General features: G+C 46.5%; 1 long non-coding RNA gene across 1 annotated transcript; it reads left to right on the top strand.

The window, feature by feature from the left end:
* Nucleotides 1-107719: 107719 nt before the first annotated feature.
* LOC135050619 (uncharacterized) lies at nt 107720-225121 on the top strand. The gene is made up of 4 exons (XR_010241699.1): nt 107720-107773; nt 115834-115987; nt 223790-223998; nt 224799-225121. It is a non-coding gene; the product is annotated as an uncharacterized LOC135050619 (long non-coding RNA).
* Nucleotides 225122-288358: the final 63237 nt, after the last annotated feature.

Raw genomic sequence — 288358 nt, 5'->3', positions numbered from 1 at the left:
GCTCGGTGCAGATTGGCAGTGGCAGAGCTGCCAGTCTGTGAAGACAGAGGGAAAAAAAAAAAAAAATAATTAAATTAAATGTTTAGGGCAAACTGAAGAATAACCAGCTCCCTTGGGCACAAAACAAAGACTGGCTTGGAGGGGGGACATAGTAGGGGAGGAGCTAGCCACGGTGTTAGAGTTTTAAAGTGCCAGCTCCCAGTTACTGCCTACTATATCCCCATTGTGACTGCTCTCCAGTGTCCCCTAGTGGATGAAGGAGAAAGAACCTGATGAGGGCCATTACTTCATCTTTAGATTCAGATGAAAAAGAAGTCAGAGTTGGTGAGATGGATGGGAAGGGGAGGTCAAGGAAAGGAGGAGGCAGGTTGTTGAGGGTCTATTGGGATGTGATGTCATAACATATGAATATAAATTTTGGATGTGAAGTATGTGACAAGGGCAGAGAGTGAAGAAGGAAGTCGAGGTGGGGGTGGGCAGAGGGGGGAGTGGACAGTGGCAAAGAGATGCCGGGGATTTGAAGATTGATAGGAGATGAGGTTCTTAAAGTATGACTGTTTGAGATGTGCATGGGTGAATAGCAGTCGCTGGAGCAACAGAAACAAGAGCAGAGGTAAGGGAGGCATTGTATGGGGAAGTGGCTTGTTCAGGACAGGAGAGAGAAAATAGGGGAGAGAAGTGAGTCAAGCAGGGAGGATAAGGAAATGGTGTCAATGACCTCAATGTTACGCTTAGTGATAGTACTGTAGATTTAAGAGGCAGAGGTGGAGAAACAAAGATGGGTAAGTTAAGAGAGAGGATGTTATGATCAGCGAGGGGGAATGGGGAGTTAGAGAAGTCAGAAATATATAACAGTGAGTGAAGACCAGATCCAGTGAATGCCCATTCACATGGGAGGGTGAGGAGGTCCACTGGAAGAGAACAAGTGATGATGTGACATTAACGAGTTTAGAGGCAGAGGATTCTGTGGGGATGTCAACTGGAATATTGAAATCACATAAGATAATGGAGGGAATGTCTGAATAGAGGAAGTGAGTGAGCCAGGAAGCAAAGTGATCAAGGAATTTGATGGGAATGCCAGAGGGATGGTTTATGACAGCTACTCGAAGGTGAACAAGTTGGAAGAGGCGTACAGAATGGACCTCAAATGTAGATAATGTAAGGGAAGGTTCTGGGGGTATAAGATGATAGGAGTAATAGGATAAATGAAGGGAACCCAACCAGAGGCGTAACTATGAGTGTCAAGCAGGGCACGTGCCCTAAGCGTCGTAGCAGGCCCAGCAGAGGGGGATGCTGCTGGCCAGGGCATCATGCCCGCCCTCGCTATTGCCCTGCTGCCGCCCTCCCACCCGTTCCCATTACGCTTCTGATCTCGGCGGCGTTCCCGTGGAGTATGCAGCTCCCTGCATCCCTCCTACTTGTGCTGCTGCTGCTGGGATGGAGCATGACTGCAATGCCAGCGTTATGCTCCCTGACCTCCCTGCCACTTGCCTTGGCCTCACACAGTCCCCGCTGCCTGGCATATCACTCGCTGCAGCTCCAGGCCCTTAGGGGACGGCAGACCTAGATGAGGCGTTTCTGTCGGTCGGGGAGTTCGGCCGGTGTCAGAAGCGGCTGACTTCGTTCCTAGTCCTGCTACAGGTCAGTCCTCGAGGGTGTGCGGGCCAGTCAGAGTGTGCCCCGTACCTAAAAAGTCAGTGATCACTGTTCTTTTTATACAGAGGGATAGCGCAGTGGGGCACTGACTCATCAGTGATACTGGGAGGTGTTGCTGCTAAAAATGAATCATGCAATAGTCTCAATAGCCTTACCTCTAAGTATAAGCATCTCAGTATCCCCAGCTATATGGCATGCTGTGGAACAATACTATTGTTGCTGCTGCAGAACCTCTTAGTACACAAATCCCAAATTATGCCCATTGGGAGATCTTAAAGATTCCAGCTGTAGCCTGTAACTGACCTGAAATAACCTAAATTGCCTATAGAAAGTATTGGGGGGGCACAGGGAGACTAGAATGATGGGGAGACAGCGCAGGGGGAGATAATGGTTTGGCTGAGAGACGATAGTGTGTAGAGAGACTACGCAGGGGGGAGTGAAGGTGTGCTGAGAGACGACACAGGTTAGGTGATAGTGTGCTGAGAGACGTTTCAGGGGGAGGTGATGGTGTGCTGAGAGATGACGCAGGGGGAGATGATGGTGTGACTGAGAGACAACGTAGGGGGTAGGTGATGGTGTGACTGAGAGACACAGGTTACATGAGTCTGGTTGAACCTCTGTTGTATGCTGCTGACCTTGTTAATATTCCTACACAACCAGGCATCTTCTGGACGCTGTGATCTCCTCCATGAATAGTGAATATCGACTGAAGACGCTGTCTGCCTTAGAGGATACATTTCTTCAGAGGTTCCACATTGTGAAAAACCATCATATAGGTAAGGTGCATGTGGAACTGAAAAGAATGTTCCCAGTGTAACAAGAAACAGGTGGCGTGTCATGTTGGCACACCCCATTTTCAGTGACCATGCCCCTCCACAGCATGACCACACCCCTCTGTGATGTGGCCACACCCATTTTTGGTCATAGCTTACTGTCAGATCTGTGGTTATGTCTGTCCCCCGGAGGGGGCACTAGTGGGTCAGTGGTGGTGTGATGGAGAAACCGAGGAGACTGTAAAATATTCCTGCGCATGTGCACAATGATATTTATTAAATGCTCACGAGAATAAACAATGATTGAAGCAGATGAAACTTGAGATGAATGGTACAAGAAATGCTGACAACGATGAAATAAACAGTCACAGGTATTTAGCTGATCTGGAAACCAGTGCAATAATCCCCTCAAAAACAGCTTAAATCATAGAATTTGGGGGTAATTGTGATCCTATAGTATTATTAACCTCAATAACCATAATTTCCACTCATTTCCAATCTATTCTGAACACCTCACACCTCACAATATTATTTTTAGTCCTAAAATTTGCACCGAGGTTGCTGGATTAATGAGCTAAGCGACCCAAGTGGGCAGCACAAACACCTGGCCCATCTAGGAGTGGCACTGCAGTGTCAGACAGGATGGTACTTAAAAAAATAGTCCCCAAACAGCATATGAGGCAAAGATTAAAAAAAAAAAAAAAAGAGGTGCGAGATGGAATTGTCCTTGGGCCCTCCCACCCACCCTTATGTTGTATAATCAGGACATGCACACTTTAACAAACCAATCATTTCAGCCACAGGGTCTGCCACACGACTGTGGCTGAAATGATTGGTTGGTTTGGGCCCCCACCAAAAAAGAAGCAATCAATCTCTCCTTGCACAAACTGGCTCTACAGAGGCAAGATGTCCACCTCCTCCTCATCGTCCGATTCCTCACCCCTTTCACTGTGTACATCCCCCTCCTCACAGAGTATTAATTCGTCCCCACTGGAATCCACCATCACAGGTCCCTGTGTACTATCTGTAGGCAATTGCTGGTAAATGTCTCCACGGAGGAATTAATTATAATTAAGTTTGATGAACATCATCTTCTCCACATTTTCTGGAAGTAACCTCCTACGCTGATCGCTGACAAGGTTACCAGCTGCACTAAACACTCTTTCGGAGTACACACTGGAGGGGGGACAACTTAGGTAAAATAAAGCCAGTTTTTGCAAGGGCCTTCAAATTGCCTCTTTTTCCTGCTAGTATACGTACGGACTGTCTGACATGCCTACAGTGATGCTGTCACTCATATAATCCTCCACCATTCTATCAATGGTGACAGAATCATATGCAGTGACAGTAGACGACGTGTCAGTAATCGTTGGCAGGTCCTTCAGTCCGGACCAGATGTCAGCTATCACTCCTGACTGCCCTGCGTCACCGCCAGCGAGTGGTTTTGGAAAATGTATCCTTTTCCTGGCAGCTCCAGTGACGGTAGAAAATGAAGGAGGAGCTGTTGGCAGGTCACGTTCCGCTTGACTTGACAATTGTCTCGCCAGCAGGTCTTTGAACATCTGCAGACTTGTGTCTGCCGGAAAGAGAGATACAGCGTAGGCTTTAAACCTAGGATCGAGCACGGTGGCCAAAATGTAGTGCTCTGATTTCAACAGATTGACCACCCATGAATCCTGGTTAAGCGAATTAAGGGCTCCATCCACAAGTCCCACATGCCTAGCAGAATCACTCCGTTTTAGCTCCTCCTTCAATCTCTCCAGCTGCTTCTGCAAAAGCCTGATGAGGGGAATGACCTGACTCAGGCTGGCAGTGTCTGAACTGACTTCACGTGTGGCAAGTACAAAGGGTTGCAGAACCTTGCACAACGTTGAAATCATTCTCCACTGCGCTTGAGTCAGGTGCATTCCCCCTCCTTTGCCTATATCGTAGGCAGATGTATAGGCTTGAATGGCCTTTTGCTGCTCCTCCATCCTCTGAAGCATATAGAGGGTTGAATTCCACCTCGTTACCACCTCTTGCTTCAGCTGATGGCAGGGCATCTTCAGGAGTGTTTGCTGGTGCTCCAGTCTTCAGCATGCGGTGGCTGAATGCTGAAAGTGGCCCGCAATTCTTCGGGCTACCGACAGCATCTCTTGCACACCCCTGTCGTTTTTTTAAAAATTCTGCACCACCAAATTCAATGTATGTGCAAAACATGGGACGTGCTGGAATTTGCCCTCATGTAATGCACGCACAATATTGGTGGCATTGTCAGATGTCACAAATCCCCAGGAGAGTCCAATTGGGGTAAGCAAATCTGCGATGATGTTCCTCAGTTTCCGTAAGAGGTTGTCAGCTGTGTGCCTCTTATGGAAAGCAGTGATACAAAGCGTAGCCTGCCTAGGAATGAGTTGGCATTTGCAAGATGCTGCTACTGGTGCCGCCGCTGCTGTTGTTGCTGCGGGAGGCAATACATCTACCCAGTGGGCTGTCACAGTCATATAGTCTTTAGTCTGCCCTGCTCCACTTGTCCACATGTTTGTGGTTAAGTGGACAGTGGGTACAACTGCATTTTTTAGGACACTGGTGACTCTTTTTCTGACGTCTGTGTACATTCTCTGTATCGCCTGTCTAGAGAAGTGGAACCTAGATGGTATTTGGTACCGGGGACACAGTACCTCAAGCAATTCTCTAAGTCCCTGTGAACTAACGGCGGATACCGGACGCATGTCTAACACCAACATAGTTGTCAAGGCCTGAGTTATCCGCTTTGCAACAGGATGACTGCTGTGATATTTCATCTTCCTCGCAGAGGACTGTTGGACAATCAGTTGCTTACTGGAAGTAGTACAAGTGGTCTTCCGACTTCCCCTCTGGGATGACGATCGACTCCCAGCAGCATCAACAGCAGCGCCAGCAGCAGTAGGCGTTACACTCAAGGATCCATCGGAGGAATCCCAGTTAGGAGAGGACTCGTCAGACTTGCCAGTGACATGGCCTGCAGGACTATTGGTGTTCCTGTCTAAGGAGGAAATTGACATTGAGGGAGTTGGTGGTATGCTTTGCAGGAGCTTGGGTACAAGAGGAAGAAGGGATTTAGTTGTCAGTGAACTGCTTCCGCTGTCACCCAAAGTTTTTGAACTTGTCAATGACTTCTGATGAATGCGCTCCAGGTGACGTATAAGGGAGGATGTTCCTAGGTGGTTAACGTCCTTACCCCTACTTATTACAGCTTGACAAATGCAACACACGGCTTGACACCAGTTGTCCGCATTTCTGTTGAAATAATTCCACACCAAAGAGGTGATTTTTTTTTTGTATTTTGACCAGGCATGTCAATGGCCATATTCATCCCACGGACAACAGGTGTCTCCCCGGGTGCCTGACTTAAACAAACCACCTCACCATCAGAATCCTCCTTGTCAATTTCCTCCTCAGCGCCAGCAACACCCATATCCTCATCCTGGTGTACTTCAACAGTGACATCTTCAATTTGACTATCAGGAACTGGACTGTGGGTGCTCCTTCCAGCACTTGCAGGGGGCGTGCAAATGGTGGAAGGAGCCACCTCTTCCCGTCCAGTGTTGGGAAGGTAAGGCATCGCAGCCAACACAATTGGACTCTCCTTGGGGATTTGTGATTTAGAAGAACGCACAGTTCTTTGCTGTGCTTTTGCCAGCTTAACTTTTTTCATTTTTCTAGCGGGAGGATGAGTGCTTCCATCCTCATGTGAAGCTGAACCACTAGCCATGAACATAGGCCAGGGCCTCAGCCATTCCTTGCCACTCCGTGTCGTAAATGGCATATTGGCAAGTTTACGCTTCTCCTCAGATTCTTTTAATTTAGATTTTTGGGTCATTTTACTGAACTTTTGTTTTTTGGGATTTTACATGCTCTCTACTATGACATTGGGCATTGGCCTTGGCAGACGACGTTGATGGCATTTCATCGTCTCTGCCATGACTAGTGGCAGCAGCTTCAGTACTAGGTGGAAGTGGATCTTGATCTTTCCCTATTTTACCCTCCACATTTTTGTTCTCCATTTTTTAATGTGTGGAATTATATGCCAGCAATATATCTGGAATTAGACGGCAGTAATGTCTGGAATTAGATACCACTAGATAGATACCAGATACCACTGTGACTGGAATGCTGATGACCTATGCACAGTGACAGGACACTACCACAGCACCCTCCAGCAGCAAGATGCAGCACAAGACACTGGACTTTTAGTCACCACAATGCAGCACTGATACTGAGCACAGATATTGAGCACTTTTCAGGATAATAGAACTGACACTGGGCAGCGAGAACAGCACTGGACTACTGGACTGCACTACTATATACTGGTCAGTGGTCACCACAATGCAGCAATGATAATAATGAGCACAGATATTGAGCACTGTTCAGGATAATAGAACTGACACTGGGCAGTGAGAAGAGCACTGGACTACTGTACTGTACTACTATATACTGGTCACCACAGTGCAGCACTGATACTGAGCACAGATATTGAGCTGATATTTAGCTGATATTGAGCTATTTAGGCAGAGAACGTAGTCACGTCCTCTCGCTATCTCGACAATGCACGAGTGAAAATGGTGGCGACGCACGGCTCTTTATATGGAATCCGAATCTTGCGAGAATCCGACAGCGGGATGATGACGTTTTCCCCTGTTCGGATTTTGTGTGTAAGGCGGGAAGAACCGAGGCTGCCTCGGACCCGTGTAAACCACGTGAAGTTCGGGGGGGGTTTCGGATCTCGACAAACCGAACCCGCTCATCTCTACTGGAAACTAATATAGCAATCAGATGGTGATCACTCCCACAGTTGGTTTGGAAACCAGCAACGATACTCTACACAGTTTGTAATGCAAAGTCCACAACCAAGCAAGGTTAAGCAGGAGACAACTTGGAAACACATATGAAGTGGATGTATTAAGTGCCAGATGCCATAGCACAATGCTGAATGCAAGTTAACCATACACAGGTGAGGATAATGAATAGCACCTGAAGAAAGTCTCTTACTGTAAAAGGTGGAGGCTGACTGTAGCAGAAGTTGGAGATGAAGTAAATGCTGGGACCTGTAGTTCCACAGGTATACTGGAACCGGGAGATCACTTGAAGATGCCAGAAATAGGAGATCGCTGGAAAACAGGAAATTGAAGACTGGAAATTGGAAACTGGAGATTGGAAACTGGAACCAGGAGACACTATGCAGCAATGCGATGCATTGTCCAAGGTGATGAGACTGAGCCGATGCTTTGGACTTATACCCAGGGGCGGAACTGCCGGAGACAATGGAGACTCTTGCCGCCGGGCTCCAGCCCTGAAGGGGGCACTTTCTTCATTGTCCCCCAGCTGTTCCGTGCCCTTCCCACTGTAATATACAGAGGAGCCCAGTGTATATAACCAAGGGCCCTACTTGTGGCCACGCGGCCTGCGCTGCACTATTATCCACCCCTTAAGTGACCCAGCCTGTCAGCCTCGGCCCACTGCCACCACCGCTGACTGCAGCACTGCCAGCGGTGGGGTGCGCTGGGCATCCCGCTCCACCAGACAGCCGAGAAGCACTGCAGCTGCCGGCCTGCATGCTCCGCCCCCTCCTGACTCCTGGCTTCCGCTGCCTCCCAGTCCACAAGTGAAGTGATCCTCTGCCCGAAGAGAAACTGGACGCTACTGATCCAGGAGCCAGCTGCTGGAAGTTCCTTGTGGGAACCAAAGAGTATGTGGCGGATTATGACTGTGACAGGGGAGTAGAGAAGCAGAGGTATGGGACAGGAGAACGGCGTGGGGTGCAGGGCTGGGAAGTGGCTGAGCGTTTGGCCTGTTGTTAGGTACTGTACCTGAGTGTTAGGTAACTGCCCACAATGCCCGCTGCTGTCATGGCTCAGCTGGTCCATTTACTAAGCCTGGCCCTGTCTTCCATCTCTCCTGTCCCTGTCACTCCTGTGCTGGCCCTGTTTCCTCTCTCTCCTGTCCCTGCCAGCCTGTCCTGTCCCTGTTAACCCTTTCTTCTATCCCTTCGGTTCTGTCCTGGTTCCTTTGTCTTGGTTCTGCCCCTGTCACCTCCATTTGGTCCCTGTCACCTCTGCTGGCCCTGTCATCTCTCTCTGCTGACCCTTCTGTTCTGTCCCTGTCCCCTCTGTCCAGTACCTGACCCCCCTGTCCTGCCCCTGTCACCCCGTGCTGACCCTGTCTCCCATCTCTCCTGTCCCTGTCACCCCTGTCCTGACCCTGTTAACCCTCTCTCCATTCCCTTTGGTTCTGTCCGGGTTCTGCCCCTGTCACCTCTACTTGGTCCCTGCCATCTCCGTCCTGGCACTGTCACCCCTCTCTCTTGTGTCCTCTGTTCTATACTGTCCCTGTCCCTTTACCCTCTGTCACCTATGTCCTGGCCCTGTCATCTCTCTCTTGTCCCTGTCACATCTGTCTTGGTTATCTTTCTTGCCCTGTCATTTCTGTTCTTTCCCAATGTACTGCCCCTATAATCTCTGTATTGGCACTGTCACCTCTCTCCTGTCCCCTCTGTTCCGTCCTGGCCCTGTCACCTCTGTCCTGCGCCTGTCCCCTCTGTCTTAGTCTGTCCTGGTCCCACTGGACTGTCCCTTTCATCTCAGCACTGGCCCTGTCACCTCTGTCCCGGCACTGTCCCTCTTGGTCCTGTCACCTTTGTCCTATCCACAAACGTAAGTCCCTTCAGAGAGTGGTTAAAACTGCAAGGAGAGTAATTGGAGTCAGCCTGCCCTGTATTCAGGATATATATGAAAAAAGGCTCCTCACTAAGGTGAAAAGTATTCTGGGAGATCTATCTCATCCAAATGGGGGGATGTTTTCTGTGTTGCCATCTAATAGGCGTTACCGTTCTATTCTTTGTCGGACAAACCGGTTAAGGGGTAGCTTTTTCCCAAAAGCAATAAACATGTTAAACCAGATAGGACCGAGATAAATTGACAATTGGGAATGTCTTGGGTTTAGGAGTGCTCTCTTCGTTCTGTTCTTATGGTCTCTGTATATGCTTGCTTTTTAGTTTCGTTGATTGTTCATTGAACTATTGATGACAATAAAGTATTATTATTATTATTATTATTATTATTATTATTAAATTATATATTATATTTCCCCTTTTTTTTTCAAGGAGTGGGGGCACCAAACTTTAACTTGCCTCCGGGCGACGGGGATGAACTTACGCCACTGCTTATACCCCCTGGTAAACAGTCATTGGATACTTGGATCATGTGAGCAATACCAGCGCAGGATTGGGTGCTCTCCGGTCAGCTGACCGCAAGTGTCATGGCGGCGCCCATGCTGTACAGATGGCCAGTACACAGGAGGGCACCCACAGAATGGACTTCAAGGGTTCACCACAATAGTGGATACTACGCTCCACAAACAGGATGCTCATACAGCCGCAAACTGGGGCCGTGACCTCCGGAGGCCTGCACACCAGCGCGCCGGTAAGTGAGACATCACTGAATGCTGATTCCTGACACTTACTTTATGAATGTATTTATTTATTTATTTATTTATTTTTGGGGGGGGGGGGGGCATTCATAATCTTGCCCTGGGCTCCAAAAACCCTTGTTATGCCTCTGCCCCCAACACGACAACAACCACGTTGACCCCCAGGCCGAGGGATGTGTGTGAATGTGAGGACCCCAGCGGAAAGAGAAGCAAGAGCAGTGGTGTCAGAGGGGAAAACCCAGGTTTCCTTCATGGAGTTGAAGATGAAAAGGTCATGGGTGGGAACCAATTTGATATAGACAAATCTGGCATACCAGAGGGCACAGGAGAAAGGGAGAGAGTATGTGGTAGAGATGTGAATGCGATTATCAGGGTTGCTGTAGCATTGATATGAGATTAATTTGGAGGGCAGGGATGATGAGAGAGTAGTGATGGTGCAGGTGTCTGAGTTTAGAAGGGAAACTTCAGCAGATAGGGAGTTCAGTGTGATGCGGATGGAGGTGAGGTGAGAGGGGTTTAGTATGACATACCGGCAGTCGGATCCTGACAGTCAGTATACAGATAGCGGGATCCCGGCCACCAGTATGCCAGCAGCGGGGCGAGTGCTAGAAAGCCCCTTTCGGGCACGGTGGCTCACTGCGCTCACCACAGTTTATATTCTTCCTCTATGGGTGTCGTGAACACCCACAGAGGGAGAAAAGCCTGTGGCGCTGGCATTTCACCGCTAGTTGGGATTCCAGTGTCGGCATTGTGACCTCTGGGATCCTGACCAGCTGTATTGTAATCACTTCCCGGTGAGACGACAGGGAGAGGAGGGAGGGAGCAGAGCTGAGTGGTGAGGTAATAGGATCATGGTAGGGCAGAGGAGAATGAAAGCGAGGTAACAGGAGCGGAGGGGAAGGGAAGCAGAGGGGTGGAGAGGAGACATAGGTGGGGAGAGAGGAGGAGTCATTACTTGTGCTACCATTTATGACAGTTTCATATACAAGTTCCCAACATTTGTGGTTTATGGAGCGGGACCCTGTGCACGTTTGCAAAGGGGGTGGAGCCTCTGGAAAAAGTGGGTAGAGCTTCATGGTATCCCCTTTTCCATCACTGTAGGGCAGGGGTGGGGAACCTTTTTTCTACCAAGGGCCTTTTGGATATTTAGAAAATCCTTCGGGGGCCATACAAAAATGATCAACTAAAAAATTACCCTGCCCCCCAGTAGTAATGCCCCTTATAGGTACTGAGTGCGCGCACGGGGTGTGACCAATTAAAATGGGACGTGATTCACATATGCCCCCAATAGTGCAGTGCCAGATCCACAAATGCCCCCACAGTGCCAGATCCACAAATGCCCCCACAGTGCCAGATCCACAAATGCCCCCACAGGGCCAGATCCACAAATGCCCCCACAGTGCCAGATCCACAAATTCCCCCACAGCGCCAGATCCACAAATGCCTGTGCTGCTCACCGCTGCTGCTGCTCCGTCCGGCGGCGGCATGTCTCAGCTGTCAGGGGGTCAGAGCAGGGAGAAGAGCGCGGCTATGTCTGGTGGCGGCGGCGTGTAGGATCTCAAACCAGCCGCCGGTTCGTGAGCCAATCAGAGCTCGCGGACTGGCAGCGGCGGCTCCTGTTTGGCTGCCGGTCCGCAAGCTCTGATTGGCTCACGAACCAGCGGCTGGTTTGAGATCCTACCCGCCGCTGCCGCCGGACATGTAGATGCGCTCTCTTCCCTGCCCTAACATCTGAGACACGCCGCCACCTCCGGACTGAACGGTGGCATGTCTCGCTGACACAAGCGGGTGGGCCCGAACAAACGGCTTTGCAGGCCTTATAGGGCTAACGGGCCGGAGGTTCCCCACCCCTGCTGTATGGCCATGGCCAGCACTCTCTCCGAGATGCTGGGCTGCCACCAGCACTGTGAATAGATGCTGTGTGTATCTATTCTCTCACTGCTTACCCTGCTAGTGGTGTATGCTACTCCAAACATCACAAACCCCCCCCCTCCCCAACGCAGGATGCTGTGATTCGCAGGTGGGGCAGCGGGACAGTACTGAATAATGGTGGTCATTCTGAGTTGTTCGCTCGCTGCCGTTTTTAGCAGAATAGCGATCAGGCTAAAAATGGGCGATTCTGCGCCTGCGTATGGGCAGCAGGGCGCACGTGCTAAGTATTTTCACACAAAACTATGCAATTTTACACAGGTCCGAGCTACGCTTTTCAGTCGCTCTGCTGATCGGTGAGTGATTGACAGGAAGTGGGTGTTTCTGGGCGGAAACTCAGCGTTTTCCGGGAGTGTGCTAAAAAACGCAGGCGTGTCAGGTAAAAACGCAGGAGTGGCTGGAGAAACGGGGGAGTGGCTGGCCGAACGCAGGGCATGTTTGTGACGTCAAACCAGGAACTAAACGGACTGAGGTGATCGCAATCTAGGGGTAGATCTGGAGCTACTCAGAAACTGCAGGGAAATATTTAATAGCAGAACTGCTAATCTTTGGGCCCTCATTCCGAGTTGTTCGCTCGCTAGCTGCTTTTAGCAGCATTGCACACGCTAAGCCGCCGCCCTCTGGGAGTGTATCTTAGCATAGCAGAATTGCGAACGAAAGATTAGCAGAATTGCGAATAGAAATTTCTTAGCAGTTTCTGAGTAGCTCCAGACTTACTCAGCCATTGCGATCAGTTCAGTCAGTTTCGTTCCTGGTTTGACGTCACAAACACACCCAGCGTTCGCCCAGACACTCCCCCGTTTCTTCAGACACTCCCGCGTTTTTCCCAGAAACGCCAGGGTTTTTTCGCACACGCCCAGAAAACTCCCAGTTTCCGCCCAGAAACACCCACTTCCTGTCAATCACAGTACGATCACCAGAACGATGAAAATTCCTCGTTATGCCGTGAGTAAAATACCTAACTTTTGTGTAAAATAACTAAGCGCATGCGCTCTGCGAACCTTGCGCATGCGCAGTAAGCGACTAATCGCAATATAGCGAAAATCGGCAACGAGCGAACAACTCGGAAGGACCCCCTTCGTTCGCAATTCTGCTAAGCTAAGATACACTCCCAGAGGGCTGGGCCTAGCGTGTGCACTGCTGCTAAAAGCAGCTAGCGAGCGAACAACTCGGAATGAGGGCCCATGTTCTGGATGTAAAACTGCATTTTAGGGAAATATGTATCAATCCTTCTAGAGTGGAGAATTTGGCCATAGCAACAAATAAGCTATCTAGTTCAGGCCTGGTCAAACTGTGACTCTCCAGCTGTTGTGAAACTACAAGTCCCAGCATACCCTGCCAAGTTTGTTATTAGGAAATGTGAAAACTGTGGTACTGCATGCTGGGATGTGTATTTTCACAACAGCTGGAGAGCCATAGGTTGACCAGGCCTCAGTGGCGTAAGTTCGTCCCAGTCGCCCGGAGGCATGATAAATGTTGGTGCCCCCCTACATATACACACACATACCATATGTAACTATCCGGCACTCAGGGTGAACAGTAGTAGCGTGCTCAGGTACCTTTCCCAATAGTAATATAGATACACATAGAAAGTGGACGCACTCCAAGTCAGTCATTACAATAAAACAGACACCAGCATACCTTTATAGTACACCTACAGTGCTCCCTCACCCGCCAGCGGGTCTCGATGGAGATGCTTTGGCGCAGCGGTGTGCCGATATAATTAGTATTCACTCTAGGATTTTTTTAGGGCAGGGTGCTGATCACGAGGAGGGCACATTTTTCATTCGGGAGGGCACATTTTTAAGTTAGATGGGCAAACTTAGGTACATACTATAATGCTTGGTGCTCCCATTCCTATAGGCCAAAACATGGACAGTGCGCTCCGAAGGCACGCAGCAAAAATCTAGGGGCGTTGTTTTGTGGGGAAGGGGCGTGGCCACATAATAGTGGCAATTCACGTTACACCACACGGTAGTGCACCTAATACACATTGCACCAGGTAGAAACTCCTATACACACTGCGCCAGGTAGAGCATGTTATACATATTGCGCCAGATAGAGCACATTATACACACTGCACCAGGTAGAGAGCACTGAGGCACACTGCACCAGGTAGAGAGCACTGAGGCACACTGCACCAGGTAGAGAGCACTGAGGCACACTGCACCAGGTAGAGAGCACTGAGGCACACTGCACCAGGTAGAGAGCACTGAGGCACACTGCACCAGGTAGAGAGCACTGAGGCACACTGCACCAGGTAGAGAGCACTGAGGCACACTGCACCAGGTAGAGAGCACTGAGGCACACTGCACCAGACAGAGAGCACTGAGGCACACTGCACCAGACAGAGAGCACTGAGGCACACTGCACCAGATAGAGAGCACTGAGGCACACTGCACCAGGTAGAGAGCACTGAGGCACATTGCACCAGGTAGAGAGCACTGAGGCACATTGCACCAGGTAGAGAGCACTGAGATTGAAGTTTACAGCTGCAAAATACTTACAAGGTTAATTTAGCCCAGGGGGACTTACCAGGTCCGGCGGCGCACGGCTGGGTCCGGCGGCGTGGCAGGGTCCGGCAGGCAGCAAACGGCGGGGCGGCAGGGCGCACAAAAATGGGCAGGGCGGGATTCAGCTGTCTAAAAAAGGGGCAGACACCTAGCGTGAACACTAGATATATATTAAAAAAAACACAAACGCCTCATTCACTTAAACACACACACACACACACACGTCTCTTTCACTTAAACACACACGCCGCTTTCACACACACATGCCTCTCACTTACATACACATGCCTCCCACTTACACACACACACATGCTTCTCACTTACACACACCTCACACACGTGCCTCTCACACACACCTCTCACACACGTGCCTCTCACTTACATACACATGCCTCTCACTTACACGTCTCTCACTTACATACACATGCCTCTCACTTACATACACATGCCTCTCACTTACACGTCTCTCACTTACATACACATGCCTCTCACTTACACGTCTCTCACTTACATACACATGCCTCCCACTTACATACACACCTCTCACTTACACGCCTCTCACTAACATACACATGCCTCTCACTTACACGCCTCTCACTTACATACACATGCCATACTTGCCTACCTGACCCTCTCCATGAGGGAGAAAATGCTCTGTTCCTGGACTTTCCTGGTAATGTATGATTGCCAGCACCTGTGGTGAGCTAGTTAATTGATAAGAAAGGTGTTTCACCACAGGTGATGGCAATCATACATTACCAGGAAAGTCCAGGAACAGAGCATTTTCTCCCTCATGGAGAGGGTCAGGTAGGCAAGTATGACACATGCCTCTCACTTACACGTCTCTCACTTACATAGCTCTCACTTACACGTCTCTCACTTACATACACATGCCTCTCACTTACACGCCTCTCACTTACACACACACAAGCCTCTCACTTACACACACACACTCCTCTCACTTACACACACACACACACACACACACACACACACACACACACACGCCTCTCACATACACATGCCTCTCACTTACACACACACACACACACACATGCCTCTCACACATGCCTCCCACTTACACACACACACACACACACACACACACATGCCTCTCACATACACATGCCTCCCACTTACACACACACACACACGCCTCTCACATACACATGCCTCTCACTTACATACACATGCCTCTCACTTACATACACATGCCTCCCACTTACACACATATACATGCCTCTTACACACATGCCACTCACTTACACACACATCACTCACACACATGCCTCTTTTACTTGAATGCACAACTTTCCTTAAAAACACACACACACCTCACTTAAAAACAAGCACACACAAAACACAGTGCTTCCCCCCAAATACACCTCTCCCCCACCCCCCACACAGTGCCTACCTTTGGCTAATATCAGGCTCACGGAGCACGGAGGAGCAGAGAGCTTCCCTCGGCTGGCTTACTTAATTAGAAGGGCCCGGGAGGAGCTGTGCTCTGGAGCTCCCCCTAGCTGCAGCCAGTGCAAGCTCTCTGTACAGGAGGCAGCTTTCGTGTCACTGACACAGCTCCTCCGTCTGCAATAGCAGCGCGGTCCTCAGGCAGCGGGAGACAGTGGAGATGTGCCCCCTTGCGGTGAGGAGCCTGGCGGCAGCCGACTCCACTGCCTCCCACAGTTCCGCCACTGCCAGGCCTGATCTAGTACATTATACATACAGCACTGCCCCTGGTTGTGCCTGCGGGGAATCGGCAATGACACCAGCAGCTATATATGTAGTGTGCAGTCACACATCCAATCTCTTGCAGCCTCACACTACATAGATCTGCTCAGCCGCAATGCTGATCCTTTTTTTTTTAAACAAAGTACAAGGTAAGCTTCAAATAGTTAGAATTCTCTAGCTTAGAATTATCTACCTATCTATGCAAGGCCAGATAGATCAATGAATAGATTGTCTGACTGCAATGTCAAAGACAATCAGGGGTGTAGCAAGGGTGGCTCCAGTGGAGCACGAGCTCCGGGCGCCAAAAAAGTTAGAGGGCACAGATGGGGCACACACTGACTCAGAGACTAGGTAGGGAACAGGTCAGGCCAGTGGTGACAGCAGGAGACACTGACATCCAGCACATGCTGGCCATCCTCTTTATGTCTTATTGTCTGCTTGTAGCTGTGCAGCCAGGTTACTCCAGCATCTCTACTGTGTGGTGTAACGTGAATAACTGTCTCTATTGTGTGATGTAAAGTGATTAACGAAAACTACTGTGCGGTGTAATGTGAATTGCTACTATTCTGTGGTCACATCCCTTCCCCATGAATCCCCGACCCTGGTTTAAACTTGGTAGGGGGGAAGGGGTGCTCAAAGGGAACTTTCGCCCTGAGCTCTACAAGGTCCTATCACCAATTTAGATTTTTTAAGTATTTTTATATTTTAAAATATAACATGCCACCACATGTTGGGCAGGCCCCCAATTCAGTACAGGGGAGGGGGTGCCAAAACATATCCTTGCTCCGGGCACCATGGTGCCTAGCTACACCTCTGTAGGCAATGGGTTTGGATACAGGGTATGTCAGCATCTTGAAATGTAATAAAGGACAGTATGACTGACTAACAAAGAAATTTCAAGTTAAGCTCATGAATGTTGTATAGGTATTAGCGACAGAAGGGGTCAGGGTAGGAGACAGGTGTGGTCAGGAGAAGCTGGCTTCAAAAAGGGGGGAAGTTGCAAGTGAAAGTAATTAAAACAGATAATTGGCAAGTGCCACCAACAGCACCCTCTACCTTGCAGTGCTATGTGCAGTGCACACTCTGCACACAGCTAGTTATGGCCCTGTATTGGTGTGCTATCTTGTAGTTTGCAGCACCTATAATGACAGGGGTGCATAGCGCTCTTGTCACTGTGCACACTTCTTCCTCATATGTGGGGAGAAGCATTATCAGTGCACATAACGGCGCTGATACTGCGTCTCCTCCATAACGTGCATTCATACATCTACTCCTTTGTACCTAAGGGAATGAGTCATGCTGGAGGACATGCATTGTAGAAAATAAAAGCTAAAAGCTGGTCGGTTGCTTTGGGCAACTTTTCCACCCGTCCTCTTTAGACAAAATGTTACATCTTCCATATTAATTACTCATTGTGTTTTAGACCCTTTAATTATAATTTCTTCTTGTGGAAACAAAAAATGAAGGTTCGCTCGGATATATTATGGAACACATACAGGGACAGAGACTCTGATAGAAGCCTATCTCTGCAATATGTAAAAGTAAAGCGATCGCTAATGCAATCACTGTACTTTACCGGGGGCCGGCCATGCTACGTGGTCATCCTGGGTTGCCATATTCCAAAGATAAAAATCCGGGACACAGGCATTCATACATCAATACAATACAATACATTGATACATTGTTAACGTGATAGCATATACACTGACAGCATTACATGTCAGCACCTAGGGCACCTCACTATGGTATATGCCTTACAGTGCCCATCCCACACTCAGCAGCATCTGATCATGCAGGGACCCCAAATCTTCCTTTCCACTGCACCACCGCCATCCACCACTTACCCTGGTCACTTACCTTACCTACGTATTGTTACAAAATATGCAGCTCCCTCCCCAAGCAGATAGAGCTACTGGGCTGAGCCTGTGAGCGCAGCCTGGCTTCTTATTCCGTGGAAATCCTGTGGTTCCCTTTCCAGATCACTGGGGACCACTCATCGAGTCTTTGGCTGAGGGGAAAGTCATTTAAGTTTTCAACTGCCCTGCATACACGCCTACTCACTGACTGACTGGGTCATAAAAGGTTGTTCCAGGTAGTGGTGCAGGTGGGTGGAGGCTTGCTAGAGGTGGGCAGGGGTGTACAGACGCGCTGTCAGTCTGACCCGACAAAACAGAGACATTTCTGCATCCTGAAAACAACCTTTGGGGTGCCGGGGGAATTCCAGCACGTTCCCAGAAAAACCGGTACTTATAGCAGCCCTTCGATCATTGCCTGGGTGGGAGTATATACATATGCATCTCCCAGTGAACTGTGCAATCTGTAGACCATTAGCTATAGTGAGCATCGCTACTGGCAGTAAAATTTGCCATAGGACACATAAGGGGACTGCTTTTACAATATCTGCTACAACCCCATGCATAATGGATGTAAATAATTAGAAATATTAAAATTAGAAATAAGAAGGAAACTTACATCTCTAATAATTAGGAAGCTAAACAGAGATGTATTAATGTGGCACGTATTCTGCAGCTAAAGCTCTCCCGGCTTAGCCTCTCAGCAGCAGCTAGGCAGGCAAGCAGGAAGCAATAATGTCAAGATGTATTAACATCTTGACTACCGTAGTGGGGCAGAAGCGGGAGAGGCAAACCCAGCCCTCCTGTCACACCAGATCATTAGCAGACCTATAGTCTGCTCGCAGAGGAGGGGAGCTGCTGTCAGTCACTGTGTCAGCGCAAGGCTGAGACAGTGGCGGCTGACAACTACGGACGGGCGTGCCGCGGGGGACTCTCATGTGTTAACGGGTCCGGCGGCGCATGGCTGGGTCCGGCGGTGTGGCGGAGTCCGGCGGGCAGCAAACGGCGGGGCGGCAGGGAGCACAAAAAGGGGCAGGGCGCGATTCAGCTGTCTAAATAAGGGGCAGGGCGCAGCGCCCTGTGAAAGACACCTAGCGTGAACACTAGATATATATTAAAAAAAACACACACGCCGCTTTCACACACACACATGCCTCCTTCACTTAAAAACACACACACAACCCGCTTTCACTTAAACACACACGCCGCTTTCACTTAAACACACATACATGCCTTTCACTTACACACACACACATGCCTCTCACTTACACACACACACACACACACATGCCTCTCACACTCATGCCACTCACTTACAAACACACACATGCCTCTCACACAAATGCCACTCACACACACACATGCCACTCACTTACACACACACAAACACACACAAACATGCCTCTCACACACATGCCACTCACTTACACACACACACACACACACACACACACACACACACACACACATGCCTCTCACACACATGCCACTCACACACACACACACACACCCACATGCTTCTCACACACATGCCACTCACTTACACACACACACACACACACACACACACACACACACATGCCTCTCACACACATGCCACTCACTTACACACACACACACACACACACACACACACACACACACACGCCTCTCACACACATGCCACTCACTTACACACACACACACACACACACACACACACATGCCTCTTTTACTTGAGCGCACAACTTTCCTTAAAAACACACACACACCTCACTTAAAAAACAAGCACACGCAAAACACAGTGCTTCCAACATTTATTAAAGCCCCCCCCAGCACCCCCAACTACACCTCTCCCCCACACAGTGCCTACCTTTGGCTATCATCAGGCTGACGGATGAACAGAGAGCTTCCCTCGGCTGGCTTGCTTAACTGGAAGGGCCCGGGAGGAGCTGCGCTCTGGAGCTCCCCCTAGCTGCAGCCAGTGCCAGCTCTCTGTATATACAGGGGGCAGCTTCCGTGTCACTGACACAGCTCCTCCGTCTGCAATAGCAGCGAGCGATCGTCAGGCAGTGGGAGACAGTGGAGGAGATGTGCCACTTGAGGTCAGGAGCCCGGAGGCAACAGACTCCACTGCCTCCCACAGTTCCACCACTGATTAAGTGTATAGCTATACTTAGTACTACTATGTATTGATAGTTCAGTGCAGTTTTATTGCATGTCATAATTTCTGCATTGTACAAACTGTGACTCTGTGTGTGTGTGCATATAGCTGCTGTGTGACCTCCATTTCGTGTATCTCACTCAGATTGCTATAACTATATTCTATAACCTGAGGGGGCTAGTTGCGTCAGGTTTATCATTTAATATAGGTAGTTCACAGGATATACTCAGTGTGTATTTTTCTCTGTGATTTTTAGTTACCATATACCTCTAGAATTCCCTGTTTGTGCTGAAATACACTGCACAGGGGGTTCTTGTCAGGTACTGTGCTGCTGATATTGTACTGTGTTGCCTTGCATTGAGCTTTTGATTATGTCAGCTACAAAGGGCAACGGTGCTGGTTCTGATCCCACATTGCGTGGTGTTGACGCTGCAGACACATTTGGGATACCATAGCAGCTGAGGGTTCAGGTTCTGGGGGTTCCTTACCCCCCAGTGGGACTGTAGCAACGGGGGTTAAAAATGACCCACCTTGGGCTACCTTCTCCACGCTATTGAATACACTGGAACTAGACTAACGCCCCCTATGGGACCTCCTGTGCCGGTACAACCGCTTATGGTCCCCGCGGTTAACCCGCCGTGGGCAGATCAACTGTCCAATCAGTTACAGCCATGGAACCAATCACTGACTACTCAGAAGTCTAACCCTCGCCCGCCTAAGTCCAAGGGGTCCTCTAAGCGGGCAATTACTTCCTCACAATCCACCAACATCCCAGACACCTCGTCTGATGAGGATGGCGTTTATACTGACCCCACAGATTCTGATCCCGATGCTTCTGATGGCGAAGCTGTTTCACAGGTGGATGTTCCTGACTTGCTGGAGGCAATCAGGCTCATTCTTCAAGTTGATGATGACCGGGAGCCTGATGCTGCCCCTAAGAAACCGGACAGGTTTAAACGTCAGAAAGTGGTTAAACAAGTTTTACCTCACTCTGACCATTTAGTTGACATACGTCAGGAGTCCTGGGGAAATCCAGGAAAGACATTCACGCCCCACAAGAAAATGCTGGCTCGCTACCCCCTCGATGCAGAGCTAAGTAAAAATTGGGAAACACCCCCACCAGTGGATTCGCAGGTGGCGCGGCTGGTGGTATCCTCAGCTCTGCCTGTAACTACTGTCACATCCCTGAGAGAGCCGACGGATAAGCGTGTGGAGGGTTGTTTAAAGTAGTGATGTGCACCGGACATTTTTCGGGTTTTGTGTTTTGGTTTTGGATTCGGTTCCGCGGCCGTGTTTTGGATTCGGACGCGTTTTGACAAAACCTCACCGAAATTTTTTTGTCGGATTCGAGTGTGTTTTGGATTCGGGTGTTTTTTTAAAAAAAAACCCTAAAAAACAGCTTAAATCATAGAATTTGGGGGTCATTTTGATCCCATAGTATTATTAACCTCAATTACCATAATTTCCACTCATTTCCAGTCTATTCTGAACACCTCACAATATTATTTTTAGTCCTACAATTTGCACCGAGGTCGCTGGATGGCTAAGCTAAGCAACACAAGTGGCCGACACAAACACCTGGCCCATCTAGGAGTGGCACTGCAGTGTCAGGCAGGATGGCACTTCAAAAAAATTGTCCCCAAACAGCACATGATGCAAAGAAAAAAAGAGGCGCACCAAGGTGGCTGTTTGACTAAGCTAAGCGACACAAGTGGCCGACACAAACACCTGGCCCATCTAGGAGTGGCACTGCAGTGTCAGGCAGGATGGCCGATTTAAAAAATAGTCCCCAAACAGCACATGATGCAAAGAAAAAAAGAGGTGCAATGAGGTAGCTGTGTAGCTAAGCTAAGCGAGCCAAGTGGCTGACAAAAATAACTGGCCCATCTAGGAGTGGCACTGCAGTGTCAATCAAGACAGGATGGCACTTCCAAAAAATTGTCCCCAAACAGCACATGATGCAAAGAAAAAAAAAGAGGCGCACCAAGGTGGCTGTTTGACTAAGCTAAGCGACACAAGTGGCCGACACAAACACCTGGCCCATCTAGGAGTGGCACTGCAGTGTCAATCAAGACAGGATGGCACTTCCAAAAAATTGTCCCCAAACAGCACATGATGCAAAGAAAAAAAGAGGCGCACCACCAAGGTGGCTGTTTGACTAAGCTAAGCGACACAAGTGGTCGACACAAACACCTGGCCCATCTAGGAGTGGCACTGCAGTGTCAATCAAGACAGGATGGCACTTCCAAAAAATTGTCCCCAAACAGCACATGATGCAAAGAGAAATTAAAGAAAAAAGAGGTGCAAGATGGAATTGTCCTTGGGCCCTCCCACCCACCCTTATGTTGTATAAACAGGACATGCACACTTTAACGAACCCATCATTTCAGCGACAGGGTCTGCCACACGACTGTGACTGAAATGACTGGTTGGTTTGGGCCCCCACCAAAAAAGAAGCAATCAATCTCTCCTTGCACAAACTGGCTCTACAGAGGCAAGATGTCCACCTCCTCCTCATCGTCCGATTCCTCACCCCTTTCACTGTGTACATCCCCCTCCTCACAGATTATTAATTCGTCCCCACTGGAATCCACCATCTCAGGTCCCCGTGTACTTTCTGGAGGCAATTGCTGCTGGTGAATGTCTCCACGGAGGAATTGATTATAATTCATTTTGATGAACATCATCTTCTCCACATTTTCTGGAAGTAACCTCGTACGCCGATTGCTGACAAGGTGAGCGGCTGCACTAAACACTCTTTCGGAGTACACACTGGAGGGAGGGCAACTTAGGTAGAATAAAGCCAGTTTGTGCAAGGGCCTCCAAATTGCCTCTTTTTCCTGCCAGTATACGTACGGACTGTCTGACGTGCCTACTTGGATGCGGTCACTCATATAATCCTCCACCATTCTTTCCATGGTGAGAGAATCATATGCAGTGACAGTAGACGACATGTCAGTAATCATTGGCAGGTCCTTCAGTCCGGACCAGATGTCAGCAGTGGCACTCGCTCCAGACTGCCCTGCATCACCACCAGAGGGTGGGCTAGGAATTCTTAGCCTTTTCCTCGCACCCCCAGTTGCGGAAGAATGTGAAGGAGGAGATGTTGACGGGTCACGTTCCGCTTGACTTGACAATTTTCTCACCAGCAGGTCTTTGAACCTCTGCAGACTTGTGTCTGCCGGAAAGAGAGATACAACGTAGGTTTTAAATCTAGGATCGAGCACGGTGGCCAAAATGTAGTGCTCTGATTTCAACAGATTGACCACCCGTGAATCCTGGTTAAGCGAATTAAGGACTCCATCCACAAGTCCCACATGCCTAGCGGAATCGCTCTGTTTTAGCTCCTCCATCAATGTCTCCAGCTTCTTCTGCAAAAGCCTGATGAGGGGAATGACCTGACTCAGGCTGGCAGTGTCTGAACTGACTTCACGTGTGGCAAGTACAAAGGGTTGCAGAACCTTGCACAACGTTGAAATCATTCTCCACTGCGCTTGAGTCAGGTGCATTCCCCCTCCTTTGCCTATATCGTGGGCAGATGTATAGGCTTGAATGGCCTTTTGCTGCTCCTCCATCCTCTGAAGCATATAGAGGGTTGAATTCCACCTAGTTACCACCTCTTGCTTCAGCTGATGGCAGGGCAGGTTCAGGAATGTTTGGTGGTGCTCCAGTCTTCTGTACGCGGTGCCTGAATGCCGAAAGTGGCCCGCAATTCTTCAGGCCACCGACAGCATCTCTTGCACGCCCCTGTCGTTTTTTAAATAATTCTGCACCACCAAATTCAATGTATGTGCAAAACATGGGACGTGCTGGAATTTGCCCAGATGTAATGCACGCACAATATTGCTGGCGTTGTCTGATGTCACAAATCCCCAGGAGAGTCCAATTGGGGTAAGCCATTCTGCGATGATCTTCCTCAGTTGCCGTAAGAGGTTGTCAGCTGTGTGCCTATTCTGGAAAGCGGTGATACAAAGCGTAGCCTGCCTAGGAACGAGTTGGCGTTTGCGAGATGCTGCTACTGGTGCCGCCGCTGCTATTCTTGCTGCGGGAGGCAATACATCTACCCAGTGGGCTGTCACAGTCATATAGTCCTGAGTCTGCCCTGCTCCACTTGTCCACATGTCCGTGGTTAAGTGGACATCGGGTACAACTGCATTTTTTAGGACACTGGTGAGTCTTTTTCTGAGGTCTGTGTACATTTTCGGTATCGCCTGCCTAGAGAAATGGAACCTAGATGGTATTTGGTACCGGGGACACAGTACCTCAATCAAGTCTCTAGTTGCCTCTGAATTAACGGTGGATACCGGAACCACGTTTCTCACCGCCCAGGCTGCCAAGGCCTGAGTTATCTGCTTTGCAGCAGGATGACTGCTGTGATATTTCATCTTCCTCGCAAAGGACTGTTGGACAGTCAATTGCTTACTGGAAGTAGTACAAGTGGTCTTCCGACTTTCCCTCTTGGATGATGATCGACTCCCAGCAGCAACAACAGCAGCGCCAGCAGCAGTAGGCGTTACACTCAAGGATGCATCGGAGGAATCCCAGGCAGGAGAGGACTCGTCAGACTTGACAGTGACATGGCCTGCAGGACTATTGGCTTTCCTGGGTAAGGAGGAAATTGACACTGAGGGAGTTGGTGGTGTGGTTTGCAGGAGCTTGGTTACAAGAGGAAGGGATTTAGTGGTCAGTGGACTGCTTCCGCTGTCACCCAAAGTTTTTGAACTTGTCACTGACTTATGATGAATGCGCTGCAGGTGACGTATAAGGGAGTATGTTCCGAGGTGGTTAACGTCCTTACCCCTACTTATTACAGCTTGACAAAGGCAACACACGGCTTGCCACCTGTTGTCCGCATTTGTGTTGAAATAATTCCACACCAAAGAGCTGATTTTTTTTGTATTTTGACCAGGCATGTCAATGGCCATATTCCTCCCACGGACAACAGGTGTCTCCCCGGGTGCCTGACTTAAACAAACCACCTCACCATAAGAATCCTCCTTGTCAATTTCCTCCCCAGTGCCAGCAACACCCATATCCTCATCCTGGTGTACTTCAACAGTGACATCTTCAATTTGACTATCAGGAACTGGACTGTGGGTGCTCCTTCCAGCACTTGCAGGGGGCGTGCAAATGGTGGAAGGCGCAAGCTCTTCCCGTCCAGTGTTGGGAAGGTCAGGCATCGCAACCGACACAATTGGACTCTCCTTGGGGATTTGTGATTTAGAAGAACGCACAGTTCTTTGCTGTGCTTTTGCCAGCTTAAGTCTTTTCTTTTTTCTAGCGAGAGGATGAGTGCTTCCATCCTCATGTGAAGCTGAACCACTAGCCATGAACATATGCCAGGGCCTCAGCCGTTCCTTGCCACTCCGTGTCGTAAATGGCATATTGGCAAATTTACGCTTCTCCTCAGACGCTTTTAATTTTGATTTTTGGGTCATTTTACTGAACTTTTGTGTTTTGGATTTTACATGCTCTCTACTATGACATTGGGCATCCGCCTTGGCAGACGACGTTGATGGCATTTCATCGTCTCGGCCATGACTAGTGGCAGCAGCTTCAGCACGAGGTGGAAGTGGATCTTGATCTTTCCCTTTAACCTCCACATTTTTGTTCTCCATTTTTTAATGTGTGGAATTATATGCCAGTATCAATAGCAATGGCCTACTACTATATTTACTGCGCAAAACTAAAATGCACCACAGGTATAGAATGTAGATGGATAGTATACTTAATGGATGACGAGTGACGACACAGAGGTAGGTACAGCAGTGGCCTACCGTACTGCTATATATAGTATACTGGTGGACACTGTGTCAGCAAACTGCAAAACTAAAATGCACCACAGGTTTAGAATGTAGATGGATAATAGTATACTTAATGGATGACGAGTGACGACACAGAGGTAGGTACAGCAGTGGCCTACCGTACTTCTATATATAGTATACTGGTGGACACTGTCAGCAAACTGCAAAACTAAAATGCACCACAGGTATAGAATGTAGATGGATAGTATACTTAATGGATGACGAGTGACGACACAGAGGTAGGTACAGCAGTGGCCTACCGTACTGCTATATATAGTATACTGGTGGACACTGTGTCAGCAAACTGCAAAACTAAAATGCACCACAGGTATAGAATGTAGATGGATAATAGTATACTTAATGGATGACGAGTGACGACACAGAGGTAGGTACAGCAGTGGCCTACCGTACTGCTACATATAGTATACTGGTGGACACTGTGTCAGCAAACTGCAAAACTAAAATGCACCACAGGTTTAGAATGTAGATGGATAATAGTATACTTAATGGATGACGAGTGACGACACAGAGGTAGGTACAGCAGTGGCCTACCGTACTGCTATATATACTATACTGGTGGACACTGTCAGCAAACTGCAAAACTAAAATTCACCACAGGTATAGAATGTAGATGGATAATAGTATACTTAATGGATGACGAGTGACGACACAGAGGTAGGTACAGCAGTGGCCTACCGTACTGCTACATATAGTATACTGGTGGACACTGTGTCAGCAAACTGCAAAACTAAAATGCACCACAGGTTTAGAATGTAGATGGATAATAGTATACTTAATGGATGACGAGTGACGACACAGAGGTAGGTACAGCAGTGGCCTACCGTACTGCTATATATACTATACTGGTGGACACTGTCAGCAAACTGCAAAACTAAAATTCACCACAGGTATAGAATGTAGATGGATAGTATACTTAATGGATGACGAGTGACGACACAGAGGTAGGTACAGCAGTGGCCTACCGTACTGCTATATATAGTATACTGGTGGACACTGTGTCAGCAAACTGCAAAACTAAAATGCACCACAGGTATAGAATGTAGATGGATAATGGTATACTTAATGGATGACGAGTGACGACACAGAGGTAGGTACAGCAGTGGCCTACCGTACTGCTATATATAGTATACTGGTGGACACTGTGTCAGCAAACTGCAAAACTAAAATGCACCACAGGTATAGAATGTAGATGGATAGTATACTTAATGGATGACGAGTGACGACACAGAGGTAGGTACAGCAGTGGCCTACCGTACTGCTATATATAGTATACTGGTGGACACTGTCAGCAAACTGCAAAACTAAAATGCACCACAGGTATAGAATGTAGATGGATAATAGTATACTTAATGGATGACGAGTGACGACACAGAGGTAGGTACAGCAGTGGCCTACAATACTGCTATATATAGTATACTGGTGGACACTGTGTCAGCAAACTGCAAAACTAAAATGCACCACAGGTATAGAATGTAGATGGATAGTATACTTAATGGATGACGACACAGAGGTAGGTACAGCAGTGCACTCTGCCTATATATAATAATAATATTAATTATACTGGTGGTCCCCAGTCCCCACAATAAAGCAGCACACTGAGCACAGATATGGAGTGTTTTTCTTCAGGCAGACAACGTATACTGGTGGTCACTGTCAGCAAAACTCTGCACTGTACTCCTGCTATAGCTGCTCCCCAGTCCCCACAATTAAGCAGTGTGAGCACTCAGCACAGATATATTATGCAGCACACTGAGCACAGATATGGTATGGAGCGTTTTTTTCAGGCAGAGAACGGATAAAAACTGGTGGTCACTTATCAGCAAAACTCTGCACTGTACTCCTCCTAACAGCTGCTCCCCAATCCTCCCCACAATTAAGCAAAAGCAATAAACCAATCAACTTCCCTAGTTCTACAATAAACGGAGAGGACGCCAGCCACGTCCTCTCCCTATCATCTCCAATGCACGAGTGAGAAAATGGCGGTGACGCGCGGCTGCTTATATAGAATCCGAATCTCGCGAGAATCCGACAGCGGGATGATGACGTTCGGGCGCGCTCGGGTTAGCCGAGCAAGGCAGGAAGGTTCTAACCTGCCTCGGACCCGTGTAAAAAAGGTGAAGTTCGGGGGGGTTCGGTTTCCGAGAAACCGAACCCGCTCATCACTAGTTTAAAGGCAATTTACACCCTAACCGGTGCTGCGCATAGTCCCACCATTACAGCGACATGGGCTGCAGAAGCTGTGGAAGTGTGGGCTCAGGAGCTGGAGGCAGAGTTGCCTTCCACCGCTTCTGATCATGCTAGACAATGCTTGTCATATATTGTCACAGCATCTCATTACATTAAGGAGGCGGCTTCTGATGCCGGTATTCTGGTGGCCAAGCCTTCTACTACGTCCATTTTGGCTCGCCGGATTCTCTGGTTACGGTCCTGGTCTGTGGATCTGGACTCTAAGAAAACCCTGGAGGTACTCCCTTTTAAGGGAGACATTCTGTTCAGAGAAGACCTCAACAAGATAGTGGCTGACTTAGCTTCTGCTAAAACAGCATGTCTGCCTAGTACTGCTCCTTCGGTGCCGAAGGCTAAGAGTACTCCATTTCGCTCCTTTCGTTCTTCAGGAAAAGCAAAAGGTCAGGCGTACCCGAAACAGGTTCGCACTTCCAAACCCAATAAGCCCAAATGGGCCTGGGCTGCCCGTCAGCCTGCTTCCAAAACTGGCAAGCCTGCCGCATGATGGGACGGGCCTCCCTCTGGGGGATCCCAGGGTGGGGGACGACTTCTAGGGTATACCCAGGAATGGTTGAAGACCACTTCCAATGCCTGGGTACGGGAAGTCGTCACTCGAGGTAACGCCGTATCCTTCAAGAATCGTCCCCCTCATCGATTTTGCCTGACAGTCGTCCCTTTGGATCAGGTGAAGGCAAAAACTCTACATTTGGTGGTACAGTCCCTCCTGGACACAGGAGTGGTAGTACAGGTGCCTCTGGCTCAGAGAGGCAAGGGGTACTATTCACCGCTGTTCCTAGTCCCGAAACCGAATGGGTCCTCCCGGCCCATTCTCAACCTCAAGTCCTTGAACAAATTTGTGAGGGTCTCCACGTTTCACATGGAAACTCTTCACTCTATTGTTCTGGCCTTGGAACCAGGGGATTATATGGTCTCCCTGGTCATACAGGATGCTAACCTGCATATTCCCATTGCAGTGTCGCATCAGCAGTACCTGGGGTTTGCGGTTGGCAACCTCCACTACCAATTTCGGGTGTTACCTTTTGGTTTGACCACGGCTCCGCGGGTCTTCACCAAGGTCATGGCGGTAATGACGGCTGTGCTCCGCCGTCAAGGGATCAGGATCCTGCCGTACCTGGACGACTTGTTGATCCTGGCAAATTCCCCAGAAATTCTCCTACGCCATATGGATCTGACTATCCAGTTTCTGCAAGCCCATGGGTGGCTCATGAACTGGAAGAAATCTTCCCTGGTCCCTGCTCAGAGCATGGTGCACCTGGGGGCGTTGTTGGACACTCACAACCAGCGGTTGTTCTTGTCTCAGGAGAAAGTTCTGAAGCTTCAGGACAGGATTCGATGCTTCCTATCTCGTCCGCAAGTGTCGATACATTCGCCAATGCAAGTGCTAGGTCTCATGGTGTCGGCTTTCGACATGGTGGAGTACGCTCAATTCCATTACCGCCCTCTGCAGAAGCTGATTCTTGCCAAGTGGGATGGCCTGCCTCACCGAATCAGGTCTCAAATGATCTCCTTGTCTCCCGAGGTCCGTCTGTCACTGAGCTGGTGGCTTCAGGACCAACGATTGAGCAGGGGTCGTCCCTTCTGGATCTCCAACTGGGTTCTCCTGACGACGGATGCTAGTCTGAGAGGTTGAAACGCTGTGTTGGAGCAACACTCCCTTCAGAGTCGGTGGACCAAGGAGGAGTCTCTCCTCCCGATAAACATTCTGGAATTGAGGGCGGTGTTCAACTCATTGAATTTGGCCCGGCATTTAATACAGAACAGACCTGTTCAAGTACAGTCAGATAACGCCACCACGGCGGTGTACATCAATCATCAAGGCGGCACTCGAAGTCGCATGGCAATGAGGGAAGTATCACGGATTCTTCAGTGGGCGGAACGCCATCTGCCAGCCATATTGGCAGTGTTCATTCTGGGGGTCCTAAACTGGGAAGCGGACTTTTTCAGTCGTCAGGACGTACACGCCGGAGAATGGAGCCTCCATCCAGATGTGTTTAAACTCCTCGTGGACATGTGGGGCCTTCCAGATGTGGATCTGATGGCATCTCGACACAATTACACGGTTCCGGTCTTCGGAGCAAGGACAAGGGATCCTCAAGCAGCGTTCGTGGACGCACTGGCCCTTTTTTATGTAACTTTCGGCTGCCATACGTGTTCCCTCCGGTGTCACTCCTGCCCAGAGTAATAAGGAAGTTCAAGCAAGAAGAAGGAATCCTACTTCTGATCGCTCCAGCGTGGCCCAGATGGCATTGGTTCTCAGATTTTCAGGGTCTCTCGATAGAGCGTCCCCTTCTACTTCCGCAGCACCCAGATCTCCTCATTCAAGGTCCCTGTGTATATCAGGATTTAGCCCGATTGGCTTTGATGGCGTGGCTCTTGATGCTTCCATCTTAAGGGCCAAAGGATTTTCTGAGGCGGTCATTCAAACCATGTTGAAGGCCCGGAAACCGGCTTCTGATCAGATTTACCATAGGGTCTGGAATTCTTACTTTGTTTGGTGCGCATCTAACAATCATGACGCTTACAAGTTTAGTACGGCCAAACTTTTGGCCTTTCTACAACAGGGCCTGGACATGGGCTTTCGTCTGGCCTCCATCAAGGTTCATATTTCTGCCTTGTCGGTTTGGTTCCAGAGAAAAATTGCAAGTTTACCTGATGTTCATACATTTACTCAGGGTGTGTTGCGGATTCAACCTCCTTACATTTTCCCGGTGGCTCCTTGGGACTTGACGGTGGTTCAGGAGGCGGTGCAAGGGTCTCCGTTTGAGCCTCTTGAATCGGCAGACCTTAAGTGGCTTTCTCTTAAGGTGTTGTTTCTGCTGGCTATTGCCTCTGCCAGACGGGTGTCGGATTTGGGTGCTTTGTCCTGTAAGTCACCATATCTGATTTTTCACCGTGAACGGGCGGTTCTTAGAACACATCCCTGGTATCTACCTATGGTGGTGTCTTCTTTCCACCTTAATCAGGAGATTGTGGTTCCGGCCTTTGCCTCTCCTGAATTGTCTTCCAAAGAGCGGTCTTTGGATGTTGTACGGGCTCTCCGTATCTATGTGAAGTCTGATTCTCTCTTTGTACTGTTTGGTTTTCACAAACGTGGCTGGCCTGCTCACAAGCAGACCTTGGCCAGATGGATTAGAATGGTGATTGCACATGCTTATGTACAGGCTGGTCGCCCAGCTCCTGCTACTATTAAGGCCCATTTTACTCGGTCTGTTGGACCTTCTTGGGCGGCCCGCCGTGGTGCGACCCTTGAACAATTGTGCAAGGCGGCTACGTGGTCCTCAGTGAACACGTTCCTAAAATTCTATGCCTTCGATACATCCGCCTCCTAGGATGCTTCCTTCTGATGCCGGGTTCTTGTGCCCGCTACAGTGCATCCCCTCCCATAAGGAACTGCTTTAGGACATCCCCAATGTAATTCCCTGTTGTGCCCAGTGTATAGTATTTATGGTAAGAACTTACCATTGTTAAATCTCTTTCTGCGAGGTGCACTGGGCTCCACAGGGCGCCCACCCTGACGCACTTAGCTTCTTTGGGTTGGTATGGCATTAGCCGCTGACACTGTCTCCTGTTGTGAGAATGTGGTGTTTGTGGCTACTAACAGTTGTCGTCTCTTTTGCCTGCTACTGCATTGGACTGGTTAACAAAAACTGAGCTCCTGTGCACGGATGCGGGGTTATAGAGGAGGCGGCGCTATGCATTCTGGGAACAGTCAAAGCTTTGAGCCTGTTGGTGCCTCGGATCAAGATCCTACTCTACACCCCAATGTCATTCCCTGTGGAGCCCAGTGTACCTCGCAGAAAGAGATTTAACAACGGTAAGTTCTTACCATAAATCTCATTTTTATTATATTTGTTATGTTGTTCCATCATATTGATTCCACTGGTAACTAGTGTGAAAAAACAATAAGCCACAGAAGTGTGATTATTGTTTTTTAGTAATAGCTGCCTAATTTTTAAATCATGCCATGTTTACATATACAGTGCATCTGGAAAGTATTCACAGCGCTTCACTTTTTCCACATTTTGTTATGTTACAGTCTTATTCCAAAATGGAATAAATTAATTGTTCCCCTCAAAATTCTACACACAATACCACATAATGACAACGTGAAAAAAGTTTTTTTGAGATATTTGCTAATTTATGAAAAATAAAAAACGAAGAAATCACCTGTACATAAGTATTCACAGCCTTTGTTCAGTACTTTGTTGATGCACCTTTGGCAGCAATTACAGACTCAAGTCTTTTTGAATATGATGCCACAAGCTTAGAACACCTATCTTTGGCCAGTTTCGCCCATTCCTCTTTGCAGAACCTCTCAAGCTCCATCAGGTTGGATGGGAAGCGTTGGTCCACAGCCATTTTCAGATCTCTCCAGAGATGTTTAATTGGATTCAAGTCTGGGATCTGGCTGGGCCACTCTTGGCTGTGTGCTTAGGGTCGTTGTCCTGCTGAAAGATAAACCGTCGCCCCAACCTGAGGTCAAGAGCGCTCTGGAGCAGGTTTTCATCCAGGATGTCTTTGTACATTGCTGCATTCATCTTTCCCTCTATCCTAACTAGTCTCCCAGTTCCTGTTGCTGAAAAACATCCCCACAGCATGATGCTGCCACCACCACTGTAGGGATGGTATTGGCCTGGTGATGAGCGGTGCCTGGTTTCCTCCAAACATAATGCCTGACATTCACGCCAAAGAGTCCAATCTTTGTCTCATCAGACCAGAACATTTTGTTTCTCATGGTCTGAGAGTCCTTCAGGTGCATTTTGGCAAACTCCAAGTGGGCTGCCATGTGCTTTTTACTAAGAAGTGGCTTCCGCCTGGCCACTCTACCATACAGGCCTGATTGGTGGATTGCTGCAGAGATGGTTGTCCTTCTGGAAGGTTCTACTCTATCCACAGAGGAATGCTGTAGCTCTGACACAGTGACCATCGGGTTCTTGGTTACCTCCCTGACTAGGGCCCTTCTCCCCCGATCGCTCAATCTAGGAATAGTCCTGATGATTCTGAACTTCTTCCATTTACGGATGATGGAGGCCACTGTGCTCATTGGGACCTTCAAAGCAGCAGATATATTTCTGTACCCTTCCCCAGATTTGTGCCTCGAGACAATCCTGTCTCGGAAGTCTACAGACAATTCCTTTGACTTCATGCTTGGTTTGTGCTCAGACATGCACTGTCAAGTGTGGGACCTTATATAGACAGGTGTGTGCCTTTCCAAATCATGTCCAATCAACTGAATTTACCACAGGTGAACTCCAATTAAGCTGTAAGAATATCTCAAGGATGATCAGTGGAAACAGGATGCACCGGAGCTCAATTTTGAGCTTCATAGCAAAGGCTGTGAATATTTACGTACATGTGATTTATTAGTTTTTTATTTTTAATAAATTTGCAAAAATCTCAAAAAAACTTTTTCATGTTGTCATTATGAGGTATTGTGTGTAGAATTTTGAGGGGGAAAAATGAATTTATTCCATTTTGGAATAAGGCTGTAGCATAACAAAATGTGGAAAAAGTGAAGCACTGTGAATACTTTCCGGATGCACTGTACCATAGAGAAAAGTGATTTTATTTATGGCAACTGCTTTAATACATGTGGATGTTTGATATAAGTGGCAAATTGTGGTGGATCTATTGCATTTGTTACTTATCTAATGATACTACATATCCCCCTAGTAGCCTAAAAGCCCTTTTATGAGCTACTGTCCCTACTGCGAATATCTTAATGTGAGGAAAGGCTCAAATATCATTAGCCGTAGTTTCAATGACAAGAGTCAGGGGCCCTACACACTCGGCGATGCGCCGCCGAGGTGCCCGACGGCCGATACGGCCGACGAGCAACCCGGCGGCGGGGGGGCAGTGATGGGGGGAGTGAAGTTTCTTCACTCCCCCCCGTCACGCGGCTGCATTGAAGTGCAGGCAAATATGGACGAGATCGTCCATATTGGCCTGCATGCACAGCCGACGGGAGATCAGCGATGAACGAGCGCGGGGCCGCGCATCGTTCATCGCTGGAGTCTCCACACTGAAAGATATGAACGAGTTCTCGTTCATTTATGAACGAGATCGTTCATATCTTTCAGAATATCGGCATGTGTGTAGGGCCTATAAGAGGAGGTAGGAAAGAAGACAATCCCAGGAAATTCTTCTCTGAGTTGAAAACAGATAACATCATCCCCATTAAGAAAAAATGAGCCGAGTTGGCTTTTTCAGTTGGTGCATTCTAAAGATTAAGGAATGTTAAGACATTCTAGGAGAATAAGCACTTGCATACTCCCAGTTGAGTCCATTAAATACTTCTTGAGCATCTAGGTATTTTTATTGTATGCATGCTAGACAAGATACATCACTTTCCTTATAATGAAGGAGAGGTATCAAAGCTTGTAGTGGAGAGCTGATTAGAGCTGATTGGCCGGTACTCTCTCCACTTTATCTCTCTCCAAGCGTTGATACCTCTCCTTCATTATAAGGAGAGGTATCAAAGCTCGGAGAGAGATAAAGTGGAGAGAGTACCGGCCAATCAGCTCCTGTGATTTTTCCAGCACAGTCTGTAAAATGACAGTTAGGAGCTTATTAGTTAGTGCTTTATCTATCTTCACTTTATCTCTCTCCAAGCTTTGATCATTCTAAAACAAAATACCAACCAATCAGCTTTTAAAATAACAGTTAGTAGCTGATTGATTGGTACTTTGTATCTCTCCACTATATCTGTAAGATTTAATTCATGTACTCCATTGGCTGAAGCCTGATGTCTGGCATTAAGCCTACTCGGTCACCTCTTCGATAAGGGTATGGGCCGTTGGGTCGACCCAACTTAGGTCGACACTCATTAGGTCGACCACTGAAGGTCGACAGTGCCCTTAGGTCGACATGCAGTAGGTTGACATGGCCGTTAGTTTGACACGTACTAGGTCGACTGTTTCTGGTGTCATTTTCTCCGTAAAGTGACGGGGAACCCAAATTAGTGCACCATGGCCCTCATTCCGAGTTGTTCGCTCGCTAGCTGCTTTTAGCAGAATTGCAAACGCTAGGCCGCCGCCCTCTGGGAGTGTATCTTAGCTTAGCAGAATAGCGAACGAAAGATTAGCAGAATTGCTACAGTACTAAATAATTCCTTGCAGTTTCTGAGTAGCTCCAGACCTACTCCTAGATTGCGATCACCTCAGTCCGTTTAGTTCCTGCTTTGACGTCACAAACACGCCCTATGGCAATGGTCAGTGTAAAATGAAGGTTTTATTTACAGGACAAGATATTTGAATAAAATTCAAGGGTGGAGAGTTGCTTTATGGGGTATTACCTTAATCAGTCTCTTTTCACCTGCAATTTGGCTACTTTATACCTCTGCTTTTACACCTGTGCTAAGGACAGTAATTAGGAGGTACAAGCCAAAGTACATTTAAAAAAGGTACGCACAGGGCCGACATCAGGGAGAGACTGCCGGAACTGGAGTCCTGGCCCCAGACCCAGACAGAGAGGGGGCACAGCGGCACACCCAATGCTGTGCATTTTTTTTTCCTGTGATTGTGATGTCAAGCCATGCAGTGTATGAGGAGCAGCCAGAAGAAGCAGGTCAGTGTAATGCAGGGGCTAGCTGGGGCTGAGACAAAGTGTGGCTCCAGGCAAGAGAGACAGTAAGGGGCTGGCTGGGGCTAGAGATACACACCACAGGCCTGGAGAGACATATGGGGCTAGCATCCAGCTGGGGTTTAAAAAGCACGGCAGGACTCGAGTGACAGAAGGGACTGGCTGGGGCTGGAGAGACAGAAGGGGGCTACTGCCGGCAGGAGATAGAGAGAGACCGCAGGGCTGGAGAGACGAAAGGGGTTTGGCCAGGGCCATAACTACACTTTTTGGTGCCCTGTACCAGAAAGAGAACTGGCGCCCCTCCATTTTTGCAATAGGGACATAAGGCGCATGCCTCACAGGTAAGGAGCATGACAAATGATGCCTCTTCCTACAATTTGATTCATATTCTCTAGCTTTCTATGCAAGGGTAATTAGCTTAATGAATAGAGTGTCCGACTGCAATGTTATAGGCAACGGCTTAGAATCCTGGGCACATCAGCATCCCGAAATGTAATAAAGGACAGTGCGACTGAGGGGTAGGAGACAGGGGCGGTCAGGAGATGCTGGGCTTTACAAAGGGGGAAAGCTGCAAGTGAAAGTAATTAATACAGATAATTGTCAAGTACTGTCAACAGCGCCCCCTACCCTGCAGTGCTATGTGCGGTGCCCCCTCCGCACACACGTAATTACGGCCCTGGTTCTAGCCGGGGCTAGAGCATACTTACCTACTTTGCTACCCTCTCCTCCGGGTAGGCACATAGGGGGTGTGGCTTGGCAGGAAGGTAGGCTTACCTGGAGGCATGGGATCATTGTGGATCCACCCCCCTGGCTGATGAAGGCCCTCCCCGCTGGCACATTTGTGTGACAGCCGCCAAGTTCCACTGCAGCGGCGGTCTCCTGCACACTGCCCCTCACTGCTGCTCCACTCTCCTCCTCACCATGCACCACAGAGCAGCCACCGGGATTGAATATAGCAGTAGCCAGCACAGGGTGCGGGGATAGCGGTGGCTTCCCTGCTCTGATGCCCCTTCCTCCGACACCCCTTCCTTCAGTAGCGGAGGTCCCCCACATCACCCCCTATGCTGGCATGTTAGGCAGTGGTGCTCCCACCTCGGAGGCATAAGGAGTGCCGCAGCCTAAAGGCCCATACACACTTGCCGATAAAATGAGCGACGTCGCTCATTTTCCCCCTTACTGAGCGACATCGCTCATTTTATCGGCAAGTGTGTATGCCGCCAGCGACGACCGATGTGCGTCCCCGCGGGTTGGCAATGACCGTCACTGTCGCCAGTGCATGCATGCAGGACGACCTGCATGCAGGGCTGACGGAGACGTGACGTCACTGAGCGATATGAGCGGTCATATCGCTCAGTGTGTACAGTCGGCCGCCGACCGGCCGGCCCGGGAGGGGAAACATTAGACGACGTCGCTCCCAGAGCGACATCGTCTAATGTGTACGGACCTTTACTCTCTTCCCCCCCCCCACCCCACCCCCCACACCGTCTGGGTCTCTCTGCGGCCGCGGCCGGTGTAAACGGCAGCTTGTGATGAGTTTCAGGGGCTGTTGGCCATCTCAGAAAGGCAAGCAGTTTCACGGTCAAACACCGGAAATAAAAAATGCTTTTTCAGAGTTTGATGAATGTCACAATTTCCACATCCCCTGGTGAATGTAGAAATTGTGACATTTTAGTGATGATGAATAGACCCCTTGACGCTTTGATAAATCTCATACTAATGTTCCATGTTCAACAGCAAATCTAGTACAATTGGAATAGGTAGTAAGATTATTTCTCATTATTACATGTGTTTTCCCAGTCATGCTCAAGCATAATGAATGTCAAGAGCAGGGTATGTGCTCTCTTGGTGGTAACACGGTGGGAGGTCATGCTCTTGTACAGCAACCAATTTTCCATAGGAAGAGTTATAGAATAAAAACTGTGTCTGATTATTTTAATTACAGAGTTTATTGTAAATCCTAGAACATACTTGGAGATTACAATTGTGTCTGCAAGCACAGAGATGAGGGAAGGTAAAGATAGTTCAGTGAGCCAGTTACAGAGTGTTCCACGTTTAACCTACAAAACAAACAAGACAAGAGGTTCCTGATGTAATGCGGTATCTTCCTGCTGGTATGCTTATTGTACTTTCTGCAGCGGGGTACACTGGTATTCCACAGGGAATAACATCGGGGTGTAGAGTAGGATCTTGATCCGAGGCACCAACAGGCTAAAAGCTTTAACTGTTCCCAAGATGCTCAGCACCGCCTCCTCTATAACCCCGGCTCCGTGCACAGGAGCTCAGTTTGTAAGTTGGTGCCTGCAGTGCAGGCAGCTAACAGGCAGAGAGGGTCCCCCAGGCGGGACCCGCTGGAAATCGCAATCCGTCGCGACCATTAGGAGGCGGGCCGCGCGCGCTGACGTGGACACTGTGGCAGTACAGGGACCCCACCAGACCACCAGGGCAAGGGCACAGGTCGGATTTGGCTATAATCCTGTTTATTAAGGCCCGCAGCACCCGGTGGTGAAGTCCAGCAAGGGGATAAGGCTCTGACCTGTAGCCCCTCCCCCAGCCCCTGGGCGACATTTAGAGTAAATGTTCCCGCCCAGGAGCTGCATCTCTCTGTCTCCCTCACTCCCTGTCAGTGTTTGGGCGCCATTACACAGCTGCGCTGACTCTGGGACTGCTGGGTGATGCCTCCTCTGTAAAGCCGCCTGCATCATCAGCGCTGTGCATTTACAGGACACTTAAGTATTCTACATGTCGTTTAGACAGTGTTAGTTAAGAACAAGTGCATACTTCAGGTTTATTTAGTACAAGTACCCTGTGATATTCATCCAGTTTTTATTGTGCATTGATATATATGTTTATATACATAGCTTTACTCAGTAATAGTATTGCTAGTCCAGTGCAGTTTTATTGTTTGTCATAATTGCTGCATTGTACATGTGACTGTGTGTGTGCATTATAGCTGCTGGGTGTTCTCTACTCCGTGTATCTTACTCCTACCATACCTCCCAACTTTCGGCTAAAAGGAGGCGGGCTTAAAGGGGCGTGGCTTCATCAGGAATGGGCGTGGCCTCACCTGAGTGGGCGTGGCCTCGTCAAACGGGCATTTTCCTGCCTTTTGGGGGCGTGCCCAGCGCTCCCCGAGCAGCTGGGCAGCCCCCGCTCCCCTCTTAGCACTGAATGCATGCAGTGCTCGTGCGCACAGCATGTTTTCATTGATCACCGGCTGCTCTGCAGAGCAGAGCAGCTGGTGATCAAAGGCTCTCCCAACTGCCCCCCCCCCCCCCCCCCACCCGCGGGACACTGCTGCCCGCGGGTGGGACAGCGGGACAGGGTCCGAATAGCGGGACTGTCCCGCTGAAAGCGGGACAGTTGGGAGGTATGCTCCTACTGCTATCCCTATATTCTGTAACCTGAGGAGGCTTTGTGCGTCACGGTTATTAGATAATATAGGTATTTCACAGGATATACGTATTTTGTATTTTCTCTGTGTTTTTCAGTCACATTTCACCTCAGAAATCCTCTGTTTGTGCTGTCACACTGCACGGGGTTTGTGTTAGGTATTATATCTGCTGATATTGTACTGTGTCGTCCATGGTTTACGCTTTCATATCATGTCGGCTACAGGGGGCGATGGGTCTGGGGCTGATTTCGCCATGCGCAGTTATGATGTCCCAGATGCATTTGAGGATAACATGGCTGCAGAGGATTCAGGTTTTGCGAGTTCTGTACCCCCCCAGTCAGTTTGTAACAACGGGGGCACATCAGGGCCCGCCCTGTGCTGCATTTTCTTATTTACTAACTACGCTGGTAACTAAACTCGCGCCCCCTATGGGACCTCCTGTGCCTTATCAGCCTTATATGGTCCCTGCAGTTAATCCGCCATGGACAGATGCTCTGTCCACTCAGTTACAGCAATTGAATAACTCCTTGGATAAACGTATTCCTGAAGCTCGCCCACCTAAGACTAAACCTAAGAAGTCCTCTAAGCGGGCTGTTACTTCCTCTCAATCCACGCATGTTCCAGATACCTCTTCCGATAAAGATGGCGTGTATACTGACCCCACAGACTCTGATCATGACGTTTCTGATGGGGAATCTGTTTAACAGGTGGATGTTTCTGATCTATTAGAGGCTATCAGGCTCATTCTTCGGATTGATGATAATCCTAAGAAACCGGACAGGTTCAAACGTCAGAAGGTTACTAAATTGGTTTTACCTCATTCTGACCACTTGGTTGACATACGTCAGGAATCCTGGGAGAACCCAGGAAAGAAATGCACCCCACACAAGAAGATGCTAGCCCGCTATCCCCTTGCGGCAGTATTGAGTAAAAATTGGGAAACGCCACCGCCGGTGGATTCGCAAATCGCTCGGCTGGTGGTGTCATCTGCTCTGACTGTCACCACCGTCACTTCTCTCAAGGAGCCGACGGATAAGCGCGTGGAGGTCTGTTTAAAAGCTATCTATACCCTTGCAGGGGCTGCACATAGGCCCTCCATTGCGGCTACTTGGGCCGCAGAAGCTATTGAGGCGTGGGCTCAGGAAATAGAGGCTGGGTTTCCGTCCAATTTCTCTGAATATGCCAGACAATGTCTCTCTTATATTGTCACGGCATCTCATTACATTAAAGAAGCAGCTTCAGATGCAGGTGTTCTGGTGGCCAAGGCTGCTACAACATCCATTTAGGCTTGCCGTATTCTCTGGTTGCAGTCCTGGTCGGTGGACTTGGACTCTAAGAAAACCGTGGAGGTGCTCCCGTTTAAAGGAAACATCCTCTTTGGTGAGGATCTCAACAAGAATGTTGCTGACTTGGCGTCTGCTAAGACTGCTAGTACTACTCCTTCGGCCCTGAAGGCTAAGAGTACTTCCTTTCGTTACTTTCGCCCACCGGGTAAAGCAAAGGGTCAGGCGTACCCGAAACAGTCTCACACTTCCAAAACCACCAAGCCAAGCCTAAACGTGCCTGGACTGCCCGTCAGCCGGCTTCCAAATCCGACAAGCCTTCGGCATGACGGGGTGGGCCTCCCCATGGGGGATCCCAGGGTGGGAGGCCAACTTCTACAGTTCACCCAGGTATGATTGAAGTCCACTTCAGATGCTTGGGTGCGGGAAGTCGTCACTCCCGGATACGCTATATCCTTCAAGACACGTTCCCCCTCCTCGCTGTTGTCTGACGGACATCCCTTCAGATCAGGTGAAGGCAACAACTCTCCGTTTAGTGGTACAATCCCTCCTGGACACCAGAGTGGTAGTACCGGTGCCTCTGGCTCAGGGGGGCAGGGGGTACTATTCAACGCTGTTCCTAGTCCCCAAACCGAATGGTTCCTCCCGGCCCATTCTCAACCTCTAATCTTTGAACAAGTTTGTGAGGGTCTCCAAGTTTCGTATGGAGACCCTTCGCTCTATTGTCTTGGCTTTGGAAGCAGGAGACTATATGGTATCCCTGGATATACAGGATGCTTACCTGCATATCCCCATTGCCATGTCACATCAGCAATACCTGAGGTTTGCTATTGGCAATCTCCATTACCAATTCTGGGCCTTACCGTTTGGTCTGACTACTACTCTGCAAATTTTTCACCAAGGTCATGGCAGTTATGATGGCTCCCTCCGTCGTCGGGGCATCTCGATCCTGCCGTATCTGGAAGATCTGCTGATCCTGGCCAATTCCCCAGAAGTTCTCCTCCGTCATTTGGATCTGATGGTCTAGTTTCTGCAAGCCCACGGAGGGCTCATCAACTAAAAGAAATCATCCCTGGTCCCTGCCCAGAGCATGGTGCATCTGGGACCGTTGTTGGACACACACAACCAGAGGTTGTTTTTGTCACAGAAGAAAGTACTGAAGCTTCAGGATAAGATACGTTGCTTCCTCTCTCGTCCGCGTGTGTCGATACACTCTGCGATGCAAGTACTAGGCCTCATGGTGTCGGCTTTCGACATGGTAGAGTATGCTCAATTTCATAACCGCCCTCTGCAGAAACTGATTCTTGCCAAGTGGGATGGCCTGCCTCACCGGATCAGGTCTCTGGAGGTCCGTCTGTCACGACCTGGTGGCTGCAGGACCATCGATTGAACAAGGGTCGTCCCTTCTGGATCTCCAACTGGGTCCTTCTGACGATGGATGCCAGTCTGAGGGGTTGGGGCACGGTGTTGGAGCAACACTCTCTTCAGGGTCGGTGGACCAGGGAGGAGTCTCTCCTCCTGATAAACATTCTGGAATTGCGGGCAGTGTTCAATGCTCTGAAACTTGCCCAGCATCTGGTACTGAACAGGCCTGTTCAAGTACAGTCAGACAACGCCACCACAGTGGCGTACATAAATCATCAAGGCAACACTCGAAGCTGCATGGCAATGTTGGAAGTGTCAAAGATTCTTCAATGGGCGGAACGCCATCTGCCAACCACATCGGCAGTGTTGATTCCGGGGGTCCTCAACTGGGAAGCGGACTTCCTCAGTCATCAGGATGTACACGCTGGAGAGAGGAGCCTTCATCCAGAAGTATTTTAACTGCTAGTGGACAAGTTGGGCCTACCAGATGTAGACCTGATGGCATCTCGACACAATCACAAGGTTCCGGTCTTTGGAGCAAGAACAAGGGATCCTCAAGCGCTCAAGCGGCGTTCGTGGACGCACTGGCAATTCCATGGAACTTTCAGCTGACGTACGTGTTCCCTCCAGTGTCACTCCTGCCCAGAGTAGTAAGGAAGTTCAAACAAGAAGGAGGAATACTACTTCTAATAGTTCCAGCGTGGCCCAGACGGCATTGGTTCTCCAACCTACAGGGTCTCTTGCTAGAGCGTCCTCTTCTGCTTCCACTACGACCAGACCTCCTTGTTCAGGGCCCTTGCGTTTACCAGGATTTGGCCTGTCTGGCTTTGGCGGCGTGTCCCTTGAAGCTTCCGTACTGAGGGCCAAAGGATTTTCTGAGGCGGTCATTCAAACTATGTTGAAGGCCCGTAAGCCGGCTTCTGCTCAGATTTACCATAGGGTCTGGAATTCTTACTTTGCTTGGTGCGCATCTAAAAATCATGACGTTTACAAGTTTAGTACGGCCAAACTTTTGGCCTTCCTACAACAGGGCCTGGTCTTGGGCCTTCGGCTGGCCTCCCTCAAGGTACATATTTCTGCCATGTTGGTATGGTTTCAGAGAAAAATTGCGACTCTGCCTGATGTTCATACCTTCACTCAGGGTGTTTTACGGATTCAACCTCCCTATGTCCCACCTGTGGCTCCTTGGGAATTGTCGGTGATTCTGGAGGCTTTGCAAGAGTCTCCGTTTGACCCTCTTGAATCTGCAGACCTTAAGTGGCTTTCCCTCAAGGTCTTGTTTCTGCTGGCTATTGCCTCTGCTAGACGGGTATCAGATTTGGGTGCCTTGTCTTGTAGGTCCCCCTATCTGATTTTTCACCGTGACCGGGCGGTTGTTTGAACGCGCCCTGGTTATCTACCTAAGGTGGTGTCTTCTTTCCACCTTAACCAGGAGATTGTGGTTCCGGACTTTGCATCTCCGGATTTATCCTCCAAAGAGCGATCTTTGGATGTGGTACGGGCTCTCCATATCTACGTGAAGAGGACAGCCTCTGTTAGGAAGTCTGATTCTCTCTTTGTACTGTTTGGTTTTCACAAACGTGGCTGGCCTGCTAACAAGCAGACCGTGGCCAGATGGATTAGAATGGTGATTGCACATGCTTATGTACAGGCTGGCCTTCCAGCTCCTGCTACCATCAAAGCCCATCTACTCGGTCTGATGGACCTTCTTGGGCGTCCCGCCGTGGTGCGACCCTTGAACAATTGTGCAAGGCGGCTACGTGGTCCTCAGTGAACACGTTCATAAGGTTCTATGCCTTTAATACTTCCGCCTCCCAGGATGCTTCCTTTGGACGCCAGGTTCTTGTGCCCGCTACAGTGCATCCCCTCCCATAAGAAATTGCTTTAGGACATCCCCAATGTTATTCCCTGTGGAATACCAGTGTACCTCGCTGCAGAAAAAGAGATTTATGGTAAGAAGTTACCCTTGTTAAATCTCTTTCTGCGAGGTACACTGGATTCCACAGGGTGGTTGGTATGGCATTAGCCGCTGATACCTTCTCCTGTCATGAGAATGAGGTGTACGTGGCTACAAACGGCTGTCGTCTCTTCTGCCTGCTACTGCATTGGACTGGTTAACGAAACTGAGCTCGGGGTTATAGAGGAGGGGTTATAGAGGAGGCGGCGCTGAGCATCTTGGGAACAGTCAAAGCTTTTAGCCTGTTGTTGCCTCGGATCAAGATCCTACTGTACACCCCAATGTTATTCCCTGTGGAATCCAATGTACCTCGCAGAAAGAGATTTAACAAGGGTAAGTTCTTACCATAAATCTCCTTTTTTGCAAGAAATAACATATACCACCTGCAGAAACATCTCACCTTCCAGTACGCAAAAACAATGCATTATCATATAACAGTTCCGTCTTAATTCCGTATATTAATGATCTGCTGGAATATTTTTGTTACATATGTATTTGCTCATGCAAATTCCAGGATTTACTCATCAGGGAAAATGTAACCTGTAAAAGACAAAAAGGAAGCATTCTCTTTTTAAAAGGGTATTACAGGTAAATCTGAAGTGAACTAAACTTCAGAAGATGTTTCTCTTAGAGGGTAGAGTAGGAATTCAGGAACAGATTTATTAAGCCTGATGAAGTGATAAAGTGGAAGGTGATAACGCACCAGCCAATCAGCTCCTAACTTCCATGTTACTTGCTGGGTTTGAAAAATGACAGGAGCTGACTGGCTGGTGCGTTATCACCTTCCACTTTATCACTTCACCAGTCTTAATAAATCTGCCTGTCAGTTCTCAGCAACGGGCCTGATTCCGATGTTGTTGGAGTTCAACAATATCACCCCATTAGCATTAATAGGGTAATGCAGAAGGAGGTGTCAACTGTCAAGCCATCCGGCATGCGTTACTGATCCGAGCTGCATCGGAACATCTGCGACACCAATGGCCAGATGCATGATCCATGGAGTTGTGCAAGCCGGCCACTGCAGAAACAAAAAAGAGGACAGGAAATCTCCATCCTCCAATTGAATCTTCACTGCCCCATCACCTCATCACTGCCCCACAACAGCAGCGAGACGCCTCCGTTTTGGAAATGAAGGCTGTCGCTGCCCCAACCGGCATCAGACTGTCAATCACTGACAGTTTGATGATGACCTGCATGCTACGTCACAGACCCATACTACTACACATGCACAGCCACAAAGCCCCATGTGTTGCCACAATGTTTAACTACTAACATCACACAGAATTCTGGCAGCACAGCAGAATTCATTTTCCTGTACACCTTTATGTGGTGTGAGGGAAAATTGGTAATGTTGCTTTCTGCAAGGTGTCTGTATTCAGAATGTCTCCAAAATGTTAATAAGGAATAATAATAAGTAGGTCAAAAAGAAATGGCTAATAAGAGGCGTGCTTTCAAAGTATTTAAATCAATTGGAGGGGAGGAGGCATTTCAGTATTACAAGGAATGCAATAGAAGAAGCAAAAAGGTAATAAGAGCAGCTAAAATTGTAAATGAAAAGCAAATAGCTATAGAGAGTAAAGCCAATCCTAAAAAGTTTTATAAATACATAAACAGTAAAAGGTTAAAAAAGGAGAACGTAGGCCCATTAAAAGATGAACTGGGAGCCTTGATAAACGATGACAAAATAAAAGTGGATATACTGAACAAGTTTTTTTCATCCGTATTCACCAGGGGGGATCAGAAGGTGATAGTAGTGCATAATACAGTGAAGATAATGACTCTTGGCTAGATGCTTGTTTAAGTGAGGAAGTAGTCCTGTAGAGACTATGCAACATGAAGATTAATAAATCACCTGGCCCAGATGGTTTTCACCTGAGGGTTATTATGGAGCTTAGGCCACAGCTAGCAAAACCCTTATACTTGATTTTCTATAGTTTAATTAGATCTGGTATGGTACCAAGGGATTTGCGTATAGCTGAGGTAGTGTCATTATTTAAAAAGGGATCTAAAAATCATTCTGGGAACTATAGACCAGTTAGTATAACCTCTATAGTGGGTAAATTATTGGAAGTAATTTGGAGGGATATCATAGAGGACTATCTGCGGAATACTAAATTTATTAGCAAGAGTCAGCATGGGTTTGTGAGGGACAGATCGTGTCAAACTAACTTTATTAGCTTCTATGAAAACGTGAGCGATAATCTCGACCAAGGCAAAGCAGTGGATGTGGTCTTTTTAAATTTTGCAAAAGCCTTCAATACAGTGCCTCACAGGAGACTGATCAAATTAAGGGAACTTGGACTAGGAAATGCTATTTGTACATGGATAGGTAATTGGCTGGATAACAGGGTACAATGAGTAGTGGTCAATGGAATGTTCTCCAGCTGGGCACCAGTAGTCAGCGGAATACCACAAGGGTACGTACTTGGCCCACTACTGTTCAATATATTTATTAATGATCTACAGTAGGAATAGGACTGGGAAGCACAGTGTCAATCTTTGCAGATCATACTAAACTGTGTAAGGTAATTAATTCAGAAATCGATGTGAAGCCTCTACAGAATTACTTACTTAAAAATGAAACCTGGGCATCTAAATGGGGAATGAGGTTCAATATTGAAAAATGCAAAGTTATGCACTTTGGGATTAAAAACAAACTTGCATCCTACACATTTAATAGGGAAACTATAGGGGTAGCAGTAGTGGAAAAAGATTTGGGGGTGCTCATAGTTAATAGGCTTAATAACAGCACCCAATGTCAAAATGCAGCAAAGAAGGCAAGTAAAATTCTTGCGTGCATAAAACGGGGCATTGAGACAAGGGACGAGGATATAATCCTGAATCTGTATAAATCATTGGTACGTCAGCTTCTGGAATATTGTGTTCAATTTTGGGCACCATATTATAAAAAAGATATCGGGGAACTCGAAAGAGTTCAAAGGCGCGCTACTAAGCTGATTAAAGGGTTAGAGACACTGGAGTATGAGGAAAGGCTTACTAGGTTAAATATGTATTCCCTTGAAAAGAGGAGACTAAGAGGAGACATTATTAATATCTACAAATATGTAAAGGGTCAATACAAATGGTCAGCAGGGGATTTGTTTATTAATAGAATTCTGTATAGGACACGTGGGCACTCACTGAGGCTAGAGGAGAGAAAATTCTGTACACAACGTAGGAAAGGGTTCTTCACTGTAAGGGCAATAAGGATTTGGAACTCCCTGCCGGAAAAGATAATAATAGCGGACTCTGTAAATGCATTTAAAAAACGGATTGGACAGTTTTCTAGCTGAAAAAAGTATCCAAGGCAATAGCATTTAATATATTGACATTATGTATATGGGAGTGATATGAAATATAGTTGTCAATAGGTACGAAACCATTATTTCGGCTGGTGCATTATAATGTGCACTGCTTAATACAGAATACAGGTTGAATCGGATGGGCTTTTTGCCTCTTTTCAGCCTCATTAACTATGTTACTATGCTACTATGTTCCCACGTCACTTCCTGGCATCCTATACTTAGGGATGGAACATTTGACACTGCAGGATTTTACTGCCCCCTAGTTTATAATTGCTAGCCTTGCAGTGCAGCAGTCATGTGAGCTGTACTTAATGTCAGCAGGGCAAGGAACCTCCATAAGTTATTAATAATTTTACCCTCCCTATTGTCTCATTACTAACTGGTCTTTTGAGATGACCGACAGTAGTCATAGGCCGCAGACACAAAGCTGCAGAATACAGCTGCTGTGTCCATAAAATAAAAAGGTATGCTTTGAAAATGTGATGACAGCAGGGTACCAGGCTATGCTTTTAAAATATAAATCCACCTGGGACCCTCCCTCATTAGTAAGAATGCCTGTGGGACTTACCTACAGTTCTGAAATGGAGCCAATGTGGTTCATTTATTGTAAATGTAATTGTTAAAACTGGACAACATACCAAGAAAAGAGCTTGCATGTCTGGGAGACTGTTGCAGCCAAAGTTACCGTATATACTCGAGTATAAGTCGACCCGAATATAAGCCGAGGCACCTAATTTTAGCACAAAAACCTGGGAAAATGTATTGACTCGAGTATAAGCCTAGGGTGGGAAATGCAGCTCTAGCCGTACACAGCCCTCACACTGCCAGATATGCCCTCCACAGTGCCAGATATGCCCCCCACACTGCCAGATATGCCCCCCACACTGCCAGATATGCCCCCCACACTGCCAGATATGCCCCCCACACTGCCAGATATGCCCTCCACAGTGCCAGATATGCCCTCCACACTGTAAGATATGCCCCCCACACTGCCAGATATGCCCCCCACAGTGCCAGATATGCCCTCCACACTGCCAGATACGCCCCCCCCCCTCCCACAGTGCCAGATACGGCCCCCCACAGTGCCAGATATGCCCCCTCAGTGCCAGATATGCCCCCTCAGTGCCAGATATGCCCCCTCAGTGCCAGATATGCCCCCTCAGTGCCAGAAATGCCCCCTCACAGTGCCAGATATGCTCCTCAGTGCCAGATATGCCCCTCAGTGCCAGATATGCCCCTCAGTGCCAGATATGCCCCTCAGTGCCAGATATGCGCCCCCCCCCCCCAAGTGCCAGTTACTTACCTTCCGCCACTCCCGCGCTGTCTTGTGAAGGAGGGCCACGGAGGGCACAGCGCGCCTCTCCTGTGTCCCTCCTCCGTCTCCGGCGGTGGGTCTGTTAAATGAAGTGTCTGTTCGTGAGCCAATCAGAGCTCACGAACGGGTACTTCCTTTAATAGACCCGCCACTGCCGCCGGAGACGCAGGAGGGACACAGGAGAGGCGCGTGGTGTGCCCTCCGTGTCCCTCCTTCACACTGCACTGACTGCCCTCCGTGTCCCCACTCCTTCCCTGCACTGACTCGAGTATAAGCCGAGGGGGCTTTTTCAGCACAAAAAAAGGTGCTGAAAAAGTCGGCTTATACTCGAGTATATACTGTAATTGAAGGATACATTATTGTAAGAGCAAGATAGTAACCAGGACTGGAGGATAAGTTGGCTTGAAGCCATTGTCAACTGGAAGTGAACACAGCAGAAATGTACTACCCTTCCCAAGTGTTAATTCAAGGATGGTACTGTCCCACTGTGTCCATGAGTAATTGTGCCCAAAAGTCATTGTTTGGACCCATTATCTTAAGACAGCAAAGGGCTTTAGCCAGTAGGTGGTCACTAGAAGTCAGGGGGCAGAAAAGAAAAGCAATACCAATCAGACATCATGAAAAACTGTCTCACCTCCTACTACCCATTGGGGGTCATTCCGAGTTGTTCGCTCGTTGCCGATTTTCGCAACGGAGCGATTAAGGTGAAAATGCGCATGCGCATGGTACGCAGTGCGCATGCGCTAAGTATTTTAGCACAAAACTTAGTAGATTTACTCACGTCCGAACGAGGAATTTCCATCGTTGAAGTGATCGTAGTGTGATTGACGGGAAGTGGGTGTTTCTGGGCGGAAACTGACCGTTTTCTGTGAGTGTGCGGAAAAACGCAGGCGTGCCAGGATAAAACGCGGGAGTGTCTGGAGAAACGGGGGAGTGGCTGGCTGAACGCAGGGCGTGTTTGTGACGTCAAACCAGGAACGAAACGGGCTGAGCTGATCGCAGTGTAGGAGTAAGTCTCGAGCTACTCAGAAACTGCTAAGAATTTTCTAATCGCAATTCTGCTAATCTTTCGTTCGCAATTCTGCTAAGCTAAGATACACTCCCAGAGGGCGGCGGCCTAGCGTGTGCAATGCTGCTAAAATCTGCTAGCGAGCGAACAACTCGGAATGACCCCCTTTACTCCATGGTCTGGGGACAGGAGAACAAAAAAAGGTGACCCAAAGCCCCAGTGGAGACTTTCTGTGACAGAGCTGGCTGGAGTTAGATTACATTTCCTTATGACTGTTGCATGACAGGAAAAACTGTCTCACCTCCTACTACCCATTTCTCCATGGTCTGGGGACAGGAGAACAAAAAAAGGTGACCCAAAGCCCCAGTGGAGATTTTCTGTGACAGAGCTGGCTGGAGTTAGATTACAGTTCCTTATGACTGTTGCATGTCAGATTTCCAAAAGACAGCAATGGTAATTTGTCAATCTACACCATAGGATGTACTTAAGGCAAATGAGATGACATAAGGCAAGACTCTCCCTGCATAAGGAAGAGAAGGGTAAAGGCTGTTGAACAATAGGACCCTGGCCCAGGCATTGGCTATATAGCTTCCTCGTTCTGTTCCCTAGTATTACTGTGTTACCTGAGTCAATTTTGCTGACGGATCTTGCATGTTTACACACTGCCCTTTCTCCAGATCTGAGTGTATGCAACTATACCAAGTCATATGCAACTCATTCGCATCTTCAACTGAAGAGGAACACCTGGGTAGTAATGGAGTGTTCACTTGTAGGCCAAATTCACAGAGGTCATAACTATGGAATTGCAAAATATGCAGAATTGTGTATAAACATAATTACAACTTTTCTCAAGCATATATTTTGCACCAGAGATAGGGTTGGTGCAAGTGTTCACTGAAATGACGACAGGTATGTATCAGTAATACTCCGCTATACAAGGTATTACGCATGACACTGTGCCTCGCTTTACAGAGCTTGTGCATGTAATGAACTAATTACACATACACAAGCAGACCTCAATTCCCATGAGCCTCTGCAGCTGCCCCAGAGGTCAGGAACACGTCATATGAGCAGTGTCAGGTGGTCTGGCCAGTGACAGTTGGAAGTGAGCAGCAGTTCATTGAGGGCAGTTGGTGTGCCACTTGGTACAAGGCTGGCCTGCGCTGGTGGGAGCTCCTGTCACCGCTTTACTTAGGAGGCAGATTGGTTTTGGCCTGCGCTGGTGGGAGCTCCTGTCACCGCTTTACTGAGGAGGCAGATTGGTTCTGTCAGGATGGGAAGCTGCTTGTTATCTGTCACCTTAACTTTTTACCCTTTTTGCCTATCCCTGGAATGTGAAACACCCAATTAAGAGACAAGGTGGTACTGGGTTAGGACTGCCCAGATTACTGAAGTACTGTCCAGTGCTGAAGTGGCTCTGCTGTGAGAGAGAGCAGGAAAAAAATCACCACACTTCTGCAGAGTTTCTATACTGGAACTCCTTCATAGGGCCTGATTCAGACCCTGACATACTGGTGATTCTGTTGCAAATTGACCAATTTTTTTTTATTGCGCTTATGATGGAGCTGCCTTGCACAAGTGCTGTGATGGTGCATTGGTGCAGTCTGATTGACATGCTGCAGGCATTTTGGTGGCAGGCATGAGGAGTGGCTTTGAAATGGAGTTGTTTGAGTTGGGTGCAGATTCCCTGGCCTCGGTAGCTGGACATTTTAATCGGATTCGGCATGATATAATGATGGATTGGATGCCGGCAGGAAGAATACCAACAGCAGCATCCCGTCCATCAGATTCCCGACAGCCACCCAGAAAGTACCTAACCCTAACCCTCCCTGGTGGTGCTAATCCTAACCTTCCCTTCCCCACTGCCTAAACCTAACCCTTCCCGCTTGGTGCTTAACCCTAACCTCCCCTTGAGAGTGCCTAACCCTAACCCCCCTCCCCCCTCTCTCCGGTACCTAACCATCCCCTTCCCGTCCCTGCACCCTAACCCTCTTTCTAATGGCTAAACCTAACCTCCCACCCCCACGGCAGGACATGAGCAAGTCCCGCTAAAAGAGCGTTTGTGATTCCAGGAGTCGGTATTTTGATGCCAGGATCCCAAGCACCGTGGGGTTTTGATGCCAGCATTATGCCTCTATTCGGGATTTTGGCATCTGTTTTTTCGTCTGCCGGCCAGCATTTTAACTACATCCCTTTTAAGCAACCTTAGGGTTGCGCAGGTATACCATGTCCAATGCAATGGTTGCGATACGGATCTAATACTGTGACTTCTGAGAAGCTGGCAATGGGCATCATCTAACAAAAGCTTACAAAACCACAAGGGCTGCTAGACAATACACATCTCAATCCCCGAGGTTCCTTTCAGGATGTCCTGTATTGTTAAAGAGATTTTCAAATAGAAAAACAGAAGATTTCATCCATACTCAAAATTTTTCTTTCATATATTGGACTCACACTTCTGGACTGACCTCCTCTAAATGAGAGATGTACATCCAAAGGTTTCTTTAAGTCCTCACATCTAATCTGCTGGAGATCGTCTTATCCTTCATGGTGGGCACTCACCTCAATTTAATTCTCTATGTTCCGTGAAAAGTTTATTTTCTGAGCCACCTCCCAAATGTTGTCAGGGTTCAGAATCCCATCCACCACAGTAGTTATCGATGTAGGGAATAGAGGCCAAATGGTAAAAAATGTTCCAAAAATCACCACATCAAAAACATATAAAAGTCAGATCCATAAAAAGTTAAAAGTACAGCTTTAAAAAACAAAACAAAATATCCCCAATTGGTCGTGGGTTTATTCTACCATACACCCTCAAGAAGCCAAATGCTCTATTTCCCCTTTTCAAAATGGAAAAAAGAGTCTTTTTGGTAAACAGTATCGGTCCTTGATTAGGGGTGAGAAAAAGGTAAGGGTGTGTACACGGGTGTGGTATTGAAAGTCGACAGTAACTAGGTCGACAATGTCTAGGTCGACCACTATTGGTCGACAGTAACTAGGTCGACAGGGTGTCTAGGTCGACAGGGTCTTTAGGTCGACAGGGTGTGTAGGTCGACAGGTCAAAAGGTCGACATGAGTTTTTAATGTTATTTTGGTGTCGTTTTCTTCGTAGAGTGACCGGGAACCCCAATTAGTGCACGCGTCCCCTCGCATGCTTCGGGCATGATGCCTTCGCTCCGCTACCGCTTCGCTCGGCACAGATTACCGTTCCAATCGTAGTCCACGTGGATCGTTAAGTATGAAAAGGTTCAAAAAAAGAAAAAAATTGCGAAAAATGCATGTCGACCTTTTGACCTGTCGACCTAGAGACCCTGTCGACCTAGACACCCTGTTGACCTAATTACTGTCGACCAATAGTGGTCGACCTAGACATTGTCGACCTAGTTACTGTCGACTTTCAATCCGGATCCCGTGTATACACGGTGAGATCCTTGCTATGCCCGATTTTCACTTGCGATTTCCCTTGAACTCCCCGGAGCCCAGATAGCACAGATTTTGACTAACTTTTCTTGAGATATGGACTATGTGTGCTTACGATTTTGGCTTATGTGAGATTTTGGCTTATGTGAGATGTCATTGACATGTGAGATGAACTAGATAGTACACCGATCTAGCAAGGATTGACTTGCCTGCACAGTCTATCTTTTCTTGTGATGCCGACCTGGCGGGACCACGCATCGGGATCGCAAGATGACTTTCACCTTGCGATCTGCACTAACTTTTCTTGCGATTTTGACTATATAGTCAAAATCGAAAGAAAATATCTCACCGTGTGTACACACCCTAAGAAAAACGTACAACCTGTGGTATAATTAGCACCAACGCATTTTGGATTTACTATCCTTCCTCAGGGTCTATCATGGGATAAACCCAGTCGGCCATTTATATCCACTGATCTACCCATGTAATCATAACAACTAATCTAAATACAATGTTAGTTCATACATGTACAAGTATACCAATCAAATGTGATCTTTATAATTCAGCACACATCCAAAAATGACAAAGAATATATAACGCTAATGCTAGGGTTTCCCCTCAATCTTTGATAGGTAGTACTATCCATTAATTGCCACATCACTTCCCTATTATAATCCTTCATTTTATAATGCATTAGCGTTATGAAAAAGTTGGAAGTCCTTTTAGAACTATACCTTACAAAGGGTGTTAACACTGAGGATAAACATAAATATATGATTATAGAGAGTCCTGCTATACCTGTACTTTATGTTCTTCCAAAAATTCACAAGGATAAGAAAACACCCAGTGTCGCCCAATAGTGGCAGGAACCAATTCCTGTTTATCCAATCTTTCTTGTTTTATAGACCATATAATACAACCGATGGTAAAAACCACAAAATCCTATCTGAAGGATACAATATCAACGATTAATAAATTAATGATGGTAGAATGGCAACCAAACTTTTTATTGGTCACTGCGGACATTACGTCCCTTTATACGGTGGTCAATCATGAATTGGGTTTAGACGCTATGGCTTTCTTTATGGATGAGAGTGGGATGTCAGAGGAAAGTAAGAATTTTGTTTTGGAGGGTACCTCATTGATCCTCCATAATAACTTTTTCTGGTTTGACAACTCATTTTATTTACAATTAACAGGAACAGTGATGGGCAGCAGATTGGCGCCCAGTTATGCCAACTTATTTATAGAGCACTGGGAGGAACAACAGGTATGGAGTGTCCATGGGCTGGGTGCCAGTCTGGTGTCATTGAATCGCTATATAGATGACATACTATTTATATGGAGTGGTGACCGTAATTCATTAGACACCTTTCTCTGACGTCCTAGTGGATGCTGGGGACTCCGTCAGGACCATGGGGATATAGCGGCTCCGCAGGAGACAGGGCACAATAATAAAAGCTTTAGGATCAGGTGGTGTGCACTGGCTCCTCCCCCTATGACCCTCCTCCAAGCCTCAGTTAGATTTTTGTGCCCGACGAGAAGGGTGCAATCTAGGTGGCTCTCCTGAGCTGCTTAGAATAAAAGTTTAAGTTAGGTTTTTTATTTTCAGTGAGTCCTGCTGGCAACAGGCTCACTGCTACGAGGGACTTAGGGGAGAGAAGAAAACTCACCTGCGTGCAGGATGGATTTGCTTCTTAGGCTACTGGACACCATTAGCTCCAGAGGGAGTCGGAACACAGGTCTCACCCTGGGGTTCGTCCCGGAGCCGTGCCGCCGACCCCCCTTGCAGATGCCGAAGTTGAAGAGGTCCAGAGAAACAGGCGGCAGAAGACTTTCAGTCTTCATAAGGTAGCGCACAGCACTGCAGCTGTGCGCCATTGTTGTCAGCACACTTCACCAACAGTCACCAACTGTCACTGAGGGTGCAGGGCGCTGGGGGGGGCGCCCTGGGCAGCAATGTATAATACCTTTTTATGGCTAAAATACATCACATATAGCCCTTGAGGCTATATGGATGTATTTAACCCCTGCCAGATCTCACAAACTCCGGGAGAAGAGCCCGCCGAAAAGGGGGCGGGGCCTATTCTCCTCAGCACACGGCGCCATTTTCCTGCTCAGCTCTGCTGTGAGGAAGGCTCCCAGGCTCTCCCCTGCACTGCACTACAGAAACAGGGTTAAAACAGAGAGGGGGGGCACTTATTTGGCGATATGATTACATATATAAAAATGCTATAAGGGAAAACACTTGTATAAGGGGTTGTCCCTGTATAATTATAGCGTTTTTGGTGTGTGCTGGCAAACTCTCCCTCTGTCTCCCCAAAGGGCTAGTGGGGTCCTGTCCTCTGTCAGAGCATTCCCTGTGTGTGTGCTGTGTGTCGGTACGTGTGTCGACATGTAGGAGGACGATGTTGGTGAGGAGGCGGAGCAAATTGCCTGTATTGGTGATGTCACTCTCTAGGGAGTCGACACTGGAATGGATGGCTTATTTAGGAATTACGTGATAATGTCAACACGCTGTAAGGTCGGTTGACGACATGAGACGGCCGGCAAACAAATTAGTACCTGTCCAGGCGTCTCAGACACTGTCAGGGGCTTGTAAAAACGCCCATTTACCTCAGTCGGTCGACACAGACACAGACACGGACACTGACTCCAGTGTCGACGGTGAAGAAACAAACGTATTTTCCTTTAGGGCCACACGTTTCATGTTAAGGGCAATGAAGGAGGTGTTACATATTTCTGATACTACAAGTACCACAAATAAGGGTATTATGTAGGGTGTGAATAAACTACTTATAGTTTTTCCTGAATCAGATAAATTAAATGAAGTGTGTGATGATACGTGGGTTTCCTCCGATAGAAAATTATTGGCGGTATACCCTTTCCCGCCAGAAGTTAGGGCGAGTTGGGAAACACACCTTAGGGTGAATAAGGCGCTCACACGCTTATAAAAACAAGTGGCGTTACCGTCTCCAGATACGGCAGCCCTCAAGGAGCCAGCTGATAGGAAGCTGAAAAAATATCCTAAAAGTATATACACATATACTGGTGTTATACTACGACCAGCAATCGCCTCAGCCTGGATGTGCAGCGCTGAGGGGGCTTGGTCGGATTTCCTGACTGAAAATATTGATACCCTTGACAGGGACAAGATTTTATTGACTATAGAGCATTTTAAGGATGCATTTCTATATATGCGAGATGCGCAGAGGGATATTTGCATTCTGGCATCAAGAGTAAATGTGATGTCCATATCTGCCAGACGACAGTGGTCAGGTGATGCAGATTCCAGACGGCACATGGAAGTATTGCCGTATAAAGGGGCGGTCCATCGGACCTGGTGGCCATGGCAACAGCTGAAAAATCCACCTTTTGTTACCCCAAGTCACATCTCAGCAGAAAAGGACACAGTCTTTTCAGTCTCAGTCCTTTCGTCCCCATAAGGGCAGGCGGGCAAAAGGGCCAGTCATATCTGCCCAGGGGTAGAGGAAAGGGAAGAAGACTGCAGCAGGCAGCCCATTCCCAGGAACAGAAGCCCTCCACAGCTTCTGCCAAGTCCGCAGCATGACGCTGGGGCCGTACAAGCGGACTCAGGTGCGGTAGGGGGTCATCTCAAGTGTTTCAGCACGCAGTGGGCTCACTCACAAGTGGACTCCTGGATCCTACACGTAGTATCCCAGGTGTACATTGGAAATTCGAGACATCTCCCCCTCACAAGTTCCTGAAGTCTGCTTTACCAACGTCTCCCTCCGACAGGGAGGCAGTATTGGGAACAATTCACAGGCTGTATTCCCAGCAGGTGATAATCAAAGTACCCCTTCTACAACAAGGGAAGGGGTATTATTCCACACTATATTGTGGTACTGAAGCTAGACGGCTAGGTGAGATCTGAAATATTTGAACACTTACATACAAGCGTTCAAATCAAGATGGAGTCACTCAGAGCAGTGATAGCGAACCAGGAAGAAGGGGACGATATGGTGTCACTGGATATCAGGGACGCTTACCTACATGTCCAAATTTGCCCTTCTCACCAAGGGTACCTCAGGTTCGTGGTACAGAACTGTCACTATCAGTTCAGACGCTGCCGTTTGGATTGTCCACGGCACCCCGGGTCTTTACCAAGGTAATGGCCGAAATGATGATTCTTCTTAAAAGAAATATGGACGCTTTCCTGATAAGGGCAAGGTCCAGAGAACAGTTGGAGGTCGGAGTAGCACTATCTTAAGTAGTTCTACGACAGCACGAGTGGATTCTAAATATTCCAAAATCGCAGTTTTTTCCGACGACACGTCTACTGTTCCTAGGGATGATTCTGGACACAGTCCAGAAAAGGATGTTTTCTCCCGGAGAAGAAAGCCAGGGAGTTATCCGAGCTAGTCAGGAACCTCCTAAAACCAGGAAAAGTATCAGTGCATCATTGCACAAGGATCCTGTGAAAAATGGTGGTTTCTTACAAAGCGATCCCATTCGGTAGATTTCACGCAAGAACCTTTACGTGGGATCTGCTGGAAAAATGGTCCGGATCGCATCTTCAGATGCATCAGCGGATAACCCTGTCTCCAAGGACAAGGGTGTTTCTTCTGCGGTGGCTGCAGAGTGCTCATCTATGAAAGGGCCGCAGATTCGGCATTCAGGACTGGGTCCTGGTGACCACGGATGCCAGCCTGAGTGGCTGGGGAGCAGTCACACAAGGAAAAAATTTCCAGAGAGTGTGATCGAGTCTGGAGACTTCTCTCCACATAAATATACTGGAGCTAAGGGCAATTTACAATGCTCTAAGCTTAGCAAGACCTCTGCTTCAAGGTCAGCCGGTATTGATCCAGTGGGACAACATCACGGCAGTCGCCCACGTAAAGTAAACCGTTGTGAAAAACCAAAGGTGGACATGATGGCGTCCCGCCTGAACAAAAAACTAGATATTGCGCCAGGTCAAGGGACCCTCAGGCAATAGCGGTGGACGCTCTGGTAACACTGTGGATGTACCAGTCAGAGTATGTGTTCCCTCCTATGCCTCTCATACAAAAAGTACTGAGAATCATAAGAGGGAGATGAGTAAGAATGATACTCGTGGTTCCGGATTGGCCAAGAAGGACTTGGTACCCGAAACTTCAAGAGATGTTCACGGAAGACCCGTGGCCTCTACCTTTAAGAAAGGACCTGCTCCAGCAGGGGCCTTGTCTGTTCCAAGACTTACCGCGGCCGCATTTGACGGCATGGCGGTTGAACGCCGGATCCTGAAAGGGCATTCCAGATGAAGTCATCCCTACCCTGGTCGAAGACAGGAAGGATGTAACCGCAAAACATTTTCACCGCATTTGGCGAAGATATGTTGCGTGGTGTGAGGCCAAGAAGGCCCCTACAGAGGAATTCCAACTGGGTCGTTTCCTACATTTCCTGAAAACAGGACTGTCTATGGGCCTAAAATTAGGGTCCATTAAGGTTCAAATTTCGGCCCTGTCGAATTTCTTCCAGAAAGAACTGGCTTTAGTGCCTGACGTTCAGATGTTTGTAAAAGGGGTACTGCATATACAGCCTCCTTTTGTGCCCCAGTGGCACCTTGGGATCTCAATGTTGTTTTGAGTTTCCTAAAGTCACATTGGTTTGAACCACTCACCACTGTGGACTTAAAATATCTCACATGGAAGGTGACGATGCTATTAGCCCTGGCTTCAGCCAGGCGTGTGTCAGAATTGGCGGCTTTATCATATATAAAGCCCTTACTTAATTTTTCATTCTGACAGGGCAGAATTGAGGACTCGTCCTCAATTTCTCCTTAAGGTGTTTTCTGTTTTTCACATGAACCAACCTATTGTGGTACCTGCGGGTACTAGGGACTTGGAGGACTCCAAGTTACTTGAAGTTGTCAGGGCCCTGAAAAATATGTTTCCAGGAAGGCTGGAGTCAGAAAATCTGACTCGCTGTTTAGCCTGTATGCACCCAACAAGATGGGTGCTCCTGCTTCTAAGCAGACGATTGCTCGCTGGATTTGTAATACAATTCAGTTTACACATTCTGTGGCAGGCCTGCCACAGCCAAAATCGGTAAAAGCCCATTCCAAAAGGAAGGGGGCTCATCTTGGGCGACTGCCCGAGGGGTCTCGGCTTTACAACTTTGCCGAGCAGTTACTTGGTCAGGGGAAAACACGTTTGCTAAATTCTACAAATTTGATACCCTGGCTGAGGAGGACATGGAGTTCTCTCATTCGGTGCTGCAGGGTCATCCGCACTCTCCCGCCCGTTTGGGAGCTTTGGTATAATCCCCATGGTCCTGACGGAGTCCCCAGCATCCACTAGGACGTCAGAGAAAATAAGATTTTACTTACCGATAAATCTATTTCTCGTAGTCCGTAGTGGATGCTGGGCGCCCATCCCAAGTGCGGATTGTCTGCAATACTTGTACATAGTTATTGTTACAAAAATCGGGTTATTCTTGTTGTGAGCCATCTTTTCAGAGGCTCCTTCGTTGTTATCATACTGTTAACTGGGTTCAGATCACAGGTTGTACGGTGTGATTGGTGTGGCTGGTATGAGTCTTACCCGGGATTCAATATCCTTCCTTATTATGCACGCTCGTCCGGGCACAGTATCCTAACTGAGGCTTGGAGGAGGGTCATAGGGGGAGGAGCCAGTGCACACCACCTGATCCTAAAGCTTTTATTATTGTGCCCTGTCTCCTGCGGAGCCGCTATATCCCCATGGTCCTGACGGAGTCCCCAGCATCCACTACGGACTACGAGAAATAGATTTATCGGTAAGTAAAATCTTATTTTTGTGAACACCTTAACAACAATCAAACATACAATTGACTTTTAATATTAGTGAGGTGGAGGTGAACTTCCTAGACTTCAAAATTTATGTTGAAAACTAAATGATTAAGACTAGTAACTACACTAAATCAACAGACTGTAACTCGTTTATTGATTACACCAGTAACCATCATGATAACTGTTTAAAAAGCATTCCAATCAGTCAGTTCCAAAGAATCAGAAGAAATTGTCCCGATGTGGATGTCTATTGGAAACAAGCCCATATATTGCGGTAACAATTTAGTGAGAAACGTTACAATGATGAAATAGTCCTAACAGCTATGGAGGACAGTGGTAGGAATAATCAAAATAATATGTTAAATAAGGTACCCTATAAAAAGAAAAATTTGTCACCTGATATCCTGTTTATTACGGGCTATAATAGCCAATACAGACAAGTAGAAAGAATAATAAGACGTCACTGGTCTATTTTAGTCAAAGATCCAATGTTGAAAGAGTATATTTCTGAAATACCCAGATTTGTTTATAGAAGAGCAAGAAACATAAAAGAAAGTGTGGTGAAAAGTGTTGCAACAGCACCTAAGATGCTAACCAGAAATGTATCCAAAGGTTTCTACAGGTGTGGCACCGGTATAATGTGCCGTACCTGTAAAAACAAAAAAAAATTAAAATCACTCAATATAGATCTGTACAGACTAATAAAATGTACACCTTTAAGGACTTTGTTTCATGCAACACAAAGAATTGTGTATCCTTGCTTGAATGTTTGTGTGGTTCTCAATATGTGGGACGTACCACCCGCATGTTGAAGACACGCATGGTGGAGCATGTTCGAAACATTAAAAAGGGTTTGGAAACCCATAATGTTTCCCTATATTTCAGTATTGTTCACAACTGTAATATTGAACACCTAGTGAATTTTTGTGGGATAAAATCTATAGTATCTAACTGGAGAACCAATGATGGGGAAGTGAAATTAGCCACAGCAGAAATGAGGACAATATATGAGTTGAGGACCCTTGATCCCAAAGGACTCAATGCTGAGTTCAAAATGAAATGGTTCCTGTGATATAAAGTATAAATAGACCACCATGATTTACTATATGTAATCCTACTGGGTCGAAGGATTGACCTGGTTAATGGATTTGTGGCATATAATAATTTGTGTAAAAATATGGGGGATATTGAATTATATTGTTGTTTACTAACACATGCATTTACTGTATGAAACCTTATTTGGTGTGTGGACTCACTCCTATATTTGATCGAGGATATGTAAAATTTATGTATAAGCATGGGTGCTATATGAATTTGACTGCATCAAGAAAAGACGCAGCCAAAGACATGATACCGCAGACGTGCGATTACTATAACAACCGACTTGCCTGCTGTATAGAACAATAAAGTTTGTTATGCCGCAAAGCATCTTTTCCGGGAAGAGCTGAAGTTACAGGATCCACAGTGGTGGGGGAATTAAATAAATAATGTCACATAAATCTGTACTGGCTCTTTATAATTACAAGGGACTCTATGGAGAAACATATTCTTTGTCATTTTTGGATGTGTACTAAATTATAAAGATCACAATTGATTGGTATACGTGTACATGTATGAACAAACATTGTAAGGTTATTGGATATATGTGTTTTTGACCAATGGATTTTGATTAGTTGTTATGATTACATCGGTAGATCAGTGGGCAGTACCTAAAGTGGTCCTAGAGAGGTGGTGGAACTCACCCCCCTCCCCAAGGAGAAAAAGTAATAAAGGTATTGCGCAAAAAGGGGGCGTGGTCTCGAAAAAGGGGCGTGGTCTCAAAAAGGGACATGGTCACATAATAGTAATAATGCCCACAGTAGTAGCACCCCGTAATACACATAATGCCCACAGAAGTAGCGCCCCTTATACAATGCCCACAGTAGTAGTGCTCCTTATGCAATGTACACTGGCCCTCATTCCGAGTTGTTCGCTCGCAAGTGAATTTTAGCAGATTTGCTCATGCTAAGCCGCCGCCTACTGGGAGTGAATCTTAGCATCTTAAAATTGCGAACGATGTATTCGCAATATTGCGATTACACACCTCGTAGCAGTTTCTGAGTAGCTTCAGACTTACTCGGCATCTGCGATCAGTTCAGTGCTTGTCGTTCCTGGTTTGACGTCACAAACACACCCAGCGTTCGCCCAGACACTCCCCCGTTTCTCCAGCCACTCCTGCGTTTTTTCCGGAAACGGTAGCGTTTTTTCCCACACGCCCATAAAACGGCCAGTTTCCGCCCAGTAACACCCATTTCCTGTCAATCACATTACGATCGCCAGAACGATGAAAAAGCCGTGAGTAAAAATCCTAACTGCATAGCAAATTTACTTGGCGCAGTCGCAGTGCGGACATTGCGCATGCGCATTAAGCGGAAAATCGCTGCGATGCGAAGATTTTTACCGAGCGAACAACTCGGAATGAGGGCCACTGTACTGGTAGTGCCCACAGTGGTAGTGCCCCTTATATAGAACCCATAGTAGTTAGAGCCAGCCATAGGCGTAGGCAAACTAGGCAATTGCCTAGGGCATTTGATATGCCTAGGGGCATCATCAGCTTCTGCTGATTAAAATGATATGCGGCATGCCTATATTCTGTATGTAGCATTTCATATGCAGATACAGCCACAGTCTCACACAGTATATTGGCATGCTGCATATCAGTTTAATCAGCAGAAGCTGCTTGTGCATCCTAGCCACATAGCAATGCAAATAAGATGCATTTTCATTAAAAAAAAGTGCCCGACATTAGCATTGATGCAAGATTTGTGAGGACACATCTGTATCCAAGCAGAGGCAGAGGTCACAGTGTTAGTGGAAGTGTGAGTGCTGTGTGCATGTGAGTGGGTTGGTTGTGCAGTAGTGTTCAGAATATGTGTAAGGAGCATTATGTGTGTCATGTAAAAATGCATTAATAATGTGCAACATATGTGTAAAGGGCTACTATGTGTCATTATGTGTATAAGGGCATTAATAATGTGCGGCATATGTGTAACAGGGTACTACTGTATGTGTGTCATTATGTGTATAGGTGCACTAATAATGTGCAGCAAATGTGTAGGGGGCACTATGTGTGTCATTATGTGTATAAGGGCATTAATAATGTGCGGCATATGTGTAAGGGACATTATGTGTAAAAGGTTGTCATAATGTGTAAGGTGCATTATGTTTATAAGGACATTAATGTGTCTCATTTGTATAAGGGGCATTACTGTGTGAAATTGTGTATAAATGCATTACTAATGTGTGGCATTATGTGTATAAGGTGCTCTACTATGTGGCGTCGCAAATAGAAAGGGCACTACTGTCGTCTAATGTGAATAAAGAGCAATAAGGTGTGGTGTAATGTGAATAAGGAGCAATTCAGTGTGATGTAATGTGATGTAATGTGAATAAGGGGAGTAACGTTTATAAGGTAAAGTGATACTACTGTGGGATGTAATATGAATTATGAACACTATCGCAAGATAAAATGTGAATAAAGTTGCAGTACTGTGTGGCGTAATTGGAATTGGGGTTACTATTGTGTGGCCATGCCCCTTCCCAGCAAGAAGAAGCCCCTTTTTGGGCTGTGCGTCAAATGTGCGAACTGTTCCTATTTAAAATATAGGGGGTACAAGGACTGCTATGGGTGAGGGGTGATGGGGCTGGGAAAGAGGTGTTAGGTCAGAGGCAGAACCAGCGGTGGTGCTAGGGGGCACCAGCCAAAATCTTGCCTAGGGCATCATATTGGTTAGGGCCGGCTCTGATAGTAGTGGTGCCCCTTATGCAATGCCCGCAATAGTAGTGCCCCTTATGTCCCCAGGAGTGATGCCCCTTATGAAGTGCCCCCTTTACAATGCCCTCATTAGTAGTGCCCCCAGTAGTAATGCACTTAATGGTAATGCCCCCATTAGTAATGTTGCCTGTAGTAATGCCCCCAGTCATTTAGCCCCAGTAGGTATGCCCCCATTGGTAATGCCCCTGCAGTTATGACCCCAGTAGTTTAGCCCCCAGTTGTTTAGCCCCCATGTAGTTTGCCCGTCAGTAATGCCCCCAGTAGTTTGCCCAGTTGTAGTTAAGCACCCAGTAGTAATGCCCCAGTCGTAATGCCCCCTGTAGTTTGCCTCCTTGTAGTTCAGCCCCTGTAGTTATACCCCCTTTTAGTTTGCCCCTTTTAGTTTAGCCCCCAATAGTTTAACCCTTGTAGTTATGCCCCCTGCAGTTTGCCCCAAGTAGTAACACCCCTGTAGTTATACCCCCAGTAGTAATGCCCTCCTGTAGTTTGCCCCCAAGTAGTAATGTCCCCAGTAGGTTAACCCCTGTAGTTATGCCCCCAGTAGTTTAGCCATCCTTGAGTAATGCCCCCAAGTAGGAATGGCCTCCTGTAGTTTGCCCCCAGTAGTAATGCCTTCCTGTAGTTTGCCCCACAGTGATAATGCCCTCCTGTAGTTTGCCCCCAGTAGTAATGCCCCCGTTTGTAATGCCTCCAGTAGTAATGCCCCCGTTAGTAATGCACCCAGTAGTTAGCCCCCATGTAGTTTAGCCCCCAGTAGCAATGCCCCACTGTAGTTTGCCCCCAAGTAGTAATGCCCCTGTAGTTATACCCCCAGTAGTAATGCCCACCTGTAGTTTGCCCCCAGCAGTTGGCCCCCGTTAGTAATGCCCCCGGTAGCTTGCACCCTTGTAGTTTGCCCCAGTAGTTTGCCCACAATAGTAATGCCCCCAGTAGTTTGTCCACAATAGTAATGCCCCCCCAGCAGTAATGCCCCCAGTAGTTTGCCCACAGTAGTAATGCCCCCCCAGTAGTAATGCCCACAGTAGGTTGCCCACAGTAGTAATGTTCCCCCAGTAGTAATGCCCCCAGTAGTTTGCCCACAGTAGTAAAGCCCCCAGTAGTATTGCCCCCCAATAGAAGCGCCGCTACACATAGGGAAAAAAATAAAATAAAAATCACCATACTCACCGATCCCCGCTCCCGCTTTCAGACTGCTGCAGTCCTTTCTTCCGGCACCCGCTCCTCGGCACTATGAGAGAGACGTCATGACGTCTCTCCCATAGCGCACAGTGACAGAGCCGGAGACAAGAGCTCAGTACTGAGCTCCTGCCTCCGGCTGCCGCTGCGGAGAGAGAGCTGGGCACCCGTTGGTAACACAATCTCAGTGGGCGCCCGGCATCTTCCAGCAGCGGCGGCGGCACACAGCGGATTAGGTGGGCCGGAGGAGGCGGAACTGCGTTCCGTCTCCAATTGGAACTGACGGAACGCAGTTTCGCCCCATTCCGGGTCACTTTAACCCGTCAGTGGGTATAAATGGCCGACTGGGTTTATTTTATGATACACCCTGGGGAAGGATAGTGAATCTGACATTTTTTTACCATTTGGCCTCTATTCCCTACATCGCTGGTGGATGGGATTTTGAACCCTGACAACATGTGGGATGCGGCTCAGAAAAGAAACCTTTCAAGGAACATAGGGAATTAAATTGAGGTGGGTGCCCTCATGAAGGATAAGACGATCCCTAGCAGATTGGGTGTGAAGTTAAATGTGAGGACTTAAAGAAACTTTTTGATGTACATCACTCATTTAGAGGAGGTCAGTCCAGAGGTGTGAGTCCAATATATGAAAGAAAAATCTTGAGTATGGATGAAATCTTATGTTTTTCTATTTGAAAAATCTCTTTAACAATATAGGACATCCTGAAAGGAACATCGGGGATCGAGATGTGTATTGTCTAGCAGCACTTGTGAACTACTCTAATTTTGGTTTTGTAAGCTGTTTAAGGAGAGGTGCTCTTGAGAGTTTAGTACTAAGCTGCAGCTAGGGCACAAGTTACCCTTTTCTTCTGTTATTGTATCTAACAAAAGATGCCTCCTGCTGCGTTAGCATAAATGCTCAGATCCGCTGTGACCGAAAATGCAGCACCAACCCCAACTGCGTTCACCTCTGAATCAAGCCCACAGTCAGCGTCCCCTTACCAGCAGCAATTGTATTGTTCTCAGATGACAGGAAAATCTTGCAGCAGTGTTAGACCTATTTATATATGAGAGATTACACTGACAGGAATCTTATTATTTAAGCCAGTGCAAACACTAAAGAAATTAATACCCAGCGGTTACTGAAAAATGTCATCTTGACTCCACACTGTAATCAAAGGATCTGTGAAAGAGGTAAACAGAGTAAAATATCAGCCAGTCACGGACTGAAGTTGCATATGGTGAGCTAAGCACAGAGCGATCATCCCCTGATGAAACCTTTAGGATACAAAATCCTTGTACTGTTTTGTTGAGACCTCACTCAGGATATTAAGTACTCCCTACTATCCCCAACTGCCGCATCAATTCTGTGTGACTGGTATTAGCACTCCTTGGAGTTTAAAATTCCACAATCCATTATAAGCTGCAACATTAAGCGTTAAATTCTGTATGATTTTCTATCTATCTATCTATCTATCTATCTATCTATCTATCTATCTATACATACTGCACATGCATACGAGGGTGGTTCAATAAATAAGGCGTAAATGTATTCAACTGGTACAAATATACATACATATAATCTATAATATGACCTGGTACAAATTAGTTTTCCACATGGTCTCCATACTTATCTAAGTATTTGTTTTAACTTTACACCAAGGCATCTATCATGGCATAGAGGAACTCATTGTCAAGCACCAGGAGCCAGGACATGACGTCTTCCTGAAATTCACCATTGGCTGCAAATCGTCTTCCATACATGTATGTGTGCTCTCTACAACTCTCTATGGAAATGTGGAGAGTTTGGACCCCTTTATCTACAGTAGCTTCTTAGGACTGCATTATTATTTAACTGTAAAACGCATTCATTATCATGGCAGAAAATTTGCTTGTTTAGTGGCCGGGGCAAACTGACAACATTTGCATATTGTATTGTTTTACTTTCAAATACCCTTAAGGAATAATCTGGTTTCTACTGAACTAATAATTTTCTTACTGTTTAGAATTTCATATAAGGTTTCTGCTTAATTGAATGTGTTATAATAATTTCTGGTGTACATGCTAAATGTTTTAGTTCATTAAAAACAATAGAAAATGGCACAGAGATTCCACACAGTGGGGGAGATTCAATTGTTTGAAAAGTCAGCTGGGGGTCTGTTTTTCCTATCTCATATACAGGAAAAAACAGACACCCTACCGACTTTTCAAACATTTGAATTCCCCCCAATCTGTGGGTATCACTAAGAAACGTTCTCTTCATTATACAAAATCTGTTCTCTCCTTTTCCAGCTGTAGGGAGCAGACATACTCTAGTGAGCTCTCCACTCTGTCACAGCTTCTACCATCATCTACTCCTAAAACTATATAGAATAGCCTAGGACACACACCCTGTCCACCCACCTACCTCTCTTCTTCTCTGGTGTGCAGTTTCAGGCTTTCGACCACTTCAGCCATACTCCAGATTGGTTGATGATGCTCACCAACAATAATCGAGGCTATGGCTTTGGCCTTGACTAACAGCCTCTCATTCCAGGATGGACTGGTCATCTGGCACTACTGGCAAATTCCAGAAGGGCCAATGGCCTAGTCGGCATGCTGAGATGGAGGTGTACCGCAAGGCTATGCCCCATGACTAGTGACACGCCCCTGTGATATGTTGCCTCGCACCTTTTCCCATGTGCACATGCAAAGAATGTCATGGTCAATTATTGCCTCCAGTCCATCCCTGCCTCCTTCCTCTACACTGATCTATAGCAGGTAGCCATGTGGATCATTACCAACCTGTAGCTGAGGGACTTTACAATAACTGGACAAAAAAAATCACAGGATGAAGAAAATGTACTATGGAGAGCAACCAGTAGCCAGCATTACAATGAGTATGTGGCTTTGACCATGACCATTGGTCCCTTATTCCTCCACTCTGACCTGGGCCCTAAAGCTTTTGGAGTGACCCAGGCCCTACTTGTTGACCACAAGATCAGTCATGTAAACTGTCCAATGATTTGGTGCCAACTGCTTTCAGCCTCAAAAACAAATCCTGTAACACAGCCAGTCTTGCCACTTGTGAATGAATACAGCACTGCTACTCCTTACCTCTTGCCTATTTACAATACTTCCTCCTACACCACCTCCTCTAATCATGATCTGGCCACTCCAGAAGGTTGCTTGATCTTGATCCCTGCACAATTCAACTACTTCTTGGTCTGTGTATTATCATGACCAGATTTAAGCCAAGTCCCTATTCTAGCCTCAGCATCTTGCTATAATGTACACCATAATTGTCCCTATGGTGCAAATTGTCCCTTTTGCTCCTATTGTCTCTCATTATCCCCTTATATAAAATTTAAATTCTCATTAGCAGGGCAATCTACCCTACGAGCCATGTCTGTCCACTATCTCACTTGTCCTGTCATGTCCTATGCTATATTTTCTCTATATAAAACCATTCATTTAATTCTGCATAACTGGAAAGTTAATGTGTTATACCTGTCTTACAAATCCTTTGCTGAACTATTTGTCCTTTTGTGCTCTCTTGTAAATCTATGTACTTGTGTATTGCTGTCCTGATTTATCATCCCTGTATTATGTAATTAACTGTATGCTCCATCCAGTGTACGGTCCTCCAAAACCTTTGGGTTGCCATATAACTAAAAGATAAACAGAATAATGGTTTGTGTCCCACTTCAGCCCTAAAACTTGTCATAAGCTTGAGTTGGATCTATGGCCTAATTCAGAGATGGACACAGTTCATTGTTTCTGAGTCTCTGGATGCAGCAGCTATGTGAAACTGAACTAATGCTGCAGGAGGCGTCTGAAGGAAAAAGACGCCTACTTGTGGCATCGCTGATCCGAGTGCTGTGTCCTAAAATGCAGCATCAGATTATCTGAGAGGCTATCGTCCATCTGGGTGACCCTGAGGTTACTCAGCTCAGCCATCACAGCTCCATAGCCTAGGCCAGGAAATCTGCATTGGAAGACACAGATCCAAACCTCGGCACTCCTGGGTGACACCCCCTCCCCCGTTTTCAGGAAAGCTGCCCAGGTCCCCCTACTCCCTGCTCCCATACAGCCACAGCCTGTCAATCAGACTGCATTTTAGGGGGCCACTGAGTGCGATGACACAGGACCAGTTCTGCACATGTTCTGAAACGGATGCTGCTAGTGCGCAGATGCCCCACCATCGGAGATGTCTAGAAACCATCGGGTTCACGTGTTTTGCAGAAACAAAGTGGACTTGCCCAAACAGGACCTGATACGTACACTGGAATATAAAGATGCTGGTCAAATGTAGATCCAAAAATGTGTGTGAACAATTGCATTTCTTTATCTGTGTTTTGGATTATAATGGAAGGTCCATCATATTGCTACAGTTGAAGCCTAAAGCTATGGCCAGAGCAAATGTATCCCAGTCATCAACTTCTATAACTGATAATGATATCATATTTTGAAACTGCAAAAACTATATATGAATCAATAAAAGTGAAGCCTCCCCTTCAAATGAGGAGCCAGCATACACAAACAAATAGATAGAAAGAATACACCTTTACGGTTGTGCAATAAACTTAAAATGCAGCCCAGATCACTCTAGGTTCACCAAACCATACACCAAAATCAGAAGAAAAGGCGATACCCCGTGTCGCAAAGAAAGTTACACGTATTGTTAATAGTACATAACCAGGATCTTTTTTGTGGTTATAGCTCTCAAAGATTCCTTCGAGGCGAATCAATTTTCCTTCATGCAGCTCCACTCGATGTACCTCAAACAGGAGAAAACAGTGCAACACCATTTGATATCTACATAGGGAGACTTTTTGTTAAGTATCACACTCACATTTAGTAAGTGTAAAACTTGCTCATCATCCTCCAAAGTGAAGGTGTTTCTTGAGATATCTTCCTCCAATCAAGCATATGAAACTCAGAAGGAGAAGGATTTAGTGCAACAATGTTTTTAAAAACAAGATAATTTAATAACAAAGTTACACTCACATTTAATATAAATGTCCTTAAGATGTTTACAGGGAAGACTGTTCCCTTGGAGTTGCCTGGAGAACCACCTGCTTAACGCATTTCGGACCCTGGAGTCCTTCGTCAGAAGCATGGTAGTAAAGTAAACAGTTCATCTATTTATACCAAAGGTAATGAGCCAATTAGGTACAAAACACGCCCCCCACCTCCTGTGTTCCTGGGCGCCAAACATACATCGTAAATTAGCAAAGTCTTCATGGAAACAAAATTCCAATATGATAGAACTGTATAAAACATGGAGACATGTCTCCACCATTATTTAGGCTGGCAAGTGTTCCTCCAGAAAAACTGATCGCAGTGGAACGCATTGTACGACCTTCTCATCGACCGGAAATGACGTAACGGGACCTTGCCTGATTTGGACTTTACTTCCGTGAATTTGGAACGCAAGACGCCACTCACGTTTCCTACCGGAAGTGACATGACGCATTATATAGCCGTGATTTGCTAACTTACGAGGTCTTACCTATTTATTTATTTTTATCTCATTTTTTTTTTTATGATAAGTATACATGCTGATGATATTATCGCCACCAACACATGTCTTTATGCCAGCCTTAGGGATAGTGCAACAAATATGCCTTATTATGGACATTACCTGTAGATGGGTCCAAGCTGTAATAAGGTGCATCTCTAGGGGGCATGCTTCACTTGTGTGTATACACTAATAATATACTGAAGTTAAGTTTTATGCTCTGATCCCAGCGCAAGAAACTGGAACTTCATTTACATGTAGCTCCTAATACAGGCTCAGTTCTTGTATATAAGTAGTGCATGAAAGCACATTTTTATTAGTTGCAATCTGATTTACGTCTATTTCTAAGTCTGGCTCACAGTGATTCCACGTAAAACCGAGATAAGCATTCATTATTGCTGTACGATTCACAGCAGATCGTGCCAATATTTAAAAGCTTACAACTTTTAAAAAAAAACATTTATCACAGGATAATATTGCTTTCGATTTGCCTTAGTGAATTTATGAGTAAATACTGTTTTGCAGCAACATTTTTCATTAAAGGATTGAAACGCTCGGTCTCTCAAATATAGTTATCTTTATTGCAGATTTTATTGCATTTTCCTTTGTTATGGGAAGTCTGTCTGTCTACAATAACCATTTTACACAATATCTACTGTGTTCTGATACAAAAAGAAGGGGTTGCAGTTAAAATGCCGGCTGTCGGGATCCCGGCGTTCAGAATAATGACACAGAAATCCTAACAGCCGACAATATCAACAGCCAGAATCCCAATGCAACAGGGCTATTCCCATTCCAGTGGCGTATCAATAATGGGTGCAGTGTGTGCGGTGCACACGGGCCCCTTGCTCCAGAGGGGGCCCACACCGCACCCATTTTTTCTATGCTCACCTTTCCGGCATCCATCGGTGACTGTGTGTGGGCCCCCACCTCTCCCGTAGCCGTCACCGCCGCTGCTAGCACACTGAGCACTAGAGACTCTGGCACAGTGCCAGAGTCTACAGCGCATGCGCAGGACTCCGGAAAAATGGTGCGGCAGCCATTTTTCAAAAAGTCCTGCACATGCACTGTAGACTCTGGCACTGTGCCAGAGTCTCAGCGCTGAGAGCGCTAACAGCAGCAGTGACGGCAACAGGAGAGGAGGGGGCCCACACACGAAGTCTGCACACGGGTTCCCTCCTCTCTAGAAACGCGTCTGTCCCATTTGTAGGTGTCCACGACAACCATAGAGTGGGAATAGATCCTGTGTTGAACACAGCGAACCACTGGGCCTGCAGCGTGGAGACTGCAGCGAGCTTGCAAGGAGACTCTGAGTGCTCGCCCCGCTGCTGGCATTCCAAAAGAAGATTGTGTTTTTCTATTCTATTTTAAACGATTCTATATATAAGCTTATTCATTGTTTTTTTTTGTTTTTTTTTTATTTATACTGTAGTGCCAAAGACAGGCAGGAAGTATATAAATAATTCTGCATAACTGGATAGATGGGTAAATATCATGGAAGGTTTTGGAGAATGTAATGAGTAATACCATACAGACAAATTGGTAATATCTAATGTGATGGTGGCTATGGCTATTGATGTTTGATAGATACAGGGTGCGCTTTACATTTTCTTAAAACATAAGCTGGAGAGTGAAACATAACTTGAATCAGTCACTTGTTATCTATATATTAGTAGCAGAAGGACGACTTTTATGAATGACATATTTCTATGATGCTGTTGTCTGAGCAGGGCTCACCAAATACCAAATGATAGGTCATGGTCTGTAGATTTGCAGAAATATTGGAGTTGTAATTGTTGCTTTGTTTCGGCGTTATGTGGTAAAACATCTTCCTCCCATTTACAATGTGTCACCATTGTGCTCTGGAAAATGTGTCAGTTGGTGAACTCTCCATGTGCACCTGCTGGGTGACCTGGAACATGTAACCTGCTGGGTGGTCTGGAAACTGTGACAGTTATTTGCAGCCACCCACTAAGCAGAGATTTTTCGAAATTCGACTCCTTAGAGGGGAAAAATGTTCCTCCGAACAAACCTTTCACCGGTTGAAACATGGCACATTAGCTTGTATATTAGAGAATTGCATTGGGGATAGTCTTTTTTTTTTTAACATTAGTTTTTATTGATAAAAATGTTTGAACATGGAGGTCAAGACCCAAATACAGTTAATTCATATCAGTCAAACTGTTAGACAAAATATTACTGACCATATAAACAGGTGTTATACAAAACCAATTTATGAGTCTGAATAAGGAGAGCATAGAACAGAGAAATCAATTGGATTACTGTAAATAGTTGAGTGACCCATTTTTTCCCTATATATAGATTCCAACTAAACCACTTCATAAGTATGGAGGTTGGAGAGGAAGAGTATTTAACCTACGCTGTTTCGAATTTATGTTTATGAACTTTATTCTGAATAGGCAAGATGCTAAGGATTGAATAAGATCTCCACAATTGGGCAATAGAGGCTTTTGTAGCAAACAGGATGTGCCCAAGAATATATCTATTCCCTGGGGTGAGCTGACCAGAATATAAATGAAATACTGCAATAGCCGGATCCGCCGGAATATCTTTTCCAATGACTATGCCATGGGTCTGCAACCTGCGGCTCTCTAGCTGCTGTGCAACTACACATCCCAGCATGCCCGTCCTCAGTTTTAGCATGTCTTAATAGCAAAACTGTGGCAGGGCATGCTAGGATGTATAGTTCCACAACAGCTGGAGAGCCGCAGGTTGCAGACCCATGGATTATGCTAAACATTAAAAACACTTAATTCCATAGCAGTTGTAGAAGAGGGCATGCCCAAAATATGTGGTAAATATCGCCAATTTCACCGTACTTCCCCCAGCAGTATTTAGAAATAGAGGGCCTGATTTTATGTTGCCTCTCTGGGGTAAAGTATGCCCTCTGAATCAATTTAAAGAACATTTCTGAGTGGTTGATACACTTGGAGAGTTTAAAACAGGTGCTAAAAATTATATCCCACTCTTCTTCTTGGAAGGTCCTAGCTAAATCTCTCTCCCACTTAAATTGAGAACTTGGTTTACCCTTCTTATTGTTTGAGATTTGACACTGATTCCACCAGGAGATTCCTCCTTTATGAGATGGGGAATTAAGCCAGGCTTTAATAAATGATGGAAAAAAAGGTTTTCTGAGAGGTGAAGTAAGATATGACTGGAGCCAATTTCTCAATTGCAAATATTTGATAAAGTCCTGCTTCTGGATGTTGTATTGTTCTTGCAAGTGTATAAAAGATGCAAAATAATCTCCTAAAAAAAGTTCTCCCACCGTATGTAAACCACTCCTCAGCCAATTGTCAAGTGATAGGTTCGGAATTAAGGCCATTAAGGAACATAATGATAAAAAATGAGACGGTAACATTAGCTCGTCACTGGAGGAGACCAACCTGTGCCACACATCCATTGTAGTCATAGTTGCTTTAAAAAATCCAACAATTTACGTGTAGTAGAGGGCGGCATCCAAAATAAATCTGGGAGAGCTACCGGAAGTATACATCTTTCTATAATTACCCATGGCTTTGGAGCTTCCAGGTCAAACCTATCTCTAGCTTGGCTCAGAAGACATGAAGAGTGGGATTTAGACAGAGCTAAGGTACTCTTTGCAATTTTAGGTTTAGAGCCTCTCCACATGTATTTGGTTAAATCTGGTTACATTTATTGTATAAAAACTGTGGAAGTTGTTTGGGGCTAACGCAGAATAAATACATTAGTTTAGGCTGGGGTATAATTTTTACTGCAGCACTCCTACCCAACCATGAAACCTCCTGCATCATCTACTCTCCAGTCAACCCCTCAAAAGCCCTCAGTAAAGGGCCATAATTACAATCAATTATATTATCGTCGTTTGCCAAGTGAATCCCCAAAAATTTCAGGGAATGCCCCTGCTACACATATCTATAGGAATTCTTTAATCTAGTTAAAGAATCAACAGGGATGTTAAAGGGGAGGGCTTCAGTTTTCATTGGTATTTAATTTATAATATGAGACTTTCGAGTAACTATGCAAAGCCGCGTGTAGTTCAGGCAAAGAGGTTTCAGGACCTTATACACATAACAAAATGTCGTCTGAGACAAATTTCTTTTATTTGACTGACCTCCAATTACCAGGCCTCTAATTATCTCCCGAGTCCTAATCCATTCAGCCAGAGGCTCAACTGCCAGTGCAAAACTGAGGGGGAACAGAGGGCACCCCAGATGCGTGCCATTAGATAAATCAAATCCTGAGGAAAGACATCCATTTTCAAAAACTCTAGCTGATGGCGTAGAATAAAGAGCCAGAATAGAGTCCAGCATCCTGCCTTCAAAGCCAATTTTGGGGAGAACATTCACCCTGCTAATAGAAGGCAGAGTCCACCTATCAGATATAGCAAGATCTATTCTCGAATATGTTCCGTGCACATGGGAATAAAATGTAATATCTTTCTACGATGGATGTTTAGTACGCCATATATCGAAGCGATCACATTCCGCCAACAGCTGGCGAAAACCTTTAGCATACTCAAGGGGCTGACTGTACATGTTCCCACAGTACATGTTTTCATGATCTAACAATGAATGGATCCAAAACCATATTAAAGCCTCCCAGCATCAACAAGGCACCTCTAATATGCTGTTGTAGTATTAAGCAGAGCTTCCTGCAAAAGGATAATTGTTTGGTATTGGGGGCATAACAAGCTACTAAGGCAGTGATTTTCAACCTTTTTTTTACTAGCGGCACACCGAACAATATTTTAAAATTGCCAAGGCACACCATCAGTTCACCCACAGGAAAAACAAAACAAAAACACACATTGGCCCTCACAGCAAAAAATAAATAAAATCCATACATACATTGGCCTACACAGAAAATACAATCACATTGCTCCCCACATAAATCCTATTGCTTCCTACATTAATTATTCACATTGTTCCTCCCATAAATACTATTGCTCCCCACAGGAGAAATAACATAACAAATATTAGCCGCTACTGGTCAGCTGTCCTCCTCCCTGTCCATCAGTAGAGGGGGTTATTCATAGTGGAGTGCTGCAAATACTGAGCAGCGGGCAGTCGGGCAGGTGTGGATGTGAGTGGGCAAGGAAAGCTGTGGATGCAGGCGGGTGGGCTGACTGAGTGATGAGACGCGGCGGCCGTGACCTATGATATCACGCCGCCGCGTCACAAAGGCATAGGTCATGGCCGGAGCATGACTGATCCTCTAAGAAGAGCCCGGGCCAACAGTTCATTCTGAAGGTGCAGGAAGCTGCTCTGGCTCCGCGGCACACCTTGCAACTGGTCACGGCACACTGGTTGAAAAAGACTGTACTAAGGTAACCTCAACATTTTCAAGCCGGCCATTCAGGATCAAATATTTTCCCTCAGGATCAGCATGTTGTGTTGTAAGAGTAAAAGTGCACTGGTGTGAAAATAAAATAGCCACACCAGCTTTCTTAGCCAGGCTATTTGCAGTGTAACAGTGGGGAAACCTAGTTACTAAAAAGCGGCGAGCCTGACTTGTAAAATGAGTCTCCTGAACCGCAACTATCTGGGCTTTAAGTTTATAAAAATAGTTCAATGCTAATCTCCTTTTTTGGGGGTAGTTTGGCATTTATAGAAACAATGTTAACCATAATGAACCATTGTGGGCCGTCTTAACTAAGCAAATACTTTTCCTCTAAATAAAATGTAGAAATGATCCACAAATATTGACTCTTTTTTTTTTTTCATGCAACCAAACTGGGCAGTCAGCTTAAGTTTCTATGTGAAAATTTAAGTCTTTCCATAGATTCAGAATTTCATGTAAATGAAGGGTGCCCGTCACAGGATACCTGACAGCAGCAATGTGCGGGAGAACAGGAGAGGAGCAGGAGGAGGTATGAACCTGGTACTGAAGTCTGGCATTGCTTAATTCATCCTAAATAAGGACAGCATTATAGAAACCTTGTCCAGTGAGTATGTACCGCGTCCAGGGCCGGTTCAAGGGCGATCTGCGCCCCGGGCAGAAAATGGGGCGTGGCCTAATACAGGGGGCGTGGTCAATTACGCCCCCTGTACATTAAAAGCGCCGCTTGAATGCTGAGCGGTGCGCGATGACGTCATCGCGCACCGCACAGCAAAAGGTCCTCTCCACGAAGGGAAACTAGACGCTATGAGTCTAGTTCCCTTCGTAGAGAGGACCTTTGCTGTGCGGTGCGCGATGACGTCATCGCGCACCGCTCAGCAAAGTTACTCTCCAGGAAGGGAAACTAGACGCATAGCGTCTAGTTCCCTTCAGGAGGCGGACGGGGACGGGGATGGGGACGGGGACGGCAGCGGAGGCGGACAGGGACACAGTGGACAGCAGTGGCGGATCTTGCCACGGTGCGGCGCACTCCGGATGGCGCCAGCGCCCTCCGGAAGGCGGCGCCCCGGGCAAAAGTCCTGCTTGCCCGTGGCAAGATCCGCCACTGACCGCGTCCTAAAAAGATTGAAACTCAGCCTATAGGTGCATGGCTACTCAAAATTGGTGCATCGTGAGTGGAATGATCAGTGATTGGTTCTCTGCTTCATAGCTCTGCCCACTCACAAAATTTGATATTATCCCATGAGAGTGGGAACAGTTTGACAGCAGAGAGTAAGCGCAGAAGAGCTCCCAAAGATCAGAAGCAAGAAGGCCTGCTAGAAAGAAAAGCCATCCTATTAGGAGGAAGAAAGAAGATGCAGGCAAATTGTAAAAAGAGGAATCTGCAGAAAGAAGGTAGCAGTCACTTGGTCTAGGTCAGACGCCTAAATCCTGGTGTCAAGGAGGCTCAAAAGATCTGGTGCTTGCCCTCTTGTTATCCAAGTAAAGCCTGATAGGAGTAAAAAAGCCAGCAGGAGTCATTACAGAGAGTTAAAAGTAGACCTGGTGCTTGGCAATCTAAGGAAAGATGCTGTCACCTTGGGAAGGGCTGGCTCAGTGGGTACCCATCTGTGACCACCAAGGTTGGTCAGATCAGATAAGACTACAAAACTATCCTACTAGATTGACAGGTTATAGGCCCTGTGGTATAAATTAAATATATTAACATAAAGTGGGGTGCTAAGCCTATTGTCATCTGTTATAGAAAAGCACTAAGCCCACTTTATTTGTCCAGTGGTCAAGGGCGTAAGTGGGTAACTAAGGATGTGATGGCAATGTCATTTGCCTTGGCCCTTCCACTGAAAGATGCCGATGAAGTCATCAGATTATGCCCACCTCTTCTTTTTATACCTCACTTTCCCCTTTCCTGTGCTATACATTGTTACAGATAGAGGTCTATCTAGAGGGGATTGATTAAATAAATTATGACATCTAAAAGTAGGTTTATTAATTTAATTTTGAGACGGTCAATGTTTTGTAGTTTTAACAAATGTCTCAGTTCACAAACTTTTTATGTGAATCTCACTGGCATTTGTTTAGTTCACTCTTCACTACTACTCTCAGGGCTAAGACATTCGTGCTGCCTGGGTACTAAAGGAGGCGTGAGCAAATCCGGGAGGTGTAGCCACACCGCCTCCCCAAACAAATCAATGTAGTGTGATGCCGCAGCTGGACCCTGCTCCTCCAACATGCCTGGGTAATTAGTAGGGGGCATCATTAACAGTGACATATGCTATCATTATGCTAATGACAGTAGTGTCTATCCATATCAAGGGTTTCAGGACCACTGACAGTACAGGCAATAAGTAATGACCCATAATGAGATATCTGACTATACATAGAGAATATTTCTAAGTCACTTGAGATATTAGGAGACATTGCTCCACAACACATGGTATAACAATTACAATAGGAGTATGTTCTTCAGCTGCTAAACAATGGTTCTAGAATATTGTCATATGGAAGAACAGTAAGATGATCCATTATAAATAAATGTGGCGTAAAAGAAGTGTCTATTTGCAGGCAAATATAGGTGGTGTAAGCTTAAATACACTAATTAAATATAGAGTTCTTCAGCTTGATATTTCCACCCGGTTACTGCTGGGAGCATTGCATTTGCTATAACTATTAGTGTAAGAGCTCTGAGCCTCAAAATACTATTAAAGGGTGACATAGATATGTTAGTACGCCTGAATCTAGCAGTGTAGGCAGTATGGTTATAGACACAGACAATAGGATTACGAGCAGGATGATTATTCAGGTGTGTCAGCGCAAGTACCTGTAGGGAAGCCTAAATAGATTACTATGGGTGTGGCAGTTCCCGTAGTTGGAACAGAGAACAATCCTGATGGGTACAGATAAATACCACTCTTCACCACACACATTCTGTCTTTATAGTGATGCATCCAACCTTCATGTAAACCCAACAAATGAGGATTTATCTACTTAATTGTATACAGAAATCCTTTAGTTATTATCTGATCTTCCTGCATAGCTACGTTTGCAGCAGTTTTCTATATTTTGAAAGAATTAGAAATAATTTTGATCTGTTTTTTCCATCACTGTTTAGAGTGTTACTGGAGTGTTGCGGACTGAGGGCCTAATTCAGATCTGATCGCTGGGCAGCAATTTTTGCAGTCCTGCGATCAGATAGTCGTCGCCTACAGGGGGAGTGTTTTTTCGCTGTACAAGTGTGCGATCGCATGTGTAGCAGAGCTGTACAAACTGATTTTGTGCAGTCTCTGTGCAGCCCAGAACTTAATGGAATCCTGCTAATCGGGGCCGTAGCTGACGCCCTCCCTGAAAACGCCTGAGCCCGCCTGCATTTTTCTGGACACTGCCTGAAAACGATCAGTTGCCACCCACAAACGGCCTCTTCCTGTCAAGCTCATTGCGAACGCCCGTGCGAATGAATCCTTCGCACCATCCCGCGGCTGACCGGCGAAGACCGTTGTAGCTGTGTGACAGCAGCAATCAGGTCTAAATGACCCCCTGAGGGTCTTATTCAGGTTTGTTAGCAAACCAAAAAGCACACTAATGGGCAAAACCTTGTTGCACTGCAGGTGGGGCAGATGCAACATGTGACAAAATCTATTATGGCGACTCACACATATGTTGCAGTTCCTATATTTTAGTCATGAAAAAGTTCCTCATAAAGACAGCGTAAATTCTGTTATTGATGTTACATACATTCAGGTGTTCTAGGCTGGACTGTTAATTAACACAGTGTAACTGATGTAAAAATAGGGAACCTTGATGACAGCTAGATATTATTATTAATAATAATAATAAACTTTATATAGCGCCACATGTGGTCTGCAGTGCTGTACAGGGGGAAACAACAAGACAGTTTATAAAGGAAACAAAAAAGGCTAATAATATGGTAACAGTACAATACAGTAAGCAGGGCAGTATACAAATAACAAATAACACTACAACTCTCAGCAAAGCTACTGATACAAAGAGGTGCAAGGTGATGATATTCATTGCAAGTTAAAGCCTGTATGGTTGTAAGGAGGGGGTTGTGTCCGGTGTTGACGCACAGGGTGGGGTGCTCTGGGGGTTGTACCAGAAGTACTTACTCCCTGCTGCAGGTCGTGTCCTGCTCTGGTTCTGGTTCATGGCTCCCACACTACGTGAGGGGGCTATCTCTTCTCCCCTAGTGCCATGGGAGCTGTCCTGCTGCTTGGAACATGTGTATGATGATACCAGTCATAGGGGGTCATTGTGACCCATTCGCTCGCTGCTTTTTGTCGCAGCCAATCGAACGGGTCCCTACTGCGCATGCACCGGCGCCGTAGTGCGCTGGCGCATGCCAGATGGCCGTAGGCCGTAGCAGGGCTGAGATCGCCTCTGCCTGATTGACAAACAGAGGCGATCGCTGGGCGCGAGGGGGCGGAACGGTGGCGTTTGGCCGCCATTTCGTGGGAGCGGTCCGGCCCAAACGGGGGGCGGGCGGCAGCGGCTGCGTGACGTCACACGCAGCCACTGCAGGCCGGGGAGCGATGAGTAGCTCCCGGCCAGCACGCTAAAGCTGCGCTGGCCAGGAGCTACTCTTGAAGTGCAAAGGCATCGCAGCTGTGCGATGCCTTTGCACTTCTGCGGGGGGCTGGCACTGACATGCGGGGCGGGATAGCCCTGTGCTGGGCGTCCCCCGCATGTCAGAGTGAATGATCGTAGCTATGCTAAATTTAGCACAGCTACGATCAACTCGGAATGACCCCCATAGACTGTTCAGCATGGGCTCATCTCCCACCCTTGATGCTGTGTGGGTATAAAGTTAGTATACAGTAGAGTAAGAAGATTTGTATATGGTGAACTTCAGTACAGTATACCCATGGCTGCCAGTGCATGCTGATACCTGTATAATGACATACATACTACCATGGACTATGCTCAGGTGTTTTAAGAGAGGGGGGGGGCGGCCATGTGCAGACTCCGGGTGGGCCCCGTCCTCTCCCACAGCATCATAGGCTCCGGCACTGTGCTGGATTATTCTGCACAAAAGCAAGTCTCTGGAAGCTTGGTGCCCGCCATGGCCTGGAGACTAATTATCTACTGTGTATGCGTGGCGGCCATTTTGGGAGTGGCTTCAGTGCACGTCACAGGACTCCAGAAAAGTGAGTATTAAACAATATGGGTGCAGTGTGGGCCCCCCTGGACCCAGGAGCCTGTGTGCACTGCACACATTGCACCCATAATAAGATAAACGCCTATGACTATGCTGATGATCATCATCAGTAGCAGGGGCGGTTCTAGACCTTGTGGCACCCAGGGTGAAAGTTTCCTGTGGCGCCCTCCCCCCCCCACGACAGTTGGTGCATGCCAATGGCGCACGCCCCAAAACAGGGGCGTGGCTTCATAGGGAAAGGGTGTGGCTTCTTAATGGGGAAGGGGCATGCCCACAGTTATCCCCCTGTACTTGTGCCCCCAGTAGATGTACCCCCAGCAGCTGTGCCCCCAGTTAATTTTCCTCCAGTAGCTGTTCCCCCTGTAGCAGTGCTCCCTTTAGTAGTGCCCCCTGTAGCTGTGCCCCCAGTAGCAGTGCCCCATGTAGCTGTGCCCCCAGTTGATTTGCACCCTGTAGCAGTGCCCCAAGTAGTAGTGCCCCCTGTAGATTTGCCCCAGTAGTTGTGCCCCCAGTTAATTTTCCCCCAATAGCTGTTCCCCCTGTAGCAGTGCCCCCTTTAGTATTGCCCCTAGTAGTTGTGCCCCCAGTAGCTGTTCCCCCTGTAGCAGTGCCCCCAGTATGTGCCCCCTGTAGTTGTACCTCCTGTAGATTTGAACCAATAGCTGTGCCCCTTGTAGCTGTGCCCGCTGTAGGGGGCTGACCCTGTAGTAGTGCCCCCAGTAGCTGTGCCCCCTGTACTTGTGCCCCCAGTAGTTGTGCCCCCAGGAGCTGTTCCCCCTGTAGCAGTGCCCCCTTTAGTATTGCCCCTAGTAGTTGTGCCCCCAGTAGCTGTTCCCCCTGTAGCAGTGCCCCCTTTAGTATTGCCCCTAGTAGTTGTGCCCCCAGTAGCTGTTCCCCCTGTAGCAGTGCCTCCAGTATGTGCCCCCTGTAGTTGTACCTCCTGTGGATTTGAACCAGTAGCTGTGCCCCTTGTAGCTGTGCCCCCTGTAGGGGGCTGCCCCTGTATTAGTGCCCCCAGTAGCTGTGCCCCCTGTAGTAGTGCCCCCAGTAGCTGTGCCCCCTGTAGTAGCGCCGGTTTGAAACCCTAAAAAAAAACAAAAAAACAATACTTACCAGCCTCACTCCTGGTTCCGGACCGCTGCTGCCGCTGTCTCTGGGCGCTGGCTCCCCTCCATGGGAGAGACGTCATGACGTCTCTCCCATAGCAGCGCCGCACTGACACTAGGGGTCAATTTTGACCTCTAGCGTCAGTCAGCAGCAACACCGGCTGCTTGCGCCCGCAGCAGCCGGGAGCCGGGGGCCGGGCCGGGGAGCAGGTGTGAAGGGAGGGTGGATTGGTAGCGGCTCTTGCCACGGTGGCGGTGCCCTCAGGGTAGTGGCACCCGGGCAAAAAGCCTGCTTGCCCGTGGCAAGAGCCGCTACTGATCAGCAGCAGCAGCAACATCACAGATCTTGCACCAGGGTAGAAGCAACAGACACTGTCCTTGCCTCCCAGATTCCACCTTTCTGACTGTAAAGATACACAAGTGTCAATTATATAAAAGAGTTTACTAAGGTGAGGTTTCCTGAGTCTAGAGTAGCAAAAATAATTATCCCTTCCGTGCCATGCAAGAGCTTAGGGCACTGTTGGAGGGTGCGAAAAAAGGGGAGGGATAGGGCTAATTAATGAAGTAGCAGAGCAGGCATTCATATGCCTGCCATATGTCTGCTCTACAGTGCACTCAGAAAGTATTCACAGCGCTTCACTTTTTCCACATTTTGTTATGTTACAGCCTTATTCCAAAATGGAAAAAAAAAAAAAAATTCCCATCAAAATTCTACACACAATACCCCATAATGACGTGAAAAAAGTTTTTTTGAGATTTTTGCAAATTTATTAAAAATAAAAAAAATAAAAAAATCACATGTACTTAAGTATTCACAGCCTTTGCGCAATACTTTGTTGATGCACCTTTGGCAGCTATTACAGACTCAAGTCTTTTTTAATATGATGTTACAAGCTTGGCACACCTATCTTTGGCCAGTTTTGCACATTCCTCTTTGCAGCACCTCTCAAGCTCCATCAAGTTGGATGGGAAACGTCGGTGCACAGCCATATTCAGATCTCTCCAGAGATGTTCAATTGGATTCAAGTCTGGGCTCTGGCTGGGCCACTCAAGGACATTCACAGAGTTGCCTTGAAGCCACTCCTTTTATATCTTGGCTGTGTGCTTAGGGTCGTTGTCCTGCTGAAAGATGAACCATCGCACCAGTCTGAGGTCAAAAGCACACTGGAGCAGGTTTTCATCCAGGATATCTCTGCACACTGCTGCATTCATCTTTCCCTCTATCATGACTAGTGTCAGTTCCTGCCACTGAAAAACATCCCACACAGCATGATGCTGCCACCACCATGCTTCACTGTAGGGATGGTATTGGCCTGGTGATGAGCGGTGCCTGGTTTCCTCCAAACATGACGCCTGGCATTCACGCCAAATAGTTCAATCTTTGTCTCATCAGACCAGAGAATTTTGTTTCTCATGGTCTGAGAGTCCTTCAGGTGCATTTTGGCAAACTCCAGGTGGGCTTCCAGGTGCTTGTTACTAAGGAGTGGCTTCCGTCTGGCACTCTAGCATACAGGCCTGATTGGGGGATTGCAGCCAGGGGCGGATCCAGAAGAAAATGATAGGGGGGGCACGATGGAAGGGGCAAGTACATTTGCGTGCGGCTTCGGTGCATGTGAGGTGGCGCTTCTTATACAATGCCCACAGTTGCAGCGCTCATTATGCAATGTCCACTGTACTGGTAGTGCCCCTTATATAGACCCCATAGTAGTGGTGCCCCTTATGCAATGCCCGTATTGCCCCCAGTAGTAATGTTGCCTGTAGTAATGCCCCCAGTGGTAATGTACCTGCAGTTATGACCCCAGTAGTTTACCCCCCCTTTAGTTTAGCCTCCCAGTGGTAATGCCCCCACTAGTTTAGCCACCAGTAGTAATGCCCCCCTGTAGTTTGCCCCATTGTAGTTTAGCCCCTGTAGTTATGCCCCCCTTATAGTTTAGCCTCCAGTAGTAATGCCCCCAGTAGTTTGGCCCCTGTAGTTATCCCCCAGTAGTTTGGCCCATGTAGTTATGCCCCCAGTAGTCTGGCCCCCCTGTAGTTTAGCCCCCAAGTAGTAATGTCCCTGTAGTTAAGCCGCCAGTAGTAATGCCCTCCTGTAGTATGCCCCCAGTAGTTAGCAGAAAAAAACTTTTTTATCAGGCGCTAATATCAAATGCTATAAAAAACCCTTTTGGATAAAATAACAATCAGCTGCAAAAAGTTAATGACCTGGGGTTAGCAGGTCAATCAAATTGCACTGGGCCACCCAAGTGCAATTAACCAAAAAACTCCAATTGTTAGAAACTTTTGCGCTATATTATAAATTTATATGATATGGCTGACAAAAATAACAGACTCCTATTGAATTAAAAATATTTAATAATATATGAATAATCACAAATCATAAAACAAGACCGGTCTTAGTAGTTTAAACATCTAAGATGACAAGTATATATACTTTCCAATAAAAGGAGGTGGACTTAAGCATATTCTGTGCACAGAGGTGTAAAAACTAGCTTTATAGCTAAATGACTTGATTTACAAAGTCAAAAAAATATAGATCAAGTGTAGCTGCTGGTAGAACCCGTATAATAGATGTTTCCAATAGACAGTCACTTAGTATCAAAGTTCCTTTGAATGTAATAATCCAACATAGGTCAGTGAAATGAAATGAGAGCCGTTTTCAACCGGAATCTTACGTGAGGTGTGAGCAAGTAGTATCAGCAGGAGTACATCCCGACGTCCACCACACTGGCTTCTAGCTGCGGGGAAAACGGCACCTGCACTGGCGCCTGCTACAACCTGTCCTGCTCGGTCTGAATGCTCCACAGGTCTCCACCTCTACGTGCCGTTTGCGGGCACCGGTGAGCGGCTCCTCTCCACTCAAGAATAAACAACCAGCAGATGAATGCTGCGGCCGGTATGTACTACGGGTCTAACTCCAGCTGGGGTCCAACAGTTCAGCTTCTGACGCGTTTCGCTCCTCCCACAGGGGCTTCCTCAAAGAATCATTGACGTCATCGCGCACCGCACAGCATAGTGGCACAGACACTAGGGGTCATAATTGACCTCTAGTGTCTATGCTGTTCTATGGGAGAGACGTAATAACGTCTCTCCCATAGATCGAAGAGAACAGAAGAGAGGAGGAGAGGAGAAGAGCGGCGCCGCCGGCGGAGGGGGTCTGGATCAGGAACGGGGACGGTAAGTATACTTTTTATTTATTTTTATTTTTTCTTTCAGCGCGCTGACCACGCCCCCAATCGAAGCCACGCCCCCCATATTTTGCCCGGGGCGCCACAAATCATAGAACCGGCCCTGTGTACAGTATGTCATCACAAGATGTCCAGCACCAAGCTCAGAGGGGAGAGTAGTCAAATAGATGCCTGATCTACAAGGGAACGAGTGTGAGCACTGTCAGTGTGTTTGTCTGACCTGTAAGCCTGTCTTCTAGCACTGTCAGTGTGTTTGTCTGACCTGTGAGCTTGTCTTTTAGCGCTGTCAGTGTACACAGAGATTGCTGTTGCGTATGGAGGGTGAGAACATGCAGGTCTCCCCGACTTCAGATGAACCCCCCTGCCCAGACGGGACTTAGAGAGTAAAGTGGACAGACCAGGTGCCGATGATGCGAATCTGGGTGAAACGCGTCCTCGTAGCCACGCCACCTGTTGTATAATGCCGCTAATCTCTGCATTGTAAAGAGGGGCACGTGGCTACAATGACTTGATCGTGGCCACTACGCCTCCCATACTGCCTCCTTTATATTGTGTCACCTCCACACCTCCCCCTTTGATGTGCCACACCTTCCGCACAACCCCCCAGCAGAGCTGACCTGTCTACTCTCTCCCAGAAGGAGACATATACAAAAGTATATTTTTTCACTGTTTGTGACAGTTTTTCTTTACTTTGTTGCTAAATCATGCATTAGGAAGCCCCCATGCAGATTCATGCTTTTCTCTTATGTCCTAGAGGATGCTGGGGACTCCGTAAAGACCATGGGGTATAGACGGGTTCCGCAGGAGACATGGGCACTATAAAGAACTTTAGATGGGTGTGCACTGGCTCCTCCCTCTATGCCCCTCCTCCAGACCTCAGTTAGATCCTGTGCCCAGAGGAGACTGGGTGCATTACAGGGGAGCTCTCCTGAGTTTCTCTGAAAAATAATTTTGTTAGGTTTTTTATTTTCAGGGAGCACTGTTGGCAACAGGCTCCCTGCATCGTGGGACTGAGGGGAGAAAAGCAGACCTACTTAAATGATAGGCTCTGCTTCTGAGGCTACTGGACACCATTAGCTCCAGAGGGTCGGAACGCAGGTCTCACCCTCGCCGTTCGTCCCGGAGCAGCGCCGCCGTCCTCCTCACAGAGCCGGAAGATAGAAGCCGGGTGAGTATTAGAAGAAAGAAGACATCACAGGCGGCAGAAGACTTCAGATCTTCTCTGAGGTAATGCGCAGCGGTAACGCTGCGCGCCATTGCTCCCACACACAACACACACAGCGGGCACTGATGGGTGCAGGCACAGCCGGATTGAGGGGGGGCTCCGGGGGTAAGTACCCCAGGCCCCCCTGTCTGAAAGGGCCCCCTGCCACCCGCCAGATAGGATCTCTAATCCGATCCGCGGCGCTGCGCTCCCCTCCCCACTGACAGCCCAGCGGTCATGCTCAGAGCCGCCGACGCTGCAGAGCTGGCTGGGCTTCTTGCTGAGTGATGGCTCAGCCGCCCAATAGGATGGTAAGCTGCAGCCTGCGGCTCAGTGACTGGCTGAGCACGCAGGCTGCAGAGAAGAAGGAAGCTCCCTGGAAGTGAGGAGTCTGTGCTGTGGACTGTGGATGTGTGCTGGCCGGGTGGAGACTGGAGAGACAGAGCGGAACCTTTAGGCACTCACTGCCCTATTAGTAAGGATTTATTGATTTTTTTCCCCTTAGTTATGCATTCAATTTGTGTATATTATATATATATATATATATATATATATATATATACACATATACATATATATACATATATATATATATATATATATATACACACATATACACACACATATACACATACACACTGTATATGTGTGTGTATACATTTTATTTTATTTTTATGGGACCTGGTCGGGATCCTGGCAGTCAAAATACCGACACAGGAATCCCGACACTTCTCAGAATCCCGAATGACTGTTTGCACTGCAGACCCATCAGAGAGGTAAGCCACAAGGGTGGAGGTTAGATTTAAGCTGCAGGGGGAGGGTTAGGGTTAGACTGTGGGGAGGGGGGTTAGGTTTAGGCACCCCTGGGAATGGTTATGGTTAGGCTGCGGTGGGGAAGGAAGGGGGGGTTTAGGTTTAGGCTGCGGGAAAGGGGATTAGGGTTAGGCACCTCCCGGGAGGGTTAGGCTGCGGGGGTGTGGGAGGGTTAGGTTTAGGCTGTGGAAAGTGAGGGTTAGGGGGAAATTAGGGAAAGGAAAGTATACTTACCTTGCTCCTGTTGGGATTCTCACCATCGGGATGCCGCGGTCGGTATTCTGACCGCCGGCATATAAGACCCAATCCATATGTATGTATGTATGTATGTATGTATGTATGTGTGTGCATACCTCCCAATTGTCCCGATTTTGGCAGGACAGTCCTGTTTTTCACGGTCTGTTCCACTGTCCCACCCACGGGTCGCAGTGTCCCGCGAGTCGGGGGGCAGTTGGGAGATCCCTCCCTGTCACTCACTGCTCTGAGGAGAGCAGCGGTGAATAGACGCTGTGCGCATGCGCACAGCATCTATTCCTGGCAGAGAGGGACAGGGGGCATGGCCAGCAGCACTCACAGCGCTGTCCATGCCCTCATAATGACAAAAATGGGGGCGTGGCTTGCGATTGCCGCACTTGCCGTGAGGCCACCCCCTTTTCTGTAGGCCATGCCCCCTAATTACGTTGCGCGCTGATGTCCCTCCTTAGATGCCAGCAAAGCTGTGAGGCATTGTGTTTGTGTGTGTGTGTGTATATATATATATATATATATATATATATATGCAACAATAGAAGAACTGGCGCCAAGGGGTCGTATCAACTCCCACTTTTAAAGCTTAACTAGTTAGAACCTATTTTAAAGCACAGTAATAACATGTTCCATCATAAAACATTTATTAAAAACACATTCAAAACTAATACAGAAGAGACGTATTATTCTTCCACAGTGAAAGATGTATAATTCTCAGTGTTGAATACAAATGCAAGTGGATCACAACAGTCTCCTCCTTCTTAAAGTTGGTTCGGAGATAACGCCACAACATAGACAACCAGGGTTGTCTATGTTGTGGCGTTATCTCCGGACCAACTTTAAGGAGAAGGAGGAGACTGTTGTTCACAGGGCCCTTCAGGGTCTCAAAAACGTCCCCTATCCCAAATAACAGACACTGATACCGACACGGATTCTGACTCCAGTGTCTACTACGATGATGCAAGGTTACACCCAAGCATAGGCGTGCGCAAGGGAGGGTGCCTGGTGCACACAGGCACCCCCTAATGTCTGGCACCCGATATCACATGCCTGATGCAGCGATCGCCGAACAGGATGATTACTGTCCCCTCTGTGCTGCACCCTGTCAGGACTGCATTACTGACTGGACGCCTGGGTTAATCAAGGGTGCCACTGCCACCGGCTTTCAAACTCCCGGCTCCACCTCCATGTATAAAAACAGCGCGATGTGACGTGATTATGTCATGCTGCTCGCATGCCCACCACTTTCCTTCTATGCTATACCACTGATGAGGAGCAGCATGCAGCCAGCGTTTCTCTTAGGAAGACAAATTCAATACTGGCAGGCGGCCAGCAGCAGCATTGACGGGTCACTAGTTTTTCCAGCAGCAGCAGCAGTACTAGTCTGTGACTGTCAGTGTCAGTGAGTGACTGACTTGTAAGTAAGCTGCTGCAGCTTGCAGGGGAAAGAGAGGGGGAGCCAGACCAGGCTGAGGAGGAGCAGTGTAATTGCAGTGAGTGCCATCAGGGGTGTTTGTTTGGTGCACACCACAACATCTGACAATGCATCTGCATTATTAGGATTGGTACAAGGGTGGATATTATATAATGCGTTGACCGTCAATAGATGGTGCTAGACACGCCCAAAAGGCGGTGCTAGACACACCCCTCTGATGGTGCACCCCCTAATAAAATGTGCTGCGCACGCCAGTGCACCCAAGGGTGGCCAAAAGTATTCATTATATGATTATCGCAATAAAAGATGTTATGCATATCACGGATGACCCCTCTGTCCCTGACAAGAGGGTACACATGTTTAAGGAAAAGAAACCTGAGGTAACCTTTCCCCCATCTCATGAGCTGAACGAGTTATTTGAAAAGGCTTGGGAAACTCCATACAAGAAACTGCAGATTCCCAAAAGAATTCTTATGGCATATCCTTTCCCTGCACAGGACAGGTTACGGTGGGAATCATCACCCAGGGTGGACAAGGCGTTAACGCGCTTGTCCAAAAAGGTGGCGCTACCGTCTCCAGACACGGCAGCCCTCAAGGATCCTGCTGATCGCAGACAGGAAACTACCTTAAAATCAATTTATACACATACGGGGGCCTTGCTCAGACCGGCAATAGCATCGGCTTGGGTTTGTAGCACTATAGCAGCTTGGACTAATACCTTATCAGCTGACATTGATACCCTAGATAGGGATACCATTTTATTGACCTTAGGTCACATTAAAGACGCAGTCTTATATATGAGAGACGCTCAGAGAGACGTTGGGCTGCTAGGTTCAAGAGCCAACGCCATGGCGATTTCGGCTAGGCGAGCCCTGTGGACCCGCCAATGGACGGGTGATGCCGACTCAAAGAAACATATGGAAGTTTTACCTTACAAAGGTGAGGATTTATTTGGGGAAGGTCTCGCAGACCTGGTTTCCACGGCTACCACGGTAAATCTACCTTTTTACCTTATGTTTCTCCACAGCAAAAGAAAACGCCGCAATATCAGATGCAGTCCTTTCGGTCGCATAAGTCCAGAAGAGGTCGGGGCTCTTCCTTCCTCGCCAGAGGTAAGGGTAGAGGGGAAAAACTGCCGGCTACGGCTAGTTCCCAGGAGCAGAAGTCCTCCCCGGCTTCTACTAAATCCACCGCATGACGCTGGGGCTCCACTGAGGGAGTCCGCGCCGGTGGGGGCACGTCTTCGACTCTTCAGCCACGTCTGGGTTCAGTCAGACGTGGATCCTTGGGCAATGGAAATTGTTTCCCAGGGTTACAAGCTGGAATTCGAAGACGTGCCTCCTCGCCGATTTTTCAAATCGGCTTTACCAGCTTCTCCCCCCAGAAAGGGAGATAAAAACTGTGTCAACAACAAGTGGTTGTCGAGGTTCCCCTAGTTCAACAGGGGAAGGGGTACTATTCAACCCTATTTGTGGTCCCGAAACCGGATGGCTCGGTCAGACCCATTCTAAATTTAAAATCCCTAAACCTGTACTTAAAAAAGTTCAAATTCAAGATGGAATCACTCAGGGCGGTTATCTCCAGCTTGGAGTCCCCCCGATTTTATGGTGTCACTAGACATAAAGGATGCATACCTTCATGTCCCCATATATCCCCCTCATCAGGCGTACCTGAGGTTCGCTGTACAGGACTGTCATTACCAGTTTCAGACGTTGCCGTTTGGGCTTTCCACGGCCCCGAGGATTTTCACCAAGTTAATGGCGGAAATGATGGTGCTCCTGCGCAGGCAGGGAGTCACAATTATTCCGTACTTGGACGATCTCCTGATAAAAGCGAGATCGAGAGATCAGCTGCTGAAAAGCATGTCGCTCTCCCTGAGAGTGCTGCAGCAACATGGCTGGATTCTAAATCTACCAAAGTCACAGTTGGTTCCAACGACTCGGCTATCTTTCTTAGGCATGATTCTGGACACGGAACAAAAGAGGGTTTTTTTCCCAATGGAAAAAGCCCAGGAACTCCAGAACATGGTCAGAGACCTGTTAAAACCGAAAAGAGTGTCAGTCCATCAATGCACTCGAGTACTGGGGAAAATGGTGGCGACCTACGAGGCCATCCCCTTCGGCAGGTTTCATGCGAGGACTTTCAGTGGGACCTTCTGGACAAGTGGTCCGGGTCCCATCTTCAAATTCATCAGAAAATAAGCCTGTCCCCCAGGGCCAGGGTGTCTCTCCTGTGGTGGCTGCAGAGTGCTCACCTTCTAGAGGGTCGCAGGTTCGGCATTCAAGACTGGGTTCTGGTGACCACGGACGCGAGCCTCCGAGGATGGGGAGCAGTCACACAAGGAAGAAACTTTCAGGGGATATGGTCAAGCCAGGAGGCTTGTCTACACATCAACGTACTAGAATTGAGGGCCATATACAACGGCCTATGTCACGCCGAGAATCTTCTTCGCGAACTACCGGTTCTGATTCAATCAGACAACGTCACAGCCGTGGCTCATGTAAACCGCCAAGGCGGAACAAGGAGCAGAGTGGCAATGGCAGAAGCCACCAGGATTCTGCGCTGGGCGGAAAATCACATAAGCGCTTTGGCAGCAGTCTTCATTCCGGTAGTGTACAACTGGGAAGCAGACTTCCTCAGCAGACACGATCTCCATCCAGGGGAGTGGGGACTTCATCAAGAAGTTTTTGCAGAGATAACAAGTCGTTGGGGACTTCCTCAAATAGACATGATGGCGTCACGCCTCAACAAGAAGCTTCGGATGTATTGTGCCAGGTCAAGGGACCCTCAGGCAGTAGCAGTGGACACCCTGGTGACACCGTGGGTGTTTCAGTCGGTCTATGTGTTCCCTCCTCTTCCACTCATCTCAAAGATATTGAGAATCATAATAAGACGAAAAAGAGTGCAGACAATACTCATTGTTCCAGATTGGCCTCGAAGGGCCTGGTATTAAGATCTTCAGGAAATTCTCACAGAAGATCCGTGGCCTCTTCCTCTCAGAGAGGACCTGTTGCAACAGGGGCCCTGCGTGTTCCAAGACTTACCGCGGTTACGTTTGACGGCATGGCGGTTGAACACCGAATCCTAGCTGGGAAAGGCATTCCGGAAGAAGTCATCCCTACTCTGATAAAGGCTAGGAAGGAGGTGAGGGCGAAACATTATCACCATATCTAGAGAAAGTATGTATCTTGGTGTGAATCTAAGAATGCTCCTACGGAAGATTTCCATCTGGGCCGTTTTCTCCACTTTCTACAGACAGGAGTGGATATGGGCCTTAAATTAGGCTCCATTAAGGTACAGATTTCGGCCCTATCAATTTTCTTTCAGAAGGAATTGGCTTCTCTCCCAGAAGTCCAGACTTTTGTAAAGGGAGTGCTGCACATACAGCCTCCTTTTGTGCCTCCAGTGGCACCATGGGACCTTAACGTGGTGTTACAGTTCCTAAAATCTCACTGGTTTGAGCCCCTTCAAACAGTGGAATTAAAATTTCTCACTTGGAAGGTGGTCATGTTGTTGGCCTTGGCATCCGCAAGGCAGGTGTCTGAATTGGCGGCTTTGTCTCACAAAAGCCCCTATCTGATTTTCCATGTGGATAGAGCAGAGTTGAGGACTCGTCCTCAATTTTTGCCTAAGGTGGTTTCATAGTTTCATATGAACCATCCTATTGTGGTGCCGGTGGCTACGAGTGACTTAGAGGATTCCAAGTCCCTGGATGTAGTCAAGGCCTTAAAAATTTACGTAGCCAGGACGGCTCGGGTTAGGAAAACAGAGGCACTGTTTGTCCTGTATGCAGCCAACAAGGTTGGCGCTCCTGCTTCTAAGCAGACTATTGCTCGCTGGATATGTAACACGATTCAGCAGGCTCATTCTACGGCTGGATTGCCGTTACCAAATTCGGTAAAGGCCCATTCCACTAGGAAGGTGGGCTCTTCTTGGGCGGCTGCCCGAGGCGTCTCGGCATTACAGCTTTGCCGAGCGGCGACTTGGTCGGGTTCAAACACTTTTGCAAAATTCTACAAGTTTGATACCCTGGCTGATGAGGACCTCATGTTTGCTCAATCGGTGCTGCAGAGTCATCTGCACTCTCCCGCCCGGTCTGGAGCTTTGGTATAATCCCCATGGTCCTTACGGAGTCCCCAGCATCCTCTAGGACAGGCATTCCCAACCACGGTCCTCAAGGCACACCAACAGTGCAGGTTTTAGTGATATCCAGGCTGCATCACAGATGGTTAAATCAAAATAACTGAGCTACTAATTAAGTCATCTGTGCTGAAGCCTGGATATCACTAAAACCTGCACTGTTGGTGTGCCTCGAGGACCGTGGTTGGGAATGCCTGCTCTAGGACATAAGAGAAAATAAGATTTTAAACCTACCGGTAAATCTTTTTCTCCTAGTCCGTAGAGGATGCTGGGCGCCTGTCCCAGTGCGGACATATTTCTGCAAGACTTGTATATAGTTATTGCTTACATAAGGGTTATGTTACAGTTTTGATCAGTCTCGGGCTGATGCTGTTTTGTTTCATACTGTTAACTGGTTGCGTATATTCCAGGTTATACGGTGTGGATGGTGTGGGCTGGTATGAATCTTGCCCTTAGATTAACAAAAATCCTTTCCTCGTACTGTCCGTCTCCTCTGGGTACAGTTTCTCTAACTGAGGTCTGGAGGAGGGGCATAGAGGGAGGAGCCAGTGCACACCCATCTAAAGTTCTTTATAGTGCCCATGTCTCCTGTGGAGCCCGTCTATACCCCATGGTCCTTACGGAGTCCCCAGCATCCTCTACGGACTAGGAGAAAAAGATTTACCGGTAGGTTTAAAATCTTATTTTCTTGTGCGCATGTGCACTCATCAACAGTGCAGTTTGCAATATTGGACTTCAATTCTAGATTAGCCTCGTAATGTAGGTGATCGGTGAGGCAAACTTGCAACTAAAGAGTGTTATTGCTGGCTATCTTCCTGATGCAGGTCATGACTCTATTCTGAGCCCGTCATCCTTCTATGCCAATTCTGAGAGAGGAAATGCTGAAGGGATGGCTACTGGATATGTACTTTATACCGGCAGCTTATTTCATATGTTTACCATCTGCTAACTGCAATACACAGTATGTTTACTAAATGTAAGATGTGCGTCGTGTGTCATCTCAGGTGATTCAGGATATGGGTGTTGTTTCTGGCTAATGACACCCCTGTTGAATCTGTACACTCTTGCTTAGCACAAATAGAAGGATGCACATATAACCCCTAAGGACGTGACTGAATGTACCTTTCACTTACTGAACACTAGGATCAAGAGCTGGTGTCTCTCTGCCGCCTGCAAAGGTTGCTATTGTTGTCTACTGCACAATCTTAAATTTCTGATAAACCAAACCCACAGTACAGGTTGAGTATCCCATATCCAAGTATTTCCTAAATAAAGAATATTCCCGAAATACAGAATTTTTTGAGTGAGAGTGAGATACTGAAACCTTTGTTTTCTGATGGCTCAATGTACACAAACTTTATTTATTACACAAAAATATTAAAAATATTGTATTAAATGAACTTCAGGCTGTGTGTATAAGCTCTATATGGAACATAAATGAATTGTGTGTATGTACACAAACTTTGTTTACTGCACAAAGTTATTAAAAATATTAGCTAAAATGACCTTCAGGCTGTGTGTATAAGGTGTATATGAAACAAATGCATTCTGTGCTTATACTTGGGTCCCATTGCCATGATATCTCATTATGGAATGCGATTATTCCAAAATACGGAAAAATCCGATATCCAAAATACTTCTGGTCCCAAGCATTTTGGATATGGGATACTCCCCCTGTATTAATAAGTAAATAATTGATAGAGAAGATGGATTAAATAGTTAAGTTTAAGCTAATGACAATAAAGTATAATTTTTATTTTTTAATATTAAATATTTATTATTGCAGAGCGTTATCGAAAATACATATAGCAACTTATCAGTGCCGTAACTAGACATTGTGGTGCCCTGTGCCAGAAAGAGAATTGGTGCCCTCCCCATACAGAAAATAGGGACTGCACGCGCCACCAAAAATATAGGGGTATGGCTTTATGGGGAAGGGGCATGGCCACAGAATAGTGTCAGTGTCTGTTATTCATATTACACCACACAGTAGTGTCCATTATTCACATTACACCGCACAGTAGTGTTCCTTATAGACATTGCATCACAGAATAAAGTCCCTTATACACGTTACGCAAGGTAAAGCCCCATACACACATAATGCCCACTGTAGTTGTGCCGCTTACATACAAAATTACCACTGTAGTTGTGCTGCTTACACACAAAGTGACCACTGTAGTTGTGCCACTTGCACACATAATGACCACTGTAGGTGTGCCGCTTACACACATATTAATGCCCACAGTATATGTACCCCTTACCCCTGCCCTTGTAGCTGGCGGCGGAAACCTGCTACTGCATACGAGAGAAGCAATTACTATAGCTGCTGTGCAGTATTGCGCATGTAACTTGTAATACCTGCAGAGTGCTTGGTAATAATGGTGGTATATCTAACTACACTGTGTGATAATTCACGCACCCAAAAAGTTTCACAATAACTTTCACAATGCTCATGTACACTGGATACTCCAGGGATTATACATTGTGCGAGTGACTAGTGCCTGCCCGGGACACGCAGCAGCGGCTCCTCTGAGACTGGTGGTGGCAGTGTGGTAGTAGGCTGCTCGGGGGGCAGTAACCAGCAGCACGGCATGCCTAGTCTCCTGCAGCCACCTGCCAGCCACTGAGAGAGGGAGAGTCTCATCTCCTCCTGGAGGAGGGCCCTGTGCAGGAAACACAACGTATATCACCATCACTTCCTGCACAGCTGCACACGCTGGCCGGGGCACTCCTTTCAGAGCAGCCATGCTGCAGGTAACGGCGGCAGTGGTGAGCGGCCCTGCCAGTGGTGATGCCTGATAGTGTGCCCACAAAGCATATGCACTGTGGACAAGGCGCCTCAGGCACACACCTAGTTACGGCCCTGCCACCTATCCTGTGCAAACCTGCTATACGAGCTGCTATCCTCGGTTCTAGCAAAACATAACCTATCTGCTATTTGTTGCAGGATTACTGATCATGTGTCACCTCTTATTATTGCTACAGTGTGAATCTAAATGGATTTTTTTGTTAGACACATCTCACCTTGAATGTAAGTCTGGGTCTGCACGGTTACTTATAATATGTCTTTACTGTAAACATTGCTATTTTCTTTTTGGGTAATGTATATGTTCATATAAAGCTTTTATCTGCCTTATGGGCTTTTGTAATTTTTCTCAATTAGCTCAGGTGTGAGTGCATGAGTTTGCATGATAAATAAATATATATATATATACACATATAATTATATATATATACTGTGTATGTATATATATATATATATATATTGTAACACTGTAGGGGTGCAAGGCGCCTTTTCCTGGGGAATATGGCCGCACGCAGCAGCTGAGGAACAACACAAGTCCAGTTTCTGGTACAACTGACCCCGGCCAGTTTTATTGAAACAGAAAATAAAACAAACCCCAAAATAAAAATACCTTGCCTGTCCGGCACTAACTAAACATAAGATATTCCTAACTGTCACTAAACCAAACACAGAGTTCTTCAGTACATACTGTATAGCTCACTTGCATCAGAAAGCGTGTCTCTCACACACAGATCCTGCAGCCTTCCCAGGCAGTCTGCCCATACTAATCAGGTTAGAAGCACTATAACACTCTTAACACAGCTGAAACCCTGATTAGCCCTCTGTGAGGCCAAAGACCCGAACTGGGCCCAATGTCTAGAACTCGCCTTATCTCTCTCTCAGAGCCTTTACCCAGCTTTTACAGCAAACTGAAAAGGTTCAGACAAAACAAAAAGCATTTTTCCTAGAAGTTAACATTTTCTAAAACATGTAAGACAAGAACCTGGGACAAATATACCTGCCCTCAAACACTATCCCAGTGTTCTTGTCACATATCCCCCTCCCTTGTTTCGACCTAGGGGCCGGAACACTTGTAGCCCCCAAACAGAAGATGCGAGACAATGCATCTGCGTTGGCCAATTGTGTTCCCGGTCTATGTTCGACAGTAAACTTAAAGTCCTGCAACGCTAGAAACCATCTAGTTACACGAGCATTCTTGCCTCTATTTACATACATCCATTTTAAAGGGGCATGGTCTGTCACTAGTCTGAATTGTCTACCCAAGAGGTAATATCTCAAGGTATCTAGTGCCCACTTAATGGCCAAAGCCTCCTTTTCCACAATGGCATACCTTTTTTCATGCTCATTGAGTTTCCTACTCAAATAAATGATAGGGTGTTCGTCCCCATCTCTGGTTTGGGACAGCACAGCACCTATCCCTACCTCTGAGGCATCTGTCTGTACCACAAATTCTTTTGAAAAATCTGGTGTTATCAACACCGGTTGTGAACACAAAGCCACTTTTAACGCTTGGAACGCCTTTTCTGCATCAGGGTTCCATTTCACCACATTTGACTGCTTCCCTTTGGTAAGGTCTGACAACGGCACCGCTGTGGTCGCAAAATTAGGAATAAACCGTCTATAGTACCCAGTAATTCCCAAAAAAGCCCTTACCTGTTTTTTATTCACTGGACGAGGCCAGTTTTGAATAGCATCAACTTTATTCAATTGGGGCCTAATCAGACCTCTGCCTATGGTGAAGCCCAAGTATTTGACCTCCTCCATTGCGAGGCAGCACTTCTTTGGGTTAGCAGTTAACCCTGCCTCTCTGATTGAGTCCAGTACTGCTTGTACTTTAACCAAATGGGACCCCCAGTCTGTACTGTGAATTACCACATCATCCAAATAGGCAGCTGCATATTTTCTATGGGGCCTCAAAATTTTATCCATCGCCTGTTGAAAGGTTGCTGGAGCCCCATGCAACCCAAAGGGTAACATCTTATACTGGTACAGCCCCTCCGGAACCGAAAAGGCTGTTTTTTCTTTGGCGCTATCAGATAAAGGTATTTGCCAGTAACCTTTGGTCAGGTCCAATGTGGTGAGAAACCTGGCTGTTCCCAGCCTTTCTACAAGCTCATCCACACGGGGCATGGGGTATGCGTCAAACTTGGACACCTCATTTAACTTACGAAAGTCATTACAGAAGCGTATGCTACCGTCGGGCTTCGGGATGAGCACTATGGGACTGGACCACTCACTGTTAGACTCCTCTATGACTCCCAGTTCTAACATGGTTTTAACTTCCTTAGAAATAGCTTCTCGCTGAGCTTCAGGAATCCTATATGGCTTTAAATGAACCCTGACCCCTGGTTCTGTGACAATGTCATGTTTTATTATGGTCGTTCGGCCAGGCAGCTCTGAAAATACCTCCCTATTTTGGATGAGAAATTCTTTAACCTGATTGTTCTGATCAGCTGATAATGTCTCTGACACCTTCACTGCGGGAAGCAACCGGGGTGAAGACACCGAAGGGCAAGGCTCCGCTGACAGAGACAACCTATCTTTCCAGGGTTTGATTAAGTTAACATGGTAGATCTGTTCGGGTTTTCTCTTTCCCGGCTGGTATACTTTGTAATTAACCTCATTCACTTTTTCCCTAATCTCAAATGGACCCTGCCATTTAGCTAGGAATTTGCTTTCCACAGTGGGTACCAAAACAAGAACTCTATCTCCAGGAGCAAATTCCCGTATCTTGGCACTCCGGTTATAGACCCTCTGTTGAGCACTTTGGGCCTGTTCCATGTGCTCTCTGACAACAGGTACCACGGCTGCAATCCTATCCTGCATTTGTGTTACATGCTCAATAACGCTTCTATAAGGAGTGGGCTGTCCTTCCCACGTCTCTTTGGCAATATCCAACAGCCCTCTGGGGTGTCTACCATACAACAAATCAAATGGAGAAAACCCCGTAGAGGACTGAGGAACTTCTCTGATGGCCATTAACAAGTAGGGCAACAAACAATCCCAGTTTTTCCCATCTCTCTCAACAACCTTTTTTAACATACTTTTTAATGTTTTATTAAACCTTTCCACCAACCCGTCAGTTTGGGGATGGTAGATGGACGTCCTGAGGTGAGTGACCTTAAATAACTTGCACAACTCTTTCATGATCCTTGACATAAATGGAGTACCTTGGTCAGTCAAAATTTCTTTTGGTATTCCCACTCTACTAAATACCTGCACCAGCTCCCTAGCTATCGCCTTGGTTGTGATAGTGCGTAAAGGGACAGCCTCAGGATATCGAGTGGCATAGTCCATAATTACCAGGATATACTGATGGCCCCGAGCAGACTTTAACAAGGGCCCCACGAGATCCATGGCTATTCTGTCAAACGGGACCTCTATAATAGGCATGGGAACTAGTGGGCTCCTGAAATGGGGTCTAGGGGCATGATACTGGCATTCAGGACAGGAAGAACAATATTCAGACACTTCTTTATAAACCCCTGGCCAAAAGAACCTTTGTAAAACTCTTTCAGTGGTTTTTTCTGCCCCTAAATGTCCTGCGGTAACGTGACTATGAGCTAAATCTAGTACCGTTCTCCGATAAGGCTGGGGAACTACCAGCTGTTCCACCACATCCTCACCCCTTTTGACAATGTGGTACAAGAGCTCATTACAGATGGCCATGTGGGGATACGTAACCCTGTCACCTGGTACCACAGGTTCCCCATTAACAATCTTAACATTCTCTCTAGCCTTTATTAAGGTAGGATCCTTTAACTGTTCAGACGCAAACAGATCCTTCTTTACCTCCAGGTCAGGCACGCTTTCAGTTCTAACTACTATGTCTCTGTTCCCGGCAAGAGGGTCCTCACTGGACTCCCCATCTGTCACTTCCCCAGCCAAACCAGCAAAAGGCAAAGGGCCAGAAAGTTCCGAAGACCCACGTACATCCATAAAATCACCGGTATTATCAACTGGCTTTTTACTTCTCACATCTGTTGATAACCGTGATTCCCACAGTTTCCAAAAATGAGGAAAATCCCTCCCTATTATGGCCTCATGCACCAAGGTAGGGACCAGTCCCACTTTAACCATTGCTGACCCACAACAAGTTTCTATATTCACCTCAGCAGTGGCATAATGTTGGGTATCCCCATGTATGCAAGTTACCCCAATAGGTATTTGCTGGACCTTTAAGGGGTTCACTAACCCAGCTTTCACGAGGGTAACTAAACTTCCTGAATCTAGCAAGGCCTCTACCCGGTTACCCTCTAAGAACACATCACACATTTGTTTTTCCAGCTCAGGTGAAGGTACCACAGTACAGGCTAACCTAGCAAAGAAAGACATTCTGCGACATTCAAAGGCAGCATCACATTGCATGGGTTCTTGCGTGACTGGGCAATTGGCAATAACATGACCTGGCATACCACACCTAAAACATTTAACCACACGATTATCAACCCGTTTGGGCAGCATAGACCGTTCTAGCCCCATTGGCCTGTCTCCAGGGCCAGTGTTTACAGTCTCTCCAGCCTTGCGTTCTCTTAACCGCCCAGCAACGTTTTCCCACGGAACAGTCTTACCAGTCTTTACTGAAGGGCGCTGTCGAGGATCTATGGGTTGCTGGGTGGTCATCAGTAGTTCCTCTGCTGCCAAATACCTCTCTACCATGTCCACTAATTGGTCAGCAGTACCCGGGTTTCCATGGCTCACCCACTTGCGCAGGACCATGGGCAAAGATCTCAAGTAGCGGTCCATGACGACTCTTTCCACCATCTGGGGACCAGTTAATGTCTCTGGCTGTAGCCATTTTTTTGTTAGCTGAATAAGGTCGTGCATCTGGGAGCGCGGAGGCTTCTCCATGGCGTACAGCCAACGGTGCACCCGTTGTGCTCGTACTGACAGCGTGACTCCCAGGCGGGTCAGGATCTCAGTCTTTAGTTTATCATAGTCCCGAGCCTCAGCAGGGCTTAAATCAAAGTAAGCTTTTGGGGGCTCACCTGACAGGAAAGGTGCCAGCAGACTGGCCCACTGTGCTTTCGGCCAGTTCTCACGCTCGGCAGTCCTTTCAAACGTGGTCAGATAGGCCTCCACATCATCAGCCTCTGTCATTTTCTGCAGGAAGTGACTGGCCCGTATAGAACTAGAGCTGGTTGGAGCACTGACGGCCACATCTCCAACCCGAGCTGCAAGTCTCTGCACCACTTCTGCTAAGGCCTCTCTATCCTGACGCTGTTGCCTGTAAAGTTCATCAACAACTGCCTGCTGTTGTCTCTTATTTTCCTCCATTGCCACCTGCTGCTGTCTTATATTTTCCTCCATTGCCACCTGCTGCTGTCTGTTGGCCTCCTGCTGTAGTCTCCAATTTTCCTCCATTGCCACCTGCTGTTGTCTCCTATTTTTCTCCATTGCCACCTGCTGCTGTCGGTTGGCCTCCTGCTGAGCCGCTGTAGCTTGCAGCAAGGCTTTAAGCAGATCCTCCATGTCGACAGATTTTTCAGGCGGCTTTGTAGCTGCTTTCACCCAGGACATATATCAAACCCTCAGGGGTGAGTCTCAGTAACTTCACACTGGGCTGTATCTGCATAAACCACCGTTTTCTGCAGGCCTCACAAAGCTGCTGCTTTCACTTATGCGCAGAACGGTGTGCTCGCATTCTCCACCAAGTTGTAACACTGTAGGGGTGCAAGGCGCCTTTTCCTGGGGAATATGGCCGCACGCAGCAGCTGAGGAACAACACAAGTCCAGTTTCTGGTACAACTGACCCCGGCCAGTTTTATTGAAACAGAAAATAAAACAAACCCCAAAATAAAAATACCTTGCCTGTCCGGCACTAACTAAACATAAGATATTCCTAACTGTCACTAAACCAAACACAGAGTTCTTCAGTACATACTGTATAGCTCACTTGCATCAGAAAGCGTGTCTCTCACACACAGATCCTGCAGCCTTCCCAGGCAGTCTGCCCATACTAATCAGGTTAGAAGCACTATAACACTCTTAACACAGCTGAAACCCTGATTAGCCCTCTGTGAGGCCAAAGACCCGAACTGGGCCCAATGTCTAGAACTCGCCTTATCTCTCTCTCAGAGCCTTTACCCAGCTTTTACAGCAAACTGAAAAGGTTCAGACAAAACAAAAAGCATTTTTCCTAGAAGTTAACATTTTCTAAAACATGTAAGACAAGAACCTGGGACAAATATACCTGCCCTCAAACACTATCCCAGTGTTCTTGTCACAATATATATATATACACACATGGTGTGTGCTGATGTGTCATTTCCTGATGAAAGGGTGGAGACCCCTGAAATGTATATAAAAATAAGTGCTTTTAACAACTGCCGTCCGTCTCCTCTATAGGGATACCCCCAGGGCCGTAACTGGGGGGGGCTAAGGGGGCACGCGCCCTGGGTGCAGGATTTGAGGGGGTGCCAAGGAGTTAGAGGAGCAGGGTTTGTTTGTGGGGGGGGGGGGTTTACAGTCAGTTCTGTGCTGCTCCATTGAGACAGCAGACAGCTCCAAGGGCAATGTATCTGACCCACCTGTCTGCCCGCAGCTGGCTCCGATGCTGTGCGAGTGAGCTCCAGTACCTGGGATCTCTCCTACTGTCTTAAACTGTCTTCTTTGCCATGCAGTGCTTCAACTAGCGTGCGGTGCACCATGCAAGCTATAGAAGCGCACTGTACTTCCAGTTAGCAGTATCAACCTCCGCTTTGCCTCCCAGATGAGATAGGGGGATTTGGTGTAGCTTAAAAGGGGGTGTAGTGCAGTGATGTAGTGTACCATATAGGGTATGTAGTGTAGTAATGTAATGCAGTATATAGAGGCATGTGGTGCATTAATGTGGTGTAACATATAAGGGGATGTCGTGTAGTGATGTAGTGTAGCATATAGGGTATGTAGTGCAGTGCATAGGGGCATGTAGTGTAGTGATGTAGTTCAGCGCATAGGGGATGTAGTATAGTGATGTAATACAGTGGATAGGGGCATGTAGTGCAGTGATGTAGTTCAGCGTATAGCAGGGACGTGCAGTCAGGGGAGGCAGGGGAGGCAGTGCCTCCCCTGTGATTAATTATTAAAATAATACAAAGAAGATACTTATGACACATATTCTGTGTCATAAGTATTTTATTTATATTATGTTAATAATTTTTCAGTTTAAATGGCTGATAAAATGTATTTGTGCGGCACCGAGAACGGTGCCTCCTGCTCTCCATTGTGGTCGGCCGGAAGCAGGGGGCGGGCAGGGGGCGGGGACAAGCAGAGGGCTGTAAAAGCCCATTGAAAAAACTAATGGAAGCGGCACCTGTCCAAGTGCCGCTGAACAGCAGGGGCGTGCTTTCAGCGTATCTGAAAGCACGCCCATCACTGTGACAGCGGTAATTTTGGTCCCGTCACCACCTACTAGCTGGTAGCTCCTCCCTTCTCCCATGTCCCATCCCTGCTCCACTCCTTACCTGCCCCCGGCTCCCACGGCTCACAACCGCCCGGCTCCCGCATGAAAAGCCGCAGCTCACAGCTGCCCAGCCGCCCGCCGCACCCAGCCCGGCTCCCGTCCCCCGCCCCACTGACAGCTCACAACCGCCCGACTCCCGCATGAAAAGCCGCGGCTCACAGCCGCCCGCCAGCCCGGCTCCTGCCCCACTGACAGCTCAGTCTGGAACTAATGGAGGAGAGTGTCAGTGTGGGGACGTGTGTGTGTGTGTGTGTGTGTGTGTGTGTGTGTGTGTGTGTGTGTGTAAATGTGGCTGCGTGTGTGTGACTGTGAGTATGTAGATATGTGGCTATATATGTGTGGCTATTTGTGTATAAGTGCTATAATGTGTGTGTGTGTGTGTGTGTGTGTGTGTGTGTGTGTGTGTGTGTGTGTGTGTCTGTTTGTAAATGTGGCTGGGTGTGTATTTTTATATATGTAAGTGTGTGTATGCGTGTATATGTGTCTTTGTGTGTATACCTGAACTGGGCTGAGTGGGGGGGGGGGGGGGGGGCAATATGATCTTTTTCGCCTCCGGGCGTCTGGTATTAACTTACGCCCCTGGCCAGCCGCTCACCGCCGCCAGCCGCCCGCCGCTCACCGCCGTCAGCCACCAGCCGCTCAGCCGCAACAAATGGCGGTCAGAAGGACCTCATCGCACCAAAGGACTCCTTATCACCGCCGCTGCCCATGGGTGCCTCTGCCGACCACATTCAGGTAATGTTCCCCTGCCATCACCCTCTCTCCCTGTCGTTACTGTTCCTACTGTCACTCTCTCTCTCCCTGCTGTCACTGTCGTCACACTCTCTCTCTCTCCCTGCCGTCACTCTCTCTCTCTCTGTCGTCGCTCTCTCTCTCCCTGTCGTCACTCTCTCTCTCCCTGCCGTCACTCTCTCTCTCCCTGTCTCTGCTGTCACTCTGGCTGTCCCTGCTGTCACAATTTTAGCTCATTCAGTGTGCTATAATGTGAATTTCGGCTCGTTCAGTGTGCTATAATGTGAATGTCGGCTCATTCAGTGTGCTACAATGTGAATTTCGGCTCATTCAGTGCGCTACAATGTGAATTTTGGCTCATTCAGTGTGGTATAATGTGACTGTTGGCTCATTCAGTGTGCTACAATGTGAATTTCGGCTCATTCAGTGTGCTACAATGTGAATTTCGGCTCATTCAGTGTGCTACAATGTGAATTTCGGCTCATTCAGTGTGCTACAATGTGAATGTCGGCTCATTCAGTGTGCTACAATGTGAATGTCGGCTCATTCAGTGTGCTACAATGTGAATTTCGGCTCATTCAGTGTGGTATAATGTGACTGTCGGCTCATTCAGTGTGCTACAATGTGAATTTCGGCTCATTCAGTGTGCTACAATGTGAATTTCGGCTCATTCAGTGTGCTACAAGGAGAATTTCGGCTCATTCAGGGTGCTACAAGGTGAATTTCGGCTCATTCAGAGTGCTACAATCTGAATTTCGGCTCATTCAGTGTGCTACAAGGTGAATTTTGGCTCATTCAGTGTGCTACAAGGTGAATTTCGGCTCATTCAGTGTTCTACAATATGAATGTCGGCTCATTCAGTGTGCTACAAGGTGAATTTCGGCTCATTCAGTGTGCTACAATGTGAATGTCGGCTCATTCAGTGTGCTACAATGTAAATTTCGTCTCATTCAGTGTGCTACAATGTGAATTTCGGCTCATTCAGGGTGCTACAAGGTGAATTTCGGCTCATTCAGAGTGCTACAATGTGAATGTCGGCTCATTCAGTGTGCTACAATGTGAATTTCGGCTCATTCAGTGTGCTACAATGTGAATTTCGGCTCATTCAGTGTACTACAATGTGAATTTCGGCTCATTCAGTGTGCTACAATATGATTTTCGGCTCATTCAGTGTGCTACAATGTGAATTTCGGCTCATTCAGTGTGCTACAATGTGAATTTCGGCTCATTCAGTGTGCTACAATGTGAATTTCGGCTCATTCAGTGTGCTACAATGTGAATTTCGGCTCGTACCGTGTGCTACAATGTGAATTTCAGCTTGTACCGTGTGCTATAAGGTGAAAGGGGCACCAGTACTAGATAGTATAAGGGGTTCTACTACACTGGACACGCCCCTTCTTGGGTGACCACACCCCCTTTTCTGGAGCGCAAGCGCGACAAAATAATTGCATCCTTGACTTTTGCATTCCCCCACTTCAAAATTTCCAGTTCGACCACTATATATATATATATATATATATATATATATATCTCAATGCCTCCCCAGCCAATCTCCTCACCGCACGTCACTGGCGTATAGGGGATGTAGTATAGTGATGTAGTGCAGTGGATAGGGGCATGTAGTGCAGTAATAAAGTGTTATGATATAGGGGGTCTTTCAGACCTGATCGCTCGCCAGCGATTTTTGCAGCACTACGATCAGGTCAGAACTGCGCATGCGTATGCACCACAATACACAGGCGTGTCACAGGGGTACAAAGCGATTTGTTGCTCTACGATGGGTTTGTGTGAAGAATCCATTTGCACGGCCGATCGCAAGGTGATTGACAGGAAGATGGCATTTGTGGGTGGCAACTGACCGTTTTCTGGGGGTGTTTGAAGAAATGCAGGCGTGTCCATGCGTTTGCAGGGCAGGTGACTGACGTCAATTCCAGCCCCGGACAGGCTGAAGGGATCGCAGCGGCTGAGTAAGTTCTGGGCTACTCAGAAACTGCTCAAATTTTTTAATACAGCTCGGCTGCACATGCGATCGCACACTTGCAAAGTTAAAATACACTCCCCGGTGGGCGGCGACTATGCGATCGCAGGATTGCAAAAAACAGCTAGCGAGTGATCAACTCTGAATGACCCCCATAGTGCAATATATGGGGACACACAGAGGAGCATGTAGTTGAACACGCTGGAGGTGCATGTGACGCATAGGGCATTTGAGGCACATAGCGGAATATTGTCCAGTAGTATCCCCTTTTTTCAAAATGTTTGATAATCTGATTATTTTAGTCTAATACGGTTTGTTGGTTTGCCAAATTACTATCTTGCCCCGGGTAACGAAAATCCTAGTTTCGGCCCTGATACCCCTACTACAGGCATGTCAAACTCATGGTCATCCAGCTGTTGTGAAACTACAAGTCCCAGCATGCTTTACCAGCTAATCAGTTGAAGGTATGCTGGCAAAGCATGCTGGGACTTGTAGTTTCACAACAGCTGGAGGGCCACGAGTTTGACATGCCTGCCCTACTACATCACGACTGAGGAGGGCAACGGAACATTTATACCTGGATTGTGTTGGGAGTGCCAAAGCTGTTTGCTTATTTTTTCAGTTATGTACCTGTGTCCAGGCCTAAGCCTGAGTATGCTGTTTTACAGTGTCTGATGCCAGTAAAGACACTGTGTTTTAACTGGAAGACCTGCCTCATGAGTCCTTACTTTCAGTACCCATTTTACAATGCGTGTGTGTGTGTGTGTGTGTGTGTGTGTGTGTGTGTGTGTGTGTGTGTGTGTGTGTGTGTGTATATAGGAGGAACCCAGGGCCAACCGCACCAGCATATGGTCTCACAAGGGGACTGAGGATCTCATCTCGCTACCTAATGGCAGTCAGGCTACCTCTGGCGAGCACATGGAGGGCTGTGTGGCCCCCCAAAGAAATGCCACGTCACACCATTACTGACCCACTGCCAAACCGGTCATGCTGGAGGATGTTGCAGGCAGCAGAACGTTCTCCTTGGCGTCTCCAGACTCTGTCACGTCTGTCACATGTGCTCAGTGAGAACCTGCTTTCATCTGTGAAGAGCACAGGGCACAAGTGGCGAATTTGCCAATCTTGGTGTTCTCTGGCAAATGCCAAATGTCCTGCACGGTGTTGGGCTGTAAGCACAACCCCCACCTGTGGACGTTGGGCCCTCATACCACCCTCATGGAGTCTGTTTCTGATCGTTTGAGTAGACACATGCACATTTGTGGATTGCTGGAGGTCATTTTGCAGGGCTCTGGCGGTGCTCCTCCTGTTCCTCCTTGCACAAAGGTGGAGGTAGCGGTCCTGCTGCTGGGTTGTTGCCCTCCTACGGCCTCCTCCACGTCTCCTGATGTACTGGCCTGTCTCCTGGTAGCGCCTCCATGCTCTGAACACTACGCTGACAAACACAGCAAACCTTCTTGCCACAGCTCGCATTGATGTGCCATCCTGGATGAGCTGCACTACCTGTGACACTTGTGTGGGTTGTAGACTCAGTCTCATGCTACCACTAGAGTGAAAGCACCGCCAGCTTTCAAAAGTGACCAAAACATCAGCCAGAAAGCATAGGAGCTGAGAAGTGGTCTGTGGTCACCACCTGCAGAACATATCCTTTATTGGGGGTGTCTTGCTAAATGCCTATAATTTCCACCTGTTGTCTATTCCATTTGCACAACAGCATGTGGAATTGATTGTCAATCAGTGTTGCTTCCTAAGTGGACAGTTTGATTTCACAGAAGTGTGATTGACTTGGAGATACATTTTTTTGTTTAAGTGTTCCCTTTATTTTTTTGAGCAGTGTATATATATATATATATATATATATATATATATATATTATTATGGACCAACCTTGCTAACAATACCCTTCATTATCCAACTTAAAAAACTGGCGGGGTTTCAAGTGAGAAAATACATCCCTTGTGGGACAGGGCCCCAGTCATGAAAATGCATAGAGAAAATGAATTGGTGAATTGGTCTGTTTGTGTGTTTTTCTGTCTCTCTGTCCAGTCTGTCTGTGACATCATGCTGTGATGTCATAATGGTAACAACTGCCTATACCAGGACTTTGATGCTGCTGTCCTGTCTCATACTGTTCCAGAGCCCTGAAACACAGCATGCAGGCCGCATAGCAGCCGGTAAGTACATTATTTTAATATTTATTTGTTTTCTGGGGTGGGAGGTATGCATTTTGATCTATTTTGGATTATAGTTTAACCATGTCTGCCATTGTGCATGATTGAAGGTTATTTATACTTGAGATGTTTATAAATTTAGTAATTCAAATAAGATTTAAATTGCTGAAATCAAACATGAATATTCCGCCATTATGAACTGTAATGTTTTGTTACAGAATGGGTTATAATGGGTACACACTAGGATGACGGATCAGAGGTGTGGCTTATTTGACAACATAACTCACATTTGTTAAGTTTATAGACACTTAACAAGTCTCTGGAAAAATGGCGCTGCACGGAGACCTGCACATGCGCTGTAGACTCTGACACTGTGCAAGGTGATAATGCACCAGCCAATGAGCTCCAATATGTAAATTGGCAGTTAGGAGCTGATTTGCTGGTGCAGTATCACCTTGTACTTATCACTGCTTTATCACCGCTTTATCACTTCTCAAAGCTTAATGCATCTGCCCCATTGGGCTTAATTCAGATCTGATCGCAGCAGCAAATTTGTTAGCTAATGGCCAAAACTATGGGCCTAATTCTGAGTTGATCGCAGCAGCAATTTTGTTAGCAGTTGGGCAAAACCATGGGGGTAATTCCAAGTTGATCGCAGCAGGAATTTTTTTAGCAGTTGGGCAAAACCATGTGCACTGCAGGGGAGGCAGATATAACATTTGCAGAGATAGTTAGATTTGGGTGGGTTATTTTGTTTCTGTGCAGGGTAAATACTGGCTGCTTTATTTTTATACTGCAATTTAGATTGCAGATTGAACTCACCACACCCAAATCTATCTCTCTCTGCACATGTTATATCTGCCCCCCCTGCAGTGCACATGGTTTTGCCCAACTGCTAAAAAATTTCCTGCTGCAATCAACTTGGAATTACCCCCCCCCATGTGCACTGCAGGAGGGGCAGATATAACATGTGCAGAGAGAGTTAGATTTGGATGGGGTGTATTTAAACTGAAATCTATATAGCAGTGTAAAAATAAAGCAGCCAGTACTAATTATTAAGAATAAGAAATAACATATAACATAAAAAGTGAAGTTTAAAATAGACACTCCCTAAAAAATTCAAAAGGGTGTCAGCTGACCCCCAGACAGGGATGGTAGTTCCCTGCGATATAAGAGAATGTATAAAAAGGGGGGAGGGGGGAATATAGCGACCAACGGTGTCTTTAAAAACTCACAATGAAGGTAAAAAATATAAATACAATTTATTCACATAAAATAAAGTTTTCACATAAGGTTTTACACATAAAAATATCTTAATAACAGGTCTCTTTAAAAAATGGGATAAAAACAATTTACACAATTGTCCAACGCGTTTCGTCATACCTTGATGAAGTCTGTATGATGAAACGCGTTGGACAACCTGGCAGTGACCTTATACCCAGTTAAGTTATAATCTTCTTATCTATTTTTAACGGGTAATATACTTAGAATTGTGTAAATTGTTTTTATCCCATTTTTTAAAGAGACCTGTTATTAAGATATTTTTATGTGTAAAACCTTATGTGAAAACTTTATTTTATGTGAATAAATTGTATTTATATTTTTTACCTTCATTGTGAGTTTTTAAAGACACCGTTGGTCGCTATATTCCCCCCTCCCCCTTTTTATATATATATATATATATATATCAGTAAAATAATCAGGTGCGCTCAGTCAGAATGAAACAGTCTTAAGCCTATGTAGCTTAAAATCACTTCTCTAGTCAAAAGAGAGTGAGATGCACCAGTGTCCTTTTTTCAATAGAACCGCAGCTCCCCCGCCGTCATAAATAACCCGGAATTCCACGGGAAGGCAGATATCTAAAAAGAAAGACAGGGGGGGCGCTCCATAGTGCAGAATCAATTTTTAATTATAAAAGCACACTCGCACTGCAGTTTAAAACACAGCAATATATGCCCGTACCAGAACAAACTCCGCTGTGGGCTTAATACCACATGATATATAACACAAATGCCCCCGGCAATTTCTCCAAACCTCCGGCAGATCTCCTGAGACAGGACCTCAGCCCCGTGCCGCTGGACCGCTGGATACAGCCGCCGCACGTCGGGACACCGTCACCCGTCGATAACCACCGAGGCAGGAGGGGGCACGACCACACACGTCAGCAAGCCACGCCCCTACGCGTTTCGTCACAGACTTCGTCAGAGGGCCCTCTGACGAAGTCTGTGACGAAACGCGTAGGGGCGTGGCTTGCTGACGTGTGTGGTCGTGCCCCCTCCTGCCTCGGTGGTTATCGACGGGTGACGGTGTCCCGACGTGCGGCGGCTGTATCCAGCGGTCCAGCGGCACGGGGCTGAGGTCCTGTCTCAGGAGATCTGCCGGAGGTTTGGAGAAATTGCCGGGGGCATTTGTGTTATATATCATGTGGTATTAAGCCCACAGCGGAGTTTGTTCTGGTACGGGCATATATTGCTGTGTTTTAAACTGCAGTGCGAGTGTGCTTTTATAATTAAAAATTGATTCTGCACTATGGAGCGCCCCCCCTGTCTTTCTTTTTAGATATATATATATATATATATATATATATATACACACACACACACACACACACACACACACACACACACACACACACACGTATATACTGGCAAACAAGTATATTACATGATCAACGTTTCAGGGCATCCGCACCATCATTAGGACCACAATGCATTGTATGTGGTTCTGACGACAGTGCGTACGTCCCGAAAGACTGATTGTGGAATATACTTATTTGCCTGTTTATTGGAAAGATACTGATGTAGCCAGCCTTGTCCATATCTCGGGTGAAATTTGATGCGCCTAACTGCAACTATTCGCACCCAGCGCTGAGTTAATGTATTCTCTATGGCCACGCACATGCATATGCACACGTACAGCCATTCACGGGCACACATGATGTGACTACTTTGTGGCTACATCTGTATGTCTTATTATAATTACGCACTGGGGCAAGCTGCCATTGATATTGTGAGTGCTGCCATTGATATTGTCCTGGATGAATATGAACATATATATACTGCTTTGACTGGGCTGTATTTTGGAGTCTGGGTGCTGTAGTGGCAGGGTGGCAGCTTTTTGATGTCTGGGCCGGCCCCAGGTCAGCTAGCACCATGTTAACCCGCTAGGGTTAGGCTACGCGGGTTGGGTTTAGAATGCGGGGAGGGGGGTTAGGGTTAGGCACCCCCGGGGAGGGTTAAGGTTAGGCTGCAGGGGAGGGAGGCATAGGGGGGTTAGGGATTAGGGTTAGGTACCTTTTCCCAAAGGTGTCGGGATTCCCAGCGCCGGGATTCAGCAGTCGGTATTTTAACTGCCAGCATCCCGAGCGCCGGGATATCATATGTATTCCCACTACTCCACTGTATAGCAATACCACTATTCCTCCAAGATATCATTAATATACACACACCAAAACTTAAATACACCCATCCCTCAAAATGATCCACCCTGCAGATAGTGTTTAAACACATCAACCCTCAGGTAACATTAATACACACCCATCCCACATAATAATACACCCCACATCCCTCAAATCATATTAATAAACACCCACCCCATATAATACATTCCAACCCTCTTCACATTTATATACTCCTACACCACATAATAATGCACCCCACATAATACACCCCACAGATAACATTTACACACACCCCACCCCCACACAATAATACACCCCACAGATATCATTTACACACACCCCACCCCCACACAATAATACACCCCACAGATATCATTTACACACACCCCACCCCCACACAATAATACACCCCACAGATATCATTTACACACACCCCACCCCCACACAATAATACACCCCACAGATATCATTTACACACACCCCACCCAATAATACACCCCACAGATATCATTTACACACACCCCACCCCCACACAATAATACACCACACAGATATCATTTACACACACCCCACCTCCACACAATAATACACCCCACAGATATAATTTACACACACCCCACCCCCACACAATAATACACCCCACAGATATCATTTACACACACCCCACCAAATAATACACCCCACAGATATAATTTACACACACCCCACCCAATAATACACCCCACAGATATCATTTACACACACCCCACCCCCACACAATAATACACCCCACAGATATAATTTACACACACCCCACCCCCACACAATAATACACCCCACAGATATCATACCACACCCCAAAATAATATACCCCCTACATAAATAACACACAACACAGGATAACTTTTTTACACTTCTATAACTTTAATAAACCACTACCCCACCCACAGATTGCTTTTATACACCCTCAACCCACTGCAGTTACGTACTGTACATACCACAATTCTTGAACAAGTCTGTCTTTAGCTTGGAGCCTCTTCTGAGTGTGCAGCTGCAGCACAGGAAGGGAAGCCTCCTCACAGCACGTCATTGGTGGTTGCCGGCCCGGGGGAGGGACCAGCAACCAGGAAGCACACACAGTTCCAGTGAGGCTGGCAGGGGGCTGGTATTTGTGGGAGTGACAGCTGTGCGATCAGTCCCTGCAGCTGCTTTTAACCCTTGCGGAGGAGGGATTCAGCTGGCAGCGCAGCGCACTAGTTCTTATTGCAGCACAGTTCCCCCTATGAGATAGGGCCCACGCGGCTGCTCCGCTGGAGCAGCCCTCGAGCTGGCCCTGAACATGCTTTCACATCACCAGGCGTGGAGGAAGCGCTGCCGAGACACATTGTATATGCAGGGCATGGTAGGCAAGTAAAGCCTTATACGGTCTCTGTCAGCGGCACCTTTTGATCCACCAGCAACTCGGCCACGAGAAGGGGGCCTAGGGTGTTGAGGGCGGAGTGGGCAATGCCTACCTAGGAGGCTGCTGTAGAAGGAAATTTTATTTCTTGTCTACTGCAGAACAATGCTGTGGGCCTATTTTAGAGGGTGGGCCTGGAGCTGCAGCTCCATCAGCCCCATTGTTAATCCGGCCCTGAGTGGGTGTTTCTGGGCGGAAACTGACCATTTTCTGGGAGTGTGCGGAAAAACGCAGGCGTGCCAGAATAAAACTCAGGAGTGTCTGGAGAAACGGGAGAGAGGCTGGCAGAACGCAGGGCGTGTTTGTGACATCAAACCAGGAACTAAACGGGCTGAGCTGATCGCAGTGTAGGAGTAAGTCTCGAGCTACTCAGAAACTGCTATGAATTTTCTATTCACAATTCTGCTAATCTTTCGTTCGCAACTCTGCTATGCTAAGATACACTCCCAGAGGGCGGCGGCCTAGCGTGTGCAATGCTGCTAAAATCTGCTAGCGAGCGAACAACTCGGAATGACCCCCCATGTGCAGTGCAAGGGGGGCAGATATAACATGTGAAGGGAGAGTTAGATTTGGGTGTGGTGTGTTCAAACTGAAATCTAAATTGCAGTGTGAAAATAAAGCAGCCAGTACACTATTTACCCTGCACAGAAACAAAATAATACCGCTTTCAGATCGCAAATGCCGGATCCCACCCAGTAAGAGAAACATGTCTTTACCGGGTGGGATCCGGCATTTGCTCTGCTATGGTGGCTTTCCGACCCGGCAATATACCGGGTCGGTTGCCATAGCAGCAGGCAGGCGCAGCAGCAGCAGGGGCGGGGGTGGAGGCGGTGCTGGGAGATAAGCTCATCTCCTGCGCCGCCTCTCCCTATGCTGTGAATGGGAGCCGTGTCGCATCGACGCGGCTCCCATTCACACTGCGCCTGACCCGGTATTCAACCCGGGTATAACCCTTCTTTTATACCGGGTTGAATTACCGGGTCAGGCGACCCGCTAATTTGGCAAAAGTGCTTTCACATCGCACACTGACCCGTTTCGACACGGCAATATACCGTGTCGATACCGGGTTATTTGTGCGATGTGAAAGGGGTATTACCCACCCAAATCTAAATCTCTCTGCACATGTTATATCTGCACATGGGTGGTCATTCCGAGTTGATCGCTAGCTGCATTCGTTCGCTGTGCAGCGATGAGGCAAAAAAATGGCACTTCTGCGCCTACATATGCGGCGCAATGCGCACGCGCTTCGTACTATTACAAAGAACGATGTCGTTTCACACAGGGTCTAGCGAAGCTTTTCAGTCGCACTGTTGGCCGCAGAGTGATTGACATGAAGTGGGCGTTTCTGGGTGTCAACTGACCGTTTTCAGGGAGTGTTCAGAAAAATGCAGGCGTGCCAGGAAAAATGCAGGCGTGGCTGGGAGAACACAGGGCGTGTTTGTGACGTCAAAACAGGAACTGAACAGTCTGAAGTGATCGCAAGCGCTGAGTAGGTTTTGAGCTACTCTGAAACTACACATAAAAACTTTGTAGCTGCTCTGCGATCCTTTCGTTCGCACTTCTGCTAAGCTAAAATACACTCCCAGTGGGCGGCGGCATAGCATTTGCACGGCTGCTAAAAACTGCTAGCGAGCGATCAACTCGGAATGACCACCATGGTTTTGCTCTTTAGCTAACAAATTTCCTACTGCGATCAGATCTGAATTAGGCCCAAGGTGAAAATCAAATAGAATTCTCTAGCTATCTGCCTTCTATGCAAGGGCAGATAGCTCAATGAATAGAGTGAAATGGGTATACAGGCAATGGGTTACAATCCTGGGTATGTCAGCACCTTGAAATGTAATAAAGTACACTGGGGCAGATGTATTAACCTGGAGAAGGCATAAGGAAGTGATGAACCAGTGATAAGTGCAAGGTGATAAACGCACCAGCCTATCAAATCCAATATGCAAATTGACAATTAGGAGCTGACTGGCTAGTGCGTTTATCACCTTGCACTTATCACTGGTTTATCACTACCTTATGCCATCTACAGGTTAATACATCTGCCCCAGCGTGACTTAACAACAAAGAGTTAAATGTTGTATTGGTATTAGCGACGGAAGGGGTGGGGGTAGGAGACGGGTGGTCAGGAGATGCTGGGCTTCACAATGGGGCGAAGCTGCAAGTAAAAGTAATTAAAACTGATAATTGACAAGTGCCGTCACCAGCGCCCCCTACCCTGCAGCGCTATGTGTGGCACCCCCTCCACACACACCTAGTTATGGCCCAGCAACTTATTTTATACAATAACGCATCTACTGCAATAACCTAATCCACTATTTCTCTGGCAGAAGGGATGGTGTGCTGGCCATACAGCTTCCAGGTGAAGCGAAGACAACCCTTAAGCATACCTCCCAACTGTCAACTGATTTTCACGGGACAGTCCCGTTTTATTGAGACTGTCCCGCTGTCCCACCCACAGACCGAAGTGTCCCGTGGTGGATGGAACAGTTCGGAAGCTCCTGTCACTCGCTACCCTGCTTTAGCAGAGCAGTGGGAAACAGAGGGACAGGGGGCATGCCAGCTGCTCACAGAGCGCTGACCATGCCCCCATAGTGATTTAAAAGGGGGGGGTGCAGCTTTAGTGCTCGAAGCAGTCCCGTATTGGCATTAGTAAAAGTTGAGAGGTATAACATAAGCATGCAAAAATTATCAGTGTAATTGGGAAATAGCACACCGATATGGACTGGAGATATTACTGCATAAAATCATACTTGTCTACCCACCCAGAATGGCCGGGAGGATCCCACAGTACCCCCTCGGCCACCCACTTTCGGAGCACAAGTGGGTGCTCCGAGGGGACTTGATGATAGAATTTGTGCTGAATTGCGTCATTGTAGCTCCGCCCGTGCTGTGCAATGCCTGAGATATAGGCATTGTATGGCATGGCCACGATGACGCGACCGTGACTTTCACACCCTCTGTACTGCCTCCAATATTTAGCCACCCCCCCATTACGCCCCTATAATGCGTCATCCCGGCCCTCCCTGCCCCCTGCTGCACCAAGCTGGCTGCTCTCTCATGGAGGGGGTTAGGGATGATCATCGACCACCAATGATTCCTAATAATCAATGGTTTATGTCCGATGTTGAATGCTTTTGCCATCGATTAGAGAGAACCAGATGGTTTCCCTCCATCAATGGCACAGCATAAACAAATATTTTTATTTTTTTATTTTGCAAGGTGCTGAGACTCCATGCTGTGGCCCGCGGGTCATTCACAGAAATAACAGGGATGACCGCCGATGAGTGAAACCATTGCTGGTCTCCCATAGCATAGTTGGTGGCCATTGATGGCGAACGCACCAATGGACATTCATAGAGGAGGCAGCCAGAAAGTAGGTAACCCTGCATATAATGAACTATGGACTATTACTGTATGGTGCATAAAATGAACTTGGACACTGCTACTGTATGGTGCATAAAATGAACTAGGGACTATTACTGTATGGTGCATAAAATGAAGTAGGGACTATTACTGTATGGTGCATAAAATGAACTAGGGACTGCTACTGTATGGTGCATAAAATGAACTAGGGACTGTTACTGTATGGTGCATAAAATGAACTAGGGACTATTACTGTATGGTGCATAAAATTAACTAGGGAATGTTACTGTTTGGTGCATAAAATGAACTAGGGACTGTTACTGTATGGTGCATAAAATGAACTAGGGACTATTACTGTATGGTGCATAAAATTAACTAGGGAATGTTACTGTATGGGGCATAAAATGAACTAGGGACTGCTACTGTATGGTGCATAAAATGAACTAGGGACTATTACTGTATGGTGCATAAAATGAACTAGAGACTGTTACTGTATGGGGCATAAAATGAACTAGGGACTGCTACTGTATGGTGCATAAAATGAACTACGGACTGTTACTGTATGGTGCATAAAATTAACTAGGGACTGTTACTGTATGGGGCATAAAATGAACTTGGGCACTGTTACTGTATGGTGCATAAAATAAACTAGGGCAGTGGTTCCCAAATGTTTTTGAATCACGGCACCCTAGAGTATTAGAATTTTTTTTTAGGATCGAAGTACTGGGTCGAGTGACCAGGTATTCTAATTCGGGTAGCAAGCAGGCTTGAACACGTGTTCAATCCAGCTCGCTGTGCTTTGTGAACGAGAGCTAGGCCGATGCAACCCGTTTCCCATTCACTGTGTGTAGACTGGTGGCGCATGGAGATCATGTGATCTCCAAGCGCAGCCCCTTCCTCGTCACCGCTGACGTCACTAACCCGGTAATATGCCGGGTTGCTTACAGTGGCGACGGGGTGCCTGAGGTCAATCGCACCCTGGGATCTCCTTTGTCAGGCTCCCGGGTGTGACCCGCCTCAGGCGGTCTGAAAGGGGTATTACATTGACTGTAATTTTTTCGTTTTTCCCAATAAATGTTTATTGAGTTTTACATATACAACATAGGAATCACAAAGTCATGAAGTACAGAGAGAAGTATAGTTCAAATAAGATAAGCAGCAACCAACAGTCGCAGATATGTAGACCATACATAGACAATCATTCCCCAGATTAATATTCCGTGTGACTCAGTCAACTTGATGACCAAATATCAAGTCCAGCCTATACAACAACAAGCTACAAAATACATGCAAACCAGAAAAAAAAGAGAAAGCGGAAGAAAAAGTGAAAGAAAAGAGATAGACAAAAGGGGTTGAAGAAGAAATAGGGTTATGTGGTACTCTGATAGTCTGTTCAAGCATTCAAGAAAAAGATTCTCCTCCTTTCAACATTAAACCATCAGTTTCTATTTGGAGGACCTGGAAAAAAAATTGGGGCTTGTTCTTAAACCACATTCAATTGGTATGTCTGTGTGGACTTAAAGTCAAGCCAGGGGTACCATGTAGCTGTAAATCCCTGGTGGTTTTCAGGGGTCACCCTTAATTCTTCCATCGACATGTACATGTCTATTCTACTAAACCACTCCTTCACAGTAGGTGGGATAGTGCACCGCCAACGAACAGGAATCACTGCTTTGTCTGCACTATTAAGAAACTTTAATAGAGATTTTTTTGTATGTTGTTAGAGAGCCAGGGAATAAGTTAAGAAACCAAAAAGTGGGCTCCCCACAATTGACCTAGAAATAGAAATAACCTTGTTCCAAAAAGGGCAGAGTAAGCGTCAGTCCAACCAGCTATATATCGGGGAACCCGTTTTATTGTTACATCGCCAGCATGTATCTGGTACCCCAGGAAACATTTTGCCCAATGTCAGGGGGCATCTATACCAGCGTGATAAGACTTTGAATTGAGTCTTGATCACCGAATAGCTAATCGAGCTAACAAAATTGGCCTGGAAACTTTTTGCCCAGTCTTCCCCCGTTAGGTCGATTTGCAAGTCATACCCCCAATGTCTTGTGTATTTAGGAAGATCTGGGAACCTGTTTTCAATCAGGAGTCTATAGCATTTTTAAAGAAAGTGCGCTGGACGGGAAGATTATATGCACATATTCTCAAAAATTGTCAGGGGTCTAGTTGCGGCAGAATGAACTTTGCTCCCCATTACAAAGTGCTTCAATTGGAGATACTTCCAAATCTCCTATGGCAAAAGATTATATTTTGCCTGCAAGATAGGGAAAGGAATTATCTCCCCGCTATCCACCAGTTGGCCGACACGTACTACCCCATTTAATTTCCATGAATCAAATCCCTGGCTAGATGCACCGGAAGAAAATCAGGGTTATTAAACAGTGGGGTCAGGAGAAAAAGTTTAGAGGAAGAATCCTAAGTCTATTCCAGCATGTTACCATAGGGCCAATAGTGGGATAAGAAACAATAGTACTTTTTGAGCGCCAGGGATACTGGGCTATCAACGAGGATACAGTTACATTCTCTATAAAAACCCATTGCTTAATATCATTCATGCGAGACTATTCCATTATTGTATTGATGATGATAGCACTGGGGAAGCGGAAGACCTCCCATGTGTTTACGTCTGAAGAGAATGGCATTCTGGAAACGCGGCTTCTTAATACCCCATACAAATTCTCTAACTGCATTATGCAACTCCCTAAACCAGGTTTTTGAGACATAAACTGGGAGTGTCTGGAAAAGATAGAGAAACCATTCATTTTAATTACACTAAGTCTTCCCAGCCAAGAGAGTCTTTTGTTACTCCAGTCTCTAAATTCCGAACGAAGTGCAACAACTAATTTTTTAAAGTTCTCATCGAAAAGGCGCGCAGGATCAGTGTTTAATATGACTCCCAGATACTTAAGGTAGTAGGATGCTAGGTAAATAGAAAAGATTTATTAAGACCCTGTAATGATTGAGAAGAAGCTGACACATTCACTGCCACAGACTTTGAAAAATTAATTTTAAAGTTTGATAGTGAACCAAATCTGCGAAATTCAAGCATCAGGTTGAAGATTTAAACAATCGGGTTTGACAGAACAGTCAACAGATCGCCCACGAATAGTGTGAGTTTATATTCTGTATCACCCACTTTAAGTCCAGAAATATTTGGGTTAAGTCTAATAGTTCCAGCCAGAGCCTCCATGCATAAAATGAAGATAAGGGGCGAAAGAGGGCAACTCTGTGTAGTTCCATTCTTAATGAGGACTGGTTTGGACAGGGCCCCATTAATTTTGATCCTCGCGGTATGGGAACTATAAAGTGCCAGAATGCGGTGAAGTGGACAGCAACATTACAGGAGTATGACCTACTGAGGCTAAGTGTATCAAATCTATTATTTTGGTCGTGTTGTCTCGAGCCTCTCTCCCGGGCACAAACCCCACTTGGTCTTAATAAATATTGTTAGGGAGCAAAAGCTTCAATCTGTTTGCTATAAGTTTGGCTAATAATTTGATATCTGTGGTAAGAAGCGCTATCGGATGGTAGCTGGCGCATTTGGCCGGGTCTTTGCCTTTGGTATGACCATAATGAATGCTTCTAGAGCTTGGGGCGAGAAACCACACTCACCAGAAACATCATTAAAGGCCGTCAACATTTTGGGTAGTAGAGTGTCTTTAAAGGATTTATAATATGAAATAGTAGAGCCACCTGGGCATGGGCCCTTCCCAGAGGGTGTATCTTTAAGGGCCTGCTCTAACTCTGGGAGGGAAAACGTGGAGTCCAGCCAGATGCTGTCTTCTTCCGACAGCCTTGGGAGTCCTGCCTCGCTAAGGTATTTGTCTACCAGGTCCCGGGTGACCGAGAAAGTCTCTGGGGACGTAGGGTCCTGGAGATTGTACAGTTTGGTGTAATAGGAGTGGAATGTGTCGGCTATATCTCTTGTAAGGGTATGACGGATCCCTTCCACATCTTCTATTGTTTGAATATATAATGTGGCTCTCTGGGAGCGCAGAGCTCTAGCTAATTGCTTTCCCAGTTTGTTCCCCCACTGCAAGAAGCGGTTTCTACAAAGCCTGTAGTCTTTCTTGATGTCTTCAAATAGCAATTAAGGTCAAATTTAGTCTCATTCAAGCTCGATAAAAACTTGGGAAGATGACCCTGCTTTGTGTGTTGTCTCCAGGGCTTTCAGCCGCTGAATCATGGTGATTTTTTTCCCCCCAATTTTTCCTTTTTCATTATTGATCCTATCTGAATAAATTTCCCACATAGGACACATTTATGTACTTCCCACATCGTGACTCTGGAGACGTCTGTTGTCTCATTAACTATGAAGTAGTCCTCTATAGCCTCAGTCGGTTGGGATTTAAACTGTGGGTCTATTAAAATTTGTTTGTTTAACCACCAAGTACATTGTTTAAAGTGAGGACAAGCTGTCTCCAGAGTCAGGGAAATAGGAGCATGATCAGACCAGGTGATCAACCCAATGTCAGTGTTCCGGAATAGGTGCAAGAATCTGTGGGGTAATAAGAAAAAATCTAACCTGGAGTATGTGCCATGCGGCCTAGAATAAAATGTATAGTCCCTTTCTCCTGAGTGCTGAAGCATCCATGTGTCGACCAACTGGTGTTCATGCAGGACTCGACGAACCCCACGATGCAAAGCTAGTGTAGGTCTGACTGGTGTCCCAGAGATGTTCACCTCTGGATGAAGAGACCAATTTAGGTCACCTCCTAGTATCGGAATACCCTTGACCAGCTAGGCGATCCAATTCAATACTGTCGTAAGAAACCTGGGTTGTAATTGGTTGGGAACATACACATTTATAAAAGTATATAGATGATCAAACAATTTGCATTTTACCAGGAGTGTTCTGCCCGCCTCCAAAGCTATTTATGTCACTTCTCTAAACGGTACTCATTTGGATGACAGAACAGCAACTCCCAAGGATCGGCCGGCTTTGGATTTGAAATGCATCTCCTGGAGAAACACTACATCAGCCCTGAAAGCAAAAAGGTCCCTGAGCAGTCTAGAGCGCTTCTCATGGACATTTAAGCCCTTCACATTGAGGGAGACAAATATAATGGTCGTCGCTTTGGACTCAACCTTCATTATCTATTAATCTATCTGTAAAGGACAATATAAAAGCCAGTGAGGAGGGCATCAACTCTTCCGGGATGGAGAGCCACACTTAGAGGGGGGAGAAACAGAAAAAGAAAGGAAAAGATATAAACTTAGAATATACAGTGTAAGAACAATTCAAAAGATGTATCATATTCAGAAATGTGATATACTGTACATCCAGTGGAATAAAAGTACAACACACTACCGCCAACTGGGAGCCCGGACGTGTAAAACACACCGGTGACCAAGAAGACTAGGGCGGCGTGGAGGTAACTGGGGGTTGGTGGCAGCATCATCCCTAATATCTAAATTGGTATTACAATCATATAATTGAGTGTCATCCTAATTACACAACATTAACAAAAATCAGAAGCAAGTAATCGTTAACAGTACCCTTCACCCTAATGGGTTGAATAAATACCTCTCCATCCAGAGCAGTACAATTGCCATGAATGTGCCCCAGAAGGGGGAGGCACAGCACGGAAAAGAGAAATGGCAACCCAGTTATAGCTATTTTAAAGCAATAAAGTCTCCTACAATAACGGATACAAACATTCTAGACTACTAAGAGACTTTCACTGTATCGCAATAGTTTTGGGGGTCCACTGTTCCTTAGGTGGCTTCGGGTTATTCTATACAAATTGGCAATCGTTATCGGGGTGAGAGAGTTCAGGCGGAATAGAATGAATCAGAGGTTCCTGCCAGTCCGAAAGGGTTACTAAAGAAACACCAAGAGCTTGACATAAGGGGAGCAAATCGGTTGGATCTTTGAGCATATGCAACTTCCCATTGTATGAAACCTGCAATCTGAATGGAAAGCCCCATCTGTATTTGATTCCCAACTTGCGAAGTTCCATGGTGAGAGGTTGTAGAGCCCTTCGCTTCTGGAGGGTCAACCATGATAAATCTTGAAAAATGTTGAGGCGTTGGTCATCAATCTCTATTACATCCAAACGACGGACTTTGTAGAGGACGTCCTCTTTCTGTGAGTAATAGTGTAGGCGACAGATGATATCCCTTGGCCGGTCCGTTGGAGCACCTCTGGGACTTAGGGTCCGGTGGGCTCTATCAAACTCGATTGTGAGAGTAGGGTTCGTACCTAAGAGTTCATTGAAGACCCTCGTGAGAAAATCAATGAGACCTTGGGGTGGGTTATCTTCCGAGACCCCTCTAATTATTAAATTGTTCCTCCTTCCACGATTATAAAGGTCATCAAGACGTTCTTGAAGTTGGTGGAGATCTGTCGCTTGTCTGATGACTATTGCCCTGAGGGTATTGTGGGCTGTCGCCGAGTTATATGAGAAACTTTCTAACAAGGTTAGTCGGGTTCCGATATGCGATACCTCGGATTGAACACGGGCAATCTCCGATCGGGCTGTGTCTTTGATTCTATTTTCCAATTGTTCAAAATGTTTTGTTAGCATAGAACAAAGTAAATGTAAAATCTGTGAAACGCCTTCCATCTTTGGTGTAGTGTTTGGGTCCACCAAATGGGCTCAGATACGAGAGGGAGAATCTGAGGCAGATGAGAGATGTGGGGTAGATGGTGTAGAAGTATAATTTGTAGGGGCAGAGCACTGAGGAAGGAGGAACTGTCTCATATTGGCCGAGGATGGGGTACCCATGGGGTGTGCAGAATTCCCCTTTTGTGATTTTCTTCCAGCCCCTTGTGAATTTCTTTTACCTCTCACCATGAGGCAGTGTACTACCACTAATAAACACTGATGAATGCTATGATATTAGAACAACACTCTGACAGAGCCAGAGCACATTCCCCCCAGAATACAGGTGGCTAGCTGAGCATTCTGATTCTGAAGTATATTCCGTGAGACCTGTCATGCCGTATGAAAGGGTTAATGTAGCTTAAGGTATGATGCCTTGAGGGGCACTTGCGAGAATCCAGGGGCCGGCAGGTCCGTCCACCCAAAGGCACAGAGGGAGAAGCCCTAAACGCCCTCCTGTAATGTTCAATATAAAGATGGGGGCCCTGTACGATTAAATTAGGCTCAACGGGAACTGTTGCTGGATTGGGGATGCAAGTAAGTGCTGCTGCAGAGGCAAGCCATTGTAAATGTGGCTAGGGGTTGTGTTAATAGGGAATAATATTAAAAGTGCTGCTGACAAGGAGTGTATGACTCCCCCTACTCTGACGGGAAGAGGTGCTTATGGGCGTCCGGTACACAAGGCACCATACCTTGTGGAGCTTACTCACCCCCTTTCAGTTAAGCTGGTGGGGCACTCCGACATGAAAGAGGACACAGCCAGCTCTCCTCTCTGGCCAAGAATGCTTCCCTGGTGCCTGGGAGGGTGGGAGGCAACGGCTCCAGAGACCCTCCGGGTGGACAGCCTCAGGTAGTTCACCGGAGCTTCAATCACGTGGCCCCATTCAGGTGTCAGTCTCTGGGTCCCCAGGAGATCCTGTTTCCACCGCATCCCTCAGACACTGCCGCCGCTGCTAGGTCCGTGTTCAGTGCTGCTGCAGTGGCCGGTTCCGCTACCGTTACCTCTCTACCATGGTGGCCTGGGGGAACCCACTGAAGTTTCCAGGTGCGGAGGAGTCTTTTGGTGGATAGATGATTCGGGTTTTATCAGTGGTCCCCGGGAGCTTGCAGCAGATGCTCTCCTCTTTGTCAGCCAGGCCACGCCCCCCCTCCAAAGACTATAAATAATTTGAATTGGTCCTGGACCTACAACCCACGGCACCCCTGCAAGTGTCCCAAGGTACCCCAGGGTGCGACGGCACACAGTTTGAGAGCCACTGAACAAGGAACTATTACTGTATGGGGCATAAAATGAACTAGGGCAAAATGATGGGGCATAAAATGAACAACCACTGTAGATATCCTCTATAGTCTTTGAAATTACAGGTGCATATTGGTTACTTTGGGAAACTACTCTTATCTTTCTCCAAAAGGCAGATGTACTAAGCCTTGAAGAGTGACAACGTGGACAGAGATAAAGTACCAACCAACCAGCTCCTAATGGTCATTTTTCAAACACAGCCTGTAACATGGTAGTTAGGAGCTGATTGGCTGGTACTTTATCTCTCTTCAAGGCTTAGTACATCTTTCCATTGCAAGTATTGAAACATCTCCCTTTAGTCCTACTTGTGTTTCTATCTATTCTGGTCAGCAAGTCTGTGTATGAGTCTTGTCTGTGGCCCTCATTCCAAGTTGATCGCACGGTAGCAGTTTTTGGAAGCCATGCGATCAGATAGTCGCTGCCTATGGGGGAGTGTATTTTAGCATAGCAAGTGTGCGATCACTTGTGCAGGGGAGCTGTGCAAAAAGTTTTTGTGCAGTTTCTGAGTAGCTCTGAACTTACTCAGCCACTGCGATCACTTCAGCCTGTCAGGTCCCGGAATTAACGTCAGACACCCGCCCTGCAAATGCCTGGACACGTCTGCGTTTTCCACGGCACTCCCAGAAAATGGTCAGTTGCCATTCAGAAACGCCTTCTTGCAGCATGCAATCGGGTCGGAATGACCCCCTGTGTGTCCTCCAGTCCTGCCAGTAGGCCCAGCACAAGCTAGATGTGTTTATGATTCACCAAGCTTGAGTATGTACAATTGGGGCCTGATTCAGAGTTGCATGATGACGTGGCTGCAGCTGTGTCTTTTGCCAAAGCCGAGTCTGCATCATTACGCTAATGTCACAGCCAGTTTCTTCAAAATCGGGATGCACACTTGCAACGTCTTGCTTCAGGGCAAATCCGTCTCAGTGCACGCCATTGGTATTGCCATTTGTAGAACCATCAAATCTTACACCAGCCCTATGGCAGTTTCTACTTCTGCACATGGCCTCCTGTGTGAGCAGTTGTGTCTTTAGATGCAGCAGACGTCAGCAACACGTTCGCATCTTCAGCCCGCTGTTACCTCCCTGGTATGCCCACTGAATCCACACTCTTTGCATCTGAATTCATTCTGTGTCTCTATGGGGTAACAGTCGGGACACATGCACAGTGTGCCTCAGATACATGTGCACTACTTAAAACATGTGACAGCTGTCTACATATCAGTTTTGCGTGCAGTTGGCGTGCGACTCAGAATCAGGCCCTATGTGTAATATTGGCTGTGATTGTTTTTTAGACGTTTACAGTCTTTGTTCTAAGTGTTGAAACACACTAGGTAACAAGAAAATACACAACAATAGCACATTGGCAGAAGTGTAGCCTACAGGGCCAGCAACAGAAATCTTGGGGCCTGGTAAACTGATATCTCTGCCCCCTCTCCCCCACCCTCCTCGTCCCCTCCCCCAAATATCCTTTCTAGGCATGTGCTAGTTCATTTTAACTATAATGACAGTGACTGTGTGGTGAGGGGGTGCCAGGTGCCTGATCATCCAGCTAAAAGAACTCACCACAGTCAGGGTGCCTGTATGGCGTAGGGAGTGGAGTTGGACAGCAATTTAAAAAGCATCATTAGGCACTGCAGCCCCATTTTGTGCCCCTCATCTTCAGGGCCACTCTGAGCCATGGGGCAAGGTACGGGTGCTTTCCCCCCTATTGCTAGGCATGGTAGCTAGGGGGGTGCAGGGGGGAGATACCGCTCTCCCAGCTGAATATCCTCACCTATTAGACACTTAGGGGGTAATTCAGATCTGATCGCTGCTGTGCACAGCATGCGGTCAGGTCCCAACTGCGCAACCTAACCTACTGCGCAGGCAGCCAGGCGGAACAGCAGCTCCCCATGACAGCACGATATGACAGGCAGGCCAGGCAGTCAAAGAGAAGCAGCGGTGGTGGTCTCCTCACAGCGCGCGGGTGATATCATCATGTCACCGGTGCATTGCACTACTTGGAGCTTGTTAAATTTAGTTATGTTGGTTGCAGTCTACCTACGGATGATCAGCAAGCTACCGGTAAATTGCAATCGACCTTTTGGCCACCTCTGATATAGATGATTGGGCAGCACAGGACATAAAGATGATGGGGGCAGCACAGGACATGCAGATGATGGGGCGGGGCGGCACAGAAGTTATAGATGATGGGGGTAGCACAGGACATGCAGATGATGGGGCGGGCGGCACAGAAGTTATAGATGATGGGGGTAGCACAGGACATGCAGATGATGGGGAGGGGCGGCACAGGGCATGCAGATGATTGAAAGGGCAGCAAGAACATACAGATGATGTGTGGCAGCACAGGACATGTAGATGATGGGGAGGGGCAGCACGGACATACAGATGATTAGAAAGGAAAGGACAGATGATGGATGGGAAGCAAAGAACAGGACATACAGATGATGGGGGTAGCACAGGACATGCAGATGATGGGGAGGGCAGCACATGAGATGCAAGTGAAGAAAGAAATCATTACAATCAGCAGTAGAGTTGGGACAGACAGCACTATAAAAAAAAATTCAATGAGCAACATCACTATGTCACTGCAGGCAGTGTTATTATTATTATTATTATTATATTTTATTTATAGGGCGCCACAAGTGTTTCGCAGCACCGTACAAAGGACAGTACAGGGAGACAAAACTTAGCATAACAGTAAATAAATAACAAAAATGGAGTGCAGGTAACAAAGAGCACCACAATTCTCAAAACATAAAACAGCTTAGATGTAAGTAGCGAGGAAGTAATCATTGTACTACTTGGGGCTGGCGGCCATAGATAGAGTGGAGCCTTTACCAGTAGGAGAAAAAGCAGGCAAAGATGGTCGCTGACTGAAATGTGTCAAGAGGTCTTAGACAACAAGCGGAAAGAGGGCCCTGCTCTGAAGAGCTAACAATCTAGTGGGGAGTGGCGATAGACAGATGACATGAGGTGCAAGCAAGCAGGAGGAAGCCTGATGGCAGTATGCAAGCAAAGCAGAGATGTTCAAGGCATGGGGCAGGGGGATGGAGGAGCAGCCTAAGGACTAGGTTATGCATTGGAGGGGTATGCTTTGATAAATAGGTGGGTTTTCAGTGCCCGTTTGAAGCTTTGCAAGGTCGGGGAGAGTCTAATGGAGCGGGGGAGCGCGTTCCACTGAAGGGGTGCAGCACGGGCAAAATCCTGAACTCATGCATAGAAGCAGTGACCAAGGCAGAGGAGAGGCGACGGTCATCAGCCGACCGTAGTGGGCGGGAGGGAGTATGAAGGGAGAGGTGGTTGGAGATGTAGGGAGCAGTGGAATTAGAGATGGCCTTGTATGTGAGGGTGAGGAGTTTGCAAAAGATTCTGTAGGGGAATGGGAGCCAGTGTAGATTTTGTCGAAGGGGAGTGGCAGAAGTGGAGTGGCGGGAGAGGAAGATGAGCCTAGCTGCGGAGTTGAGGACAGATTGGAGGGGAGCAAGGTGGGACCAAGTGAGGCCAGTGTTGGTATGGACATGAAGGGCCCACCAGGGGGATGCTGTTGTAGGGGCCCATGCTTAAGGGTGTAACCAGGCTCCAGTGGGGGCATGGCCAGCCACCACAGAGGTTTGGCTAACCATTACAGAGTACATGTTCTGTACTCCTTGGTAAATATATAATAAACCATATTCTTGTGAAGTATAATGTAACATATGTATAATGCATAAATTCTAGTGCACTAGGGTAGAGCCTGGAACCTGATCCCTAGAGGCGGAGGAGGGCACACAGACAGTGGGGCCCACCGGGGTTTTCCCCCTTTTCTCCTGTGGGCCAGTCTGACTCTGACTGCAGGTGTCAGTCATCTGTCTCCATAGCTCTCTTGGCATAGTGGTATCACCGATGGTTACCATGCCCGTGAGCTAGGGTTCTATTCCCACAAAGTACACACTTGTATTGTATATCTGTGTAAAGTAGCATCCAATTGAGGCAACTAATCAGCTCTGAGTACATTCTATATAAATGATAGGTAGAAGCTGATTGCTATGGGCAACTTCTCCACTGACGTACTTCTCCACTCTTTTCACTTAAATCAGAGGTTCCCCAATGCGGTCTTCAAGGCACCCCAACAGTCCTGGTTTTAAATGTATCCATGCTTGGCCACAGGTGACCTAATTAGCACCTTAGTCAATATGATTTAACCATTTGTGCTGAACCATGGATATACCTAAAACCTGGACTGTTGGGGTGCCTTGAGGACCGCGTTTGGGAACCTCTGACTTAAATTAATTTAAAAAAAGGATGTATGTTGCAATATAGCTACAAATGCTAACTTGGAGGGTCCTCTTCGAATTGATGTTTACCTATAGCCAGAGCCAATCAAGAAAATTATAGAAAAAGTGTCAGTTTCCAACCATCAATTCATACTAGTGATGGGGTGTTTCATTACTTTAACATTCACGTTTTATAAGGTTGACATATCTAGTTTTCTTTAATGTTGGATTTAGGTTAAGCTTACTATTAAGTAATGTCTTTAAGACATTTGTGACCTTCCTGTACTCATTTGTGCCTAATAGTGGTTTTTGACAAATTTGTAGCAACTACCACTGCACAACTGCACCTTGCATGTTAAGCACAAACCCTGTCAAACACTTATGAGCTTCTTACAGGGTGAAACAGTCTTTAGAGTGGATTCTGTCTTATCCATATTATCTGGCCCACAGTGGAACAGGGGAAACCACCGGTGGGCCCCACTTCCTGTGGGCCCTCCTCCTCCTCTAGAGATCAGGTTCCAGACTTTATCCAGGTACACTTGAATTATGCATTATACATATGTCACATTACACTTCACAAGAATATGGTTTATTATATATTTACCATTGTGCACAGAAAATGTACTCTTTAATGGTTAGTCACACCTCTGTGGTGGTTGGCCACGCCACCACTGGATCCTGACCACACCATTAAGCATGGGCCTCTACAGCAGCATTCCCCCGGTGGGCCCATCATGCCCCAGTCCGACACTGCATGACATATTCAGTATACCAAATGGTTTATGCTGTTTACCTAAAGGGGTTGTCCATTGTTACGTTAAGGATGAGAACTAGATGTCGCTTTGGCTCTTACATAAGTGCCTACCCTCTTACATTCTGCAGAAGACTCCCTGAAATAGCAGCAATCTCCCTGACTCCCTGAATAGCCCAGCAATCCCCTGATTGCACCTTATCCCATTTAGCTGTTACATTCTTGGTGAATAACAGAAACCAATGGGCCTAATTCAGACCTGATCGGTGCTGTGTATTTTCAGGTCTGAACTGCGCATGCTCTACGGCGCCGGCGCATGCCAGACGGCCATCTCAGCCCTGCGATTAACAGGCAGAGGCGCTCGCTGGGTGGGAGGGGGCGGGCCGATGGCGTTTGGCCGACGTTTTAGGGGTGCAGTCCAGCCAACGCAGTTGTGCCCGGACCGTGAGGGGGCGGGCCACGGGAGCTGCGTGACATCACATGCAGCCGCTGCGACGAGTAGCTCCCTGCCAGTGTGCAGGAGCTGCGCAGGTAGGGAGCTTCTCTTCAAGTACAAAAGCGGCAATGCTTTTGTACTTGTGCGGGGGGGTCGGGTCTGACATGCGGGGTGGACTAGCCATGTGCTGGGCGTCCCCCCGCATGTCTGTGTGACTGATCGTAGATGTGCTAAATGTAGCACATGTACGATCAGGTCTGAATTAGGCCCAATGATATATACATTCAAATGGGATCATCAGTGCCATTTCCCTGCCCCTGTTATAAGGCACAATGTGGCAATTGTATTATAGCGGTACGCATCGACATGATGTACGTTTTATCTGCCGAAGCTCCCCCCTCTGGCGATGTCCCCCTGAGCACACAGCTCACTGCTAATGCGCTGTGTCTCCCTGCCCGGCCAGCTCCTCTGCACATGCGCAGGATCTCGCTACTCACATGAGCCGGCACCCGCCACAGCCAGGGATAGCTCTGTCCCTGTTGTAGTCAATGGGCATTGCCACCTGCAGCTGACAAAATTGACAGCAGGTGTTGGACCGTTCATACATTACCCGCACATATAGGCCTGCTATCTGTTAGATAACAGCGCCGATATGGACAGGGGTGCCACTGAGCCGGCACTGCTGCCATCATACATGGGGGAGCAACGGTATAGCGCACATAACATGCGCGAATACTGCTTGTGCCCCATATCGGAGGGTAATACATTTACCCTAATGATCCTTATGTTATGCACACCAGTGCCAGCAGGAATGTACTGGTGTCTGAACGGTGAGGGATGCAAAACAAATGAACTCACAGACAGACTGGGGAATATGACATTACATACACAGAAGGTGATAGGGTAACAAAATAAACACAAAGTGAACAGAGAAGCCCAAAGGCTAAGAAACTGGGTGTCTCCCTAGTATTAGGAATGCTCAGATGGAAAGAAGCGAGATGTAGTGATTTAATACGTAGAGAACCCGAAATGCTGTTGCTAAGGGCAACAGCAAAACCCTAAAGGGTTACCAACGGGTGTGGCAGTAAACTCCTTGGTCAGAGATGGAATAATAGACACAAGGAGAGTCTCCACAATCCTAGTCCTCACTTGCAGTGCACTGGTTCAGCTTACTGCCACTAAACTGACACCTGAACACCTTGCACAGTGAGAAAGGATTTTGGCAGGCAAGTCTGAGAATACAGCCGCAAACCTGCTAGGTTCACAGAGTAGCAAAAGAACCCCAGCAGGTTAAACGACTGACTCCAGTCTTACTGCTAGGTCTGGATTGGCAGAGTGTAATACCAAATCCCAAGGCCTATTTGCAGTAAGCAACAAACAAATACAAAGTTTACACAGTACTAGCTAGCTTTCAGGAACTGACTAACCAACAAAGATTCAGCAGCATCTGCCTAACCTGAGAAGAGGGTTTATATAGCAGGTGCTGTCCACGCCCCACTCAGACCTCACAGACTGTGAACACAAAAACCAGCACCGGATCCCCTGCCGTGCACAGAGCCTGTAACCACCGCACAGCAAAAGACCCGAACCGGAGTATCAGCTACGCTCAGGTTACTCCGCTAGCACTTGTCTCCCGGTTGCCATGACGACGTGGCAGCACAGAGCAGGAGACCCTAACAGTACCCCCCCTCTGACGAGGGGTCAAAGAACCCCTACCACCGGGTTTATCGGGGAACTGCGAGAAGAAAGAGCGTAACAGTCTGGGGGCATGAAGATCACAACTGCGCACCCACGACCGCTCCTCCGGGCCATACCCCTTCCAGTGCACCAAAAATGACAGCTGACCCCGAACCATCTTGGAGTCAAGAATCCTTTCAACAACAAACTCCCTCTGGCCCCGTATCAGAAGAGGGGAAGGTCTTCCACTGGAAGAAGGATTACTAATCGCCCGTTTTAAAAGGGAACAATTAAATGTTTTATTGATACCCAAAGAACGGGGTAGATCTAACTGAAATGCCACCGGATTGATAACCCTAGTGATCTTATAAGGACCGATGAACCGGGGGCCTAACTTATGAGATGGCTGTCTCAACTTCAAATTCTTGGTAGACAACCAGACGAAGTCTCCTAATTTGAAGCTGCGGGGTCTTTTCCGCTTATCAAAAACCCTTTTGGTCACTAATGACACAGACACAAGGGCTTTCTTCACTTTCCTCCAAATACCTCTAAGGACCGAGACCACAGAGGAACCACCAGGCGTGGAGTCCAGGGGGTCAAAAGAATTGGCCTTAGGATGATGCCCATACACACAAAGGAAGGGAGAGATCCCTGTAGCAGAGTGAGCCGCGTTGTTATAGGCAAACTCCGCCATGGACAGATGAGCAACCCAGTCAGTCTGACACTTGGAGACATAACACCTGAGGAACTGCTCCAAGGACTGGTTCACCCTTTCAGTCTGCCCATTAGACTGCGGATGGTAGCCTGACGACAAGCTGACAGAAATCTGGAGATCGGAGCAAAATGCCCTCCAGAATTTGGCCACAAACTGGGATCCGCGGTCAGAGACCACATCAAGTGGCAACCCGTGGAGGCGCACAACATGCAGCATAAATAATTCAGACAGGCGTCTGGCCGATGGCAGCCCAACCAATGGAACGAAGTGCGCCATCTTCGAAAACCTGTCAACGACAACCCAGATGGCTGTCATCCCCGAGGATTTGGGCAAGTCCACCACAAAATCCATTGAAATGTGGGTCCATGGCTTAGATGGAATAGAGAGTGGATGTAATGGGCCAACAGGAACCCCTCTAGGAGTCTTATTTCGGGCACAGATGTCACATGCCCGAACCCACTGATCCACATCCCTAGCCACCGAGGGCCACCACACCGCCCTAGATAGCAACTCCCGAGTTCTGGCAATACCCGGGTGACCTGCCGACTTCTTGGCATGGAATTCCAGGAACACTCGCTGTCTTAACCTAGGAGGCACAAACAAAAGACCTACCGGAAGGTCTGGAGGAGCCTGCTCCTGTGCTCTAAGGACTAATGACAAGAGGTCCTAGGTAATGCCCACTTTAATACATGATGGGGACACAATGGGCAATGGCTCCTCGGTGGTCTCCTGGATTGGAGCAAAACTCCGCGAGAGCGCATCAGCCTTGATGTTTTTTGACCCAGGGCGATATGTTATCAAAAAATTAAAGCGAGCAAAAAACAAAGCCCATCGTGCCTGCCTGGCATTGAGGCGCTTCGCTGACTCTAAATATGCCAAATTCTTATGGTCGGTGAGAATTGAGACCACAAACTTAGCCCCCTCAAGCCAGTGTCTCCACTCCTCGAGTGCATCCTTAATAGCCAACAATTCCCGGTTACCCACGTCATAATTCATCTCGGCAGGCGAAAATTTACGGGAAAAGTAAGCACAGGGATGAAGGCGATTATCAGACACCCCCATCTGAGAGAGCACTGCCCCAATACCCATCTCAGAGGCATCCACCTCCACCACAAAAGGACGCTCTGGATCTGGGTGTCGCAGCACCTTGGCCGAGACAAATGCCCTTTTGAGACGGGCAAAAGCCACTTTGGCCTCACAAGACCAGTGAGCAACATCCGCCCCTTTCTTAGTGAGTGCCACCAAGGGCGCCACTATAGACGAAAATCCAGCGATAAATCGTCTATAAAAATTCGCAAAGCCCAGAAAACGCTGAAGCGCCTTCAAACTAGTGGGCTGCACCCAATCCAGGACTGCCTGGACCTTGGAACCCTCCATTTGGAAACCTTCTGGGGAGATAATATATCCTAGAAATGCGATTTGCTGAACTTCAAATTCGCACTTCTTCAGCTTCGCCCCAAGCCGGTGGTCTCTGAGTTTCTGGAGGACTAAGCGTACATGCTTCCGATGTTCCTCCAGGGAATGGGAGAAGATTAGGATGTCATCTAAGTATACAACTAAGAATCTATCCAAATATTCCCTGAGCACATCGTTCATGAAGTCCTGGAAGACTGCCGGGGCATTACAGAGCCCAAAAGGCATCACCAAACATTCATAATGCCCTGAGTGGGTATTAAAGGCAGTCTTCCATTCATCCCCCTCTCTTATTCGGATTAGATTGTACGCACCGCGTAGGTCAATCTTAGAAAAAATGGTGGCAGTACGAAGCTGGTCAAACAAGACCGAAATGAGAGGCAGTGGGTATGAGTTTTTAATCGTGATACGGTTCAATTCCCTGAAGTCGATGCAGGGTCGCAACGAACCGTCCTTTTTACCCACGAAGAAGAACCCCGACCCAACTGGAGACTGTGAAGGTCTGATAAATCCCTTAGCCAAGTTCTCCTGAATGTACTCTGCCATAGCCCGAGTCTCAGGACGTGACAGGGAGTACAACCTGCTCTTGGGAAGCTTAGCATTCGGCAACAAATCAATGGCACAGTCATAGGGGCGATGGGGAGGTAGTACCTCTGCAACTCTTTTGGAGAACACGTCCGCAAAATCTGCATAACATCCTGGCAAACTTAGCTGCGAAAGCCTGACTGGAAGGCTCAAACAACTCCTGAAACAATCAGTACCCCAACTAAGAATCTCCCCAGAGACCCAGTCAAATTGAGTATTGTGGGCCCTTAACCAGGGTAACCCCAACACCAATGGGGCAAAAGTACAGACAGTCACATAAAAGGACAATTTTTCAGAGTGTGTGGCTCCAATAAACAAAGAAATCTGGCTAGTGCAAGAGGTAATTTTACCCTGGGATAATGGTTCCCCGTTTAACCCACAAATCTCAATTTCCGATGCCAAGGGTACTAAGGGAACAGAGTGTTTCAGGGCGAATTGGCGGTCCATAAAAACCCCGTCGGCCCCACTGTCCACAAAGGCCTCAGTCTTGACAGTTTGACCGAGGATCTTCAAGGTCACCGGAATGATAAAAGTCTTCTTGGGAAATTCTGACTTCTGGCCTGACAGGATATTTCCCATCACCCTCAGGCCCTGAAGTTTTCTGGCTTTTCTGGGCATGATACTACCACATGACCTTTATTCCCACAGTACAAACATAACCCCTGCTGTCTCCTCCGCGTCTTCTCACGCGAGGAGAGGTGGGTAGCCCCAATCTGCATAGGCTCCTCGGAAAATTCCTCAGAGTCTGAGGTTCCCTTGGGAAAGAAGGAAACCTCGGTCTCCCTTTCAAGCCTGCGCTCTCTCAGCCGTCTATCCACCCGAATGGATAACTGCATGAGCTGATCTAAGCTATCAGGCAAGGGATATTGTACCAGTTGGTCTTTTAACTGATTAGAAAGACCTCTTCGGTACTGGTGTCTCAGGGCTGGGTCATTCCACTGGGTATCATGGGCCAACCTCCGAAACTCCGTACAATAAACCTCAACTGGCCTTCGCCCTTGCTTAAGGATCGAAATCTGAGCCTCGGCTGAGGCCGTCTTGTCAGGGTCATCATACAACATGCCCAGTGCCGTAAAAAAAGCATCAACACTTTTAAGCGACGGACAGTCAGGCTGCAACCCATATGCCCAGACCCGTGGGTCTCCTTGTAGCAAGGAAATCACTATGCCCACCCGCTGAATCTCCGACCCAGAAGACTGAGGCCTAAGCTGGAAATATAGCTTGCAGCTCTCCTTGAAACAAAAGAACTGCGAGCGATCTCCAGAAAAACGATCCGAGAGATTTACTTTCGGCTCCTTAACCCCTGAAGGTACTGCTGCTGCGGGAGCTCCGCCAGCGGCCTGCGAGGTGTGCATTTTAATGGACAAATCATTAAATTGTCGAGTCAGGACCTGCACCTGATCGACCACCTGTTGCAAAGTATTTTGAGGGGTATGCTCCATATTCCCACAAAATTTCAACAGGAGTATTAGGCTGCTGAATATGTTATGCACACCAGTGCCAGCAGGAATGTACTGGTGTCTGAACGGTGAGGGATGCAAAACAAATGAACTCACAGACAGACTGGGGAATATGACATTACATACACAGAAGGTGATAGGGTAACAAAATAAACACAAAGTGAACAGAGAAGCCCAAAGGCTAAGAAACTGGGTGTCTCCTTAGTATTAGGAATGCTCAGATGGAAAGAAGCGAGATGTAGTGATTTAATACGTAGAGAACCCGAAATGCTGTTGCTAAGGGCAACAGCAAAACCCTAAAGGGTTACCAACGGGTGTGGCAGTAAACTCCTTGGTCAGAGATGGAATAATAGACACAAGGAGAGTCTCCACAATCCTAGTCCTCACTTGCAGTGCACTGGTTCAGCTTACTGCCACTAAACTGACACCTGAACACCTTGCACAGTGAGAAAGGATTTTGGCAGGCAAGTCTGAGAATACAGCCGCAAACCTGCTAGGTTCACAGAGTAGCAAAAGAACCCCAGCAGGTTAAACGACTGACTCCAGTCTTACTGCTAGGTCTGGATTGGCAGAGTGTAATACCAAATCCCAAGGCCTATTTGCAGTAAGCAACAAACAAATACAAAGTTTACACAGTACTAGCTAGCTTTCAGGAACTGACTAACCAACAAAGATTCAGCAGCATCTGCCTAACCTGAGAAGAGGGTTTATATAGCAGGTGCTGTCCACGCCCCACTCAGACCTCACAGACTGTGAGCACAAAAACCAGCACCGGATCCCCTGCCGTGCACAGAGCCTGTAACCACCGCACAGCAAAAGACCCGAACCGGAGTATCAGCTGCGCTCAGGTTACTCCGCTAGCACTTGTCTCCCGGTTGCCATGACGACGTGGCAGCACAGAGCAGGAGACCCTAACACCTTATTGCTACATTCATTTTTAATAAGATTTCTCATGGCCACTTACAGTACATGGAACCGGTTGTAAAACATAATATAAAAACAATTCCTGAGAAATATCAGTGTCTTTTCTTCAACAAGTAGATCTTACTCATTTTGTGGCTCATTTACTTTTGGATGTAAGTCATTTTCATGACACATCTCTCAGATGTAGTAGTACACGTCCGCGCTGATAGGTGTTACTGTCACACGCTCCCCAAATTGCTTTTTCAAAAGTAGGCAAGTATGCTCTTACCCTAGTAATGCACTAACCCTGCCCATAGGCTACCTCAGATCATTTTATAAGCACTTCCATAGAGTTCTATTGTACAGATATACATAGCATGTAAAGCATCTGTTTTTTTCTGAAGCATTACTAGGAACTGGGCACACGGCTTCGTGTAATAAGGGGTTCCTGGTTGGGTCCCCATTATATCCTGTAAGAGGGGGCTTTCCATGGAATTTTATTTCTCAGAACTGGACAGGGTTGAATTTGCCCACAGGGGTACAGTGACAAATCCCCGGGGGGCCCCAATGCCTAACCCTCCCCCTCGGATCAGGTTCCAGACTGTACACTTGAATTATACATTATACATATTTTACCTTATACTGCACAGGACTGTGGTGTATTCTCCACAGTGCATTGCTGTTATATTAATCTGGCAAATTCTCATGCATGCCCTAGCAGTATTTACTATATATATTTATCAAGGAGCCCAGCCCATGCACTCGCTAATGGTTAGGAAAACCAATGTGGTAGCTTGCCACATCTCTAAATCAGGGCCCTTATCACTTCATTCCCCGGTGGACCCTTCATGCCCCAGTCCAACACTGCATAGGGCCCCCAGGCACCATGTTTGTGTTACAATGTTGTGTGTGTGTGTATCACTGTGCCCCCCATGCCCCGGTGTGTGTGTGTCACCATCTCCCCGTATCCCAAGCCCCAGTGTGTATGTTTATATGGATACCTCCCAACTGTCTCAATTTTTGCAGGACAGTCACATTTTTTTGGGACTGTCCTGCTATCCCACTAGCGGGCCACAGTGTACCGCGGTGGGGGGGCAGTTGAGATGCTCCTGTCACTCTGTCAGCAGCAGTGAATAGGCGCTGTGTGCATGCGCACAGCGTCTATTCAATGGAGGCAGAGGGAGAGGGGGCATGCCAACAGCTCACAGAGCACTGGGAATGCCCCTTAGTGACAGAAAACAGGGGCATGGCTCGCAATCGCGTCACTGACGCAAGGTTACACTCCTTTTATATAGACCACACACCCTTTTCGGTCACGTGGGAGTCCCGCTCCAAGATTTTAAAATGTTGGGAGGTATGTACAGTACAGTATATGCTTCTGCACTTTCTCCTGTCACACCTTTTCTTCTACTTCTGCCCTCTTTACCACTTACCTTTCTCCTCTTCTGCTGAAGCTGATGGAGTCTTGCTGGCAGTTGGTCAGAAGTGACACGGAGAAGCCTAAGGATTGCAGACAAGTACAATCTTCTTGTGTTTTAACTTCCATACCTGAGTGAAAGCTCTGAGGGTTTTAATTCAGATTTAGGGGCCTATTTATCAAGCTATTTATTTTTTCACATAATTATGTAGCAGTTTCGGAATTATTTTATGAATGGCTGCTATGCCCTAATAGCCTATTGAAGGAGATTTCACCAAAATCTCCTGCAGATAGTATCTGCGGCTGTACGCTAATGCTAGTGTCAGCCATTTGTTTGGTGTGCAAATGTGTTCCTCTGTGTGCAAGGCCTGAGGCGCCCACACATCTGTAGACACTGTAATACCTCTTGGTGCATCTTTAGACATCATATTGGTTACACCATCCAAATTTCCACCAGCCCGTTGCTAATGCAGTTTATCCTTCTGGCCTCCCGCTCACTAGCAAAAAATCGCACAACTCCGTGAACATCGCCATTGCATGCGACACATTTATGTTGAATGTATTGCGCTGCAGCAAAAGCACCAGATGGGGTATGTTTATTATACAGTAAGTGAGACAAGCTCTAGAGCCAGTCAGCTTCTCCCTAGTTAAGAAGCCCATCCCTCACAGTGTTGCATGTACCACTGAAATCAACTTATCTCTATCGCCATTTCAGGAATGTTTAATAAGAACATGCAGCAGAAAAAAAAATGTTATTCAATACAAATAATGAAATAATTTTTTTTCTATTTAAAAAAAAAATGTTTATTATTGAAAGTGACACTGAAAGCAAGACTAGCCTGATGAAGCAGTACATTTCCCAGCTCCCAGGCTGCATCACTCAGGAGATGTCAGAGGAAGTTTTATTGATAATTTGTAGAGATTTTCTACTGCTGTGTTAAGGCCCCAACCTGACCAGCACTGCTGATCCGGATTGGATTGACCATGGATCATCAGCGAGCCACCAGGGAAATGGGGAAATTCTTCATTTTAAAAATTCCCAATATGTCGGTTGGTGAATAAAGGTTTTCTCTAACGTCCTAAGTGGATGCTGGGGACTCCGTAAGGACCATGGGGAATAGCGGCTCCGCAGGAGACTGGGCACATCTAAAGAAAGCTTTAGGACTATCTGGTGTGCACTGGCTCCTCCCCCTATGACCCTCCTCCAAGCCTCAGTTAGATCTCTGTGCCCGAACGAGAAGGGTGCACACTAGGGGCTCTCCTGAGCTTCTTAGTGAAAGTTTTAGATTAGGTTTTTTATTTTCAGTGAGACCTGCTGGCAACAGGCTCACTGCATCGAGGGACTAAGGGGAGAAGAAGCGAACTCCTCTGCGTGCAGAGTGGATTGGGCTTCTTAGGCTACTGGACATTAGCTCCAGAGGGACGATCACAGGCCCAGCTTGGATGGGTCCCAGAGCCGCGCCGCCGGCCCCCTTACAGAGCCAGAAGGCAGAAGAGGTCCGGAAAATCGGCGGCAGAAGACGTCCTGTCTTCAACAAGGTAGCGCACAGCACTGCAGCTGTGCGCCATTGCTCTCAGCACACTTCACACTTCGGCAGTGGCGGATCCAGGGGGGGGGCACTCGGGCCCGTGCCCCCCCTGTCATTTGCGGCCTCCGTCGTGTGTCCCATCCCCCCCCCCCCCCCGCCGCGCAGGGAGATGACGGGCGCCCGCTGAGATTGTGTTACCAGCGGGCGCCCGTCTCCCTGCAGAGCGGCAGCTGGAGGCAGGAGCTCAGTACTGAGCTCCGGCTTCCAGCGCTGTCACTGTGCGGCGTGAATGGGAGAGACGTCAGTCATGACGTCTCTCTCATAGTGCTTACTGAGGAGCGGACGCCCAGGGAGGAGGAGGACTGCAGCGGCGCGGGAACGGGGCTCGGTAACTATGTTTTTTTTCTTAATGCAGCGGGGGCATCTACTGGGGGCAAACTACGGGGGGACATTACTACTGGGGGGGCATCAACAAGGGGCATTATTACTGGGGAGGGCATTACTACTGGGGGCATTATATCTGGGGGCATCAGTACTGGGGGGGGTCATCTATTGGGGGCAGCTACTGGGGGACATTTTTACTGGGGGCCATCTACTGGGGGCATTATTACTGGGGGGCATCTACTGTGGGCATTGTATAAGAAGCGCCACCTCACATGCACCGAAGCCGCACGCAAATGTACTTGCCCCTTCCATCGTGCCCCCCCCTATCATTTTCTTCTGGATCCGCCCCTGCACTTCGGTCACTGAGGGTGCAGGGCGCTGGGGGGGGGGCGCCCTGAGACGCAATAAAAACACCTTGGATGGCAAAAAAATGCATCACATATAGCTCCTGGGCTATATGGATGCATTTAACCCCTGCCAGAATCCATAAAAAAGCAGGAGAAAAGTCCGCGAAAAGGGGCGGAGCCTATCTCCTCAGCACACTGGCGCCATTTTCCCTCACAGCTCCGTTGGAGGGAAGCTCCCTGTCTCTCCCCTGCAGTCACTACACTACAGAAAGGGTTAAAAAAAGAGAGGGGGGCACGAATTAGGCGCAGTATTAACTATACAGCAGCTATAAGGGGAAAAACACTTATATAAGGTTATCCCTGTATATATATAGCGCTCTGGTGTGTGCTGGCAAACTCTCCCTCTGTCTCCCCAAAGGGCTAGTGGGGTCCTGTCCTCTATCAGAGCATTCCCTGTGTGTGTGCTGTATGTCGGTACTTTTGTGTCGACATGTATGAGGAGAAAAATGATGTGGAGATGGAGCAGATTGCCTGTAATAGTGATGTCACCCCCTAGGGGGTCGACACCTGAGTGGATGAAATGTTGGAAGGAATTACGTGACAGTGTCAGCTCTGTATAAAAGACAGTGGTTGACATGAGACAGCCGGCTACTCAGCTTGTGCCTGTCCAGACGTCTCATAGGCCGTCAGGGGCTCTAAAGCGCCCGTTACCTCAGATGGCAGATATAGACGCCGACACGGATACTGACTCCAGTGTCGACGGTGAAGAGACGAATGCGACTTCCAGTAGGGCCACACGTTACATGATTGAGGCAATGAAAAATGTTTTACACATTTCTGATAATACGAGTACCACCAAAAAAGGGGTATTATGTTCGGTGAGGAAAAACTACCTGTAGTTTTCCTGAATCTGAGAAATTAAATGAGGTGTGCGATGATGCGTGGGTTTCCCCCGATAACAACGGATAATTTCTAAAATGTTATTGGCATTATATCCTTTCCCGCCAGAGGTTAGGGTGCGTTGGGAAACACCCCCTAGGGGGGATAAAGCGCTCACACGCTTGTAAGGGCTCTACCTTCGCCTGAGATGGCCGCCCTTAAGGATCCTGCTGATAGAAAGCAGGAGGGTATCCTAAAAGGTATTTACACACATACCGGTGTTATACTGCGACCAGCAATCGCCTCAGCCTGGATGTGCAGTGCTGGGTTGGCGTGGTCGGATTCCCTGACTGAAAATATTGATACCCTAGATAGGGACAGTATATTTTTGCCTATAGAGCATTTAAAAGATGCATTTTTATATATGCGTGATGCACAGCGGAATATTTGCCGACTGGCATCAAGTCTAAGCGCGTTGTCCATTTCTACCAGTAGAGGGTTATGGACACGTCAGTGGTCAGGTGATGCGTATTCCAAATGGCATTTGGAAGTATTGCTTTATTAAGGGAGGAGTTATTTGGGGTCGGTCTTTCAGACCTGGTGGCCACGGCAACAGCTGGGAATTCCACGTTTGTACCCCAGGTCGCCTCTCAACATGAGAAGACGCCGTATTATCAGGCGCAGTCTTTTCGTGGACAAGCGGGCAAAAGGTTCCTCATTTCTGCCCCGTGACAGAGGGAGAGGAAAAAGGCTGCAGAAATCAGCCAGTTCCCAGGAACAGAAACCCTCTCCCGCCTCTGCCAAGCCCTCAGTATACGCTGGGGCTTTACAAGCAGAATCAGGCACGGTGGGGGGCCCGTCTCAATGAATTTCAGCGCGCAGTGGGCTCACTCGCAAGTAGACCCCTGGATCCTTCAGGTGATATCTCAGGGGTACAAATTAGAATTCGAGACGTCTCCCCCTCGCCGTTTCCTAAAGTCGGCTTTACCGATGTCTCCTTCTGACAGGGAGACAGTTTTGGAAGCCATTCACAAGCTGTATTCCCAGCAGGTGATAATCAATATACCCCTCCTGCAACAGGGAACGGGGTATTATTCCACACTGTTGTGGTACCGAAGCCGGACGGCTCGGTGAGACCGATTCTAAATCTAAAATCTTTGAACACTTACGTACAGAGGTTCAAATTCAAGATTGAGTCACTCAGAGCAGTGATTGCGAACCTGGAAGAAGGGGACTACATGATGTCTCGGGACATCAAGGATGCTTACCTTCATGTCAAAATGTACCCTTCTCACCAAGGGTACCTCAGGTTTATGGTACAGAACTGTCACTATCAGTTCAGACGCTGCCGTATGGATGGTACACGGCACCCCGGGTCTTTACCAAGGTAATGGCCGAAATGATGATATTCCTTCGAAGGAAGTGAATTTTAGTTATCCCTTCCTTGGAAAATTCCCTGATAAGGGTAAGATCCAGGGAACAGTTGGAGGTCGGTGTAGCACTATCTCAGGTAGTGTTGCGGCAGCACGATTGGATTCTCAATATTCCAAAATCGCACCTGGTTCCGACGACGTGTCTTCTGTTCCTAGGGATGATCCTGGACACAGTCCAGAAAAAGGTGTTTCTCCCGGAGGAGAAAGCCAGGGAGTTATCCGAGCTAGTCAGGAACCTCCTAAAACCGAGCCAAGTCTCAGTGCATCAATGCTCAAGGGTTCTGGGTAAAATGGTGGCTTCCTACGAAGCAATCCCATTCGGCAGATTCCACGCAAGAACTTTCCAGTGGGACCTGCTGGACAAATGGTCCGGATCGCATCTTCAGATGCATCAGCGGATAACCCTGTCACCAAGGACAAGGGTGTCCCTCCTGTGGTGGTTGCAGAGTGCTCATCTTCTAGAGGGCCGCAGATTAGGCATTCAGGACTGGGTCCTGGTGACCACTGATGCCAGCCTGCGAGGCTGGGGAGCAGTCACACAGGGAAGGAATATCCAGGGCTTATGGTCAAGCCTGGAGACATCACTTCACATAAATATCCTGAAGCTAAGGGACATTTACAATGCTCTAAGCTTAGCAAGACCTCTGCTTCAAGGTCAGCCGGTGTTGATCCAGTCGGACAACATCACGGCAGTCACCCACGTAAACAGACAGGGTGGCACAAGAAGCAGGAGGGCAATGGCAGAAGCTGCAAGGATTCTTCGCTGGGCGGAAAATCATGTGATAGCACTGTCAGCAGTATTCATTCCGGGAGTGGACAACAGGGAAGCAGACTTCCTCAGCACGACCTCCACCCGGGAGAGTGGGGACTTCACCCAGAAGTCTTCCACATGATTAAAAACTCGACAGGTATTGCGCCAGGTCCAGGGACCCTCAGGCAATAAGCTGTAGACGCTCTGGTAACACGGTGGGTGTACCAGTCAGGGTATGTGTTCCCTCCTCTGCCTCTCATACCCAAGGTACTGAGATTGATAAGATGGAGAGGAGTAAGCACTATATTCGTGGTTCCGGATTGGCCAAGAAGGACTTGGTAACCGGAACTTCAAGAGATGCTCACGGAGGATCCGTGGCCTCTACCTCTAAGAAGGGACCTGCTCCAGCAAGGACCCTGTCTGTTCCAAGACTTACCGCGGCTGCGTTTGACGGCATGGCGGTTGAACGCCGGATCCTGAAGGAAAAAAGGCATTCCGGATGAAGTCATCCCTATCCTGATCAAAGCCAGGAAGGATGTAACCGCAAAAACATTATCACCGCAATTGGCGAAAATATGTTGCGTGGTGCGAGGCCAGTAAGGCCCGACGGAGGAAATTCAACTGGGTCGATTCCTACATTTCCTGCAAACAGGAGTGTCTATGGGCCTGAAATTGGGGTCCATTAAGGTTCAAATTTCGGCCCTGTCAATTTTCTTCCAAAAAGAACTAGCTTCAGTCCCTGAAGTTCAGACGTTTGTAAAAGGGGTACTGCATATACAGCCTCCTTTTGTGCCTCCAGTGGCACTTTGGGATCTCAATGTAGTTTTGGGTTCCAAAAGTCACATTGGTTTGAACCACTTAAATCTGTGGAGTTAAAATATCTCACATGGAAAGTGGTCATGCTGTTGGCCCTGGCCTGGGCCAGGCGCGTGTCAGAATTGGCGGCTTTATCCTGAAAAAGCCCTTATCTGATTTTCCATTCGGACAGGGCGGAATTGAGGACTCGTCCTCAGTTTCTCCCCAAGGTGGTTTCAGCGTCTCACCTGAACCAACCTATTGGTGGTGCCTGCGGCTACTAGGGACTTGGAGGCCTCCAAGTTGCTAGACGTTGTCAGTGCCCTGAAAATATATGTTTCCAGGACGGCTGGAGTCAGGAAATCTGACTCGCTGTTTATCCTGTGTGCACCCAACAAGCTGGGTGCTCCTGCTTCTAAGCAGACTATTGCTCGTTGGATTTGTAGTACAATTCAGCTTGCACATTCTGTGGCAGGCCTGCCACAGCCAAAAATCTGTAAATGCCCACTCCACAAGGAAGGTGGGCTCATCTTGGGCGGCTGCCCGAGGGGTCTCGGCTTTACAACTTTGCCGAGCAGCTACTTGGTCAGGAGCAAATACGTTTGTAAAATTCTACAAAATTGATATCCTGGCTGAGGAGGACCTGGAGTTCTCTCATTTGGTGCTGCAGAGTCATCCGCACTCTCCCGCCCGTTTGGGAGCTTTGGTATAATCCCCATGGTCCTTACGGAGTCCCCAGCATCCACTTAGGACGTTAGAGAAAATAAGAATTTACTTACCGATAATTCTATTTCTCATAGTCCGTAGTGGATGCTGGGCGCCCATCCCAAGTGCGGATTGTCTGCAATACTTGTACATAGTTATTGTTACAAAAATCGGGTTATTATTGTTGTGAGCCATCTTTCAGAGGCTCCTCTGTTATCATGCTGTTAACTGGGTTCAGATCACAGGTTATACGGTGTGATTGGTGTGGCTGGTATGAGTCTTACCCGGGATTCAAAATCCTTCCTTATTGTGTACGCTCGTCCGGGCACAGTATCCTAACTGAGGCTTGGAGGAGGGTCATAGGGGGAGGAGCCAGTGCACACCAGATAGTCCTAAAGCTTTCTTTAGATGTGCCCAGTCTCCTGCGGAGCCGCTATTCCCCATGGTCCTTACGGAGTCCCCAGCATCCACTACGGACTATGAGAAATAGAATTATCGGTAAGTAAATTCTTATTTTAAAATATTTTTAATATTCATAATTCCCCACCCTGGCCGTCAGGGAGCGGGAAATTGCAGAAATTTCTTGTTAAGGTATAGGGGCCATTAGATAGCTATAGAAAATCTTTACTTTTGCCTCATATGGTGAAACAGACCCTTTCAAATTAAAAAGAAATTAACTACAATTAATTTTCAAATTAAAAATAGATTAACTGCAATTAATTGCACTTCTATGCATCAAGTGAATACGTTAGTAGTTTCAGCTACTTTCTAGGCTTCAGATATAACTCAACAGCATACTGTATTACTGGGACTGACTGGTGCTGTAATTCAACCCCAGCATCCCTCTGTAAGTGCGTTGTAGGTGAAAAAGGGGCATGGCTACACCTCATGGGGGCATGTCATGAGTGACAGGAACATGGCCTTATGGCACACCCCATCTCTCTCTGCATGAAATGGAAGTGGAGCTGTTCAGACAGATTTTTGGGCTGTACTTGCCAATCAGGCTATTGGCCCTTCTGGCATTTGCCAGATGGGCAGTCTGGCCCTGCTATATTACCGCTCTGTATACCTACATATGTCAGTCAGAAAGCCGCCATCAGGGGAGTAGAAACAGTATATATGTAAGGGAACCAAACAGTGCAGTGTGTCCGTGGAATGACCCGCGGGCATTCATTTTTTGTTTTGACTGACTGACTACACACCGCATGGGATAGGGGCAGTATTAGACTGGATGGAAAATAAAGGACCCACCGGAGCATGCAGTGGTAGGGGCACATGATTAGGGGTGTGGTCAGATTCCAGAGGGGGTGTGACTGGGCCACCAAAGTGGCTTGGCTAACCATTAGACAGTGCTGGGACTGGACCCTTTTAAAAATCTATAATACTGTTAGTACATGCACAATAATGTACCAGATAAATAACAGAAATGCACTGTATAAAATACACCATAGACCTGTGTACTATAATGTAACAAATGTATAATTGAAGTGCACAGTCTGGAAGCTGATTCCTAGAGGATGGGGTGGGCCCTCAGGCAGTGGGGTCCACCAGGAGGCATGCCACAGCAAAGCAGGGGGGAGGAGTGCCGCTATATACACTCCATCCTCTAACTGACACTCCAGTGATGACCGGCAGACAGAGTTGTTAAGGTAAGTACATGTAGCAGTCTCTCTCTTCCTCCCATTAACTTTTTTTTAAATTGACTTTTCCTGTTGTTTGTGCTGAACTATTATGTAAGGCTAGCTGTTGTTTTTTTCTGCCTTTATATCTTTGCTGATGCAGGGAGTACTGATCTGGGGTGCAGCAATTATATTACAGGCCCAGGGGGTTGTATTATCTTTTGGGACAAGACTGTCATCGGGGAGGGAGGGTACAGGGGACACGGATGAGTTCCCACCAATGCAGACAGTCCTGTGAATGAGAAACAGTTCCCAGCTAGGATTATCTGTGCTGGGGGAGACAGTATTAAGGGGTAGCACAGTAGGTCCCGCCATTCTTAATGGCAGCCCTAATCAGTCACCTCTTTACCTAGTACTCAGGGGTAAGGATATACCACTGTAATATGCAAACCCATTATATAAGACACACCTTATTAAATAGTTGGAAATGATGGTGTCACATACTGCTACCATTTATTATACTCTTCTAAGATTGACTCATTAATAATTTACAATATTTTAACTATTTTTACTTGTGCTGTTCTCACTAATGCCCCTGCACTTGTCATTTTTACCACCTGGTAACGCGCTACTTCTGTATAAATGCTGTACTATTGACACAAATAGACCTTCAATAACACACATTAAAATCACATTTGTACAAACATAGAATAATATAAATATACTTCACCAACTGAATACAACACTCTTTGTTCTATGTTGCAATTCTTGTGTTTATTCTTCGGTTGTGTCAGTCAGTCAGTCAGATCAGGTCTCTCTCTGACTTGTGCAAATCTGTTCCAAGTTAATTTAAATTAAATACAAACATCTGTTGTTTTGCTTTTTAAAAATCAAATATGAGTCTTCCGTGCAGTACTCGAAATGGAAATGTCATATAATATAGCCGCCATGCTATAAATGGCGTACTATCAACTGGAGAGGTCAATATGCAATCAGCCAATCATATAATATAGCCACCATGCTATAAATGGCGTACTATCAACGGGAGAGGTCACTATGCAATCAGCCAAGAGACTAAATAATGATAATGAAGGTCATCATCCCCATAACCTATAGTTGCACCAGCGAGGGATGCACCTTCTGACTGTGTTTCTATGACTACATGAGGCCTATTTGAGTCACAGTTGCACAAGCATGTCCTTGCTGTACCTTGCCTACAGTCTCTTGCCCTTTCTCTCCCCATAATGCATCTCCAGTGGCTTAAGCAGTGAAAGTTTAAAATAAGACAAAATCAAACTGCTTGGAACCCCCTATCTATCAAAGTGATGTTCTTTGGCATTAACCCCATGAGTGTGATACAAGGCAAAGGTGATGATGTTTTAGGATAAATTAATCAATGTTGGAAGAAGATTCTTTTGGATTAGATCAATATAAATTATTATCTGAAAATTGGTTAACCCTCTAGGGAATCTTATAGAATTCTATCGTTCAACACATACTTATGTCTGTTCAGTGAAGACGCTAAGGGCGAGATGTATCAAGCAGTGCAAAGAATGGAGAAGTGGTCAAGGGGAGAAGATGTCCATGGCAACCATATGCATCCTCCAGATGCCATCTTCAGCGTGTCATCTCAAGCATAAGAATTGCAACCGTATTTTGGAAGGACCTTGGTTCAAGCGTTGCACCTATTGTACTGGTATCTACTGGTCTTCTGTCCTTTCCAATCCCTTTCGTCACCAGGAGTGTATCTATAATGGGTGTGGGGTCCAATCGGACTGAATGGGTGCCATTTTTCTGTTGATTTCAAATCATACAGCTACATGGTACAACTCTGCATTAGGATGAATATGTGCATTTATTTCCATGCACAGAATGTGGAAGCATATATGGTCTATTTGGTTCTCATTAACTTTAATTTGCTAATAACTTTTTCAGGTGATTTCACCATCCTCAAATGAGCATAGAAAGAGATCCTCTCTGGCATGGCTTGGCAGCCTATAATGGTAGCTGCTTTTTAGTGCAGCTCCAGCGTGGTACCGGGTTTGATCCTGTGGACACACTGAATCACCACCATAGGCGCGCTCCTCAACATCAGGTGACTTGCTCCAGGCTGCTGCAGACTGTCTACTTGGATCTGTCTCTCTAGTGGAAATGGACTGTTATCAACCTTGTCTGTCTCTCCACACTGCTGGTTTCCAAGCAGAGCCAACTGCCAATGTGACCTGTAGGAGTTGCAGTCTTATTTATTGTTGTAACTCCAATGGTGAGTACATACCACTCTCAGGGGTCTATTTACTAAGCCTTGGATGGAGATAAAGTGGCCAGAGATAAAGTACCAGCCATTCAGCTCATAACTGTAATTTTTCAAACCCAGCCTGTAATATGGCAGTTAGATGCTGATTGGCTGGTGCTTTACCTCTGTTCACTTTATCTCCACCCAAGGCTTAGTAAATAGACCCCTCAATCTGCATTTCGAAACACTCAGTTCTCCCTTAACAGTCACTCACCACTTCTCCGCTGGGACTCCCCTCAACCCCATACTCCCATCTATGTTACAATATTGGCCTGTTCTGCAAGCTGCTCCACCTGGTCCATGCTTCCTGATATTGAAGTGCCTCACGGATTCACATTGTGCTCAACAGGCCCCTTGCTTCTTGGTGCTGTAAACAACTGTTACACTGAGTCTGCGATTGTAGTTTTCATCAGTACTTCATATATGCACATGATTGCCCTTCACTAATCTTGGAGGATCTTAAAGCTTGCCTAATTCTATAGCTTCCAGCTACCATGTACCTGTGATTTTTCCCAATGAAGACACCTGTATTATACTATCTTCTCTCCCTCTATTGCCTATAAACTTGGTGTTGTCCTCATCTTTCCACCAGGACTGTATCAACTTTACAAGTAGGATACCACCAGTATGTCCTCTGACTTCTTCAGGCCTAAAGACAAGTCTAAAGTAGCACATTTATCACCACATGATACCTACTCTCCTGAACCTGCTTCAGGCAGCATGAACCCTAATATACAATAGCCCTCTCACCTGAGATTACTAAACTGATACAAATTACTCAAGACTGAGCTCCAGTTACTTGTCAGAAGCATTAAATCTGAAATTAACTCCATTGACTCTAGAACAGATGAATTTGAATGACAAGTAGACAAGGTTTGTAGCTAATTACTCACAAGTGCTCTGAGATTGAGGGGGACATGTACTAAGCAGTGATAAGAGCGGAGAAGTGAGGCAGTAGAGAAGTTGCCCAAGAGCTAATTTGAGTCACACCAGTTTTGAGTTTGCAATTCTCAAGAAGCATTGCCTGATGTGAACCATGCCTCGCAGAAAAGAGCTCTCAGAAGACCTACGATTAAGAATTGTTGAGTTGCATAAATCTGGGAAGGGTTACAAAAGTATCTCTAAAAGCCCTGATGTTCATCAGTCCACGGGAAGACAAATTGTCTATAAATGGAGAAAGTTCAGCACTGTTGCTACTCTCCCTAGGAGTGGGCATCCTGTAAAGATGACTGCAAGAGCACAGCGCAGAATGCTCAATGAGGTGAAGAAGAATTCTAGAGTGTCAGCTAAAGACTTACAGAAATCTCTGGCACATGCTAACATCTCTGTTGACGAATCTACCATACGTAAAACATTGAACAAGAATGGAGTTCATGGGAGGATACCACAGAGGAAGCCACTGCTGTCCCAAAAAAATATTGCTGCACGTTTGAAGTTTGAAAAAGAGCACCTGAATGTTCCACAGCACTACTGGCAAAATATTCTGTGGACAGAGGAAACCAAAGTTGAGTTGTTTGGAAGGAACACACAACACTAAGTGTGGAGAAAAAAAGGCATAGCACACCAACATCAAAACCTAATCCCAACTGTGAAGTATGGTGGAGGGGGCATCATGGTTTGGGGCTGCTTTGCTGCCCCAGGGCCTGGACAGATTGCTATCATCGACGGAAAAATGAATTCTCAAGTTTATCAAGACATTTTGCAGGAGAACTTAAGGCCATCTGTCCACCAATTGAAGCTCAACAGATGATGGGTAATGCAACAGGACAACGACCCAAAGCACAGAAGTAGATCAACAACAGAATGGCTTCAACTGAAGAAAATACGCCTTTTGGAGTGGCCCAGTCAGAGCCCTGACCTCAACTTGATTGAGATGCTGTGGCATGACCTCAAGAGAGCGATTCACACCAGACAACCCAAGAATATTGCTAAACTGAAACAGTTTTGTAAAGAGGAATGGTCCAAAATTCCCCCTGACCGTTGTGCAGGTCTGATATGCAACTATAGGAAACGTTTGGTTGAGGTAATTGCTGCCAAAGGAGGGTCAACCAGTTATTAAATCCAAGGGTTCACATACTTTGTCCAACCTGCAACCTCAGTCCAGGACCTGTACTTGTCCAGAGCTAAAAAGTGGGCAATGAAGATAGTAAAAGACCAGCTACACCCCGGCCACAGCATGTTTAACTTGCTTCCTTCAGGCAGGCGTTACAGGGCTGTCCCCGCCAGATCCACCAGAAGCCTCAAAAGTTTCTTTCCCCAAGCTGTCCGCCTGCTGAACTCCTGAACATTGACTGACTAGACGTACATGTAACTCACTTGTGTCCCTACGGTATACCTATCTGTGTAAGTTTACTTGCCCCCCCCCCCACACACACACACACACACACACACCTGCTTACCTGTTACCTACTTGGCTGTTGTATAGCAAACCGAAGACAAATTCCTAGTATACGTAAGTATACCTGGCCAATAAAGTTGATTCTGATTCTGATTCTGATGGTGTGTTCAATAAAAACATGAGAATATATAATTGTCTGTGTGGTATTAGTTTCAGCAGACTGTGTTTGTTGTTGTGACTTAGATGAAGATCAGAACACATTTTATGACCAATTTATGCACAAATTCAGGAAATTCCAAAGGGTTCACATACTTTTTGCTTGCAACTGTAGATTATTTCCATTAAGGAATTGAGAGGTGCCTCACTATTATGAAATGCCACACAGTTATAATTAGCTACACAGTTATACAGTAATTAGCACTGTAGCAAGATACTTAGCAGATCCATGTTAGATTCCCCACAAAAAAATATCAGAAAGTAATAAGCTTTCCAAATTTTATATCCCTTTTCCACTAGCTCAAAAAACATGGGTAAATGCACGGGGTGCGCATTTACCCGTGTTTTTTGCTAGTGGAAAAGGGTCCCTCTGCAAAAACCCGGATCAAGTGATCCGGGAATCCTACCCGGGTAGCTTACCGGGTTGAACTCGTGTTCAACACGGTAAGCTGTGCAGTGTAAAAGGAAGCTGTGTCGATGCGACACGGCTCCCGTTCACAGTGTATGGAAGGGCGGCGCTGGGATATTATGTTATCTCCCTGTGCCACCCCTGCCGCGTCACCAACCCGGCAATATGGTGAGTGTAGTGGGAAAGGGGCTGAGCACGGGCCGCAGCCGGGTAGCTCCCGTGTCAAGCTCCAGGCTGCGGCCCGTGCTTCTAGGTGGAAAAGGGGTATTATACAGGTGGATGGACTTTTCAAAGCAGCTCAGGACAGGAATCCATGTATGCATCAGGACAGGACAGGATCAGACTAAATGACTGAAACATCCAATCAGCACCAGTCAAATAACCAAGCAAGATTCTAACTCCAGCTGCAACAATCAGGAGTCATAATGAAGCCTAGCAAATGAGACCTAGTCTAAACAGCTGACTGTTATCAGGAGACTGATTGGAGCTGACAAAACTAACCTGACCATAATCTGCTAAACTGTATTTATAATTATTACAGAGTCTAACAATCTCTCTGCCTCAGTCCTTACTAACGGGTTTCCCTCCACTACCTTCACTATCCACAATGGCATTAGGCAGGGATGTCCCTTATTTCTTCTCTTCTTTGCCTGATAATAGAATCCCTTGCCGGCAGTCTACATCTGAACCCTAAATTAACTGGGATTTGAGTTGGCCCTGCTGATCATAAACTGGCTCTATACATTGGCAACATCCTCCTTACACCACAACTTCCTTTATTTTGCTTCCCTTCCTACTTTTGGATTTGCATGATTATGGTCAGCTGTCTAACTTGAAAAATACATACAGATAGAGCAGAGGCCCTTCTGTTAAGCATTATCTACTCCATACTCCAAACTCTAAAGTCCCCTTTCAATTTCTGGTGGTGCTCTTCCTCTCTGAAATATTTGGGTATTTACTTCACAACATCCCAGGATGAACTCTTCTCAAGGAATGTCCCTCCGCTGCTCAACTCTATCAAAAGAGACCCTGTAGCCTGGTCTGGCCACTTCATCTCTTGGATTGGTTAAATGAACGCCGTAAAAATCAGTATTCTTCCCCCCACCATCTTTACCTCTGTCAATCTCTCCTGCCGTTCATATTCCCTCCCTTTCTGACTCAACTCCAGCACTCAGTTATGAGGTTTATCTGGGCAGATTGCAGACACAGAGTGAACTTTTGTGTTTGTGTAAACATTCTAGGAGCGGATGTTTGTTTCCAGAAATATTACTTCCCATCTCACCTATCCTGACCCATACCTCCAACTCTGGCAGGATCTAGAAGCTGCTTCCATAGGCTTTCTCTTTGCCTGTAGGCTTTCGCTTTTTTTGACTTCCATCTGATCGGAGACTCCCTTTCTCCTGACTTCCTCCAACCCATCGATTCACTCTCTCCATATAAGATTACTGCACCAAGGTGTTTGGATTGATTAATAAGCTCCTGTATTTGTCCCCTCTCTGGTACAATAACACCTACTTTCCGGGTCAGGATCTTAAAACTTTTAATACCTGGATCAGGCATAATATCAAATTCTCCTGTAACTTCTCACCTTTAGCCACATTTCCCGAGTTCTCCACCCTGCTGGATAAATTTGGCCTTTCCTAAATGTTTCTATCTGTGTGTCCATTTTGCGTCTTTTATTTCTCTCAATTTGGCTCCTGCCATAGACCACAATATATTACTTTGAGGACTTTTTTGCATAAATTCCTGCATCCTCAGCATCAGACAAAATGCTCACAGTGCATCTATATGTGTGAGAATTAAAGAAAACTAAAAACAAATGTGCCTGGTGTCTACATATCTACATGCTATTTACCCTTATGTCACCGAGTGCTGGAGGGGCTGTGTGGACAGAGGTACTCTTGGTCATATCTGGTGGTTATGTCCAATAATACAGAGATTTTGGGTAGCAGCTCACCCACTTATTTCATCCCTCACTGGTTTTACCATGTCACAATGCACTTCTTGCTCCCTCTTGTCTAGGGGGCTAATTCAGACTTTAAAACAAAAATATCACCGAACCGTCCTTAGGTGCTGACAGAATTCAGATTTTAAGACAAAGCTCCTTTTCCCGGAGGATTAGTGTGTACCCAACTTTTATGTCTCCAACACGAAAAACAAATAAAAAAAACACCAATAGTATAGTACTGTTATATCTTTATATGAAATAGGAATCCTATAAAAATGCAAGTTGGACCCGTACCGTGATGATGTCTACTAATTGTAGACAAATCTCGCATAAACAGGAGAAGGTTCAATCCTTATTGGAATATCAGCCTCTTCATCTATACGTCTCCATAATGTTGAATATCATACAGGAGATAGAAACAGATATAGTATAATACTGCTTTTAATGGTACAACATACAATAGAGAATGACTGGACTCTCACCATTTAGGAATGTCTACCTATAGCAGACTAACAAGGCATGGTTTAAAAAGTATACCAGGCGTCCCCAGCTCCTTGATATTCCTTCTATGGATCCGTTCCAGACACCTCCAAGACACACAGGATCAAGCCAACGCGTTTCAATACTTTCAAGTATCTTTTTCAAGGCATATACATCCACTCCCCAGGGATAACAATTTATACCCCCTTTAGTGAAGTCATCAATTAGTATTCAAAAAAACTATTTCCAGACATGGATTCACTAGCTTCTAACATTATAATACACCATATTGGTGAAAGTCTATTCCGTTTGTCCATTCCAAATATTATGCTGAAGGCACAAGGTCCGCTTTTGGCGCCAGATTCTGTTCCCCGTCTGATGTTCCCGGAAGTACCCTGTTTTCCGCGTTTTGCGTTCCATCACTATAACTTCCGGTGACGTCATTTCCGATTTTGTGTTCCACTCACGGTGACGTCAATTCCGCTTTTGCGGTCCACTTGCGGGACGTCCACTGACGTCATTTCCAGCATTCGCGATCACTTAGACAGGCAGGGGGAAAGTTTCCAGTAAATTTCTAAGTTCTAATATCGGACACCACTATGCGAATCTTATAAAGAACTTCAGCAACGTTTTTTGGGAAAATAAGAAAAATAAAAACATACAATTAAAATACAAATACAATTATCATACATAAAACTGGTTTTAAAAATTTAATGTAGCTTAAAATGGGGTATATCTTATAAAAACCATTTCATTTCAAAGTCTTTATTGATACCCATTGAAGCTAGTGTTCTAAAAGTATAAATCATATTCATTTCGCACTTAGCTAATTTAGAGGCAATATTTCCACCTCATGCATCAGAAGAGACTTTTTTTAGAACAAATTTTTTTTTAATGCATCTCGGATCACAATTGTCTGTCTCCTTAAAGTGCTTTGACAGTGCATGCGTATCCAACCCCTTACGGATATTTCTGAGATGCTCTCCCAATCTAACTTTAAATGCAGTGGCAAACGCACGATTTCTAGAGGGGGGTTTCCAAATGTAATCCACAGTCTACCACTCTGCAGAACATGGAATACAGTATTAATATGTAACACTATAGATGGTCTATAGTATAGACTGTATCAAACTTTTAAATAATATACAGTAAATAAGATAAGTGGTCATGAAAAAGGTTAAACATGCTATAATAAATAAATACGCAAACACAAAGGAATCAATACTACACTTCTTCCACCTCATAATAAGGCTCCTGTCTCTTCCTGACAGGGCCGTAACTACGTGTGTGCCAGGTATGCCTGGCACACAGCGCAGTTTCCCTGAGGGCGCAACGGCCAGCGGCATGTAATGAGTCAAATTGACTCATTACATGCCGCCTCTGCTGTGTGCCGTGCACCGCGCTGTGTAGGAGAGCAGCAGCCGCGCCGGGCAGCGGAGAAGGAGGAGGAGGGAGGGGGACTTGAACCGCAGAAGCGCTATGTCATTGGTAGTAAGCGCCGCTGCAGCACTCCCCTCTCCTTCCGTATAGGCTGCCCGGCGCTGCTGTGAATGCTGGTATGCGGTTCCTCCATCCCAGCATTCACAGCGGCGCCGGGCAGCCTATATGGAAGGAGAGGGGACTGCTGCAGCGGCGCTTACTACCAATGACATAGCGCTACTGCGGCTCGAGTCTCCCTCCCTCCTCCTCCTTGTCCGATGCCTGCACCAAGGGAGCTGCCAGCACGAGGAGCCTGACTGTCAGCGGGGAGATGGTAAGTATATATCTCTCTTTCTCTCTCTCACTCTCTCTCTCTCGCTCTCTCTCTCAGGGGGGACACCATCTGCCGTAATGTGTAAAAAGGGGGACTGGCTGCCACAATGTGTAAAAAGGGGGACACCATCTGCCGTAATGTGTAAAAAGGGGGACTGGCTGCTGCAATGTGTAAAAAGGGGATGCTGGCTGCTGCAATGTGTATAAAGGGGGACACCGTCTGCTGTAATGTGTAAAAAGGGGGACGCTGTCTGCCGTACTGTGTAAAAACGGGGATGCTGACTGCTGTAATGTGTAAAAAGGGGACGCTGTCTGCCGTAATGTGTAAAAAGGGGACGCTGTCTGCTGCAATGTGTAAAAAAGGGGGGCGCTGTCTGCCGTAATGTGTAAAAAAGGGGACGCTGTCTGCCGTAATGTGTAAAAAAGGGGGACGCTGTCTGCCGTAATGTGTAAAAAAGGGGACGCTGTCTGCCGTAATGTTTAAAAAAAGGGGACGCTGTCTGCCATAATGTGTAAAAAAGCGGACGCTGTCTGCCGTCATGTGTAAAAAGGGGAAGCTGTCTGCTGTAATGTGTAAAAAAGGGGATGCTGTCTGCCGTAATGTGTAAAAAAGGGGACGCTGTCTGCCGTAATGTGTAAAAAAAGGGGACGCTGTCTGCCGTAATGTGTAAAAAGGGGGACTGTCTGCTGTAATGTGTAAAAAGGGGGACTGTCTACTGTAATGTATAAAAGGGGCTCTACCTGGTGTAGTGGCGCTACTGTGCAGCGTAATTTGAATAATGCAGACTACTGTGCACCGTAGTATGAATTGCTATTATTTTGTGGCCACGCCCCTTCCCATGAAGCCACGCCCCTATATATTTTCTGCGCGCCTACGGCACGCAATGCCCCTAACTTGCATGGGGGCACCAATGCCGTTTCTTGCACACAGTGCTAAAATGCCTAGTTACGGCACTGCTTCCTGGTAGCTGTTCTCTGGTCCAGTGCACTGATTGGATGCTCAGATCCACACACAGAAAACTTGATATACGAAGCTGCTACCACTGGGCTTGTGTAGCAGCTCTGCTCTGTCTCTTAACTTGCATGATGTGGCAGCAGCTCTAGTAATCGTATTATATACTGATGCTATTGTCAAATGTGAGCCAATTGTCAACAGAAGGGTGTTTCCGGGCAACCAGAAACCCCCCCTGCGTTTGCCTATGAAATGCCCTACTGGTTTTTCCTATGTAAAATTTGCTACATGTGCACTCAATAGTGTATATTACATTAAAAGAATAACACGTTAAAAAATTGGTAATTTTTTGTTTTTTTCCCGTCAATCTCCACTTCTAAAATCTTATTACCAAAGGTGTTGGGAACACTTTTGCACCCCATGCAACTTCCACATCTGTAAAATCCTTTGGACACTATATTCGTTTTATTTGGTGAGGAAGGACATTAACTTTTAACCAATTTGTCTTTCAGATTGGGAGCCCTTCTAAAAATACAACAGGAGTTCTCTGGCAGATCTTTCCCTATTATCGGATCTTTTTTAAGTATCTTCCAGTGTTTTTTTAAACTTTTTGGACTTGACGATATTGTGAAGTGTAATTAGTAGTAAAAGACCATTTAAAGTCATCCTTTTCCCCTCTATTTCTTTCCTCTCTACTTTCTTCAATAAATCTGTCCTTTCTATAGAGTTAACCTTTTCAAGGGAATTAGTGATAATCTGATCGTCGTATCCGCTATTTTTAAAACTCGACATCTCATTCGCTTATGCTAAAAATGTGTCTTTGTCTGTACAATTTCTTTTTATTCTCTTAAATTGACTCATGGGTATTGTTTCCAACCACCTTTTGTGGTGACAACTTTCTACATCTATGTACGTGTTGGAGTCAGTGGGTTTGACATAGTTTTTCGTCTTCACTGCCCCAGCATCGATATAGATAGTGAGATCTAAAAAATTAACTGACGATTGACTTTTTTCAAAAGTCAATACAATATTGGAATCATTATTATTTAAATAAGTACAAAATTTCTCCAAATCTTCCAAACTTCCTCCCCAAATAAAAATAATGTCGTCTATGTATCTCCGCCAGGCCACCGGTTCGCCACAAAAGGATTATTATCCCAAATCTTGTCAACTTCCAACGCGCCCACAAAAATGTTCACATAGCTTGGGGCGAACCTGGTGCCCATGGCGGTCCCTCTTTTTTGAATAAAAAATTCCCCCTTGAAGATAAAATAATTGTTAAGTAAAATAAATTCAATGCCTTCAATTAAAAATTCCTGTAGACTTGAATTAAGGGCTGATGATGTTAACGCCCTTTAAATTGCTTGAATCCCTTGGTTATGATCAATAATAGTATAAAGTAAATTTACGTCCGCTGTGACAATGAAATCGTTTTCTTTCCATTCTGTATTCTCTAAGAATTGAAGGGCTTCCATAGTGTCTTTTAAATGGGATTTGTTCTTTATTAGAAGGGGCTGCAAATAAAAATCTATAAATTGGGAAAGATTTGCAGATAAGGATTCAACCCCGGAGACAATCGGTCTCCCCAAGGGATTGAGTGGATTTTTGTGTATCTTGGGGAGTATATAAACTGTAGGTATCTTTGGATCCTCGATACACAAAAAATCAGATTCTTTGTTGGTTAATGTACCCCTCTTTTTATAGGAATCTACCATCCCCTTAAGACTTAAGGACATTTTCTTGGTGGGATCACCTCTAACCTTTCTGTATGTGTCTTTATCCTCTAATAAATCGTACACACTGGCCTCATAATCTGGTTTGTCAAATAGGTCAATGCCCCCACCTTTGTCTGCCGGTTTTATAACCAGCTAATCCTTACTTGTCAAATTTTTCAAAGCCCTCCTTTCTTTAAAAGTTAAATTACTTTTAATATGACCTGTGTCTAATTTTTGTAGATCTTCTAGAACCAAGGAACCAAATGATTCTATAAAGCACCCTTTTAAATGGGTAGGGAAAAATGTGGATCTGGGTCTGAAAAGAGTAGTTTCAACTTGTTCCTGTACTATTTCCTCACCTGCCTTTAGACTAAAGAACTTTTTAAGTATGAGTTTTCTCAAAAATTTTTGTACGTCTATAAACACACCGAACTGATCCATCTTCATAGAAGGACAGAATTTGAGACCTTTTTCGAGTAAAGACCTTTCCTCCTCTAGTAGAACGTGTGTGCTTAAATAAAAAATTTTTGTTCCTTTCTTTTCTATTTTAGAATCTACTCCCAATTTCCTGTTATTTTTTCGGTGCAACTTATTCCTTGTGGGAAGGTGGGAAATATGGGAAAAAGAGAAAGAGAAAGACAAGTAATAAGTTGCTCCGCTGCCTCAGACGAGGAGTAGAGGCAACTCGAGACCCGGCCGGAGCCGGGCGGGGAGCTCCGGAGTCCCGACGGCGGCCATCTTTGACTGCAGATGCGGAGGGAGAGGCGGCGGAAGTCCGGCGGAGATACTCCTCGGCTTTCAGGTGACCCTCTCCCGCCGCCCCAGCCTGCTTGGAGCGCTCTCACCCCCTCCCGCCCTACCTCCTGGTGCACGCAATTTCCCGCTACGGGCGGCCCACCAGGTCGGCTGCAGCCCCCCCTAGACAGATTTGGTGGTCCTCTGGGGTAACGCTCCCGTGCTTCTGGGAGCTCCCCCCTGACACTCCGTAACTTACATCGCACCCCGCACAGCGTCTCCCTGCCCCCTGTGGCATGATCTGCCTGGACAGGGGCCTCCTGGCTGCAGCCCTTCACTGCACAGAGAGCAGCACCCTGTCTCCCCAAGCTGTGATAAGGCCCCACGTGGGACTGCGCAGACAGGAATTGCTTGTCGCCCTCCCTTGCTCCCAGCTGCCAGGTCCCTCCTCCTTTATAGAGGCCTCCTGCCTCATTTATTTTCTCCCCTTCACTGATGGCGTCCTTGCAATTTCGTCGCACCCTGCCAGCGTTGCTGCTCCATGCGGTGATGCTCCGCTCTGAGCTCCTGTTCTCTGCTATTTTACTGGGAGCCATCTGATGGCTATTTGAGACCAGGCCGCGGGGAATGACCTCTCCCCAGGAACTATGCTGTTGTATGTATCTCGCTGATCCTGACACATTCTTAGCTACTTGCAAACATCCTCCTAGCTGCCCCCCCCCGGAGTATGGGGCGTACCTCGAAATCCTCTAGACGTAGCATCAACAATCAACCTCAAAAAGTCACGAGGTCTCAAACTGACCTGAGGCCTTTCCTTCATCCCACGACATCCCCACAGATGGAAAACCGTTCCTCTCCCCGCCCTCCGACATCTCCGTCTGCTTCCTCGATCTTGAACTCGACTGACGAGATGGCTGACTCTGCGTCAGCGGGCGGCCGTGATCTCTGGGAAATCCTGACCTTCATGAGGTCCCTGCCTACCAAGCAAGACCTTCAAGATACTATTAGGTCTTAGCTTGCCTCCATTAAAGGCGAAATCTCTCATCCATCTGATCGCTTGGTGACTCTGGAAGAAGATCGGGAAGCCGACGTTTCCTGTATGTCCTTGTTGAGAGACTCCATCCTTGCTTAATCCAGGGAGATCCGTGCCTTGCAGTCCAGAATGATGAGTATAGACAACAGGGGCAGGCGGAATAATATCCGCATCTGTGGTCTCCCGGAGGACGTCCCCCAGTCCGGATTAGTGGACGCTCTGACCAAGATATTTAACGGACTCTTGAAGAAGGACTCAGACAACGTTATCACTTTTGATAGAGCTCACAGAGCCCTCAGGCCGAGAGGCCTCTCCACTGACCGACCCCGTGACATTATTTGCCGGCTCCATTATTTCGCCCAGAAAGAGGAAATTATGTCCAAAGCCCGGCAATTGGACGGTATCGACTTCAATGGCTCTGAAATTAGCCTCTATCAAGATCTTTCCTGGTACACGCTCCAGCAACGGAAATCCTTGAAACCCTTAACGGATGAATTACGAAAGTGTCAGCTGCGTTATCGTTGGGGTTTCCCTTTTAACCTTCAAGCCTGCTCCTCTGGGAAATGGTACGCCCTGTCTTCCCACGCAGACCTCCCCTCGTTCTGCTCTTCACTGGGTCTACCTCCGCTGGTCATCCCGGACTGGGAGTTTCCCCTCCCTGATGTTCCTCTCCCTGCATGAGCTCATGGCTCACAGCCATGGCACGAGGTTCGGGGCGCCAAGAAAAGAGCCCAGTCGACTGCTTCTCCCTCCTAGACTTGCTGTGAAGGACCCTTTTGTATGACCTTGCTGTTCCTGCTTCCTTTACATTTTTAGGGTCTCATGCTGCTAACGCAGTGTTGGAGGGTATTTTTTCCTTTTTGAAGAGTTTTTTTTTTTTACATACGCCTTGTGTTCAATTTCTAGCTGCTAACGGATGTTTTTGATTATTGTTTAATTTGTTTGCTTATGCTGGCCGGTGGGAGATGAGGATTGTGGGTTTTCTGCTGCCCTTGTCGCCCGCCGGCCATTCCTCTTATTGCAGGATTTTTCTTTTCTTTTTGTGTCAGTTCCAGTCATGTTTTTCACTGTGGTTCCTGTTGCGGTTCCCTCCCGCTCCCCCCCATTAAACCCGCCTTTGGCTACATGCCAGTAGGGAGACTGATGGTGTTACGGTTCAATCTCTCTCCTGCGGGTTTTTTGCTGATGCTATTACATTGTTCTTGTATTTTTTTCTTCTTTGTCTCTCTTTCCATGCCTGCTCTTCCTTCTCCCCCTCCTCTTTCCGTCCACTTCCAGATTTATGGGAATTCGTTCTATTTCACCTCACCATGAGTTCCCCGGGGCAAATTAAAGTGCTGTCCCTCAACGCACGTGGTCTCAACACGCCAGAGAAGAGATCTAGCCTTCTACGCCTACTGAGATCTGAAGGAGCGGATGTTGCACTAGTACAGGAGACCCATTTTAAGGTTGGAATTCGTAACCCTACTCTTACGAATCGCTATTTCCCCACAACATTCTATAGCAATACCCCAGGCAGTAAATCCAAGGGAGTGGCTATTGTCTTCTCCAGGGATTTGCGCGTTTCTGATGTTTCCGTACACAGGGTGGTACCGGGTAGGCTCCTCCTCTTGACTTGTAAAATCTTTGAGCAAATGTTCACTTTTGCTGTGATCTATGCCCCGAACCAGGCCCAATTATCTTTCTTCAATTCCCATCTCCCGAGGTTAGAATCTCTATTCCAGGGTGTCACTGTTCTGGGTGGGGACTTCAACTGGACATTACACTCCAGCATTGACACGTCATCCCAAACCTCTAGATTTATTGCATCCAAATATCGATGTGTCAAATGCCTACTCCATACTCAACAGTTAGCTGACTCTTGGAGGACCCTTAACCCCTCAGGAAATGACTACTCCTTTTATTCACACCCTCACCGAGTCTACTCCTGTATTGATTACTTGTTTCTTAGCCATAGACATCTCCCGCTTCTCATAGATGCCACCATTGGCTGTATCACATGGTCAGACCACGCCCCTGTGACTTTGACTTTAGACCTCCCTCACGGTCCCCATAAACAATGCACCTGGAGACTTAATGAGTCTCTTCTTTACGTTGCACTTTGCAAGGATGCCTTATATAAGGCTCTAGACGACTATATTGCCACAAATGTTACCGATGATGTCTCCCACCTAACTGTGTGGGAAACACATAAATGTGTACTCCACGGCAAATTGATACAACTAGGCACTTATAAAAAGAAACAAAGGCAGTTCCTGATCTCCGGTCTTCTACTTAAGATCCATGCCCTCGAGACCTCTCACAAGGTTTCATTGTCGAATGAGACCCTTGTGGAATTGTCAGACGCCCGCTCGCAGCTGAACAGACTCCTCTCTGATAATATAATCCATTCCATCCGTAAATGTAAATGGAAATATTATCAGTGGGCAATAAACCTGGCCGAGTCCTGGCTCATGCGCTGCGTGCCCAACACTCGGCTTCGTTCATTAGCTCAGTGAAGGACGACAGAGGAATCCCCAAATTCAAATCACCTGAGATTGGGACTTGCTTTGCACGATTTTATGCATTACTATACAATCTAGAGAATGCTCCCTCAGATTCAGACCCTCACCTTTCACTCCAAAAAATAAGGGACTATCTGAAGTTCATAGACTATACCGTTCTCCCGCCCTTGAAGCTCGGTTTACTAGAGGCCCCTTTCACTGCCCAAGAACTAGATCAGGCCATTTCCTCCATGCCGTCTGGAAAGAGCCCGGGCCCTGACGGATTTACTATTGCATATTACAAGGTGTTTAAGGATAAGTTGATCCCCCTACTCCTTCAAGCATTTAACTCAGTTGCATCAGGTTCTCATTTCTGCCGTGACTCTCTGGAGGCCCATGTTTCAGTGATACTGAAGCAGGGCAAAGACCCTTTGATCTGCTCCAGTTACAGACCCATTTCCCTCCTAAATGTAGATCTCAAAGTCTATGCGAAGGTTTTGGCAAATAGATTAAGTGTGCTGGTACCTCTCTTAGTCCACAATGACCAGGTAGGATTTGTTGTCGGCCGAGAGGCTAAAGACAACACAACCAAGATCCTCAACCTCATCCATTTAGCATCCCACGGCTCTACCCCTACTATGTTACTCTCTACCAATGCCGAAAAGGCATTTGATAGGGTCAGTTAGAAATTTATGAAACCACTTTTGGAGCATATAGGCTTAGGTCCCAATGCACTTGCTTGGATACTGGCCCTTTATAACTCTCCGACGGCAAAGGTGCGTGTAAATGGCACCTTATCCGACCCATTTACCATAAGCAATGGCACTAGGCAAGGTTGCCCATTATCTCCATTGATCTTTGTGCTATGCATTGAAGCGTTGGCTAGAGCTATCCGAGCTAACCACGCCATCAGGGGTTTTACCGTGGGAGACGGTGAATATAAGTTGGCCCTATTTGCCGACGACCTCTTAGCCATAGTGTCCCATCCCACTGACTCCCTACCGCATCGAATGAAGGAACTTGACCTCTTTGGACAGCTTTCTAATTTCAAAATTAATTATTCTAAATCCAGCGCTCTTAACATCTCCACCCCTGCAGAATCCATCACGGCCCTTAAACGTTCTTTCCCTTTTTTATGGCAATCGTCTCACATAACTTATCTTGGTGTTAAGCTGTCCGCTAACGAGTCCCAGTTGTTCCTGTTGAATTATTTACCTCTTCTACAAACGATTCGGAATGACTACTCTAGATGGAATATGAAATATCTTTCTTGGTTTGGGAGGATAAATATAGTCAAGATGAACTGCAGGCCCTCCCGATCCGCATCCCAGAGTCCTGGTTCCGATCTATTTCACTTTTGATCCAGCAGTTTGTTTGGCAGAGGAAGAGACCCAGGCTTAAACGTTCCCAGTTGACTAAATCAATTGAGAATGGCGGCCTCCAACTTCCTGATATAAAAGGCTATCAACATGCCATTCTTTTGAGTAGAATTATAGACTGGACAAGAAATCGCAAACTTAAACAATGGGTGGAGCTGGAGGGCCTGTACGTGCAGCAGTTTCCGGAGATATTCCCCTGGCTCCCCTCCTCCCCAAAATTGCCCCTCCCCCATCCCACTATAACTCCCACGCTAACCGCCTGGAAATCACTAAGGGAACTTCCTTATATCTCTTCCAAATTCAGCCCCTTGACCTCCTTTCTGGCCAACCCTGACTTTGCTCCGGGTGTTAACCCCACCCACTTTTCACGTTGGGCTGTCGCGGGACTGTTCAGGGTCGGTCAGATGGTGTCACGACTGGAGTCAAGCAATTCTCAGATTTGAAGGAGAGGTGGGACGTCCCCCAACAGGAATTTTGGAAATTCCTACAAATATGACACTTCTTGGCGACTGGCTCTAGACTTCGGAGCGCCGCTAGAGAACTGACTTTATTTGAGAAACTCTGTGTTGCTGTCCTTGACCCGTCCCACGCCATATCCACCCTGTACAAAATTGTTTGCCATTCCCGACCTATTGCTACCCCATCCTTCGCTGTGGCTTAGGAGAGAGACCTGGGCATTTCCTTGTCGCCGAGAGACTGGGAAAAAATTTTCTTGAAAACCCATACGAGTTCTGTTTGTGTCCAGATCAGGGAGACTCAATATAAAGTAGTGACACGGTGGTACAGACATCCCTCCCTCCTCCACGCCATATATCCCTCCTCATCAGCCCACTGCTGGCGCTGCTCTTCCCCATCTGGCACCCTCCTACATATTTGGTGGACATGCCCCCTGATCCAACCCTTCTGGCGGGAGGTTATGCACATCTCCAAGGTTATTCTTAAGACTCAAATCCCACAGGACCCAGCATTCTGGCTTATTAATCACTCCAATATTCCAGTGTCCCGACACAAACATTCCCTGCTGCGACATTTGAGTAATGTGGCGCATGCTGTAATCCCGGCCATGTGGAGGTCCCGCCTCCCTCCCACGAGTCGCACATGGTTCACTAAACTAGATTACTTCATGAGAATGGAAGACCTGTTCCTCTCATCGATAGGCAAATCTCGTGAATTTAATTCCACGTGGTCCCCCTGTCTAGAGTACAAGGCTTCCCAGGCCTACATGGCTACTCCCTTGGATGGTAGTTAGTCTCCCTATCCCTCTGTTTCACATTGCTTTTTAAGTGGTCCCTATTACCTCTCTAGCCCCTCCTTCTTTTCCTTTCTCTCTTTTTCTTCCTTCCTACTACTTCTAGCTTCTACCCTGAGGCCTATCGGCTTTCTAGTTTTTTGTTTTTCTTTTTTTTTAGTTTTTATGTATCACATGTTTGAAAACACCTTTTATTGCCGATGTGCACTGCAGCCCATACGCAGACATAGCAAGATTCCCTTGCGATTTTTCATTAGAGTATCTCTTGCTTCTCAGATATTCCGCTCTGAATGCCCGCCCACTGGGTATATAGTGCCTTTGATGGTTTCTCTCTTGCTACTGGTACTCTACCTCTTCCTCAGGCATTTGTACAATCGGATGTGTGTGTAGCAGTGACGTGCGGTGGGGTGAGGCAGGTGAGGCAGAGCCTTTCCTGTCATACTAATATTTGTGCCAGAGTTTTGACTGCATAAAGTATATGAAAAATACACAGAATATGTTTGAAATATCTTCTTTGCATTATTCTAATATTTTTTATAGCCAAAACTCTGGAGTAAAAAGTCTATGGCAGGGGAGGCAGTGCCTCACCTGGCTAACTTTTCTGCACATCTCTGATCAAAACTCGCCAAATTTCCAGGAGTTTATACTGCTGTACCTGTGTACAATGCCCAGATGTATGCTTTGGCACATATATTGCATGTAAATCTGGCTCTGGTGCTAGCCAGTGCCTCCTGAGCTATTTAGCTCACCGCACGTCCCTGGTGTGTAGTACCTTTACTTGTATAAGGTGTTTCTATATTTGTAATTACATTTGTGTCTTTCTTTCCTTGTTCATGTCCCTTAAAATCTTTAATAAAAACTGATTATACAAAAAAAAAAAAAAGAAAAGAAAGGAGGGCTTTGAAAAATTTGACAAGTAAGGAAGAGCTGGTTATAAAACCGGCGGACAAAGATGGGGCATTGTCCTATTTGACAAACCAGATTATGAGGCCAGTGTGTACCAATTATTAGAGGATAAAGACACATACAGAAAGGTTAGAGGTGATCCCACCAAGAAAATGTCCTTAAGTCTTAAGGGGATGGTAGATTCCTATAAAAAGAGGGGTGCATTAACCAACAAAGAATCTGATTTTTTGTGTATCGAGGATCCAAAGATACCTACAGTTTATATACTCCCCAAGATACACAAAAATCCACTCAATCCCCCGGGGAGACCGATTGTCTCCGGGGTTGAATCCTTATCTGCAAATCTTTCCCAATTTATAGATTTTTATTTGCAGCCCCTTGTAATAAAGAACAAATCCCATTTAAAAGACACTATGGAAGCCCTTCAATTCTTAGAGAATACAGAATGGAAAGAAAACGATTTCATTGTCACAGCGGACGTAAGTTCACTTTATACTATTATTGATCATAACCAAGGGATTGAAGCAATTAAAAGGGCATTAACATCATCAGCCCTTAATTCAAGTCTACAGGAATTTTTAATTGAAGGCATTGAATTTATTTTATTTAACAATTATTTTATCTTCAATGGGGAATTTTTTATTCAAAAAAGAGGGACCGCCATGGGCACCAGGTTTGCCCCAAGCTACGCGAACATTTTTATGGGCGCGTGGGAAGCTGACAAGATTTGGGATAATAATCTTTTTGGGGCGAACCTGGTGGCCTGGCGGAGATACATAGACAACATTATTTTGATTTGGGGAGGAAGTTTGGAAGATTTGCAGAAATTTTGTACTTATTTAAATAATAATGATTCCAATATTGTATTGACTTTTCAAAAAAGTCAATTGTCAGTTAATTTTTTAGATCTCACTATCTATATCGATGCTGGGGCAGTGAAGATGAAAAACTATGTCAAACCCACTGACTCCAACACGTACATAGATGCAGAAAGTTGTCACCACAAAAGGTGGTTGGAAACAATACCCATGAGTCAATTTAAGAGAATAAAAAGAAATTGTACAGGGAGGCGTGGCTAGCTGTGCACTGTGCCAGATGTGTGGCCTCACAGCTCTTGCATTTTAAGGCAAATTGCTCCTTTCTAAGCCACCCTACACGGCCCTACAGTTCAGCTCCCTGCCTCTCATCCCCCTTGGCGACTGCCCGGTGCCTGCTGCTTAGCCAGCGGACACTCTAGGTGCCCGTGCGGGTTCTGGCCTGCGCCGGGTTGGAAGCCGGGGTCTCGAGTTTCCCGAGGTCCGCACCGGAAGTCATCATGGGGGGCTCGGACGCGCTGGTTCCCAGAGATCGCGACCGTGCGGTGCCTTGCCTGAGGTGCCCGGAGCTCTGCACAGCCTGCCGCCGCAGTAGGGAACAGGAGAGGCTCGGAGAGGAGAGCGCTCGTCCCTGCTAGCGACGCCTGCATCCCCCGCCGGAAGTGAGAGCCGCGGCACCCATGCGGCCGGTCCCTGGGTCTTCTCTGCTTGCTGATAGAGCCTGCTGGTGGTGAAGGTGAAGGCTTGCCGCACGGCCCGGACCTGGAGGCCTGGAGGGGTAAGCTGTCTGTGCTCCCCTCAGCCCAGCTGCGGCGGCCATTTACTTTCTTTCTTATAATGCTTGCTAGCCCCACCGGGGAGCTGCGGATGCCGTAACCTAATTACTGCAACAGAGGTACAGTGGGAGCTGGTCCCTGGTTCTATTTTAGGTCTCCTGGGACTTCTGGAAGTGCATATATATATATATATTCTGGTCCTATTTCTCCCTATCTGCCTCTCGGTGGGCACGCTGCTCTGCTGCAGAAGATACCTCTCTGTGTCCAGGGGCTCAGTTTCCCCCCCTCGACCCTGGTAGCTGGCTGAGATAATTGGATTCGCCTCCCATCCCTTCTGATACCCCTGCCCTGTGATATAAGCCCTCCCGGTTTCAAGAGTGATATCACGTCACCTGGGGATGGCCCACATCCCGACCACCCAAGGGATGCTCTAACAACGTCATAGTGTAGCCCCCTCACCCAGATTCTTTCATTCAGTCCGTGGATCCGTGTATATTGAGTATTTTTTAACTATCAACACCGGCTTTTATTATGTCTAACAAGAACCGGAAGGCGTCAGTTGCGGCCACTCCTTCTATGTTTACACCTAAATCTAAGGCACCGCCGCAGAATAGATATCATGCGGGTCATCTCCCCCCGACTCCCCGTCAGACCTGGACATAGATCCGTCCATACACTCAGTCCTTACTACTTTGGTAGACGGTATTAAGCTGACATTCCAACAAGAACTCAAGCGGGCAGTGGACGACTTCAAGTCTGAATTGACGTCTCTTGGTACATGGACAGACGCCCTGGAGTCCAAAATGGACGAAATATGCCAATACCAAGGTTCAGTGGAGCGGGAGCTCTCCCTCCTCAGATCTGAAATTGCTGACCTTAAGGAGAAACAAGAGGAAATGGAGAACAGGTCGCGTAGGAATAACCTGCGGGTCCGGGGTGTCCCTGAGACTATTCCTGCTCCGTCTATACCCGCATTTCTCAAGGATCTCTTCAGGCACATTCTCCCCGGTCTCCAAGATAACGACCTTCTCCTCGATAGGGCGCATCGGTCGCTCGGAGCCAGACCCCCTCCGGGCCAACAGCCTCGAGATATTATCACCCGCCTGCACTACTACCAGACGAAGGAGAGGCTTGTTGTTGCGACAAGAGATACGCCGACCATTATATTTCGGGACACACAGGTCCAATTATTCCAGGATCTGGCACCTTCTACTATACAGAAAAGGAGGGACCTCCAGCCTATCACTAGAATCCTGCGCCAGCATAATATAAAATACAGATGGAACTTTCCCTTCCAACTACAAGTTTTAGCAGACAACACGGTGCGCACGGCCAAGACACTGGAACAAGGGCAGAAGTTACTTGAGGACTTAGATTTACTTCCCGATCCTAATACTGGTCCTGGCCCACCGAGTTCCCCTAGACCACAACGTACCAGACCCCTTCAAGTGTCTTGGCAGCAAGTCCGGAAGGGCTCGAAAAATGACTCGGCCCCTCCTTGATTTGGGACTCCTGTTTGCCTGGTCTGATATTCCGTCCGGAGACGGACACGGGACAACTTACTTATAGGTTACTGTCCTGCCTTGATAAGATATCTCGTTAGGCATAGCTTCCTTTCCGCTACATAATGTTAAGGGTTGTTTTGCATTGCCCCCCCCCTTTTATCGGCTGGCGCCCTAGATGGTCATTAATATGGCCCTGGTCTTAGCGGACTAATTTTTTATTTTTTTTCTTCTTCTGTTAGTTGCATATTTTTGTATATTGTCCCGATTTTTGGATAATTCTGTATGTTTGTTATAGGTGTTGTTAGCCATTTTACATTATGGTGTGTACACCACGGATCCACCTTTTTTGCTCCTCCCCTTCTGGGAGGTCTTTTGACTGATTTGGGGGCCCATGGTGTCTCACCGGCCCTAGATTTTCTCTCCTCCACCTCTGGAGGTTATTGTTATAGTACCTGTTTCTCTAGTGTTCTCTTTTCCCCCTTCTATATTCTAGTGTGTTTCTTACTGTCACTATGAATGGCCCTATCGTTTGGGCTTACTCTATAAGGGGTTTTGGCCTGTTCAGGCCTTCTGTTCTTGTTTTTCCTCTTTTTCTCGTTCTTCTGTCCTTTTCCTTTCTCCTCCTTTCTCTCCTTTCCTTCTTTCCCGCTTCCTCCTCTCTTCCCCTGACTCGACCGGCCCTGTTCAATTTTTCAAGATTCTTTCAGCAGAACGTAAGAGCTTTTCATGACTGGCCTTCCCCATGGGTCTGAAGGTCTTCTCTCTGAACGTCAATGGCCTCAATTCCCCTAGGCGGCGTGCAATGGTCCTGGATACCTGTAGGCGGGAGAAAGCTGACATCGTGATGCTCCAGGAAACTCATATGACTGGCACTCATTCTCAATTACGAGGTAAGCGCTTTCCACAATCCTATTTTGCTTCTGCCCCGTGCAAAAAAATAAGAATTTACTTACCGATAATTCTATTTCTCGTAGTCCGTAGTGGATGCTGGGGACTCCGTCAGGACCATGGGGATTAGCGGCTCCGCAGGAGACAGGGCACAAAAGTAAAAGCTTTAGGATCAGGTGGTGTGCACTGGCTCCTCCCCCTATGACCCTCCTCCAAGCCTCAGTTAGGATACTGTGCCCGGACGAGCGTACACAATAAGGAAGGATTTTGAATCCCGGGTAAGACTCATACCAGCCACACCAATCACACTGTACAACCTGTGATCTGAACCCAGTTAACAGCATGATAACAGCGGAGCCTCTGAAAAGATGGCTCACAACAATAATAACCCGATTTTTGTAACAATAACTATGTACAAGTATTGCAGACAATCCGCACTTGGGATGGGCGCCCAGCATCCACTACGGACTACGAGAAATAGAATTATCGGTAAGTAAATTCTTATTTTCTCTGACGTCCTAAGTGGATGCTGGGGACTCCGTCAGGACCATGGGGATTATACCAAAGCTCCCAAACGGGCGGGAGAGTGCGGATGACTCTGCAGCACCGAGTGAGAGAACTCCAGGTCCTCCTCAGCCAGGGTGTGCCCCTGACCAAGTAGCAGCTCGGCAAAGTTGTAAAGCCGAGACCCCTCGGGCAGCCGCCCAAGATGAGCCCACCTTCCTTGTGGAATGGGCATTTACATATTTTGGCTGTGGCAGGCCTGCCACAGAATGTGCAAGCTGAATTGTACTACACATCCAACTAGCAATCGTCTGCTTAGAAGCAAGAGCACCCAGTTTGTTGGGTGCATACAGGATAACAGCAAGTCAGTTTTCCTGACTCCAGCCGTCCTGGAAACCTATATTTTCAGGGCCCTGACAACATCTAGCAACTTGGAGTCCTCCAAGTCCCTAGTAGCCGCAGGTACCACAATAAGCTGGTTCAGGTGAAACGCTGACACCACCTTAGGGAGAAACTGGGGACGAGTCCGCAGCTCTGCCCTGTCCGAATGGACAATCAGATATGGGCTTTTGTGAGACAAAGCCGCCAATTCTGACACTCGCCTGGCCGAGGCCAGGGCCAACATCATGGTCACTTTCCATGTGAAATATTTCAAATCCACAGATTTGAGCGGTTTAAACCAATGTGATTTGAGGAATCCCAGAACTATGTTGAGATCCCACAGTGCCACTGGAGGCACAAAAGGGGGTTGTATATGCAGTACTCCCTTGACAAACTTCTGGACTTCAGGAACTGAAGCCAATTCTTTCTGGAAGAAAATCGACAGGGCCGAAATTTGAACCTTAATGGACCCCAATTTGAGGCCCATAGACACTCCTGTTTTCAGGAAATGCAGGAATCGACCGAGTTGAAATTTCTTCGTGGGGCCTTCCTGGCCTCACACCACGCAACATATTTTCGCCACATGTGGTGATAATGTTGTGCAGTCACCTCCTTCCTGGCTTTGACCAGGGTAGGAATGACCTCTTCCGGAATGCCTTTTTCCCTTAGGATCCGGCGTTCAACCGCCATGCCGTCAAACGCAGCCGCGGTAAGTCTTGGAACAGACATGGTACTTGCTGAAGCAAGTCCCTTCTTAGCGGCAGAGGCCATGAGTCCTCTGTGAGCATCTCTTGAAGTTACGGGTACCAAGTCCTTCTTGGCCAATCCGGAGCCACGAGTATAGTTCTTACTCCTCTACGTCTTATAATTCTCAGTACCTTAGGTATGAGAAGCAGAGGAGGGAACACATACACCGACTGTTACACCCACGGTGTTACCAGAACGTCCACAGCTATTGCCTGAGGGTCTCTTGACCTGGCGCAATACCTGTCCAGTTTTTTGTTCAGGCGGGACGCCATCATGTCCACCTTTGGTCTTTCCCAACGGTTCACAATCATGTGGAAGACTTCCCGATGAAGTCCCCACTCTCCCGGGTGGAGGTCGTGCTGAGGAAGTTTGCTTCCCAGTTGTCCACTCCCGGAATGAACACTGCTGACAGTGCTAACACATGATTTTCCGCCCAGCGAAGAATCCTTGCAGTTTCTGCCATTGCCCTCCTGCTTCTTGTGCCGCCCAGTCTGTTTACGTGGGCGACTGTCGTGATGTTGTCCCACTGGATCAATACCGGCTGACCTTGAAGCAGAGGTCTTGCTAAGCTTAGAGCATTGTAAATTGCTCTTAGCTCCAGTATATTTATGTGGAGAGAAGTCTCCAGACTTGATCACACTCCCTGGAAATTTTTTCCTTGTGTGACTGCTCCCCAGCCTTTCAGGCTGGCATCCGTGGTCACCTGAAGATGTGATCCGGACCATTTTTCCAGCAGATCCCACTGAAAAGTTCTTGCGTGAAATCTGCCGAATGGAATCGCTTCGTAAGAAGCCACCATTTTTCCCAGGACCCTTGTGCAATGATGCACTGACACTTTTCCTGGTTTTAGGAGGTTCCTGACTAGCTCGGATAACTCCCTGGCTTTCTCCTCCGGGAGAAACACCTTTTTCTGGACTGTGTCCAGAATCATCCCTAGGAACAGCAGACGTGTCGTCGGAGACAGCTGCGATTTTGGAATATTTAGAATCCACCCGTGCTGTCGTAGAACTACTTGAGATAGTGCTACTCCGTCCAACTGTTCTCTGGACCTTGCCCTTATCAGGAGATCGTCCAAGTAAGGGATAATTAAGACGCCTTTTCTTTGAAGAAGAATCATCATTTCGGCCATTACCTTGGTAAAGACCCGGGGTGCCGTGGACAATCCAAACGGCAGCGTCTGAAACTGATAGTGACAGTTTTGTACCACGAACCTGAGGTACCCTTGGTGAGAAGGGCAAATTGGGACATGGAGGTAAGCATCCTTGATGTCCAGGGACACCATATAGTCCCCTTCTTCCTGGTTCACTATCACTGCTCTGAGTGACTCCATCTTGATTTGAACCTTTGTATGTAAGTGTTCAAATATTTCAGATTTAGAATAGGTCTCACCGAGCCGTCTGGCTTCAGTACCACAATATAGTGTGGAATAATACCCCTTTCCTTGTTGTAGGAGGGGTACTTTGATTATCACCTGCTGGGAATACAGCTTGTGAATTGTTTCCAATACTGCCTCCCTGTCGGAGGGAGACGTTGGTAAAGCAGACTTCAGGAACCTGCGAGGGGGAGATGTCTCGAATTTCCAATCTGTACCCCTGGGATACTACTTGTAGGATCCAGGGGTCCACTTGCGAGTGAGCCCACTGCGCGCTGAAACTCTTGAGACGACCCCCCCACCGCAGCTGAGTCCGCTTGTACGGCCCCAGCGTCATGCTGAGGACTTGGCAAAAGCGGTGGAGGGCTTCTGTTCCTGGGAATGGGCTGCCTGCTGCAGTTTTCTTCCCTTTCCTCTATCCCTGGGCAGATATGACTGGCCTTTTGCCTGCTTGCCCTTATGGGGACGAAAGGACTGAGGCTGAAAAGACGGTGTCTTTTTCTGCTGAGATGTGACTTGGGGTAAAAAAGGTGGATTTTCCAGCTGTTGCCGTGGCCACCAGGTCCGATGGACCGACCCCAAATAACTCCTCCCCTTTATACGGCAATACTTCCATGTGCCGTTTGGAATCTGCATCACCTGACCACTGTCGTGTCCATAAACATCTTCTGGCAGATATGGACATCGCACTTACTCTTGATGCCAGAGTGCAAATATCCCTCTGTGCATCTCGCATATATAGAAATGCATCCTTTAAATGCTCTATAGTCAATAAAATACTGTCCCTGTCAAGGGTATCAATATTTTCAGTCAGGGAATCCGACCAAGCCACCCCAGCGCTGCACACCCAGGCTGAGGCGATCGCTGGTCGCAGTATAACACCAGTATGTGTGTATATACTTTTTAGGATATTTTCCAGCCTCCTATCAGCTGGCTCCTTGAGGGCGGCCGTATCTGGAGACGGTAACGCCACTTGTTTTGATAAGCGTGTGAGCGCCTTATCCACCCTAAGGGGTGTTTCCCAACGCGCCCTAACTTCTGGCGGGAAAGGGTATAACGCCAATAATTTTCTATCGGGGAAAACCCACGCATCATCACACACTTCATTTAATTTATCTGATTCAGGAAAAACTACAGGTAGTTTTTTTTTACACCCCACATAATACCCTCTTTTGTGGTACTTGTAGTATCAGAAATATGTAACACCTCCTTCATTGCCCTTAACATGTAACGTGTGGCCCAAATGGAAAATACGTTTGTTTCTTCACCGTCGACACTGGAGTCAGTGTCCGTGTCTGTGTCTGTGTCGACCGACTGAGGTAAATGGGCGTTTTAAAGCCCCTGACGGTGTTTGAGACGCCTGGACAGGTACTAATTGGTTTGCCGGCCGTCTCATGTCGTCAACCGACCTTGCAGCGTGTTGACATTATCACGTAATTCCCTAAATAAGCCATCCATTCCGGTGTCGACTCCCTAGAGAGTGACATCACCATTACAGGCAATTGCTCCGCCTCCTCACCAACATCGTCCTCATACATGTCGACACACACGTACCGACACACAGCACACACACAGGGAATGCTCTGATAGAGGACAGGACCCCACTAGCCCTTTGGGGAGACAGAGGGAGAGTTTGCCAGCACACACCAAAACGCTATAATTATACAGGGACAACCTTTATATAAGTGTTTTTCCCTTATAGCATCTTAATATATATAATCATATCGCCAAATAAGTGCCCCCCCTCTCTGTTTTAACCCTGTTTCTGTAGTGCAGTGCAGGGGAGAGCCTGGGAGCCTTCCCACCAGCATTTCTGTGAGGGAAAATGGCGCTGTGTGCTGAGGAGAATAGGCTCCGCCCCCTTTTCGGCGGGCTTCTTCTCCCGTTTTTCTGAGACCTGGCAGGGGTTAAATACATCCATATAGCCCCAGGGGCTATATGTGATGTATCTTTTAGCCAGTATAGGTATTTCATTGCTGCCCAGGGCGCCCCCCCCAGCGCCCTGCACCCTCAGTGACCGCTGGTGTGAAGTGTGCTGACAACAATGGCGCACAGCTGCAGTGCTGTGCGCTACCTCATGAAGACTGAAAAGTCTTCTGCCGCCGGTTTCTGGACCTCTTCACTCTTCGGCATCTGCAAGGGGGTCGGCGGCGCGGCTCTGGGACCGGACTCCATGGCTGGGCCTGTGTTCGATCCCTCTGGAGCTAATGGTGTCCAGTAGCCTAAGAAGCCAATCCATCCTGCACGCAGGTGAGTTCACTTCTTCTCCCCTAAGTCCCTCGTAGCAGTGAGCCTGTTGCCAGCAGGACTCACTGAAAATAAAAAACCTAACAAAACTTTTACTCTAAGCAGCTCTTTAGGAGAGCCACCTAGATTGCACCCTTCTCGGCCGGGCACAAAAATCTAACTGAGGCTTGGAGGAGGGTCATAGGGGGAGGAGCCAGTGCACACCACCTGATCCTAAAGCTTTTACTTTTGTGCCCTGTCTCCTGCGGAGCCGCTAATCCCCATGGTCCTGACGGAGTCCCCAGCATCCACTTAGGACGTCAGAGAAAAGGGGTGTTGCAATCTTGATTTCTAATAAGGTTCCCTTTACTCTCTCTAAATCCCTGATAGACCCGGAAGGCAGATTTCTTATGCTGTTGGGCACCATTGGAGCTGAGATGATTACCCTAGTTAACTTGTATGCTCCAAATACTGGCCAAGGCCGCTTCTTCTATAGCACATTTCGGCAAATGGAGCGGTTCTCACAAGGCCATATTCTTATTGGTGGGGATTTTAATGCAGTGCTGGACCCGTCCCTTGATAAAAAGGCCCCCACTCTAATTAAACATTCCCCTGAGGTACTGCGAACGGCACAGGTCTTAGGAGACGGTATTAATAGGATGATGTTGCTAGATTCCTGGCGTCTCAAAAATTCTATGACTAGAGACTATACCCATTACTCTGCTCCTTACCAAATATATGCCAGAATTGATATGATACTAGTCTCTCGTTCCTTGGCACCGATGGTCACTTATGCAGGTATAAAGCCCATCTCGTGGACAGACCACTCGGGAACTATTCTCCTATTTGATCTCTGTAGCTCCAGTGGTAGGTCTGGGTCCTGGAGGTTGGATGATAGCCTATTATTGGATCCGTCTACTCTCCGAGACGTTAGATCTGCCATATCGGAATACTTTGAGATCAACGTATCTGATGAGATAGCTAATAGTATTGTTTGGGAGGCTCATAAAGCCACGATTCGAGGTAAGCTCATTAGCGCAGCTTCTCATCGTCGAAAGCAGACCCAAAGTGAAATTTCTTCTCTAGAAACTGAAATATCATCTCTATTGCTCGAACATCAATTACACCCCTCCTCTACCTTACTTTCTCAAATAAACACGCTAAGAGGCAGACTCAACACTATATTGTCCCGTAGATCGGCCTTTATTTTACGGCGGCTGCAACAGAAATACTACGAAAAAGCAGATAAAGCTGATTCTGTTTTAGCTAATAAGCTTTGGGGAAAAAAGGCCTCGAATTTAATTAATAAATTGAGGTCTCTTCACACAGGGGCCGTCACATATGACCCAGAGACAATTGTTCGGGAATTTCAAACCTACTATGAAACACTTTATAATCTCCCTACTACCACATCCCAACATAACATACGGGATACCCCTTCTCTTTCCTCTTTTTTCACTAATACTATACTCCCTTGTGTTTCTGACCAGCACCTCTCGGACCTAATTGCTGACTTTACAGATGTAAAAATCCTTAGTGCCATTAAGAAACTTAAAGTGTCAGCTGCCCCAGGCCCGGACGTTTTTTCCCCTATATACTTTAAAAAGTGTGCAACGGAACTTATTCCCTTTTTCTCTAAATTCTTTAACGATATATTGCGCTGTGCTTCTTTTGATGTCTTGACTTCTTTGGCAAGTATAGTTGTGATCCCTAAACCCAGTCGGGATCCTGAGCTGGTTACTAATTATAGGCCCATATCACTCTTAAATGTTGACATCAAGATCTACGCAAAATTACTGGCTAATAGGCTGAGGCCCTTGCTCCCTCAACTGATCCATCCTGATCAAGTCGGTTTTATACCTGGGCGCCAAGCCTTAGATAACACACGTAGAACGGTGGATCTGATACATGAAATACACAAACAAAAGAAGCCGGCTATGGTCCTGGGTTTAGACGCCGAAAAGGCATTCGATCGGATTCAATGGCCGTTTATGCTTCACACGATACAACAGGTGGGGATATCGGGCCGCTTCTTTCAGGGAGTAACGGCATTATATAACAACCCCAGGGCGGCTGTACTTGCCAATGGAGTGATGTCATCTCTTTTTCGAATAGCTAATGGCACGCGGCAGGGCTGTCCGCTCTCTCCTTTGATATTCGCTCTAACTATAGAACCCCTTGCTGCACGGAATCGAGCCAATCCACTCATTAAAGGGATAAAGGTGGGTGCTGTTGAACACAAAATTGCGTTGTATGCAGACGATGTGCTGCTTACAATCTCCGACCCTGTACATTCACTGTCCCATCTTTTTCGTGAAATAGAGAAGTTTGGTGCACACTCTGGCTATAAAATTAATACTGATAAGACTGAGGTCTTAGACTTTTATATCCCACCAAATATGAAAGATATTTTAACACACAGGTTTAATTTTCGATGGAATGCAAAGAAACTTACGTACCTGGGAGTTGCTATAACCAAAAATTACTCTCACCTTTTTCAGGCCAATTTCCCCATCCTGCTCGCCCGACTCCAGAACGACCTTGAAAACTGGGGTAGCCAGTATATCTCTTGGATCGGTCGTATCAACGCCGTTAAAATGAACCTGTTGCCCAGACTCCTCTATTTGTTTCAAACTCTCCCTGTTCGAGTGCCGCCTTATGTCTTTAAAACCCTCCAACACGCTTCATCCCAATTCATCTGGTCCAAAAAGAAGCCCAGAGTGAAGCGTGTTTCACTACAAAAACACACCTCGGAGGGCGGCCTAGGGGTCCCAGACTTCAAGGCCTATTATATAGTGGCCACCCTAGCACAATGTACTCTTTGGAATACTCCAAAAGCAGAGAGGGTATGGGTCTCAATTGAGGCCGACTCTCTTAATTTGAACTTTCTTTCCTCTTTATTGTGGCTTCCCTCTTCGACACGCCCCCGCTCCGTTAAATCACACTCAGTGGTTTCCCACTCCTTAGACGTCTGGGATTTGGCCAATCGTAAATTCCAGTTGGCACCGCCCCCTAGTCCTTTGGTCCCGATATTTGATAATCCTTTGTTTCAACCAGGCCATCACCCTAATGTCTTGCCACATTGGCGAAGGGAGGGGATTATGTTACTAAATGATCTGACCTCAGATTCACTATTCCCAACCTTTGCAGACTTACAATCTAAATACGCTTTGCCTCATTCACTCTTCTTCCAATACCTGCAAATTCGTAATTTCCACTCCACGCTTCTTACACAGATCAATCATAGGCCGTTAACTTCTCTGGAAGTTCATGCAACGCGCACAAACTCGACTAGAGGACTTATCTCCACTATTTATAGATCGCTGGTTCCCCCGGGACAATTAGATAAGGAGCCTCATGAAAGGGCATGGGAATCGGATCTGGGGGAAACATTTGACTCTGAGGAGTGGACGGATATCTACACTAGCTTAGCATCTAGCTCTATTTGTGTGCGAGCGCAGCAAAATGCATACAAGCTCTTCTCTAGATGGTATTATGTTCCCACCCGACTTGCCAAGATGTTTCCAGACACATCTCCACTTTGCTGGAGATGTAAATCAATGGATGGTACATTCTTGCATATTTGGTGGGAATGCCCTAGACTCCTCCCTCTCTGGAGGGAATTGGGATCCCTTTTCAGTTCAATCCTGGAGATCACCATCCCCATGTATCCCAAGCACTTCCTTCTCTCTATATCAATCCCTGGGGCCTCGCGATGTCAGACTAAATTGTTCACCCATATGGTCCTGGCAGCTAGATGTGCCATTGCATCGACTTGGAAATCCACAAAGGCTCCTACTCAAGGAGAAATTGTAGGGAAAATATGGCACATCTATACTATGGAACATATTACTAGTATCTTAAAGGGTTCTTCAGAGGCCTTTCTTAGGACCTGGGAACCATGGACGTCCTTTTTTAAGACCTCTCCCCATTTCCGTTAATGGGGCTTGGCCCTATTGTAAGACCCAAACAATGTACATTCTCACATAACGCCTTTTTTTTTTCCGGCTTTTTTCCTTTGGACGGGGCCGGCCGAGTCACCCTACCCCTCAACATTCATACTTGTCTTCCTATCCCCTGGTTTCTGATCTTGTGTCTCTGTTTCTCCCCTCTTCTTTTTCTCCCTCTGCTGCTTTTTCCATTCCCATACTATCTCATAATATCTTTAAAAAATTGATGAGTATAAGTTTTGTCTAGACAGAAATTAGGCTCACACTACTTTGTCTATGTCAGTTCTTGCTCACCCCCAAGGGGTTGTTCAACATTTACTTATGACTCTGTACGAATATTCTGATACAATACTATTGTTTGTTCCTGTTTGTATCTCATCTGCCTAATAAACAAATATTAAAAAAAAAGAAATTGTACAAAGACACATTTTTAGCACAAGCGAATGAGATGTCGTCGAGTTTTAAAAATAGCGGATACGACGATCAGATTATTACTAATTCCCTTGAAAAGGTTAACTCTATAGAAAGGAAAGAATTATTGAAGAAAGTAGAAAGAAAGGAAAGAAATAGAGGGGAAAAGGATGACTTTAAATGGTCTTTTACTACTAATTACACTTCACAATATCGTCAAGTCCAAAAAGTTTAAAAAAAACACTGGAAGATACTTAAAAAGGATCCGATAATAGGGAAAGATCTGCCAGAGAACCCCCGTTGTATTTTTAGAAGGGATCCCAATCTGAAAAACAAATTGGTTAAAAGTTTATGTCCTTCCTCACCAAATAAAACGAATATAGTGTCCAAAGGATTTTACAGATGTGGAAGTTGCATGGGGTGCAAAAGTGTTCCCAACACCTTTGATAATAAGATTTTAGAAGTGGAGATTAACGGGGAAAAAACAAAAAATTACCGATTTTTTAACGTGTCATTCTTTTAATGTAATATACACTATTGAGTGCACATGTGGCAAATTTTACATAGGAAAAACCAGTAGGGCATTTAAAGTTAGATTGGGAGAGCATCTCAGAAATATCCGTAAGGGGTTGGATATGCATGCACTGTTAAAGCACTTTAAGGAGACACACAATTGTGATACGTGATGCATTAAAAAAACATTGTTCTAAAAAAAGTCTCTTCTGATGCAAGAGGTGGAAATATTGCCTCTAAATTAGCTAAGTGCGAAATGAATATGATTTATACTTTTAGAACACTAGCCCCAACGGGTATCAATAAAGACTTTGAAATTAAATGTTTTTTATAAGATATACCCCATTTTAAGCTACATTAAATTTTTAAAACCAGTTTTATGTATGATAATTGTATTTGTATTTTAATTGTATGTTTTTATTTTTCTTATTTTCCAAAAAAAACGTTGCTGAAGTTCTTTATAAGATTCGCATAGTGGTGTCCGATAGGCGATATTAGAACTTAGGAATTTACTGGAGACTTTCCCCCTGCCTAAGTGATCGCGAATGCTGGAAATGACGTCAGTGGACGTCCCGCAAGTGGAACGCAAAAGCGGAAATGACGTCACCGCGAGTGGAACACAAAAACGGAAATGACGTCACCGGAAGTTATAGTGATGGAACGCAAAACGCGGAAATCAGGGTACTTCCGGGAACATCAGACGGGGAAAAGAATCTGGCGCCAAAAGCGGACCTTGTACCTTCAGCATAATATTTGGAATGGACAAACGGAATGGACTTTCACCAATATGGTGTATTATAATATTAGAAGCTAGTGAATCCATGTATGGAAATAGTTTTTTTGAATATTAATTGATGACATCACTAAAGGGGGTATAAATTGTTGTCCCTGGGGGGTGGATGTATATGCCTTGAAAAAGATACTTGAAAGTATTGAAACGCGTTGGCTTGATCCTGTGTGTCTTGGAGGTGTCTGGAACGGATCCATAGAAGGAATATCAAGGAGCTAGGGACGCCTGGTATACTTTTTAAACCATGCCTTGTTAGTCTGCTATAGGTAGACATTCCTAAATGGTGAGAGTCCAGTCATTCTCTATTTTATGTTGTACCATTAAAAGCAGTATTATACTATATCTGTTTCTATCTCCTGTATGATATTCAACATTATGGAGACATATAGATGAAGAGGCTGATATTCCAATAAGGATTGAACCTTCTCCTGTTTATGCGAGATTTGTCTACAATTAGTAGACATCATCACGGTACGGGTCCAACTTGCATTATTATAGGATTCCCATTTCATATAAAGATATAACAGTACTATACTATTGGTGTTTTTTTTATTTGTTTTTCATGTTGGAGGCATAAAAGTTGGGTACACACTAATCCTCCGGGAAAAGGAGCTTTGTCTTAAAATCTGAATTCTGTCAGCGCCTAAGGACGGTTCGGTGATATTTTTGTTTTACTGTCTCTTTGTATTGGGTGTAAGGTGACACATACCATCACTGAATAGTTCACTTTGGGCTGCTTTATCAGCGCACTAAATATCGTCATTCTTTTAAGAGTTGTCTAATTCAGACTTGTTCGCTCGCTAGGGATTTTTTGCAGTCCTGCGTTCGCATAGTCGCTGCCCATAGGGGAGTGTATTTTTGCTTTAAAAGTGTGCGAACGCATGTGTAGCAGAGCTGTACAAACAGATTTTGTGGAGTCTCTGAGTAGCCCAGGACTTATTCAGCCGCTGCGATCACATCAGCCTGTCCGGGACCGGAATTCACATCAGGAACCTTCCATGCAAATGCATGGGTACGCCTGCGTTTTTCCAAACACTCCCAGAAAACAGTCAGTTGACACCCACAAACGCCTTCTTCCTGTCAATCTCCTTGCGAACTCTTGTGCGAACGGATCCTTCGCACAAACCCATCGCTGAGTGGTGATCCACTTTGTAGTCTTGCAACGTGCTTGCACATTACGATGCATACACATGCGCAGTTTAGACCTGCTGTACAAAAACGCAGCCTAGGGCTGAATTAGCCCCCAGGTCCATTCCCAACATTCACAAACATACACTAATTATTCACATCCTAAAAAGTGCCAATTTTACCACTGCTGTCCCCTGGAAACATCCAGATATTCCCCCTCTCTCTATCCCGCACAACTCCATCTAAAACACCTATCACCTTTAATCCAGCATTCTACATGAGCATCCTGACAAATTTGCTACTATTTGGGCTCCATGGCTTTCTCACCATGAGGCCACTTCTACCTCATCCTCCAGCTGATTTTCAGGCACATTGTTGTTCTCCTACGATTTTGATTTACCAGCAATTCCTTCCTACCTCTTTATTTCCCTTCTACATCCACCACTCTCCCACCCCTCTCACCTTATTAATGGTCTTTCCATCTTTCACCTTCTCTTTACCTGCTCTCTTCTCTTTCTTTTCTCCTCTAATTTCCTCCCATCTGTCTCTCTTTTCTTCTTCTTCTTCTTCTTCTTCTTCTTCTTCTTCTTCTTCTTCTTCTTCTTCTTCTTCTTCTCCTCCCTTTTACTCTTTCTCTGCTCTCTTGAATGCAGATTCACTGAGATTCCTTATACTGCCTTAAGATATCTTTGATATTGTTTCTTGTGAACTAGAGGCTTATACCCCTGCTGTGCACAGCTCAGTTTGTATACCTTTTTGCTCTATATACAAATTAATGCTGTACCTCTGTTTTATGGGTTTTTTTTTAAACCAAACAATAAAAACTTTGTTTCAAACAAAAAAAGAAAAGAGGTTCTCTCAATGTGGGTGAGATGTACTAAGCCTTGTAGACAGATAATGTACCAGCTAATCAATTGCCAAGTTACAGGCTGTATATCTCTCCACTGTATCACTCTCTTCAAAAGGTAACAACATATCCCCTCCCTTTTTTTTTCTTTTGCACTTGCACATATTTACCAGTTTTTGACATCAGTGGGGCTCATTATTAAATACAGTAGGGGACAAAAATTGGATTTTAATTACCTACCGGTAAATCCTTGTCTCGTAGTTCGTAGAGGATACTGGGGATCCATTTAGTACCATGGGGTATAGACGGGTCCACTAGGAGCCATGGCACTTTAAGAATTTGATAGTGTGGGCTGGTTCTTCCCTCTATGCCCCTGCTACCAGACTCAGTCTAGGAAACTGTGCCCGAGGAGACGTGCATACTTTGAGAAAAGGATATAAAAGGATAGTGGTGAGATTCCGAACCAGCACACACAAACAAGAGGAAAGCCATGCTAACCAAACTTGGAACAGGAACATCAACAGCTGAACCAAAAAACAATACTTAATCAAGTAACAGTGCCGGAAGAACGAAGCACCGGGCAGGTGCCCAGTATTCTCTACGGACAACGAGAAAAGGATTTACCGGTAGGTAATTAAAATCCTATTTTCTCTTACGTCCTAGAGGATACTGGGGATCCATTTAGTACTATGGGGAAGTACCAAAGCTCCCAAACTGAATGGGAGAGTGCTGAGGTTCCTGCAGAACTGATTGACCAAACTGAAGGTCCTCAGAGGCCAAGGTATCGAACTTGTAGAACTTTGCAAATGTGTTCGAACCTGACCAAGTAGCATCTCAGCATAGCTGTAAGGCCGATAAACCATAGGCAACCACCCAAGAGGAACCCACCGACCTAGTCGAGTGGTCCTGTACAGATGTAGGAACCGGCAATCCTGCCGTGGAATAAGCATGATGTATAGTGAGCCTGATCCAGTGCGCAATTGACTGCTTCGAAACAGGACACCCAATCTTATTGGGATCGTAAAGAACAAACAGCGAGTCCGACTTCCTGTGACGAGCTATCCTCTTCACATACAGCTTCAAAGCCCTCACAACATCCAAAGACTTTGAAGTAACAGAGGTGTCGGTAACAAGCGGAACCACAATCGGTTGGTTGATGTGAAATGCAGACACCACCTTAGGAAGAAATTGCTGATGAGTCCTGGAACTGCAGCACCAAATTGAGATCCCAAGGTGCCGTTGGTGGCACAAAGGGAGGTTGGATGTGCAGAACACCTTTCAAGAACATCTGGACCTCAAGGAGAGAAGCCAATTGTTTCTGAAAGTAAATGGACAAGGTCGAAATCTGGACTTTTATGGAGCCCAGACGTAGGCCCACATCCACACCCAACTGCAGAAAAAGCAGGAAGCGTCCCAGATGAAATTCCAATGCAGAATATTTTCTGCTCACACCAAGAGATGTATTTCTTCCAAATACGGTGGTAATGTTTAGATGTTATATCCTCCCTGGCTTGGATCATAGTCGGAATGACCTTGTCAGGGATGCCTCTCCTGGCTAGAATCAACCGTTCAACTTCCATGCCGTCAAACGTAGCCATGGTAAGTCTTGATAGACGAACGGGCCCTGTTGCAGAAAATCCTCACAAAGAGGTAGAGGCCACGGATCTTCGAGAAGCATCTCCAGAAGGTCCGCATACCAGGCCCTTCTTGGCCAGTCTGGAGCAATGCGAATTGCTTGAACCTTTTTCCTTCTTATTCTTTTCAGAATTCTTGGGATCAGAGGAAGTGGAGGAAACATGTACACCATCTGAAAGACCCATGAAGTCGTCAGAGCATCTACCGCCAATGCCTGTGGGTCTCTCAATCTGGAACAATACTGCTTGAGCTTCTTTTTTTGGAGACTACAAGTTTTTTGGTTTGGGCTGTCGAACCTGTTGCATGGAAGGACCTAACAAAGATACCTTGATGGGAATTATGCTGTTTACCTACCTGTGAGTTGTGGTACGCTCATAAGATATATTGAACCACCTTAAAGATATCTTTACGAGAGTTACCACACCGATCACTGTGTGAGATGGGGACTACAAGCTTTTTGGTTTGGGCTGAGTGGTCCTGTACAGATGTAGGAACCGGCAATCCTGCCGTGGAATAAGCATGATGTATAGTGAGCCTGATCCAGTGCGCAATTGACTGCTTCGAAACAGGACACCCAATCTTATTGGGATCGTAAAGAACAAACAGCGAGTCCGACTTCCTGTGACGAGCTATCCTCTTCACATACAGCTTCAAAGCCCTCACAACATCCAAAGACTTTGAAGTAACAGAGGTGTCGGTAACAAGCGGAACCACAATCGGTTGGTTGATGTGAAATGCAGACACCACCTTAGGAAGAAATTGCTGATGAGTCCTGGAACTGCAGCACCAAATTGAGATCCCAAGGTGCCGTTGGTGGCACAAAGGGAGGTTGGATGTGCAGAACACCTTTCAAGAACATCTGGACCTCAAGGAGAGAAGCCAATTGTTTCTGAAAGTAAATGGACAAGGTCGAAATCTGGACTTTTATGGAGCCCAGACGTAGGCCCACATCCACACCCAACTGCAGAAAAAGCAGGAAGCGTCCCAGATGAAATTCCAATGCAGAATATTTTCTGCTCACACCAAGAGATGTATTTCTTCCAAATACGGTGGTAATGTTTAGACGTTATCCCCTCCCTGGCTTGGATCATAGTCGGAATGACCTTGTCAGGGATGCCTCTCCTGGCTAGAATCAACCGTTCAACTTCCATGCCATCAAACATAGCCATGGTAAGTCTTGATAGACGAACGGGCCCTGTTGCAGAAAATCCTCACGAAGAGGTAGAGGCCACGGATCTTCGAGAAGCATCTCCAGAAGGTCCGCATACCAGGCCCTTCTTGGCCAGTCTGGAGCAATGCGAATTGCTTGAACCTTTTTCCTTCTTATTCTTTTCAGAATTCTTGGGATCAGAGGAAGTGGAGGAAGCATGTACACCATCTGAAAGACCCATGGAGTCGTCAGAGCATCTACCGCCAATGCCTGTGGGTCTCTCAATCTGGAACAATACTGCTTGAGCTTCTTTTTTTGGAGACTACAAGTTTTTTGGTTTGGGCTGTCGAACCTGTTGCATGGAAGGACCTAACAAAGATACCTTGATGGGAATTATGCTGTTTACCTACCTGTGAGTTGTGGTACGCTCATAAGATATATTGAACCACCTTAAAGATATCTTTACGAGAGTTACCACATCGATCACTGTGTGAGTTGGGGACTACAAGCTTTTTGGTTTGTGCTGTCAAACCTGTTGCATGGAAGGGCCCAGTAAAGATACCTTGATGGGAATTACGCTGTTTACCTACCTGTGAGTTGTGGTACGCCCATAAGATATATCGAATCACCTTAAAGATACCTTTACAGGAGTCACCCCACTGATCACTGTGTGAGTTGGGGGTACGCATACCTGTTTTTAAGATCGGTGGAGGGTCTTTATGTGATGGTGCACAATTAATGACCTAACACATGTGTGGATCGATTAGGGTGTGTGTATATACGAGAAGAGCTCCATAGATAAAAAATTCCAATAAGGTACAGAGGATACTACACATTGTTTGTTTGTTTTTTCTTTTTTTCCCTTTCATATGAGGAGATCCTGAGACAGGAGCATACATCAGGAATTACACCTTGAAACAAAAGGGAAAAGAAACCTTGATAGGAGTTCACATTTCCACAGCTGTGTGAGTTGGGGTACGATACCCAGGTTTATCTTTTAGATATTGAGACTGTGAATATCCAGAGTTCGTGTTTAGAAGAACAAAGATACCTTGATGTGTTTTATATACCCCCTAACAGTGTGAGTGGGGGTATGCAAAATATAAAACTTTCACCTATTCCAATAGGAAAGTGATTGAATATTGTCATAATTTTTTCCATTTTTCATGCGCTTAATGAAATTATTGATCCTATCCCGTTCTTATCTTTTGTTTACAATAATTTGGATTAGGGGTGACATCCAATTGGATCAATATCTTCTATAAGCAGCATTTCCTCTGCGCCAATTTGTGTGATCTGCAAAATAAAAACACTTTTCCCCACCTACGGATGAAGGCCCCATTCCCCCGAGTGCAGGTTGTATCTGCTGAGGAAGTCTGCTTCCCAGTTGTCTGCTCCCGGAATGAAGAACACCGACAATGCCCGATCTTGAAGAAGATATGAGGCCTGCAGAAGGGCGTTGTATATACTGTAGCCCTGAGTTCCAGAATGTTGATTGGAAGGATGACTTCCTGACTTGACCATCTTCCTTGAAACTGTACCCCCTGGGTGACAACTCCTCAATCTCTGAGGCTTGAGTCTGTGGTTAGCAGAATCCAATTCTGAATCCCGAACCATCAGCCCTCGAAGAGGTGAGAAGTCTGTAGCCACCACAGAAGGGAGATCCTGGCCTTTGGCGACAGACGGATTCTCTGGTGCATGTGAAGATGTGAGCCGGACCATTTGTCCAACAGATTGAGCTGGAAGGATCTTGCATGAAACCTTCCATACTGAAGAGCCTTGTAGGAGGCCACCATTTTCCCCAGAAGGTAAATGCATAGATGCACCAATATCCGGGCTGGCTTCAGGACATCCCGAACCATCGACTGGATTACCAATGTCTTTTCCAACGGAAGAAAAAGTTTCTGCGACTGTGTGTCCAGTATCATTCCCAGAAATGGGAGCCTCCAAGTTGGTTCTAAGTGAAAATTCTGAATATTTAGAATCCACCCAGGATCCAGGAGTAGTTTAACTGTGAGGCCAATGCTGTTCAACAACCTCTCCCTGGATGGTGCCTTTATCAGAAGATCGTCCAGGTATGGAATTATGTTCACTCCCTGCTTGCGAAGGAGAAACATCATCTCTGCCATCACCTTGGTGAACACCCTCGGGGGCGTGGAAAGACCAAAAGGCAGGGCCTGGAACTGGTAGTGATAGTCCTGCAGTGCAAATCGTAGATAAGCCTGGTGAGGCAGCCAGATCGGAATGTGAAGGTACGCATCCTTAATATCCAGAGACACTAGGAATTCCCCCTCCTCCAGACCTGAGATCACCGTTCTCAGATCCTCCATCTTGAATTTGAACACTTGTAAGTATGGGTTCAACGATTTTAGATTCAAAATCGGCCTTACCAAACCATCCGGTTTCGGTACCACAAACAAGTTGGAATAATATCCCTTGTTTTGGAAATGAGGTGGAACTGGAACAATGACCTGACTCTGTACCAGTCTTTGAATGGCATCCTGTAAGGTTATACTTGCCTCTTGTGAAACTGATAAGCCTGATTTGAAGAATCTATGAGGTGGGAGCTCCTGAACCTACATTCGTAGCCCTGGGAAATAAGATCTATGACCCAGGGATCCTGGCACGATGTTGTCCAGATGTGACTGAAATTTTTTAGTCGGGCTCCCATCTGCCAGTCTTCCAGGCATGGCATTAAAAGGAGAGGTAATAATCATGGGAGACTTTAATCTTCCTGATGTAAACTGGGAGGTGTCTGTTGCTAGTTCCACTAGAAGTAGGAACATTTTAAATTCCCTTCAGGGAGCATCCCTCCACCAATTGGTGAGGGAGCCCACTCGGAAAGACGCAATATTAGACTTAATACTTACAAATGGAGACAGATTATCGGACGTAAAAGTGGGTGAAAACCTGGGATCCAGTGATCATCAAGCAGTATGGTTCAGCATTAAGACAGAGACTGACTCGTCCCATACAAAAACAAAGGTGTTGGATTTTAGGAAGGCTGATTTTGTAGGGATGGGAAAATGTGTAAGCGATTCTTTGGCAGAGTGGAGGAACTGGGAAGCAGTGCAGGAGAGGTGGAAAACATTAAAATGTGCAATATTGAAGGCAACAGACCTTTGTATCAAAACTGTTAGGAAAAACACAAGGAAAAGGAAGCCAGTGTGGTTTGCAAAAGAAGTAGCAAATATTGGGGGTAATTCCAAGTTGATCGCAGCAGGATTTTTGATAGCAATTGGGCAAAACCATGTGCACTGCAGGGGAGGCAGATATAACATGTGCAGAAAGAGTAAGATTTGGGTGGGTTATTTTATTTCTGTGCAGGGTAAATACTGGCTGCTTTATTTTTACACTGCAAATTAGATTGCAGATTGAACTCACCACACCCAAATCTAACTCTATCTGCACATGTTATATCTGCCTCCCCTGCAGTGCACATGGTTTTGCCCAATTGCTAACAAAAATCCTGCTGCGATCAACTTGGAATTACCCCCTTTGTGAGAGAAAAAAAGATGGCTTTTAGGAAATATAAGCAGACACAAAATAATGAAGACAAAGAGATATATCTTGTTAGACAGAAGGAGACTAAGAAGGTAATCAGATGTGCAAAGGCACAAGCTGAGGAGAAAATGGCCCAGTCAGTGGGTAAAGGAGGCAAAACTTTTTTTTAGGTATATAAGCGAAAGGAGAAAAACAAAAGGCAGAATTATAAAACTAAAGACGGACACTGGGAGTTTTGTTGAAGGAGACAATTTAATAGCAGATCATCCTAATGATTATTTTTGCTCAGTATTTACTACTGAAGGAGAGGGGAAGGGGCCACAGTTAAGTTGCAGGGATATTCAGGAAAATGAAACAAGTACATTTACAGAGGAGAAGGTCCTAACAGAACTCTCAAAGCTGAAAGTGGACAAATCTATGGGGCCAGATGGGATACATCCGAGGATACTAAAAGAACTTAAAGAGGTGCTGGTAGCACAATTGACAGAATTATTCAACCAGTCATTAGCTACAGGAGTAATTCCAGAGGACTGGAAAAGAGCAAACGTAGTACCACTGCACAAAGGTGGAAGCAAGGAAGAGGCAAACAACTACAGACCATTGAGTCTTACATCAGTAGTAGGGAAATTGATGGAAACACTCTTAAAAGAAGGAGTTGTAGATTATCTCAAATCCGGCAATTTACAGGATCCCAAACATCATGGATTCACTGGGGGGAGATCATGTCAAACAAATCTTATTGACTTTTTTGATTGTGTGACTAAAGTGATGGATAAAGGTGGAGCCATGGATATAGCTTATCTAGACTTTAGTAAGGCTTTTGACACTGTTCCACATCGCAGACTGCTAAATAAACTTGAAAGTTTGGGATTGGATATTAGGATTATTGAATGGATAAGATCTTGGTTGAAGGATAGAAAATAGAGAGTTGTGGTAAATGGAGTGCATTCACAGGAGGGAAATGTTATCAGTGGAGTACCCCAGGGATCTGTACTTGGACCAGTGCTTTTTAATATCTTTATTGGTGACATTGCAAATGGCATTAAAGGGAAAGCATGCCTTTTTGCAGATGACACAAAGGTATGCAACAGGGTAGACACACCAGGTGGGGTAAAACAAATGATTGAGGATCTAGGTAGACTAGAGGAATGGTCAAGAGTCTGGCAATTAGAGTTTAATGCCAAAAAATGCAAAATCATGCACTTGGGTCTCAAAAATCCTAAAGCTAAATATAGTATTAATGGCACTATACTGGAAACTACTGAGGAGGAAAGGGATCTAGGAGTCACTATTTCAGATGACTTAAAGGCAGGTAAGCAATGTAACAAGGCAATGAGGAAGGCTAGTCAGATGCTTGGCTGCATTGGGAGAGGAATCAGCAGCAGAAAGAAAGAAGTAATAATGCCACTGTATAGGTCATTGGTACGGCCTCATCTAGAATACTGTATTCAGTTCTGGAGGCCATATCTTCAAAAGGATATTAATACATTAGAAACTGTACAAAGGAGGGCAACTAAAATGGTGCATGGCCTACATCACAAAACATACCCAGAAAGACTAAGAAATCTCAAATGTATAGTTTGGAGCAGAGAAGGGAAAGGGGGGACATGATAGAAACTTTCAAATATATCAAGGGTTTTAACAAAGTCCAGGAGGGAAACATTCTCCAAATGAAGAGAAGCAATAGGACACGAGGACATGCACTGAGGCTGGAGGGGGGGAGGTTCAGGGGAAATTTGCGGAAAAATTATTTCACAGAAAGGGTAGTGGACAAGTGGAATAGCCTCCCATCAGAGGTGGTAAAGGCTAAGACAGTAGAGCAATTTAAACATGCATGGGATAGACATAAGGATATCCTTACAAAGAAATAAGGATCAAATAAGGTTAGAGATAAAAATAATGTAAAAAAAAAAAAAAAAGGGGGCAGACTAGATGGGCCAAGTGGTTCTTATCTGCCGACAAATTCTATGTTTCTTTATGTTTCTATGTCCACCGTCATGCAGAAGGCTTTGAGGAAGCAGAGCTGGAGCTCTGTTCCTGAGAATTGGCAGTTGCTGGTTTGCGTGGTTTACCTCTAGCGCCTCTGTTGGCTGTAGAAGATCCTCTGGCTTTGCCCTTAAACTTGGCAGTCCGAAAGGACTGTAGAGTAGGTCCTGAGTAAGTCTTCCTGGTTGGGGGAGCTGCAGAAGGAAGATATGTGGACTTACCCGCAGTAGCTTTGGAGATCCATTTGTCTAGTTCATCTCCAAATAAGGCCTCTCCTGTGAAGGGTAGGCCTTCCACGCTTTTCCTGGAGTCCACATCCACACTCCACTGCCGTAACCATAAGCCCCTGCGTGCTGATACTGCCATAGCAGTGGTGCGTGCATTAAGCAAACCTCTCTCTTATATGGCTTCCACCATAAAGTTTGCAGAGTCCTGTATATGTTGCAGGAGTAACACAATCTCCCCCCTAGATAAGGTATCCAACCCTTCAATGAGGTTATCCGACAATTTAGCAATGGCCTTAGTAATCCACGCACATGCAATAGTGGGTCTCTGAGCCACCCCAGCAGCCGTGTACAAGGATTTGAGTGTAGTCTCAATTTTGCGATCAGCCGTGTCTTTCAGGGAGGCTGCACCAGGGACAGGCAACACAATCTTCCGTGACAACCTGGACACAGATGCATCCACTATCGGTGGACTTTCCCATTTTTTCCTATCCTCAGGAGGAAAAGGAAAAGATGAGAGTAACCTTTTAAGGATTTGAAATTTCTTATCAGGATTAACCCACGGTACTTAAAACAGAGTATTCAATTCCTTTGACACAGGAAAAGTGACTGAGGACTTCTTCACATTAAAATAAGATTCCTCACACTACTGAATTTGCAGAACGTCTGATAGCTTCTATAAGAGCCTCTATTCCCTGTGACAGAGCAGCGCCCCCCCCCCCTTCTGAATCTACCTCCCCCTCCTCCATGTCTGACCCCTCAGATAGATATATATATATAAGTATATCTATATATATATATTGTGACAAGAACACTGGGATAGTGTTTGAGGGCAGGTATATTTGTCCCAGGTTCTTGTCTTACATGTTTTAGAAAATGTTAACTTCTAGGAAAAATGCTTTTTGTTTTGTCTGAACCTTTTCAGTTTGCTGTAAAAGCTGGGTAAAGGCTCTGAGAGAGAGATAAGGCGAGTTCTAGACATTGGGCCCAGTTCGGGTCTTTGGCCTCACAGAGGGCTAATCAGGGTTTCAGCTGTGTAAGTGTGTTATAGTGCTGCTAACCTGATTAGTATGGGCAGACTGCCTGGGAAGGCTGAGGGATCTGTGTGTGAGAGACACGCTTTCTGATGCAAGTGAGCTATACAGTATGTACTGAAGAACTCTGTGTTTTGTTTAGTGACAGTTAGGAATATCTTATGTTTAGTTAGTGCCGGACAGGCAAGGTATTTTTATTTTGGGGTTTGTTTTATTTTCTGTTTCAATAAAACTGGCCGGGGTCAGTTGTACCAGAAACTGGACTTGTGTTGTTCCTCAGCTGCTGCGTACTACCATATTCCCCAGGAAAAGGCGCCTTGCACCCCTACAGTGTTACAACTTGGTGGAGAATGCGAGCAACCCCGTTCTGCGCATAAGTGAAAGCAGCAGCTTTGTGAGGCCTGCAGAAAACGGTGGTTTATGCAGATACAGCCCAGTGTGAAGTTACTGAGACTCACCCCTGAGGGTTTGATATATGTCTTGGGTGAAAGCAGCTACCAAGCCGCCTGAAAAATCTGTCGACATGGAGGATCTGCTTAAAGCCTTGCTGCAAGCTACAGCGGCTCAGCAGGAGGCCAACCGACAGCAGCAGGTGGCAATGGAGGAAAATAGGAGACAGCAGCAGGTGGCTATTGACGAACTTTACCGGCAACAGCGTCAGGATAGAGAGGCCTTAACAGAAGTGGTGCAGAGCCTTGCAGCCCGGATTGGAGATGTGGTCGTCAGTGCTCCGACCAGCTCTAGTTCTATACGGGCCAGTCACTTCTTGCAGAAAATGACAGAGGCTGACGATGTGGAGGCCTACTTGACCACGTTTGAAAGGACTGCAGAGCGTGAGAACTGGCCAAAAGCACAGTGGGCCAGTCTGCTGGCACCTTTTCTGTCAGGTGAGCCCCAAAAAGCGTACTTTGATTTAAGCCCTGCTGAGGCTCGGGACTATGATAAACTAAAGACTGAGATCCTGACCCGCCTGGGAGTCACGCTGTCAGTACGAGCACAACGGGTGCACCGTTGGGTGTACGCCATGGAGAAGCCTCCGCGCTCTCAGATGCACGACCTTATTCAGCTAACAAAAAAATGGCTACAGCCAGAGACATTAACTGGTCCCCAGATGGTTGAAAGAGTCGTCATGGACCGTTACTTGAGATCTTTGCCCATGGTCCTGCGCAAGTGGGTGAGCCATGGAAACCCGGGTACTGCTGACCAATTAGTAGACATGGTAGAGCGGTATTTGGCAGCAGAGGAACTACTGATGACCACCCAGCAACCCATAGATCCTCGACAGCGCCCTTCAGTAAAGACTGGTAAGACTGTTCCGTGGGAAAACGTTGCTGGGCGGTTAAGAGAACGCAAGGATGGAGAGACTGTAAACACTGGCCCTGGAGACAGGCCAATGGGACTAGAACGGTCTCTGTTGCCCAAACGGGTTGATAATCGTGTGGTTAAATGTTTTAGATGTGGTATGCCAGGTCATGTTGTTGCCAATTGCCCAGTCATGCAAGAACCCATGCAATGTGATGCTGCCTTTGAATGTCGCAGAATGTCTTTCTTTGCTAGGTTAGCCTGTACTGTGGTACCTTCACCTGAGCTGGAAAAACAAATGTGTGATGTGTTCTTAGAGGGTAACCGGGTAGAGGCCTTGCTAGATTCAGGAAGTTTAGTTACCCTCGTGAAAGCTGGGTTAGTGAACCCCTTAAAGGTCCAGCAAATACCTATTGGGGTAACTTGCATACATGGGGATACCCAACATTATGCCACTGCTGAGGTGAATATAGAAACTTGTTGTGGGTCAGCAATGGTTAAAGTGGGACTGGTCCCTACCTTGGTGCATGAGGCCATAATAGGGAGGGATTTTCCTCATTTTTGGAAACTGTGGGAATCACGGTTATCAACAGATGTGAGAAGTAAAAAGCCAGTTGATAATACCGGTGATTTTATGGATGTACGTGGGTCTTCGGAACTTTCTGGCCCTTTGCCTTTTGCTAGTTTGGCTGGGGAAGTGACAGATGGGGAGTCCAGTGAGGACCCTCTTGCCGGGAACAGAGACATAGTAGTTAGAACTGAAAGCGTGCCTGACCTGGAGGTAAAGAAGGATCTGTTTGCGTCTGAACAGTTAAAGGATCCTACCTTAATAAAGGCTAGAGAGAATGTTAAGATTGTTAATGGGGAACCTGTGGTACCAGGTGACAGGGTTACGTATCCCCACATGGCCATCTGTAATGAGCTCTTGTACCACATTGTCAAAAGGGGTGAGGATGTGGTAGAACAGCTGGTAGTTCCCCAGCCTTATCGGAGAACGGTACTAGATTTAGCTCATAGTCACGTTACCGCAGGACATTTAGGGGCAGAAAAAACCACTGAAAGAGTTTTACAAAGGTTCTTTTGGCCAGGGGTTTATAAAGAAGTGTCTGAATATTGTTCTTCCTGTCCTGAATGCCAGTATCATGCCCCTAGACCCCATTTCAGGAGCCCACTAGTTCCCATGCCTATTATAGAGGTCCCGTTTGACAGAATAGCCATGGATCTCGTGGGGCCCTTGTTAAAGTCTGCTCGGGGCCATCAGTATATCCTGGTAATTATGGACTATGCCACTCGATATCCTGAGGCTGTCCCTTTACGCACTATCACAACCAAGGCGATAGCTAAGGAGCTGGTGCAGGTATTTAGTAGAGTGGGAATACCAAAAGAAATTTTGACTGACCAAGGTACTCCATTTATGTCAAGGATCATGAAAGAATTGTGCAAGTTATTTAAGGTCACTCACCTCAGGACGTCCATCTACCATCCCCAAACTGACGGGTTGGTGGAAAGGTTTAATAAAACATTAAAAAGTATGTTAAAAAAGGTTGTTGAGAGAGATGGGAAAAACTGGGATTGTTTGTTGCCCTACTTGTTAATGGCCATCAGAGAAGTTCCTCAGTCCTCTACAGGGTTTTCTCCATTTGATTTGTTGTATGGTAGACACCCCAGAGGGCTGTTGGATATTGCCAAAGAGACGTGGGAAGGACAGCCCACTCCTTATAGAAGCGTTATTGAGCATGTAACACAAATGCAGGATAGGATTGCAGCCGTGGTACCTGTTGTCAGAGAGCACATGGAACAGGCCCAAAGTGCTCAACAGAGGGTCTATAACCGGAGTGCCAAGATACGGGAATTTGCTCCTGGAGATAGAGTTCTTGTTTTGGTACCCACTGTGGAAAGCAAATTCCTAGCTAAATGGCAGGGTCCATTTGAGATTAGGGAAAAAGTGAATGAGGTTAATTACAAAGTATACCAGCCGGGAAAGAGAAAACCCGAACAGATTTACCATGTTAACTTAATCAAACCCTGGAAAGATAGGTTGTCTCTGTCAGCGGAGCCTTGCCCTTCGGTGTCTTCACCCCGGTTGCTTCCCGCAGTGAAGGTGTCAGAGACATTATCAGCTGATCAGAACAATCAGGTTAAAGAATTTCTCATCCAAAATAGGGAGGTATTTTCAGAGCTGCCTGGCCGAACGACCATAATAAAACATGACATTGTCACAGAACCAGGGGTCAGGGTTCATTTAAAGCCATATAGGATTCCTGAAGCTCAGCGAGAAGCTATTTCTAAGGAAGTTAAAACCATGTTAGAACTTGGAGTCATAGAGGAGTCTAACAGTGAGTGGTCCAGTCCCATAGTGCTCATCCCGAAGCCCGACGGTAGCATACGCTTCTGTAATGACTTTCGTAAGTTAAATGAGGTGTCCAAGTTTGACGCATACCCCATGCCCCGTGTGGATGAGCTTGTAGAAAGGCTGGGAACAGCCAGGTTTCTCACCACATTGGACCTGACCAAAGGTTACTGGCAAATACCTTTATCTGATAGCGCCAAAGAAAAAACAGCCTTTTCGGTTCCGGAGGGGCTGTACCAGTATAAGATGTTACCCTTTGGGTTGCATGGGGCTCCAGCAACCTTTCAACGGGCGATGGATAAAATTTTGAGGCCCCATAGAAAATATGCAGCTGCCTATTTGGATGATGTGGTAATTCACAGTACAGACTGGGGGTCCCATTTGGTTAAAGTACAAGCAGTACTGGACTCAATCAGAGAGGCAGGGTTAACTGCTAACCCAAAGAAGTGCTGCCTCGCAATGGAGGAGGTCAAATACTTGGGCTTCACCATAGGCAGAGGTCTGATTAGGCCCCAATTGAATAAAGTTGATGCTATTCAAAACTGGCCTCGTCCAGTGAATAAAAAACAGGTAAGGGCTTTTTTGGGAATTACTGGGTACTATAGACGGTTTATTCCTAATTTTGCGACCACAGCGGTGCCGTTGTCAGACCTTACCAAAGGGAAGCAGTCAAATGTGGTGAAATGGAACCCTGATGCAGAAAAGGCGTTCCAAGCGTTAAAAGTGGCTTTGTGTTCACAACCGGTGTTGATAACACCAGATTTTTCAAAAGAATTTGTGGTACAGACAGATGCCTCAGAGGTAGGGATAGGTGCTGTGCTGTCCCAAACCAGAGATGGGGACGAACACCCTATCATTTATTTGAGTAGGAAACTCAATGAGCATGAAAAAAGGTATGCCATTGTGGAAAAGGAGGCTTTGGCCATTAAGTGGGCACTAGATACCTTGAGATATTACCTCTTGGGTAGACAATTCAGACTAGTGACAGACCATGCCCCTTTAAAATGGATGTATGTAAATAGAGGCAAGAATGCTCGTGTAACTAGATGGTTTCTAGCGTTGCAGGACTTTAAGTTTACTGTCGAACATAGACCGGGAACACAATTGGCCAACGCAGATGCATTGTCTCGCATCTTCTGTTTGGGGGCTACAAGTGTTCCGGCCCCTAGGTCGAAACAGGGGAGGGGGATATGTGACAAGAACACTGGGATAGTGTTTGAGGGCAGGTATATTTGTCCCAGGTTCTTGTCTTACATGTTTTAGAAAATGTTAACTTCTAGGAAAAATGCTTTTTGTTTTGTCTGAACCTTTTCAGTTTGCTGTAAAAGCTGGGTAAAGGCTCTGAGAGAGAGATAAGGCGAGTTCTAGACATTGGGCCCAGTTCGGGTCTTTGGCCTCACAGAGGGCTAATCAGGGTTTCAGCTGTGTAAGTGTGTTATAGTGCTGCTAACCTGATTAGTATGGGCAGACTGCCTGGGAAGGCTGAGGGATCTGTGTGTGAGAGACACGCTTTCTGATGCAAGTGAGCTATACAGTATGTACTGAAGAACTCTGTGTTTTGTTTAGTGACAGTTAGGAATATCTTATGTTTAGTTAGTGCCGGACAGGCAAGGTATTTTTATTTTGGGGTTTGTTTTATTTTCTGTTTCAATAAAACTGGCCGGGGTCAGTTGTACCAGAAACTGGACTTGTGTTGTTCCTCAGCTGCTGCGTACTACCATATTCCCCAGGAAAAGGAGCCTTGCACCCCTACAGTGTTACAATATATATATATACTGTAATTAAATGGAAGAAAAGGAGCGCTCCATAGTGCGTATCAGTTTTAAAATTGTAGTTTATTACAACAATCCGACACACATGAGGTAAGAACACGTACCACAAGCGGCGGTATAAACCACCGTAAGTATAACAAGTGCAAGATCAATACCGGACTTCACCGTCTGTGAAAGGTGCTTCTCGGCTGCACAAAGATCCTCCTGCTAGGCCACGCCCCTACCGGTTTCGTCACTCAGGACTTCGTCAGAGGGTTGGCCTAGCATAGCTCAATCTCTCTATTTCAACTCCACCGGACCAATCCCGGCCACGGGGGAGTGATGCTATATACATCAATCACAGATGCTAAACACCTTTTCATTCACAAATGCTGAAACACCTTTTCCTCTGATGTTCATTACAACTGCAAAGGTGCACATAATGTTATACATAAAATTACATATATAACAAACATGTAAAAACTATTTTTACAGGCATACAAAAAGAACCATAATAAAATAAATAAAACACAGCAGTGATCATTAATAAAATGGTAGTGATAATTAATTGAAATAAAACCATACCACTGCTAGGGATAGCAAGCTAGAATTGACTCCCAGGAATAAATAGCTAACACCTTTCCTGACATGTCAAATTTATTTAATAAACGGGATAATATCAAACCCCTCATTTAATCCGGCAGGTGACAGCGTATTTAAAGTCAATATCCAGTAACTTTCTCGTTTAGCTAAAAGTTTCAATCTGTCACCTCCTCTAGGATCTAGAACCACTTGTTCTAACCCCATAAATCTCATCAAATGAGGATTACTATTCTGGCATGTTTTAAAATGGCGAGGAACGCTGTGATTGTCAAGTTTATTTTTAATATTTCTGTAATGCTCAAGAATCCGCAATTTAAGTACACTTGGTCTTACCAATATATTTGTTCCTGCAATTACAGATTAACATATATATTACAAAAGTACTATTACAATTAATATAACTCTTCACCTTATGTTCATATTTCCCAGAGCTATCTTTAAAATTTTTGTTCCTGCTAGCCCATGTGAACACATTTTGCAACAGCCACAGGTATAGAAACCTTCATTTTTCTGCAAGAAGGTATTAACCCCCATATTCAACTGCTTGGATATTGGAGGTAACTCACTCGGTGCCAGATAATTTTTTAATGTCTTTGCTCTCCTAAAGACTAAGGGGTAAATTTACTAAGGTCCCGATTTTGACCGAGATGCCGTTTTTTCATCAAAGTGTCATCTCGGTAATTTACTAAACCCAAATCACGGCAGTGATGAGGGCATTCGTAATATTTTGGAAGTCCAACAAAAAAAATACAAATGAATACACCATCGGTCAAAACGCGGCTGTTTAAGTATGAATCTCGGTAATTTACTAAGAAGTGCAAAGCAAAAAAAAAACAAACACTGCCGTGAAAAATTACAACTCGTAAAAAAGTGCTAAAAAAAACCAGACCTGCTTTTTTAATCCGTGATTGTATAGGCATGCAGGGATCCATGAGATCCGTGCATGTATATCAGTGGGAAGGGGTGGGAAAGTGGTTATTTTCTTAAAAAAAATTGCGTGGGGTCCCCCCTCCTAAGCATAACCAGCCTCGGGCTCTTTGAGCCGATCCTGGTTGCAGAAATATGGGGAAAAAATTGACAGGGGTTCCCCCATATTTAAGCAACCAGCATCGGGCTCTGCGCCTGGTCCTGGTTCCAAAAATACGGGGGACAAAAAGAGTAGGGGTCCCCCGTATTTCTAAAACCAGCACCGGGCTCCACTAGCTGGACAGATAATGCCACAGCCGGGGGTCACTTTGATATAGTGCCCTGCGGCCGTGGCATCAAAAATCCAACTAGTCACCCCTGGCCGGGGTACCCTGGGGGAGTGGGGACCCCTTCAATCAAGGGGTCCCCCCCCCCAGCCACCCAAGGGCCAGGGGTGAAGCCCGAGGCTGCCCCCCCCCCCCCCCCCATCCAATGGGCTGCGGATGGGGAGGCTGATAGCCTTTTGTGATAATGAAAAGATATTGTTTTTAGTAGCAGTACTACAAGGCCCAGCAAGCCTCCCCCGCATGCTGGTACTTGGAGAACCACAAGTACCAGCATGCGGCGGAAAAACGGGCCCGCTGGTACCTGTAGTACTACTACTAAAAAAATACCCAAAAAAAGACAAGACACACACCGTGAAAGTAAAGATTTATTACATACCTGCACACAAACATACATACATACTTACCTTATGTTCACACGAGGGTCTGTCCAGTAGAATCCAAGGGGTACCTGTTGAATAAATTCTACTCACCAGATCCCGGGTCCCAGGGTCCTCGGGGCAACCATTTGTAATCCAGGTACTTGAATAAAATAACAAAACGGACACCCGAGCCACGAACTGAAAGGGGCCCCATGTTTTCACATGGGACTCCTTTCCCCGAATGCCAGAAACCCACTCTGACTGATGTCTAAGTGGGTTTCTTCAGCCAATCAGGGAGCGCTACGTTGTAGCACCCTCCTGATCGGCTGTGTGCTCCTGTACTGTATGACAGGCGGCACACGGCAGTGTTACAATGTAGCGCCTATGCGCTCCATTGTAACCAATGGTGGGAACTTTCTGCTCAGCGGTGACGTCACTTTAGGTCAACCGCAGGGCAGAAAGTTCCCAGCACTGGTTACAATGGAGCGCATAGGCGCTACATTGTAACACTGCCGTGTGCCGCCTGTCATACAGTACAGGAGCACACAGCCGATCAGGAGGGTGCTACAACGTAGCGCTCCCTGATTGGCTGAAGAAACCCACTTAGACATCAGTCAGAGTGGGTTTCTGGCATTCGGGGAAAGGAGTCCCATGTGAAAACATGGGGCCCCTTTCAGTTCGTGGCTCGGGTGTCCGTTTTGTTATTTTATTCAAGTACCTGGATTACAAATGGTTGCCCCGAGGACCCTGGGACCCGGGATCTGGTGAGTAGAATTTATTCTACAGGTACCCCTTGGATTCTACTGGAGAAGAGGACAGACCCTCGTGTGAACATAAGGTAAGTATGTATGTATGTTTGTGTGCAGGTATGTAATAAATCTTTACTTTCACGGTGTGTGTGTCTTGTCTTTTTTTGGGTATTTTTTTAGTAGTAGTACTACAGGTACCAGCGGGCCCATTTTTCCGCCACATGCTGGTACTTGTGGTTCTCCAAGTACCAGCATGCGGGGGAGGCTTGCTGGGCCTTGTAGTACTGCTACTAAAAACAATATCTTTTCATTATCACAAAAGGCTATCAGCCTCCCCATCCGCAGCCCATTGGATGGGGGGGGACAGCCTCGGGCTTCACCCCTGGCCCTTGGGTGGCTGGGGGGGGGACCCCTTGATTGAAGGGGTCCCCACTCCCCCAGGGTACCCCGGCCAGGGGTGACTAGTTGGATTTTTGATGCCACGGCCGCAGGGCACTATATCAAAGTGACCCCCGGCTGTGGCATTATCTGTCCAGCTAGTGGAGCCAGGTGCTGGTTTTAGAAATACGGGGGACCCCTACTCTTTTTGTCCCCCGTATTTTTGGAACCAGGACCAGGCGCAGAGCCCGATGCTGGTTGCTTAAATATGGGGGAACCCCTGTCATTTTTTCCCCCATATTTTTGCAACCAGGATCGGCTCAAAGAGCCCGAGGCTGGTTATGCTTAGGAGGGGGGACCCCGCGCAATTTTTTTTTGGGATTTTACAGTGTTTAATTTAAAAAAAAATAAAAAAATGAACCCCAGCACGGATCACACAGATCCGGCCGAGATTCATTGTAAAAAAGTCGGCAGTGTTTTGCTAATCACTGCCGTAAAAATAAAAATAAAAACACGAATGACATCGACATCGGAACAAAAGAAAAACCCGAATACGACAGCTTAGTAAATCCGTCGTAACAAATTCAAAAAGTTGCAGTTTTACACTTTCGATGTCATTCGTGATTATTCTCCCACCAAATCGGGAGAATTACGAATGTTAGTAAATATACCCCTAAGTCTGGTTTATCTGGAACCTTTTCCCCAAGAATTGGATCCATCTTAATCACGTGTCAGTGTTTATCTCATATTTCTCTGACGTCCTAGTGGATGCTGGGAACTCCGTAAGGACCATGGGGAATAGACGGGCTCCGCAGGAGACTGGGCACTCTAAAAGAAAGATTAGGTACTATCTGGTGTGCACTGGCTCCTCCCACTATGACCCTCCTCCAGACCTCAGTTAGATTTCTGTGCCCGGCCGAGCTGGATGCACACTAGGGGCTCTCCTGAGCTCCTAGAAAGAAAGTTTATTTTAGGGTTTTTATTTTACAGTGAGACCTGCTGGCAACAGGCTCACTGCATCGAGGGACTAAGGGGAGAAGAAGCGAACCTACCTGCTTGCAGCTAGCTTGGGCTTCTTAGGCTACTGGACACCATTAGCTCCAGAGGGATCGACCGCATGGAACTGGCCTTGGTGTTCGTTCCCGGAGCCGCGCCGCCGTCCCCCTTACAGAGCCAGAAGCAAGAAGAGGTTCGGAAAATCGGCGGCAGAAGACATCAGTCTTCACCAAGGTAGCGCACAGCACTGCAGCTGTGCGCCATTGCTCCTCATGCACACTTCACACTCCGGTCACTGAGGGTGCAGGGCGCTGGGGGGGGGGGGCGCCCTGAGCAGCAATAAAAACACCTTGGCTGGCAAATATATCACAATATATAGCCCCAGAAGCTATATATGTGATAAATACCCCTGCCAGAATCCATAAAAAAGCGGGAGAAAAGTCCGCGAAAAAGGGGCGGAGCTATCTCCCTCAGCACACTGGCGCCATTTTCTCTTCACAGTGCAGCTGGAAGACAGCTCCCCAGGCTCTCCCCTGTAGTTTGCAGGCTCAAAGGGTTAAAAAGAGAGGGGGGGCACAAAATTTAGGCGCAATATTGTATATACAAGCAGCTATTGGGAAAAATTCACTCAATATAGTGTTAATCCCAAAATTATATAGCGCTCTGGTGTGTGCTGGCATACTCTCTCTCTGTCTCCCCAAAGGGCTGTGTGGGGTCCTGTCCTCAGTCAGAGCATTCCCTGTGTGTGTGCGGTGTGTCGGTACGGATGTGTCGACACTTTGATGAGGAGGCTTATGTGATGGCAGAGCAGATGCCGATAAATGTGATGTCGCCCCCTGTGGGGCCGACACCAGAGTGGATGGATAGGTGGAAGGTATAAACCGACAGTGTCAACTCCTTACATAAAAGGCTGGATGACGTAACAGCTATGGGACAGCCGGCTTCTCAGCCCGCGCCTGCCCAGGCGTCTCAAAGGCCATCAGGGGCTCAAAAACGCCCGCTCCCTCAGATGGCAGACACAGATGTCGACACGGAGTCTGACTCCAGTGTCGACGAGGTTGAGACATATACACAATCCACTAGGAACATCCGTTACATGATCCCGGCAATAAAAAATGTGTTACACATTTCTGACATTAACCCAAGTACCACTAAAAAAGGGTTTTATGTTTGGGGAGAAAAAGCAGGCAGTGTTTTGTTCCCCCATCAAATGAGTGAATGAAGTGTGAAAAAGCGTGGGTTCCCCCGATAAGAAACTGGTAATTTCTAAAAAGTTACTGATGGCGTACCCTTTCCCGCCAGAGGATAAGTTACGCTGGGAGATATCCCCTAGGGTGGATAAGGCGCTCACACGTTTGTCAAAAAAGGTGGCACTGCCGTCTTAGAATACGGCCACTTTGAAGGTACCTGCTGATAAAAGCAGGAGGCTATCCTGAAGTCTGTATTTACACACTCAGGTACTAGACTGAGACCTGCAGATAGTGCTGCTGCAGCGTGGTCTGTAACCCTGTCAAACAGGGATACTATTTTGCGAACATAAGACGTCGTCTTATATATGAGGGATGCACAGAGGGATATTTTGCCGGCTGGCATCCAGAATTAATGCAATGTCCATTCTGTCAGGAGGGTATTAGAGACCCGACACTGGACAGGTGATGCTGACTTTAAAAGGCACATAGAGCCTTATAAGGGTGAGGAATTGTTTGGGGATGGTCTCTGGGACCTCGTATCCACAGCAACAGCTGGGAAGAAATTTTTTTACCTCAGGTTTCCTCACAGCCTAAGAAAGCACTGTATTATCAGGTACAGTCCTTTCGGCTTCAGAAAAGCAAGCGGGTCAAAGGCGCTTCCTTTCTGCACATAGACGAGGGAAGAGGGAAAAAGCTGCACCAGTCAGCCAGTTCCCAGAATCAAAATTCTTCCCCCGCTTCCTCTGAGTCCACCGCATGACGCGGGGGCTCCACAGGCGTAGCCAGGTACGGTGGGGGGCCGCCTCAAAAATTTCAGCGATCAGTGGGCTCGCTCACAGGTGGATCCCTGGATCCTTCAAGTAGTATCTCAGGGGTACAAGCTGGAATTCGAGGCGTCGCCCCCCCGCCGTTTCCTCAAATCTGCCTTGCCGACAACTCCCTCAGGCAGGGAGGCTGTGCTAGAGGCAATTCACAAGCTGTATTCCCAGCAGGTGATAGTCAAGGTGCCCCTACTTCAACAAGGACGGGGTTACTATTCCACACTGTTTGTGGTACCGAAACCGGACAGTTCGGTGAGACCGATTTTAAATTTGAAATCCTTGAACACATACATAAAAAAATTCAAGTTCAAGATGGAATCGCTCAGGGCGGTTATTGCAAGCCTGGAGGAGGGGGATTACATGGTATCCCTGGACATCAAGGATGCTTACCTACATGTCCCCATTTACCATCCTCACCAGGAGTACCTCAGATTTGTGGTACAGGATTGCCATTACCAATTCCAAACACTGCCGTTTGGACTGTCCACGGCACCGAGGGTCTTTTACCAAGGTAATGGCAGAAATGATGATACTCCTTCGAAAAAAGGGAGTTTTAATTATCCCGTACTTGGACGATCTCCTTATAAAATCGAGGTCCAAGGAGCAGTTGTTGGTCGGAGTAGCACTATCTCGGGAAGTGCTACAACAGCACGGATGGATTCTATACATTCCAAAGTCACAGCTGGTTCCTACCACACGCCTACTGTTCCTGGGGATGGTTCTGGACACAGAACAGAAAAAAGTGTTTCTCCCGCAGGAGAAAGCCAAGGAGCTGTCATCTCTAGTCAGAGACCTCCTGAAACCAAAACAGGTATCGGTGCATCACTGCACACGAGTCCTGGGAAAAATGGTAGCTTCTTACGAAGCAAAATTCCATTCGGCAGGTTCCATGCAAGAACCTTTCAGTGGGACCTCTTGGACAAGTGGTCGGGATCGCATCTTCAGATGCATCGGCTGATAACCCTGTCTCCAAGGACCAGGGTATCTCTACTGTGGTGGCTGCAGAGTGCTCATCTTCAAGAGGGCCGCAGATTCGGCATACAAGACTGGGTCCTGGTAACCACGGATGCCAGCCTTCGAGGCTGGGGGGCAGTCACACAGGGAAGAAATTTCCAAGGACTTTGGTCAAGTCAGGAGTTGTCCCTACACATAAATATTATGGAACTGAGGGACATTTACAATGCCCTAAGTCTGGCAAGGCCTCTGCTTCAAAACCAGCCGGTACTGATCCAATCAGACAACATCACGGCAGTCGCCCATGTAAACCGATAGGGCGGCACAAGAAGCAGGATGGCGATGGCAGAAGCCACAAGGATTCTCCGTTGGGCGGAAAATCACGTCTTAGCACTGTCAGCAGTGTTCATTCCGGGAGTGGACAACTGGGAAGCAGACTTCCTCAGCAGACACGACCTACACCCGGGAGAGTGGGGACTTCATCCAGAAGTCTTCCAACTGTTGGTAAACCGTTGGGAAAGGCCACAGGTGGACATGATGGCGTCCCGCCTAAACAAAAAACTAGATATTGCGCCAGGTCAAGGGACCCTCAGGCAATAGCTGTGGACGCTCTAGTGACACCGTGGGTGTACCAGTCGGTTTATGTATTCCCTCCTCTGCCTCTCATACCAAAGGTACTGAGAATAATAAGAAAATGAGGAGTAAGAACGATACTTGTGGTTCCGGATGGGCCAAGAAGAGCTTGGTACCCAGAACTTCAAGAAATGATATCAGAGGACCCATGGCCTCTACCGCTCAGACAGGATCTGCTACAGCAGGGGCCCTGTCTGTTCCAAGACTTACCGCTGCTGCGTTTGACGGCATGGCGGTTGAATTCCGGATCCTAAAGGAAAAGGGCATTCCGGAGGAAGTCATTCCTACGCTGATAAAAGCCAGGAAAGAAGTAACCGCAAACCATTATCACCGTATTTGGCGAAAATATGTTGCGTGGTGTGAGGCCAGGAAGGCCCCAACAGAGGAATTTCAGCTGGGTCGTTTTCTGCACTTCCTACAGTCAGGAGTGACTATGGGCCTAAACTTGGGTTCCATTAAGGTCCAGATTTCGGCTCTGTCGATTTTCTTCCAGAAAGAACTGGCTTCACTGCCTTGAGTTCAGACATTTGTAAAGGGAGTGCTACATATTCAGCCCCCTTTTGTGCCTCCTGTGGCACCTTGGGATCTCAACGTGGTGTTGAGTTTCTTAAAATCACATTGGTTTGAGCCACTTAAAACTGTGGATTTGAAATATCTCACGTGGAAAGTGGTCATGTTATTGGCCTTGGCTTCGGCCAGGCGTGTGTCAGAATTGGCGGCTTTGTCATGTAAAAGCCCTTATCTGATTTTCCATATGGATAGGGCAGAATTGAGGACTCGTCCCCAGTTTCTCCCTAAGGTGGTATCAGCTTTTCACTTGAACCAACCTATTGTAGTGCCTGCGGCTACTAGGGACTTGGAAGATTCCAAGTTACTGGACGTAGTCAGGGCCTTAAAAATTTATATTTCCAGGATGGCTGGAGTCAGGTAAACTGACTCGCTTTTTATCCTGTAGTCACCCAACAAAATAGGTGCTCCTGCTTCTAAGCAGACTATTGCTCGCTGAATTTGTAGCACAATTCAGCTGGAGCATTCTGCGGCTGGATTGCCGCATCCTAAATCAGTAAAATCCCATTCCACGAGGAAAGTGGGCTCATCTTGGGCGGCTGCCCGAGGAGTCTCGGCTTTACAACTTTGCCGAGCTGCAACTTGGTCAGGGGCAAACACGTTTGCTAAATTCTACAAATTTGATACCCTGGCTGAGGAGGACCTTGAGTTCTCTCATTCGGTGCTGCAGAGTCATCCGCACTCTCCCGCCCGTTTGGGAGCTTTGGTATAATCCCCATGGTCCTTACGGAGTTCCCAGCATCCACTAGGACGTCAGAGAAAATAAGATTTTACTCACCGGTAAATCTATTTCTCGTAGTCCGTAGTGGATGCTGGGCGCCCATCCCAAGTGCGGATTGTCTGCAATACTTGTATGTAGTTATTGCCTAACTAAGGGTTATTGTTGAGCCATCTGTTGAGAGGCTCAGTTATATTTCATACTGTTAACTGGGTGTAGTATCACGAGTTATACGGTGTGATTGGTGTGGCTGGTATGAGTCTTACCCGGGATTCAAAATCCTTCCTTATTGTGTCAGCTCTTCCGGGCACAGTATCCTAACTGAGGTCTGGAGGAGGGTCATAGTGGGAGGAGCCAGTGCACACCAGATAGTACCTAATCTTTCTTTTAGAGTGCCCAGTCTCCTGCGGAGCCCGTCTATTCCCCATGGTCCTTACGGAGTTCCCAGCATCCACTACGGACTACGAGAAATAGATTTACCGGTGAGTAAAATCTTATTTTTCCAAATACTGGCCCCTTGGGTGTTATATTGTGTTACAAAGGGACATGTGAATTGTTTCTTACTTACATCTAGATCTATTGTTTCTTTATATTGTAATAAATCGTTTCTTTCCAAAAAATACACAAAAAGCATCAGATGTGAAGGAATTTGTTCATTATATGGGAATAAAGGTGGATAAAGTAGAAAAAGAGATATGTGAAGTGAAACTGAAAAAATTTAGGCATGATAAGGAGATCTATGAAAAAGGCCAGGTAAAGAACTGGTCTGCAAATAGGAGAGATCAGCGCGGATTTAATTTAGAAAATGCAAAACCAAAATATAGAGAACGAAGGAATACCTTAAAAAAATCAGAATATGTATCTACCCCAAGTAGAAAGGAAAATCGCTTCGAAAATACACAGAATATGGATAGATGGCAAAGAGTGCCGAGAGAAAAAGCATGGAGAGGATCATTTAAAGAAAAATATTATTCACCTTTAGTCCAACGTAATAGATTTCAGGTATTAAGATCTAAAAGGGAGTAAGATCAGTCTTTTTTAGAGAGATCGCAGAGAAACCGTGGTTATATACCACAAGAGAGATCCAACAAAGAACCCCTTTTTATGTCCAGAAAACGTTTCAGAGAAGACGAGGTAAAAGAGGAGGAAAGAATACAGCAAAACAACAAAAAAAGACCTCGCAATTAGGAAAAGCGACTGGCATATTAAATTTATCAAAGATTACCCTCACAGATAATCAGCAAAATTTATTAAGTAGAGGTATGTCATTTGCCCCAGCGGTGGGTGTTAATAAATTTAATCTTCAGATAGATTTAAATTTATATATGCGCAAGTTGACCCTACAGAGGCATTTCATTAAGAATAAAGGTCAAGCTGCTGTTAAAAACTGGGAAAATGGGAAAGTGGCTAACATCACAGGGTTAAAAAATAAAAGTACCTATTATCAATTAGAATCTAGAGGATCACACCTAGACTTATTCCACCAGCTGGTGAAGAAGGATTTGGATAGATTAGATAATCATATCCAAATAGATGAGAGAAATTTGACTAAAGCTGAATTCACTGCGCTTAAAAAATTAACTACAAATAATGAGCTAGTTGTTAAACAAGCTGATAAGGGGAGGAACTTGTGTTGATGGATAGAGATAATTATGTAAATGAAATGCAAAGATTACTTTCTGACTCTATATCCTATGAAAAAAATTAAGAAGGATCCCACACAGGAGTTTGTGATTAAATTACAGGGGTTATTGAAGAAAGGATTGGATGATAGTTTAATCAGCAGAGATGAATACAGTTAAATGTGGACTGAAAATCCCAGAGTGGCAATTATATATCATTTACCCAAAATTCATAAAAATCGGGGCGCGCCTCCTGGCCGCCCGATTGTATCGGGGATTCAGTCCCTCACAGCAAGAGTCCCAGAGTTTGTAGATATTAATATAAAAAAGTATGTTCCTCTATTAACATCCTACGTGTGAGACTCAACGTCCATCCTACAGGTCTTTGAAAATTTTGTGTGGAAAGATAGTTATCTATGGGGGACTATTGATATTAATTCACTTTATACGTCTATCCCGCATAATAAAGGGCTGCAATGTATTAAGACGGTGTTATCTAGGGATCCAGAAATACAAAACATCAGATCAGATTTTTTATTGGATTGTTTAGAGTTTGTTTTACAGCACAACTATTTTACGTTTTTGGGGGAATATTTCATTCAGCGCTGCGGGACAGCGATGGGGACGATTTGTGCCCCAAGTTTCGCCAATTTATACCTTGGCGAATTGGAACGGGAATGTATTTATAATGACAATCCTTATAAGAATAATTTGGTTATATACAAACGTTATATCGATGACCTGATAATTGTGTGGGATGGGTCAGAAGAATCATTTGGAGACTTTGTTCACCATTTACATCAGAATGAATATAATCTAAGTTTTACTTATAATGTTAATAAGGTGGAGATTCAATTTCTGGATCTAACTTTAAGTGTGGATAAGGATTCATTGGTGGTCGATACTTGTACATTTTTCAAACCTGTAGACAGTAATAATTACCTGAAGTATAACAGCTGTCATTATAACAGATGGGGAAAAAAATCTACCTTTTTCACAGCTATTGAGACTGAGGAGAATTTGTAATCTGGTTGAGAAATTTGAAGAACAATCACATATTTACATTAAACGTTTTCAGGGGAAAGGATATCCTCAGACTGTAATAGATTCAGCTCTAGATAGAACAAGACTTTTGGAAAGAAAATATTTATTACAATATAAAGAAACAATAGATCTAGATGTAAGTAAGAAACAATTCACATGTCCCTTTGTAACACAATATAACAGCCAAGGGGCCAGTATTCGGAAAATATTAGATAAACACTGGCACGTGATTAAGATGGATCCAATTCTTGGGGAAAAGGTTCCAGATAAACCAGACTTAGTCTTAAGGAGAGCAAAGACATTAAAAAATTATCTGGCACTGAGTGAGTTACCTCCAATATCCAAGCAGTTGAATATGGGGGTTAATACCTTCTTGCAGAAAAATGAAGGTTTCTATACCTGTGGCTGTTGCAAAATGTGTTCACATGGGCTAGCAGGAACAAAAATTTTTAAAGATAGCTCTGGGAAAAATGAACATAAGGTGAAGAATATATTAATTGTAATAGTACTTTTGTAATATATATGTTAATCTGTAATTGCGGGAAAAAATATATTGGTAAGACCAAGAGAGTACTTAAATTGCGAATTCTTGAGCATTACAGAAATATTAAAAATAAACTTGGACAATCATAGCGTTCCTCGCCATTTTAAAACATGCCAGAATAGTAATCCTCATTTGATGAGATTTATGGGGTTAGAACAAGTGGTTCTAGATCCTAGAGGAGGTGACAGATTGAAACTTTTAGCTAAACGAGAAAGTTACTGGATATTGGCTTTAAATACGCTGTCACCTGCCGGATTAAATGAGGGGTTTGATATTATCCCGTTTATTAAATAAATTGACATGTCAGGAAAGGTGTTAGCTATTTATTCCTGGGAGTCAATTCTAGCTTGCTATCCCTAGCAGTGGTATGGTTTTATTTTAATTAATTATCACTACCATTTTATTAATTATCACTGATGTGTTTTACTTATTTTATTATGGTTTTTGTATGCCTGTAAAAATAGTTTTTACATGTTTATTATATATGTAATTTTATGTATAACATTATGTGCACCTTTGCAGTTGTAATGAACATTAGAGGAAAAGGTGTTTCAGCATTTGTGAATGAAAAGGTGTTTAGCGTCTGTGATTGATGTATATAGCATCACTCCCCCGTGGCCGGGATTGGTCCGGTGGAGTTGAAATAGAGAGTTTGAGCTATGCTAGGCCAGCCCTCTGACGAAGTCCTGAGTGATGAAACCGGTAGGGGCGTGGCCTAGCAGGAGGATCTTTGTGCAGCCGAGAAGCACCTTTCACAGACGGTGAAGTCCGGTATTGATCTTGCACTTGTTATACTTACGGTGGTTTATACCGCCGCTTGTGGTACGTGTTCTTACCTAATGTGTGTCGGATTGTTGTAATAAACTACAATTTTAAAACTGATACGCACTATGGAGCGCTCCTTTTCTTCCATTTAATTACAGAATTCATTACCAACTGTGGGTATTGGTGTCCAGTGGAGCTGCCGATTCAAAGTATCTTGGTGCTTACGGGGATATATTGGAATCCATTTGAAAGCGTGGACATTCTTCTTTTTTACAGCTGAAACTGGGACTTGTGGTTCCACAGTAAAACACTTGCAAAGAGGAATGCTATTTGCGCATAAACTGTTTTCTGTTGTACATTATATATACACTGAATTGAAAAAAGAGGGGTGAAATCCTTAATGGCGCTAATAGTAAACCGATTGCTGCCTTCTTGGTCCAACGGTGGACTTATCCCAGGTAGTCCAAAAGTGGAACAGAAAGAGTTGTGGTGGTGTGGACTAGATGGCGCTATCGCTCAAGCGGTGATGGTGAATATGTGAGTGCTCAAAAAAATACTTAGCTGTGCCGTCTCCGGATGAAAAGTCAAGGATGTTCTATGTTCAATTGTTGATGGAGAGCTCAACCGTGTTTGAAAAATAGGAAATAAAACAGAAGTATACAATGTGTAGTATTGTCACGTGAAACAAAATGAAGAAATATGTAGTCTATGGTTTTTGCCGATATAGGCTAGTAGGCTTCACTAGGCAATGTAAATGGTCGGAGAATTGGTGATGTTTTTAAACCAAAATATGGAAACAGTATTCTCATATAAACACACCTGACTTACAAAAAGACAGATGTTGGCATGCCCATAAGGGTATCTTTTCAAGGTGTGACATGCTCTTTATCGATTGGTGGTTGAAGACCAGGGTCTAAATGGTATCTGCTATTGTGAGAGAGGGGCGTACCTAACACTCACGTGAGGGACAGTCGATATCCTCATATAGCGGTTTCTTTCAAGGACATCGTTCCAAAGGGGTTACCATGGTGGTTAAATATCCGATGCTGGAATACTCGACCATATATGAAATGTGAAAAAGAAGTACACAATGTGTAGTATATCCAAAGAACGTGTGGTATCTTTACCACTGTTTATAGGCGTACTTAATTTCAAAATTATAAGTATCTTTCTATGCTGGTAACGAAACCATAGAATACCCATAAACACACCTGACTTACATAGAGACAGGTGTCTGGACGCCCATAACAGTATCTTTCATGAAATATGGGGTTCTCTATCAGTCAGTGGTAGATAGCCAAACTTATAATAGCGAGGGAGGCGTACCTAACACTCACGTGCAAAACGGTTAGTGTCCTCATATAGCGGTTTCTTTCAAGGACCTCGATCCAGGAATAGTAAAAAGTAAAATTTATTCAAAGTACATAACATAAAAAACAGGCTGATCTTAGCGTAAGAGTCCGGCTCTGATGGAAGTGAGAACCGTCTTGGAACAATAAGTGGCCAACTTTGAGGTTCCAAAAAAAAGTAATTATGACAAGGTCCTACCTTCCTTCAGAGTCCAATAGACAGGTCCGCTGTTGAAGAGCCCCCTCTAATCCAACGCGTTTCGAGTCAGGAGACTCTTTTTCAAGGCATGGATTAAGTCATTAAGTCATGGATTAAGTCATGGATTAAGCCATTAAGTCAAGCCATGAGACAGCCGGCCACCCCAAAAGGGGTACTGTACATTGGGAGACATCAGATCCAGAATGGAGCATAGTAAGAGACCGTAGGATGAAATATAGGACATCAGCAGAGAGGTACCCCGAAAGGAGGGAATATCCCACAAGAAATGATTTACACAGATATCCAGTAAGGTCCAGTATGAGATCAGGGGAGAGGAATGAATGACCCTATCGGAGGGAGAGAGTGACCTCGAGGAATAACATTCTGGATAGACATAGGACACGGAATTACGATTCCCGACCCAATAGGGATGAAAATAGGAACAGACTTGCACCCCTTGAAAATTTCAGGGACAGATCTCCTTTTTTAGGAGGGGGCAACAGGAGGTTTCCACGCAGGGATTGAATTATAAAAAAAATAAGGAGGGGCAAAAGGGGGGGGGCTGAAAACAAAGAAAGAAAAGAGCAAAGAGGGGCATAAGAATTTGAGTAAGACAAGGAAGATCCCCAGTATGGTTATGAATAATGAGAAAACGGTCGTTCCATCAGAGGGAGGAATAGAAACAGTGAAGATCTTCAATTTAAGCACGCACGTATTAACAGACGCTGAGACCAGAGTACTTGGGAAGGGACTGAAGTATGCCCCAACAACAACTCTCAACAAATTTTCAGTGTTTGTCGATGTTAACAAATTCATATGGAAATTGTGCATAAAGATTTTTTTCTGTCTAAAGAAAGCGAGTCTATAGAGGTTGCAGAACCCATAGAACGGGACGCCACCCCCTTTAGACCCAAGTCCATCTTTTACCCCTTCATTGATACATTCTGCACCCCAGTACAAGACGACATTAGAAAAATTGAAAGTAGGGGTATCAAACATAATTTAACAACGAAGGAACGGAAAGCTCTTAGAGATCTCAAGACAAACACGGAAATAGTTGTCAAGCCTGCGGATAAGGGTGGAGGCATAGTAGTTATGGACAAGGCCTGGTCTGAGATTGTGGTCTACAGACAACTAAACGAGGGGTGTACTTACCAGAAACGAAGGAGTAATCCCACGAAGAGGATAATGGGAGAACTACATACCTGATCGAAAGTTACCGACAGAAGGGAGTCCTGGAAGAAAGGGAACAAAAATTCATCTGGAATCCGTAACCAATGACACCAGTGCTGTATGTTCTTCCAAAGGTTCACAAGGATCCGATACAACCACCAGGTAGACCTATAGTATCTGGGATTGATTCCATTACCGCCAATATGTCAGAATTTATTGACCATTACCTCCAACCCCTTGTACTCACGAATAAGTCCCATGTCAAAGACACTAAAGATGTACTTGCGTTTCTACCAACGATAACGTGGGAAGAGGAATACATACTGGTGACGGGAGATGTCAAATCTCTATATACAATAATTGACCATACTGCGGGCATAAACGCAGTCACTGGATACCTAGCAAATAGCAGTATAGAGAAGGGGTTACAGGAGTTCCTAATTGAAGGAATCACCTTTATTTTGAACAATAATTATTTTATGTTTGCAGGAGATTTCTTCCTGCAGAAGGTTGGCACAGCCATGGGCACTAGGTTCGCCCCGAGTTACGCTAACATCTTCATGGGACAGTGGGAGCTCGATTACATCTGGAGCAACAATCCCCACGGGGCGAACCTAGTGTCCTGGATTCGTTATATAGACGATGTGCTGTTTGTATGGAAGGGGGGTGCTGATCTCCTCATAGAATTTTTTGGTTACCTCAATACAAACGAGTTGAGTATACAATTTTCGTTTGAAAGTAGTCCAGTGTCCGTCAATTTCTTGGATCTGACTATTTATGCGGAGGACGGAATTCTGAAGACAAAGGACCTACACTAAGCCAACTGATTCACAGGTGTATATTCATCCCACTAGCTATCATCACAGTAACTGGTTAAATAGTATACCGGGTGGTCAATTGAAACGGGTCAAACGTAATTGCACAGATGAGAACGTGTACCAACAACAAGCGGGTCAGCTCACGTCAAGATTTAAGAAAAGTGGATATGCTCCAACAATAGTAGATAATGCCTTGAATACAGTGGAAACCCTGGATAGAGTGAAATTATTAGAGAAATCAGGAACGGGCCATTCGGAAGGGCAGTATAAATTCCAATGGGCGTTCATCACAGGGTATAATTCACAGCATAAGGCAGTAGAAAAATCTTTTTATAAACATTGGGGAATCCTCAAAAAGGATCCCGTTCTGGGTAAAGCCATACCAGAGAAAAAAGCAGCGAATATAGGGAGTAAAGTGGTGAGGAGTATGCACCCTGGGACACAAGTAAGGAATAGTATCCGGACAATAGGATTCCACCGCTGTGGAAGCTGCTTGGGATGCAGAAATATAAGAAGTAAGCAAAGGAAAATTGAGAAAATAGAGCTGAACAGTGTGAAAATCAAAATAGAGAAATTCATAACGTGCAACAGTAGGAACGTGATATATATAATAGAATGTTCTTGCAAGTTGGTCTACGCGGGTAGAACGTCTAGACCAGTGGTTTCCAAACTTTATTGAATCACGGCGCCCTAGAATATCAGAATTTTTTTCATGGCACCCCTAGGCCAAAAATTTCTTATTAAGAAATTTAGAAAGAAATATTACATTAAGTAGATTGTGTTTATATGTCATCCTTAGGGTCAGTTGTGTGGTGAGGGACACGATTCGCTTCTGTTTGGCCACATATTTTATGACTGGCAGCCACCAGCACTGGTTTTGCCTATTATATTGACCATGAATAATTTGAATTGGTCCTGGACCACCAACCCAGGGCACCCCTGCAAGTGTCCCGAGGCACCCCAGGGAGCCACGGCACACAGTTTGGGAACCACTGGTCTAGACCATTAAAAACCCGGTTGGGGGAACACCTCCGGAATATAAGGAAAGGCCTCGACACACATTCACTATCTAGCCACTTTAAAAGCAGACACAATTGTTCAATTGAACATATTAGAAGGTTTGCAGGGATTAGACTGATTGAGGGGCACTGCCGACAAAGGGACACAGGGACACAATTGGCGAAAACGGAGATGCGGACCATATATGAACTTAATACTTTGAAACCAAATGGACTCAACTCCGATTTCGAATTGAAATGGTTTTTATGATTATGTACTGGCCAATGTATGATGAAGCATGTCTTTTTAGTATAATATCATGGGTCTAGGAGTTATAAATAAGACAGACAAACATGTATTTTTTTATACGATTGAATTAGACTATATGTATAGAAATACTTTTGATTATGCGTCCTTTATAATATATACCCCTTCTTTTTGTGTTTGAGGTGAAACTGCTAAACAAACCCGCATTATATGACATGTGACTCTGTATAAGGATGGGATGTATTAGGATATGGAAGGAGGAATAGGAACTATACAGGATAATGATACATTAAGAAATAACATCACACTGAATGAACTGTACGGGACTGTGTACTGTCTCCATGACAACCAATCCGGAAAGAAGCTGTGCGGGGAGCATTCTCGATGTCCATTTATGGTTACCATGGTAACCGTGTGGAGGAGGAAGTGACGCGCCGGACATATAAAGAAAATCAGCCGTGGAAGGAAGACCCGAGCAGCTGCAAGGAGGGTTGCCATGGAGACGCGGCGGTTAGCGCTGACGTCATCACTGGGGTAATAGTGTCGGGCGGCTCCCATGGTAACAAGGGGGCGGAGTGAAGACACATGACCGCTTAGAACAGCGGGGATTGGAACGAAGCTGTACACAGCTGGGATCAATGATTAGGATTTGAGGTTTGGATCTGATTGGATGTAAGGAGTTTAAATACCAAGTTTGTAGAGAGCAACACACTCAGCACCTTGAAAAAGACCCATGTAAAGGGTTGAAACGCGTTGGTGGGGCACAACAACGGTGACAGAGGATCTGCATCTTGCCAGGAGGAGTCAGAGGTCCAGCGAGCGGGTCCGGGTCGCCAACTGGTTTTTCATCTTCTGTCTGATTTCCAGGGATTTCTGGTAATTAAGCGAATCCTACTATCACCCAAGTTGTTTCCAGAATTCTGAGTGTTGCTTTTGGGAGGAGGACGTTTGGATTTTAGGATTTTATTGTGCATTATATGTTTTTTAGCTGATGGCACATATGGAGGATTTTTTCTGATGGGAACTGCATGACAAGTGTCGTAAAGGAGGGAGAAGAAAGATCCTACACCCTGACACTGCCTTGGTTCAAGGTTTAAAAAGGAACGTATACAATTTTCTTCCATTATATAGTTGGCGCCTACAGAGCACTGCATTTTACTTTTGCATAGATTCTTATATTGGGGGCTGTGGGGAGAGTCTCCTTGTGCACTGTCTCAGTGGGCTGCCACTATTTGCGCACACTAGGACCCACTATCTTTCATATTCATATTGGCGCTTTCACTCTAGTGGTAGCATGAGACGGAGTCTACAACCCACACAAGTGGCTCAGGTAGTGCAGCTCATCCAGAATAGCACATCAATGCGAGCTGTGGCAAGAAGGTTTGCTGTGTCTGTCAGCGTAGTGTCCAGAGCATGGAGGCGCTACCAGGAGACAGGCCAGTACATCAGGAGACGTGGAGGAGGCCGTAGGAGGGCAACAACCCAGCAGCAGGACCGCTACCTCCGCCTTTGTGCAAGGAGGAACAGGAGAAGCACTGCCAGAGCCCTGCAAAATGACCTCCAGCAAGCCACAAATGTGCATATGTCTACTCAAACGATCAGAAACAGACTCCATGAGGGTGGTATGAGGGCCCGACGTCCACAGTTGGGGGTTGTGCTTACAGCCCAACACCGTGCAGGACGTTTGCCATTTGCCAGAGAACACCAAAGTTGACAAATTCGCCACTGGCGCCCTGTGCTCTTCACAGATGAAAGCAGGTTCTCACTGAGCACATGTGACAGACGTGACAGAGCCTGGAAATGCCAAGGAGAACGTTTTGCTGCCTGCAACATCCTCCAGCATGACCGGTTTGGCAGTGGGTCAGTAATGGTGTGGGGTGGCATTTCTTTGGGGGGCCTCACAGTCCTCCATGTGCTCGCCAGAGGTAGCCTGACTGCCATTAGGTACCGAGATGAGATCCTCAGACCCCTTGTGAGACCATATTCTGGTGCGGTTGGCCCTGGGTTCCTCCTAATGCAAGACAATGCTAGACCTCATGTGGCTGGAGTGTATCAGTAGTTCCTGCAAGACGAAGGCATTGATGCTATGGACTGGCCCGCCCGTTCCCCAGACCTGAATCCAATTGATCACATCTGGGACATCATGTCTCGCTCCATCCACCAACGCCACATTGCACCACAGACTGTCCAGGAGTTGGCGGATGCTTTAGTCCAGGTCTGGGAGAAGATCCCTCAGGAGACCATCCGCCACCTCATCAGGAGCATGCCCAGGCATTGTAGGGAGGTCATACAGGCACGTGGAGGCCACACACACTACTGAGCCTCATTTTGACTTGTTTTAAGGACATTACATCAAAGTTGGATCAGCCTGTAGTGTGTTTTTCCACTTTAATTTTGAGTGTGACTCCAAATCCAGACCTCCATGGGTTAATAAATTTGATTTCCATTGATAATTTTTGTGTGATTTTGTTGTCAGCACATTCAACTATGTAAAGAACAAAGTATTTAATAAGAATATTTCATTCATTCAGATCTAGGATGTGTTATTTTAGTGTTCCCTTTATTTTTTTGAGCAGTGTATATATATATATATATATATATATATATATATATACACACACACACACACACACACACACACACACACACACAAACAGAAAACCCAGCACTCACCATAGCAAGCTCACTTATCCTCAATACATCAGTAAATAAATGATGGGGGTTTAGTTAGTGAATTGGCCAATACACAAAAGCCTGCAAACTGATCGCCAAAGTTTGCAGGCTTCTGTGCATCCCACTGGTGGTGTGGACGCTAAATGTACAATTGAGATTGACGTAGACCCAGAATAGAGGTGCTAATCATGTTGGTGGCCTTTACCAGGGACCATCGCAAGAGCTTTTTGGCTTTGCTGTGGTTGGATACACAGGTCGCGGCCCTCTGATTGTACCAGCTGGTGTGTACAAAGGCAGACAGTGAGACTGGTCACTGGGAGGTGTAGTGGAGAGTAGGTTATAGAAATGGGTCAGAACCAGGTGGGCATCATGGTACCAGGGGGCAGGCAGAATCAGGTCAGGAGAATAGCCAAAGTCAAAACCAGAAAGTAACAAGAAGCAGTACCAAAGGAGCAGATGAAGAGAATCATCAGATGTACTAGATCTGAACACAACAGGGAGTGCTTAATGTGTTCCTAGAGAGATAGTGGAACGCACCCCGAGCCGCCCTCTCTGGATGGTGCAAGTAGAAAAAATGTTTTATAGGTACTGTGTGTGCGCTGCAAAAAAAATGTGCGTGGTCAATTAAAATGGGGGCGTGATACACATATGGGGGGGCCATATGCACATATGACCCCAACAGTGCCAGATATACATTGCCCCAGAGTGCCAGATACACATTGCCCCAGAGTGCCAGATACACACTGCCCCCACAGTGCCAGATACACAAATGGCCCCACAGTGCCAGATACACAAATGCCCGCACAGTGCCAGATATACATTGTCCCACAGTGTCAGATACACAAATGCCCCCACAGTGCCAGATACACAAATGCCCCACAGTGCCACATACACAAATGCCCCCACAGTGCCGGATATACATTGCCCCACAGTGTCAGATACACAAATGCCCCCACAGTGTAAGATACACAATGCCCCCACAGTGCCAGATATACATTGCCCCACAGTGTCAGATACACATTGCCCCCACAGTGTCAGATACACAATTGCCCCCACAGTGCCAGATACACACACAGTGGCAGATACACAATTGCCCCCACAGTGCTAGATACACATTGCTCCACAGTGTCAGATACACAAATGCCCCAACGTCAGATACACATTGCCCCAGAGTGCCAGATTCACAAATGCCCCCACAGTGCCAGATACACAAATGCCCCCACAGTGCCAGATATACATTGCCCCACAGTGCTAGATACACAAATGCCCCCACAGTGCCATATATACATTGCCCCACAGTGCCAGATACACAAATGCCCCCACAGTGTCAGATATACATTGCCCCACAGTGCCAGATACACAAATGCCCCAACAGTGCCAGATATACATTGCCCCACAGTGCCAGATACACAAATGCCCCCACAGTGTCAGATATACATTGCTCCACAGTGCCAGATACACAAATGCCCCCACAGTGCCAGATGCACAATGCCTCCACAGTGCCAGATATACAAATGCCCCCACAGTGCCAGATACACAAATGCCCCCACAGTGCCAGATACACAAATGCCCCCACAGTGTCAGATATATATTGCCTCACAGTGCCAGATACACAAATGCCCCCCCAGTGCCAGATACACAAATGCACCCACAGTGCCAGATATACATTGCCCCACAGATCCAGATATACAAATGCCCCCACAGTGCCAGATACACAAATGGCCCCAAAGTGCCAGATACACAAATGCTCCCACATGCCAGATATACATTGCCCCACAGTGTCAGATACACAAATGCCCCAGTATCAGATACACATTGCCCTAGAGTGGCAGATGCACAAATGCCCCCACAGTGCTAGATACACAAATGCCCCCACAGTGCCAGATATACATTGCCACACAGTGCCAGATACACAAATGCCCCCACAGTGCCAGATATACATTGCCCCACAGTGCCAGATACACAAATGCCCCCACAGTGCCAGATATACAAATGCCCCCACAGTGCCAGACACACAAATGCCCCCACAGTGCCAGATATACATTGCCCCACAGTGCCAGATACATAAATGCCCCCACAGTGCCAGATATTCATTACCCCACAGTGCCAGATACACTTTGCCCCACAGTGCCAGATACACAAATGCCCCCACAGTGCCAGATATACAAATGCCCCCACAGTGCCCCAGATATACTAATGCCCCCACAGTGCCAGATATACAGTGCTCCCCCCCACCACCACCACTGCCTCTTGTTTCTGCTGTGTGAGGAGAGGAGAGCGCAGCGCCTCTCCTGCCCCTCAATGCTCGTGAAGTCTGGTCGGTCTCTGCAGCTCCGGCGGCAGGTATCTCAAAGGAGGCACCGGTTCGTTAACCAATCAGAGCTCGCGCACCGGCAGCCAGTCAGGAGCCGCGGCTGCCGGTCCTAGCAAACTCGTGCCTTATGAGATTCACCCAGCCACCGCAGCCGCCAGAGACTGGACAATCCATCCCAGAGAATTGAGGGGCAGGAGAGGCGCTGCAGTCAGTGGGAGGCAGGTATGGTGGACGCTCACATAGCAGTCAGTGGGAGGCAGGTATGGTGGACGGCCTGGCGGCACGGCGTACCTGCTGGGAATTTCTTACCGGTACACTGTACCACCCCGTACTATCTAACAATATCTCCCAGCTCATTCTTCCGTTCTGCACAAGATCTGCATCTCTCATACACGTGCTCCCAGTCACGGTTACAGTACTTTTCTTGTGCATAACCCACTCAGTGCAATGCCGAAGACTCTCCTCTAGTCTCCAAGACTTTAAGTATATCCTGAGAATTCACCTCTTTGGGCATCTTACCATATTCCAGAACCACCCACATTACCTCCATAAGCTATCCTACCCAATTATCGTCTACAAAGTCCACACATAACTTTACATATTTTCTCTTTCTACATCCCTTGGCCAATATAGCTGTGTAACTGGATCATACAGCCCATCAAAAACCTCTGCAATATGGCTAGGCTTGATTTATGTGCACATCTTATCCCTCACACAGATCTTGCTCCTGATACAGCTCTTCCCTCACACATCTTATACCTCATACAGATCTTCCACGTGACACAGCTTTTCCCCTCACAGCTCTCACTGTTATGAGTCGCTGCTGCGGCTCATTTCTGTTTGTGTTTTTGGTTGTCTCCTAGCAACCTGGAAGTTGGCTACTGTGTGTAGCAGCACACCTGTTTGGGAATGCTTCATTACCTGACTCCAGCCTGTTTCTTGTGAAAGTCAGGAGCTTGATGGATGGGCAGCAGCACAGCTGCAGAGAGTTTGTAATTAGGGAGGGCTGGCTGTCCTGTGACTCTCATTGGCTCTTGTCTCCTATATATGTGTTGTCTGTCAATCACTCCTTGCTGGTCAAAGCCTCTGGTCACAGCTGAAGCCCTTGTCGCAAGGAGTCCCAGTCTGTTGATTTCTCTAGCTTGTTCATCAGTACCCATCCCCAGACAGTGTTCCTGTGTCCAGCCGTAGTTCTGCACCTTTTGTCTGCCGAGCTGTACCTTGTATTTTACTCTAAGCTCTAGTTAATACTTTTCTGTTAAACACTTGTGCACTAGTATTTCCCAGTAGTTATTGCTCCTCCAAGTCCGGATGCAGCTCCCCAGTTGTTGTTTTTTCCATAATCTCCTCTGTCTCTTTCGCCCCGCAGTTTTGTCACTCCCTTTCCTTTCATACCTCAATTCCAGCCTTATCGCCGTTGTTTGTCTTCTGTTAGCCCTATTCTCTTCTGCTCTGTAGTGTATTTCCGGTACTCGCTCCCATTAGCATTGATTCAGGTCACTCAGGGGTTGAGCTCATACTACCGCCAGTGGCGTAAGTCCTGGTGGACATCCCAGTACCGGTAGGCGCATCAAGCCTTATGGGAAAAGTGGCTCTTATAGGCATGAAGACCTGCTGATAGGTTCTGTGAGTCTCAATCCTGGGTGTACAGGGGTCACTGGCAGAAGACCTTCAGAGAACCGGACCCACTCATCTTTATTATTAGCATGTGGAAACCTATAATGCTATAATGTGAATTTCGTCTCATACCGTGTGCTATAATGTGAATTTCGGCTCATTCTGTGTGCTATAATGTGAATTTCGGCTCATGCACTGAAGGGCACACCCCCTTTTGTGTGGCGACGTCCCCTTTTCAGGAGCGCGCGCCCCCCTTTGCCGCGCACATAATTACAACCTTCCCTTCTCCATACTCCCACTTCAAAATTTCCACTTGGGTGCTACTACTGTGGGCATTATTACTATTGTGTGACCACGCCCCTTTCTTTTTGAGACCACACCCCCTCTTTGCCGCGTGCGACTACGGCGCGCGCAATACCTTTATTACATGGGCACCGTGGGGAGGTAGGTGAGTTCCACCACCTCTCTAGGACCACTTTAAGCACTGGAGGAGGGTAGAACTGGACATTGATGTGGTGCATACTGGCTACACTTTTTATCAGGATTTAGATCTTATTTAGTTATTGCCGCTATTCACGGCAATAAGAAATTAACATTCTCCTGGATGTATTAAAAATCACATGCAGGGGTCCCTGCGATGTACAAGACATGAAAAGATTGCTAAAGTGACTAAGCGCGCATATGCAGCGATCATTGCCGTGGAGGGTTCAGGAGAACGTAGCCAATAGGCTACATTGGCTGACGCCATTTTCAGCATTGTAAATTTGGCAGCCCCCCTACGGGGGCTGCAGCTACTGTCGTTAATGTAGGGCTATGAACAGAGCCGGCCTTAGGCATAGGCAAACTAGGCAAATTCCTAGGCATTTGGTATGCTTAGGGGCACCAGCAGCTTCTGCTGATTAAAATGATATGTGGCATGCCTATATTCTGTGTGTGACTGCGGCTGTATCTGCATACGAAATGCTACGTTGGAGTGTATTCCTGGATATCACTGTAATGTAGCATTTCGTATGCAGATACAGCCATAGTCACACACAGAATATGGGCATGCTGCATATCATTTTAATCAGCAGAAGCTGCTTGTGCATCCTAGCCACATAGTGATGCAAATAAGATGCATTTTCATAACCAAAAGGCGCCCGACGTTAGCAGAGCTGCCAGCTGACTCATGCCAGGCATCTCCTGCAGAACTAGCGGCGGTGCTAGGGGGCACCAGCCAAAATCTTGCCTAGGGCATCATATTGGTTAGGGCCGGCTCTGGCTATGAAGATATCTGCTGCCGTCCGTCCCTCGTACATTCAGGGGCTCCTAAATATTTGTGAATATCCCCGAAAATGGGTGTTTTTGAGAGGATATGCCACAAATATTATTTGCTATATAGGCATGTGTAGTGTTTTATATAGGACTGTGCTACATTTGGAGTATATCCACTGCTAACACTGTGCTCAGTGCCATGCTCACAGCTTCACAATTCTTTTATTGAATAGGGGAAGAGTTTAGGGGAAAATATCCTCATTTTACAAAAAAAATAATAATGTGTAAATAACGCAAGCTATTGTATTCAGCAGAATCTACCAGGCATAGAATCATGGAAGACTGATGACAGACATAGACCAGTGAGCCAGGCACTGCTCACAAAAAAGGGATTGAAAACATACATAAGTATAAAATAATATAAAAGAACACTGTGCAGGGCTGTAGAGACTAATGCATTGGCCTTCACACAAAGATGAAGGCAAAGGAAGAAGGAGAACGGGAAGACGGAACATAAAACCTAGTAAGCTAAATAAAGATCAGCCCTCTCAGTCTGTTGGATCCTCATGGGGAGGGACACCATAAGGGCAGTCATACCACGGGGACCACAACGCTTGATATTTAGGATTGGATACCCTACACGTGCACATACATTTTTCATCATTCATAGGGCGGGATATATCAACATACATCGCCACCCTCGCCGCCTATCGCAGCGACGTTGATCGCATATGTACTAACATATGTGATCAATATCGCAATGTGGTGACGGGGGCCCCCACGATACCTGTGAGGTGGTGTGCGGGGGGTCTCCGTCACCTCCTCGGGCTCCTCACCTGCTCCCCTGCCAGGAAGCAGGCTGTCCCCGGCACCTCCTCCTCCCCTCTGTAGCCGGAAGGAGCTCCGGCTGCGTTGCTAGGGGGATTAGGAGATTACCTTCCGGGTCCAGGCTTCCTGGAGGAAGGTATGCCGGGGGTAAGGGGGTTGGCGTCTGCGGCATGGGGCGGCGGAGGTGGCAGGTTGTGGCAGCCGGCGATGAGAAGCCCATAGGCTTCTATAGTGGCTATATACTGTGCAGCGAAAACGCGGCGGTCGGGTGTTTGTACATACGAAAATGCAATAAAACCCCCGAAAACGGGGGGTTTATCACATTTTCCCTTTAGTACATCCTGCCCCAAGTCACATTAACCAGAGCGATCCACTTTTACACACATGGGGCTTCCTGGGCCATCCTGGACCATCCATCCCATGTCTAAAATAACTATCTCTATTAAGGTTAAGTTTAAAGCATTTTAATACAGGTTAAGCAATCATTTCCTCTAGGTTACCTCAAAACAGCTTTAGAACTTAGGTGAGGGACTGGTATCACCAGCACCAGCTAATGAATAATTTCCCAGCTATCCACTCAGAATTTAACCACAGGACAGCTCTACATATGCCCCCAGGAAAACCACACGAGACAGTCAGAAGTATCACGGCTACTGACTCGGAAAAGGAGTAGTACTCTACATGTTTGATGCTTTGCATGTGTGAAGGTTGGTAAGAGGGTGACCATTAAACTTTATCAGTGGCCAGCAGAGTAGAGTGTGATCGGGAGGGGGATCTTCGAGCATAGTGCCATCTGTTCTGTTTTATAATTCATCATTATTTCAATGTTTTTTTCTTTTTATTAAATATGTATGGTTCCCCTGGCATCAATGAGCCCCCAGTCCTATGAGTCACACCTCAAATAAATAAATGAGCAATGAAACATAATTCTGGAGGTCATTTTGCATACATTTCAATTGAATAAGCTTTCATTTGAAGTTGTTGGTAGTTATTCTTGTAATTTTTCTACTCATATAAAATGCTATGCCAGATTCTAGATCTGCCAACTTGTAATTCTTTACTCTGGAAGGTAACACATCTGTAGGAAAACATTACATACAATCTCAAAAATAAAAAAATGAACACATTTAAACAAGAAAACTGTTTGTGATTTTATTTATTTTGGGATTGAGACAAAGGGGCTAACATTAACACTTTCCATGCTGACCAATTGTCCATGAGTTTTTTCTTTCTAATTGTCTTCAGTGCTAGTTGTGGGTCTCTTCTGCAATTGGCATAATAGGGAAAATTAGGAATTTAGTAGATAATCTATAGTTTACATTATTATGTAAAAAACATTTTTGCCAAGTCCCTGCTAGGAATCAATTTAAGCTTTTAAAACAGACAAGTGGAGGTGGTGTCCATAGCAACCAATCCGATTCTATTATTTTCTCTTTTGCATTCCAGAAAATAAAAGACAGACTCTTTGGTTTCATCCATTGGTGTTTCTATAATGCAGGGGTGGGGAACCTCCGGCCCGCGGGCCGTATAAGGCCCGCAAAGCCGTTTGGTCCGGCCCACCAGCTTGTGTCAGTGAGACACGCTGCCGCTCAGTCCGGCGGCAGCGTGTCTCAGCTGTCAGAACAGGGAGGAGAGCGCGGCTGTCGGGTGGGAGCGGCGGCGTGTAGGACTTGAAACCAGCCGCCGGTTCGTGAGCCAATTAGAGCTCGCGGACCGACAGCCAATCAGGACCGCGGCTGCCGGTCCGCGAGCTCTGATTGGCTCTCGAACCGGCGGCTGGTTTCAAGTCCTACACGCCGCCGCCCAACATATCCGCGCTCTCCTCCGTGTCCCGCCGAAAGCAGCACGGTAAGCAGCACGGAGGGGAGGGGAGGGGGGGGCGCATCTGTATACCTGGCACTGTGGGGGCATCTGTATACCTGGCACTGTGGGGACATCTGTTTACCTGGCACTGTGAGGGGCATTTGTATACCTGGCACTGTGGGGGCATCTGTATACCTGGCACTGTGGGGACATCTGTATACCTGGCACTGTAAGGGGCATTTGTATACCTAGCACTGTGGGGGCATCTGTATACCTGGCACTGTGGGGGGCATCTGTATACCTGGCACTGTGGGGGCATCTGTATACCTGGCACTGTGAGGGGCATTTGTATACCTGGCACTGTGGGGGCATCTGTATACCTGGCACTGTGGGGGCATTTGTATACCTGGCACTGTGGGGACATCTGTATACCTGGCACTGTGAGGGGCATTTGTATACCTGGCACTGTGGGGGCATCTGTATACCTGGCACTGTGGGGGCATTTGTATACCTGGCACTGTGGGGGCAATTGTGGATCTGGCACCGCACTATTGGGGGCATATGTGTATCACGTCCCATTTAACTGGCCACACCCATTTTTTTGGCGCGTGCGTGCCGGAGGCGCACACACACAGTACCTCTAAGGGGCAGACCTACTGGTGGGCAGGGTAATTTTTTAAGTTGAGAATTTTTGTATGGCCCCCGAAGGATTTTATAAATATCCAAATGGCTCTCGGTAGAAAAAAGGTTCCCCACCCCTGCTATAATGGGTGCAATGGGTGCAATGCACGTGGGCCCCTGTGTCCAGAGGGGGCCCACACTGCACCATTATTTTAAAACTTACCTTTCCAGAGTCCAGCATCGGGCACTGCATTTGTGATGAAAATCGCAATAAAAAAAGCCGCTGTGTATGCACAATAGTCGAATTGGGCTCGGGAACATGGCGGGGCCGGCGCCATGTTTCCGTAGACCTGCACTTGCGCAGTAGACTGCGGAGGTGTACATGGGCACCCTCCTCTGTTGAAACGCCCTGGTTTCATCCCTTGAATATTTTAGAAGCTTTAGAGGCTAATGACCACAGCCTGGAGCCTGCCATGAGTACCATTGTTGTTAGGTGGGCAAGCAAAATATTGTATGACAGAAGAATAGCTGGAATCACATGGAGAATATTGTGAGACTATGTGCAGGAAGGAAGTAGGTGATAGAAGCATACCTCCCAACTTTCACTAAGAACGATGTGGGACTCCTGCCTGCCTGAAAAAGGGGCGTTGTCTCATCAAAAGGGTGTGTGGCTTCACAGTAATGCAGGGGCGTAGTGAGGGTGGAACGAGTAGAGCTTGAGCTCCAGGCGCCACTGGGGACAGAAGGCGCCGGCTCTCTGTAACAGAGCTGAGAGCCGGGATCTCGGGGTAGGAGGAGATGACTGGAAGAGAGGGATGGGGTGGCCACCATACTGCCTGCATGTTCCATGTCACTGATTGCAGTGCAGAGAGTCCAGAGCAGTGTAGTGTGGTGTGTTGTAAGGGAAGAGGGGAGGTTTGGCGGCTTGTCAGAAGAACCTTCCTGGCTGTCAGATATCTGCATTTAATGATATGAAACATGCAGGCAGTGTGGTGGCCACTGGCCACCCCTTCCCTTTCCTCAGGCCTTTCCTTCTACCCACAGAGGTCAATCACATAGAAGCTCAGCCCCTCCAGTTTAGAATGAGGAGCTGCTCTGCTGCTGCCCTCTTGGTGAGAATTAATGTGTATACTGTGTGTATGTGTTTGTTTGTGTATACTGTGTGTATGTATTTATGTCTGTGTATACTGTGTGTGTGTGTGTGTGTGTGTGTGTGTGTGTGTGTGTGTGTGTGTACTGTATGTCTGTTTGCATATGTGTGTGTTTATGTGTATACATGTATATGTCTGTGCATATATGTGTGTATATATCTTTGTATACAGCATGTGTGAGTATATGTGTGTGTTTATGTATGTCTGTGTGTATATGTCTGTGTATGTGTGTGTGTTTATGTATGTCTGTGTGTATATGTGTATGTCTGTGTATATCTGTGTGTTTATTTGTGTATGTATATGTGCATATATCTGTGCATATCTGTGTGTATATGTATGTCTGTGTATATGTGTGTTTATGTATATCTGTGTGTGTATGCATGTGTATATCTGTGTGCATATGTGTGTGTGTGTTTATGTATGTCTGTGTATATGTGCATACCCTCCAACTGTACCTTTTTGGCAGGTACAGTATCTTTTTTTATGGACTGCTCCTGCCAAAAGGGCTTTGTACCGATTTTTGACTGTTCAAATTTCCATTGAAAGTACAGGAAAGGGGGCATGACCACGCCCACTTACCCATAGCCATGCCCCCTTTCCTTAGTTGTACCTGTTTTTATGTGTAAAATGTTGGAGGTTATGCATGTGTGTGTTTATGTATATCTGTGTGTATATGTGTATATACAGTCTGTGTGTATATTTGTGTGTATGTATTTGTGCATACAGTATATCTGTGTATATGTATGTGCTTATGTATGTGTATGCCTAAATGTGTGTGAATCTATATATATATGTATGTATGTATGTATGTATGTATGTATGTATGTGTGGTGGTGGTGGTGGTGGTGGTGGGTAGGGGCGCCGTGACATGACCCTGCTCCAGGTGTCAGGTCTCTACACTATGCCTCTGCAGTAATACCACGAGCCATGCCCCTGTTTCCCGTTACTGTGGGGGCATGCCCAGCCTCTGTGAGCTGCTGGCATATCCCCAGTCCCTTTTGTCTCCATGAATAGATGCTGTGCGTCTATTCACCGCTACTCTCCAGAAGACCAGTGAGTGACAGGAGCCTCCCAACTGCCCACCAACTGGACACTGCGGCCTGCGGGTGGGACAGCAGAACACTTTCCAAAAAATGGCAATGTCCCACAAAAATCGAGACAGTTGGGAGGTATGTAGAAGTGGAGGTATATTATAGAACTAATTCCTTGCACAATTTCCTCTGCTTTCCTTTTTCTGACAGGATGCTGATTTTTTTTTATGTCTTATGTTATAATGGAAAGTGTTTGTTATGATGGTAAATTGATAGTAAAAACAAAGAAAAGAGAAAAAAAAGACTTGCTAGAATAATATGTACATCTGGACTATAGTACCATGTAGTGGTGGTGACAATGTAACACCTCCTTCTCTGGTGCTTATTTATAATTTTCGAGGGGCACCTGCAAATATAAGGAATCCCACAGATGCGCTATGGAGGTATCCCTATCGGGACCATGCTCCTGACTGGAAAGTAAATTTGATGGCTTTGCAGTCATCATAGAAACCTATGGGGGTTGCAGATGCTGCCGGAATGGAGGGAGAGCCAATATCTGCTGCACTCTCTCCATTTACGGCTGCACCGGTCCGCAACTCCAGTAGGATTCATTGGGGACTGCAAAGCTGTCAGATTTACTTCTCATTCAGGAGCTTGGCCCCCGATAGGATTAGCCTTTAATAGCCTATGGTCTACTCATTTGCAGATTTGTTTGGCCACGGAGTAGGTAACAGGTTTTCTGTCCATCAGAGATCGAGTCAGGGAACCTCTAATAATCAGCAAACACGAGTCACACAGGATCTGCTACTAAAACCACCATGACAGAAGTGTTAGTTCATACCATGAATCCGTAGGTAAAGTAATCTGTGGTGCCCCCACCCATCAGCACAGCTGTACAGCTGAGGATGCAGCACCATGCCAACTTTGGATAATCAGCACCCACTTCCCCAAGTCTGCAGCACCAGCACACTGAACCCCCATCACCGCTTGCCCCACCAAGCAGCACCAGCACACTGATCTTACAGCTCAAACACCCCCCCACCCCCCCACCCCCCCCGGCAGCGCCAGCACATTGATCCCCCATCACTGCTTGTCCCACAAAGCAGCTCCAGCACCCTGGTCTCCCTCACAGCTCCCCAACACCACCCCCCACCCCACCCCCGCTAAGCAGAACCAGTCAGAAGGGAACACAGGATTTGCAGGAGGGGGTTTACAGAGAGGGGTGGAGCCAAGCACTGGAGTGGAGAGTGGGGAGACCCAGTATATGCCCTGTCCATGGCCCTCATTCCGAGTTGATCGCTCGCAAGGCGAATTTAGCAGAGTTGCTCACGCTAAGCCTACGCCTACTGGGAGTGTATCTTAGCTTCTTAAAATTGCGACCGATGTATTCGCAATATTGCGATTACAAACTACTTAGCAGTTTCAGAGTAGCTTCAGACTTACTCGGCATCTGCGTTCAGTTCAGTGCTTGTCGTTCCTGGTTTGACGTCATAAACACACCCAGCGTTCGCCCAGACACTCCCCCGTTTCTCCGGCCACTCCTGCGTTTTTTCCGGAAACGGTAGCGTTTTTATCCACACGCCCCGAAAACGCTGTGTTTCCGCCCAGTAACACCCATTTCCTGTCAATCACACTACGTTCGCCAGAGCGAAGAAAAAGCCGTGAGTAAAAATACTATCTTCATTGTAAAATTACTTGGCGCAGTCGCAGTGCGAATATTGCGCATGCGTACTAAGCGGAATTTCACTGCGATGCGAAGAAAATTACCGAGCGATCAACTCGGAATGAGGGCCCATAAAACTAGTGTAGATAGATAGACCTACATAAGAGGATAGATAGATAGATAGATAGATAGATAGATAGATAGATAGATAGATAGATAGATAGATAGATAGATAGATAGATAGATAGATAGATAGATAGACCAAATGTATTTCATAATAGTCATAGAGCAATCTCCATTCTATTAGAAGGTCACCACTGTATAGTAGGGGCGTTTTAAAAGAGGAGAAGACCCGCGTCCAGCTTCCGTTGCGGGCATCTCCTCTCCGGCAGCTAGTAGACTCTGGCATAATGTCTGGATTATGTTATCATTCATCCAACTGATGTGGGAGAGTGCTAAATTACCTTGCCGATGATGTGCGCTCTCCCACTTTTGGCTGCACCTTTCTGCTCGCCTGTAATTTCTGCGGATCGCCCTCTCCCAATGGCCCCTGCGCCAGCGTGAACGGGCATGCACATTTGTCATTTGTGGATGCTGGGGACCAGTGAACATGCGGAGGGGACATACCTCTCCCAGGGGCCCCAGCACCAGGCCAGACAAGGGAAAGCAGCAACGCCAGTCAGACCTGGCGGTATCGTTAAAGGTGAAGTACAAGCCGGGCAGGCGATGTGACCTTTCATACATTGGTTTGGTCACATCGCTGCCATCGCCATAACAGTGGCACTGATAAGGACGCTATGAGCGCCCTGCATTTAGCGCATAAACATGCGATGATACATTCACAGAACCAGTAACTGCAGCATTTATTGTGTGCATTTACCATTTTCTCACATAATGAACCTTTATGTATTTACTAGAGATGAGCAGGTTCGGTTCCTCGGGATCCGAACCCCCCCGAACTTCAAATATTTTACACGTGTCCGAGGCAGCCCCGGATCTTCCCGCCTTGCTCGGTTAACCAGAACGTGCCCGAACGTCATCATCCCGCTGTCGGATTCTCGCAAGATTCGTATTCTATATAAGGAGCCGCGCGTCGCAGCCATTTTCACTCGTGCATTGGAGATTGAACGGAGAGGACGCGGCAGCGTTCTCTCCCTGAAAAGCTCCGTAATCTGTGCTCAGTGTGCTGAAAATATCTGTGCTCAGTTTGCTGCAAATAATCTGTGCTCAGTGTGCTGAAAATATCTGTGCTCAGTTTGCTGCAAATAATCTGTGCTCAGTGTGCTGAAAATATCTACGTTCTCTGCCTGAAAACGCTCCATATCTGTGCTCAGTGTGCTGCAAATATCTGATCAGTGTGCTGCATAGTGGGGACTGGGGATCACCAGTATATAATAATTATAGTAGTACAGTACAGTAGGCCATTGCTGTATCTTGCAGCTCTGTGCCACTGCAAGTATCCATTCCATATCTGTGCGGCATTTTTGTGAGCAGTATATATAGTATTACAGTGCAGCATTTTGGTGACAAACAGTATATAGTTGTACAGTAGGCCATTGCTGTATCTTGCAGCTCTGTGTCACTGCAAGTATCCATTCCATTTCTGTGCGGCATTTTTGTGAGCAGTATATATAGTATTACAGTGCAGCATTTTGGTGACTAGCAGTATATAGTTGTACAGTAGGCCATTGCTGTATCTTGCACCTCTGTGTCACTGTAAGTATCCATTCCATATCTGTGCCGCATTTTTGTGAGCAGTATATATAGTATTACAGTGCAGCATTTTGGTGACTAACAGTATATAGTTGTACAGTAGGCCATTGCTGTATCTTGCAGCTCTGTGTCACTGCAAGTATCCATTCCATATCTGTGCGGCATTTTTGTGAGCAGTATATATATTTTCTCTAACGTCCTAAGTGGATGCTGGGGACTCCGTAAGGACCATGGGGAATAGCGGCTCCGCAGGAGACTGGGCACATCTAAAGAAAGCTTTAGGACTATCTGGTGTGCACTGGCTCCTCCCCCTATGACCCTCCTCCAAGCCTCAGTTAGATCTCTGTGCCCGAACGAGAAGGGTGCACACTAGGGGCTCTCCTGAGCTTCTTAGTGAAAGTTTTAGATTAGGTTTTTTATTTTCAGTGAGACCTGCTGGCAACAGGCTCACTGCATCGAGGGACTAAGGGGAGAAGAAGCGAACTCACCTGCGTGCAGAGTGGATTGGGCTTCTTAGGCTACTGGACATTAGCTCCAGAGGGACGATCACAGGCCCAGCTTGGATGGGTCCCAGAGCCGCGCCGCCGGCCCCCTTACAGAGCCAGAAGGCAGAAGAGGTCCGGAAAATCGGCGGCAGAAGACGTCCTGTCTTCAACAAGGTAGCGCACAGCACTGCAGCTGTGCGCCATTGCTCTCAGCACACTTCACACTTCGGTCACTGAGGGTGCAGGGCGCTGGGGGGGGGGCGCCCTGAGACGCAATAAAAACACCTTGGATGGCAAAAAAAATGCATCACATATAGCTCCTGGGCTATATGGATGCATTTAACCCCTGCCAGAATCCATAAAAAAGCAGGAGAAAAGTCCGCGAAAAAGGGGCGGAGCCTATCTCCTCAGCACACTGGCGCCATTTTCCCTCACAGCTCCGTTGGAGGGAAGCTCCCTGTCTCTCCCCTGCAGTCACTACACTACAGAAAGGGTTAAAAAAAGAGAGGGGGGCACTAATTAGGCGCAGTATTAACTATACAGCAGCTATAAGGGGAAAAACACTTATATAAGGTTATCCCTGTATATATATAGCGCTCTGGTGTGTGCTGGCAAACTCTCCCTCTGTCTCCCCAAAGGGCTAGTGGGGTCCTGTCCTCTATCAGAGCATTCCCTGTGTGTGTGCTGTATGTCGGTACTTTTGTGTCGACATGTATGAGGAGAAAAATGATGTGGAGACGGAGCAGATTGCCTGTAATAGTGATGTCACCCCCTAGGGGGTCGACACCTGAGTGGATGAACTGTTGGAAGGAATTACGTGACAGTGTCAGCTCTGTATAAAAGACAGTGGTTGACATGAGACAGCCGGCTACTCAGCTTGTGCCTGTCCAGACGTCTCATAGGTCGTCAGGGGCTCTAAAGCGCCCGTTACCTCAGATGGCAGATATAGACGCCGACACGGATACTGACTCCAGTGTCGACGGTGAAGAGACGAATGTGACTTCCAGTAGGGCCACACGTTACATGATTGAGGCAATGAAAAATGTTTTACACATTTCTGATAATACGAGTACCACCAAAAAAAAAGGGGTATTATGTTCGGTGAGGAAAAACTACCTGTAGTTTTCCTGAATCTGAGAAATTAAATGAGGTGTGTGATGATGCGTGGGTTTCCCCCGATAACAACGGATAATTTCTAAAATGTTATTGGCATTATATCCTTTCCCGCCAGAGGTTAGGGTGCGTTGGGAAACACCCCCTAGGGGGGATAAAGCGCTCACACGCTTGTAAGGGCTCTACCTTCGCCTGAGATGGCCGCCCTTAAGGATCCTGCTGATAGAAAGCAGGAGGGTATCCTAAAAGGTATTTACACACATACTGGTGTTATACTGCGACCAGCAATCGCCTCAGCCTGGATGTGCAGTGCTGGGTTGGCGTGGTCGGATTCCCTGACTGAAAATATTGATACCCTAGATAGGGACAGTATATTTTTGCCTATAGAGCATTTAAAAGATGCATTTCTATATATGCGTGATGCACAGCGGAATATTTGCCGACTGGCATCAAGTCTAAGCGCGTTGTCCATTTCTACCAGTAGAGGGTTATGGACACGTCAGTGGTCAGGTGATGCGTATTCCAAACGGCATTTGGAAGTATTGCTTTATTAAGGGAGGAGTTATTTGGGGTCGGTCTTTCAGACCTGGTGGCCACGGCAACAGCTGGGAATTCCACGTTTGTACCCCAGGTCGCCTCTCAACATGAGAAGACGCCGTATTATCAGGCGCAGTCTTTTCGTGGACAAGCGGGCAAAAGGTTCCTCATTTCTGCCCCGTGACAGAGGGAGAGGAAAAAGGCTGCAGAAATCAGCCAGTTCCCAGGAACAGAAACCTTCTCCCGCCTCTGCCAAGCCCTCAGTATACGCTGGGGCTTTACAAGCAGAATCAGGCACGGTGGGGGGCCCGTCTCAATGAATTTCAGCGCGCAGTGGGCTCACTCGCAAGTAGACCCCTGGATCCTTCAGGTGATATCTCAGGGGTACAAATTAGAATTCGAGACGTCTCCCCCTCGCCGTTTCCTAAAGTCGGCTTTACCGATGTCTCCTTCTGACAGGGAGACAGTTTTGGAAGCCATTCACAAGCTGTATTCCCAGCAGGTGATAATCAAGATACCCCTCCTGCAACAGGGAACGGGGTATTATTCCACACTGTTGTGGTACCGAAGCCAGACGGCTCGGTGAGACCGATTCTAAATCTAAAATCTTTGAACACTTACGTACAGAGGTTCAAATTCAAGATTGAGTCACTCAGAGCAGTGATTGCGAACCTGGAAGAAGGGGACTACATGATGTCTCGGGACATCAAGGATGCTTACCTTCATGTCAAAATTTACCCTTCTCACCAAGGGTACCTCAGGTTTAGGGTACAGAACTGTCACTATCAGTTCAGACGCTGCCGTATGGATGGTACACGGCACCCCGGGTCTTTACCAAGGTAATGGCCGAAATGATGATATTCCTTCGAAGGAAGTGAATTTTAGTTATCCCTTCCTTGGACAATTCCCTGATAAGGGTAAGATCCAGGGAACAGTTGGAGGTCGGTGTAGCACTATCTCAGGTAGTGTTGCGGCAGCACGATTGGATTCTCAATATTCCAAAATCGCACCTGGTTCCGACGACGTGTCTTCTGTTCCTAGGGATGATCCTGGACACAGTCCAGAAAAAGGTGTTTCTCCCGGAGGAGAAAGCCAGGGAGTTATCCGAGCTAGTCAGGAACCTTCTAAAACCGAGCCAAGTCTCAGTGCATCAATGCACAAGGGTTCTGGGTAAAATGGTGGCTTCATACGAAGCAATCCCATTCGGCAGATTCCACGCAAGAACTTTCCAGTGGGACCTGCGGGACATATGGTCCGGATCGCATCTTCAGATGCATCAGCGGATATCCCTGTCACCAAGGACAAGGGTGTCCCTCCTGTGGTGGTTGCAGAGTGCTCATCTTCTAGAGGGCCGCAGATTAGGCATTCAGGACTGGGTCCTGGTGACCACTGATGCCAGCCTGCGAGGCTGGGGAGCAGTCACACAGGGAAGGAATATCCAGGGCTTATGGTCAAGCCTGGAGACATCACTTCACATAAATATCCTGAAGCTAAGGGACATTTACAATGCTCTAAGCTTAGCAAGACCTCTGCTTCAAGGTCAGCCGGTGTTGATCCAGTCGGACAACATCACGGCAGTCACCCACGTAAACAGACAGGGTGGCACAAGAAGCAGGAGGGCAATGGCAGAAGCTGCAAGGATTCTTCGCTGGGCGGAAAATCATGTGATAGCACTGTCAGCAGTATTCATTCCGGGAGTGGACAACTGGGAAGCAGACTTCCTCAGCACGACCTCCACCCGGGAGAGTGGGGACTTCACCCAGAAGTCTTCCACATGATTAAAAACTCGACAGGTATTGCGCCAGGTCCAGGGACCCTCAGGCAATAAGCTGTAGACGCTCTGGTAACACCGTGGGTGTACCAGTCAGGGTATGTGTTCCCTCCTCTGCCTCTCATACCCAAGGTACTGAGATTGATAAGATGGAGAGGAGTAAGCACTATATTCGTGGTTCCGGATTGGCCAAGAAGGACTTGGTAACCGGAACTTCAAGAGATGCTCACGGAGGATCCGTGGCCTCTACCTCTAAGAAGGGACCTGCTCCAGCAAGGACCCTGTCTGTTCCAAGACTTACCGCGGCTGCGTTTGACGGCATGGCGGTTGAACGCCGGATCCTGAAGGAAAAAAAGGCATTCCGGATGAAGTCATCCCTATCCTGATCAAAGCCAGGAAGGATGTAACCGCAAAAACATTATCACCGCAATTGGCGAAAATATGTTGCGTGGTGCGAGGCCAGTAAGGCCCGACGGAGGAAATTCAACTGGGTCGATTCCTACATTTCCTGCAAACAGGAGTGTCTATGGGCCTGAAATTGGGGTCCATTAAGGTTCAAATTTCGGCCCTGTCAATTTTCTTCCAAAAAGAACTAGCTTCAGTCCCTGAAGTTCAGACGTTTGTAAAAGGGGTACTGCATATACAGCCTCCTTTTGTGCCTCCAGTGGCACTTTGGGATCTCAATGTAGTTTTGGGTTCCAAAAGTCACATTGGTTTGAACCACTTAAATCTGTGGAGTTAAAATATCTCACATGGAAAGTGGTCATGCTGTTGGCCCTGGCCTGGGCCAGGCGCGTGTCAGAATTGGCGGCTTTATCCTGAAAAAGCCCTTATCTGATTTTCCATTCGGACAGGGCGGAATTGAGGACTCGTCCTCAGTTTCTCCCCAAGGTGGTTTCAGCGTCTCACCTGAACCAACCTATTGGTGGTGCCTGCGGCTACTAGGGACTTGGAGGCCTCCAAGTTGCTAGACGTTGTCAGTGCCCTGAAAATATATGTTTCCAGGACGGCTGGAGTCAGGAAATCTGACTCGCTGTTTATCCTGTGTGCACCCAACAAGCTGGGTGCTCCTGCTTCTAAGCAGACTATTGCTCGTTGGATTGGTAGTACAATTCAGCTTGCACATTCTGTGGCAGGCCTGCCACAGCCAAAAATCTGTAAATGCCCACTCCACAAGGAAGGTGGGCTCATCTTGGGCGGCTGCCCGAGGGGTCTCGGCTTTACAACTTTGCCGAGCAGCTACTTGGTCAGGAGCAAATACGTTTGTAAAATTCTACAAAATTGATATCCTGGCTGAGGAGGACCTGGAGTTCTCTCATTTGGTGCTGCAGAGTCATCCGCACTCTCCCGCCCGTTTGGGAGCTTTGGTATAATCCCCATGGTCCTTACGGAGTCCCCAGCATCCACTTAGGACGTTAGAGAAAATAAGAATTTACTTACCGATAATTCTATTTCTCATAGTCCGTAGTGGATGCTGGGCGCCCATCCCAAGTGCGGATTGTCTGCAATACTTGTACATAGTTATTGTTACAAAAATCGGGTTATTATTGTTGTGAGCCATCTTTCAGAGGCTCCTCTGTTATCATGCTGTTAACTGGGTTCAGATCACAGGTTATACGGTGTGATTGGTGTGGCTGGTATGAGTCTTACCCGGGATTCAAAATCCTTCCTTATTGTGTACGCTCGTCCGGGCACAGTATCCTAACTGAGGCTTGGAGGAGGGTCATAGGGGGAGGAGCCAGTGCACACCAGATAGTCCTAAAGCTTTCTTTAGATGTGCCCAGTCTCCTGCGGAGCCGCTATTCCCCATGGTCCTTACGGAGTCCCCAGCATCCACTACGGACTATGAGAAATAGAATTATCGGTAAGTAAATTCTTATTATTACAGTGCAGCATTTTGGTGACTAACAGTATATAGTTGTACAGGGATCCGGTCTGAAGATCGACAGTGTCTAGGTCGACAATGTTTAGATCGACCACTATAGGTCGACAGTCACTAGATCGACATGGATGGAAGGTCGACAGGGTTTCTAGGTCAACATGTGCTAGGTCGACAGGTCTAAAGGTCGACATGAGTTTTTCACATTTTTTTTCTTTTTTTGAATTTTTTCATACTTAACGATCCACGTGGACTACGATTGGAACGGTAAAGTGTGCCGAGCGAAGCGGTAGCGGAGCGAAGGCACCATGCCCGAAGCATGGCGAGCGAAGCGAGCCATGTGAGGGGACGCGGTGCACTAATTTGGGATCCCGGTCACTCTACGAAGAAAACGACACAAAAATAAATAAATCCTCATGTAGACCTTTATACCTGTCGTTCTAGCACATGTCGACCTAGAAAGTAACCCTGTCGACCTTCCATCCATGTCGACCTAGTGACTGTTGACCTATAGTGGTTGACCTAAACATTGTCGACCTAGACACTGTCGATTTGATGAACCACACCCAGTTGTACAATAGGCCATTGCTGTATCTTGCAGCTCTGTGTCACTGCAAGTATCCATTCCATATCTGAGCGGCATTTTTGTGAGCAGTATATATAGTATTACAGTGCAGCATTTTGGTGACTAACAGTATATAGTTGTACAGTAGGCCATTGCTGTATCTTGCAGCTCTGTGTCACTGCAAGTATCCATTCCATATCTGTGCAGCATTTTTGTGAGCAGTATATATAGTATTACAGTGCAGCATTTTGGTGACTAACAGTATATAGTTGTACAGTAGGCCATTGCTGTATCTTGCAGCTCTGTGTCACTGCAAGTATCCATTCCATATCTGTGCAGCATTTTTGTGAGCAGTATATATAGTATTACAGTGCAGCATTTTGGTGACCAACAGTATATAAGCACATGAGGGAAGAGGGCCCTGCTCGTGAGAGCTTACAATCTAAAGGGGAGGGGTAGACAGACATGGGTGACACAGATGGGGTACATAGAGAACGTGGAACAGAGGGTTAGGATGAGATTTGACTGGGTTTGGTGAAGAAGTGGACCCCCAGAAGGCACAAGTCAATACTTAACATTGCAACATTTTACTGGGCTATGCAGGAGAAAATTAAAAATAGGGGAAAATAAAAAAAAAGAATCAATAACTTCTACCGCTTTCAAAAAGGTCAATGGAAGCTGAAATAATGGACAACTACCTCATGGAAGCCAGATACAGTATACCAAACAGTACTTAGCAGAGTTAGGAATGAGTGCTTATGAAATACAGTAACATTTTGTCATAATATTTCAGAAACTGCATGGCTGGTCTCCTGCACTCTTTTTCTCTAATACATCACCTGCTTTAGGATTTATATTCAAAAACATTGTCTCCATAATCCCAAAAACGTCAGTCTTCTTGGAAAGTGGTTTGTTCCTTTGTAAGGGAAAGAGAACAAACGTTCTCAAACAACGGTTTCTCAATTTCTTTTTCCTCTGGGAAGGGATTGTGGATTCGCAGGAACATCTGAGCATTTCTGTAATCAGAAAGCAGCGACTTTCTACAAATGTTTACGAATAATTCCAGTGATTTTGTCATTTTCTTCGAGTGATTTGGACCAATAATACCATTGATTAGAACGAATAATTCCAGTGATTTTGTCATTTTCTTCCAGTGATTTGGACCAGTAATACCATTGATTAGAACGAATAATTCCAGTGATTTTGTCATTTTCTTCCAGTGATTTGGACCAATAATACCATTGATTAGAACGAATAATTCCAGTGATTTTGTCATTTTCTTCCAGTGATTTGGACCAATAATACCATTGATTAGAACAAATAATTCCTGTGATATTGAGGTGTTTGTGTCGCTTAGCTTAGCCATCCAGCGACCACAGTGCACCTCTTTTTCTCTTTTCTTTGCATCATGTGCTGTTTGGGGCCATTTTTTTTCTTAAGTGCCATCCTGTCTGACACTGCAGTGCCACTCCTAGATGGGCCAGGTGTTTGTGCCGCCCTCTTGGGTCGCTTTGCTTAGTCATCCAGCGACCTCGGTGCAAATTTTAGGACTAAAAATAGTATTGTGAGGTGTGAGGTGTTCAGAATAGACTGGAAATGAGTGGAAATTATGGTTATTGAGGTTAATAATACTATAGGATCAAAATTACCCCCAAATTCTATGATTTAAGCTGTTTTTGAAAAAAAACACCGAATCCAAAACACAACCGAATCCGACAAAAAAAATTAAGGGAGGTTTTGCCAAAACGCGTCCGAATTCAAAACACGGCCGCGGAATCGAATCCTAAACCAAAACACAAAACCCAAAAAATGTCCGGTGCACATCTCTAGTATTTACCACACTGGGGGGTATATTTACTAAGCTCCCGATTTTGACCGAGATGCCGTTTTTTCTTCAAAGTGTCATCTCGGTTAATCTCGGTCATTTACTAAACACTAATCACGGCAGTGATGAGGGCATTCGTAATTTTTTGCAAGTTCAGGTAAAAAATTACGAATGAATACACCATCGGTCAAAACGCGGCTGTTTAAGTATGAATCTCGGTCATTTACTAAGAAGTGCAAAGCAAAAAAAGAACAAACACTGCCGTGAAAAATTACAACTCGTAAAAAAGTGCTAAAAAAAAACAGAACTTTTTTTTTTATTCGTGTTTGGATAGGCATGCACGGATCCATGAGATCCGTGCATGTATATCAGTGGGAAGGGGTGGGAAAGTGCTTATTTTTTTTAAAAAAATTGCGTGGGGTCCCCCCTCCTAAGCATAACCAGCCTCGGGCTCTTTGAGCCGATCCTGGTTGCAGAAATACGGTGAAAAAAATGACAGGGGTTCCCCCATATTTAAGCAACCAGCATCGGGCTCTGCGCCTGGTCCTGGTCCCAAAAATACGGGGGACAAAAAGAGTAGGGATCCCCCGTATTTTTAAAACCAGCACCGGGCTCCACTAGCTGGACAGATAATGCCACAGCCGGGGGTCACTTTTATACAGCGCCCTGCGGCCGTGGCATCAAAAATCCAACTAGTCACCCCTGGCCGGGGTACCCTGGGGGAGTGGGAACCCCTTCAATCAAGGGGTCCCCCCCCCCCAGCCACCCAAGGGCCAGGGGTGAAGCCCGAGGCTGTCCCCCCCCATCCAATGGGCTGCGGATGGGAGGGCTGATAGCCTTTGTTGTAAAATAAAAGATATTGTTTTTAGTAGCAGTACTACAAGTCCCAGCAAGCCTCCCCCGCATGCTGGTACTTGGAGAACCACAAGTACCAGCATGCGGCGGAAAAACGGGCCCGCTGGTACCTGTAGTACTACCACTAAAAAAATACCCAAAAAAACACAAGACACACACACCGTGAAAGTATAATTTTATTACATACATACACACATACATACATACATACTTACCTTATGTTCCCACGCAGGTCGGTCCTCTTCTCCAGTAGAATCCAAGGGGTACCTGTTGAATAAATTCTACTCACGAGATCCAGGGGTCCAGGCTCCTCGGCAAATCCAGGGATAATCCACGTACTTGAATAAAACAAAAAAACGGTTGCCCGACCACGAACTGAAAGGTGACCCATGTTTGCACATGGGTCACCTTCCCACGAATGCCAGAAACCCACTTTGCCTTCTGGCTAAGTGGGTTTCTTCAGCCAATCAGGGAGTGCCACGTTGTAGCACTCTCCTGATCAGCTGTGTGCTCCTGTCCTCACTGACAGGCAGCACACGGGAGTGTTACAATGTAGCGCCTATGCGCTACATTGTAACCAATGATGGGAACTTTCTGCCCTGCGGTTGACCTAAAGTGACGTCACCGCTGAGCAGAAAGTTCCCATCATTGGTTACAATGTAGCGCATAGGCGCTACATTGTAACACTGCCGCGTGCTGCCTGTCAGTGAGGACAGCAGCACACAGCCGATCAGGAGAGTGCTACAACGTGGCACTCCCTGATTGGCTGAAGAAACCCACTTAGCCAGAAGGCAAAGTGGGTTTCTGGCATTCGTGGGAAGGTGACCCATGTGCAAACATGGGTCACCTTTCAGTTCGTGGTCGGGCAACCGTTTTTTTGTTTTATTCAAGTACGTGGATTATCCCTGGATTTGCCGAGGAGCCTGGACCCCTGGATCTCGTGAGTAGAATTTATTCAACAGGTACCCCTTGGATTCTACTGGAGAAGAGGACCGACCTGCGTGGGAACATAAGGTAAGTATGTATGTATGTATGTGTGTATGTATGTAATAAAATTATACTTTCACGGTGTGTGTGTCTTGTGTTTTTTTGGGTATTTTTTTAGTGGTAGTACTACAGGTACCAGCGGGCCCGTTTTTCCGCCGCATGCTGGTACTTGTGGTTCTCCAAGTACCAGCATGCGGGGGAGGCTTGCTGGGACTTGTAGTACTGCTACTAAAAACAATATCTTTTATTTTACAACAAAGGCTATCAGCCCTCCCATCCGCAGCCCATTGGATGGGGGGGGACAGCCTCGGGCTTCACCCCTGGCCCTTGGGTGGCTGGGGGGGGGGGACCCCTTGATTGAAGGGGTTCCCACTCCCCCAGGGTACCCCGGCCAGGGGTGACTAGTTGGATTTTTGATGCCACGGCCGCAGGGCGCTGTATAAAAGTGACCCCCGGCTGTGGCATTATCTGTCCAGCTAGTGGAGCCCGGTGCTGGTTTTAAAAATACGGGGGATCCCTACTCTTTTTGTCCCCCGTATTTTTGGGACCAGGACCAGGCGCAGAGCCCGATGCTGGTTGCTTAAATATGGGGGAACCCCTGTCATTTTTTTCCCCATATTTCTGCAACCAGGATCGGCTCAAAGAGCCCGAGGCTGGTTATGCTTAGGATGGGGGACCCCACGCATTTTTTTGGGGGATTTTACATTGTTTAATTAAAAATAAAAAAATAAAAGAACCCCAGCACGGATCACACAGATCCGGCCGAGATTGATTGTAAAAAAAAAAAGGCAGTGTTTTGCTAATCACTGCCGTAAAATTAGGTAAAAAAAAACGAATGACATCGACATCGGAAGAAAAGAAAAACACGAATACGACAGCTTAGTAAATCCATCGTAATAAATTCAAAAAGTTGCAGTTTTACACTGTCGATGTCATTCGTGATTGAACTTTGACCTATTTTCGGGAATTACGAATGTTAGTAAATGTACCCCTGTGTCTCTCCAACGGGAACAGTACTAAATCCTGCTGGACGGGATCCCAGCGGTCGAAATACAGACGCCGGAATCCCGACCACACAATCCCAACAGGGGTGGTGAGCGGAACGCAGCCCCTTGTGGGCTCGCTGCGCTCTCCCACGGAGGAAGAATATGTCGGGATTGTGCCGGTCGGGATTCCTGCGTCAGCATTTATTGGGACTGCACTAAGGTAAGCTTCAAGGAAGGGGGGGTGGGGGTAGGTCCAGGCTGTGGGTTGAGGGTTAGACTGCAGGGGTGGGATGGTTAGGGGGCCATTGGAGAAAGGTAAGTATACTTACTTAGCCACAGTCAGGATTCAAACCATCGGGATGGTCTGTCCCCAGAATGTCGGCATGTATGTATATCCTGCAGATACAATGTATTCTCATGAACGTTACAAATGTCTGTGATGTCTGTCTGTGATTTGTCATTTAGCAAAAAAATGAAAACAAACAGAAAGCAGATGTGCACAGGTGGCAAAAGTCCTCACATGGGGCCTAATTCAGACCTGATAGCAGCAGCAAATTTGTTATCTAATGGGCAAAACCATGTGCATTGCAGGTGGGGGCAGATATAACATGTGCAGAGAGAGTTAGATTCGGGTGGGTTATTTTGTTTCTGTGCAGGGTAAATACTGGCTGCTTTATTTTTGTACTGCAATTACATACCTCCCAACATGACCCTCGCCAGAAGGGACAGAATGCTCTGCTCCTGGACTTTTCTCTTTATTTATGATGGCCATCACCTGTGCTTATCCAGTAACCTGCTCAACACAGGTGCCGGCAATCGCAAATTAAGAGGAAAGTCCAGGAGCACAGCATTGTGTCCCTCCTGGAGACGGTCATGTTGGGTGGTATGCAATTAAGATTTCAGTTTGAACACACCCCACCCAAATCTAACTCTCCCTGCACATGTTATATCTGACCCCCTGCACTGCACATGGGTTGTCATTCCGAGTTGATCGCACGTAGGTACTTTTTGCTGCCCGTGCGATCAACTAGACGCCGCCTATGGGGGAGTGTATCTCTGTATAGCAGGGCTGCGAACGCTTGTGCAGCCCTGCTATGTAAAAAAAGTTTCCTGTAAAAGAAGACCAGGGTAAGAGTTACTTACGCTGTGCGCTCGATCCAGCGATACAGGTCCCGGAACTGACGTCAGACATCCGCCCTCCAAATGCCTGGACACGCCTGCGTTGGACTCACTACTACCAGAAAACAGTAAGTTGCCGCCCGGTACCAGCTCCCTCCTGTCAATCTTCTTGCGGTCGGCGCTGCAACCGCTTTCCTCACTAGCGGCGTCGCCGGGCAATGACGCGCCTGCACAATGCGGCCGCCGCGCAGTTCCAACCCGATAGCACAGCAGCGAGGAAGCACAGTGTGCGATCGGGTCGGAATGACCCCCAAGGTTTTGCCCATTAGCTAACAAATTTGCTGCTGCAATCAAAACTGAATTAGGCCCATGGTTGAGTTATGGTTATGTAAGCTGCAGTCTCTGGAAGTAGCAGCGAGTGGAGGGACCGAGGCGGATTCGGACATCAGAGCCGCTACGTGCTAAGACACACAAGGAGGCATCTGCTGTCTCTGCACAGTGCACAACCCACGATTCACAGGTCTTCGAAGGGGCGGGGCCAAATGGTGGGGCGGGGATTAAATCGTGAGTCGTGGTAGGCAGCTCTATTACATAAAAAAAATTGGTCTCCCTATTACATAAAAAAATTGATCTCCCTCATTGCTCCCCCCTCCCCCCTCCATACCGCACCAGCACACTGATCTCCCTTATTGCTCCCCCCCCCCTCACACCAGGCAGCGCCAGCACACTGATCCCCCCTCACTGCCCCAGGCAGCACCAACACATGGATCCCCCCTCACTGCTCACCCCCCCAGACAGCACCAACTCGCTGATATCCCCTCACTGCTTACCCCCCAGGCAGCACCAACACACTGATACCTCCTCACTGCTCCCCCCCCAGGCAGCACCAACACATGGATCCTCCCTCACTGCTCACCACCCCAGGCAGCATCAACACACTGATACCCGCTCACCCACCCCCCAGACAGCACCAACACACTGATACCCCCTCACTGCTCACCCCCCAGGCAGCACCAACACACTGATACCCCCTCACTGCTCACCCCCCAGGCAGCACCAACACATGGACCCTCCCTCACTGCTCACCTCCCCAGGCAGCACCGACACACTGATACCCCCTCACTGCTCACCCCCCCAGGAAGCACCAACTCACTGATCTCCCCTCACTGCTCACCCCCCCCCCCCCAGGTGTTTTGTTCATATGTTTGTAAATCCAGTCATCAGGACACAGAGACATGTGAGTTCACTGCTGTGCTGTTTATTCCATCACCAACTCCAGGCACACTGCACACTGGACCACCCACTTCCCAGCATCCCCCTGGTCCCAAGGACCATCACTGAAGATTCAGGCTTACACATATTACTAAGGGAGTGTCTACAAATATTAAGCATTCTAATACACTAACATCACATCCTCTTTTCTTTAAAGATAAGCCCTGTACGCTTCAATGCAACAATTAACAACGTCATATTAAGAACATCATCTAACACGTTTCAATGAGTCTCTCAGGTCTGCGTATTTCCCTTTTGGTTCTTTCATACACAGTCTGTGTTTCATCTACCATGTTGGACCTTTCTAGAATCGTGGTTTGTTCACCATTATGAGGATCATCATACATGTCAGATGAAGGGTATTCTTCAGTCATGTTGTCTTCATTATGGTTAGGTTGAGATCTTAAATCCACCCGATTTCTTCTTACTTCCGTTCCACTCTCTGTACATATAGTATAAGATCTTGGTGCTACTTGTGCTTGCACAATACCTTTCTGCACCCAAATACCTTTCTCGTGATCTCTGAGACGGACTTGGTCACCCGATTTTAGATCAGATAAGCTTTTTGTTCGCCTGTCATGGAACAGTTTCTCTTTCGCCTGTTGACGTTCCTTACCCAGTCTGACCAACGCTGAGTTATGTGTATTAAGCAGTTCATCATGTATCGGGAGATTTGCTCTAATCCTCCTTCCCATCAGCATTTGTGCAGGAGAAAGTCCATTCTGTAAAGGTGTACTGCGGTAGATTAAAAGACTTTTGTAGAAATCTTCTTTACCTTCTTGAGCTTTTTTCATGAAACTCTTTACAGTTTTTACTGAACTTTCCACCAACCCATTTGAGCGTGGATAGTGGGGACTTGACGTAGTATGGACAAATTCCCACTCATCAGCAAATTGTCTAAATTCAGCACTGGAAAACTGAGGACCATTGTTAGTGAACACTTCCATAGGAACACCATGCCTTGCAAAGATTGACTTCATGCAATTGATTACGGCTTTACTAGTAGTTGTATGTAGTGTCTTCACCTCAGGGTAGTTAGAGTAATAATCAGTCACAACAATGTACGTTTTCCCATTACAATCAAACAAATCTGCGCCAACTTTCTGGTACGGTCTCTCTGGCACTGCGTGAGGACTCAGTGGCTCGACTTGTTGTTTCGGTCTATACGTAAGACATAATTCACATGTAGCTGTAGTCTGTGCTATGTCTTGGTTCATTCTTGGCCAATACATAACTTCACGCGCTCTCCGCTTACATTTTTCTTCTCCTCAGTGGCTTTCATGTATCTTGCACAGCATAGTTTTTCTTAGTGGTGCAGGTATGACAAACCTATTGCCTTTGTAAATAATACCATCGACAACTGTAAGGTCACTGCAGTAGATCCAATAATCATGGATAGACAGCGGGCACGCATGTTTTTCTGCTGGCCAACCTTTCAGAATGATATCTTTCAACACTTTCATTGTGTCATCTGTCTCAGTTTCTTTCCTAATCTGTACTTGTCTTGCAAGAGACACTGGTAGAGAAGCTACGATCAAATTAACATAGGCTTCGATCTCTTCATCCATCAGACTTTTGGAACCTTCACTTTTGTGCACAGCACGAGAAAGTGTATCAGCAATGTACATGTATTTGCCGGGACAGTACAGCAAGTGTACATCATATTTCTGTAGTCTGATAAGCATTCATTGAATTCTCATGGGACAGTCATGTAATGATTTAGTCATGATAGCTACCAATGGCTTGTGGTCAGTTTCCACGGTAGATGTTTGACCATACACAAACTGATGAAATCCCTCACATGCATATGTGATCGCTAGAAGTTTTGTTTTTCTATCTGAGCATACCTTGTTTCAGCACTTGTCAGTGCTCTTGATGCATAGATTACTGGTTGCCATGTTCTTGTAACAGCACAGAGCCTAGGCCAAACTGTGAAGCATCTGCTGAAATTCTTATTCTTTTCGCAGGATCAAAGAATTTTAGCACTGGTTGCTCTGTAATGATCTGTTTCAAGTTTTGCCAACTTTCTTCTTGTTCATGTAACCACATCCACTCGTTATCTTTGTCCAACAACCATCTAAGAGAGGCTGTTCGTTCAGAGAGTTGAGAAATAAACTTTCCTAAGTAAGTAATCATTCCTAGGAATCTTCTGATGTCGTCTTTGTTGTTAGGACGTTCCATGTTCACTATGGCTGATATTTTCCTTGGGTCTGGTTTTACACCTTGATCCGAGACCACGTCGCCCATAAAAGTAAGTGTATTCATGCCAAATTCACATTTGTCCTTGTTTAGCTTTAGATTCACTTTCTTGACAAGTTCCATTACTTGTCTCAATCTAGAATCATGTTCTTCCTTTGTAGATCCCCAGACAATAATGTCATCCATCATTGTTTCAACACCTGGAATACGTTCAAAAATCATGTGTATCTTTTTGTGATATACTTCTGGAGCAGACAATATTCCATATGGTAGTCGAAGAAATCTGTATCTACCTTCTGGTGTATTAAATGTACAAAGCTTTGAGCTGGTCTCATCTAGCTTCATTTGCCAGAATCCTGATGATGCTTCCAATTTACTGAACCATTTTGCTCCCGCAAATTGCGACATGATTTCATCTCTGGTTGGTAGTTTGAAATGTTCTCGTTTAATAGCTTTGTTTAAATCTCTGGGGTCTAGACATATTCTGAGTTGTCCATTTTTCTTTTCTACAATTACTAAGGAGCTTACCCATTCAGTAGGCTCATCAACTTTCTGTATCACACCAAGGCTTCCATACGATTTAACTCTTGTTTCAGTTTTTCTCTCAGCGCAAACGGCACTTTTCTACAGGGGTGTATCACTGAAGAAACTTGCGTGTCTATATTTATTTTATGCTCTCCAGGCAAACAACCTATACCTTCAAACAAGTCTCTGTATTCTGTAAACATCGATTTGCAGTTATCTTCTACTTGTGATGTCACCATAAAAACTTTCTTTAGCAAGCTTAGTTTCCGACAGGAACTTAATCCTAGAATCGGTTGCACATTTTTATCCACAATCAGTAGAGATGTTTTAAACTGTTGTCCCTTATATTTCAGTGTCACTAAGCATGTACCTTTCACAGGAATTTCCTCCCAAGTGTACCCTGTAACTTTCACTTTGGCTGGATGAATTTTAGGTTTTAGTCTAAAAGTCTTATAGTCTTGAAACAATATTAAATTCACCTGCGCGCCAGTATCAAGCTTAAAGGGAATGACAATCTCATTCACAGTTAGAGGGACAATCCATTCTTTCTTATCTGCACTGCAAAGTTCAATGCAATCCACAAAGAATTCCACTGTTTAATAGCATGCACTTTGGTTTCACTCTTCATTTTACAGCATTTGGCAAAGTGATTAAGTCTACCACATTTCATGCAGGTTTTACCATAAGCAGGGCACATTTTAGGATTGTGAGCATTTCCACATCTATTACACATTTCCTTGTTAGACTGTGGCTTAGACTGCTTCATTCTTGAGAATGGAGGTTTGCTTGGCTCTGTTTTCTGCACCACATGTACATCAGCTTCCTTGTGTAACTTTTTGGCTTGAAATCTAGTTATTTCTGCAGATCTGCACATAGTCACTGCCTTTTCTAGTGTTAGTTCTTGCTCTCTCAGCAGTCTCTCTCTGAGTCCATTATCAGGTATTCCACAGACAATACGATCTCTAATCAGCGAATCCTTTAAATCACTAAACTCACAGGTTTTACTGAGTGATTGCAGCTCTGTAACATACTGATCAAATCCATCTCCAGACTTCTGATCACATGTGAAAAACTTATATCTTTCATATGTCACATTTTTCCTTGACACAAAGTAATCTTCAAACTTTTGCATTATAGAAGATAGCACCATATTCTGCCCCTCATCAAACTGAAAACTATTATAAATGTCCAGCACATCCTCTCCTATCACATGGAGGAAAATGGATGCCTTCGTTTTGTCAGCCTCTGTATCAGCTCCACATGCAGCAAGATATATATTAAACCTTTGCTTAAATCTTTTCCAGTTTTCAGACAAGTTACCAGACATCAGCATGCCGGTTGGAGGAGCCAGTTTATCCATGGTTACTCACTGTTTGAAGAGAGGAGCACACGGCAGGCTTTGCAGACACTGAGTATCACAGCCTTACAGACTTCTGCAAGATTCTTTCACACTCTGAGAGCACTAGCAGTCCAAGTTAAACTTCTTCTGACACCATGTTTTGTTCATATGTTTGTAAATCCAGTCATCAGGACACAGAGACATGTGAGTTCACTGCTGTGCTGTTTATTCCATCACCAACTCCAGGCACACTGTACACTGGGCCACCCACTTCCCAGCATCCCCCTGGTCCCAGGGACCATCACTGAAGATTCAGGCTTACACATATTACTATGGGAGTGTCTACAAATATTAAGCATTCTAATACACTAACATCACACCAGGCTGCACACTCCCTTGTCTGAGCTCATGAGACAGGCCCGGCTCGTCTGTGCGTGGAAGCTGCAGCTGGCTGGCTCCTCTTCACACACACTGTGCAGGAAGGGATGCTGGGACCAGTAGCTCCTTTTTTGATTGGCCCTCTTTCACGTCAACATTCTCTGGCCAGACTGCCTAATGCCCCCCACCACCACCACCAGCAGCTTTTCCTCTATCCAGTCTGTAGCGGCGTCTTCTTTGCTGGTGGTGAGTACTGCTGACAATAGTGTACACCCGTATCCCTCTGTTCATAAACAGTAAGGATCGCTGGTATGCTACAGCTAGCATACTGAGAAGCTTCCCCTGGCACTACTTACTTTCCCAGTCGTGAGTCATATAGGGCTTGCACTAGAATGGAATGGAGGACAGGTGCCCTTCAGCAGGCTTGGACTGGCCCACAGGGGTACAGGGGAAACCACCGGTGGGCCCCACTACCTGGGGGCCCACCTCCTGCTCTAAGGATCAGGTTCCAGACTGTGCACTTGAATTATACATTATACATTTATTACCTCATACTGGACTATGGAGTATTTTCTACAGTGCATTGCTGTTATCAATCTGTTATTAATCTGGTACATTATCATGCATGCCGCAGCTGAGTTTACTGTATATAGTTATGAAGGGGCCCAACTAATGGTTAGTCAAGCCAATGAGCTGGCAGGCCACACCCCCTCTGCAGACTGGCCACACCCCTAACATGGGCCCCTACCACTGCATTTCCCCGGTGTGCCCTACATGTCCCAGTCCGACACTGCCCTGCAGACTTGGAGGCCGGCGGCAACTGACTCCATTGTCTCTGGGAGTTCCGTCCCTGAACCACGGTACATTTAGTAACTACAAGTGTAGGAAAGGGTTGGCAAGTTTTCAGCTTCATGAAACACAAATATCAGCAGCAAGTATCACAACAGCATGGAATAATAAAAGATCATTAACCGGGATAGGTCCTGACCAAAAGAGGGTATGGCCTCAAGTAAAAGGGCGCTGCTTCCCCAATTGTGCTGTGCTCCCATCCCACACAACCTCATTCACCCTTGTATCTCTCCAGCCCCAGTCACACACAGGGACATGCGGTGAGGTAAATGGCTCAGGAGGCACTGGCTAGTACCAGAGCCAGATTTACCCACAAATTATGAGCCCAAGGGTTCACGTGGGCATTATACACAGGTGCAGCAGTATAAATAACTGGAAATTTGGTGAGGTTTGATAAGAGATATACGGAAAAGATAGGCACTGCCTCACCTGCCATAGACTTTATATTCCAGAGTTTTGACTATAAAAATGATTAGAATATTGATTAGATATTTCTAATATATTCTTTGTGTTTTTCATATACTGTATATAGTGAAATCTCTAGCATATACGTTAGTGAGCTCTGCTTCACCTCACTGCAGTGGCGGATCTAGGGGGGGGGGCACTCGGGCCCGTGCCCCCCCCCTGTAATTTGTGTCCCCCGGCCCCTCCTGGCGCCGGCGCTGCACAGGGAGATGACGGGCGCCTGCTGAGATTGTGTTACCAGCGGGCGCCCGTCTCCCTGCACAGCGGCAGCCGGAGGCAGGAGCTCAGTACTGAGCTCCAGCTTCCGGCGCTGTCACTGTGCGGCGTGCGCTATGGGAGAGACGTCAGTCATGACGTCTCTCTCATAGTGCTGACTGAGGAGTGGACGTCAAGAGGAGGACTGTAGCGGTCTGGAAGCGGGAACGGGGCTCAGTAAGTATGATGGTTTTTTCTTCCTTAGTGCAGCGGGGGCATCTACTGTGGGCAAACTACGGGGGGAAATTACTACTGGGGGGGCATCAACAAGGGGCATTACTACTGGGGGGGGCATTACTACTGGGAGCAAACTACTGGGGGGCATTATTACTGGGGGGCATCTACTGGGGGCATTACTACTGGGGGGTCATCTATTGGGGGCATTACTACTAGGGGCAGCTACTGGGGGACATTTTTACTGGGGGCCATCTACTGGGGGCATTATTACTGGGGGGCATTACTACTGGGGGGGTCATCTATTGGGGGCAAACTCCTAGGGGGCATTACTACTGGGGGCAAACTACTGGAGGACATTATTGCTGGGGGGCATCTACTGGGGGACATTATTACTGGGGGGTAAACTACTGGGGGACATTATTACTGGGGGCCAACTACAAAGGGGCTAACTACTGGGGGCATACTACAGGAGGGCATTACTACTGGTGGCGTAACTACAGGGGCATTACTACTGGCGGCTTAACTACAGGGGCATTACTACTTAGGGGCTAAACTACAGGGGGGGGGGGGGGGCAAATTACTGGGGGCATAACTACAGGGGCCAAACTACTGAGGGATAACTTCAAGGGCCAAACTACTGGGGGCATTACTACTGGGGACTAAACTACAAGGGGGCATAACTACAGGGGCTAAACTACAATGGGGCAAACTACAGGGGGGTATTACTACTGGTGGCTAAACTACAAGCAGGCAAACTACTGGGGGCATTACCACTGGGAGGCTAAACTAAAGGGGGCGGGGGTAAACTACTGAGGTCATAACTGCAGGGGCATTACCACTGGGGGCATAACTACTAGGGCGCTAAATGACTGGGGGCATTACTACAGGCAACAGTACTACTGGGGGCAATACGGGCATTGCATAAGGGGCACCACTACTATGGGGTCTATATAAGGGGCACTACCAGTACAGTGGACATTGCATAATGAGTGCTACAACTGTGGGCATTGTATAAGAAGCGCCACCTCACATGCACCGAAGCCGCACGCAAATGTACTTGCCCCTTCCATGGTGCCCCCCCTATCATTTTCTTCTGGATCCGCCCCTGCCTCACTGCACGTCACTGTTCACACAGTGGGGTATATTTACTAAGGTCCCGATTTTGACCGAGATGCCGTTTTTTCTTCAAAGTGTCATCTCGGTAATTTACTAAGCAAAAATCACGGCAGTGATGAGGGCATTCGTAATATTTTGGAAGTCCTAGGAAAAAATCACGAATCAATACACCATCGGTCAAATACGCCTGCAATTTGCTAGAAATCGGGAATTTACTAAAAAGTGCAAAACACAAACACTGCCGACAAAGGCCCTCATTCCGAGTTGTTCGCTCGGTATTTTTCATCGCATCGCAGTGAGAATTCTCTTAGTGCGCATGCGTAATGTTCGCACTGCGCATGCGTCAAGTAACTTTACTAAGAAGAAAGTAATTTTACTCACGGCTTTTTCGTCGCTCCGGAGAACGCATTGTGATTGACAGGAAATGGGTGTTACTGGGCGGATGTACGGCGTTTTAGGGGCGTGTGGCAGGAAACGCTACCGTTTCCGGAAAAAACGCAGGCGTGTCTGGAGAAACGGTGGGAGTGCTTGGGCGAACGCTGGGTGTGTTTATGACGTCAGCCGGGACCGAAAAGCACTGAATTGATCGCACAGGCAGAGTAAGTCTGGAGTTACTCAGAAACTGCTAACTCGGTTTTGATCGCAATATTGCGAATACATCGGTCGCACATTTAAGATGTTTAGATTCACTCCCAGTAGGCGGCGGCTTAGCGTGTGTAACTCTGCTATAATCGCCTTGCGAGCGAACAACTCGGAATGAGGGCCAATAGCCAAACACTGCCGTGATAAAATACAAATCGTGAAAAAGTGCTAAAAAAAACCAGACCTGCTTTTTTATCCCGTGTTTGTATAGGCATGCACGGATCCATGAGATCCGTGCATGTTTTTCAGTGGGAAGGGGGGGGGAAATGTTCTAAATTTTCAGAAAAAAAATTGCGTGGGGTCCCCCCTCCTAAGGCAAACCAGCCTCGGGCTCTTTGAGCCGATCCTGGTTGCAGAAATATGGGGAAAAAATGGACAGGGGTTCCCCCATATTTAAGCAACCAGCATCGGGCTCTGCGCCTGGTCCTGGTTCCAAAAATACGGGGGACAAAAAGAGTAGGGGTCCCCCGTATTTTTGAAACCAGCACCGGGCTCCACTAGCTGGACAGATAATGCCACAGCCGGGGGTCACTTTTATACAGTGCCTTGCGGCCGTGGCATCAAATATCCAACTAGTCACCCCTGGCCGGGGTACGCTGGGGGAGTGGGGACCCCTTCAATCAAGGGGTCCCCCCCCCAGCCACCCAAGGGCCAGGGGTGAAGCCCGAGGCTGTCCCCCCCATCCAATGGGCTGCGGATGGGGGGCTGATAGCCTTTGAGAAAAGTGATTGATATTGTTTTTAGTAGCAGTACTACAAGGCCCAGCAAGCCTCCCCCGCAAGCTGGTACTTGGAGAACCACAAGTACCAGCATGCGGCGGAAAAATGGGCCCGCTGGTACCTGTAGTACTACTACTAAAAAAATACCCCAATAAAGACATTACACACACACCTTGAAAGTATAACTTTAATACATCCATCCACACCTCCATATACACATACTTACCTTATGTTCCCACGCAGGTCGGTCCTCTTCTCCAGTAAAATCCATGGTGTACCTGTAGAAAATATTATACTCACATAATCCATGGTTGAAGGCTCCTCGGTAAATCCTTTTGTAATCCACGTACTTGGGGGGGAAAAAAAACGGATACCCGACCATGAACTGAAAGGGGACCCATGTTTTCACATGGGCCCCCTTTCCCCGAATGCCAGAAACCCACTCTGACTGATGTCTAAGTGGGTTTCTTCAGCCAATCAGGGAGTGCCACGTTGTGGCACCCTCCTGATCGGCTGTGTGCTCCTGTACTGTATGACAGGCGGCACATGGCAGTGTTACAATGTAGCACCTATGCGCTCCATTGTAACCAATGGTGGGAACTTTCAGGTCAGCGGTGAGGTCACTTTCGGTCAACCGCTGACCTGAAAGTTCCCACCATTGGTTACAATGGAGCGCATAGGCGCTACATTGTAACACTGCCGTGTGCCGCCTGTCATACAGTACAGGAGCACACAGCCGATCAGGAGGGTGCCACAACGTGGCGCTCCCTGATTGGCTGAAGAAACCCACTTAGAGATCAGTCAGAGTGGGTTTCTGGCATTCGGGGAAAGGGGGCCCATGTGAAAACATGGGTCCCCTATCAGTTCGTGGTCGGGTATCCGTTTTTTTATTTTTTCAAGTACGTGGATTACAAAAGGATTTACAGAGGAGCCTTCAACCATGGATTATATGAGTATAATTTTTTCTACAGGTACACCATGGATTCTACTGGAGAAGAGGACCGACCTGTGTGGGAACATAAGGTAAGTATATGTATATGGAGGTGTGGATGGATGTATTAAAGTTATACTTTCAAGGTGTGTGTGTAATGTCTTTATTGGGGTATTTTTTTAGTAGTAGTACTACAGGTACCAGTGGGCCCATTTTTCCGCCGCATGCTGGTACTTGTGGTTCTCCAAGTACCAGCTTGCGGGGGAGGCTTGCTGGGCCTTGTAGTACTGCTACTAAAAACAATATCAATCACTTTTCTCAAAGGCTATCAGCCCCCCATCCGCAGCCCATTGGATGGGGGGGACAGCCTCGGGCTTCACCCCTGGCCCTTGGGTGGCTGGGGAGGGGACCCCTTGATTGAAGGGGTCCCCACTTCCCCAGGGTATCCCGGCCAGGGGTGACTAGTTGGATATTTGATGCCACGGCCGCAAGGCACTGTATAAAAGTGACCCCCGGCTGTGGCATTATCTGTCCAGCTAGTGGAGCCCGGTGCTGGTTTCAAAAATACGGGGGACCCCTACTCTTTTTGTCCCCCGTATTTTTGGAACCAGGACCAGGCGCAGAGCCCGATGCTGGTTGCTTAAATATGGGGGAACCCCTGTCCATTTTTCCCCCATATTTTTGCAACCAGGATCGTCTCAAAGAGCCCGAGGCTGGTTTGCCTTAGGAGAGGGGACCCCACGCAAAAAATTTTTTACAGTTAAACTTTATTTATTTTTTAAACAAAGTGCACAATGAAGCCCAGCACGGATCTCTCAGATCCGGCCGAGATTCATTGTATTAAAGTCGGCAGTGTTTTACAAGTCACTCACGTAAAACACTGCCAAAAAAAACGAATGACATCGACATCGGAAAACCCGAAAATGCAGAATACGGCAGCTTAGTAAATTAGTCGTAATCAATTCAAAAAGTTGCATATTTACACTTTCGATGTCATTCGTGATTGAACTTTGACCTCAAACGGGAAAATACGAATCTTAGTAAATTTACCCCAGTGTGTCTCACTAGCCCACACAGTGTCTCTCCAGCCCACCGTGTCTCTTTACAGCCCCACCACACAGTCTCTCTCCAGCCACAGCCCACAGTGTCTCTGCAGCCCACACAGTGTCTCTCTCTAGCCCACAGTGGCTCTATCCAACTGCAGATCACACAGTGTCTCTCCAGCCCGAGCCCACACAGTGACTCTCTCCAGCCCCACCACACAGTCTCTCTCCAGCCCCAGCCCACAGTGTCTCTCTCCAGCCCCACCACACAGTCTCTCACCAGCACCAGCCGGCAGTGGCTCTCTCCAGCCCACAGTGGCTCTCCCCAGCTACAGACCACACAGTGTCTCTCCAGCCCCAGCCCACACAGTGTTTCTCTCCAACCCACAGTGGCTCTTCCAGCTGCAGACGACACAGTGGGCCAGATGTACTAAGCCTTGAAAAGTGCTAGATTTCATGGTGATAAAGTAACAGTGAACCAGCTCCAAACTGTCATTTTTCAAATGCAGCCTGTAACATGGCAGTTAGGGGCTGATTGGCTGGTACTTTACACGTAAATATAAATATATATGTGTCACTGTATATTAATACTATTCACCACTTTATTGCTAGAAGACCCTCCCTAACACCCACCCAGAACCAGAGACTCCCTCTTGGATCAGGGACTAGCTTGAAATGTCCAATGCTGCAGATACTGGCTTGCCTCTGCCTATGAGTCAACTCGCTGGCATTTCTATAATGGGTGCAGGGGATCCCACACCGCACACCCTGCACCCACTTTGTACAATACTTACCCTTTCATGTCAGCTGCAGCAGCGCTACAAAAACCACTGAGAAAATGGTGTGGTGGCCATTTTCCTGGTGTTTAGCGCATGTGCAGAAGGAAAATCACTGGAAGAATGGCCACCATGCCATTTTCCTGGAAACCTGGGGATGTGCACTAGACACTGGGACAGCACTAGGTTCTCCTAGTGACCCTAATGCCCAGAGTCTAGTGGTCTGCCGGCTAGAGAGGAAGGGGCCTGGACGGAGACTACACATGGTGCATCCAATGGTGGGTCAATGGTGGTGTTGGTGGCCACTAGTTTTTAGGTTATTATACCCTGATTTTGTGTTCACATAGGGGTGGGGTATTGGATGATCAGTTATTTGAATACTGTAAATGTGGCCACCATTGACGCACCACCATTGATGCACCATTGGTCGCACTATTCGCAAACCATTCACACTAGTTTTTAGGTTATTATACCCTGGTTTTGTGTTCACATAGGGATGGGGTAATGGATGATCAGTTATTTGAACATTATAAATGTGGCCCTTGGATTTTGGGTTATCTGGCATGGTATACATGGCCAGTGGAGGCAATTTTTGCCTGGAAAAATTAATCAACTTAAGAGTTACAACATTTTAAATAACAGGTTTTCATCATATTGTCTACACAACTTGCTCTCATGTCTAATATGGATTGAGTGATTATTGGGACAGGTAATGTCCTAGTCTAAGGTCATGTGAATACCGTATCTTCTAGATGTGCTGCATCATTGCAACCTTATGCAACTTCTATTGCTATTACTCTTTTGTCATAAGTAGAATACTGTTCTTTCCAAATAGTCATTGATGATGATGATGATGATACAGCTCATTCTTGCTCAACTGTTAGTGCAAGTTTAGCTGTAGATTAATCAGATTGGTCATGCAGGAAAATTTTGGAGTGACAGACCCTTGTGTCCAGACCACAGTAATGCCTATAGGCAAAATCTAAGTTGGGAGCAAAACAAAAAAGCGCATGTAAAATGTGTAGAGAAATTTAGTTGTACCCACTGCGTATATATAATGAATGCAGTGTGTGCAGTGGACATCGTCCCCCGGGTCAAGGGGAGCCCGCACCATGCACCCTGCACCCATTTTTTAAATATTTACCCTCTGGAGTCTTGCATTGACAGCACAAGCGCTGCAGAAATCACCAGGAAAATGGCACAGCGGCCATTTTCCCGGTGTTTCGCACATGCACAGTAAGAAAATTACTGGAGGATTACTTTCCCAGAAACCTGCGCAAGCGCACTAGACTCTGGGATGACTCTCCCCTAGTGAACCTAGTGCCAAGAGCTACAACGTTGCTGGCTGGAGAGGAGGGGGCCCAGGTGGAGACTGTACACGGGCCTCCTCCTTTCTTGACGCAGCCCTGGTTGCACCACAAATGGGTTTGTTCCAGATACAAAGTTAATCGCTTATTTTGATTTGCTCTCACTTTAGAACCAGTCCCTTAATGTGCAGTCTTTCTTATGGGGTTGCATTTGGTTATGTGTCAAAAAAAAAAGGCTTTATTTAGTGTGAAGCTACTGTAAAACACTTGCAGTGTCTTACTGCAGACAGTAGGGGAAACTTGCCTGATTATTTTCATACACGTACATGTATGAACTATGAAGTATGTTTTTGCAATTAGTGCTGATGCGATGTGTCTGTCCTCCCCGCCGCCTCACTAGGTATGCGCGAGATCTCGCATGCAGCCAGAGGATGGCAGCCGCCGCAACCAGGGACACAGCTATCCCTGCTGTGGTGTATGGGCAATGACAACTGCAGCTGTCGAAATCAATAGCTGCAGTTTTCGGAACGGTCAGTGCCACTGACTATTCATACGTTGCTTCCGCACATTAGCGCACTATCTTGTAGATGGCAGCATCAATAATGACAGGGGTGTGTAGCCCATTCATACATGGGGAAGAGGTGGTACATAACGTTGCTGTTGCCGCATCTCGTCCATATTGCCCCTTAATACATCTACCCCTGTGAAAAATGACAGGAGCTGATTGGTTGGTACTTTATCTCTCCCAATTTTATCTCTCTTCAAGCTTTGATAAATACTCCCCTAAATATTACATTGTTTGTAGGCTTTTCATACGAGTCTTTATATGGGATGTAGTCACGTTGCCGGCAGTCGGGATCCCGATGAATAGGATACCGACGCTGGATCCCGACCGCTAGAAATACCAACAGCCAGAATGCCGACTTACAGGTGCTATTCCCACTTGTGGGTGTCCACAGCACCCATAGAGTGGGAATAGAACAGAGCCCGCAGCGTGGCGAGCGCAGGGAGACCGCAAAGGGCTTCATTGAGCTCGCCCCCCTGCTGGCATTCTGGCGGTCGGTATCCCGGCGTCGGTATGCTGCCCGCCGGGATCCCGGCCACCGGCATACCAAACCCAACCCCTTTATATCATCAGATACAGCTGAGTGTTGTATTTACATTGCACAGGTACTGTAGATGCTGCTCTTTGGATACAATTGTTTTGTATACATAAACCCTAACAGAGCTGTATTATAGCCCAAGATACTGAATATGAACTTATCTGTCTGAAAAAATAAAAGAATGCTAAAAAAGCTCAAAAATTAACGTAAAAAAGATAAAACAATGTATTTATGTACTAGCCAAAAGCTGCTAGAGGGCGGACACAAGCCAATTAAAGTTACCTGAAGGTGGACAAACCCTACAAAATAAGCACTTCAAGTTTATGTACTTTTAATGAGTAGAGTTCTGTTATGGCAGGTGTCCCAATGTGTCAAACATCATCAATTAATACATATCTTGTGCTACAGATACAAGGGGTAATGTGATACATTAATTTGCACACCTGGCCATGTAGGAATGTATGTAGCAGGATATAATTGCTCTGTATGGCCTATTGTGCCATTTTTGTTGCTGTCAGGCAGGCACGTTGTACCAATTCTCTGACAGCTGAGGTTATTGTGGCAGTGTCGTCTCCTTCAGGACAGGGCTCGTGTTGGCGAGTTTCTCTTGTTGTTGCACATAGAGGAATGCAAGAGCAAATGAAGGCGCTAGGTGTGGCACCCCATGGTCTCTGAGATGATGAACATGCCCTGCACCCTGAGGGTACACATATGAATGTGCATAATAACTATGATTCATCTACATTTGTTCTTAAGTGGGAATCCTGTGTGTCTGTAAATGTGTGTGACTCTAGGTGTGTCTGGGCTTGTCTGATCCCTGTCAGAGAAGCAGACAGTTTCCATATAAAGAACTGACGATCAAAAAACGTGTTGAAAGAAGCGACGATATGTGCTTTTCCTCCTGTACCTAGCACCACCCCCCTAGCTTAGTGTGAGATTCCCTCTGTCACTGTGAAATGAGTCTCTGGCCTGCTCTGTTTTCAGCTGCCTTGTGCTGCTCCTGGCCACCTACTGCTTCCCATGCTGTGTATTCTGGTACCTTTCTCCTCTCTATACAGGATCACCCTTAGTTTGTTGTCTCTTTATATTTTATGTTTCAGGGTGGACATATTTAATGTAGTTGTGCCTGGTTATATTCAGTGATGTGAGCAGGTCCTTACAAGCAGGGCGAGAAGTCCTGTTTTGGGGCCATGGCCGTGTCTGCTGTGAGCTAGGTTCTGTTGCGTCCCTTCCTGCACGTGCATGTCATACAAGCGCCCTGGTATTACTTGCCTCACCCTCTTCTGCTCCTCAGCTCTTCTCACCGGTTAAACCTGTTCAAGGACCTGGGGCTGTTTATCTGTATTTGTGCGTTACTGCAGCAGCTGCTCCTGCTCAGACTGTATATATTTGTGATGCATGTATGTATGTGTAAATATATATATATAAATCACCTATCTTTTTATATATTTGTAATTAATAGATAGATAGATAGATAGATAGATAGATAGATAGATAGATAGATAGATAGATAGATAGATAGAATTTATCCTAGAATAAATAGATTGGATGTTTCATCTGGTTTTAAAATGACAAAATGAAAACATCTTAATCTAACATGAAAATAAAAATGAAGACATTTAGTTGGCCTATTCATCATAGGGGGCAAGATTGCCCCTGATAATTAAGTATCCAACTTCTGCCGGCCTCAGTGAGGAGGTAGCGGAGTGATCCGCTCAGATCCCTCTTTGCAACTCTAGTCCTCCTTCCCATCCTGTTTGTTCTTGCAAGCAAACTCCAAAAACTTTACATTTGCTGAATAGTAGGCGGCCCTATCGGAACCCTAATACTGAGCCGTTAATTAAAACTTGGGGAAACTAGCATTTATGCATGTCTAGTGGGCCCATAAGGGCTTATAACCATAAGGGCTTATAAATAGGCACCTAAGAATGAATTTCAAAAAGAGTAGACAGGCTGGGTACACACTTGACTGACACGTCGGTGGACCTGCCATCACTACGATCAAGTAGTAGATCCAGATAAGCAAAGTTACCTGACTACACCCAGATGGGCAGGCATTTGAATTTTCCTGCCCAGCTGTGATGTCAGACCCCGCAGCAAGTCTACAAGTAGGCAGGATGCATGTACAAGCCTAGGCAGCCCCTGCTGTTCATTCTCCTACATCTGTACAGCCAGAATTATTGTTGATTATGTCAGCACTGACTACAATGGCTATTGCATTTGCCCCGATTTACTCAGCATTAAATTTCGCCATATGCAAGATTGCGGATGGGTGATGGACTTCGGGTGGAAGGATGTGGAGGTGTGGCTCAAAGTTACACAGCTGTTGCATCCTGCATCTGAGGTTCCAAGTGCGAGCAAAGCTTCTGGTCCGGTGTGCCCTAGTGCCAACAGGCATCTGGGGGCAAATGCTACGCATTTAGTAATGGCTCGTATACGCACCAGTGTCGGCTTCGTTTTCGTCACCTCTGCCTGCATTGTGGGGAAACCCACCCAGTTTCCAAGTGTTTCAGGTTGGGTGCCCAGCAGCAGTCTAGCCAAATAGCCAAGGCTTCAAGCACTAAGTAAGGAACCCTCTCATGTCCATATCGAGGCAATGTCCACATGGTTGGACTGGTACTCAAATTAACAGGTCGCATTGTTTTAGTTTGACAGGTTTAGTTTTAGTTTTCGCTTACCAGTTTGCAGGGTTGTAGACATGGGTTCATCTAGGAACCTGAATTGTGCGATTGAGTTGCCTTGGGATGTTAAGGGTAAGGTTGCTGGTGAGGTAAGCATCGTCTGCATGGAAAGGCCTTTAGCCGAAACCCCATTAGGGATCTTGTTCTGTCCCTGGTCGGGGTGTTACCTAAGAAAATTCCCTATATATACAGGCTCATTCCAGTGTCGGACTGGAGCATGAAGGGCCCACCGGGAATATGCAGTGGTAGGGGCCCATGATTAGAGGTGTGGTAAGCCTCCAAAGGGGGTGTGACCAGCCTCCAAAGGGGTTTGGCTAACAATTATAGAGTACCTGGTCTGGACTCCTTGATAATTTATATAGTAATTAATGAAAGTGCATGCATGATAATGTGCCAGTTTAATGACAGCAATGTACTGTAGAGAATACATCATAATCCTGTGCAGTATAAGGTATCATACGTATAATATATAATTGAAGTGCACAATCTAGAACCTGATCCCTAGAGGAGGAGGCCCCCCCAGGCAGTGGGGCCTACCGGTGGTTTCCCCTGTAGCCCTGTGGGCCAGTCCGAGCCTGGCTCATTCAATATCTGTTTTACCCAACCGGGTCATCAGTAAACGATGCCATACCAGTTGATGTTTATTCTGTGTTATCAGTGGTGCCGAGAGGGGGGGGGGGGGGGGTACAAATTACCTGGACCCAAGTCTGATGGAGGGGCCCAGTGAGGGTCCAATAGGGTCCCAGGCCCCCTTCCCCTTACCTGGCAGCAGCATCTGCAGCTCTTCTTCTCAGCCCAGCACACTCTGCTGTGTACTGGGCTGCAGTGTGGCAATGGGGGTGCTTAAAATACATTTTTTTCTCGTATTTTTTTTCGAAGGGTGCATGACCACACCTCCTGTGATAAGGCCACGCCCCTTTAAAAGTACTCTCTCGACTGCCCTGGGTGCTATACCAGTATTTTCAGGAAGCTTTACATGGTATGCGAGCTTACGGCCCTAACGCCCTGATGGCTAAGGTAGATGTTGAATCACCGTTCTGTCTACTGGCTTTGCACCCTGAGTCATTTAAGTTTATGGGGTTTTGCCTGGATGAATGATATTACATAGACAAATGTTTGCCTATGGGCATACTTACCGACATCCTGACTGCTCTCTCCGGGAATGAGCAGCCACACCAGCTCAGCAGCAGGGCGGGGCAGCGCTATGACGCATGGACGGGGGTGCGGAGGTGGAATGGGAACGTGGTTACCGTGATCGCATCATTGTAGCCACATCCCTGCTCTGTAATGCCGATATTACCAGCATTATACTGAAGAGGCCGTGGATATGATGACGTGATTCAGAGAGAATTGCGTCATCGACTGCCAGGACCGCCCACTTTACTCACTAAGTGGGCGGCCAGGTAGCGGGGGCCTTCAAAATCGGGAGACTTTCCTGTTCTTCCAGGGGGCTGGGAGGGCCACCCGATTTTCCTGAGCCTCCCAGACATTCCGGGAGAGTAGGCAAGCATGCCTATGGGATGTTCCTTGTCCATGGGATAGCTCACTATCTGGGTGGCTTCTGTGCATAGGCCCCTCTCATTGAAATTCAGTTATCTTTTATTTTCAATGCAAACATGTTTTTTTAATTTTGGAGATCCTGTGTTTTGTTGACAAGACGGAGGGTCCTTCCTCTTGCTTATCATTTCTCGGTATTGAGACAGGTACCTGCACTGGGTCTCAGGATAAGGTGGACAAGTTGCGCGCTGCCATAGAGGAATGCACAACTGCACGCAAGATTACACTGTGGCAGGCCCAGTCTCTGTTGTACCTGTTGAACTGTGCATGTAAGGTTATACTGACGGGCAGAACTTTTTCACGGAAACTGGAAAGAGCCACAGCTGGCATCTCTAAGCCAGGACATTTGATTTGCCTGTCATCTGAGACTAAGCAGACCTTCCAGTTTTGGTCTTGTTTCTCGAAGAATTTAATGGCTGTGGATGGCCCCAGTCGCTGACAATTTCCAGCTGCAGTTGTTTCCGGATGCAGCAGATGCTACTGGGTTCGGTTGTTACTTTGATGGTGCCTAGTGTGAGTCCTAATTACCAGAGGAATGGGCGAGAAGGGTTTGATGAAGGATTTACATAAAATGCGCCATATGCCGGGAGTGGAGAATGAGATCGCTGATGCGTTATCTCGATTTCTGTGGGCTAGATTTCGATCTTTAACTCCTGATGCTGACAGCATTGGTATGATGTGCCCCTCTTATGTTTGGCAGGTGATCGAGCTGGCATGGAGGGCTTAGCAGAATTATCTCTAGCTCCCGCCATGCAGCTAGACTATCGACAGGCATGAAAAGAGTGCCTCAGACAACCAGGTAAGAGTCAAAATCTGATGCTTTCTTTTATTTGGAGTCTTTATGTAGTTGGCAGATCCAGGGCTTCTGTTGCATGCATCTTGGCAGGAATTTCATAAGCTGAAGGGCCTTCCTGACCTTATTAAAAGTTTTTTGATTATGAAGGCTTTAAAGGGTTAGGTGCATCGCTCCCAGCCAGTAGCTAACTGCAGGAGACATGTGGACACGCATCCCCATCCATCTTAGAGGCAGTTCAAGGGGTGGCGGTTTCTCGGTATGAGACGTTTCTGTTGCAAGTAGCATTTTCCGTGCATTTCATGGGGTCTTGCTGGTTTCGGAACTCGTTGCATGTCCCAATCGGGTGGATGCTACTATGCTTCAATCAGATGTCCTTGTCGGCGAGAGGTTGGTCCCCTGTAGAAGTCCTCTGTAGAATACGAAGGTCAAAGACCAACCAAACTAGTAGAGGTAGGTGGATTTCTTTGGGTCTATCAAGGGACCAACGGATCTGTCCTGTTGCCCTGGCTACACATTATACATTGTTGTGCCCCAATGCTCCTGGCTCATGGCTCATGCATATAGATGGGACTCTATATGTACCAGTTTGTATGTTTTTAAGATATGTGTGCTGAATATCAGAATCTTGCTTTCGGATTTAGGATTTAGGATTGACATGGCTACTTCAGCGGCACGTTTCTCTGTCTCAGAGTTTAAGGGGTCTATTTATCACCATCCACATCTGATGATGCGTATGACAGGTGATAAACTCGACCCAATTCACAATTCAATAATTGAGTGCATCGCATGGATATATCAATTATCGCATGCAGGGACAGAGCTTGCATTCAAGCTCTGTCCCTGCGATGCCTCTCCGCAGCATCATCTGGGTATTTTTCATAAAAAATACCCCGATGTCCTGATGCGCATGCACCGCTGCCCATCGCTACCGCCACCCCCACTGCCGGGTTTTATACTTACCAGTCCAGGAGCCCATGTCCGCTGCTTCAGGAGGCTGCTGGGCACCAGGTCGTTCTTCTGCACTGACCCCCGACGCTGTAAAAGGCGCTGCTGCTTTGCAGCATCACTTTACTGCACAGCGGTCACAGCACAGCATATGGGGGCAGTGTGATCAGCTATGTGTGTATTTCATGAAAACTGCTTCAAATGCCCTTTACTACATTCAGGTAATACTAAAATAAAGTGAAAAGGGTGTGAAAACACCCTTTTTCACATTATTTTAGTAAAAATAGTGTCAATAAATGTGCCTCTAAGGCTTTAGAAAGATGAAAAACAGGCAGTTCAAAACGTTATATTATGCCATTTCATTAACTTTGTTCGTTACTAAAGTTTTACTGTGCTACAGTCTGGAAATTGTGCGTGTATGGTGTCCAGGGTTTCGTTTTGTGTATTGTTTGGTCTTGTCTGTTACTCTTGTTCATCCTACTCGGGGATTAGCTAGGGCCATTGTTGACAGTGGGAGTCTTGAGGGATTTTAAAATGTTGCCTTTACTGACAGACTATTTCAGCTATTGACAATTATTCGGCTATTGAATTATTAGGCCCTAGTTCTGTCCCTCAGCAGGTTTACCACTTGCCGAGTTCACCTGCTTTTCCCCAACCCTGTTCACCTGTTTGTCGAGGCCACTTAAGATGGCACCCCAATAGTACTAATTTTTCTTTCTGGCATATCCTTCTGTATTCAATTTAATAGCTTTTTCTACATTTACTAATATTCTTTATTGCCTTTCCTCTTCTTTTAGTCTTATCTTTTGATTCATTTAAATTTGTATTGTGGGCCATTTGTATATGTTTTCTGGAATTCTAGGTTTATGGCTTCCGAGAGAGCCCCATTTTTTGCAGGATTTTTTTTTGTATAATCAATTTTTATTAAAGATTTTAAGAGACTTAACCAAAGAAAGGTACAAAAGATACCGATACATGCAAATAGACGATGAAGGGTGACATGAGACCACAAACCACATATTACAAATGCATATAGAAATAATTATGAATTCAGTAGATCAAGGTGAGGTACACAAGTTCATAATACAAATGCATATAGAAATAATTATGGATTCAGTAGTTCAAGGTGAGGTACTCAAGTTCAGGATAAACAGAGTATGTGAATAGGTTATGTCACCAGGAAATCGAGAGATGTCACAAATAAGTATTACAAAATGTCCTTCCCCGGTCTGTGAATAAACTGCACTATACTACAACAGTAAACGATATCTACAAAATTAGAAAGTAAAAAATAAAGTAGAACAGAAAAACCGGGATGAATTAAGGCAAGAGGTGAAGAAAAGTGAGAAGAAAGAAAGAGAGAAAGGGATGAAGAGAGAAAGGTAAGACCACTTATTATAAAATAGTAATAGAGAGAAGGAAGAATATTAACTACTATCCAAGGGAGTAGCTAAGTAGGCTTGAGAGGATTTATATTCTAGCCATGGGGACAAGGTAGATTCAAATTCACGAGACTTTCCTATTGATGATAAGTCCTCCATTCGCATGAAGTAATCTAGTTTTGTGAACCAGGTGCGACGTGTAGGAGGGAGTTGGGATCTCCATAGGGTCGGAATTACAGCTCGGGCCGCATTACTTAGGTGTCGCAGTAAGGATTTTTTGTGTTGGGATACTGGTATAGTGGAGTGGTTAATAAGCCAGAAGGCATGATCAGGCGGAATTTGGGTCTTGAGGATGACTTGTGAGACGTGTATAACATCTTGCCAAAAAAGTTGGAGGAGAAGGCATGTCCACCAGATGTGTAGAAGTGTACCAGTCGATGAGGAGCAGCGCCAACAGCTAGCTGATATAGAGGGGTACATTGCATGGAGGAGAGAGGGATGTCTATACCATCTCGTAACAATTTTGTATTGAGTTTCCCTGATCTGGACACAGACAGAACTCGTATGAGTTTTTAGAATTTTTTTTTTCCAGTCTCTTGATGATAAGGAGATACCCAAATCTCTCTCCCATGCTGAAGCAAAGGGGGGTGCATCTATAGGTTGAGAGTGATGGACAATTTTGTATAGAGTGGAAATAGTATGAATCGGGTCTAGGGTGGCAACACAAAGCTTCTCAAATAGGGTAATTTCTCTGGCGGCATTGTGAAGAGCCTGTCACCAAGAAGTGTCGAATTTGTAGGAACTTCCAAAAATCTTTTTGTGGGATATTCCACTGCGCCTGTAAGTCCGAGAATTGTCTAACTCCAGTGGGAGTTACCATTTGACCAACCCTGAACAGTCCCATTACAGCCCATTGAGAAAAATGGGTGAGGTTTACACCTGGAATAAAGTCTGGGTTAGCCAAAAAGGATGTCAAAGGACTAAATTTAGAAGAGATGTAGGGAAATCCCAGTAGTGTTTTCCAAGCATTAAGTGTGGGAGTTATTGTAGGGTGAGGAAGGGATAATTTAGGTAAGGAGAGAGGCCATGGAAATATCTCTGGGAATTGCTGCACATACAGGCCCTCTAGGTCCACCCATTGTTTAATCTTGCGGTTTCTCGTCCAGGCTACAATTCTGTTCAAAAGAATGGCGTAATAATAGTGCTTTATATCAGGAAGTTGGAGGCCGCCATTCTCAATTGATCTTGTCAAGAGAGAACGTTTGGTTCTAGGTCTCCTATGTTGCCATATAAATTGCTGGATCAATGATAAGACTGAGCGAAACCAGGACTCCAGGATGTGAACCGGGAGGGCCTGCATTACATATAATAACTTAGGAAGGGTGTTCATCTTCACTATATTTATTCTCCCAAACCAGGATAAATATTTCATATTCCATCTGGAATAATCATTTCAAATCGCTTGTCAAAGGGTCAAATAGTTCAATCGGGACAACTTGGACTCGTCGTTGGGCAATTGAATACCTAGGTATGTTATATGGGATGATTGCCATGAAAAAGGAAAAGATTGTTTAAGATCTGCTACGGAATCTGCAGGGGTAGAAATATTAAGGGCGCAGGATTTGGACAAATTAATTTTGAAATTTGAAAGTTTTCCAAAAAGGTCTAGTTCTTTCATTAGATGTGGCAAGGAAGCAGTAGGATGGGAGACTATGGCCAAAAGATCATCAGCAAATAGAGCTAATTTATATTCTTTGTCCCCTACAATAAAACCTCCAATATCGTGGTTAGCCTGGATGGCTCTAGCCAGTGCCTCTATACATAACACGTTGATTAACGAAGATATGGGCAGCCTTGTCTAGTTCCGTTGCTTATAGGGAATGGGTCAGGTAAGGAGCCATTTACTCGAACCCTAGCTGTCGGGGAGTTATAGAGGGCTAATATTCTATTAAGAGTGCAGGGGCCTAATCCTATATGTTCTAAAATTGATTTAATAAATTTCCAGCTGACCCTATCAAATGCCTTTTCGGCATCCGTAGAAAGTAAAATAGTAGGGGTTGAGCTATGGGATGCTAGATGGATTAGATTGAGAATCTTGGTAGTGTTATCTTTGGCCTCTCGGCCCATAACAAGGTCAACCTGGTCATTGTGAACCAATAGGGGAATCAATGTATTCAATCTATTCGCCAAGATTTTCGCGTATAGTTTGAGATCCACATTTAGGAGGGAAATGGGTCTGTAACTAGAGCAGGCCGATGGGTCTTTGCCCTGCTTTGGTATCACCGAAATATGTGCCTCCAGTGAATCTCGTGAGAAATGTGAGCCAGATGCCATTGAGTTAAACGCTTGGAAGAGTAGGGGAATCAGTTTATCTTTAAACACCTTGTATCTTTAAACACCTTGAAACCATCAGGCCCAGGGCTTTTCCCAGCTGGTGTAGATGAGATGGCTTGTTCTATTTCTTGAGAGGTGAAAGGAGCTTCTAATGAGGCGAGTGTCGAGGGTGGGATATGCTATGAAATTCAAATAGTCCTTAGTTTTTTGGAGCAAAAGTTGAGGGTCAGCACCTAAGGGGTCACTCTCTAGGTTATATAGCTTGGTGTAGAATTGGGCGAAGCAGGACCCTATTTCGGGTGATTTGAATTTTAGGACACATAGAGTTGATAAATGAAGCTGAGTGTTGAGCTTGTATAGCCTGTGCCCCACTGATAATACTTCCGTTTACATTTACGTATGGAAAATATTATATTATCAGATAAAAGTTTATTCAGCTGTGAGCGAGCTTCAGATAATTCCACAAGAGTCTCATCTGACAATGATACTTTATGAGAGGTCTCAAGGGAATGAATCTTGAGAAGCAAGCCTGAGATTAGTGACTGTTTTTGTTTTTTCTTATAGGAGCCTGGTTGTATTAGCTTACCTCGGAGGACACATTTATGTGCCTCCCATATGGTTAGATGAGAGACATACTCTGTGACATTCGTGGCAATATAATCATTTAGAGTCTTATCTAAGGCATATTTACAAAACGTGTCATATAGTAGGGATTCGTTGAGTCTCCAGGTCCATTGTTTATGGGGGCCATGTGGGAGGTCTAAGACCATTGTCACAGGGGCATGGTCTGACCAGGTTATAGAGCCGATATTAGCATCTACAAGAAGCGGGAGGTGTCTGTGGCTAAGGAACAAATAATCAATACGTGAATAAACACGGTGGGGCTGTGAGTAGAAGGAGTAATCACGTCCTGTGGGATTGAGAATCCTCCGTTTTTGCAGGATTTGATAGGGTACGTTGGATTTGCTTTAGAAGTATGCAATGGCATTTGTTGACATTAGTTGGCTGTACCACCCTAATGGGGGCATTATCCTCACCTTAACGGTGAGTAGTCAAGGTAGAAGGTGAGTGGATACCCTTGCTTGCTTATAAGGGTTTTATAGTTGTATTTGTGCATGCTGGGCTGTATCCTTCTGCAATGCCTGTTGTTGATTGTGTTTGGGCATTACAGATTGGCTGATGTTTGGCCGTCCTTTCTTTGCCGCCATACATCCTGAAATAATTAATTATATTGCATGCAATAAATAGCTTAAAAGTTTCTATGCCAACATCTGTGTCTCAGTGTCGTTATTTATTTATGAGTTTCAAGTTAAGTGATGTGCACCCATAACACACTAATGCCCTTAATTGTCAATGAGTAATAAATTTCCCTGTGAGTGATAAATTGCACCAGCCAATCAGCTCCTAACTGCCATGTCACAGGCTGGGTTTGAATAATGACGTTAGGAGCAGATTGGCTGGTGCAATTTATCACTCACTGTGAAATGTATCACTCATTGATAAATAAGGGCATAAGGGCCTAATTCAGTAAGGATTCCAAATTCTGCTAATTAGCAGAATTTGCAATCCTTTGGATCGCATGCTGGGGGCCGCCCATCGCAGGGCAAGGCCACCCAGCATGCTGACCGCCACCTCCCATTGATGAAGCAGAAATTGCAATCACATCGCAATTTCTGCTTCATCGCAGAAATTAGGGATGCCTCCTAAAATATCTCCAGCATAATCTACCATGCTTTAGAGTTGATAATGGGGCTAATTCAGGTTGGATTACAAATCGCGATCCAACCGGAATTTTTGCGGTGGGCCCGTGGGCGCATGTGCAGCGCCCGTACTGCGCATGCGCCTGCACTTTCTGCTGGGTTCCGCAGAAAATGCGATCGCCTCTGCCTGTCAATCAGGCAGAGGCAGTCACGGGGCCGAAGGGGAGTGGCGCGGCAACAATCCGTTTCCAGGGTGGAGATGGAGCATTGCGGGGGCGGGGCGACTGAAATGGTGGGCGGTGCGGCGCGAACATGGGCGTATCGGAGTGGTCGTGGCAGCTGCGTCATGTCACACGCAGCCGTCGCGACAGGTAAAATGGCGCAGGGACTCCTGCGGCCACAGCTAAGCTTCGCTGACAGGAGTCATCTTTCATTTCTGCTGACAAGCAGAAATTGCGAAGCGATCACAATTTCTGCTTGTTGAAGGGGGGGAGGCGCCAGTCAGTATGCTGGGTGGCCTTGCCCAGCGATGGGCGGCCCCCAGCATGCGAGCAAAAGGATAGCAAATTCTGCTGATTAGCAGCATGTGCTATCCTTACTGAATTAGCCCCATTAAGCACAGTAATAAACAATACTGTATTAACAAACAGACTAAGAAATATCAGGACTTTGTTTGACACTTGCAATCTATCCATAGTTGCATACGGAAATGTGTAGGGACTAGGGTGGCTTCACCCATTTCCATCACTCCATATCTACAATGGTAGGACCTCTTTGGCAAATCAGTTTCAGCTGGCAAACACAAATCATTTTGAGTTACTGCTCCTAACGAACCTTCTCCTTATTAACAATGAATTGTATCGAAATATGAATTATGTACAACTTTCTATTAAACTAACGTTCTATAACACTATATAAAGTGGAGGGAGGGAGAAAGATAAAGACAAATATGTTTTTTATTGTTATTTTAATAAAGTGTTTCCGTTTTTTTAATCAGTGTAAGGGTGTGTACACACAGTGAGATTTTTTCTTGAGATTTTGACTATATAGTCAAAATCGCAAGAAAAGTTAGTGCAGATCGCAAGGTGAAAGTCACCTTGCGATCCCGATTCGATCCCGATGCGCGGTCCCGCCAGGTCGGCATCGCAAGACTAGATAGACTGTGCAGGCAAGTCAATCCTTGCTAAATCAGTGTACTATCTAGTTCACATCGCAAGTGTTTCCAGTAGCTTGCGATGCCGATCTGCGTCATCCCAGCCACTCCCCGCCGGGTCCATTTTCTACAGTCACTGCACGGAGGCTGAAGCAAGAAGAAGCAGCATGTGGAGCAGAAAATGTCTTTGGAAACGGTAAGTATCAGCAGCGGGGTGGGGGGGCAGCACTGGGGGGCACCGTATCGGGCACTGTGGGGCAACGTATCTGGCACTGTGGGGCAACATATCTGGCACTGTGGGGCAATTTTTCTGGCACTGTGGGGCACCGTATCTGGCAATGAGGGGCACCGTATATGGCACTGTGGGGCAATGTATCTGGCACTGGGGGGCACCGTATATGGCACTGTGGGGCAATGTATCTGGCACTGGGGGGCACCGTATCTGGCACTGAGGGGCACCGTATATGGCACTGTGGGGCAATGTATCTGGCACTGGGGGGCACCGTATCTGGCACTGGGGGGCACCGTATATGGCACTGTGGGGCAATGTATCTGGCACTAGGGGGGCACCGTATATGGCACTGGGGGACACCGTATCTGGCACTAGGGGGGCAATGTATCTGGCACTAGGGGGGCAATGTATCTGGCACTGTGGGGCAATGTATCTGGAACTGTGGGGCAATGTATTTGGCACTAGGGGGCAATGTATCTGGCACTGGGGGGCACCGTATATGGCACTGTGGGGCAATGTATCTGGCACTGTGGGGCAATGTATCTGGCACTAGGGGGGCACCGTATCTGGCACTGTGGGGCAATTTTTCTGGAACTGTGGGGCACCGTATCTGGCACTGGGAGGCACCGTATATGGCACTGTGGGGCAATGTATCTGGCACTGGGGGGCACCGTATCTGGCACTGGGGGGCACCGTATCTGGCACTGTGGGGCAATGTATCTGGCACTAGGGGGGCAATGTATCTGGCACTAGGGGGGCAACGTATCTGGCACTGTGGGGTAACATATCTGGCACTGTGGGGCAATTTTTCTGGCACTGGGGGGGCACCGTATCTGGCACTGGGGGGGCACTGTATATGGCACTGTGGGGCAATGTATCTGGCACTAGGGGGGCAATGTATCTGGCACTGTGGGGCAATGTATATGGCACTAGGGGGGCAATGTATTTGGCACTGTGGGGCAATGTATCTGGCACTAGGGGGGCAATGTATCTGGCACTGTGGGGCAATGTATCTGGCACTAGGGGGGCAATGTATCTGGAACTGGGGGACACCGTATATGGCACTGTGGGGCAATGTATCTGGCACTAGGGGGGCAATGTATCTGGCACTGTGGGGCAATGTATCTGGCGCTGTGGGGCAATGTATCTGGCACTAGGGGGGCACCGTATCTGGCACTGTGGGGCAATTTTTCTGGCACTGAGGGGCACTGTATCTGGCACTGGGGGGCACCGTATATATGGCACTGTGGGGCAATTTATCTGGCACTGGGGGACACCGTATCTGGCACTGGGGGGCACCGTATATGGCACTGTGGGGCAATGTATCTGGCACTAGGGGGGCAATGTATCTGGCACTGTGGGGCAATGTATCTCGCACTGGGGGGCACCATATATGGCACTGTGGGGCAATGTATCTGGCACTGGGGGGCACCGTATCTGGCACTGGGGGGCACTGTATCTGGCACTGGGGGGCACCGTATCTGGCACTGGGGGGCACTGTATCTGGCACTGTGGGGCAATGTATCTGGCACTAGGGGGGCAATGTATCTGGGACTGTGGGGCAATGTATCTGGCACTGGGGGGCTCTCCCCCGTGCGGCTCTCCCCCCTCCTCCGCAGGCTCCGTCCTCCCACTGACAGGAGCAGCGGCATGGCCCTGCAGTGTGTGCGGCTCTCCCCAGCGCAGGTTAGTCTCTCTCTCTCTCTCTCTCTCTCTCTCCTGTGGATGTGTTAAGTATAATTTTCATTTTTACAGGTACCCATACCCTATTGGATTCTACTGGACAAGTGGACGTGATCGGCGTGGGATGTAGGTAAGTAATCTGTCTCTCATTTTTACAGGTACCCTATTGGATTCTACTGGACAAGTGGACGTGACCGGCGTGGGATGTAGGTAAGTATGTGTGAGTGTGTAAGTGTGTTTTAATAAATTTTTACTGTCACGGTGTGAGTTGTGTTTTTATTTGGGTATTTTTGTTGTTGTAGAACTACAGGTACCAGTGGCCCCGTTATTTCCCTGCATACTGGTACTTGAGGTTCTTCAAGTACCAGCAAGCGGCGGAGGCTTGCTGGGCCTTGTAGTTCCACAACAAAAGACAATATTCTTTTCTTTACACACATGGCTATCAGCCTCCCATCCACCGCCCACGGATGGGGGGGACAGCCTCGGGCTTCACCCCTGGTCCTTGGGTGCCTGGAGGGGGGGTGACCCCTTGATTTAAGGGGTCCCCACTCCTCCAGGGAACCCCGGCCAGGGGTGACTAGTTGGGGGGGTAATGCCACGGCCGCAGGGACCTCCATAAATGTGTCCCCCCCTGTGGCATTATGTCCTTGGCTAGTGGAGCCCGGTGCTGGTTTTAAATATACGGGGGACCCGTACATCTTTTGTTCCCCGTATTTTTGGAACCAGGACCGGACTAAGAGCCCGGTGCTGGTTGTCTAAATACGGGGAACCCCTGTCCAATTTTTCCCCAGTATTTTAACAACCAGGACTGGCTCAAAGAGCCCGAGGCTGGTTATACTTAGAAGGGGGGACCCCACGCATTTCTTTTTTACTTTTTTAAACCATTTAGACCCTTCTCCATTAAGTTAATGGAAGCCCTGGACAACAAAATTGCATTCATGTCCTCCTCCCACTCCCTTCCCAAACACTAATTATTATTTTTTCTATAAAAATGTACAATATATCACAAGTATGATGAGCAGGCAGGCAGCGGGCATTGGCGGCATCGGACTGAGATGCAAATTAGTGGCAGAGGGCTGGGTCAGTTGATGGTGGGCGAGTTTGTAAGCCATTGGTGGTGGCAGCGGGCATCGGCTCATAGGCAGTAGCGGGCATTGGCTCGGCGGCGGTAGGGGTCATCGGCAGGATTCAGCGGACATTATGGCTGTAGTGCCTCACCAGCCACTGACCTCACCGCACGCCACTTGTAAAAAGTGGACACTTGCCTGCCGTAATGTATAAAATGGGGACTCTGTCTGCCGTGATGTATAAAATGGGGACAATTGCCTGCAGTAATGTATAAAATGGGGATTCTGCCCTGATGTATAAAATGGGGACACGTGCCTGCCATAATGTGTAAAAAGGGGGACACTTGCCTGCCGTAATGTATAAAATGGGGACTCTGTCTGCCGTGATGTATAAAATGGGGACAATTGCCTGCAGTAATGTATAAAATGGGGATTCTGCCCTGATGTATAAAATGGGGACACGTGCCTGCCATAATGTGTAAAAAGGGGGACACTTGCCTGCCGTAATGTATAAAATGGGGACTCTGTCTGCCGTGATGTATAAAATGGGGACAATTGCCTGCAGTAATGTATAAAATGGGGATTCTGCCCTGATGTATAAAATGGGGACACGTGCCTGCCATAATGTGTAAAAAGGGGGACACTTGCCTGCCGTAATGTATAAAATGGGGACTCTTGCCTGCCATAATGTGTAAAAATGGGGACTCTTGCCTGCCGTAATGTGGGGATTTAATGTATCAAGGGTATTGCAGTGTGTGGCATAATATGGTGCAGGGGGCATTACTGTGTGGGGCTTAAGTTGGTAGAATTTTTATTTCCTTATGGTGGGTGTGATCTGTTGGTACACGGTCAAATACTGGGGTATGAGGTAGTCTTTTCAGACGAGGGCACGCTTATTAAAATGAGGCCAGGCCCATTTAAATAAGGAGGGCATGCCCCCTTTCCGGGGGGATGCTGGTGACACATTAAGGGATGCATTTTTGGGGTGCTGCATATTTTAATGTGATATATATATATATATATATATATATATATATAGATAGATGAATGATCGATCACGTCCCCCCCCTCACCCGGGGTGGCGATAGGTGCCTTAATCTCCTCCGCCTTGAAACCAGGTGGATTCATCGCCTGGGGACATTGCATCCTAGAGGCCTCAATGAGTGTTTAGGGCTGAATGTATTTTTATAAGCTCTATGGCTAGTTGATACCCAATCACAATAGCGATCTACCAGGTATATACACCTGTAGTCTTATTTACTACTAGACCCACTATACATGTTGCATATTTAGTTATATTTTATACGGCAGTGTGCCTGCACTATATATTAAACTTAGATGCCATTTGTTCCATATTTTAATTCTATTTTTGTATATGCTGATATATATTGACCTGATGGTGACCTGCAATAAGCTTTCCTTGTAATTTAATCTATGGACATGCCGACTGGTGTGTTTGTTTTGTCTATAATGTATATTTAAAATGTTTGTATTGTGTACTGATGTTGCTATAGTAACTGGCTGTGGGTAATGACGTCATGTGGGAGCGTCGACGGACTAGGCATGTGTCTGTGTTCCGGAAGCGTGGTGATGGCGTCTGCACACACTATTTAGGTAAGCACTTTGGTTTTGTTCATTTGACCTGATGAAAATGCACAAGTAAAAGCATTGAAACGTTGTCTTCACTACGATTGTAAGTGTACTTTGTTACGTCGCTTGGAGTGCCGCACCATATGCTGTATATATATATATATATATATATATTTAATAGTATTTTTAGGCTTTTTGTATGTGACGGTTGTATTTTGTCGGCTAATTGTGTTATTTTATTTTAAACCAGCAATGTCATCTGAGGAGTACAGCCAATTCTGGTCAGGATTCATTAATCTGTACCATCAGAACGAGTGCCTGTGGCGTTTCAGAAGCCCGGACTATGCCAACAGAATCAAGCAGAATCGGGCATATCAGCAGCTTATTGACTACAGTAGAGGCAGAAACTCTGATGTCGATGTGACTTGGGTGAAGAAAAAAATCGCAAATTTCCGAACAGTCTTCGTTAAGGAACAAAAGAAGGTGCAGGGTTCACAGCGATCCGAAGCCGGGACTGATGAGGTCTATAAACCGACGCTCTGGTACTATGACCAAATTCAGTTCATTATAGAGCAAGAGCCGCGGGTAAGGTCACGGGACGCTCTGGCTCCAGAGTCTCCAATTCCTGTAGAAGAGGAGGCCCAGGAGACTCTGGATCTGGTAAGTACACACACATTTGTTTGGTATGCCCCCCACAAATTTTGACATAGACCTAATTTTAGTTTTTCTTATATTGCAGAAATCTACCCCGGAGCTGGAGGAGGAGCCTACCACAGGCCAAGGGGCAGAAGTGGAGGAGCCGGTGGCAACCCCACAGCCGCGTCCAGCAAGACCGAGGCGCATGGCGAGGAAGACCACTTCTGCCCCCTGTAGCACCCCCTCTGGCTCCCAGCAGTTTTTCCAACGTGCCGAGGAGGTTCTCCATAGGCCCCCGGATGTGGAACAACAATTTGGCAATTATATTGCTGCGGAAATGCGCCTGATAACGGAGGAACAAAAACTGATCCTCCAACGGTTAATCTTTGAGGCTACCTCACGCGCCAGGCGCCAAGCACTGGTGCCGGTGTGTGAGATAGTGCCACCTGACCGTTGGTATAACCCAAATTTGCCCCCTCCCCCCTTCCCATACCACCCCCCAATGGAGCATATGCCGGTAAACCCTCCTCCGCAACCGTTTTTTTTCGCCGGGAGCCACACAGCCCAGCCCCTCCACCCAATCTAGCACCTCGTCCAGTGGCATGTACTCTGACATGCCGAGTACAGGGTCCTCTGTGCTGGGCGATCTACGCTTTTTAATTTATAATTAGTTTTTTGTACCTGGTTTTTTAGTTTTGTCTGAAAAATCTGCTGGTGACCTTATCCTACGCTCTTGCTCCAAGTGAACTTTATGAGGTCATTAGTACTGCAGCGTCGGTTTTGTGACCTCACTGTCCCGGACTACGGATCGTTGTGATGACTGCACTTCTTGTGTTCCTTCAAGACTGTTCGGAAATTTGCTGTTGTTCTTCACCCAAGGCAAAATCGCACTGTGTTTGCCTCTACTGTACTCGTATATGCCCGATTCCTGTTCTGTTGGCATAGTCCCTGTCAAAAGGCACTCGTTCTCATGGTACAGCGTATGAATCCTGGCCAGAGTTGGCGGTGTCAGTTGATTATTTTTATAAAGTTTAAAAAAAAAATGTGTTGTGTATTTTTTATAAAATGTAAAGGGGTTTATATTGTGTTGTTGGCAGTTAGTAAAAATGCCCTATAGCATTTTTAGGTGGGGGTGGTGGATTTTTTTTTTTTGGGGGGGGGGAATGGGTGCTGAGTGTTGCTGTGATGGAGGTGGGGGGGATACTGGCGAAAACCCAACATTTTTTAAGTGTCTTTTTTTGAGTCATGTTTTATTAGAGCCTAATTCAGGCCTGATCGTAGCCCTGCATAATTTTGCAGGGCTACGATCAGGCACACCGACATGCAGGGGGACGCCCCCGCATGTCAGCCCCCCCCCCCCCCCCACAGAAGTGCAAAAGCATCACACAGCTGCGATGCTTTTGCACTTCAGTAATAACTCCCGGCCAGCGCAGCTTTTGCGTGCTGGCCGGTAGCTACTCGTCGCTGCCCAGGTCGCAGTGGCTCGTGTGATGTCACGCAGCTGCTGTGGCCTGCCCCCCACACGGTCTGGCCATGCCTGCGTTGGCCGTACCGCGCCCACAAAACGGCAGCCAAATGCCGCCGTGCCACCCCCTCCCGCCTTTGCCTGTCAATCAGGCAGAGGGGCTCGCAAGGCAACGACAGCTGTTGCACTGCGGCGCCGGCTCACTTCTGACCTGATCGCTGTGATGAACTAGAGCAAGCAATCAGGTCAGATTCGTGCATGCTTCTGTGTGAAAATGGTAAAGTGTAAAAAAAAAAAAAAAAAGATGTGCAGGTCCACCCATTCAGCATAACCAGCCTGGTGCTCTTTGAGCCGGTCCTGGTTGCAAAAATATGGGGGGGAAATGGAGTAGGGGTCCCCCATATTTAAGCAACCAACACCGGGCTCTTGGACCGGTCCTGGTTTCGAAAATACGGGGGACAAAAAGAGTAGGGGTCCCCCGTATTTTTGAAACCAGCACCGGGCTCCACTAGCCAGGGAGGTGATGCCTCAGCCAGGGGACACTTTTATACAGGTCCCTGCGGCCGCAGCATCACACACCCCAACTAGTCACCCCTGGCCGGTGTTCCCTGGGGGAGTGGGGACCCCTTAAATAAAGGGGTCCCCCCCTCCAGGCACCCAAGGGCCAGGCGTGAAGCCCGAGGCTGTCCCTGCACCCGTGGGCGTTGGGTGCCGGGCTGATAGCCAAAATTGAGTTTAAAAAATTAATATTGTCTTTTGCTGTGGAACTACAAGTCCCAGCAAGCTTCCCCACATGCCGGTACTTGGAGAACCACAAGTACCAGCATGCAGAGAATTAAAGGGCCCGCTGGTACCTGTAGTTCCACAACAAAAGAAATACCCCCAAAAAGACAAAATACACACACCATGAAGGTAAAGGTTTATTAACACACACAGACACATACTTACCTAGTGTCCCACGCAGCCCCTCGGTCCTCTTGTCCATGTAGAATCCATGGGTTCACTGGAAAAAAATGTAAACAAAAATCAGCCACAGAGCAGAAATGCACTGTTTTAAAAATGGCTGACAGTCGAAAAAGACACTCCCCCCAACCCTGTATTGCCATCCTACTATTATAATGAGATAGTCAAAATCTCACATAAGCCAAAATCTCACATAAGCCAAAATCTCACATAAACCAAAATCTCACATAAGCCAAAATCGTAAGCACACATAGGGGGTAATTCCAAGTTGATCGCAGCAGGATTTTTGTTAGCAATTGGGCAAAACCATGTGCACTGCAGGGGGGGCAGATATAACATGTGCAGAGAGAGTTAGATTTGGGTGGGGTGTGTTCAATCTGCAATCTAATTTGCAGTGTAAAAATAAAGCAGCCAGTATTTACCCTGCACAGAAGCAAAATAAATAACCCACCCAAATCTAACTCTTTCTGCACATGTTATATCTGCCTCCCCTGCAGTGCACATGGGCCCTCATTCCGAGTTGATCGGTCGCAAGGCGAATTTAGCAGAGTTACACACGCTAAGCCGCCGCCTACTGGGAGTGTATCTTAGCATCTTAAAATTGCGACCGATGTATTCGCAATATTGCGATCACAAACTACTTAGCAGTTTTAGAGTAGCTCCAGACTTACTCTGCCTGTGCGATCAGTTCAGTGCTTTTCGTTCCTGGTTTGACGTCACAAACACACCCAGCGTTCGCCCAACCACTCCCCCGTTTCTCCGGCCACTCCTGCGTTTTTTCCGGAAACGGTAGCGTTTTCAGCCACACGCCCATAAAACGCTGTGTTTCCGCCCAGTAACACCCATTTCCTGTCAATCACATTACGATCGCCGGAGCGATGAAAAAGCCGTGAGTAAAAATACTTTCTTCATAGCAAAGATACTTGGCGCAGTCGCAGTGCGAATATTGCGCATGCGCACTAAGCGGAATTTCACTGCGATGCGATGAAAAATACCGAGCGAACGACTCGGAATGAGGGCCATGGTTTTGCCCAATTGCTAAAAAAAATCCTGCTGCGATCAACTTGGAATTACCCCCATAGTACAGATCTCAAGAAAAGTTAGTCAAAATCTGTGCTATCTGGGCTCCGGGAAGTTCAAGGGAAATCGCAAGTACTATCTGTGCTTGAGATTTTGTCTATGTACGATTTTGACTAAGTGCCAATTTTGACTATACTTTGTACTAGATTGTACACTAGATAGTCAAGATTGACTTGCCTGCACAGTCTATCTAGCCTTACGATACCGACCCCACGGGAGCGCGCATCTGGATCAAATCTGTATCGCAAGCTGCCTAGCACCATGAGATATGCACTAACTTTTCATAAGATTTTGACTATATAGTCAAAATCTCACAGATTTATCTCACCGTGTGTACACACCCTTTAAATCGAACATAGCAAGGATCTCACCGTGTATACACACCCTAAGATATCTGCTGCTGCTCTGCTCTGTTACAAAGAACAGGTTGGGAAGGAGGAGCTGCAGACACATGTTGGAGGGACCTGAGAAGATCCCTTTCCCCAATGCATTCTGAAGACATCATTAGCTATCACCTTAAGTTCTAGGTAAAAAAAAACTTGGAGTTTGATAAAAATACATTGAGGTCATGGGAACAATGATGTATAACTCTCAACTGTCTTGATTTTCGTAGGACAGTCCCTTTTTTTGGGCATTGTCCCATCCGCAGGCCGCAGTGTCCTGTGGTGGGTGGGCGGGGAGGAAGGGGGTAGGGGTTGGGAAAAACCATGTGCACTGCAAGGGGGGGGGCAGAGAGAGTTACATTTGGGTAGGTTATTTTGTTTCTGTGCAGGGTAAATACTGGCCTCTTTATTTTTACACTGCCATTTAGATTTCAGTTTAAACACGCCCAAATCTACTTTCTCTGCACATGTTATATCTGCCCCCCCCCTGCACTGCACATGGTTTTGCCCAATAAAGAAAAATGTTGCTGCTGCGATCAGGTCTGAATTAGGCCCTATATACAAAACAAACTATACATTTTCTGTAACCTGTTCTGCACAGGAACGCTTTACACTTTGCTTATGCTGCTTTGTGAAAAACACTTGGATGGAATTTAAAAATGTCCTTGATATTGTCCTTGTTGACCTTGATGTTGTCCTTGTTTACACTGTCTACATCCTGGTTGGCTTCACTTGAATAAGGAGTGTTCTTTTGTGGTTTGTCTTCACTTTACTAAAAGAATGATTGGCGGGGACGCCAGTATCTCTGGGATGATTCCAGTCTCACACCATGACCTGAGGTAGTGAGATTGCGTTTCTGCTATCCTTTACGCTGAGGTCTCTGCATCACAGTGGCATAGCAGTGCTATTTCTCTTTGTCTCCCAGTTAATTTTCTACATCCTTATTTATATTGCACAAGGACTATCTGTGGCAGTTACTTCCCTGGTAACACTAGGATCAAAGATTATGGCCCCCAGTGAATAATGAGACATAACCCCTATAGCAATCGTTAAGGGATTATGGGGTTGATTTCGACCCGATCGCACGCTGCACTTCCTCGCAGTGGTGCGATCGGGTCTGGAATGCGCATGCGCGGTGTGCGCATTGCACATGCCGTTGTTGCCCGGCATCAGCCGCTGCCCGGCAAAGACGCTGACTATGAAGAAAGCGGTAACGGCGGCAACCGCAATAAGATTGACTGCAGGAAGGTGTTCCGGGCGGCAACTCACCGTTTGGAGCCGTTTTCGGGGAGTGGTAAGAAAAATGCAGGCGTGTCCAGGCGAACGGAGGACAGATGTCTGACGTCAAAGCCATGACCCTCATCGCTGGACACGTCGCACAGGGTAAGTATGTCCAGGGCTGGTCTTGTTTTGTGTGAAACTTTTTTAGCATAGCAGGGCTGCACAAGCGATTGCAGCCCTGCTATGCTAAAATACACTCCCCCATAGGCGGAGATTAGTTGATCGCACCAGCAGCAAAAAGTTGCTTGGTGCGATCAACTCGGAATGAGAGCCTATATCCTCAGAGGAGGGGTCCCATGTGCAGACTCCGTCCATGCCCCCTCCTCTCTGCGGCGCATTAGGATCTGGCATTGTACCAAAGTCTACTGTGCATGCAGAGGTCTCTGGGAAAATGCCACCTTCCATGTTCCTAATGCTAATCTCAGAGCTGGCCCTAACCAATATGATATGATGCCCTAGGCAAGATTTAGGCTGGTGCCCCCTAGCACCACCGCTAGTTCCGCCTCTGACCCTGCACCCCTTTCCCAGCACCATCACCCCCCACCCATAGCAGTACTTTTTTTGTTTTCCCTGTAATTTAAATAAGAATAGTGTGCACATTCGGCGCACAGCCCAAAAAGGTGTTTTTGCTGGCAAGGGGCATGGCCACACAATAGTACCCCCAATTCAAATGACACCACACAGTAGTGCAACTTTATTCACAATTTATCATATGATAGTGTCCCTTATTCACATTACATCACACAGTAGTACTAATTTACCTTATATACGTTACTTCTCACAGTAGTGCCCCTCATTCACATAACATCATACTGAATTGCTCCTTATTCACATTACACCACACCATATTGCTCTTTATTCTCATTACACCACACCATATTGCTCCTTATTCACATTACACCACACCATATTGCTCTTTATTCACATTAGACCACACAGTAGTGCCATTTCTATACGTTACGCCACACCGTAGAGCACCTTATACACATAATGCCACACATTGGTAATGCATTTATACACATAATACCACACAGTAATGCCCCTTACACATATGACACACATTATTAATGTCCTTATAAACATAGTGCGCCTTACACATTATGCCAACCCTTATTAATGCCCTTATACACATAATTTCCCTTACACATATGCCGAACATTGTTAATGCCCTTATACACATAATGACACATATAATGTCCCTTACACATATGCCGCACATTATTAGTGCCCTTATACACATAATGAAACACATAGTGCCCCTTACACATATGTTACACATTATTAATGCCCTTATACAAATAATGACACATATAGTTCCTGGCGTGAGTCAACTGGCAGCTCTGCTAACGTCGGGTGCCTATTTTTTATGAAAATGCATCTTATTTGCATTGCTATGTGGCTAGGATGCACAAGCAGCTTCTGCTGATTAAAATGATATGCAGCATGCCTATATACTGTGTGCGACTGTGGCTGTATCTGCATACGAAATGCTGCACACAGAATATAGGCATGCCGCATATCATTTTAATCAGCAGAAGCTGCTTGTGCCCCTAGGCATACCAGATGCCCTAGGCAATTGCCCAGCTTGCCTATGCCTAAGGCCGGCTCTGGCTAATCTCTACTGCAAATGCGTGACTCACCGGGAAAATAGCCGCAGGCTGCCAGCAAAGTGTAGGATGCCGCTGAGGCAGGGGACATCCCTGGACCTCGCCAGAGAGAGGTAATTAATGATAAATACCAATGGCATATTCTTTAGTATCACAGCAATACTAAATAAAAAAATGCCACTGGTAATAAGGATCTTTGTTAAATGGGGACCTATATATTTCTACATATTAGCATGTGAGCGCTTTTGTAGCTCAGCACCTTGTCCTGTTTCTAAGCACATTGTAAGGATAATACATATAAATACACTGGGATGCTCTGACTGATCAGCCTGTGAGAAGGGACATGCTCTGGCCAATCAGAGCGTTCTAATTCATTCCTATGTCAGTGAACAGCAGTGAAGTATCATTTACCACAGGACCTCATTGGTGGAGTAGTGCATTGGCGATTAGGTTTTTTTTTCTCCCCAGAATGCCTACATGAAACAAAAAGCACCCTTTCCATATGGATCTTGGTGAGTAATAAGTGGTGAATGATAAATTACTTAACAATGGGTATCCTGTAATTTTTTAAAGATTTGTTTACATTTGTCTCACAGGTTCTGTATGCCAGTAAAGAACAATTATAATTATTACATTAAACAATATTGATTAACCCCACACCCATCCCCAAGGGCTATACACGTGCACAGGTCCTCAAGATCTAATTTGCAGGATGTACAGTACCAGTGAGGGTGTTAATGTGACTGGAAGACCTGCTATTCCTCATAATTTTCCATCCTGAAAGGAAGGGGCTGGAAGCTTTACACCACCAAATGTCCTCCTGCAAAATGGCTAAGGGTAAAGGGGTGGTAAAGCCCCATAAGAAGAACATTAAGGGACAGAAATGCATGACAAACCAAAACAAAACTACATACCGTTCTGAACCAGGGGTTCCAGTCTTGGTATTTACACAACTGGTCTACAGTCTTTAATTGGTTTGCATATCACTAATAGATTACAGTTCATCTGGAAAGTTTTCACAGCGCTTCACTTTTTCCACATTTTGTTATGTTACAGCCTTATTCCAAACTGGAATAAATAAAAAAAATTCCCTCAAAATTCGACACACAATACCACATAATGACAACATGAAAATAAGTGTTTTTGAGATTTTTGCGTATTAAAAATAAACAACTAAGAAATCACATGTACATACGTATTCACAGCCTTTGCTCAATACTTTGTTGATGCACCTTTGGCAGCAATTACAGCCTCAAGACTTTTTGAATATCATGTCACATGCTTGGCACACCTATCTTTGGGCAGTTTTGCCCATTCCTCTTTGCAGCACCTCTCAAGCTCCATCAGGTTGGATGGGAAGCGTCAGTGCACAGCCATTTTCAGATCTTTCCAGAGATGTTCAATTGGGTTCAAGTCTGGGCTCTGGCTGGGCCACTCAAGGACATTCACAGAGTTGTCCTGAAGCCACTCCTTAGATTTCTTGGCTGTGTGCTTAGGGTCGTTGTCCTGCTGAAAGATGAACCATCGCCCCAGTCTTAAGTCAAGAGCGCTATGGAGCAGGTTTTCATCCAGGATGTCTCTGTACATTGCTGCATTCATCTCTCCCTCTATCCTGATTTGTCTCCCAGTTCCTGATGCTGAAAAACATCCCACAGCATGATGCTTCCACCACCATGCTTCACTGTAGGGATGACATTGGCCTGATGATAAGCGGTGCCTGGTTTCCTCCAAACATGACACCTGGCATTCACGCCAAAGAGTTCAATCTTTGTTTCATCAGACCAGAGAATTTTGTTTCTCATGGTCTGAGAGTCCTTCAGGTGCATTTTGGTAAACTTCAGGCGGGCTGCCATGCGCTTTTCTTTTACTAAGGAGTGGCTTCCGTCTGGCCCCTCTACCATACAGGATTGATTGGTGGATTGCTGCAGAGATTGTTGTCCTTCTGGAAGGTTCTCCTCTCTCCACAGAGGAATTCTGTAGCTCTGACACAGAGTGACCATCGGGTTCTTGGTCACCTCCCTGACTAGGGCCCTTCTCCCTCGATCGCTCAATTTAGACGGCCAGCCAGCTCTAGGAAGAGTCCTGGTGGTTCCGAACTTCTTCCATTTACAGATGATGGAGGCCACTGTGCTCATTGGGACCTGCAAAGCAGCAGATATTTTTCTGCACCCTTCCCCAGATTTGTGCCTCGAGACAATCCTGTCTCGGAGATCTACAGACAATTTCTTTGACTTCATGCTTGGTTTGTGCTCAGAAATGCACTATCAAGTGTGGGACCTTATATAGACAGGTGTGTGCCTTTCCAAATCATGTCCAATCAACTGAATTTACCACAGGCGGACTCCAATTAAGCTGTAGGAACATCTCAAGGATGATCAGTTGAAACAGGATGCACCTGAGCTCAATTTTGAGCTTCATGGCAAAGGCTGTGAATAATTATGTACATGTGATTTCTTATTTTTTTATTTTTAATAAATTTGCAAAAATCTCAAAAAAACTTTTTTCACATTGTCGTTATAGGGTATTGGGGGTAATTCTGAGTTGATCACAGCAAGAACTTTGTTAGCAGTTGGGCAAAACCATGTGCACTGCAGGGGAGGCAGATAAAACGTGCAGAGATAGTTAGATTTGGGTGGGTTATTTTGTTTCTGTGCAGGGTAAATACTGGCTGCTTTATTTTTACACTGCAATTTAGATTGCAGATTGAACACACCACACCCAAATCTAACTCTCTCTGCACATGTTATATCTGCCTCCCCTGCAGTGCACATGGGTTTGCCCAACTGCTAACAAAGATCATGCTGCGATCAACTCAGAATTAGCCCCATTGTGTGTAGAATTTTGGGAGAAAAAAAATGAATTTACTGTAACGAAACAAAATGTGCAAAAGCTGAAGCGATGTGAATACTTTTCGGATGCACTGTATATTTTTGCAAACTCATCATACACATTTGCAGGCACGGTGGAGCCACCATTGGGAGTTTTCGAAGTTTATGCTCTACTGGCATCTGATAAGTTTCAACCACTGATATGCACCCCTCAATGTAGTGAATGAATTGAACAAGTTCCACTACTGCAGCCAATGGGGCAGATGTATCAACCTGGAGAAGGTATAAGGAAGTGATAAACCAGTGATATGTGCAAGGTGATAAAGGCACCAGCCAATTAGCTCCAATATGCAAATTAACAGTTAGGATCTGATTGGCTGGTGCCTTTATCACCTTGCACATATCACTAGTTTATCACTTCCTTATGCCTTCTCCAGGTTAATACATCTGCTCCAATATTTCTTGCTCAGCCTGTGTGTATTTAATCTGTGTTGGTGTTATGGCACATGTCACTTAGGCAAATAGTGAGTAATCACAACCCCATGCCCTGCTTGTGATTCATCTACTTGAATCACAACTTTTTTATACATAAAAGAATATTTTGATATTATTTGAAAGCTTTCCATGTGCTAGAATCTCATGTTCTACTTTTGAGTAAGGTTCACAAAGAGAAAGTGGCTTGTGCTAATCCCTTAGGAAACTATAGTTGAACTTGCCTAACACAGTCTCTAGCTCATTCTGGTTTGTTGGTGCCGACTCCATGACTGCATCTATTTTCTTTGGCTATGGTTTTCTACCCTCACTGCTTATTATATGCCCAAAATATGACACCTCCTGTACTCCTATTTGCATTTAGACAGGATTAAGTTTGCGTTGTTTCTTTCTGTAGCATTCTAGCAGTGAAGGCTGGTTAGCCTCATGTTCAGTCTTTGTTTTCCGGTGATCCAGGTTATCAGCATTGATTACTTCTACCTTATGTATACCCTCTATTATTTCATGTAATAATAATAATAATAATAATAATAATAATAATAATATTTATATAGTACTTTTCTCCTAATAGGACTCAAAGTGCTTTATATTTGCATTTATAGACAAAATACAAAATAATTTTAACAGGAGAGAGAACTAAGCATTTGAGTTTAATTTATTTAGGAACCATTTTAGAGTGGAGGCCTCTCTAAATGTTCAGGGAAGCAAGTTCCATAGAGTCGGAGCAACAAAATTCAGGGAGATTCTAGGTCAGGGGTGGGGAACCTTTTTTCTACCGAGGGCCATTTGGATATTTATAAAATCTTTCGGGGGCCATACAAAAATTCTCAACTTAAAAAATTACCCTGCCCCCCAGTAGGTCTGCCCCTTAGAGGTACTGTGTGTGCGCGCCGGAGGCGCGCACGCGCCAAAAAATGGGTGTGGCCAGTTAAAATGGGACGTGATACACATATGCCCCCAATAGTGCGGTGCCAGATCCACAATTGCCCCCACAGTGCGA

This window comes from Pseudophryne corroboree, chromosome 2, assembly GCF_028390025.1.
Source record: "Pseudophryne corroboree isolate aPseCor3 chromosome 2, aPseCor3.hap2, whole genome shotgun sequence".
NCBI classification, from domain to species: Eukaryota; Metazoa; Chordata; class Amphibia; order Anura; family Myobatrachidae; genus Pseudophryne; species Pseudophryne corroboree.
The sequence above is the reverse complement of the archived record's forward strand: the minus strand, read 5'-3'. Positions and strand labels throughout refer to the sequence as shown.